General features: G+C 47.7%; 6 protein-coding genes and 1 long non-coding RNA gene across 24 annotated transcripts; 4 read left to right on the forward strand and 3 right to left on the reverse strand.

The window, feature by feature from the left end:
- Positions 1–3,567: 3,567 nt before the first annotated feature.
- On the reverse strand, positions 3,568–71,142 carry DEPDC5 (DEP domain containing 5, GATOR1 subcomplex subunit). Of its 7 annotated transcripts, XM_063315739.1 has the most exons (43): positions 71,078–71,142; positions 69,357–69,480; positions 68,670–68,757; positions 67,730–67,776; positions 66,129–66,214; positions 65,508–65,591; positions 64,707–64,756; positions 59,172–59,241; positions 56,931–57,009; positions 55,916–55,977; positions 55,146–55,215; positions 54,962–55,034; positions 51,150–51,253; positions 50,406–50,480; positions 49,659–49,793; positions 41,879–41,940; positions 40,983–41,056; positions 36,477–36,546; positions 35,912–35,948; positions 34,858–34,978; positions 33,879–34,105; positions 31,482–31,688; positions 29,741–29,876; positions 27,892–27,989; positions 27,488–27,547; positions 24,037–24,220; positions 22,295–22,452; positions 20,610–20,727; positions 19,940–20,107; positions 18,244–18,463; positions 17,538–17,674; positions 13,445–13,553; positions 12,203–12,265; positions 9,672–9,817; positions 9,385–9,462; positions 9,050–9,182; positions 8,499–8,607; positions 7,744–7,968; positions 6,142–6,311; positions 5,777–5,948; positions 5,188–5,248; positions 4,807–4,892; positions 3,568–4,139 (listed from the first exon to the last, which is right to left on the reverse strand). In XM_063315739.1, exons 2-43 carry the CDS (start codon positions 69,412–69,414, stop codon positions 3,847–3,849), a joined length of 4,803 nt encoding a protein of 1,600 aa, XP_063171809.1. In that variant the 5' UTR covers positions 69,415–69,480; positions 71,078–71,142; the 3' UTR covers positions 3,568–3,846. The 7 variants fall into 7 exon arrangements, with proteins under 7 accessions (XP_063171809.1, XP_063171812.1, XP_063171813.1 ...); XM_063315742.1 differs by lacking the exon at positions 71,078–71,142 and having other exon boundaries at positions 33,879–34,102; positions 69,357–69,538; XM_063315743.1 differs by lacking the exon at positions 71,078–71,142 and having other exon boundaries at positions 24,037–24,193; positions 69,357–69,538.
- Positions 71,143–71,448: 306 nt separating this feature from the next.
- PRR14L (proline rich 14 like) lies at positions 71,449–92,390 on the forward strand. Its single transcript, XM_063315737.1, has 8 exons — positions 71,449–71,889; positions 74,392–74,476; positions 76,869–82,188; positions 84,885–84,953; positions 85,550–85,700; positions 86,173–86,279; positions 89,188–89,259; positions 89,535–92,390. Exons 1-8 carry the CDS (start codon positions 71,539–71,541, stop codon positions 89,809–89,811), a joined length of 6,432 nt encoding a protein of 2,143 aa, XP_063171807.1. The 5' UTR covers positions 71,449–71,538; the 3' UTR covers positions 89,812–92,390.
- A 1,710-nt stretch (positions 92,391–94,100) lies between these two features.
- Positions 94,101–120,035, reverse strand: LOC134505830 (serotransferrin-like). Of its 4 annotated transcripts, none has more exons than XM_063315753.1 (17): positions 119,258–120,034; positions 118,414–118,577; positions 116,774–116,873; positions 114,352–114,528; positions 112,973–113,135; positions 112,816–112,880; positions 112,091–112,248; positions 110,378–110,564; positions 110,140–110,288; positions 108,740–108,830; positions 107,806–107,859; positions 106,031–106,213; positions 104,192–104,342; positions 101,937–102,019; positions 96,117–96,301; positions 95,095–95,272; positions 94,101–94,165 (listed from the first exon to the last, which is right to left on the reverse strand). In XM_063315753.1, the coding sequence occupies exons 1-17, from the start codon at positions 119,316–119,318 to the stop codon at positions 94,113–94,115; spliced, it is 2,202 nt and encodes a 733-aa protein (XP_063171823.1). In that variant the 5' UTR covers positions 119,319–120,034; the 3' UTR covers positions 94,101–94,112. The 4 variants fall into 4 exon arrangements, with proteins under 4 accessions (XP_063171823.1, XP_063171822.1, XP_063171824.1 ...); XM_063315752.1 differs by having other exon boundaries at positions 111,959–112,248; XM_063315754.1 differs by lacking the exons at positions 106,031–106,213; positions 107,806–107,859 and having other exon boundaries at positions 111,959–112,248.
- Positions 120,036–121,110: 1,075 nt separating this feature from the next.
- Positions 121,111–173,134, forward strand: PISD (phosphatidylserine decarboxylase). Of its 5 annotated transcripts, none has more exons than XM_063315757.1 (8): positions 121,111–121,277; positions 126,097–126,176; positions 132,261–132,436; positions 166,663–166,899; positions 167,172–167,310; positions 168,530–168,676; positions 169,785–169,945; positions 171,187–173,134. In XM_063315757.1, exons 1-8 carry the CDS (start codon positions 121,225–121,227, stop codon positions 171,409–171,411), a joined length of 1,218 nt encoding a protein of 405 aa, XP_063171827.1. In that variant the 5' UTR covers positions 121,111–121,224; the 3' UTR covers positions 171,412–173,134. The 5 variants fall into 5 exon arrangements, with proteins under 5 accessions (XP_063171827.1, XP_063171829.1, XP_063171828.1 ...); XM_063315759.1 differs by lacking the exons at positions 121,111–121,277; positions 126,097–126,176 and adding exons at positions 148,870–149,104; positions 151,536–151,701 and having other exon boundaries at positions 132,308–132,436; XM_063315758.1 differs by lacking the exons at positions 121,111–121,277; positions 126,097–126,176; positions 132,261–132,436 and adding exons at positions 141,417–141,648; positions 148,870–149,104; positions 151,536–151,701.
- Positions 173,122–220,958, reverse strand: SFI1 (SFI1 centrin binding protein). Of its 5 annotated transcripts, none has more exons than XM_063315749.1 (32): positions 220,630–220,958; positions 218,726–218,890; positions 217,000–217,071; positions 215,505–215,615; positions 211,863–211,957; positions 210,355–210,472; positions 209,341–209,443; positions 208,989–209,145; positions 208,324–208,473; positions 207,467–207,537; positions 206,976–207,068; positions 204,293–204,390; positions 203,482–203,548; positions 202,547–202,677; positions 202,164–202,245; positions 201,621–201,799; positions 200,613–200,688; positions 189,736–189,831; positions 188,748–188,824; positions 188,488–188,590; positions 188,145–188,241; positions 187,443–187,603; positions 187,160–187,234; positions 186,832–186,906; positions 184,733–184,909; positions 184,097–184,326; positions 182,475–182,567; positions 181,111–181,285; positions 180,715–180,883; positions 175,567–175,666; positions 174,687–174,786; positions 173,122–173,459 (listed from the first exon to the last, which is right to left on the reverse strand). In XM_063315749.1, exons 1-32 carry the CDS (start codon positions 220,650–220,652, stop codon positions 173,352–173,354), a joined length of 3,627 nt encoding a protein of 1,208 aa, XP_063171819.1. In that variant the 5' UTR covers positions 220,653–220,958; the 3' UTR covers positions 173,122–173,351. The 5 variants fall into 5 exon arrangements, with proteins under 5 accessions (XP_063171819.1, XP_063171817.1, XP_063171818.1 ...); XM_063315747.1 differs by having other exon boundaries at positions 180,715–180,880; positions 181,111–181,357; XM_063315748.1 differs by having other exon boundaries at positions 180,760–180,883; positions 181,111–181,357.
- Positions 220,959–223,665: 2,707 nt separating this feature from the next.
- EIF4ENIF1 (eukaryotic translation initiation factor 4E nuclear import factor 1) lies at positions 223,666–251,161 on the forward strand. The gene is made up of 18 exons (XM_063315786.1): positions 223,666–223,812; positions 226,164–226,237; positions 231,043–231,170; positions 231,502–231,791; positions 232,468–232,669; positions 233,573–233,748; positions 238,735–238,870; positions 239,100–239,279; positions 241,410–241,636; positions 244,557–244,628; positions 245,163–245,355; positions 245,969–246,051; positions 246,903–247,042; positions 247,248–247,335; positions 247,647–247,776; positions 248,465–248,803; positions 249,415–249,579; positions 249,710–251,161. Exons 1-18 carry the CDS (start codon positions 223,669–223,671, stop codon positions 249,934–249,936), a joined length of 2,994 nt encoding a protein of 997 aa, XP_063171856.1. The 5' UTR covers positions 223,666–223,668; the 3' UTR covers positions 249,937–251,161.
- On the forward strand, positions 241,797–244,520 carry LOC134505849 (uncharacterized). Its single transcript, XR_010068755.1, has 2 exons — positions 241,797–242,501; positions 242,568–244,520. It is a non-coding gene; the product is annotated as an uncharacterized LOC134505849 (long non-coding RNA).
- Positions 251,162–253,722: the final 2,561 nt, after the last annotated feature.

Here is a 253,722-nt window from a genome sequence, read left to right on the forward strand (position 1 = left end):
ATTTTTAATCATGTATTTGTGGAGACAGAATTTTACCAGCATCCTTCTTATAAGGAATGTACGCGTTCAGCTCACTGTGTAAGCTGTAAATATCAAGGAAGATAATGGCTTCCTTGCCTCAAGAGCTCCAAGGCCCTCCTGGGTGATATGGATGCCTAAGAATAAGTTGGAATGTGGGGGGCTGACAAGTACATGACAGGTGTAAGTTGGAAGATGGTACAAATGGAAGATAAGGGAAGGAAATACAAACCAGAACCAGCAGAAGCCAGTAGAAGGTAATACAAGAATGCAAGCATGCGCACAGGAGGGATATCTTGTCTGAAAGTAACCGGACAGGTAATTATAATGTTAAAATTCCCTCCCACTATGAGATAATTCCCCACCTAAAGGAGGGCCCAAGGTGGAATTTTACACCCAAAGGAGGGGAGGAATCCCTAAATGGTGATGGGTGTAGATGTAGTGTATAGTTAACATAGATAACACAAATGTATGCATGCCTATGTACCCTGTGACAGAAATTGCCCAATAATCATTTTATGCTTATAACTGTATCTTATAGATAATGGTATAAAAGATGCTGTCTGCTAACACAAAGGGCTCTCCTTTTCAGAGGACAGAGACCCCCTTGTTACTTGAGCACTCAAATAAAAGGGTTATCCTATTTCTCGCCTGGTGTGTTTCTTGGGACCCATACCAGGTTTAAGGGACTCCGGTCCTAAGCCATGATTGCAGCCCTTCATATTGATTATTCCTCAGCACATAGAAATAGCCATGATGTTTTGTACCTGTTGGAAGTGCCTTGATCAGGGGCTGACCTGTTTGTTAGGCAGAGATGACAGCAGTAGGTGAAAACCAGAGCACCTGCCTTTTCCTTAGGAATGCCTGCTCCTGGGGGGGGATAAGATCCTGGTACCAAGTTCCTCAGGAATGTGTAAGAATGTTATACCTTAGTATACCCTTGCGCCTCTGATTGAACTACGTTACCATGACTACTGAGAAGTATGTATGACATTGCTCTCCATGATTGGTTTGCAGTAATGGATGCTTTTGATTGGTGTATAGTTTTGTACGCTGTTTAAACTGGGGTCTCACTCCAAGCGGGGTGCGTGCCCACTTTGGAATTTACTCACGGGCAACCCTTTATTTGCAAATAAAAGTCTCAGTCGTTTCCACCATCTGATGTGTTTATTGGGCCCGCAGGCCAGGTAAAAGGACCTGAGCTTTCTGGAATAACAAGTGCTCAGAAAGGGAAGCAATTTATTGCAGTCTTCACCTCAGCCTTTTCTGCTTCCCTCAGCCTCACCCCAAGCACCCCCTTCCCGTCTTCCGACTCTGCAAGATTTCCTCTCATCCAGAGAGGGAACCGAGGGGAGCTTTCAGGATCTTTGCAATGCTTTTACACACTGTGCTTTCCAGCTTCCTGAGATTTGCTCTTTGCTTTACAAGCCTCATACTTCTCAAATCCAATTCTTTAGGTTTGCACCAGGATTTCACTGAGTGTCTTTACAGGTGCAGAGTTCAAACCATTTGAGACTGAGATTGATTCATCCTTGCATTTCTGAGACTGACAAATTGATTTCTGTTGAATTTCCATCATTTAGGAACCACAGCTGTTTCTAGTGGCTATAGTTCTTTTCAGGCCACATCTTTTTTTTTTTTTTTTTGAAAAACAAAAAAGACTACCAGAGCTGCTTGTTCTTTACTGGCTGTGCACCCAGCAGAAACTGATTTTAAATTACAAGGGTTAAAAAGGACTTGCTGTTAAAGAAATTTGTGCATTAACGATGATCAGTCCACTGTTTTTTGAAGCATGCCTTTCTTTTTCCCTTGACAACTGGGAGCCACAATTAAATGTAGTCCAGATGGGCTTATTTTCGATGTTCCATTTGATAATTACCACAAAACAGTTTTCTTTGCTATGACCAACAAGCTTTGCCCCCACCTGTTTGGGGCTGGGATTCCACCGAGGTGGGCTTTTTGATAATCTAGACCAGTGTTTCTCAACCTTGGCAACTTGAAGATGTGTGGACTTCAACTCCCAGAATTCCCCAGCCAGCAAGGGTTAGGATTAGGGCTACAGTTAAGGCTGGCTGGGGAATGCTGGGAGTTGAAGTCCACACATCTTCAAGTTGCCAAGGTTGAGAAACACTGGTCTATACGGAGTCAGGACTGCCTCCATGTTTAGCTCAGTGTGGTGTTCCACAAAAGGCTCTAGCCCCAACCCAAGACCTTGTCATTGTCTGTCTATAGGTTTGCTCAAGATTTAAGGGCCATTAATGACCCTGTGTCATGTTCATCGTTCCAATGTTCTGTATGCATCGTAACATTTCTCATGTCAATTTCCTGATCCGTGTCTCACAATTGCTGGGAGGAGATTTTCAGCCGTGCCAGGCTGTAATCTCTGTACTGTAACTGAGGAATGTCTGTTTGGGTTATTGCCTGTGTTCAAGGTTACTTTCTCAGGCCGATGTGTGACGGTTGCCAACACCTGGGAGGGGGCGGTTGCTAAGGGGGAGCTAGGGCGGGATCGAGTTTGAAGCGAGGGTTTTTAGTTTGTGTTTGGCACGCTTTTGTTCATTCTCAGCTTTCTTTGTATTTGCACACTATTCTTTCAATAAATCAGTTATCCTTAAGCACCTGCTTGTGAGACTGAGTCTGTTAGAATAGGCAACCCTTACACCCTGTGATTCCACGACATTCAGTAGTCCCATACCCATTATTTCCATCATCCGCCATGATGCTGTATGTGTTACAGAGATTGATTTCTGTGGCTTTTTCCCCCCTATTCCTGTTGCCCTGTCTCAGTATTTATCTTTTTGAGCTTCCCTAATTATGGGAAACCTTTTGCTCTCTACAGGTAGTCCTTGACTTATGATCACAAATGGGACCAGAATTTCCATTGCAAGCTGTTGCAGTTGTAAGTCGAGTTGAACCTGATTTTATGACCATTTTTACCGCGGTTGTTAAGGAATCTCGGGCCATTAAGTGAATAATTGCAGTCATTAAGTGAATCTAGCTTCCCCAATGGGCATTGTGAGCCAGTTGCCAAGTGTCCAAATGTGAGTCGGTTGCCAAGCACCCAAAATGCACTCATGTGACTGCAGGGTGGTGGTGCGATGCTCAGAAGTGCTTTACAGGCCATAAAGCACCCGTTCCGAGGCCATAGTTAAACAAATGGTCGTAAGTCAAGGACTACCTGTATGTCTATGAACAACAGGGAGTGGCTTCAGGTGTCCCTACCCAGCCCTTTGGGGGAAAAACAGCGGTCCGTAGCCCATGGTTCTGTACAGCTGGGCCCGGTCGCTCGTGGTGCAGTAGGACGCCCGAGAGCTTTGGCCGCTACTGCTCTTTTTGTCCCAATATCTAAAGACTTGGTTATGGGTTTCCCGTTGACGGTTTCCGTTTCTCGTGGCATTCCTCTCCTGGAATGTCTGCTCCTCTCTCTGGCTCCCCCTTTTGCCAGGTGGCCCCTTTCTTGTCCCTTGAAACTGTTGCCGTTTCCCAGTTAGCTGCCGTTTTAATATGCTGCAGGCTTATCAAAATACAAAGAACATAAGCGGAGGATGTTATTTCCTATTCCCTGTGTTTTAAATTCCATATTTACGTATATTTACATATTTATGTATATATAGTATCTTCCACACAGAAGCAGGCATAAGCCTTCCAGTACACCTAACAAACTTGTGTCCTTTATTTTTCGGATCCTCTGAATCGTCCTTCCTCTCGGCCAGATCCTTACAGGCCCCCTTTGCTCCACACAGGTGCCCAAGTCTGCCAAGATGCTTTGCCACAGCACCGCTGCTCCCGGTTGGGTTTGGCTTTGCCCCGGCCTGCGGAAGGTGGTCCTCAGGGCGCGCTGGCATGCATCCGCTCGAGGCAACCCATCCAGAAGGAGGCGAGCCGGCCGTCCCTGTTGCAGCAAAAGTCCGTGAAGTCTTTCAGCAGCCGATCAGCGAACTTCTCGTCGCCGGTGGCGCTGGATCGCCAGGTTTTGGTCAGCATGGTGTTGTAGGCCCAGTGGTAGCCAATGCGCTCCTCGCAGAAGACGTTTTGGTTGGCGGAGCTGGTGGAGTTGCGTCGTCGCCGTTGCTGCCCGGAGAACTTCCGCTTGGAGTATGGCAGCTGAAGGAACACCGTGCCTGAGTCGGGAGAGGAGGTTGTTCAGAGAAGACAACAGCTTTAGTGTGCGGGACGTGTCCCCCGGGGCCTGCTTACAACCAACAAGGAAGTTGGTCCTCTTCCAGGAGGCGGCTGGCTGCTGCAAAACCGAACTTTTGCTGCCAAGCTCTGCTTTGCCCATGAAGAGCTCTTGTGCCCAGCTTTCTGCGAAACTGGCCAGGGCAGGAAAGGAGCAGAGGCAGGGAGCATCTCAACAGGTTGCTGGGTTTCAGACTAGAAGTAGCCATCAGCCAGCCAGAGGCCCGGGTGGGACCGGCAGGACACGAGAGCAGGGCTAAGCAAGCTCTCTTTCTCCAGGTCCCGTCAGCAGCAACGCAGCCGAGCACCTGGGCCTGCGAGTCGTCACAGCCTCGGGGCAGGTCTCTCCCTTCCGCGCACCTTTGTGAGAAGCCGCTCGCTGGGGCGGGACAGGGCTACGCTGGGCGCACAGAGAGGGGAGCTCACAGGAGAGAGGCAGGAGGCTCCTCCTGGTGCCTTCACGCCTCGGAGTTCTGGAACGGCCAAAGACGGGGACTGCCCAACAGCCACCTGCACCCCACGCTCAGCCTCCCCTCCGGACGCACCTCCTGCCTGCTGGGAAGCAAGCGGATGCAGGGCCAGCCGCCCCCAGCAGGAAGCACGGCTCACCTGTAACGTGGATATATTGAGGCTTGTTATCTGAAGGAAAGTTGAAGGCAGAGGCAGAGTATTTGTCTTGCACAAATCCAAACCTGCTGGGAACAAAGCACAGCTCTTGCTGAGCGAGCGAGCGAGCAAGGGGAACACGTGTCTTGTGGGGCAGGTCCCTCAGAGCCCAGCCTGTCCATAAGCTTTGTGGCACCGCTAAAATGACCCCATCCAATTCTGTGCTGCTCCTTTGGATTAGGAGCAGAGGCATGCCCTGAAGGAAAAGTAAAATAAAAGCCAAGCCTTGCAGTGGAGGCATTTCTGACTTTCTAGCCTCCCTCCTAAGCTTCTGGTCCCCCACTCTACCCCACCTACTTGCCAGCAGCACCCTCCTCTGCTCACCTGTGCACAATGGCTTCCTGCAGAAGGTGCATCCGGTCCCAATAGGTTTCTGGCTCAAAGCCTATGAGAACCAAGAGGGAGGTTCTGGTTGCTGCACAGATCACAGGACGTTTTGTGCACATCCTGTGAAGCTTTCTGGAGAACTCAAAAGCTGGGAGATGCCTTTGTGTTACCTTGTTTGGTCCCAAGAAAGCCCTTATTTTGCCTCCCCAAAGCCCCAGGTGATTCAGCCTCTCCCAGCTAAGTGCAGCTCAGAGGGTCAAGCAGCCCTTAGTGGAAAAGGTCCTTTCTGCCCAGTCTCTGCAACCCCACGACTGGAATCACTCATCCTGGACTCGTGGACAAGTTATGGGTCTCACGGCTTTCTCCTCTTCTTTGGGCCCCCACTTTCCTGCGCCTCTTTGCCAAGTCCCCTCCTGCTAAGAGGACCGATCTAAGCCACCTCTAGGTTCAGGGAGACAAAGAGCCCACCCACCAACGATGAAGGCAGGAGCGGAGTTGCTCACCGAAGGCTCCTGGGACAGCAGGAGCTGCCCCTTCATGGTCTGCAAGCTAGCTAAAGGGAAGCAGGCCCCCCCTCCCTCCTCACCGTCAAAGAGGTGCTCGCTGCCCTCTTTCAGCAAGCAGCTGATGCTGAGGGGGATGAACAGCTGGGCACGAAGGGGGTCTCCATACAAGTAACTGGGCAGCGCAAACGGACCTTCCAGGACCGGGACCAGCAGGAAGCCGCAGGAAGTGGCTTTACGATGCCAGCCTTGGACCTGTAGAAGAGGGGAGGGAGTTGGGAGCCTTCGCCTTGTCGGCAGGCTGCCTTCAGGAGCACTGGATTCAAAGGATGCCCAGACGCCGACTGGACTCCTGTGCGGCCTGAAGACCGACACTGGCAGAGCCCGTCAGTCAGAGGCCTGATTTTCTGGAAGAGCCCAGCAAGAAACCCTCATGGCCAGAACTCACCATCTCAAAGAGAACAGCTGCCGTTGCCGCCATCCAGTGCAGCTTGATCTCAAAGGCAGCGCTGAGGGAGAAGTTCCCGTGGTAGTAACAGCTGCACCACTCCAGGCGGTCCGTGCGGTTGTTTATGTCCACATCCAGAGTCACCGTCCGCTGCTCTGGCACTGTGGCAGCTGCCCAAGAGAGGAGCCAAATAACAGAAGGGAAGGAAGGAGAGAGCAAAGAGGAGGTGTTAGCCATTTGGCAACTCGCTGGCCCACCTGGCCCAGATTTGGCCTCCTTGACCACTGCAAGCAGTTGAGCGCCTCCCTGTTAGAAAGCAGCTTCAGCCCTTATTCCAGTAATTTAAATTCCCAGGCATGCTGGCTGGGGAATTCTGGGAGCTGAAGTCCACACATCGCCAAGGTGCCAAGGTGGAGAAACCCTGTCCTAGAAACCGCCCAGTCCAGGTCTGTGTGTGCGCTGTCTTTCAGGCCCCACTGCGCCTCAAATGCTCTGACCCCGTGGAATCAGGAACGGCTCCTCTGGAGGAAAGAGCTGGCATCTGTCGCTTCTCTTGCTTCATCAGCCGTTCGCTGGCCTCTTTAGTTCCCTCTATCAACTCCCGTTCGTGATGGAAGACAAACATTTTGGCTTTCTGTTTCTGTGGTCTCCCCCTCCCCCCCCCCCCCGTTTCTCTTGTCTTTAAGTTTAGAGAAAGCCAGAGCAGAAGCCTGCCAGTGGGTTTATGGGACAGCCTGGCAGAGGGATCTGGAGGTTACTGGCGACTCTCCTGGGCAGGTCCTAGGACACAATCTGCTTGATCCTGCTACGTCTCCATTCCCTCTCCCCTCTGCTGCGCCCTGCAGAGCTTCCCCACCACGGTATTGGAGGACAGGGGCCAGAAAATCCCTTTGGTGGAGAGAGACAGTCCTTGGGATTGGAGGAAGCCTGAACCCCCCTCGCCCACCCTTTCCTGGTGTGTCTCTTCCGTGGTGCCAGGTGCTCTGCCCTTTTAGCACCCCTCATGAATGGAACTCGGTGCCACTCCGAGGCAGAAGCCAAGCGCCTCTTCCTGCAGGATCTCGACCCAATTGTCGTAAATAAAGAGGCTCCGTTCTTACCAACTGCTGTCTCAGTCTGAAGGAAAATACTAGTTTTGCCCTGAGCTGTTAATATTTACCAGTTTTCTGTTATCCTCTAGCTTTATCTTTTTTTAGACTTTCATTCACCTTTTATCTTTACTTCTATTATATTTTCATTGTTATTTTATTCTCTTTCAATTCTTTTGTTTACCTTCTGGCCACTGATCATATTTCCTATTAATAAATAAATATATAAGAACACAGCATAGAAGGATTTGGCATTGGTGAAGGACATTGGTATTTCTATATAACTGAGATTCCCCTCTCAGATGGTTTTGGAAAAACAATGCCATCTTGGCCTAAAGGGCCGAATATGGAAGTAAGGCAACATTTTTGTGTCATCATCAACAACTCCCTCCTCCTTTCTGTTGCAGAATTTCCTCCTCCACCTTCCTGGTCAGGTCCTACCAAACGTGGAGGAACAGACGTTCCACCTTTGGGATAATTCGGAGCCCCCGGCCACTGTCTCCACGTCAGTTACCCAGCAATGCGGCTGCCTGGCTCCGTCCTCCAAAACTGCGGCTGAAGGAGCTGTGCCTGCTGGCGTAGGATGCTGGGCGGCTGGGCAGCCAGGGCAGGAGGAATGCGGGGATGTCGGAATGGGGGAGCTCCTCGGCCACAAAAGCCACCTCAAACCACTTTCGCTGGAAGGCGGAGAAGTCGTCCTTCGCCGCCGTGTGCCACAGTGCAGGCTGCTGAATCCCCCCTGCGGAAGAGGGGAAGAGAAGCTCCGTGGGGATGGCTGACGCTGTCCAGGGCCCAGGGAAGGTCCCTGAGCCCAGCCCCCGGGAGACGGGGAGGATCCCCTTTCCGGGTCAGGAGTCAGGCTGGGCACAGCCTCTTGCCAAGGAGATCAGGGGAAGTAGTGTGGACGAGCCGCTCTGGCAGAGGAACGCCGGGGTGGGGGTGGGTTCGCTCCACAGGCCAGATCTGTCTGCCCTGCCCTCCCCAGCCAAAGAGATGGCGAACTTCGCCTCCTGGGACTGGTTTAAAGCAGGAGAGGGTGAGGACAGGCGGAGAGACCACGATCAACACCGCGTGTCGCTTTTCATTTCTGAAAACGTTCTTTTGTGGTTTGATACAGGAAAGTATTTTCATTCCTTTTCCAAGGGCCTGTTTTGGTGTTTTATGCTGGTCTGTTTTGCTCCCTGGAGTGCCAGTGAGCCAGCCAAGGGAGGGGCCTGAGCCAGGTGCTCCTGGGGGACACTGGTTGCCCCAGACTGCCCAGAGCCTGACCTCGCTCCTGCTCTTTGTCTTCCACGATCTTGTAGAAATAAAACCCATAAATAAAGGTGCGAAGCGCCTCTCCGGAAGCGTGAATTATCAGCTGCTCCTCCAGCATTTTCTAGAGCGTAAGAGGAAGAGAAGACAAAACGAAGAACGGCTTCAGCTTGAGGGACAGCCAGTGGCCCTGCAGGCAAACGGGAAGGGTGCCGCTCTCCAACCAGGGTTTCTGCTGCCTTCAGAAACTGCTCATCACCCCCTGACTTTGCAAAAGGCAATTCTTCATATTTCCCAGCACTGACTGGTAAAAAGGCAGGACTCTGCAGGAGAAGCAGGCTGGAATCTCCAAGGAAGGATATGGATCCTGTTCCGAGTCTAAGGAACAGGTTGAGATTTATCTAACAGCCCCCAAACCCCTGTGTCCCGCCAGAAAGACCTCCCTCCCCATTGACATGCAGCGACATCCAGCCTTTATTAAGGCAGAAGGGGGGATTTCTCAGGCAAATACGTCAATGCTGCAAATAGAGATAGCCAAGGGGCGGGAAAGTTCCAAACGTCATCACCTGCATAATGTCGATGGCCATGGCCTGGGTCTGCACCCCTTCTACCATGTTCACCAGCCAATGCACTACTTCGGCACTGATGAAGCAGGACGGGGAGAGGCCTTTCTGCTCGGAGAGCAGCTGGATCCCTGTGCTGAAAGCCAAGCAATGCACAGGTTAAGGAAGTCCAGGAGTCTTCTCCCCTCTCCCCAACCTCTGTCCCCCGCACGGCCCTGGGTTGCATGCCTTGAGATCCCCCTGGGAGCGGGATGACTGGGCTCCAGTGGAGGCCTTGGCATGTTCTCTTCCAGAAAGGGGCTGCCAGGAGGCAAGGGAGAGGGCTGAGGAAAACCTACGTGGGATGCTTCATAGCGTCGAGGATTTCTAGCAAGGTAGATGAGGAGGTCAGGGAGTTGGTGGAGAATGGCTGGGAGCTGCAGAATTTAAGCAAAACAAGCACAAAACAAGCTGGCAAACCGGTGCAGATCCGCCAAGAGGAAGTGAGCTGAAGAGAGGACGGTCACAAAGGCAGGACACATCTGCTTAAGGACACTCCCACTCCGGGAGGATTTCAAATGAATGTTCATCAATTAAGCTCTTACTGTACTTCAACGATGGCGGAACCCAGTCTGGTTCTTCTTACCTGTTTTCTGCAGGACCAGAGGGGGCGGCGGTCTGGTCTCCCCCGTGCAGGGAGCTGGCCTGGAAGCTGCTCCGGTCCACAGACTGACCCGCGTTGATCAAAGTGCTGCCTTCCGCAGCTGCTGGGACGGACTGGTCGACCGAGACCTTGAGGACAGGAGAAGAAAGCAGTGGCTACAACGCTGTCAGCCTGAAAGCACCTGATTAAGCCCGGCAGGTGCACGGGACAACTTTGGGCTGGCCGCAGTTATGAGCCTCGGGTGTTCCAGGCTAATACTCACAACCATCAAAAGGCTTTAATAATGAAAACTTCCACCAAGAGGCCTGACAATGAGAGGGGGGGGCGCACTCAGAACGGTTTAGACAGATCCGTAATCTGGGGGGCCCGGTCATTCCCTTGATTTCTTTGCAAAGAGAGTGAAATGAACAGGCCAGAGGTGTAGTCCAACGACACTCTCAGGCCCGGGCCGCAAAGAGCCAAGCCGTGCGTACAAGTTTCCGTCTCTCCCTGTGAAAACCCAACGTTTCCGCAGAGCCCCTTCCACCTCTGGAGCCGCAGGTGAGCTCTCCAGGGACCGGGGACTGAGACGACCAGAGGGAGGCTCCGTCCTGAAGGCCGTGGACTGCACAGGGGGCGGCGTAGACCAACCCTAACCCCCTCCAAGGACGCAGTCCCACCCAGAGGCAAGGGAGGGGCGACTTCTTCAAGCAGCAGGCTGAAAATGGCACCGACGCAGGGGATGGACAGAGCCGGCCCACGGAACAACTCAACGGAACGGAGCTCTTCTGATACGCAAAAGAGCGTGGTGGTTACTTGCCCGACAGGTTCCAGAGCATCTCCCTGCCCAGCTCTGTGACTTACCTCGGGGCAGGGCCTGGCAGCACGTTTGCTGCCTGTGCCGGCGAAGCCTGTGCCGGCGAACGTGCTCCCGGCTCGTTCCCCCAGTCAACGGACGGAGTGCGAGAGTGCGTGTGTGTGAGTGCACCTCGACGTGTTCTGAAAACGACCTCTTTGGATCAGGACGTTCTCAACTCTGTTTGGGTTTCCAGGAAGGCAGCCAAGGCCCCTGCTGGATTCCCCACTGAGCCACGAAATGCCTTCTGCCTCAGGAGCGGGTCACGGGAGTTCCAAGGCGGTCTTGGATCTCCACCCAAACGAACAAGCGTCTTCTAGGAAGACCAGGACCCAGGAAGACCAGCCTCCGTCGGCCGTAATGCAACCTCCAGAGGAGGAAGCAGGGAGGAAATGGGCCACCCACCAAGGGTGGAATCTCCAACTGCCAATTCTGCGCCAAGCAAAGGAAGACATCCCACATCTATGAATGAGTGCTGAGCAACCTTTACCTCTTTTTACTGGTAATGGTTAATTCCTCTGCCAGTTCCTCAATCCTCCACAAACCATTTACTTGTCCTTTTTTAGTTAGAAGCAATTCCAATTTATGCTAGGGTGAAATCACTCAAACTACATTTTACTTCCTTGCCCATAAAAATCCTTAGAAATCTCAGCAACACCCCAATTCCTGTTTTTGCCCTTCTGTCAAGTAACATCCAAATGGTTGAAAAGGGAGCTGGGGGAACATGTCTTCGATCCTCCCTGGTCCCAGGCCCCTTTCAGCTAAGCCTGCTGGCACATCTTCGCAGCCCACCCAAAGCAGAGGGTCAGCATGCTTCCTCTGCAGCCACGGTGGCTCTGTTCTGAATTCATCCCGACAGCCTCACTGTGGATCCCATCCAGTCCTCCTCCGCAGAGTAAGCAACAGCGCAACCGATCTGAACCGGCTCTGGAGGTTCCAGTGGCTTCCTTCCCCCCACCAGCACTCCAGCACCCCTCACCCTTAGGGAAGGGTCCAGCTCAGCCAGGGTCTGCCTGGCCAAACCTTGGCTGGCAGTGCAAACCGACCAGGACAGAAAGCCCACGAGGTCTGGCGCAGCGAGCATCAGCCATGGGCCAGGCTCTCCTCTTTACTTCACCATTCCCTGGCTCAGCAGTGATCTCAGCCCACTCTGTACCACAGCCACGCAGTCACTCTGGCCACACTCTAGCAGCATGGCCCCAGTTGTGGGGGTGGCGGCAAGAAGGTGGGTGGCCGTTACGCACAAACGCCTTTTGCCCTCCTGGGGAATTCAGGTCTTTCAAACATTTGGGCCTTCTTTTGGAAAACTCAAGCCCAGCGCATACCCAGTTGCCAAGATCTTGTAATTCATCCCCATATCATTGCGCTAACTGGGCAGAATGCTGAAGGCAGCAGGGGACCAGCTCACAGAGATTTTTCCCCTGTCTGCAGGAAAAAAGGCCAAGAGCTTTTGGCTTGCTTACTTTCTAAAAGAGAACTAACGGTCCCAGAACGGGAAGGGCAGATCTCCAAATAGGGCAAGCAAACGGCATTTTCCTCGCAAACCAGACCAGACCAAACCAAACCAAACCACATCCTTCTAAGTAACTCAGACTCAACCTTCCCTACGGAGGAGTCCAGACTCTGAATGCATTTTGTGGCATTGCCACAAGGAGCACATGACCTGTCAAAAACTGACCTGCGTGTGGAAGAGGGATGCCGTGCGAGGGCTCCGAACAAACTCCATAAAGAAGGTCCCATCCTGAAGAGCCAGGAAACGGCAGTGGCAGCAACAGAAACAAGAGGGGGAAAGACACCGTTGGGCAGTTCTGTCACTTCAAGTGGAAGCGAAACAGGCCACGAAAGCCGAAGCCGGCAGGAGGGCCCACGAGGTGGAGGAGGAAGCATGCAGAGCATGCAAAGAGGAGAGCTGAGATTTCTGCTCCGACCCAGGCTGCCTCAGGACCCTGAATCAGATGCCTCGTCCACATTTTGCATTCATTTTCTGCTTTCATAGCAAAGCAGATGCATCCCAAGACAACGATTTAGGGCTCTCAAGATCAGTGTGTTTGTTTTGCAAGAGCAATGGATGCTGCACAGGAATGGAAACTCCAAGCATTTCTCCATCTCCCAGCAAGTGGCGAGCCAGGCAGAGCACGGAGTGGAGTGGAGCGGAGTGACTGCTGCTCTGCGCTCCTATTGCCGAGATGCTGAAGTAAGCAGGCACAGAGAGAAAGGCAGGCAGGCAGGCCCACCCCTGTTCCATGTCTCTCTTTCACGCTACCCTTTCCCTTCCTGAGCTTTTCAGCTGCCCTGCAGGAGGCAGTCACTTTGCTGCCCATTTTACAGATGGGAATGACAAGCTGAGAGACAGGCCTGGGTCAAAACAGAAGCCCTGCAATGCCATTCAAAGTCTGATCTCTTGAAACGCCCACAGTTTGCGGCTTGCCAGCCATGGTGACTCTTGGCAGCACTGGGACTCAGCCTGTAGGTCGTGATGCCCCTGGCTCAACTATCAAGGACGCATTCGGAAAGGGCCAAAGGGCTGCATTTCTAGGACAACCATCTCATTATTGGTCCTGCGCACCCAGCTTTGATCCAAATGGTCGAAACAGGCCAGTAACACAAGAGCTGCCCTGTGGGTCAAGCTCTCTAACAAGCACAGCCCCCCCCCCCGCTTTCATCTTGGAAGAATGCAAGGGCTGCAGCCACGCACTGTCCCAGAAGAGCCCCCAAGGAGGAAGACGTGTTAACTGCGAAGATGGCTGAACACAGAGCATGACCTTTTTCACATATACCTTGTCCACCTGGTTCAGGTGGCAAGACTCTCCCCTTATCTCAGATTTGTGAGGCTGGCAGTGCTTAGGGGAGGGCCCATGCAAACCGTGTGCACGGAGCCACATGCAGAAGCGTGTCAGTGTGTTTAAGACTCCGCCCTCACCTTCCGTGGACTGTCCATGTAGGTGGGTGTCAGGGCGATGCTGCCACTCTCAGCTGGCTGGACAGAGCTCTTCCCAGTGAGCGCTGTGGCTTGTTGATCACCCAGGATCCTAGAAACAAGCAAGACAGATCCACAAAAAATCTCTCCACATTCAGATAGAAGAAAACTCCTGGTCTTCACACCAGAAAGGACGTGCCTGCTCCTATCGTGGGGTTTCATTCCAAGCAAGGAGCCTGCAGAGACACTGCAAACAGGGCTGCACAGAACATCCCCACCTGCGAGGAGCCTAAGCGCCCAAAGCAGAACCTCTGCAATTATTTCAAAGCTGAACGTGGGCCTTTTGAGGCACGCGACTGAGCTGCTTTCCACAAACGCCCGTCAACCTGCTCAGTCAGGCACAAAGGCCAGCTGTGTCCCTGCTGCTGGGCTTGGACAGGACGGGATCAGGTGAGGTGGGCAGCAGCAGCAGTCAAACAGCCGCGAGACGGAGGACGAATGCTCGTAACCAGCCTGCCGAGTTATTGTTCCTTTGAAAAAAGCATCTGATTTGCACACAAGCTCTGCCGGTGTTGCTGAGGTTGAGTAAACGCAAAGTCTGCTACTGAGATACACATGTGCTTTGGTTGGTCTGCTGAGCTGTAGTGAACGTGTGCATGTTGTCTAATTTTTTGCACCCTGTTGTATTGTGCCTAGAGGGCATTTTAAAATCCCAAAACAGGAGGCCATTTCTTTTGCCTCTTCACTGAGCAATGACCATGTCGTCTTTTGTTGCTGAGCTTCTACTGACATCAGCTGACTCAAACTGTACACAAGCTTGCACTTTTCCGAACTTTTATATGTGCTGGGCGTACGGAAGCTACAAGGCGCTGTAATGCAGAGCAATGAGGTTAACTTTTTTTTTCACAGTATAAACCCTTCCAAAATTTGTTCCAGATGGTCAGACCTTTTGTTCTTTCCTGGGAGTTTCTACTGTGGTTAAGTGGTAAGCGGTTACTAACAGATAAAGTAGATGCTAGCTGAAAAAAATGCAAATGGGTGTTTTTAGCACTCTTTATTTTATTTGCACGTTGGCTGAATGTCTCAGAGGATTTATTTAAATAGCTGAAAACTCACTCTTACTGAGAAGGAGAGCGGAAAGCATATTGATTCAATCTGCTTCAGTTTTATCCTGTTGATGATTATAATTTTGCAAAGAAGTTTTTAAAATAATCCCTTTGGCCATTTTTCTGCCAATGGGCTGGCTCACAGTTGTAAAACTGGATTGCTACCCCAACTAGTCTTGTGGTATTGTAGTGAAAAACAAAAGAGTAAGGGAGTTCATACTAAATTCCCACTGTTTCCTAAGGCTGGAAGATTCAAAACATTTTGAGTACATTCAGAAAGTTCTGAAGAAATGTTTTGAGTGGGACTATTTTATTCTGAGTCTGAAACAAAACATAGCCACCGTGAGTGAGTTGGGCGGCAATACTTATTTATTTATTTTTCATATTTCTTTCTAACCCTTACACCCCTCAGCAAAATGGTGTTGCTGAAAGGAAGGGCAGAACCTTGCAAAATGCGATGGAATGCATGCTTAAAGATTCACATTTATCTTTTAAGTATTGGGCAGAATCAGTATCTACTGCCTGTTATGTACAAAACAGATTGTATAACTCTGTGATTCAGGACACTCCATTGCATTTGTTTTATGGTGTGAAACCAAAGGTAAACCATCTTAGAGTGTTTGGTAGCACTGCATGGGTTCATATTCCAAAACAACAGAGAAGGAAAGGAGGCCCCACAACAAAGAAAGCCATCTTTGTTGGCTATGAACAAAGCCAAAGGAGCTACAGGTTCATAATGGGAGAGAAATTAATGATTAGCAAAAGCGCTTCTTTTGCTGAACAAAACTGGGGGAGATTAAATTCTAGCTCTCCAGTTGATCTGACCACCACAAGAAAACAGCAAGGACTTGCTGATGGTGATCTTTTGCCTGATGAGGACATTAAACCAGAAAAGCAAACTGAAGATCTGTCTGATGAGACAGATGCTTCTCAGGAAAGTGACAGGAGTCAAAATTTAAGCCCTGTATTACCTCACAGATCTCAGAGAAGTAATAAAGGCATTCCTCCATCACGTTTTCAGGCTGAAACAGTAAAGGCTTTTCACATATTCACAGAACCTGAGTCCTTAGAACAAGTGAATGCTTTACCACCTGAGATTGCACAAAATTGGCATTCTGCCATGCAACAGGAGTTAGCATGCTTGAAAGAAAATAAAACATGGAAACTGGTAAATCTACCTCCCAATGAACGCTGTCTAGGTTGTAGGTGGGTTTTCAAACTGAAAAGGGATGCTGATGGAAAAATCCAAAAATATAAAGCAAGGTTAGTTGCAAAAGGGTTCACTCAAAGGAAAGATTTAGACTTTGACAAGACTTTTGCACCAGTTACTAAAGGGGAATCAATGAGAATACTGTTAAAAATTGCTGCACTCAAAGGAATGTCAGTTCACCACTATGACATTCAAACTGCATTTCTCTATAGTGATTTAGACCACAGATTATACATGCAGCAACCCCCTGGCTATGAAAAAGGGGAGAATCTAGTCTGTGAACTGCAGAAGTCAATCTATGGGTTAAAACAAGCTGCTAGATCCTGGAACCAAAAAGTAGATGAAAAACTGCAGAATTTTGGTTTTGAAAAAGGAAAAGCAGATCCATGTGTATATGTGAAGAAAGACAAACAAGGCTGTATGTATCTGTGCATTTATGTTGATGATTTGCTGCTGTTCACATCAACAGAAAAACAAAGGCTTGATTTTGAAGGCTGCATGAAAAGCCATCTCACATTAAAAAGCCTTGGAACAGTAACAAATTACCTAGGCTTGGAAATACACAGGGAGAAGGATGGTAGTTTTCTGTTAAGCCAATGTAGTAAAATTCAAAAGCTCCTAGAAGATTTTAATATGCAAGACTGTAAACCAGTCTCTACTCCTATGATAACAGATTTTCAGAAAGATATAGGAGGAACTCAATTAACTGAGGCAGAGAAATATAGATCTGCAATTGGAAGTTTACTGTACATTGCAAATCACTCTCGCCCAGATATCTCAAATTCTGTGGCCATTTTAAGTAAGGTAGAGAAGCCTACATCTACTGGAAAAGCAGCATTGAAGAGGTTAATGAGGTATTTGCAAGGAACAAAGAATTATTGCCTGAAGCTAAATGCCTGTGGAACAGAGAAATTGCAGGCTTTTGCCGATTCTGACTGGGGAGCAGATGTCAGTGACAGGAAATCCACTTCTGGGATTTCAATTCAATTTGCTGGGTCAAGCTTAGGCTGGCATTCTAGAAAGCAAACACTTGTTGCTCTTTCCACTGCAGAAGCAGAGTTTTATTCTCTAACACAAACCTGTAATGAGGTTATATGGTTTAAACATTTGTTAAAAGACATAGGCATGGAAGCGAATCAGCCTATAACTGTTTATGAGGACAATCAAGCTTGCATTGCTATGGCAAAATCTGAAGCCTGCAAGAATAGGACAAAACATATCGATATTAGATATCAATATATCAAAGATATGATAGCCAAAGGAGAAATAATGTTGAAATATTGTGAATCGAAAGACATGATTGCTGATATTTTAACCAAACCTCTTGCTGTACCAAGACACAAAGAGTTAACAAAGCAAATTAGTCTGCATCTCATTCTGTAGCATAAAAAGGGGAGTATTGGTATATTGTTTTCTGCTACAGATTAAGGTTACTATGGTAACTAATCATTTTGGCCAGGTGAAGAGGTTGAATTTAATTGTCCTCTTTTTAGGTGTTAATAGTTGCATAGCCTGAAGCAAGGGCAGTTTGCTTGTTACTTAGTTCCTTCTCTTTGGGCTTGCAGAGAGTATGCAGCAGAGAGATCTCTCTCCTCTCTGAGAGCCTGTGAAAATGCAAAGCCTGTAAATATGTTTTTGTGCTTTCTGTAAATAAATTTATTTTTATAGAAATGCCTGGTGTGTGACTTTTCTGATCTCTCCTGGGCCAAATGCTTTCCAGCACTCCGCCAACAAAGAGAATGACACAACTACATCCAGATGTGCTTCTCCAGGAACTCACTTTTGGCTGGCCTCCATCTCTAGCAGAGCCGAGAGTGCTGAGGTCCCCTTCTTGGCCAGCGGAGGCGGCCCTGGAGGTTCCAGAGAGGGCGCAGGAAGGGGGCCTGTCATCTGCAGGCCTTTCATTGCAGGACCTTTCTGGACAGGAGGAGGACAGCAAAGAGTCAGTGAGGAGGAGAAGGAAAAGGAGAAGAGAAGGCTGGGGAGGGGGGAACCTTATGGTGGTCAGTTTTAGGAGAACCATGGTTTTGCCCAAAGGATTCTGGGAACTGTAGTCACAAGAGAGCGGTGAGAGCTTTCTTCCTTTCATCTATGAAGAACAACAGTCCTCAAAGGAATTTGTTCCATTGCTTTCTTGAAGGCGGAGAACTTGTATAGTCTTCCGATGCCTGTCATCTGAATTGCTCCTTATGGTGGTGGAGGTTTTTATTGTATTTTAGTAAGCTGCTGTGATGCTGGAAGATTCAGCAGCAAACAAATCTGACCGGTAAATAAAGTCTTAGTTTCTTCATGTGGGGATCTTAACTGCTGTCTTTTCACCCTTCTTTTTAAAAAAGCCTCCTTGGCCAACATTCACCAGGGGGCTGAGAAAGTCTCGTGTCACTTCTACAATGGGCGATGAGCCGAGTTCTCTTCTGCAACCAGGGTTGGGGGTGGGGGGGGACCACCAGCCCCTTGAAGTACCCTGACCGAGTGCCTTGACTTACCCGGATGATCCGGTCAGAACGGTGGCGCCTGCGGATGCGGTTCAGCCCTTCCACAAAGCGGGTGAAGCCGTCCAAAAGCTGCCACTCTTCTTCGTCGGAGCGAGCCTTGCCGCCATACACGTCGCAGTGGGCTTCGCCTTCCATAATGCGCTTCGTGGCGCTGATGCAGGCCGGCAGGAGCAGGAAACGCGTCCGCCAGAATTTTAGCGACTCGATGAGGCTGTGCAGAGAGAAAGCGGCAGCCGGGGAGGGGGAAGAAATCAAGCCCAGCGCTTCCCCCTGAGGTGCGGTCCCATGCCATTCATCCGGCACTCCCTTTTCCTGGTGAGCATTTCAACACCGTCTCTTCCCTCTCCTGCAAACACATCCCCACCACCTTCTGTTTCAACGCCTCCCCACTTCTGCATGGCTGCCATTGGGAGCCCGGAAGAAACGGAAGAATGGTCCCGAGCTGCCTGGCAGGACAAGAGAAAGGCACCCCAGAGTACAAAATGGGGTCTTCCTTCTGACCGGGCTAGACAGAGGTACAAGTGCTGAGTTGCCAGGAGGGTCACTCATTTTTTAAATCTATTCCACGTCTTGAAATATTAAGAGAAACAGATCAGGAAAGCCATATAAATATTAAAGCAATCGAAACAAAAAAAGAGATTTGCAGGTGGCAAGTCAAACGATCTGTGAAAGCAGCACGTTTATCACTGCAGGGGGAAACAAAGCAGCCCCCCAAGAGCCTCCCGCTTCCTCTCCAAAGGCTGTTAATCCAATTCCAGGGAGACGACGGGGATCTGGATTTCCAGCCTTTGGCTTCTCGCCCCTTTATTCTGGCCAGCAGTAAGCCAAAGAGAAGGTCCACAGGATGTAAGAAATGTACCCTGTTTATACAGAAATCACGTCCTGTTTTTTTCCCCAAAGGTATTCCCACAAGACTGGAATAAGTTCAAGCTGGAATGTTTTGGCTCATTCTGAAGAGCTAAATGGAAGCCTCTGTGAAACATCTCATAGATCCTGCATTTCATGCCCTTTTCTGCAGACTGATGTCCCCCCCCCATAATTCCCCAGGGCCTTTCATCGACCCCCTTTAACTCCCTTCCCCAAAATCTCCCTTAACCTTTAACATGTCTAGGAACAAAGGCAGCAGTGTCATTCCAGGTCAGATGATTTGCCCTCCTTGCCCAGCGCTGCTAACTGGGCACTCCCGGGGCACTTCCCTGGTTCGGAGGCAGCACTTCCTGCATGCTGGAAACCAGGTGGCCCACCGTTGGAACAGAGGCTTTTCCTCCCGCTGAGACCACGGGGCCCTTAGAATTTGGGTTAGTAGAGACTGCACATCGCTGATGCAACTGTGATTATTGATAGTTCCAAGTCCTCTGTGAAATGCCAGAAAGATGCACAAAAAGACCACTTGCCCGTAACATTCCCAAAGCTGCTCCCTGGCCGATGCCCTCTCCAGAGACTTCCCCATTGACTCAATAGCAAGCAGTGTTTCTCAGCCTTGGCAGCTTGAAAATGTGTGGACTTGCTGGCTGGGGAATTCTGGGAGTTGAAGTCCACACATCTTCAAGCTGCCAAGGCTGAGAAACACTGATTACAAGGCTGTTCTGCCTTTCTGGCTCCTGGCAAGGGCGCCCTTTCAAAGGACCAGGTGCTCACTGCGGGCTAGTGTGGGAAAGCTCCCCAGCGCACGAGGCCCTCGGCTTACCTGAAGTCTTCCGAACCAGCAGAGCAGATATACTGGTCCAGGTAATTCCACTTATATTCCTCTAGCCTCTCGTGGGAGAACTCCACCCAGCAAGAGACAAACTCTGAGTCTGAGTGGGAAGGACACAGACTGTAAGTATAATTGACCTGGGCAGACTCATACGGGTACCTAAAGAGAACAAAAATACCAAAGCAAGCCTTTTGAAGTCAGGTGCCAGGGTGGGCTTTCTTTTCTCGTAACGTAAGAGCGGCAGATGAACAGCTTTGGCCTCCCAGCTTCCCTACTCTAACACACAAGACAGGGAAACTTGCTTTATGACCCTTGCAAAAACGTAGGGCCTGCTGATCTCCTGGGGAATATAAAGCTGCCGGGTAGGGCTGCCGAGTGCCCAGACAGACAGCCATCTGCTCTGGGCCCGGAATTGTGTGGGAATGTCAGGGGAAGCCGGAGCCTTTTCTTATAGGCTCCCTCATCCTGGGAACATAGAAAGCGTGAAAAAGGAGCCGCCACAGCTCTGCCTTGATGGGGCTAGGGCCAGCTGAAGAGCGGGGAGGGGCTCGGCAGGCCTTTGGGATTCTTTTCCAGCCCCCTGGAGCACACCGCGAGGCTTCCGATGGCTCCCGGTTCCTGGCCTTCTCCACTCAAAGGGTTGACAGGAACAGATACTCACTTTGGCAGGTACCGAGTGACGGTAATGATTTTGTCCTTCAGGGTCACTTTGTGGAAGGTCCGGCCCATGCTCAGCCAGTACTGGTCATCCTCCTCAGGTCGATTTCGTGACACGAGGCCTAATTATAGAAAACACATCTATCTAGCTTTCCACCAAGCCTTCCCCAGCTGCGGGTGTTGGGACGGCAGCTCCCAGAATCCCCCTCCAGAACGGCTGCTGGCTGGGAATCCTGGGAACTGAAGTCCTAGTGCCTCTGACGGTTGCCAGGTTGCTCTCTTGCGTTTCAAACCACTGACATACTCAGAAAGGTTTGGACAAGGTACCCGACTGCCTTCCGAGCATTTTCTGTAAAGTTGCTGGAAAGATTTCATCTCACGCAGCCCCCTGCAGGAGGAGGCTGCAGCTGCCTCTAGTGGTCTGACCCACAGGGAAGAGGGGCAATCCACCAGGAAAGTCACCTGGATGAAGGAACAGGAACGTCCCCAGGGCAGGAAGGGGCACGGGCTCTCACCCAAAACCCGCACAGCGTAATGTCAAAGCAAGACCGGAGACAGGATTGAACATAAAAAGCAAGGGAGGCAGAAGCATACCACTTTGGAAATCCACCACACCGGCAAAATCTAGTTCAGATCCGTGACACTTTGGCATTCGTTCTCCCTCTTCTTCCACCACACTCATGCACACTTCTTAGGTAACCCATTCCCATGGCAATCAGCTTGTATTTCTCTTGACACACACACCCCTCCCTTCCATATAACCAAGGAGCCAGTCGGTCTAGTGGTGAAGGCACCTGGCTAGAAACCAGGGGACCGAGAGTTCTAGTCCCGCCTGAGGCACGAAAGCCAGCTGGGTGACCTTGGCCAGTCGCTCTCTCTCAGCCCAACCCACCTCACAGGGTTGGAGTTGTGGGGAAAACAGGAGGAGGGAGGAGCACTAGGTATCTTCGCTGCCTTGAGTTATTTATAAAAATAATAAAGACGGGGTAGAAAATAAAGAAAGCGTGTATGTAAAGGATGCTCTTACACATAGCCAATTTGTTTCCATTGACAAGCACTCCTTCCTTGCAAAAGACCATGTATCACCCCTCAGCTACCAGCACATCTTAAAATGCGTCCTCCATCTTTCAATGAATGGTAAGCTTTCTACCATGTTACACAAAAATTACCTACTTGTGTTTAACTTGCAACTATCATTCCATTTTCCTTACCAAATAGAGCTATTTGGGTTTTTAATTTTCAGATCCATACACCTTCTTTCAGCATACAGTCTATTTAAAATATCCTGCAAATCATCTGGATTTTCAGCCAACGTGGCATTGCCTCCATACCAAAGTATTGTACGTTCACTCCCCCATTAATATGCCTCTATCGTGGCGATAATTCTTTATACGTTTATCCGCAATACAGTCAAGAGGAGCTCACACATCCTTCTTAGCTCAGCGCTGAACCATCGCTAAATATTCCTTTTATTCTCATACACGCCTGACTTCAGTCCCGTACTGCTCGTATCACACCCAGCAGCCGACCCTCAACTTCACTGGACTGAGCACTCATTGTACAATTCATTACGCCCATTATCGGTCACGATCGCTAGGACAGGTCACTTGCTGGTGACGATCTGTCTCTCTCGGGCTCAGGCACCCGTGGCTGCCTGTGTCCAAAGCACCCGTCCAACATGGGACTCACCTCTACTGTACAGGGGGCTGCTGCTAAGTGGGGGCTGGACCGCTGCCGGCTTCTGGGGCTTACTCTGGACAATGAGTTGGTAGCCCTGCATGAGACGCTGGCAGATGAATTCCTCAAAGACCTGCTGGGCTGTCATCTGCAAGCCTTCCTCGTCCCTCCTGACAAAGGAACGGGGGGCGGGGGGGCATCATCACAGGCAGGCAGTGCAAAGCAGGAGACCCTCCCCGCCCATTAGTCCCTCTTCTCCAGCAAAGTCTGCGCCAGAGGAGCCCAGAGCCCCCAAGGAGGGCCAGTGCCCAAGGAACTGGCCCAAACTCCTGGCAGTTCCAGCCACAGGTCCCCGTGAGGCCAGGACACGCTTCCCTGCTCTGCTCCCACGAGGTCAGGGGAACGGAAAGTTGCCTCTGTGCCACAGCTATCTCCCATACTGATGGTGGTTTGGGTGATGCCCGGCTGCTGTGTGCCTTATTTTTTATGTTATCTATCTTATTGTAAGCTGCCTAGAGTCACAAATGCGATGGGCAGCTATATAAATCGAATGAATGAGTGCGTGAGTGAGTGAACAAATGCTCCAGCCGCAACCTCTATCGCTTCTTCTGCTCTACTCCCTTCAGGTGCCCTTGAAGACTGGCTGGTGCCACTCTCTGCAGTGCCCCTTGCTCTGGCACTGGGCCCGGAACCACTGGAGAGGGCTAACTCCATGCTTGCACTCAGCTCAAATGCCGCCCCCCAGCAGCTGAGCTATTGGACGCACCGGCAGATCAGCCGCCCCTACGGCTGCTCCCTGAAATATTTTTGGAGAGAAGGAGCCTCGGGGCTTCCTATCAAGAGGAAGTCACGTGGTACGTTAAGATTGTTTTATACAGTGTCACATGCAACAATGCCATTTTGGGTACTTTTCAAGAGGCACCCCAAGACATGGCAACCCACAAGCCCAGCCGAGGAGGAGGAGGAGGAGGGCGGCCCAGGACAATTCCATGCCGGAGAACTGCAGAGCTGCCATTGCTGGAACTGTTGTAAACTGTCCAGAGTCCCCCTTTGGGGGAGATGGGCGGTGACAGAACTTTGATCGATCTATCTATCTATCTATCTATCTATCTATCTATCTATCTATCTATCTATCTCTATCTATCTCTATCTATCTCTATCTATCTATCTATCTATCTATCTCTATCTATCTCTATCTATCTATCTATCTATCTATCTATCTATCTATCTATCTATCTCTATCTATCTCTATCTCTATCTATCTATCTATCTATCTATCTATCTATCTATCTATCTATCTATCTATCTATCTATCTATCTATCTAATCTCGACAGAAAAGCTAGCAGGAACGTCCCAGACAGGGTGCAAGGTAGGAATGGCTTAAGCACATAAAAGAGACTGGCCAAGGTTGGATCAAATTGGTACCCCTGGTTGAGTAAATCCTCTGGGGAGCCAAATCTGCAGCACGCAGCTTTTCCAAAGGGCTACTTCAAAACCAAGGCCGCCCTGGCTCCTCCCTGCAGCTGCTGCATCAGGGCCCGCAGTTCAGGGATGGGGCCAAGCGGTCCCACGCTGGGAAGGGAGCCATCTGCCTCTCTCCAAGGACAAGCCGAACACCAGCTCCCGGGGTCCGGCTGGAGCAGAGGGACAACGGTGGACACCTCTATCCCCAGCCAGGCCTCGCTGGAGCTTGGGCAACAGCCGGCGTCACGTGGCCCCCTGAGAGCCAGCGGATCCTCCAGCAGAGACGTACCTCTCCAGGTCTGCTTCAGGCAGGAGATCGTAGCAGCCCTCCATGTAGTCGTTCTGCAGGCTCTGGCGGTCCGGGAAGTAGTCCGTGGTGAGGGGAAGACAGGCTGGAGTGGTGAGAGACTTCCAATCCACCCCAACAGTACAACAGAAGCCTGGCACTATGGGGGGAGCAGACAGCGTCAGAACTGCCTCGTGTTGGGGTACAGATGGCAAGGAGGAGGAGGAGGAGGAGTCAGGAGCAAGGAAGTGGTGGGAGGAGGAAGGTGCCACGGAAGCAAATGGAAAGGAACGGATATACAAGGGTGACAGAAATGAAATCAGAAAGGGCGGGACAGTGGGGAGGAAGGGGGGAAAGAAAGACAGAGTTTGTTAAACAGTGCCGTGAGCCCATGCCAGCTCATTCCCATCATGCAACTGGGGCTTTAAAAGTTAATACGGTTCAATTGCCTGTTGATTTGGAATCCAAGCCAAACCAGCTGCCGCAGAATTAACGTCACTATCAAGCACAACGAGGCACGCAAAAACACAGCACAGCACCAGTATTGTAAGCCCAATCCAGCGAATCAAACCAGCTCCTCCTCTTGCGTCAGTGTGAGAGAAATTGCGGGGGGGGGGTGCAGCCTGTGTGTGCAGAACAGGCACATCAGTACCAGCAGCCACAGCAGGGAGAGACAAGAGGGGAGCATTCTCCGAGTTCTCAAAGAAACTGAAAACGGAAGGAAAACGAGTGCAGGCAAAGGCAGAAGCAGGAGAGGGAGAGAGAGGGGAAAGCGGTTTGGTCGGACTTTCTCCGAACACCAGAAGAGAGACGCTCCCGGGACCGGCCCTGCTTTCGCTCCCCTCTGAGGGGGGCCCAGCCCGCTCCCCCTCGCCTCTGCCCGGTAGCGCAGTGCAGATGGCGCCCTTTCCGAGCCCCTGGCCGGGACAGAAAGAAACCAGGTGGAAATCACGCTAGCGGGGCTCTGGCCGAGGGAGTCCGTCTTGTGGACCTTTGGGGACTCCTCGGAAGAATCCACGGGCAGCTGGGAGTAATCCGATCGGCACCAGACACTGAGGGCTTCATGCCTACAGGCAGTCCTCGCTTAAAAACCATTCGTTTAATGACGGTCCAAAAATTACGATAGCCTCGGGAAAAGCGCTTTACAACCTGTACTCACTCTTACGACTGTTGCAAAACGTCACACCACCCCTGCAGTCACGTGATTGCAATTCGGGCACTTGGCAGGCGGCTCGCATTTAGGTGGTCATTCCTGGGGATGGCTGGCACCTTAGAGTGCTCCCCTCATATTTACGATCTTTTGTAGCCATCTGGATTTTTATTTTCTATTTTTCTATTGTACTGTATTATATTTTATGCTTTATTTATGCTTACTGTTTTTAATGCTTAATTGATTAACTTATTGTAAACTGCTCAGAGTCCCTCTTTGGGGGATGGTCGCAAAAATTTGAGACATAAATAAGTAAACAAAGAAATAAATTTATGACTAGTTGCAGCATCCTGCAGTCACATGATCACTATTTGCGACCTTTTTTGCTGGTCGCAAATGTCCATTGGGGAAGCTGGATTTGCTTAACAACTGTGGTGATTCACTTAACGACCACTGTAAAAATGATCATAAAATAGGGTCCAGTCACGTGGTGACTCACTTAACGACCGCCACGCTTAACAACCAGTTAACTTTACTTTGAAATATCAATAAAGTTCTTTTTTTAAAAAAAAAGAGAAATGCTAGATGAGCAGGACAGGTCTTCAATGGAGAGCAGAGTAAATGACCAGTTCTATACTGAAGCAAGGGAGGACTGGGATTGGATTTTTAAGGTATGTATATGTTCTTGGGGGTAGCAGTAAGATGAACAAGAGGAGAGGGGTGGGGGGGAAGGAGGGAAGGGCAGCAGGTTTTCCAGAAGCCTCTGGCTCAGAAGCACTCCTTCTCAGCTTCAGGAAAGAGATATGGAAAGGGTACCATCAGTTATGTCCCAGTGCTGATCAACTAAGACTTTAAAATGTTTCTGCAAAACTCTGTAACTCAGCTCTAGAGCTTAATATTTCATTTCTAGCACTTCTCATTCATTTCCACCCAGAGCTGCTGGGAGTTGGGAGGCATATAAATTTAATACACACACACACATACACTATACGTACATACATTTCAACACCAATTTAAAGCATCTTCATTGGCCCTGAGAAGGACCCTGGCGGGAATATGCTTCCTAGAAGAGACCATTCCCTTCAGGCCCCAGCTCGCCACTCCTCTCCTTCCATCTGGTCATTCCTGGGATGCCACAGAGAGGGCCAGATGCCCGCGGGTGTGATCCTGCATGGCTTTGCTTAAGATCGGGCATTTCTCTCACCTTCCTCTGCGACAGGAAGGAAGCGCAAAGTCTGAACTCTAGTTTTGGCTAGGATTGGCTGGAAGTGTCACTCCAGCGTCATGGGACTGATGGCACAGGGAGGTGAAAGTGCATCCAGATTTATCCCTGCCCCAAGGCGGTGCTGCTGAGGAGTTCTTTTCTTTGGGCTTTCAACAGGCCACCAGCCTGAGTGTGCCCTTCCTTCTGAAAAGCTGACCCAGGCTGCCTCCTAGGGTGGTTTCCCCACGAAATACTCTTGAGGGAATCACTCAGTGAAGATACACCCACAACCCCATCACTGTAATTCAGCACAGCAGCAACCCACCCAGACTGCGAGGTCTGTCTTCACTGCTTGGAAGCGGTGCCTCAGAGTGACACCTGGGAAGAGGCTTTCCCTCTGGGGCACGAGGGAGAAGAGGGGAAGCCGTCTGAGCATGGGATTTTCCTTGGCACAGTTTCTTTAAAATAAGAACTTGCATTCTATTTTTTATTGCTGCCTAATTAATACACAGCTTCTTTGGAAGCTGAGAAAAAAGCTGTTACACTTTGGAAGGGGGAGGTCCAGCACCGATGGTGCCTTTTCTCTTGCCGCCTGCTGGACGTTCCTCGCTCAGTCCAGAAGGCTCAGTGGCTCCTCTCTCCATCCTGACCGGAGCAACGTTTACAAAAAACACAAGCTAAAGATCTGAAGAGTTCATACAACACATGCCTGCCTCTCCCTTTTGGCTTTTCTTTTATCCATTATTATCTTGGAAGAGAATGTTTTCAAGGATGGATCCCGGCTTTCGGGCAGCTGGGCGCATGGGGATGTTTCCAGCAGCAGCAGGAACAGACAGTTCGGTGGAGCTGTGACCACCAAGGCCAAAAGCCGCCCAGAGTGGGGGGAGACAGCGAGTCCGTCTTCCGTGGCGTTTGGGAAGGTGTTCCGTGTGAAAGAAACACAGAGCTCAAAGCTCATCACTTCAAGGAAGGGCGTCACGGAAGAGAAAGGGAGTGGGGCGAGCGCCTGGGCCCCGGCGCTGACCCTCAGACTCACACAGCTTCACGCAGAGCAGCCTTCTCCCCCAACCCCACCCCTGCCCCCACCCCACTGTGCTTACTTGGATCTGGTGAGCCTTCCAACAGCTCGTTTGGCGCGTGGACATTCATTCCTGCCTTCGCTGGAAGGGAAGGGATATGGAGGTTTCAGGAACTGCATCCGATTCCCAAGCATCATGCCCAAGTCAAACAAATACGATAGTTACCACTATCACCTACACACAGAGAATCAATCCCTGAACACATCATTTGCCTCAGTACTGACTTGATTTCAAAAGCTTTCTACTACAGCTCAGGTTTATTATGCTGTAAACACCTCTGAGGATTCCAATCAACAAGGGGGTTCGGCATTCCTTAGCAACCCACCCAAAGCAGTTGTCCCTTGGACTAGTCTCTTTGGAGGGAGGGAGCCCCAATCCTGGGAGCATCACCTCCCACACAAAGGCAATGCACAATGCTTGATTACCTGGACCTTGGCTACTCGTCAGCTGGTTTGGATAGTCTTTCATGTCTCTGAAGCTCAAGCAGGAGGTGCTGTCCTCTGGCTGCCGAGAAATGCCATGCCTCAAGAGAAGGAAAGAGGGATCCGCCTTAGATTAAGGCCGCTATGCTCTGGGTCGGACCCCCAACTCTGCCCCCTCCCCGAGGGACCTCAGGCAAAAGCTGTGAGCAGGAGCTCCCCGTGTCCTGAACAAGCATCTTGCAAGTCAACCAAAGGAGAGGAGGCAACGTCAGCCATGCCACATGCACCCTTCCATGGCTGCAGGTAAACATCCTTTCTGTCCAAACCCCATTCTGTTGTTACCATGAAGATTATTTTGAAAGTGTCCATGCACAGAAAAGAAGATCAAAATGCAATTTAAAAAAATACACACACATCACTGGGCAGGTGTAAAAAGAATGGGAAAGGGAAGTAGTAGGCTGAGGTGGAAATCAAACGACAGTAACAGATATTTTAAAAAATCAAACAAAAGAAGATAAATCCCCAGATGAATCTTCCAGGACAGTGTTTCTCAACCTTGGCAAGTTTAAGAAGAGTGGACTTCACTCCTAGAATTTCCCAGCCAGCCTAGAAGTCGTCTACTCTTAAAGTTGCCAAGGTTGACAAACATGGTTCTAGGAGAACCTAGAAGTACTTAGAAAAAGATGAAGCAAGCACTTATTCTATATAAAAACAGCAATTAAAAGCAACAAACAAATGTTGGCATCCCCATGAAGAATTCAAAGATCCAATATGAGCCATACGAATTTACTCAGATAGATAGAAGACTGTAAATAGGCTGCATCTTTTCCAGAAACAACAACAAGCAGATTCCTGGGAGGACTATTTAGATTCTACTGTATCATTTTAATACCCCTTCTTCAGGTGCAAAACTATTGCATCCCCTTTTCTTGTTTGAGAGCCAGAATAACGTACACGTACAAAACAGTTTGTGAGACAGCTGGCTAGACAAACACCAGCTCACAACATTTCTCTCCACCGAGGATCTAGTATAAACTTATTAGCACTTCTTGACCTTTAGCATTATATTAGGTTTTATAATACCAAATATTAACACTTTGTGACCCGTTTCAGAAGTGGCATCCCAAGGAGGTTATATAAACCACTTAGGTCCATCTAAGAAATGCATAAAGGTGTAAGTTCATATTTTTTGAAATGCTAAATTAGCTCTGGAGGAAAAGGTATTTCTAAGTCCTCTATTACTGGGAGACATCTGCATATCGGCTTTGCCGGTTACTCTTTCAAACCAATTGATCAGGGTTTATGAGTTTTAATCCCAAGCTTCAAGTTGTAATGGCCTGGCAGCTACAATCATTTATTGCTTCCTAATGGCCCTAATTTAAAATAAGTAATCTGTAAAAAGGATTTAGCCTTGCTGCTTAACAGATTAAAGGAACTGAGTATTCTTCACTAATTTAGGCAAAGTAGAATCAAAACAATCTTCCAAAATAGTTTGATCCCGGGTGCATCTGAAATTAATTCTTATGTCACCCTTAATTATGTATCAGAGTCTACTTCAACAGAGCATTCCACAAGCCAGGTGCCACCCTCAAAAGACCCCAGGCTCGACGGCTCTAGGCCTAACTTCATAAAACGGGATTAGAAATAGTGGCCCAGGTGACAAGCAAAGCACGTGAAGAGCTTTCCAGGAAAGACAGTGTCAAAGCAGTTCAGAATTTTAACACCAGCACCTCGGATTCAACCTGGAAACAAACCGGCAACCTGCACGTGCAGGTTGCTCCTCAGTGGGATGGTGGTCTTACTATGGCATGGCGCCCAGTGAATTCCATGTCCTCTCGCCAAACGCTGTTACCTGCCAGCCGCCTCGTGATACGCAAGTTCCAACAGCTCAGCCGAGGAGTGAGTCCAGTCCCTCTGCCCACTGCCCTGCATTTCTGCCATGTTCTGGCGGGTCTGGTGGTGGATCTGGATGGCCTCTCCAGAAGGACCTGTCCAATCACATAGGTCTACTTTGTTAGTCACCCTAATCAAAGCTGACTGTTTATGTCTGTATGGGTTTATCCTGTGTACAATCTCTCATGTATAAATCCCATTTCAAAAAGGGGGAAGAGAGGACTCCCGTAACTACAGATTGGTCGGCTGGTTGTTATGCCCAGCAAAACCTGGAGAGGTTGCTGAGCAGATATTACGGAACATGACTCTGAAGTGGGAGGTGATGTGGATTTCAGTAACGCTGTTGGTTCTCAGGAAGGAGGGAGCACATTCCAAGGAGGAGGGCAAGATGCAGCCCAGGAAGTGAACATGGGAAAACAAAGAGGTTCAGGTTAGCCCCGCCCTGGAGCCTTCCCAGGTTATTTCCCCTGAGGTTAGGTGGAGTTGCTTCAGTCCGGCAAGATTCTGTCTACACGGTGTGAGCGAATAAAGAACTGACGGTTGGCTGGACTGATTCTCTGAAGTTCTTGGGCTGGGCCTGACAGCAGTGGAGTGTAAATGTATGGATTGCTAGGCAGAAACCAACATGAGTTTATCAAGAATGCAAGTCATGACAGACTGACATGATCTTCTTTTTGATATAGTGACTAGTATATTGCCCACAGGAGCACTGTGGACATAATACACCTTGGCTTTGGCAAAGCATTTGACAAAGTTGCCCTATGGGATTCTAGTAGAAAAGACAGCAAAACATGGACTGGGCTGTGCTACCAATACTGATTCAGCAAGGGTATATCAAGGGCTCTGTGCAAGCTGGGAAGAAGTGTTGCACGATTCTGTTCTAGGCCCTGTGCTGTCCAACATCCATGATTTGGGTGAGGGGCTGGAAAATATTACTATAAAATTTGCAGATGATCTTCAGTTGAGTGGGAAAAATCAAAGGCATAGGACGTAGTTACAGAGAAGACCATACTAGGCAGCAGTACATGTGAAAACCATTCTGGCCCTCCTGGATCTCTCAGCAGCTTTCCATACCGTCAACCATGATATCCTTCTGAACGGGCCCCGGGGACTGGGAGGCACTGTTTTGCAGTGGTTCGCCTCCCTCCGCTCTCTAGTGTCCCAGGCAGAGCATTCATACGCACATTGACACCAACTTGCCCATCACAGGAAAGAAGTAAGAAACAGCATGCCAAAGAAATTAAAGGCATAAGATAAGAACATTTCTCTATCCACTCTATTCTCTCCATACTTCCTATCCTTCCTGCCCCCACCTCCAGACTGCTTTGTCATTCTTTTGTTCTTTAAACTTCTCACCTCTTTCCTCCTGAGGTTCTCAACTATGCCTTCTCAGTCTTCCCCTTCCACTAATATGCTGGTATATGATTCAATTTCTCTACATTCCAAAAACACACCCATGTCCTCTTTTCATACTGGTCCTCTCCCTTCAACCCTACCATTCATTCTTGACCCTATCTTCTTGTTTTATTACTTTATTCTATGACAAGAGAAGAAACTCTAACAACAGGACAAAAAGCAAACCAAGCAAAAATTTGTAACAAAACCTTTAAGGTCGGCAGAAGCACCAAAAAAGAAAGTTCCCTATTAGGCATCCATACACACCAAGGAAGTATAATGAAGGCCAAACAAGAATTCCTTACCCACAGGGAAGGTGTGCATCCAACGCCTCCGATTGGACGTGAGTTTCATGGGCATCCGGGAAGGGGCAAAGGGGTTGATCAGTGCCCGCTGCGGTGTGTATCCCCCAGCAGAACGGACGTGCAGCCTAGATTCAGCACTGCCAACATGGAACCTTCCAGGGGCGCTCGAGTCTCGCTGCTGAGACTCCAACATGTTCTCAAGGGGATCTGCGAGGGGAAAAAAGCTTATCTTCAGCAAGAAATTCCTGGCGCTCACAAAGATCTGGCCCTGCTCTGAAGCAAGGCAGGGAAGTCACTTCATGCAGCTCATCTGAGGCACCAGAATGGGACGTGTCAGGGCAGCCACGCTCTAAATAAAACACAGACTCACTTAGAGGGTCTAAGGATTTCTGTCTTTATTAGAATGCATGCAAAGAAAGACGGGAATCCTTATGGGTTGACCGGTTGCCCTGTTTATACTTTGCTGGCGGACGTTGTGCTTCTCCCCCCTCGAGCCAGGACCAGACGGGCGCTTGGGACTGCGGCGCGTCAGCTGATGGGTGATTTCGGCAATCTCTTTTGTCTCTCTGTCTTTATCCAGACCAGGTGCATCTCCTGGGAAGATGTTTTCGATGGGTGTTAAGTCCTGTCTGACGGGTGCTCCTATTATGTTGGAGATTCCTCTATGGATATGGGTGCCTGAGAGATGTGTGAAAGTATCCCCTGGGGAAATGGGGAGGCGTTCTCCTATCTTTTGATGATTGTCAGTCTGGTCTGAGGGGCTTATCCGTTGTGTTGTGGATTCCCTTCTGGATGTGGGTGCTTGGGGGATGTCTGGGTGATTAGGGGATTATGTTTCTCCTTTCCTCTTACCTGATGTGCATGTTCCCCGTTGTGATGCACGTATGCCTTGCAACGGGGAACATGACAGACGTTCCAGTTTGTCTGTGAGGGCTAAAGATAATGCTTCTTTGCAGCTCTTGGTTCCCCAAAGGCCTGCGCCCCATATTATTTGAAAACAGGCTGGGTGGGGCCGGGGGCTCCGGAGGGGGGGGAAAGTCCAGGAAGCCCCCCCCCCCCGGGACATCCCTTGGGGGCCAGTCAGGCAGCGGCTCAGAATGTCTCCACTCTAAGGCCCCCCCGCCTCCTTCCCAGTCACGTGACCCGGAGCAGAGCTCTTGTTCAGGGGCTGGAAAGACCTCCAGGAACCTGTCTCTGCAGACCCTTCCTACTTTTTGCTTGCAGACCTTTACTTAGTTTCTGCGCAGTTAATGCTACCAATGAAAAATGCTCCTGGAATCAGGGAGGCTGGAGCGCTCATTTGCATTTCAGATTCTGCACAGGGCAGGGAACTGCGCTAGGCCCATCCAGTGCAATGATTCTATGGTAAGTATGGATGTTTCTACGTAGCTAAAGTAGTCCATGATGCTTAGTGTTTAACCTTCAGACCCATTCCACGCGTCTACAGCAGAAATCACTTATTCAGGGATATGTGGCCCTGGTCAAACCAGAACCCCAATCTCCCCATGTCAAAGTCCCTCCTTAGTAGTGAAACTTCAGAGGAAGAACGTCAAACGCTACTGCAGAAGACAGTCTGCCCACGTATTTTCCCTGGCTGAGCAGGTGGAGGCAAAAGCTGAAGACACTGTGGAGACAGCACATAAGAACCCACAGAAGGCCCGGGCTGAGAGGCCGGGGGAAGGTCACAGCTTTCCAAGTTTCCAAGAGCAATCCAGAGGAAGAGGAGGCAGCAAAGGCCAGAGGGAGGAGGAGCACATGGACCAAGACAAGGCGAGGAAGGAGCTGCTTCCCAGAAGGAGGAGGTGGTCTCGCTGGTCGGGGTACACAACATGCTCAACCCTAACGCTGCCTTAACAGGGCACAGCTGCTCTCCTCACCGAAGGCGTTCTTCTCAGGGGGATCAACCATGGGATGGCATTACCTGTTGGATTGGCCTGCCCACCGTGTAAGACGAGGGCTGAGTTCCCACCACACCCTGACCCACGCACTGCCCAACCCCACTCACTCTAGTGCACTGGGTCAAACCAATCACTGGGTCTCAAACTGAGGAACATTTCTAGGATAGGGACGGCAACGCACAGAAGTTTTAAGACGGCTGGGATTCTATTTATTTCTGAATTCTGTGTTGGGGAAATGCAAACAGCACGAAGGGAAATGCAAGGGCAAGGTAAACCAGGGTCCGCTTGGAAGAAATCCATGGTTATCCCTGGGTGTTCTGCCTTGTTTCTGAGCGGGTTGTAATCTGCACTGTGGAAATGGGATGTGGAAGAGGCTGGGGGACTGGGGCACCCGGTGTGTTTTTTGAAAGTGAGCAACTATGAAAAGTTTACAAAGCAAATACAAAACAACAAATTCAAAGAAGCGAACGGCTCCGACTTTCCCGGGCCTCGGGCCAACCTCGGGTGCTGGTGTAGCCCAGAGAGCTGCTGACTTCATACTGCAGGTGCAGGTGGGGGCGGGGGATCAGGAGGAAGTCGGAGATCTTCCCCAGGGAGCTGTCATCAGAAGCCTGGCTCCGAACCTCTTCGGGGGGCAAGGGCCGACTCTGCAGGGAGGGGCTGGAGGAGACATCGTAGGAGCCGGAGGTCTTCCAGGGCCGGCTCTCTCTCTCCCGCACAGATCTGCTGTGAAACCCGTAAGGAAGAGTTCACTCAGGGTCAGGATGCCTGCGTGGTGGACGGCCTCCAGGGTTCTGGCGGCGTGCCATCTTACACCACAACATGGATTCGACCTCAGAGATCATCTACGGCTCCCTACCCAACGCAGGATGTTGTGGCTGAATTCCCCAGTTGGCAGCTGTCCACCCTCTGCTTAAATTATCTCCAGCGAAGGGCAGCCGACCAGCTCTCAAGGAAGTCCGTTCCAGAGCTGAACAACTGTTACTGTCAGGATGTTTCTCCTAAAATTTAGAAGAATTCTCTTTCTCCTTGCTCTTCTGCAGGACCACCCTTGCAGTATTTGAAGGCCACAATCTGTCTCCCTCAATCATTTCTAATCTAGACAAATATACCCCGCTGTTCTTCATATGAGTTGGCTTCCGGTCTCCTCATTCTAACCTGCCTCCCCAGACACATCCTGTTGATCGACGTCTGTCTTTATTTAGCATTCAAACCGGAGCCAGTACTCCAAATGGGGCCTGGAGGAGGGCTCAACCTGTGACTCAGACATGACACTTCTGTTGGGACAGTTTTTCAGCAGCAGGCTAGCACAGCAGGCTTCTGTTATCTACTAAGGCATCTCCCTCATTACTGCTCCCCCAATTTAGGACTCTCCTCTCTTACACTGCATCTTTACTTGCTTGTACCCAAATATAAAATTTGGTATTTATCTCTTTTCCCCACTGGAGTCAACTAGGCTTGGCAATAAACATGTTTACCTGAAGGTGGTGCAACGTGGGGCTCTGGAGGGGCCAGGCAGACGGAAAACCTGGGCATCGTATCCGTCATAGTCAACTTGAATGGGAAGAGCGTTCTCGGCCTCTTTAGGCGCTCCCAAAGCTGGAATACAAGCAGACCAAGGCTATGGGCAAACACACACTGAAGCCACTGTCAGCCTAAACATGGACCCCGTGTGGTCCAACCTGGTGGGGGTGGGGTAGATGGGCAGAGAGTCAGATTCCTCCACCTTCTCCAGCTATCCTCTGCCAGACTGGACTCCTTGCCTACCAAAGCCAGCAATGCAGAAACAAAACTCCTTGAGGGTATCCTGGATGGGGCAGAACTCTGTGGCAAAGCCTCAGCAGGACTGAAACTGCAGATGTGGTCTCTCTCTGAGGTCCTGGGAGGCAGTTAACCGGGTCTAGGAGGCTTTCTCACCCTGGGCCAGTGAGGCTGTGCTGGCACACTGGTCCCAATGGGCAGCAGCTCCAGGCTTAACATAGCTTGTATCTGTTATATGCCTTCATTTGCCTAAAATGTGCTGCTGAGTTTCGGTGGTGAGATGTTGGAACACTCCAAGGGGGGCTCAAGAACGGACAGAGGCCCAGCTTGCCCCCCTGCCCTAATCTTTGACATTTCTGTTTTCCTTCAGAACAGCTATTGTGCAAGGCACAGGGTGCCCAATTTTTCTGGGTCCATTTAGATTTTTTTTAAGGCCATAAATACAATCACAAAATGGCTAGTGTGGTAGCAGGGCTAGTCACAATGGAAATACCACCCTGTTTTCTCTTCCATATGGAGAAGACAGGCAGAGGGAAAACAGGAAAGAGGGAGAGACAAAGCGGGAGAGGGAGAAGGAAAGCAAAGTCAGGGAGAAAAGGGGGGGTGAGGAGGAAACAGAATGGGAGGGGGCTTCAGACAATAAAAGCGAGTGGAAAAAATCCCTCCAGTCTCAGCATGATCCTGTCAGCAGCACAATGGGGGCTCTGGACATACAACTGTCATTCTCATCTTTAAAAAAGAACAATACAATCATGTTGAAGAGTTACTCACAAGATTCCCTGCTACTTTTTGCTTTTTCATTCTGTGGCTGAAATTCAACATGCAAAAAACAAAAACTGGAATTAGTCTTAGCAACTCTACAGCAGGCCTGCACAACATGTGGCCTGCCAAGCAGCCACCGGCATTTTCTGAAATAACCAATCCATTGCTGCCAAAAGTCGCTGCTGCCAGGATGGATCCGCCACCCCCACCTAGGTTTTCGCAGCCACCCCTACCCCAAAAGACACGCTGCCAAGTGCCTCTAGCACCACCAGGCCTCGGGGGCACTGCCAGCCCCATAGCTGCTGCCAGGCCATTAGCTGCCCAACAGCTGATTGGCACACCCATTATTTGTGGCCCACAAATAGGTTTAAGGTATTAATCTGGCCCGTCCCCCTCTGCAAGTTGTGCAGGGCTGCTCTAGACAGAGAGAGCTTAAGCTTGTTTTTTTCCCCTTCAACCATTCTAAGGTCTGTGCTGAAAGTACCTAGAGGTGGTTATTCCTGTGGCTCCAAAACTGAGCTGGTGCAGCTCCACTGCTCGGGCTGCACCAAGACTTTTGGGCTAGTCCACTTACCTTCTGGGCTGCCAGCTTGATCCGTGGGGTGAAACTGTTACACCGAAGTTGGCTTTTGGAAGTATAGAAACTATACAGAGAGGGAAGCAGAAAGTGTTGAGGTTTTCCTACTAATAGATTAAGACTGCTATTGTAACAAATCATTTTGGCCAGGTGAAGGGGTTGTATTAGATTGTCTCCTCTCACGTGCTTCATGCAAATAGCCTGGGGGATGGGAGGACCTGCCCGGACTTGTTCTTCACTTCCTCTTTTTCTCTCTGCCGGCATGTAGCAAGCCAGGTAGCTCTCAATGAGAGCTAAGTCCTTTAAATGTTTTGCTTTTGTTTTTGCTTTCTGTAAATAAATTATTTTTTATAGAAATGCTTGGTGTGTGACTTTTGTTGACCTCTCCTGGGCTAAAGGCTTTCCCAGCATCTGCCAACAGGTTATGGGCCCAGTAAAACAGCCCAGTAAAACCCAGAGAGAAAAGAGAGGTCAGCTCCACACCTCGTGCACAATTTAAAGGCAGGTAGCAAAGACCTGTGAAGATTTTCTTTGGAGCCACCTGGAGATTTTCCAGCAATTGCCGGTCTGCAGGACAAAGAAGCTAGCTGAGGTGACTTGCAAAAGAAGGAAGAAGCCATGGCTACCTCCCAGCCCTCAGCGATGCCTCTGGAGCGCCTATCAGAGACCAACTATTTGAATTGGGCCCTGAAGATGGAAATGTATCTTCGCAGAGAGGATCTTTGGCTGCCAATTGGTGAGCAAACCCCCCAAAATCCCAATGCTGAAGGGCTGAGACAGGATGAGCGGGCTAGAGCCACCATTATCTTGGGAGTTGAGGACAATCAGCTAGTCCACGTGCGAGGCATGCAGTCTGCAAAGCAACTTTGGGACGCTTTGAGAGACTTATATGTAAAGGCAACAGCAGGGAGTAAAGTTACTCTGACGAAAAAGCTGTACAGAGCCTACCTTGCAGAAGGAGAAAGCCTTCCTGAGCACCTGCATTATATTCAGCAGCTGTTTGTTGAGTTGCAGGAGAGAGGAATGGAATTTACACCTCTCACAAAATCCTATATCCTCCTGTCCTCACTGAATGAAACGTGGGACACGCTGATTTGTACCCTGGAGGCTATGCCTGAAGCAGATCTCACCCCATCGTATGTTACACAGCGCTTACTCGCTGAATGGGAGAAGAGAGAGGAAAGATCCCCCCCCATCTCTTCTGGAAAGCTGCAAGACCAGAAAATGAGGGAAAAGAAGGGAAAGGAACCTGAGGCCACAGCACTAGCAAGCCAGCGATGCTTCACTTGTGGTTCAGCTGGACATTTGCAAAGAGACTGTGCCATGAGACCCAAGAGTAGAAAGACAGAGCAGAAGAACACAAGGGCAACACAGAAGAAGGCTCTTCAGACAACCCAAATTGCACAGGTTGCTGAGAAGGGTAATTCTGATGTATGGGTGTTAGATTCTGGGGCCAATTGTCATTTATGTAATTGTAAAAGCTCTTTTGTGTCACTGTCTAAAACTAAAAGACAAAGTGTATCTTTGGCTGATGGGTCTGTGACCAAAATTATGGGACAAGGTGACTTGTATTTATCCTGCTTAGGAGAAACTGTAAAAGGTGTGTTGTATGTGCCAAATTTACAATCAAACCTTTTATCTGTGGCACAATTGGCTGCAACAGGGTATATCATAACATTTAAGAAAAATGGTTGTGAGATACGTAAAAATGGGAAATTGTGTGCTACTGGTATGTTAAAAGACTCCTTGTACATTGTGCAAAATGCAAGGAAGCCAAGCTGCAAGGCTGCAGTTGGCAACACACCATATCATGACCAATGTGTACACCTGATGCACAGGAGATTTGGTCATGCTAATATCAAGTATATAGCACAAATGCCACAGCTGTGTGCTGACCTAAAGATAAAACCCTGTGATAAATACTTAGATTGTGTAGTTTGCAAAGAATGCAAAACACTAAAAGCTCCTGTGAGTAAGCACAGTGACAGAGTTACAACTAGACCTTTGGAAATTGTACACTCTGACATTATTGGTCCTTTTGCTCCAAGTCTTGGACAAGCAAGGTATGCAATGACCATCATTGATGATTTCTCAAGATACACATTTATCTACATCTTAAAACATAAAGATGAGGCATTTGAGAAATTTAAAAGTTTTGTGACATGGGCAAATGGAAAATTCCCTAGGCCTGTATCTGCACTCCAATGTGATAGAGGAGGAGAATACCTTTCTCACAAATTCAGAAGGTTCCTAGTGGAAAAAGGGATAGAACAAATTCTTTCTAACCCGTACACCCCTCAGCAAAATGGTGTTGCTGAAAGAAAGGGCAGAACCTTGCAAAATGCGATGGAATGCATGTTAAAAGATTCACGATTATGTTTTACGTTCTGGGGAGAAGCTTTATCGACTGCTTGTTATGTACAGAACAGGTTGTATAACTCTATGATTCAGGACACTCCATTCCATTTGTTTTATGGTGTGAAACCAAAGGTAAGCCATCTTAGAGTGTTTGGTAGCACTGCATGGGTTCACATTCCAAAACAGCAGAGAAGGAAAGGAGGCCCCACAACAAAGAAAGCCATCTTTGTTGGCTATGAACAAAGCCAGAGGAGCTACAGGTTCATAATGGGAGAGAAATTAATAATTAGCAAAAGCGCTTCTTTTGCTGAACAAAACTGGGGGAGATTAAATTCTAGCTCTCCAGTTGAACTGACCACCACAAGAGAACAGCAAGGACTTGCTGATGGTGATCTTTTGCCTGATGAGGACATTAAACCAGAAAAGCAAACTGAAGATCTGTCTGATGAGACAGATGCTTCTCAGGAAAGTGATAGGAGTCAAAATTTAAGCCCTGTATTACCTCGCAGATCTCAGAGGAGTAATAAAGGCGTTCCTCCATCACGTTTTCAGGCTGAAACAGTAAAGGCTTTTCACATATTCACAGAACCTGAGTCTTTAGAACAAGTGAATGCTTTACCACCTGAGATTGCACAAAATTGGCATTCTGCCATGCAACAGGAATTAGCATCCTTGAAAGAAAATAAAACATGGAAACTGGTAAATCTACCTCCCAATGAACGCTGTCTGGGTTGTAGGTGGGTTTTCAAACTGAAAAGGGATGCTGATGGCAAAATCCAAAAATATAAAGCAAGGTTGGTTGAAAAAGGGTTCACTCAAAGGAAAGATTTAGACTTTGACAAGACTTTTGCACCAGTTACTAAAGGTGAATCAATTAGATTACTGTTAAAAGTTGCTGCACTCAAGGGAATGTCAGTTAACCACTATGACATTCAAACTGCATTTCTCTATGGTGATTTAGACCACAGATTATACATGCAGCAACCCCCTGGCTATGAAAAAGGGGAGAATCTATTCTGACTGGGGAGCAGATGTCAGTGACAGAAAATCCACTTCTGGGATTTTAATTCAATTTGCTGGATCTAGCTTAGGCTGGCATTCTAGAAAACAAACACTTGTTGCTCTTTCCACTGCAGAAGCAGAGTTTTATTCTCTAACACAAACCTGTAATGAGGTTACATGGTTTAAACATTTGTTAAAAGACATAGGCATGGAAGTGAACCAGCCTATAACTGTTTATGAGGATAATCAAGCTTGCATTGCTATGGCAAAATCTGAAGCCTGCAGAAGTAGAACAAAACATATCGATATTAGATATCAATATATCAAAGATATGATAAGCAAAGGAGAAATAATGTTAAAATATTGTGAATCAAAAGACATGATTGCTGATATTTTAACCAAACCTCTTCCGGTACCAAGACACAAAGAGTTGTCAGAGAAGATTGGTTTGCAACTTAATCTATAGTGTAAAAAGGGGAGTGTTGAGGTTTTCCTACTAATAGATTAAGACTGCTATTGTAACAAATCATTTTGGCCAGGTGAAGGGGTTGTATTAGATTGTCTCCTCTCACGTGCTTCATGCAAATAGCCTGGGGGATGGGAGGACCTGCCCGGACTTGTTCTTCACTTCCTCTTTTTCTCTCTGCCGGCATGTAGCAAGCCAGGTAGCTCTCAATGAGAGCTAAGTCCTTTAAATGTTTTGCTTTTGTTTTTGCTTTCTGTAAATAAATTATTTTTTATAGAAATGCTTGGTGTGTGACTTTTGTTGACCTCTCCTGGGCTAAAGGCTTTCCCAGCATCTGCCAACAGAAAGATCAGGCAAAAGCACAAGAGGTTAAGGAAAATACCTGAAGAAGTATCTTTTCTGGAAGAAGAAAAAAAAGGTGACCAGAAAGTAAATGATCCAAAACAAAATATGTATTATCGGTTTCACCTCTCCCCCAAATCCACTTTCTGCATCCTAAGCAGAAAAGCGACGAGGCAAACCTCGGATCAGGAGATACTGGCGGGCCTTTAGAGAGCCAAGGGGACTCCCTTGGCCTGTCTTCCGGATCCGAAGCCACAAAGGGGAGACGGTCCCACATGGACACTGCCTGCTCCCCTCTGAGCCCAGCTGCAGTGGTTTGGATTTCAGAGGAGTACCTGTGGTTGATCCAGTGGGGTATATTGTAGTCGTCCCCTAAGCGAGAATCTCCAGAACTGCAGCGATTGTGTAGCTGAGAAGAGGTGAGAAGGGGAAACCAAGAATCACACAGCTGCGAGGGGTCTGGAGGACCAGAAGAGAGATGCTGCAGGCAAGGAATTAATCCAGAGATACTGACCCTCAGTAACCTGCAGCCCTTGGAATACTGAATATTGTTGGACCACAATAGTCCCAATCGCATTGGTGCCAGCCGAGACTGATAGGAGATGAACACAAATTCAGAAGGGCTCAAGGTGGCTTGCCCCAAGTTTGAAGGAACGCTGTTCCTCGCCCTCAATGCCACAGAAAGTGCTCAGAAGCAAACTGAAAACAAACAGGCCTCTGCCAGTGAGGAAGATGTATCTGCAAATGCTGAGGACCCAGGTCCTTCTCTCGGGCTCCTCTTTCCTGCCTCCGTGCCAGTCTTGTCCTCCTCCCTCTGATCCTGAGCCCTCACGCAGACACCACATGCCTTCAAGCAGAGGGGCAGGGGGTCCAACAAGGCCTTCAACCCAAAGGGCTGGCAAGTTCCATTTCCTTCCCCTCCTTAACCAATTTATTGAGGAGGAAGAAAACCCGCCATAGAAGCAGCAGCAGCAGCAACAGAAGAAAACCAAAGAAAGAAGGATTGAAGGTAGATGGGCAATATCTGCAGCCCCATCCTGCTTGCATGAATGTCAGGTATGGTAGAAGCACAACTGTACAGGCACATTTTAAAAATTTCATTCAGAAGCTTTATTCTGGCAGAGGAACTGGGTGGCCATGCTGGCGAGAGAGCCAGTATGCCACAGCCAACACTTGGCATTGGTGGGTGGGTGGAAGCTGAAGGAGATGGGCCAAGCCAAGAGGGCCTTACCTTAAAAAGGGGCACTGCGTGGAGGGGCTGCTCTCCCATGCACACCAAATCTACCCCAATCCCTGCAAAGAGAAGGGGGTAGGTGGGAAAAGGAGAGAAACTTTGTCAGCTAAATTACCGGCACTAAAGAACTGGATCAAAGTGGTTCAGCTTTAAAGTCTTTGAATCACATCAAAACCTCGTGACCCCTGAAAAAGCATCAGGCTTTGGGGCCAAGAGGAACCAGCGTTCCCACGAGGACCTCATGTGTGAAAACACTCTCTTGTTCTGCATGGAGGAAGCCACCTGGGCTGTCTTTCAAAGCATGCAGGGAAAATTCTCTGTTACAATTAGGAAGAGGGAAGGGAGTATCCAACTTCACAAGTCTCCACCCACAATGAAAAGCCTTCATTCTGCTGATAGTATACGATCCTCATGTCTTTGATAGATGTCTCATAAGCAAGCAAGCAAACAAACAAGGCATTTATTTCACTTTATGTTACTGATCATAAGACCTGACTTTCAAAGGACCAACTCTCAGCCCTTACTCACAGTGCAGATGGAAATAGGCTACCAATGACTACTCACAGTCAACAAGTCAATAATGACGTATTAAGGATGTGCAGATCTGAGGAAAGCTCTTCCGCCACCCTGTGCCTGCCAGCACCTTACAGGAGCAGAGCCTTTTCCTCGGACTGCAGAATAGCGATGTGGCCCAAGGAGCACCATTCACCTCTGAATTCTGGAGGCTCCGACAGCACGTCTGCCCCCAATCGGAAGCGCCTTGTCACGGCCCGTCACAACCTCTTCAAACAAGCACGTATTTTCCTGGGATCACACATCTAGCCTGCTGTAAAATTCTGACCCAGCTGACTCAATAAGGTTCTGACTCATGCCCCCAGACAAAATGCAATTTCAGATTTACTGATGATGTGTGCAGATTAAAGCAAAGAGCCATGGGTAAAAACCATTCCCACACAGGCTATCACAGACACGCCAGGACCCCCTTCGCAGTCCATCCCCCCTTCCCTCAACAGTTCAGCATTCCAGCTCGCTCATCTCCGCCTGGTATGACCTGGACCCCACCATTCGACAAAACGTATCTCTTCCTCACCCTCAGCATCTCTCCCCCTCTGTAATGATTGCCTATTCTAGAACACCATCAGACTCATGAGCAGGATCACAAAGATATCTGATTTATTAAAGAATAGTATGCAGGATCACAAAGAAAGCTGAGAATGAAAAAAGCGCGCCAAATGCAAACTAAAAACCCTCGGTACAAATGAGATCCCTCCCCCCATAGAATCTTCCCAGGCTCACAATCCCAGGTGCTCCTAACAGCTTCTGATGGTCTGCGGGAAAAGTCCTGGAGCAGAGCACATAACCCAAACACATTCCACTGAAATGAACACAGATACAGAGCTTGGCACAAGGTTTCACAGCAGTTCCCTCCCAAACAGGAACGTGCGTCAGCGCCATGGCATGTGAAACATTACGATGTACAGTGCAAATTGAAACAGTGAACATGACATACTGCCCCCCCAAAAGAAAGAAAACACTAAGCGGCAGGCTTCAAAGGGTAAGCCAAGTGGAAACGGTTAACTAAATCAGGAGCATTAACGTGGCGAGCAGGCACCCATTCAGGATGAGGAAAGTGTTTCCAGCAGATGAGGTACTGGAGGGTGCCTCGAAGCTTGCGAGAATCAACAACCTCCTTGACCTCAAAGTGCTGTTGGCCGTCAGTCATGATCGGAGCAGGAGGAGGAGGTTGGGGATGCCAGTGGGAAGAGTGGTGGACAGGCTTGAGCAGGCTGCAATGGAAAACAGGGTGCAAGCGTTTCAAATTGTGAGGCAGGTCCAATTTAACAGTAACTGGATTGATAAGACCAACAATAGGGAAAGGATCAATGAACTTGGGAGCAAGTTTTTTAGAGGGTTGTGGGGACTTGATGAATTTGGTAGATAGATATTTTGAAATTGTGTTGCAAAGAATGACGTTTATTGACTTGAAATCTGTAAGCAGCCTGGGCATCAGCCAAAGCCTGTTGAATCACCGGCCAGGAATCAGAAAGCTTAACAGCCCAGTCAGAGGCAGAACAGGATTGGGGAGGGGGTTGTGGCAGCTCAGGGATGGGAACAAAGTCATGACCAGAAACCACACGAAAAGGGGGTTGCCTGGTACTTTGATGGACAGCATTGTCGTAAGCCACTTCAGTAAAAGGCAGCAAGTCCATCCAATTGTCCTGATGGTAGTTAATGTATGCTCTAAGGAATTGTTCAAGGGCGTAGTTCAAAATCTCAGTAGATCCGTCAGTCTGAGGATGGGATGACGTGGACAGTGCCTGTTTGGTGCCAATCAATTTTAAAAATGATTTCCAAAACTGGGAAGTAAACTGTGTCCCGCGGTCGCTGACCAAACAGGAGGGGCTACCGTGGAGATGGTAGATGTGGATGAGAAATAGGCAGGCCAATTGCGGGGCCGACAGGATGGACACACATGGAATGAAATGGGCTTGTTTGTAGAAAAAATCTTTTACAACCCAGATGACAGTTTTCTTCTGACTGGGAGGTAGATCCAGAATAAAATCCATAGAAATCTCATCCCAGGGACGGGATGGGCTGGCCACTGGCTGTAGAAGCCCCTGTGGTTTCCCTCCTTTTTGCTTTGACATGGCACAAACAGGACAGGAAGCAACATAGTATTTTACATCCCGCCTTAAGGTTGGCCACCAAAATTGACGCCTAACCAAATGCAAGGTCTTGACAAAACCAGTGTCCAGCAAGTTTGTCATCATGGGAACGCAAAACATCAGCCCTTAAAGCTTCAGGAACATAAAGGCGGTGTTCCACTCACGCCAGACCATTTTCAAAAGAAACATTGTCTCTATTAGCTAGCAAGCATCAGATTTCAGTGCCTGGAGAAAGTCCTTCTGTAACTGACAAGGAACTTGCACTTTCTGCTTCCCACACTGGGCTGGGGGTGGGGATGCCTGTGCACGGGTCTGGCTCCGGGTGACAGCAACTAAGCCCAGTTGTGGTTCAGTGAGAACAGTCCCAACCACATCTGCTACTTGGTCAAGGTCCTGAGGTAAACGTGACAAAGCATCGGCCAGAAAGTTTTTCTTTCCTGGAATAAACTTTAATTGGAAGTTAAAGCAACTGAAAAATTGAGCCCAGTGAATTTGTTTAGGACTGAGACGCCGGGGGGTGCGCAGGGCTTCCAAATTCCTGTGATCGGTCCAAACCTCGAAAGGGCATTTAGCGCCTTCCAGGAGATGACGCCAGGCTTCCAAAGCGACTTTTACAGCAAAAGCCTCCTTTTCCCAAACATGCCACCGGCGTTCAGTTTCAGAAAATTTTCTGGACAAATAAGTGCAGGGTTTTAAGTGATTTTCAGAATCTCTGTGTAACAATATAGCCCCAACTGAGGAGTCAGAAGCATCAACTTGGACCACAAAGGGGCATTCAGGATCAGGGTGCTGTAGAATAGGCTCAGCAGTAAAGAGGGTTTTTTAACTTCTCAAATGCTGCCTGGCATTCAGGCGTCCAATTCAGCACTGCCCCAGGGTTTTTTACTTTGTGTGTCTCCCCCAAGCCCTTGGTACGGAGTAAATCAGTGAGGGGCAAAGCAATCTCAGCGGACCCCTGGATAAATTGGCAGTAGTAATTACTGAACCCAAGGAAATCTTGCAATTGCCTCCGGGTGCGGGGACGTTCCCAACTTAAAATCGCCTGAATTTTTGCAGGGTCCATTTCAATGCCCTTGTCAGACACCCTATAGCTCAGATAGTCAAGTTGAGTCTTGTGAAACTCACATTTGGAAAGCTTGGCATAAAGCTTGGCATCTCTAAGCTTGCTTCCCACCTGTTTGAGGAGGCGCTCATGTTCCTCCTCGGTTTCAGTGTAAATGAGAACATCGTCTAAATAAACTAGGACTCCTTTAAACAAATGATCATGTAATACTTCATTAATCAATTGCATGAAGACTCCGGGTGCCCCTGCCAACCCAAAAGGGAGGACTTTGTACTGAAATGAACCCAGTGGACAATTAAAAGCGGTTTTCCACTCATCTCCAGCTCGTATGTGGATGTGGAAATAGGCTTCACGAAGATTGAGCTTGGAGAAAATCTTGCCCTTAGACAAGTGAGCTAACATGTCCTTCATGAGCGGAAGAGGGTACTTGTTGAAAATTGAGATGGAATTTAACCCCCCATAGTCCGTACAGAGTCGAAGCATGCCATCTTTGTTTTCCCGGAATAGCACAGGGGCCCCAACTAGGGAATTTGCAGGTTCAATAAACCCCCTTGCCAGATCTTTGTCAATAAAGTCCCGTAATGCCTCAAGCTCCTTCTGAGTCATTGGATAAATTTTCGGCTTGGGCAATTGAGCGTTGGGAACTAACTCTATTGCACAGTCAATTTTCCGATGGGGGGGTAGCTGATCTGCTTCCATTTCCCCAAAGACATCTGCAAAGTCTTGGTATTGATCGGGCAAGCCTTCTAAACGTGCCAAACTAGGGCGCGGCGTGGCAATTGCAGCCCTTCCAACCCCCGCACTTGAAGCTCTCTCCGCAGTAGGGGCTTGGTAAAACCCATCCTTAAAAGTCAGAGTTCTGTGTTCCCAATTTATATGTGGGCTTCGATAGGTCAACCAGGGAATCCCCAGAATTGCCAAGGGGTTGCCAACAGGTGCCACTACAAATTTTAAAGTCTCACGGTGGCTGCCCATTTGCATTGCGACAGTTCCAGTGAAATGGGTTGCTGCCCCCCCCCCCACCGTTGAACCATCCAACTGTGTGAAGATCAAAGGCTGCTGGAGCAGGAAGCTAGGCAGGTCCAAAGCAGCAACCAGATCAGGGTGAATCAGACACCTGGAACACCCAGAGTCAACTAAAGCCCAGACCTCCGTAGTCTTTGTGCAGGAGCCCAATTTCACTTTTACTGCTAAAGTGGGACAGTCAGCACTCACCATAGCATCCTCGCGCCCATCCTCCCCCACCTGCCCGCAGGCGCTCTTCATGGCAGGTGGCTGGCATTTCCCGCCAGCTCCTTAGAGTCATCTTCAGCCTCTCCTGAGAAGTAGAATACTTCCTCAGCATCGGCTGCCCCCTTGGCTGCTGTCATCCACCGCGAGGGGGGGGCAATTTGGCCGGCAGCTTGCCCGCTCGATCTCCAGCCTTGGCTGCTGGGCAATCAGCTGCTCGATGCCCTTCCTTTCTGCATCGGAGACACTGACCCCTCGCATAGCGCCGAGCTCTCTCCTCTTCCTAGGCTCTATAGCCTGGCCGGGCAGCAGTTGCAGCACTTCGGGGTCTCCTCATGGTGGCTGGTGGTTTTTCAGGTCGTCTGGTTTGCATGAAGGTATGCTGGGCATGCTCAGCCTTGCCGGTCAGACAGATCCATTCGTACAATGACTCTGGGTTGTCTCTACACAATGCCCATCGTAGGACGTCCCGGTTGAGTCCCTCTTTAAACCATTCTATTAAGGTTGACTGAGACCAGTTGGGGATTTTCCCAGCTAAAGCCTTAAACTCCAGGGCGTAATCAGCTACAGACAGCTGGCCCTGGGTAAGATACTTCAGCACCTTCTTAGCTCTTGCCCTGGCCAGAGGATCCTCAAAATGCAGCTTTAACACCCCCATAAAGTCCTCGAAATACTCAAGTTCAGCGGAGTCAGCCTCACTCAATTGAACATACCAGTCAGCCGCTCGACCCTTCAACTTGGTGGCAATGGCAGTTATCTTAGCCTCTTCGGAAGGGAAGTATGCTCCAAACTGCCTCATGTAACTTTTGGCATTGGTTAGAAAGAAAGATAACTTGGTTGGATCCCCATCAAACTTAACAGAGAAGTCTTTCACCCCCACTCCTGTTGGAGCAGAACCGGCAGCTGCTTGAGTGGTAGTTGTTGCTCTGCGGGGTGGAGATTCATCCCGGAGCCGTCTCCGGCCCAGCTCCGCCGGTGGTCTGGGTGGGAGGATGGGGGATGGTTGCATGAGGCTGGGACCTCCGTCGTGCCTCCCCTGCCCCCGCAATGGTAGAGACAGGTTTCTTAACATTTACTCTATCGATTCTATTTTGGCCTCCACCGCTCTTAGCCTTTCAGGGGTTTGAGATTCCTCCCTCCCTCGCATGTTAGGCTGTCTCTCTGCTGACACCGTGGTAAATTCTACGTCTGGGGTCAGCGGGAACCGATGCAATTCTCCCATTGCATCCCAGATGATCAACTCTGCAGGTGATTCGCTGGGTGCCAGTTGCTCTGGTTCTCCCCCATCGTTAGGTTCCTCCACCTCAGGGCTAGAACTCAAATCTGAAGGTTCGGGGGAAAGACTCAGTTCTCCGCTCCTGACCGTCGACTTGAGCATCAAGCTAGCCGGCTCCTCAAGTCCCCCGGTCATGAGCTTGGACTCGGCCATCGTTAACTATTTTCCCTCACAAGAAACTAATCTTGGTAGGAGCTAATGGTACAACTTTGGTGATTCTCAGCTTTATGTAATGATTGCCTATTCTAGAACACCATCAGACTCATGAGCAGGATCACAAAGATATCTGATTTATTAAAGAATAGTATGCAGGATCACAAAGAAAGCTGAGAATGAAAAAAGCGCGCCAAATGTAAACTAAAAACCCTCAGTACAAATGCGATCCCTCCCCCTGTAGAATCTTCCCAAGCTCACAATCCCAGGTGCTCCTAATGGCTTCTGATGGTCCACGGGAAAAGTCCTTGAGCCGAGCACATCACCCAAACACATTCCGTTGAAATGAACACAGATACAGAGCTTGGCACAAGGTTTCACAGCAGCTCCCTCCCAAACAGAAACATGCGTCAGCACCATGGCATGTGAAACGTTACGATGTACAGTGCACATTGAAACAGTGAACATGACACCCTCCCGTCCGGAGCTTGACATGCGCTGCTTCGATGGGAGAGAACACAATCGAACGATTTAACTGTTCTTTGATTGTGGGTTCTGACACCTGCAGCTTCCTGAAGGAGGTGCCAACAGATGTGGCATGTGCCCCACACTTCCTCCAAAGAACGCTCTGGCTTCAGACTTGAAGCGTTGCACATCCCTACTATACAGTGTCCCGACACAGGAGGTGGCAGATTCAGCGTCTGAATGCCGTCTTGCCCTCAGATGCAGCCTGTGATCTTTCCCAAGCCATCTGGGTTTAGAGGGGCTTTGGTCTCATCCAGCTTCAGAGCTCTTGTTTATGTTTTTCCGTAGCGCCTCATTAAGAAAGGAGGCCTGTTGTGGGGAGCAGAGGAGCAGCTCCACAGTCCGGGTTGAGAGGCTGTCCCTCAGAATGAAGACAGATGTTCAGATAAGGCTCTTCTCATGCAAACTGGAAGACGACGAGGGCATTTGTGCACGGAGGCTGCCCCAAAGATTAAGGCAACTCTGCTTTCGTCAGTACAAGCCTGTCCTGAAGCTGATGATATTTGACAGACTAGAGCCCTTTAGGAGGAACCAAGATGAGCAGAAGATTCACTCATGTAATCTCTGTTCATCAGAGCTTTAGAAAAATCATCAAAATGAACCAGGCTCTTCTAAAGCCCTTCCATGATGGTGGTGGTCAGAAAAACCAAACAAAACAAAACCAAAGTCAACCACTCCTAAGGAAACACCTGCTGGCTCTCTCCACACCCAGAATTGCTTGCATGGAGAAAGGAACATGGGAAGAAGGGAAACTTCCCTCCTGGTTGGACTATAAATCCCCCAATCCCCAAAACTAAGGGGAAGACTATAACCAATTGTTTGTGTGTGTGTGTGTTTTACCAATTGTTAACAACATTATTTTACCATTATCTATCATCCGTTGCTTGGTCAAGATCATGAGCAGCCGGTCCACTTCAAAGACTCCCACCCCTGGCGTGATGACCACAGACATCTGCCCTGTCCGGTCGAAATTTCGATTGATGTAATGTTTGTCAAACACTAAACAGGTAAGAGCAAGAATTAAAAGGGCACCCAGTGCTTTATAAAGAACACCCCTTATGCACAACAAAGACAGTGATCTAGAATACCAATGCCTTCTCCAATCAGTCCTCCAGGGCCGAGCAAGAGAGGGAGCATGGTGTCCACCTCTGATGCAATTTAGAACTATAGGTTAGCAGTTAATTTGTTATAAAAGCTACTGGGAACTGGAGAGCCACTTTGCTCAATATCCCTTAAAAACAGAAGCAAATTTGCCCACACACCTTGGCCATCACTTTGTGATCTTTGCCTGCAAAGGGCTAATTCAGGAGGCCACATTCTGAGCTCAGGGAGGCAATAAGGCAAAATCACCGGCCTAGCCAGGCCCCATACTGGATGAGCATGTGCATCAGAAATATCCCCAGAATCCTTTACAGCAGATTGGGATTCACTTTGAAGAAAAATCAATATGGAGGCATTCAAAAATCAATATGGAGGTATTCCAAAGAGGAATACTGAATGCCACCGAGATATCTTGCACAAGCCAGCCTTATCTCTTCTGTAAGACAATGAGGTTATGGGGCCCTTCAAGAATATCCCATGGTGCTGCAGACAGGAATTTCCCAAACTCACCATTAAAGGAGAGGTTTATGGCCTCCAAATAATTTCCTTGAGCAGAGGTGGAATTGTATCCTGGTGGAAAATTCTCTAATTGTTCACCATCCAGAAGGGAAGGAGGAAGAAAAAAAAGAGTCTTCATATAGCTTTAAAAGATAAAACTGTATTATTTATTTGAAGATTTTTTTTATCCCACTGCACGACTTTAAATTTATTTATTTATTTATCATATTTTTATCACCACCCATCTCCCACATATGGGGGACTCTGGGCAGTTTCAACAATGATACATGTAAACAGTACAAGCATGAAAACGTGACTAGTCCCATCAAGTTTTAAGAAGTCTGGGGAAAACATTCTTTATGGACTTTGCACCAAGTTAGATCCTGGACAAGGCTTTTCTTGGGTAGCACCTCACAGGCCAGAAGACCCTCACAAGGCCAGGTCTCCAGCAAAGATGGACTTGACTAGGAAGGAGACAAAGGACTTCACACATGCCAAACACCTTCACCACAGGTCCTTCCTTCCTGGACTGCAAAGGACAAGCTGGCAGCTTCTTAGCCTGAGAAGCTCTGGACTGCTTTACTATTCCTGGTGCCCCCAGACTTAATTGCTGCACCACCCTTTGCATCTGAGGAGGCGCACCAACTTCCCAGCAGCAGCACAAGCTACAGAGTGGAACCAAAGCTGAGGACCACACAAACCAGAGGGACATCCTTGATGCAATGCTGGCAATAGCCATGACTACAAGCATCTCACCTGCCTTCTCTAAGCGCACCAGGACAGGATACTGGATGAAGAGCTTCTTAATGGTCACGAGCAGAGATGTCCATTCCTCTCGTCGTTCATTTTGAACCACAACCCTATAATGAACACTGTGAGTAAGTTACACAGAAAGAGAACAAAGACCTTTGCAAAGAACGTATAGGACAAAGACAGAGCAGGAACAGCACACAGCCCACAGCCCACAGCCGGCCGGGTGGAGGGGGAAAATTATAGGACGGGGATAGAAATCATTATTCACGGCTGCTTCACAGATAAAGACTCAAACCAGCTCTTAAACCTTTCCAAATTCAAAACTTGGGAAGAAACAAGAGGAAAATGGTCAACTTTTTCAGAATAGCAGCAAGTTTATAGCAGTCACCATTCTAAAATAAAAACAACAAAATGACAAAACAGTGCTGTATCTATGAAAATGTCAGATACTTAAAATTTAGATAAGTTTTCCAGTTATGGTGCTTTCACCCTTCTTCGTAAATGTCCTATTGCGGCAGCCAGGCTGGCAGGCTGGCATCCACCAACCCACTTGCATTATATTTTGCCCAGTTCCAAAGACTCCAAGCAGTTAAATAAAACTCACAAAATGACAATATCCTTATATATTTTATTTATCAAATTTTATCACCGCCCATCTCCCTCCCAAGGAGGGACTCTGGGCGGTTCACTATAAAATAGAATTAAAAACCAAAACAGTTATAAATGCAATAAAAATAAGAATGGAATGGAATCAAGACGGGCAAGAGTTCTTTATCAGACCGTGAGTAAAGTACCGTAGGTCCATCAGAAGTCACACTAGGGCGCTAGCCATCCCCAAGTACGGCTATTCCCCCTTCCAATCCAAGCCTGCTGGCCAAACCAGGTCTTTAATCTTTTTCAAAAGCCCAGGAGAGAGGTAATTTGTCTCACCTCTGGTAAATATACCAAAAGTAGTGTATAAGGCAGACATGATAAATATCCTAAGAGCATTAAAGCAACCTGTGCGACAGCTCTTAATCCCCAAATGCTCTCAAAGAGGTGGGACTTTTTTGCTTTGCCGTAATAGCGATATGGGTACAGATCTTGGAGGGTACAACATCCCACAGGGCAAAAGGCGTGTTTCTGGGTCCACCCCCATCCCGTTTCTTGGGGAGGAGGGCCCAGAGCATCCCTTAATGGTTGAACTGAACAGGACAGGTGGATTCCCTCTGGGGGAGACGGTCTTGTGAGCAGCCTGGTCCTATATCATGTATGGCTTCATAGGCAATGCAACCAGCACCTTGGACAGCCCCTGGAAATAAACCAGAAATCAGTCCAGGGCCAATCACACTGGTGTAGCTCTCCTGCAAGAGCTCCTGCCTGCCAATGAACAGGCTGCTGTATTTGCATTGGTCTGAAATTTCCCAGTATTTTTCTAGGGCATCTCCAAGTAAACTGCACTGTGGTCATCCAACTTCTAAGTAATGAAGCTGAGGAACTGCTTCTAAGGCTTCCTGCTCTAAGAATGGTTACAAGCAGCCCACTGGTTGATGCTGTTCCATACAGATGTTAAATTAATGGGTGAGAGTTCGGGAGCCCTGTGAGATCCCCCCATCTTGGGACTGCCAAAGGCTCAACACCCCTCCTCTACTAGGGCTGATTGAATCACCCACTTAGTAAGGAGCAGCACTGCTGGAAAACAGCTCCTCCAACGCCCAACCCTTGCAGGGGTCCAGAAGGATACCATGGTTGGTGGCATCAAACCCCACCATAATGGTACATTCAGAGCCTGGGAGGAGATTCCCATCCTGGCCACCTGGATACACTTCTCCAGTCAGTTAAGAAAGCAGCCTCCCCGCAGGTAACCCAGTTAATAAAGAGGGAAAAAATCTCTGCCTCATTCGGTGGAGAGACAAATTGGGTTGTTGAGATTTCTGTAACCTTATTCTATTTCTCCTAATAAATCTTGCTCAATCTCTGCGAATTTTGCTTTCTGTTGAAGTGGGCTGCCAAGAACTCGACAGCCACTTAAGATCTCAAAAGACTAGGAGAGCTGCATTCCCTCCCACGTAGAGATCACTCACAAAGTGACCAGTGGTGTTTCTCTTCCATATCTGGGCCTGAATCCTGACTGCAGAGGCTCCTGATAATCTGTTTCCTTTATGTTCCCCCACAGCTGCAGCCCAACCACCTTCTCCAAAATCCTCCCTAAAAAGAGAAGACTGAAGACCAGGCAGGAGGTGTCCCGCACATTTGGACTCAGAGGTGGCCTCTTCAAGTGGGCATGCACCAACCCCTTTCTTAAAGAGGCAGCAATAATCTTCCAAATCCTTCACCCTCACTGTAGCCACCTGAGGAGCCAGATGGGGCAAGGATCCATCCCACACGTGTCTGAGTTTATGCTACAGAGAACCTTGCCCACTTCTTTGAAGTCCACACCCTTCAAAGAATCCCAGATCATCTCGCAAGACGTTGCCCCATTACCTTTCATTCTGCCAAGGTTGATTCAAAATCTGAAAGAATACCCATTTTATCAGTGACGTGTTAGCCGACCAGTCATGCCATCCTGAAGGCAGACTTTCCAGACTGTCCTTCCCCAAGAGTATGGGACTCCTTAAGAGAGCTGCTGGGTGACATTCTACTGATGCTACAGCAGCAGAGGATGACTGATGCTCTGCCCCATTATAGCCACAGCGCAGATCCAAACATGGCTCACGCCTGAGTTTGGTCATGTGAATTATTTGTCTTTGTCCACCATGGCTCCAGGCATTGCTTCTGCTGCTAGGAGTTCCTTTGGATCTGCAAACAGGGAGAGGCCACTTAGGGGCAATCTCACTCAATGCCCTCAGCACATCCATATTCCAAAGATCCATGAGAACTGCATCAGTGGCCAGTAGGCTTCCAGGCATGATTCACAGTCCTGAGTGCAGCTGCAAAATATATCAGGCAACACCTTGCCAGAAGTGAACCCACCTGTTGGGTTCAGGCAAGGGAGGCCCTGTTGCAATTCCCCCCTTCTCACAAGGTACACGGCATGTGGACCAGGTCACAGGCCTTTCTGGTGGCAGCCTCCAGAAGCCTCTGGAGATACGGATGGACCTAACCCTGCTGGTGTTTTGTGCCCAAGCCAGAGCAGTTTTGTTCCAGTGTGAGTGTTCATCCTTTAGATTTGATTAGCTTAATTTTAAGGGTGTCTATGATGTTTATTAATGTCTTCAAATGATGCTATTTTAATTGTTGACTTTTGCTGCTGACTTTGATGTACCCCTCCCGGAGTCTGTTAGGATTGGGGCAAGTTATAAATATCGTAATGTAAATAAAGAATAACTCCGCATGCAGAATCTAGAGTTCTTAGCATCCTTGCAAAATATCCAGGACACCCTGGATGAACCAGAGCCCTTCTTTCCGTATGTCCGTAGACAAAGCTCCTTTACCAAAGAATGCAAATTGTCAGTTCCCCAGAGAAGTATAAGGCTCTCCACACAGATTTCTCACAGATCCTCGACGCACCCACATGCATGCTTAAGGGACGCTGCGCCATGAGTATGGAGGGTGAGCAGGAGGGGGCCCCTATCCAGGGGGGGAAACGCATGCGTAGTTTGGAGGCTTTGAGCTGTCCTTCAGAGAAACTCCGAGCAGACCTGCCTTGAGTTTGGGGGTTTATCTGTCTGGGTTTCCCACACTCCTTCAGTCTGGTAGGATTTTCTGTCTGCTAGAGCTCTAGAGACTAACTCCTTGTCTCGGCGTGGTTTTTTGCTTAAGTCAGGACACACTGCCCACTTTCCAGGCTGGGACAACTATTCCACAGAGGCGGCTCAGCCACGCGGCAAACCTACTTGTAAAAGTCTTCGTAGAATCGGCCTTCGTGGTCCTGCTGAACTGAGCAGCGCTGGGTCTCTGGAAATTCACCTGGAACAAACCAAGCCAGACCTGAGAGAACGCTGCTGTTTGCTCCTCCCAGGGGCAGAGGGAGAGGCGGGCACCTCTCAGGACCAGGGAGGCACGCGTGGGGCAACTCACTCAGTGACTTGGCATTGTAGAAGGTCCGAGAGAAGAGAATCACCGTTACTTCATGGCTGCAGTTTTTCTCCTGCCAGGACAAAAGCAAGCAGATTGAGGCCTTGTGGGTCCACCCCAAACCCGACCGGCACCACAGACCCCACCCGTGGAGGCTGCACCTGTGACATGCCTGGGCGCTTCTCGGCTCTCACCCTCGGTGGGAAGGCAAAAGGGGGGGCGAATCCCACATCCCGAAACGTGGCTGTGGAGGCCTCCTCCCAGGAGCGGCAGAGGCAGCCCCCCACAGACCCAAAGGGAGAACCAGCATGGGACCCGTCATTCTGACAACATCGGAAGGGCCCCGAGGGAGCATTTCCCTTGTTGGGGGAGTCGAGGGGCAGGGCACAGGCAACCTCGTTTCAGGCAGGAGCAGATCTCCCCTCCCCCCATTTTAGGTTCTCTGCTTCTCTGCCCTGGAAAAAGCGCCTCCGTCCCAGCCACAGCCACCCCTGGAGACTGTTTTAACCCCCCACTGAGACTCGGGAGACTCAGAAGCAAGCGGGCAGGGGCCTGAGAGGCGAGCAGAGCGTTGCCCAGGGCTTCACTGGACTCCAGCCCCCAGCCCCATGCTCCTCTCGGGATCCCTCGGCCCCTCCTGGCTTGGGCTTTTAAACTCAAGGGCTTGTTCTGGGGATGTGGGAAAGCTGACGTGAGAAAGGCCCACGGGCTCTGCCCAGCTGCAGGCCCCCGTGACGCCAATTGCAAGCACCCCTTTTGTCCCGCGGAGCTACCTTCCACTTGGTGAAAAGGTCAGCAAGGAAGCCATTCACAGCCTTCTCAAAGTAAAGGTCTCCTGCAAAGGAAAGAGGAGCCAAGCGTGAGAGAGGAAGCGATGCTGCCCCGGGCAGAGGCTGCCACCCCCTCCGTCTGAAAAGCTGCCAGGCTATTCCACCTGGCCAAATGCTGCCTGGGGCAGAGACGCCAGGGCAATGAGAGCAGTGTCAGCTTCCTATTTGCTCCTGGGCACAATTTCCTCTCAAGCCCTACCAGGGCCGTGGGCACACTGGTTGAAGGACAGCTTTCTTCCACGTGACTCCGTCCTTCCATCGTGCCCAGTCACCAAGTCTCACGTGGTGGCAGAGCCTGGCTGTAAACTAGCCTCTTCTGGGAGGCCCAGCTGGCTCCTCTCTTTGACCCTTCAGGCTCAGGGTTATTCTTCCTGGCTTTGGGGGCCTTCCAGCTTTGCCCCCTACTGCTGCCATCAACACCCGGCTCCCCGGGGCCTGCTGCATCTGTCCATCTATGCTGGGAGCTATTCAGGGCTCTTGCAGCTGAAGGACTGAGCCTAACCCAAGTTGGTCCACGGAGCTCAGTGGCAGAGGCCCTGCTGGTTTCGCAGAGGCACTCGGGGGGGTGGCATCTGTGGGCCAAACCGAGCTCACCATCTGCCTGAAATTCTGGAAGGGACTGAGACAACCCTCTGGCAGATAAAGCACCAAGAAAATAGCTTCCCACTTTTCTTCATGATTCCTTTACACACTTTTACTGCCTTATAATTTACATCGTCTTTTTTTTAAAAAAACAACAACCCTCTTCAGGTAGAAAAACTAAACTATGTCAACAGATGCTTCTACTTCCTCACAATTCTTGAAGTCTGCAAACAAGGGAACGTTCTTCTCTCCCTCTCTCCGTCTTCCATCAGATGGAGCAAAGAAGTTCTCAGCCAGGGCTCGATTAGCTGCCAGGCCACCCCAGGACTTGACAAAGGTTGGAGAGGAAGCTTGGGGAGGGCTCAGGGATCCTTACCATAGATGTCAAAATCCCACATTTCACAGCTCATCTGGATGAAGATGTAAACCATGGCAGAAGTTGAGCGGAACACCACCTGCAAGACATGCCAGGCATCAGCAGAAGGGAAGCAGCTGACCCTGGCCTCGAGGAACCCTCTGAATCGGCAAGACGAATCTGGCTTGTTCCTTGGGTCCCTGAGGCTCTGTCTCAAGCCCGCCTATCTTCGTATCTCAGAAGATGGACTGGCCAGGATGGATGGCCACCTCAGATCTTCAGGATCTGGAAGGGAATTCTGCATGGGAGTCTCTGCCCAGCCTCAGGAACTGCAGGGGGATTAAACCGTAGCCAAGGAGTTGCCTCCTGGCACTGAGAAACTTGAACGGGCTAGTAACCTGCTTGGACCCTGGCAGAAACTTTGGGATCTCCTGCTGAGGGCTGGGCTCAGCAACCTGGAAGCTGCAGGTGGGACTGCAGTGGCAGGTCTGGTACTAGAAAACTCACAGCTGGGAGAGAAAAATTCTCATTCTAAATTCCTCTCCTGCCTGGGATTTTCAGGAACAAAATGGGTGCCCTAATTCTCTCTGGGACTGCCAACCACACTGAGGAAAGGCCAGCAAGCCTCTTGCGCTGAGGAACCGGCTCTGTCGCTGGTCTCCAGCTGCCCTTGAGGCATTTCTAATTTCCCAGGTATTGGCAAAGGTGGAATCCTCCCTCTTGCAAGGCATCTGAGCTCCAGGGTGCATCACCCACCAGTCCTTGAGAGACCACCTGCAGGTGGCCACAGGATTGCTGCAGGCAACTGGCCACCTGGCGATCTCTGGAGTAAACCTCATGCTCCCTCCCGTCAGAGCCAGAGGCTTTTGCTTGGGCACCGCTGAAGTCACTGCCCCGCCCATCCTACTGACCCCATCGACTTCCTTGCTGCTTCTGAAATGAAAACAACGGGCAGACTAGACTGTGCTCTGGCTCAAAAAAAGGACCGTCTGGTTCCCCATGGAGGATTCTGGAGGATTCTCACTCGTTCCCTGAAGGCAGCAGGTACTTCTTCCTCTTCTTGCTCTCTGCCAACACTGGGTCCATAGGCTCAACCCCAAAGTGCTGCCTGTCCACGGGCTCAACCAAGGGCTCGGGTGCTGGGCCAGCCTGGGCCGCAGATCCACCCGCCAGAGCCCTCGCAAGCAGCCACCTGTGCTGCTGCCGAGCCAACAGCAGTGCTTGATGTTGGATCTCGCCCCTTAGAGCTCCAAAGGAGAAAAAGGCAAGCTCTATGGGCAGAAACAGTCATGCTTAGTATGCGTGCTCAAGTCTCCCCCTCTCTCTCTCTGAGGGGGAGATTAGAGACTGGCCGGCTGCTGCTGATCATCCCAAGCAAAGTGCCAAGGGAGTCTCCCAAACAGGCCACCACCATCACTGCTGCTCAGGCCCCGATGCCCCTGGCCTGCATCTGAGTGTCTAGCCACGTAAGACTCCTAGGGGAGGCTGGAGGGTGAATCCGTAGCACGCTGAACGGGCCCACCAACTGCACTACTACCGGAAAGGCCCCCCCTTGTGGTTTTTCTGCCACCTGGCAGACAACTTTGCCGTGTTGTGAAAGGTGGCTGGCAGGAAGTGGAGCCTGCCCAGAAAAGGGTGGGAAAATGGGGTCGGCCAGGCAGGTGGGGACAAAGGAGACATTCTGCCACCTCCTTGAGACCATTCTCTTGCTTGGCAAGATCACACTTCACTTCCCTGGCGTTGCTGCAGTTTCCTAATTCTCAGGTGTTCCTTCTTTGTCAAACGGACACAGGCAATTCCTCCCTCTTCGCAGAATGCAGGGCAAAGACTGTCCACAGGGGCCAGGGATCTCAGCCTGCCTTTGGATGGGAAGAGGGAATCACACCCTAACCGTTTCCCATCACCCCCTCTTTGATGACCCAGAGCAGAAGGAGCTTGATGCCAAGAACAAGGGTAGGAGCAGCAGGTTAGTTTGAGAGAGAAGAGAGCCAGCCAGCTGATTCCTCCATTACTAGCAGGAGAACACGGAAATGCAGCAACACTTGCCCGGCAAGGCTGAGCCACAGCCACACACCCCGTGAGCAGTCCACAGGAACCGAGAGGGCCCTTAGCACCCTCCCTGCTCCTAGGGCATCCTCCTCTGCAGCATGCAGGTAAGCAAGACAGAAAGCTGGGAAGCCGCTGCCCTGGCTGTTAGTTGCAGGAATTCTGAAGCTCAGTGTTTGAGAAGCAGAAAGGAAACGGTCCAAGTCAGAGTCCTACCCGAGTATCCTCGCTGATGTAGCCACAGGTGACTTTCTCACTTTTAACCCACAGCTCACCTGCCTGAGCCCTGAAAGCAAACCAAGAGAAAGGATCTGAAACACGGCAAGAATCTTGCTGGGAAAGCTGGATGTGAAAAATGGAGAACTAGTGGCCAGCAGGTAGATAACAAAAGCAGATCAAGAGGTGACGGTCAACATGGAGGTGTTGCAGTTCTCTCTCCCTCCAGGAACAGCTTTGCAGCACAGCCCCAAATCCAGGGCTTTCCACTGACTCCTGCTGCTTTTACCAAAAGGAGAAAAACGCCACCATCCTGCGAGCTCCACCCTTTTCAACTTGTGCAACATTGTGACATGTGCACAAAGGGGGCAGGGTTTGCACTGTGACAGAGTTGCTTTCATCAGCCCAACCCATTTGACACCACTGCAGAAGCCACTGTCCAAATTTATTTTCCTAAGACTGCCAATCAGTGTTTAAACTGATCAATCTGATTGTCATGTTCACTGTTTCAATGTGCACTGTACATCGTAACGTTTCACATGCCATGGCGCTGACATGCGTTGCTGTTGGGAGGGAGCTGCTGGGGGACCTTGTGCCGAGCTCTGTATCTGTGTTCGTTTCAATGGAATGTGTTTGGGTGATGTGCTCGGCTCAAGGACTTTTCCACTGCAGCATCAGAAGCCGTTGGGAGCACCTGGGATTGTGAGCCTGGGAAGATTCTACGGGGGGAGGGTTCTCGTTTGCACCGAGGGTTTTTAGTTTGCGTTTGGCGCGCTTTTCCCATTCTCAGTTTTCTTTGTACTTGCATACTATTCTTAAATAAACCAGATTTTATTAAAGCTCTTGCTTGTGAGTCTGAGAGTATTTTAGGATAGGCAACCATTACATAAAGCTGAGAATCTCCAAAGTACACCGCTAGCTCCTACCGGGAAACGCCAGCCACCTGCCCTGAAAAGCGCCTGCGGGCAGGTGGAGGATGGGCGCGAAGACGCTATGGTGAGTGCTGACTGCCCCACTCTAGCAGTGAAAGTGAAGTTGGGCTCCCGCACTAAGACTATGGAAGTCTGGGCTCTCGTTGACTCTGGGTGTTCAAGGTATCTCATCCACCCTGATCTGGTTTCTGCATTGGACTTGCCTAGCTTTCCTCTCCAGCAGCCTTTGATCTTCACCCAGCTAGATGGGTCAACGGCGGGTGGGGGTCCGGCAACTCATTTCACTGGAAATGTAGCGATGCAAATGGGCAGCCACAAGGAGGCTTTAAAATTTATCGTGGTGCCTGTTGGCAATCTCATGGTAATTCTGGGAATTCACTGGTTGACTTGGCGCAGCCCATATATAAATTAGGAGCACTGGACTGTTACTTTTAAGGATGGGTTTTACCAAGCTCCTACAGCAGAGAGAGCTTTACGTGTGGGGGTGGGAAGAGCTGCGATCGCCGCGCCGCGCCCCATCTTACCACACTTAGAAGGCTTGCCCGACCTATACTGAGACTTTGCAGACATCTTTGGGGAAGTGGAAGCGGACCAGCTGCCCCCCCATCGAAAGACTGACTGTGCAATAGAGTTGGTTCCCAACGCTCAATTGCCCAAGCGGAAAATCTATCCAATGACCCAGAAGGAGCTAGCAGCATTGCGGGACTTTATTGACAAAAATCTGTCAAGGGGGTTTATTGAACCTGCAAATTCTCCAGTTGGGGCCCCTGTCCTTTTCCGGGAAAAGAAGGATGGCACGCTTAGACTTTGTACGGACTATCGGGGGTTAAATTCTGTCTCAATCTGCAACAAATATCCCCTACCTCTAATGAAAGAAACGTTAGCCCATCTGTCAACTGGTAAAATTTTCTCCAAGCTCGACCTTCGCAAAGCTTGTTTTCGCATCCGCATACGAGCTGGGGATGAGTGGAAAACTGCTTTTAATTGCCCATTGGGGTCATTTCAGTACGAAGTCCTCCCTTTTGGGTTAGCCGGGGCACCAGGAGTCTTCATGCAATTAATGAAGTGTTACATGATCATTTGTTTAAAGGGGTCCTGGTTTACTTAGACGATGTTCTCATTTACACTGAAACTGAGGAGGAGCACGAACGCCTCCTCAAACAGGTGTTAAGCAAGCTTAGAGATGCTAAACTCTATGCAAAGCTTTCTAAATGTGAATTTCACAAAGCATGTCTTGACTATCTAGGCTACAGGGTATCTGACAAGGGCATTGAGATGGACCCTGAAAAAATTCAGGCAATTTTATATTGGGAACGCCCCCGCACCCGGCGGCAACTACAAAGTTTTCTGGGGTTCAGTAACTATTATCGCCACTTTATCCAGGGGTTTGCTGAGATTGCTCTACCACTCACTGACTTGCTACGCACCAAGGGTTTGGGAGAGACACGCAAGGTGAAAAATCCTGGGGCAGTGCTGAATTGGACACCTGAATGCCAGACAGCATTTGAGAGGTTAAAAACCCTCTTTACTGCTGAGCCTATTCTACAGCACCCTGATCCTGAACGCCCCTTTGTGGTCCAAGTTGATGCTTCTGAGGCTATATTATTACAAAGAGATTCCAACAATCACCTAAAACCCTGCGTGTATCTGTCCAGAAAATTTTCTGAAACTGAACGCCGGTGGCATGTTTGGGAAAAGGAGGCTTTTGCTGTAAAAGCCACTTTGGAAGCCTGGCGTCACCTCCTAGAAGGCGCTAAATGCCCTTTCGAAGTGTGGACAGATCACAGGAATTTGGAAGCCCTCCGCACCCCCCAGCGTCTCAGTCCTAAACAAATTCACTGGGCTCAATTTTTCAGTCGCTTTAACTTCCAATTAAAGTTTATTCCAGGAAAGAACAACTTTCTGGCCGATGCTTTGTCACGTCTGCCTCAGGACTCTGAACACGTGTCATATATAGTGGGGACTGTTCTCACTGAACCACAACTAGGCTTGGTTGCCGTCACCCGGAGCCAGACCCGCGCGCAGGCAACCCTGCCCCCAGCCCCGTCTGGGAAGCGGAAAATGCAAGTTCCTTGTCAGTTACAGAAGGACTTTCTCCAGGCACTGAAATCTGACACTTGCTTGCTAGCTAATAGAGACAATGTTTTTTTCGAAAATGGTCTGGCGTGGGTGGAACACCGCCTTTATGTGCCTGAAGCTTTGAGGGCTGATGTTTTGCAGCGTTCCCATGATGACAAACTTGCTGGACACTTTGGTTTTGTCAAGACCTTGCATTTGGTTAGGCGTCAATTTTGGTGGCCAACCTTAAGGCGGGATGTCAAGGACTATGTTGCCTCCTGTCCCATTTGTGCCATCTCAAAGCGAAAAGGGGTAAACCGCAGGGGCTTCTGCAGCCTGTAGCCAGCCCATCCCGCCCCTGGGAGGAAATTTCTATGGATTTTATCGTGGACCTACCACCCAGTCAGAAGAAAACTGTCATCTGGGTTGTAAAAGATTTTTTCTACAAACAAGCCCATTTCATTCCGTGTGCTTCCATTCCATCAGCCCCACAATTGGCCCGCCTGTTTCTCGTCCACATCTACCGTCTGCACGGTTGCCCCTTCCGTTTGGTGACCGACTGCAGGACACAGTTAACTTCCCAGTTCTGGAAGTCATTTTTAAAATTGATTGGCACCAAACAGGCGCTGTCCACATCGTCGCATCCCCAGACTGATGGATCTACAGAGGTTTTGAACTCTACACTTGAACAATTCCTTAGAGCATACATAAATTACCATCAGGACAATTGGGTTGATTTGTTGCCCTTCGCTGAGGTGGCTTACAACAATGCTGTCCATCAGAGCACTGGACAGACCCCTTTTCATGTGGATTCCAGGCACGACTTTGTTCCCATCCCTGAGCTATCACAAGCCCCTCCCCAGTCTTGTTCTGCCTCTGACTGGGCTGTTCAGCTGGCTGATTCCTGGCCGGTGATTAAGCAGGCTTTGGCTGATGCCCAGGCTGCTTACAAGTTCCAAGCCGATAAACACTGGTCTGTGCAGTACAATTTCAAAATTGGGGATCAGGTTTACCTTTCTACCAAATTCATAAAGTCCCCACAACCTTCCAAAAAACTTGCTCCCAAATTCATTGGCCCTTTCCCCATTGTTGGTCTTGTTAACCCAGTTACTGTTAAGTTGGACCTGCCTCACAATCTGAAACGCTTGCACCCTGTTTTTCATTGCAGCTTGCTCAGGCCTGTCCACCAATCTTCACACTGGCATCCCCAACCTCCTCCTCCTGCTCCTATCATGATTGACGGGCAACAACACTTTGAACTCAAGGAGGTTGTTGATTCTTGCAAGCTTCGAGGCACCCTCCACTATCTTATCCGCTGGAAACACTTTCCCCACCCTGAGTGGGTGCCTGCTCGCCACGTTAATGCTCCTGATTTAGTCAACTGTTTCCACTTAGCTTACCCTTTGAAGCCTTCTGCTTAGAATTTTGGGGGCGGGGGCGGTATGTCATGTTCACTGTTTCAATGTGCACTGTACATCGTAACGTTTCACATGCCATGGCGCTGACACGCGTTGCTGTTGGGAGGGAGCTGCTGGGGGACCTTGTGCCAAGCTCTGTATCTGTGTTCGTTTCAATGGAATGTGTTTGGGTGATGTGCTCGGCTCAAGGACTTTTCCACTGCAGCATCAGAAGCCGTTAGGAGCACCTGGAATTGTGAGCCTGGGAAGATTCTACGGGGGGAGGGATCTCGTTTGCACCGAGGGTTTTTAGTTTGCGTTTGGCGCGCTTTTCCCATTCTCAGCTTTCTTTGTACTTGCATACTATTCTTAAATAAATCAGATTTTATTAAAGCTCTTGCTTGTGAGTCTGAGAGTATTTTAGGATAGGCAACCATTACACTGATTTGCCTTATATGTGAGTTAACTCTGTACGTTATTTATCAAAACCTCAACATGGTGCCTTTTAGATCTACTTATTTAAACGGAAGATAAATTCAACAATTCAACAAAAGCTTCCATTCACAAGGACATCTTCAGCTGCCACTCCTCCTGGCCTGCTTACTCAGCAATTATGACGCCAAGATGCCAGGATGAGGGTGGGGTAAATGGGCTTCATCCGCTGGCTCAGTAGTCAAATGGAAGTCTGAAGTCCCCAGCCCGCCCCAGGCAGAACAAGCTCCAGGCTTTTCCACCTGAAGTCTAGGCCAAAGTGGGAGAACGGAGAACTTGCAGATGCCACCCGTCCCCCTCCCCTGGTAAGACTGGTCATGAGGGCTACTGTCTCATGCCCTGATTTGGGAGGAAGTTTCACTGAAATAAACGGGACTGATTTTGGAGTCTGAACTTGACTGAATGGACAAGGGCTGGGAACCACAAACAGTACCACAGTAATGGAAGCAGCCAAAATCTGTCCTCCAAGGCAAGACTTTATTTATATATTTATATTATATTATATTATATTATATTATATTATATTATATTATATTATGTTATATTTATGTATCTGAAGACAAGCATTAACTCCTGGTACAGCCCAACTTCCTTTCTAAGCACTGTGAAAGGGAGGTTTACCAAGGAGGGCGAGTGGAGTACAATGGCTTACTCACCGAATACCTGCGTATTCCACCTTCTGAGTGATGTACGCACAAGTGCCAACCTAAGTGACATTGAAAGACAAAAGAGAGAAATGGAACAATTTGCACACAAGAGAATTTGCATCTGCAGAAGATAAGCAACCATTCAGGAGGCAAGCAAATTTCTACTTGGCATGACGAAGTCTGAAAATACTCAGATCATTCTTGCTAAAGGCCAGAGGCCAGGGCTTCTAAGTGACAGGTGTTTCCACTGGAGCCTTGCGCTCCCTTGACTACACCCCCCCTTTGCCTTTGGTCTCCACCATCTCAGTTCTGTCTAGACTTCCTGCCAACATCTCAGTCCTTTACCAGAAATCCAAGTCCTGCAACATCCACCCACCTAACATTTCAATTTTGCAAGACCATACTGAAAGACAGGGAACTCAGTGCTGTTTCCAGAACAGAGCTGCAAGCTCAGATGCTGTCGGCCCTTCAAGGTAGGCCAAGTCAAGAAACAGACACCACAGGGATTCCAGGAATGCTACTTTATTGTTGTAGGGGATATTAATCGAATCCTGAAACCCCATCCAAAACCTTCACTGCCCCCTTTTTAAGGACAAGGTGGGGCTGTTCTCTTTCTCACTTTTTTTTTTAAACTTTCCCAGAACTAAGCAACTGTTCTTCCATTTCCTTCTCAAAGCCAGGGCTAAATTTCTCTACAGATGCTCAACTCCTCAACTGTGAGTTGGAGGGGGACTGTTAGATCATCCAGTCCTACCCTTACTCCATCCAGAAATCCACTTTAAAACATTCACAACAGATGGTTATCCTCACCAAGCTTTTCTTAAGCCGCCACATATCCCCGCGTCCGATGTACTGGTCCTTGAATGTCAGCTCCACTAAATCCAGAGTCACATCCTAAAAAGGAACGTGATGTGAATGTGGTGGTTTCTGCCTCCACCACTCTGTTTCTGCAGAGACCAGCAGCTGATACTTCTGGGTGCAGTTTTTCTAGCTCTCACCCACTGAAACTACCTGCATGTTACTTCCCTTTCGAAACCATTTCAGGACATAAATACTCGGAGTGCCCAATCATTTGTTAACAACAATTCCTTACCCATTACTGAGCACCACAGATTTTTGCCAATTTCAAAAATTTAGCCAAATTACCGTCTATGCAATCTCCAGAAGAAAAAGCAGAGGGCGGGGAGGTTGGCTGGGGGAAACATATTTGTCATATAGGACAAAATACCAAAACACACATCAGAATTGGGCAGGAGAGAAAGCATCAGCAGCTAGGCTGGGAACGGGCACTCGTGTTCATGGCCACTTGACCTATAGCAAAGGATCCGTCCGGCCCCTATTCCTAGAACTGCTGTGTTTGTCACAGGGTTCTGCCGGAAGACTATCCAAGTACATTTAGCAAAAGGTGAAAGGCGGTGAGGTCCCAAGTACCTTGGGGTCGACAACGTTCACGTGGACATCCTGGTAGGGCCTCAGTCGAAAGACCTGAGCAACAGTCTGATCAACACTGATGGTTTCTGTGCAAGGAAAAGAGACAAAGATGGGAGAATTGGGAGGAGGTTTTCAATGGAATCGCTCCAGCAGAAACATCAGAGGAAGATGGAACTGACCTGCCTCTGCTGGCCTGAAGAGCTGGTCCACCAACCAATATGACCGACAGCACTTGTGAATAAGCATCTAAAGCAACACTCAATGACAAAAACACTGACCTACTATATCTCTGGGGTCCACATCAAGGGATGATGCTGGGCCTACAGATACCTCCTTCGGAGCCTGCCTCATTCCCTGTCCACCTTTCTTCTCTTTTTTTGGCTTACTGCAGAGTAAAGCAACAGCCTCCAGCACACCCTGCTTCCATACAGTAATTCCAAGGGGCCCCATAAGCTTCCTTATAAATTAGAAATGACGACTGGTTCCAATCCAGAGCTGTGTTTTGGAAGTGCCCCTATATACCCTAGAAAAGGATAGCAAATGGCGAGGAGCCACCATACAGCAACCAATGAAACAATGTTTTTTGGCTGGTGGTGCTGGCAGCAAGCCAGACATGAAACCTCCCCAGCTGCCGTCTTGCGAGGGCATCCCAACAGGATCTTAACATTCCCAGTATGATCCCCAATCCAAAAAGGTAACTCTCAAGCAAATTATGAACAAACCCTGGCTTCCAATCTTGGCTTGAAAGGAGGATGACAAGCCAGGAATCCATCATCCCATGATGATGGCATGAAAGCCAACCCCAATGCATGATGAAAATGACATAAATTACAAGTGTTCCAGACTGCTCCAGAAATAACCGACTTTGCCTAATATTTGGAGTGAAGTCTGACATAAATATTGTCAGTCTGATCTAAACTCTGCAGAGATCAGAGATTCAAGATTCTTCCCAGAAGTGTGCAAAGTCCCATTTGACTGACCCCTAAGAGGCTTGAGTCACACGGCAGGCAGCTTGACCGGGGCGGAAAGACAGCCACTGGAGCTCAGAGCTGCCCTTGGCCCATTATGACACGTGCACAAGGAATGGAAAAAATACTCTGATTTCTTTCAGATAAGCCCAGCCCTCCCCAAACCAGATGTTAGCCAATATTATACTCTACACCCCCAGAACTTAATTATATCCTCAGTTGCCTCTGCTCTTTCCTGAGAAGAGATTTCTTTCAAGGGCTCTTAAGAGAACCTTTCCAGCAGCTCCCACTGGCTTACAAGCACGTGCAAACTGCCTAAGGACAAATCTCAGCTTTATGACACATACCAGCTCTTATATTTGTTTATGAACAATCTTCCACCCACAGCCTTGGAAGGTTGTAGGTGGGTCTGAGCTAGTCCCAGCTAACCTATGTCATAGGGAGGGTTATTACTGTGTGGAAAAACATGGAAGTCAGGCACATAGATTCTGATTTGAGCTTCTGCAGAAAAGGGGGGATATAAACCAAATAAATATATAATAAACAAGCCTCTCTCTCATCTACAGACCTATGCCAATGAGAACCCGCTGCTGCTAGAGCGTCACTAATAGTTTTCAAGAGAGAGAATCCCACCTTTCTGTAAGTCTTCCTTGAGTGACTTCACTTGCAGGAGCAGCGGACTGAAAAGCAAGAAGGACGATCAGTGACATCACCCAGACTTCTCCAACAGCTGAGAAGCATTTCAGCCAAGATGTTCCTCAAGAATTCTAAATTCTTCACACCTCTGGCAAAGCAAAACTGCCAAAGCAGTCCTAACGGTTACCATTTAGGAACATTTTGTTTCACTCAAGCTTTTTAGGGTTTTTCACTTATGTTCCTGGTTTCTACAAGTTCGTGTCAGGCCTCGCCCAAGAACGACATGGAATCACTCCAGCCACATTTCAGTTATTTGCCTATACCATGTTTGCTGCCTTGAGTTATTTATAAAAAATAATAAAGGCAGGATAAAAATAAATAAGTAATATATATATATATATAAACAGAATCTTGCCAGATAAAACCTGGGAGGCTCTAGAACGTGGTTATTCTGAATCTCTCTCTCTTCCCATGGCCCAACTCCAGGCTGTGCTGTCTTTTGTCTCACCCCACTCCTTGGAATGTGCTCCCTCCTTCCTGAGAACCAGCTGCATTACTGTAGTCCACCACATCACCTCCCCCTTCGTAGACACAATCCATCACAGTTCGTTAATGTGCAGATTATCGTACACTGATGTCTTGCATGCACCAAGAACCCCAAATGGGAGCAGGCAGCATACGACTTTTTGAAGCATGCCAACAATCACAAGGTGTTCTCCATCTGACTGGCTCCCCGATTTCCCAGCGGCTTCCACTCTCCTCTGGCTCAAAACGACCACACCGGTTCACCCTGTGATGCTGCAGCAGCCCCAATCTGTGGCAGCCCCCCTTCTCTCCCCCACTGGCAAAGCTCAGGGGCTGCCCCCCACCCTATCATGCACCATGTCCCAAAGCAGATCCATGCATAAGGGCTGGAGGGAAGCACAAGGAGAATCACCTGTATTCATCATTGGGGTGTGCTATTTCCACTATATCTCCCAACTTGATCTGAAGAAATACTTTTGGGTTCACCATAAGCTCATCATCTGAAAAGGAAACAGTCAGAAAAGAACCCTTGGAGAGGTTTGTAATTTAGCGCAGCTTTCATAGGATTTCCAAATTTATCCCTGGTGCCACTAAAGCTGAGATGCCGGAGGTGGGATGGGTGCCAGGGAGGAGGAAATACAGTGAAAACCCAGGGAGCTTTGAACTTGGGAAAGCACAGCAGCTGAAAGCAGAGGCTTTCAGCTAGAATCCAGACCTTGTTCTAACAACAAACTGAGCAGGCCTGCCTCAGCATGACTGCATACCCCGTAAGACATTATACTGCTGCCCAGCTATACATATGAATGGTTTTAACATCTTAGGCACCCTTATTGGGGACAATGTCCCATTGAACAGACTGCAGTTTCCTTCCAAATAAAAATGCATGACTTGCAGCACCTGCTTTACAAATGCGAAGTATTATCATTGTCATTAAGCAAGGAACTTCAAATTTGCCCCGACGGGCCTTGCTGCAGTTTGGATATTGCAGAGCCTGAAAGATGCTGCTCCCCAAAGGCAAAAAGCTTATTCTCATTCTCCTGCACCCTCAGGGCCTCCCAAGGCACCCCAAGGCACAGCCACCTTCAATGGGGCTACTAACCGCTGCTTCCAAAGCCTTTCTTATGTATGACAAGCTTGTAAACTTTGTTGGTTCTCATCTTGATTTCCAAATTCTTGTTCTTCTTGGTTATCAGAAATCAGGCATCAGACAACTTTCTACTTTTCTGCAGAACAAAAGCAAGTAATACATGGGAAGCCACTCATCTTGTATTGTTTGCTGTAAGGAAGCCAAAGCAAAACAAAACAAAATCACAGGTGCCAACAGCTTTATATATTGTTTATTTATATATGGTCACAGGCTAAAAAAAAACACAGTTAAAATACAAAGCATCCAACATCAAAGTCCTGTTCCTAACAAATAAGCCTAACTGGATTTTGTTCAGATCAAATGGCTTCTAACAGCAATTCCCATAAGCAGAAAATTTGATCACTTTTCTGGAAACTTTATAATACTGATGTTTTAGCTGTCTATTGGGACTAACTCAAGTGGTTATGGTTAGAGGAGAAATTAGTTCCAACCTCCAACAATTATATTCTGGGCAATTCAAGAGTACGTGTGCAACTGATTCGATCTCAGTATCGGAACACATCCCAAATAATCTTAGCAGGGATGTTACTGAATCTCAGGGCGGGGCATCTACATCTTCAGTGTAAGTAAGTGCCCTTCTCTGTGAGGGCACAAGAGAGTAGGAAAAGTATTTGGGAGAAGCAAGCCACAGACTTTTCACCGTTTACCTTCACAAGCAGCAGATGCCTCAACTCACCAAGGCAGAGGCGTGAGGCACCTTTTGCACATCAAAGTCTACGATCGTCTGCTTGACCTCAACCCAGACTTTTATAATGCTGTGTTCAGACAGCGCAGCCCACTTTGGAAATCCACATTTGTTGTCCTTTGGCCAGACGGCAAAGGGCATTATGCAATAAACAGCTTATTTTGAAGGAAAGAAAAGCTTCTTACAAGCCCCCAGGATTCCCCTTTGACCTTCAGGGAAGAGGCCCACGTAAATAACACCGGGCTCTAGAGTCACTCCGGACAATGCCGCACCTCCACGGCTTGGGGATGCTCCAGAAGGCAACGTTATCCAAGCCTTCGAGGGACTTTGCCTTTCTGCCCAGGTGGGGGCTGCGGCTGGCGCGCTAAACGCCCTCTCCCCGAGGGAAAGCCCATTGGCTGCCTGTGGCGCAAGACTTGGTCACATCTAAAGCACGAGAGGGCCCATGCTTTATCTTTCAGGGCCTGAAACCGAGCCCCCAGAGTGTCCCACAGAATGCAAAACACGCTCCCCGGAGCCGGGCTTGGAACCTGGGCCCCAGAGGGGCCACCTGCGCGGCTGGTTTCCAGGCACAATTCCCACCACCACCACGCGCTATCCTAAATCGCCGATAAAGCTACCGAAACGAGGGGCAGCCGTGGCTCCCCACTCTTCCACTGTGCGGAGCAGAGGGCGGGCTCCGGAACCGCCCAGGAACGCGCTCCTTTCTGCTCCCGGGTCTCCTTCCGGCTGCGGGCGAGGGGCAGGGAGCCTCGGGGCAGAGATCTCTCCGGAATAAGACCTCCCTGCAAGCAGAGAAGCCACAGCGCAAGGCGAGGCCTGGCGGAAGCGCCTCATCCCAGGCGCGCGAGCCTTCTCCTTGCAGGGCCGCCGATTCCCGCCTTCGAGACGGCGGGCCGCACAAGGGGGGCCGCTCCCGGCGGCCGCTGCCTCGGCCCCCGTGAGCGGTGCGGGACGGGACGGGCGACCCGTTTCCCCTGCAACTCACCCAGCGCGGCCATTCGGCTGGCCTCCTCCGGAAGTCCAGGCCCGGAAGCGCCTCTCCTTTCTCTATGGTCCGCGCAGTGCCCGGATGAGGAAGGACGCGACCATAGAGCAGCCGCCGCAGAGGAGCCGAGGGGAGAGCGAGAGCGGCGCGATGTCTGAGCCGGCGCAGTGGGCCGCGGCCTGCCGCCCGCCGAGGTACCAGCCGCGCCGCAGCCGGGCTCCTCGCGGGACGCCTGGCGGCCGGGGCTCTTCGTGGGGCGCAGGGCCGGGGTCGCCTCCGGGTGGCTCCGCGGCCCAGGAGGGATCCGGGGCTCTGGAGGCCTGGGGGTCCCGGGGGGGTCCGGAAAGAGGGAGGGGCGGCTCGGCCGGTCCCCCGCCTGACAGACGCCTCTTCCTTGCAGGAGCGGCGACGCCTCCCCCCGCCGGCGCGGCGCTGCCGGAGCGAGGGCGGACTGACGCCTCATGTCCGCCGCGGGGCAGGAGCTCCACGCCGCCGGCCTGCCGGGCGCCCTGCCCGCCGAGCGCCCCGCCCCGCCGGGGGCCGCGGGCGGGCGGGCGGCCCTGGGGCTGCCCCCCGAGCCCCGGAGAGCGCATGGCCGGGCCCTCCGTGCCCGGGAGGCGCCCCAGCGGCAGCCCCTGGAGGGCGAAGCGGCGCGCCCGGAGGAGGAGGAGGAGATGATGCGGGGCGGCGGCTTCGCGGGGCCCCGCTGGGGCGAGGGAGGCCCGAGGGAAGGCGCCGTCGCGGCGAAGGGCGGGCGGCTCGTTGCCCGGCCAGGGCTTGTAACCTGCGAAGAAAACAGGCGGTCAGAAGAGGTAAGAACCGGAGCGGCCTTCTGATCTCTCTCTCTCTCGCAGTGTTTTTCAACCTTGGCCACTTCAAGAGGGGTGGGCTTCGACTGCCAGAATCCCCCAGCCAGCTGTGCTGGGTGGGGGTTCTGGCAGTCGAAGCCCACTCCTCTTAGAGGCCACGAAAAACACTAATTTGGGGGAAACCCTTTTTACTTTCCCTGTAACTGACTCATCTAGCATTAAAGTAATTCTGATCTGATCCAGAGAAAACTGTCGGGTATCGGCATTATACAACTCCTTGGTAAGTGCTGAGGATTTATTAAGAGAATGCTTCGTCGAAATATTGCCATTACTGTTATGCCTATGGGCTGCTTTCGGTGCAATATCAGGACTTATGGATGAATACGATTAAATATATTAGGTCTCCACTTCGTTAGTTCTGGAAAGGAAGGTGCTGAAATCTAAAACGTGCAGTCACTGATGAAATCTATTTGGTTATTACAGGTAGTCCTCACTTAACAACCATTTGTTTAGTGGTGGTTTAGACTTACGACGGTGCTTAAAAGACCAACTTATAACCAGTTCTCACACTTAACTGTTGCAGCGTGTCCGTGGTCACATGATCACAATTTGGGCACTTGGCAACTGGCTCACATTTATGGCCATTGCAGTGTCCCGTGGTCACATAATCAACATTTTTGACCTTCCCAGCAAGCTTCTGGCAAGCACAGTCAGTGGGGAACTGCATAATTCACTTCACGACCATGTGGTTTGCTTAACAACTGCTGCAAAAAAGGTTATAAAAGCAGGTCAGATTTGCTTAATGACTGCTTAACTTAGCAACCAAAATTCCAGGCTCACTTGTAGTTAAGCAAGGACTGCCTGCATGATAGGGAGTCATGCTCTTTTTCTTTCTTTATTCCTGATGCTCTGTTTTGTGGTGACTTAGAATACGTAATCAGTTTTGACAGGAGTGAGCAGTAGCTTGCTGACTTGTCAATTGGTGTTCATGTTTTGCCTTGCAGCTTACAGCAAACTATTTTTTAAAGGTTATGGCTATTGAATTTCAAGTAAGGGCCAAACTATACATTATGTGAGTGATCACCTCTTTAAAAAAAATTAATAAAGATATAGTAACACAAAGAAAGGTTTGTAGGAGAAGAGGGCCATAATAAGAAAAATGCCTCTCCCCATCAACTTCTAGAGGAAGTAGCAGCTCCTATTTTGTCTACATCTTAGTTATTCAAGAAAATCTAACACATGGTTTGGTTGCAGTATTTCCTGGAAGGAAACAGGTGATTGATTGGGACTTCATGCATGCTGGAAATGCTCACTTAGCTCTGCACCATCATTAAAATCTCCCAGGGGGATTTTTTAGAAAATAAAATTCCTGTACCTTTATTGATACATTTATTTATAATACTTCTAGGCTGCTGCAGTCAAGTGACTTTCGGCGGCTTAACTTCTAGACGTAAAAGATAAAACATCCATGGTGGGATTAAAAGTAACAGTACAACCACTTAGACACCTAAGAGCACAAAAAGAAGAAAAATGAAGAAAAAACCAGAAACAAAAAAGGAAGATGGCACCAAGCGTAGATTCAGGAAAGGCCCTTCCAAAACAATTCCGTTTTTAAAAGTTCCCAGAACACTCACAAGGAAGCGGCCTGCCTGACCTCCGTCGGAAGACTGTTCCAAAGCCCTGGGGCCACCGCTGGAAAGCAGCACCGTCTACCCTCAGCCCCCCGAGACTTAGTGCAGAATTAGAAAGAGCTGTAACGGTCTCGGCCGAGGCGGGGTGGAGCACCCTGTCCTGGTGCTACGCGCCCGTTTGTAGTTGCCAGCCTGGCGTACAGAGAGGGCCTGGGTAAGATCAAGCGCTGAAGGGCAAACAGGGTCTCTCACAACATCAGGAATTTCGATACCACGCTTATTTTTCTGGGCACCCGAGAGGTATCGTTATGTGCCAGCCTTTCGTTTCTCTATTCTGCAGGACAGGCAGTATCTAATCCCATTTTTAATAATTTTTTGTTCTCTACACCCCTTTGTATATATTTGCCAATCAGGGACCACCTTGTGCATTTGATGGTTGAGTGGGCTCTCACCCAAAGAAGCTGCTATGCCATAGTAATACATCTTTATTCATTTAAGGAGCTACAAGACCCTTGCTCTTTGTTGCTGCAAAAAGGTAACATGAGCACCACTCCTTGAAACCAGCAAAAAATCGTTCTCTCAATATTATTAAAATAACAGCTCCTTGAGAGCTGTGTTTTTACACGAAAGCGGTGGCCCTCCAACAAATGTTGGATGGCGGCTCTCTCAACCCTTCACGTTGGCTCCAGAAGGTAGAAGCTGGAGGTCGGTCGCTCTTAGAAGGCAGTGTGAGTCTCTAGCAAACGTGCCTCCCAATACAGGTGGGCTGGGATGCAACTGCTCTGCCTGGAAAGGTGTTTAGGAAGTTCTGGTTTTCCTCACAGCTTTGGTCCTACTATTCCGTTGATGACATACATACGTGCTTCCCTTTCAGAAGGAGCTTCAGCTAATCCAGAAGGAGAGAGAATGTATTCCAAGTCCCTCACGTGTTGAAATAAAAGGCCTGCTGCAGAATCTAGGTACGTGAGGATGTATTTGATCATGCATTCTTTTCGGGGCTCTGCCGTGGGTTTATTTTGCAAACCCAAACGTTGCTGCTCTCCAGTAAAGCCTATTTGATCTGAGGAAAATCTGCTCCCCTGCTTTGCTGTGGCCGAGAGGCACCTCGTTAGGGTGTGAGGAAGGCGGCTGGTTGGAAACAAGCCTCCTCGGGAACAGCCCCTCCCTCTGGAATGGCTGGCCTGACAAGCTGAGTCTGGCCTCCCTGCCAGTGTTCTGGAAGGCAGCAAAGGCTGAGCTCCGTCTGAGTTGGAGGGGTGAGGATTAGCTGGGAACATAATGAGTGGTACACTTGGTATTTCAGTATGGTTCCCTTGTTTATTGTTTGGGGAACATAAGTGGTTTAGAAGCTACGGAGAACCAGCATACAAGAGCGCGCATATGTGTCTTCACTCTAGTGTTCTGAGGGATGATTTTGTGAGCCCTTTGCTTAGCGGGGGGCGCCTTTCCCTGCTTCGCATGTAAATGCAAAAGATTTATTGCCAGTGGGTTAAGCCCTTGGGCTACATCATTAGTGTACCTAAGTAGGGATAGTATGTTGGGCCAGTGAGAGAGTAGCATCACAGTGATCTAATGCAGTGTTTCTCAACGTCAGCAACTTTAAAATGTGTGGACTTCAACTCCCAGCATGATGGCTGGGGAATCCTGGGAGTTGAAGTCCGCATGCCTGAAAGTTGCTGAGGTTGAGAAACGCTGACCTAACGGATGGACTGTCAGGAGGCTTCGTCAGTTTGTTCTGTGAACTCTTGGTGGGTCTAGCAAGAAGTTACCCTGAGATCCTTGTCTAAAGATGGAGAGGCGGATGACCTTTTTATCGAACAGGAAGAGAATAGCCCAACGTAGATTGGGCCTGTCAGCTTGCTAGCGAACTTCTCCCCTCCTGATCTGGCCGTCTTTCCCCTTAGCCTAGCCTCGCCACTGCTCTCTGCTAAGGCTTCTGTTGCCGTCACGAGGGGAAAGGTGGTCGTGCCTGTTGCGAGTGAATTTCTCCTGTTCAGCGTAAGAGGCACAGTTCGGTTTCTGCTAGGATTTTTTTCTTTTCAAAATCAACTCTTAATGAAAAAGCAATAATAATAATAATTCATTAAACTTGTTCGCTGCCCAACTCTCAACTAGGCAGCTCGCAACAAACAAAGAAACTACAACAAGACATAAAAGGTAAAGTTAAAAGACAGCAAGCGCAGTGGAGGGAGGAGTCTCCCTCGCTGAAGGCCTTGATGAAGAGCTTGCTTTAAACGGCTGATTTATAGAAAAGCAGTGGCTGTGTCCCACTGGATTTGGCAGCAAAAAGGGATCAGACGAGGAGGAGGTTTCTGCAAAGGCAGGCAAGCCCAAAGACGCACAGTAGCCTTCCCACCACCACCACCACCACCACCCCGAGAAGAAATTGTGAGCATCCTGTCTTGAAATGGTCGGTGCCCCTCTGATAACAGAAATGGGGTGGCAAAAAGCTGAGCAGCCCTTGGGGCTCCGACAAGCAGATTGCTTTGGCATAGAAAAGGGCTAGCCCGAAAACACCCCAGCCGCCCTCTGGATCTGATGAAGGGAGTGCAGTTCACAAACACTTCTGCATTTTAATAAAACTGCTTGGTTGGAAAAGATGCTCCCAGACTCCTCTTCATTTTTGGCCAGAAAAGGTGTGAATTCTGCATTTTTGGGGGGAACCTCCTCCCCTGAACCAGTGATGTCTGAAGGGCTTTGTTTGGCTTTCCTCATAAACAGTAGTGCGTGTCAAATTCTAGAACCTTATCCAAGTTCTAGTGCAGGCACACAGCATGGTGATGCCCTGTTGGTCCCAGGTACTTGCGTGTGGGAACCTTGCTCTTCTGAACTCAGGTTGTCAAATTGAGACTTGGTTGTCATGAACTGGAGCCACCCTGCTGCTTTCCTCAGTAATCCTTTCTGCGGAAACCAGCCAGGTAGCAACAGAAAACTATAACTTCGTTTCTCTGGAGTATCGAGTGTGGCCTTTTTCAGGCTTTCGCCCTCAGGCCACCTGTTCAGTGGATGAGGACCCCAAGTCATTATATAGCATTTTGTTGACGTTCAGGAAGGATTTCCGAAGGGAGAAGTTTAGGGGATCTTTCTGACAAGCCTTTATGGGGAGGAGGGGTTTGAGCAGTTGTACAGTACACCCAGGGGGATTTGCCTCGTTTGGCCTGCCCCCTCCCGCAGGGGTGCGAGTGCAGGAATTGCAGAGAGACAGAGCGTTGGGCATCGGAATGTTTACTGCAACATGGGTAGGGGTGAGGACAGTTGGGGGAAAAGGCTATTTTAATGTGGTACGGAAAGGAGGGATGGCCCATATCTTAGTAACGTTTTTCTTTTCTTTTCTTTTTTCTTTCTGTGTAGAAGAAAACCCAGCAAAAGTGCAGGTAGCATCTGAAAAGCAATCAAGCCTCATGAGAGAAGCACCAGGTATGAAGGCTGATGGGACTAGGCTGTATGGTAAAACAGGAGAGCACAGTGCCCGAGGGAGGACAGGTATTGTGCCTGAGGCCAGTCAGTGCTCAGGTGGAGGCACAGTCATGGCCCGAGTTGCAGTTTCAGGAACTGACAGCTTAGTCTCTCAAGAGCCTCTGAGTCCTGCCTCCCCCGAAGAAGAGGAAGAGGAAGAAGAAGGTGGTGGTAAAGGACTCTCAGCCTGTGCCAGACAGACCGGGGAAGAGACATTTCAGAATCCAGGCCAAGAAATGAATGCCGTTTTTAGCAATCGTCCATCAGTTCGGCAGGATACATTCAGCATGCACAGTAATAGTGGCCTTGCCCTGGCTTTGGGTGCTTGCCTACCAGGCCTGAGTTCTGAAGCCACAGGTCATACTTTTCAAGGTAGCTCAACAATCAGAAATACACCCTGGGGTGACCACACAGATCTCTTTGAAGTTGCCTGTGAAGTGCAGGAGGAGAGCTTAAAGAGCAACCAAAACTGTGAAAAGGTTCTGGGAGAATGGGCCTCTGAACCGAATGTGGTTGGGGCTATGTGGCAGACTGGGAGCGCTGAAGGTGAGCTGTCTAACGAAGATGATCTAGAGCAGAAAGGGGATGATAGTACGGCTCCTCCTTGTAGCTGTGCACATGAAGGAGCAATTGAAATCCAGAAGGGATCTGCTGTGCACAACTGCTGGAAAGAAGAAGATGAACATTTTCATTCAGGGTGTGGCAGATTTCCCATTCCAGCTAAACAGCTAACAGTGTCAAAAGATGTGCATTCAGAAATGGGCATCTCCTCCCTTTGTGAGGTGGTCCAGGCATCATTTGAAGACCTAAAACTAGGCTCTTCGGAGGTTGGCGGTATCCAAGAGGATAAAGATTCTTTTCTCTCTCGTGAAAGATTGCTTGCTATTGCAAAAGAAAATCAGACTCTTTTGTTGAAAGGAAGTAACTTTGGCTGCTTTCAGAACAATGGCAGCAGAAGTATCCCTTCACTTCGCAGCTGTTTGGATTATCACCTTGACTTTGGGGGAAATGGTTCGCCACGAGTGGAACCTAAGGACAATCTAGGGACAGCCATCCTCATCTGTGAGTCAGCTCTGCCTCTGTGTGCTACCGGTTCTCCCAGTGGAATAGATGTCAATGTATTTGCTGATGGAAAAAGCCTTAACATCCCTCAACTCTGTGACAGGCTTCCATTTACCAAGAAAGCTAATACGAGTTTAGGTCACAGAGGGGCCTTGGACAGCCTGTCCCGAAAGGAAGTCATTGTGATGCAGAGCATTAGTCCCTTGCATTGTCACAAGAAAGCATTTGCTTCAAGTCAGAATAGTAGCAGATGTGCTGTAATGAATGAAGGGACCTGGGAAATGGCCAGATGCGTGCTGAGGGGGGCAGGAAAGGGGAGGCCTGGTATGGAAACCCTCTGGGGAGGAGCGTTCTGTTCTAGTGACCAGGGCACGAATGATTTTTGTTCTGCTACCAAGGAGTTCTATGCCCCGTCAAGAAATCTCTCCTTGGATTGTAACTATCCACAAAAAGGGCGAAGAGGGACAGCCACCAAAATATCGCATGGCTTGGGAATAAGCCCAGTCCCTTTTGTGTCCAGTGGGAAATTCACCTTTCTGCAGACATTTTACAATACAGCATGCAACTGCTGTCCCTACAGAAATAACTGCGTGGACCTGGACAGAGCAGGAAGCACCTTGGACTCAGTTTGCTCTCTGGACGCTCCCTGCTCTAGTCTGTTTAAGGCAGGAACTTCTGAGGCAGAAGCTGAAAACGGGAGGGTTGACGGCGATGATGCTTTTGTCAATTCAGAAGGTATTCTGGATGGTAACAGTAATATTTTTCCTCCCTATGAAAGAGTAGAAGTCAACAAAGCTTCATTTGGAGCTGATGCTGGTGGAATGAAAACAATGAAGAATGTAATAGTGTGTAACTATACTTTGACACCCAGCCCATCTCTCCAGCTAGCACTTGGTGGAGACCTGAGCAAAATTCTCCACCTTTGTGAAGCCAGAGTTAGAAAAGCTCAAAGCCTAGAAGAACAGGAAAAATACCAGATTCATCCCTCTTTCTTAGCACTTAATCTCTCTGATTTAAAGCTGAAGGACTCTTCTGTATGTACTACAGTTTCCGCTCAGCAAAGGGAATCCATTTATTGGATGAAAATACTTCTTTATCCACGTTATTTTCTTGATAGTTGTTCCTTGTTTAAACAGAAAAATGATTCACCAGAGAGAGAGTTTCTAGGATGCTGGCAGTCTTCCTTAATTTTCTATAAGAAAGTAGATTATCATGATTTGCAAACTCTGATCAGTTCAGCTATAAAATATATCAGGTGTAATGAAAATGAATCATTGCATTCAAAGATTGGCCACAACCTATCCCCACCAGTTACTGCATCTTTAACAGAATATTATCACAATACATTTCAGCAAAATACACTTGGTGAAGAGTCATCCAATAACCTGGGATCAGAATTAACTGGCAATCTATTGAAAGAAGACTCTGTAGAATCACAAAGTACCAGGATACTATTAGGATACTTAGAATGTACTTCAGAATTACTGAACTGGAATGATTTTGTTAAAAATCAGGCTCCTCAGTCAAAAGCTGATGAACTCAATTCTGCCTCTGAATCAGCCAACAAAAGTCCTTCGGAGAAGTTAAACTTTAAAAATGGATCATTATCTGACAGTAAATTGGCTTCATCTCCTAATCAGACATCTTTTCAAACAGACCCTACAATTCCTGCCAAGGTTAAAGGTCAGAAAAGAATGAAAGGACTACATTTAAAGTCATATGGAAAAAGAGAAATATCTAGTTTGATGTGTACAGGCTTAGGCTTGCAGGCTCCTCAGAATAAAAAAATGTGCTTATCTCAAAAAGAGGAAGCGCTAACTTCCCCTTCTTTGAAAGCTCATGACTCTCCCCTTGCCAGAGAGTGTATTCTAGCAACTGTGGGGCTTGAAAGAGAAGCTGATTGCCGTGTCAGCCCATCAGGTTTGGAAACTGAATGGGCAAGCAGCTCCGTCAGACAAGATACCCTTGTAGATTGCCCTCTGGGTAGCAGGGAAATATCCCAGCACCTAGAAGGTGCCAAACAAGGGTCAGGAGGAGTAGAAGAGATTGTAGCCCTGTCATCCAAGACTTCAGAACAGTCCTTGGAGGCGAAACAGAATTTGGAAGCCGACCAGAGAGAGGGTTGCCAAACAGCTGGGATGACAGAATTACCGATTCCTATTCTTTCTGACACTGACGAGTCTTCAGAAGCCCTCTTAGAAAATTTAATGTTTCCTGTCAGGGATGGAAAGGTCATGTTTTCATTCAAAGGTGCAGTCCACACAAGACTTCCTGTCTGCTTGCCTGAAGATATTTCAGAATTTGATTCCAGAAAAGCCAAAGATTCCTCAGAACCAACAGTTACTCCACGGCATGCAGCGAACCTGAGTTACGCACTGCAAACTAACCCTTTATTCTCCTCAAGAAAACCAGCAGAACACCTTGGCAGCTCAATGTTGTCCTCCTCCCAAGAGGATGGGATATTAGAAAGTTCCTCCAGGTGGTTCAATAGTAAAGAAGGACATTTGCTGAGGGTAGAGAGCAGCCAGGAGCTGGCAGGAGGCCCAGAGAAAGTATTGGAAGGTCACCTGGTTGACAAGAGTATCCGGAGGAGAGATTCTGAAGCAGGGGCTCGGCCGCTTCGGCAGAAAGAGAAGCCCAAGGTGAAAAGAAAGCTTGCTGTCGGACAGCCTTTAGGCAGCTTTTGCGATGAGGATGCTGGGAGCCCGGAAGGTCCTGGACAACGGACCTTTTCTTCCGTAGGAGGCGTTGTGCAGAAGAGGGAGTGGGAATCCCCTTTCCAGGCTGTAAGCAAATCAAAAAGGCAAAAGAGAGGCCAGGGGTGTAAGGAGACCACAAGCCTGAATCTTTGCTTCAGGAGTCGTAGCCAGCAGGCAAACAGCTGGCCCAGCTCCGTTCCAGCTTTCGGCACGTTGCATCAAGCTGTTGGCTGTCACCAGAGCAGCAGCACTGGTGCCTTTGGGTGTTCATGCCCAGTAAGATCTTTTCCACCGTTCCGGAAACCGTCAGGAGCAGCCAGTGTAAAACTTGGTGTACCAAGCTGGCTCAGGGCACCGAGAAGCTGTCCTCTGACCTCAGGATCTTCTTTCCCAAAGGCTCCCCCTGAGACTGTCCCCAAGGAGAACGGCGAACTCGCTTGTGCTGCACCATTAGCCACAAGGCCAGCAGCCCCCCACGCCCCAAAGGCTGTCCTCTGGGACCAACCAGCAAAGCAGCAAGGCAGCCGGAGCAGCCTGCCGGCCTCCTTCTGGCTCGGCGGACACACCAAAGACGCCGCCTTGCTGCTGAGGCTCTCCACGTTAGCTGAGGAACTGCTGGCCCCCAAAGGCAAGCCGCTCCTGCACTGTGGTGCACTGCTTCCTTCAGCTGAAAAGCGGAGCCAGCTTAGGAGGAGGAAGCTGCTGGACATCTTTTCCTTTGCCAGCTTAAAGTTAGACTCTCATCAGTGGCCCAACAGCAGCAGTTGCTGCTTCAAGATGGTGGGCTCCCAGGCTCTGCCAGTGTATTCCATCGAATCGACAGTCCTGTGCTTCTTTGAGCTGAGGAGCAAAAGCCCCTGCGTGTGCAGCCCTCCAGCTTTCCCTGTGTCTTTCCACAATCAAATGGATGCTGGCCCAACCGGGAAGCTCCCCAAGACTGGGCCCCCGGGCCCCGCCTCCAGATTAGCTTTGGGAGGTCCACAGCCTCAGTGGCCCCCAGGACACAGCCTCACTTGCCCTCTGCCTCAGAGCTGCCCGGGTTTCACGCCAATCCAGAAAGACGCCGAGCCAAGCTCCACGCCAGCCCCCCGGGGGGGAGGGGCAGCCACTCGGAGAACAGGCTCCCTCGCCCGTGGCCTCCCTACAGCCTTAGCCTTGTTTTCCCCCGGCTGCCATCGCGTTTGGACAAGGAAAAGGCGTCTCGGGAGTCGGATCCCGGCCATCCAGAGGCTGGCCCTGCTGCAGTTTGCCCAGGGCTTGAAGGGGCTCAGGCATTGCACTTCTGTGTCGACCGACCTCTTCTCTTCCTCGCCCTATTTGCTGGGCAGGGTTCTGTCCATATGGAGCCAGCACAGTCCTTCCACCCTCCTCTCCAAATTTACTCCTCTCCATTCCGGTCCCTGCAAGGGACAGCCAGACGGTCCTGCAACTGCAGGCCTGGGCCGCAGGAACAGGTAAAGCCCTCTCTTCCTTCTGGGAATCAGCCTGTGCAGCTGTATGTATCTGGCTCTCTTTCTGTCTTGCGGGGCCGGGGGGGGTATCCCAACTCCTTTCTTGCGTGTGTTGTGTAAATTTGCTCAATCGGGTGGCCCTCCCGCAGGACCCATTGCTGCGTTGTACTCTCAGAGGCCGCTAACGCTGCTGCTCTCCCTCCCAGCCACTGAGAGGGTTCTTTGTTTTCCAAGGACCAGACACACCACAACGTAGAAGGTAATTGTACACGATGCTTTATTGTTGCGCACAACTTCCCCAACAATAAGTTGTTGCTCTGCGTTAACCCCACCCTCCTAGGCTTTACAAGTTGACGTAGCCACGTAAATAAGTCTTTGATGCTCAGTCCTTAACAACTGGTAAAAGTCTTGAAGTTGGTAAAGTGGCACACAATCTTTGCCTCCCTCTAGACATTCCTACCCTTGTTGGGGTGAACTGCTGCCCCAGTGCGGTCGCTCCACCCCTGGTTTCTGCCGCGCTCCGGCCAGGCTCTGAGCTCCACTCTTAAGCGTGTTGCTCTTGAGTGCTGCAGCTGAGCCCTCCACCACGGCCAGGCAGGAATCATACCGGAATGGGCTGCTTGCTGCAGCTCATGCTCCTGGCAGTTGATTGACAGCCCTCTTGCTTGCCTGCCTGTAATGGTGGTAACTGCCCAGACGTCGCCTCCTGCTTCCTTGTCTGCTTGCCGACTTCTCCTTGTCTCCTACATGCCCGTGTGCGCTCTGTGCCAGCTTTCCCTTCTGTAGGCTAAGGGCCTGGATGGGGTGAGGCTGCCGATGGATGTGGGCACATTCCTGAAAATGCCAGGGTGTGGCTCAGCCAGCCAAACAGCTGGGCTGCCTGTGAGCCTGCCCTTTCAGCAATTGGGGGAGGGAATGAGCCCATCTAATCTCAGAATTCAGAGAGTGCAGACCTTTGTGGCCCCCTGCGGAAGAGGGGTGAGCTGCACCTAGCCCCGGGGAGGGGGGGAAGCATTTCTGCCTGGCTGCAGCTGCTTGTCCCAAGTGCGAACAGCAACCCCAGCTTCACTCCCTCACAGCCACACGCAGCACACCCGGGCCGGAACGTGGGCTGTGGAAAGGTGAGCCGTCCCACTCCTCCTGTTGGGAAGCTGGTCGCAGCCTCCCTGGCGGGAGAGGCTTGGTGACCTGAGCCTGACTGGGTTCAGAGCCAAGGGGCATGGTGCAGGTGGTGGAGTGGAAGCAGAGAGGAGACTGGCTGCTGGAAGACAGGCAAAGTGGCCCGGCACCTGCTCTTCCTCAGGCTCGGTTTGGCAGGATGGGGAGAGTGATTTGCCTAAGACTGCTGAGGGGCTTAATTTATGGGGTGGACTCACGTTCTGTAAAAATTCAGTTTCTTTTCCCCCTTTGTGAGTCTTTGTTTATTGACTTTTATTTATTCCTCACATTTCTTCACTGCCCATCTCACCAGTCTTTATTTTGACAGAGTTAACTAGTTAACAAAACATATGCTGTTTATGCTGGGTTGGTGGTACAGAAAAAAACCTCCCAGGGTCACTGGGTGTGGGACATATAAATTTAATAAATAAATAAAATAAAACTGGATCAAGTGTCATAAAGCCCGTTTGGGGAAATTATTGACACATCACCCGATTCCAGCTTCCCCCACGTAAAATTATTGTTTTGCTTCCATGTGTGTGTAAACGCATTTAGCTGGAGATCTGGAGCTGCATTTTTCCCCAGCGGACTGTTGGGTGCAGGGGCTGCCTAAGAACCCCGTCTCCGCTGGGGCTAAAACGGCGCAAGGGCCAGTTTGGCCGGGACCGCCGAGCTGTGAGTCTCCTCACAAGGTCTGGGCAGCCTTTTGACGTGAAAAAGGACTTAGGGGAGAGGCAGGTGCAAGCAGGCACATAAACTCCAGGCCTCTTCCAGTGGATTCCCTGCAATGCTGCGGCCTCTGTTTGTTTCTGGGCTAGCGCAAGGTGCTGTGTGGGGCTTCGATCTCAGGTCAAGAGATCATTCTTTGATTCTCTCTCGCTTGGCTGGTTCTAACGTTCTGCTTTTCCAAAAGCACTTCCAGGGCGGATGGGCGGCTGGTGAGTGGCTTCTCCACAGAGACCAGTCTTGACTCCAGCACGAGTTTCGATGAAAGGCCGCCCAAGGAGCAGTCCTTGGCCCCGGGGCTCAGCGCTGGCAGGAGGAGGCGTGGCCCTCTCGTTTCTTGCCAGGCCCCGGGTCCAAACCTTCCCTGCTTGTGGCCTTCCAGTGGACCCGACCTTTGAAGAGACCTGTGGGAGTGGGGACCTTGGAGCTCTGCCAGGCTCTCCAGTGTGTCCGGGAAGGATTCCTTGCCCTCCTTCGTGCCCCGCCAAATGAAGGGTTGTGGGAGCAGGCTTCCTTCCTTCCCTCCTGTCCTGATCTTGCTAGGGATGTGCTTCTCGAGTGCAGGCCTTTCCTGCCCATTTCAGAGCGGGAAGGAGGATGTCACCCCAACGGCTAAAAGTTGCCCTTGTATAGGAAGCCCTTTTGAGACGAGCAGCTGCCTCTCATGCTGCAGGGAGCATCATCCCATCCTGGTTTGTTTTTGCCTCCAGCGTGACGTTTAATCTTGGAATGTAGATTAAATGAAGGCAGTCTCATTTTATGTAATGTTCTAATTTTCTGTTTGTTTCCTGTGGTTTTCCCCCCCTTTGAACCAGCTTCAGCCTGCCGCCCCTGGTGCCCGGCCCACTGAGCGACACTTGCAGGGCTGGAAATAATGGCGTGAGGTCAGTGTGCCCCCCCTCTGCCCCCAACCCCTGCCTATGGGAAAGACATTCCGTTCTGGAAGTTTGCCTTGAGCTCTCCGCTTTCACCTGTGTTTTTCCTCCCGGCTGGCAGTCCCCGTGGAAGTGCGCTTAGCATGCACCCGCGTGTGCACAGACAGCAGGGGAGCCTTAGAGGCAACTGTGCTGAGCCTTCGGGAGGACGCGGATCCCTGAGTGCTTGGGGGGGCGCTTTGCTCGGAGGGGCTCTGCAAGGCATCCTGTCCAAATGCGAGATGCTGATTTGCGAACTCCTCCTGCTTTGAACGTTCTGTTGAAAGGCTGCTTTCAAGCTCTCGTAAAGGTTCTCTTCTGGTTAATGGAGTGAGCCTACGCATGTTCCCACACTAGCTGCCTCTGCTCAGGTCAGCTGGGGCAAGCGAGGCCTGTTTTCCAACCTGCCTTTCCTTCAAGTTGGTCAAGGCCCCACCAGCCCCCCCCTTTTTTTTTGGCGATCTTCCTTCCCCACCATAACTAACTTTACTGTCACTTTGTCACCACTCCAAAGTTCCTTGGCCTCACCCATCTTTTTTTTCTCTGCCCCTTTGCCACCGTCCTAGGTTGGAACCATTCTTGTCTGTGCTGTTGCCAGCACCTTGCTCAGCTTCGGAACCAGCTCACTCTCCTCTGGGATTTCCAGCTCTTGGATCTGGAGATAAACGTGATGCTTGTGTCCCAGCGTTGCCTGAGGCTGGAACTCGGCTTGAAAAAGTAAGCAGTGGAGTGGGAATGGACACCTAATATGAACTCAAGCTGGCTATGGGATGCTGCTTGTTGCTGCATGGGGAATGTACTTTTGTTGCTGGAGCATGTTACTGAGGGTGGAGGTAGAGTAAACTAATGATAAGAAAAGCCACACCTTGCCTGCTGGAGCTGCAGGTAATGAAGATGGCAGTTGCTCTTGGTGAACATCAGCTTCAGGACCTCCTCACCCCATGGAGAGCTGCATCTAAGAACCACTGGGAAAGCAGGTGTGTGGTTCAGTGCAAGTGCTGGGAAAACCACTGTGAAGGGAACTGTCCTGTTAACATCTAGCTCTGGCATTCTGTCAGCTCAGTCGTTTGAGGACTTGAGTGAAGAGATGAGATCGTCCAATTGCACATGGACCAGAGGGACAAATGGGGGGATGCTGATGTAACATCTTGACTAATGCTGAAAATGTATCTCCCTCTTTTTTCTCAAGGACAAGTCAGAGAACAGGCCAAAGAAAGTGTCTCAGATCCGGATTCGGAAGGCAGTTCCTAAGCCAGATCCCAACCTCACCCCCATGGGGCTTCCCAGGCCAAAGAGGTAGAGCCACTGCCTTAATTTGCTGCTACAACAGCCAGCTTGCTTGGTACCTATGAAGTCCTGGGTGCTGCTTGGAATTGAGAAGGATTGGCCTATCTAATTGGAGAGTCTTGCAGGGATCGGAAGGTGTTAGCAAAGACATTTTGCAGAACAGCTGGTCAAGAGTCATTAATCCAAGAGATCCCCCAGATTGCATGCCAGTATCTTCAGCAGGATCATCCATGGGATCATCAGGAGCAATAGGTGGAACAGCCATAGTATCAGAAGGTTTCTGTACCGGCAGGAATTCCATACTGTTGTGATTCAGCCACAATCTGTTTTACTTCACAAGCTCCAGGCACTGGGCCAAGATTTCCACTGCATTTTTCAGCCTGGGGTAGGAATGTGAAGCTGGGTATCTTCAGCATATTGATGATGCCTGTCAGCTTTGCGAGGTAGTCCAGACAAGAAGCACACTGAGGAGTACTAGCTGTATCCTTATTGTAAGGTTGCATTAACAGACCCTTGCAAGTCTGAAAGTACACCTCTCCTCCCTCGCCCTGACAGTCCAAGAAACTAGGGAGGGTCCCTTCTTTTTTATTTTTTTATTTTTTATAGTAAATTTTATTAAGTATCAAGAGAAGAATAAAAACTACAGAAAAACAAAAAACTACAAAGAAAAATTAAACTAAAAAAGTGCAGAAACAAAAGAGAAAAAAATTTCAGATTTACAAAAAGATGTGGCTTCTGACTTTTAACAGCAAGGATATTCAATAATCAGTCTCTTACTCTATATTAAACCAAAACACATTTCTATAAATAATTCCACTTTAACATGTAATAAAACTAAGTATGTTTACTCCCTCTTATATTAAAATAAAAAAAGTTCATATAAACCTCCTAAACATCTTTCTCCCCTCCAAAATATTTTGTTGTTTAAAGATAACGCCTATTTAATTATTCCCTTCCTACCACTATTCTATACATTTCTGTCATCTATAGTAAGAATCGAATCAAAAAGCACATAAATTGTCTGCTATTATAGTTAATAATACAACAATTTTAATAATCCCAATCTTAATAAACCCAAAACAACAAAGACAATTCAAAACAGTGAATCCATACCTTTAAAAGTGAATAACATCAATCAAATCCTTAAAGCAAACCAGATAAATATTATTTAACCCTGATACAACAGTTTTAATCATTTTAATCTTAATAAACCCAAAAAACAAAGCCAATTCAAAACAGCGAATCCAAATCTTTAAGGGCAAATAGCATCAATCAAGTCCTTAAAGCAAACCAGATGAACGTTCTTCAACTCTTGTCCCACTTCAAAATAAACCAGAGCACTTACATATCCCCGCACCGTGCACAGAGCTTTTCTCCTGGAAGAATCAGGCAGCCCAACTGCCCCCCTCAAAGGTTCCAGGTTCCTTTCGTGGCATTCCACCAGGAGATTGATTTCACTGATGGCTTGCAGGTCACTCTCTCCCTCAGATTTCTCCAACTCCACTATCCAGTCCTCATCCAACATCTCGATAAAAATCCCAATCTCAGTCTAAAAAATAAAAACTTTCTATCGCTCTTAAATTCCTCAATTTCATCCACCACATCCCCAACCTGATGGCACATTTTAGATCTCATATTTCCCACCATGTCCTGGATATCTTAGATAAAAGCTTGATAGAAGTCAGAAGAAATCTGTTTAAAATCCTGGTGAAAGTCAGAAAGAATCTGCTTGAGATCCTCCATGTCTCACGCAGGAGATCATGGCACGCCCCACGAGCTTAACCAGCAAGAGTCGAAGATGCGGAATGGTTCCAGAGTGTGTTTCCATAAGTGAGGGTGAGATAGCAGCCAGTTCTCGAGGAAAAGTGAAAATAGAAAGCTGAAGATTCAAATCAGCCGATTCAATGTGTATGAAAATGCCAATATCTTCAAATTTAGTACAAAAGTAGTAACAGGAAGACAATTGTTTACTCCCAATCCTCCTTTATATTTGGAAGGAAAATGAAATCCAAAACTTTAAAAAAAATTAAAAAGTAATCCCAAACATAACGTTAAGCACCAAGAGAACCAGCTTCTCGCTGTAGAAAGCCTCTCTCGGGGTACATATACTTTAAAAAACGTGATGATGTCCTCGCTTTAAAAAAAGTGATGACGTCCTCTCCTCCCAGCTGGCTCTTACCAGTCTAAAGCAAAATGCTGTTTGCGATCTTCTGGCTGCAAGCAGCCGTCCAGAGGACAGATGGGAGGGTTCCAGGTGTTCTCCTTGATCCAGAGAATGTTTCTGGGCTTCAGGAAAACCTGCCTGAGCCCAAAAAAAGTTACCGTGTTGTCAGTTCCGCCCACTGAACCAGCAGGCACGGCTGTTCAGTCTGCCATTCCCACCAGAAGCCTCGGGAGGGTCCCTTCTGAGACGTTTGCCCCGCCCCCATTCCTGCTGTGGGCTCAGCTGCCCCTTGTCTGTTGTCTAGTCTGTGGCTCTTCCCCGTCTCTCAAGGTCATTCCCACAGACCTGCCCCCAGCCTGACGATTGCCTCTCCCAGCCTTTTTAAGTAGATTCTGAACACAGTGGGGGGAAGGGTAGAACCCTGGGGCACCTTTCTTTCTTTCTGCCTTTCTTTTTAAAAAAGTGCTTTTTATGTCTATTTGCTTATTTAAATATTTTAAAAAATCACTCTGGGCAAGGTAACGGGCTATAAAAAGCTCTGCAGCTGAGATGGTGACCCTGCTAACATCTCCTGCAGCAGTTGGGAGTCTTCACTGGTGGGATGAGAGGGTCACCTGCCTGGGGCGTCTCGCTCCACCCAAACATGATAAAGCAGCTTTGGTGCGTGGCTAAAAGTTGTCTTTTCCCTGACCAAAGACCTGTAACTTAAGAAGTTTTGCTGGTAGTGAGTTGCCACCTCCTTTTTTCTTCTAGGTTAAAGAAAACTGAATTCAGCTTGGAGGAAATATATACCAATAAGAATTACAAATCTCCCCCTACAACCAGGTTGGTTACATTTACCAATAGGCTGTAGACGGTACAGCAGTGGGATGGAGAATCTTGTGGTTTAAAGTTACTGTTCAAAGAACAGTTGTAGGAAAACACCTAAGTTGGATATCTCTGCTGCACGTGCTATATGGTTGCAAATGGTTATGCATGTTTGTGGCTCGAAAAAACACACCTGGCCTTGAGTCTGCTTGCTAATTGTGTGAAAGGGCTTTGGGTCCATGCCCACATCACAGCAATGCTGCCCTGAGTTCACTCCTTTCTGGTTTTCTCAGGTGTCTGGAAACCATTTTTGAAGAGCCAAAAGAGAAAAATGGGTCTTTAATCTCAATCAGCCAGCAGAAAAGGAAACGGATTTTGGAGTTCCAGGACTTCACCCTTCCCCGGAAGAGGAGGGCTCGCAGCAGAGGCAGAGCGGTGGGTGGCTACACTCGGGCCCAGAAGGCAGCCATAGAAGGAAGAGAACTTGACGTCCTCCTGATTCAGAAACTGACAGACCTTGAAACGTTCTTCGCCAAGGAGGAGAGGCAGGAGCCGGTGTCGGGCAGTTGAGTTTGGGTCAATTGGCTGGAAGAGGCTGAGCTCTTTCAGTGGCCTGGTGTGCCTGGAAAGGGAGCTTCGTTTTCCCAAACCAGCCACTCCGCTTGGGCCAACCTATCTGACTGAGTCATAGAAATATTTTCCTATATGTTGGAGGAGAATAATTAATTTCTGTTAACATTATCAAACAGCCCTGTCTTTAGCCTCCGTTATCCCTGGGAATTGACATCTGCTGGGTTTTTCAAAATCCGGGTAAAAGCATAGGGCAGAACAAAGGCTAAAGCACCTTCAAAGACATTAGGATTGTAAGGACTTCCCAAAGCTAGCCATGTGTTTGCCTCTGCTGCTGCTCTTGTTCTGGAACCCTGGTAACGTTGCAGCCAGGGTGAGGGGTTTTTTAAAAGTTTTTTTTTAGCAGATCTGTTTGCATTGTCAGGCAGCAGGACCCCTTGTGCCCATCAGCAAGCACGTCTTGCTCAAAGAAGAGAAAACTCTGCATGGCATTTCCATCCTTTGTTACCTGCAAGAGTTTTCTGTAGTCCTCTTGTCCCAAATTGTGTTTGGTGGCAGAAGACCCAGAGAGAGCTACTTGTTGCACTTTGCTTTGCTGTGTGAGGACCCAGTTCAGAGGTTCACCTCACAGTTCCTGCATTAGGAGATGCAGGACCACTAGGGAGAGATTTTACTCTCTGTTCCGCCTTCATCATACTCTGTTCTGCAGGCTTCCTCTCTTGTTGATTTCAGTCTTGGAATTGGGGCCAGTGAATTTGGTGTAGATTTTAATTGTGGCGTTATACCAGAATGCCAATGAGACCTCAACAATCCCTCATTTTTGTGTGTGTTTCTCCCACCACCTCAACTATCACTCAGCACCTGTTGTTACTTCCTGTTGTCCTGATTCTGCCTTGTTTGGGGCCCACGTACAGCGAATTGTACAAATGCAGCATCAGGAGCTGGTTGGTAGCATGAGCAGCTGAGCATTCCTGGATCCTGGTGGAAGCTGGTGGAAGTAGCTGTACAAAGCCACACAGAGGAAATTTTAGACTTGTGCTTTTCCTTATGGGGATGTTTCTGTGCTTGGGAGACTGTTAAATATTTATCTTAACTGAAAATTTTACATGATGATCAACAGCTGTTAGCTGTCTCTAGTGCCTGCAGTTTGGGCCAGGTTTAATGGCTGAATCACTCAAAGGGTTTGCCTTCTGCTTCCTCTCATCTAAAATTTGCACTTTTGGTACCTTCAGGCCCATGTGGATACTTCATCTTACCTCTAGAATGAACCCTAGGGGCAAATGATGGTATGCCTGCCAGGGATGGAAATTGTGGCCTGTTCCTTGACTTTCCCATTCCATTCCCGAACAGGCAAGATGTGGAAATGGGCCTTGTAGATTATGGAGGGCCTTAAAACTGGAGAAGTAGAGGGGCAATGCCACCCATGTGCCTGGAAGTAGAAATTAATTTCTGCTCCGCATTGTTTTTCCATTGTGAAAAAAAGAGTGGGAATAATTTTTAATAGTTGAGATGTCAGAGCTGGTTTCCTATGTGACTGTGTGACATTTCGTGTTTACTGCTGCATGTAAATCAGTGACAGCGGAGATTCTCCCTTCATACTTCTGATCATTGTAGAAGATCCTTTATTATCTCTAACCTCCACATTTTGGGTGGGCGAAGTTGAATCATTATTAGAAGTACGGGGTTCTTGTGTCCTTTTGTCCCATAGTGGGATTTTATGACGTCACACGCCAGTACAGATGCCAGTGTGGAAATTCTGGTTCTGTTGTTGAGCTGCCACTCTGACTCTCCAGGTGGGCGATCACTTGGCAGGGCTCTTCTGTGAACCTCAAAATGTCAGTTGGTGTGCTTCCTCTGCGCTTTGTTTTTGAAATTACATGTACGTGGACGGGAACGCAAGGATCCTCAGCTTGGTTTTGCTGCAGCCGTCCAGAAGGAAACGTGGCCACTGCAGCGACCAGAGGACGGGTCTGTAGTTCACCAGGGCTGCCTCAAAAGAACCTCCTCCATCTGCGAGGGTGGCAGCAGGGCTGCTGCTGAGAGCACCCTCAGGCCGTGCCCCCAGGAGATCTGGGCCAAGGGCGGCCGCCCCAAGCAGCATTCTTCCAAGGCAGGGGCCGGATTGCTTGCTTGGTTTTCAGTACAATCATGAAGAAGATTCTACTAAGAGCCCTTGAAAGAAATCTCTTCTCAGGAAAGAGCGGAGGCGACCGAGGACATAATTCAGTTCTGGGGGCGTAGAGTGTAATATTGGCTAAAATCAGAGTTTTTTCCCATCCTCGCGCAGGTGTCATAATGGGCCACGGGCAGCTCTGAGCCCTAGCGGCTGGTCCTGGCGCCCCGGTCAAGCTGCCTGCCGTGCCACTCGAGCCTCTCGGGGGCCAGTCGGGGACAGCTTGAGAGGGTTGCCACTTGGCGGCCTCCTCGGAGTCCAGACCAAATGGGAATTTGCACGCTTCCGTACTGGTGGCTGTTCTCGTGCCATTATCCCATGGTTTTTGTTTATTCCTGTAATCTTTGAGTTTCAAATTTCTCTTTTTCTAGTGTTTAAATTATGGAAATAAAAAATTAAAATAAAAGCATGCTTGGGGGGGATTTTTTTACTGTTACCTTTATTAAACATTTCAAAAACATACAAGACGACTAAGAACAAATGCGACTTGTGGAAGAAATACATCTGTGTTCCAATTGTTAAGTACACCAAGCTAGTAGTGCGACCCTGTGCCAAGTGACTTCCAGTTGACATGCAAAAGGTGTTTCTGTTAATGCTGCACCAGCTCCGCTTTACCACGGATAGAAGCGTCCCTCTGTGGGTGATCTTCATGGCTCTGCCGCTGAGGCTCTTCTCCCTCCGGGAACAGATGCTGCTGGCTCACGCCCTTCCTGAGCAAAGAGTTAGTGAGCTGATACGTGCCTCGTTCCTGTGTGTTCAGCAGTTGCAGGTTCTGTCCCCCTCTCCTTTCCCGTTCATTTAGAAAGACGTGCCAGTTTGGGGATTTGTGGCTCGTACCCTTAATTCCACCTCTGGATGTTGCAGGAATAATCGTGGCCGTGGTCACCTGGCACTTTCACAGGTGCTGCTGACACCTTGCCAGTTCTCTCTCCTTGCTGCAGAGCACAAGCCCTGTTTCTGCAACTGTCTGCATCAGGGAGCTTCCCAGCTACAGTCAATCACCGCAGAATTGGTCAGGGAGCTCTCGGGAGGCCTTGGCTGTGCGGTGACTTCTGGGCACCGGCTGGAGGTAACTTCGGTTACTTGGATGAACTATTAACCAAGTCCAGAAGCTGGAAAGGGCTGGGGGCAGGTCTGGATTTCTGTAGAGTTCTTCAGAAATGTTTGTGGGGGGGGGGGGCGGCATCCCCTACAATTACTATCCCGTGAAGTTGCTGGCAACTCTAGGACCGTGGCTGATCCCAGAAAACTAGTCAGAGTCGTGCCCACTTATTATGTAGGTAGGGAATCGCCAGGAAATCCCATGGCCGTAGACCGGCCTGGGAAAAAAGCGAAGGCTGCCCATGCCCATGTGGTTGCCGAGCAAATGGCCAGCCGTAAAGCTGCTGGCAGCCTGGCTCGGTCTGGGGGGGCATCGCTGATGCAGGCGCCTGGTGCTTATTGAGCTGGGGGGACGCAACTGTGGGATGTAACAGGAGAGGGTCGCGGCCTCTTGCATCTTGCATCTTGCTACAGCCACGGAAATGGAGCTCCTCCCGGGGCTCTGAGACAGCTGCTCGTGGCCAGGGACTGGGAAAAGGGGAGCCCGCTGTGGGACGGTCTTAGCAGAACCCGGGCGCAGGTGGGCACCAGTCCAGGCAGAGCTTTGATCTGGTGTTGGGCGGGGTGTCTAAACTGGAGTGAAGATGGACTGATCAATTCTGAATGCAGAAGTGGGAGAAAGCAGGCAGAGGGAAATGCAGCAAGAAGAGTAAGAGTTCCCAGACCAGCCTCTGCTCCGTCCTGCATGAAGGCGGAGGACAGACGGGTTGGATCCAGCAAGGCGGCAGGTGCAGCCCCGGCCTGGCTGGGAATCCCCTGGGCATCCTGGAGACGGGTGGAGGGTAGGGAGCGGAGGGGCTGTGAGAGTTAATCCAGTGTGTGGATGCCTTCAGTGGACTAACAGGCCAGTAAGCCACATTCAAAAACAAGAGTTCCCAGTAGGTGCCGAGGGACCCTTGATGTTGGATGAGAAAATGGCCAGTTGTCCAGACCAGAATCCTCGTGCTGGGGAATCTTGGTGACGATAAAAGCCTTGTATATCCGTCTCCCTTTAGCTGGTGGAGTTGAAGGGCTTCTCTGAATAACCTCAGGGCTGTGTGGAAGAGGTACAAGTATCCTGGTTGCAGAAGTCCAGGATAGCTGAAAACCAAGAATGGCAGCATTAAGCGTGCATCCTCCACGTTCCTCCCACTTCCCTCCGTGGGGGGTGCCCCCAAACTTACACAAGGACAGAATTCAGGTCCCCCACCATGATGATTAAGCACAAAATAGATTAAGCAGAGAGGTACATTGGTATCATTTACGTTTATATCAAAATCTCAGCCACTTGGAAAAAGCATTTTGTTAGAGTGCAGAGTTCTAACCACCTCTTTCTGCATTTCGACTTGCATCTAATTTCAACACTTTGATACGGTATTTTAATTCAGGACCTCATATACCTTGGAAGACGAGCCACACCGTCTCCAGCATGGAGTGGAAGACGGCACGCGTCTTCTTTCCGGCTGAGGGAGCCTCGGGCTCTTGCCTAGTTGTGCGTGGAGGGGCAAGGCAGGGGCTCCAGCCTCAAAAAGCAGGTCAGGAGGAGGGTTTCTTTTCCTTTTCCTGTTGCCTCCCATAATAGTGTTCTTTTAAAAAAAACAAAAAAACCTGGAACCTTGCCAGGTAATTAACTGAGCTGTGAGGGACAGAGCAGGTCAGCTCCCAATTTTTCTTCTTCCTGTCCTCGAAGGTTCCACCTTCTCTACCCACTTGGCCCCGATTCCATTTATCCTAGGTACTCAAAGATCCTGTCAGGCTGTTTTAAAAAAATGCCACTTTAGGGATTAAAGTATAGAGTTAGGGTTTTGTTTTTTTTAATTTCTGTACTTACATAGCATCCTTAAATACCTTATCAACATTAGAATCTTGTTTTGGGGTGAATAACTTTCATCTTTGGATGGAGTGGGTGAATGAGTTGATTTCAATTTGGCATTTCTCCCAGTCTTGAGTACTATTCAGTGCACCAACAACATTCAAAAAGCGAGTCTGCAGCGTAAGGCCCAGCGCCTCCTTCACAAGGACCAGCTTACCTGCAGGGGTGCAGCTAAAGACGGATTGTGCAAGCTGAAAGAAAGGCTGCCCGAGCATCAACTTGAAATCCAACTGGCCTGTGAAAACAAGCCGTCGAGTAGCATCTTTAAAGAGCAGATCGCTTTCTCCATATTTTAGTGACTGAAAGAGCTGAAAACGGCTGTTCTTGCTGGATTCCTGAAAAAGGCCAAAGTAGGCAGCGCTGACTAAGCAAAGCCACCACTGGGGGTGGGGGGAGGCGAGGAGGCAAAAAGATGGGACTGTACATGGTGACCTCATCACACTCATATTGCGACTTGTGTGCTCAAGTCAGGATGCAAGTGTGTAGTCGCAACATTTATGTGATGACATCACTGTGTGTGTGGTCATTTTGGCATCGCTGGATTACTGTGGACACTGCAAGCACTACACCCAACACTTTTCCTTCTTTCTTTGCAGTTGAGGTGCCCAATTAGAGTCCTTCAAAATGTTTATTAAAACATAACATCAATAACACCAAGCCCTTGCTGTGGTTGGAAGTAAATCTGGGAAGAATGAAAAAGAGGCTCTGGCTAACTCTGGGGAGCCCTTTCCATAATTGGAATGCCAGGCAGTCCTAACTCCTGACTCCTCCTAGATGCTGTCCCTGGAAAAGAGCCTCTGAAGAGGAGGAGGACCAAGGCGAACCTGGCCTGGCACCAGGTTGGGAGAGAAGGGCTAAGGCTGGAGAAAGCTTGGAAATGGGCAAGGGACCAGTGCAGCAAGTGAACCCGGCAGGCACCGGCTCAGTCCCGCCTCAAAGCCTTGTTCTGGACTTTCTGGCTCTCCCGCAGTCCATCACTGCACCCAGTAACTGACTCCAAACACCAGCTGCTTCTCCCAGGTGTGATGAAAGAGAACTCTGCCCCCTTCAGATGATGCAACTGATGGAAATAAAAGTGCAAGAAGATAAACAGACCTTCATCCAGCCATTGTCCCTCATTCCTAGCTTCCTGTTCTGACAAATAATCCTGATTTGCCTTCAGCCAGCTGTCAAGCTCACCTGGGACTTTGCCAGAAAATCAGAGACTTTGGTGACGGTCACTGGCCGTGTCACCACAACGCTGGGCGGAACATGGCCCAGGTTACAGGCCCTCCAAGCTGCTATGGCTGCACGGCTCCCGTCCGGGCACACAAGCTCAAAATCCCCTGGAGTGTAGCCAGCGGCCCATCCTGAGCTATTCAGGTCTGCAAAGGACAAAGTAATTGACTTGAACGATTTAGGATCAGAACATTTTCCGTAAATCTTATCAAATAACAATACAACCATTGCTGTTGTCTGAGCGCCGAACATGAAGTGCCAGGGACAGAAGAGGGCTCTGGGCGGTCTCCCAAAGGGGAGGCTCTGCCACTCCATGCACAGAGGGAGGAAACAATGGGAACACTTTGAATTGCACCTGGAAACAAACTGGCAGCTAGGCCACTGCATGTTGCATCAGCTAAAGCCTCTGGATGGTCAGCACGGGCCGTCCCATGTAGGGTACATTGCAAAAATCCAGCCACGTGATGACAAGGGCATCAGTGGCTGTGAGTAAAGTCTTCTAATCCAAGAAAGCCTGCAGCCGTCACACAAGATTGAATCGTGCAGCCTTCCTCGTGGTCATGGTTTCCACTTGCTGTTCACGCAGAAGCCATGGTCCAGGAGGACCCCCAAATTGCAGACCAGCTCCATCTGGGAAATGCTACTCCATCCGGAGTTAAAGACAGATGCTCTCTGGATTCAGATTCTGAATCCACAGCCACTCTTGGCAGGATTCATTCTAAGCCCTCTTCTCCCCATCCAGACATTAACCGCCTCCAGGCCCTGCATCACTTGCTCAGCCCAGGACAGAGTTGTACAACTGGTATCACCAGCATACTGATAATATCTAGCTTGTTGGCTACTGATCTCTCCCAGTGACTTCATATGGATGTAAATAGTGGGGGCAGAGGCCCAGGTTCTGCGGCTCACCATAACTGGACGGCTGAGGGCTTGATCCACCATCACCAACTTCAGCTGGTCACTCAGAAAGGAGGAGAACCATTGAAGAACAATGCTGCCCATTCCCAACTCTCAGTCAGTCTAGGAGGATACCATGATAAATGGTATCAAAGGCTGCTGAGGGGTTCAGTAGAACCAGATAATTGCAGTCCCTCCGTCCCAGTCCTGCCAAAGGTTATCAACAAGAGTGACCGATGCAGCTTTGTTCCCATATCGAGGTCTGAATCAAAACTGAAAAGGATCCAGATAATCCACTGGGCTTTCGGTAACTATCGTCCAGCTGCCTTCTTAACAACCTTCCCTAAAAAGAGCAGACTGGACACTGCCTAACATTTCTGGGTTATGGTTTCTGACCCACCGCCACCTCTTTCAGTGTAGGAGCCAACACCTCTTCCCTCTCAAGGACACACTTACTGCTGCCCACTCCCACCTTCCCATCACCTCCGTGGATGATTTCATTAGCAAGGTCTAAACATTTTATTTTTTATAATGATTGTTCTTACGTATTCATTGTTTTTATCTCATCGTTGTATGCCGCCCAGAGCTGCCTTGTGTGAGATGGACAGCCATATAAATGTGAATAAAATAAAATAAATAAATAAACCCACAGTTAGCCAAGCTAACAGTCTTGTCTACTTCCTCAGGATCTCCAAGTTCAAATCAGTTCCAGATAACTCTACAAGATGAAGTCTGTCATCTCAATTTGCCCAACTGGCACACAACTCCAAACAAATGGGAGTGATTTTATCCTTTAGATACTTAGCAGATTCACTGCAACAGCCAGTAGACCTAATAGAAACCAGGTCACTTTAAACAATGCTACTGGGCAGCTATCCAGGGATTGCTATTGATTTCCCACATATGCTGGCTATATTGCTTGGTGAAAAGCAGCATCTTCATTTTTGAATAATTTAGTTCCAATAGTTTGGCGACATTCAGCCAAAGCCCGAGGGCTGCAGTGCAGTCCAGCTTGGACAAGGTGATCAGCACAGAGGACTGTGGAAATCCATTTCTCCTTTGGTGTGCATGTGTGAACAATTCCATTAATATAAAAGTTTTATTTATTATTCTAATTTATATAGCTGCCCATCAAATATGTACTGCTTACAAACAGTTAAACAATGTAAAAACAACCAAACAATACTTAAAACAATAGAAGAGCATATACAAATCACCCTAAAAATTCATAAAATCCACAGCCAAGGTAATTACATCTACCAATATCAAAAGCTGAATAAAAGCAGGAGGAGCAGAACGCACCCTTGTCTGACACCTTTTTGTGGGGGCATTGGGGCTGTTATAGTGCCACTGGCATCATATTTAATGTCACACAGAAGTGTCCTCATGTCACACAATCAGCTTCTGTGGCAGTGAGTTTTTGCCATAGCTGCTCCCCAGGGGACTGAATCAAAAGCTGCCTTCAGGTCAATGCAGGAGCTATGAAGGGTCCCTTGGTGGGGGCTAGAGTATTTTAGCTAAAATTGCAGGATGCTGCCTTGATGAAAGAGTGAGAAACCTGGCCTAAAGCTGGCTTGTTCTACAGCTAAAATATTTCATTGAATTAGCCAATCCATTGGTTTTACATATAGATGCCTAGCATATATTTTATTTATTTTGCTAAGCCAGCCAGTCCAGAAGCTTCCAATAAACATGTGTGGCACAGATCTTACTAATTATAGTAAGAAGGCTCACTGGGTGGTAATTGGCTGGGTCATCTTTCTTTTCTTTCCTAAATAAATAATTGTGGTCAAGCCCCAGACATTAGGAATGCAGGCTGGTTTATTGACGTAGGCAAAAAAGAGATGCCAGCACAGGAACTACCATTCAGCATCCTTCCACAGCAGTTCGGGCACAATCAAATCCACACCGGGAGCTTTTCCTCATTTTAATTGCCTAATTTGTGGATGGACCTCCGAGATAGTAACTGGGGGCCACTCAAGCAAAGGTTTCTCCCTAGTTCCAGCTCAAAGATTTATGAACTTGTTGCTCCTCCATCTAGGCTTTGACAGTGGGATTCCGCAACAGCTGCTGGAACATGACACTCCGCTCAGTCACATTAACTAGCCCCCAGCATCTGGCGGGGTTTCATCCACATGCTGCCACTATCAGTTGGGCCCAAGATGCATGAACAGCTTCTCCCTTCTGGGTGGCAATCAGGGATGTGTAGTGCTGCTTCTGAAGTGTGTGAAAGGTGAAGGGCCCCTGTGCCAGCACCGAGTCACGTCTGACCCACTGGGGGACGCCGCTTTCACGATGTTTTCTTGGCAGACTGTAGAGCGGGGTGGTTTGCCGTCCCCTTCCCCAGCAAGCCGGGTGCTCCTTTTACCAACCTCGGAAGGAGGGAAGGCTGAGTCGACCTGAGCCGGCTCCCCGAGAGAGAATGCGGCTTCCGCTGGGATCGAACCCGGGTCGTGGGGGAAGTTTCGGCTGCAATGCTGCCGCCTACTGCTCTGCACCACACGAGGCTTCTGAAGTAAAACGTTTAGATATTGGATATGTAGATAATTCTGTAATATAGGCCCTGAACATAACGGCTGCTGCTGCTGCTGCTTCCTCCTCCTGCTCCGTAGTTATCGTGCCACTGCTTTGATCTAAAGGTAGACCTCGCTTGCCAAGTGCCTCGTGCAGTGACCATTCAAAGTTAAGGCAGTGCTGAAAAAATAACTTTGCAACCAAGGCGCACATTTACGACCTTTATTTCTTATTTATTTATTTATTTTCTATCCCGCCTTTATTATTTTTATAAATACCTCAAGGCAGCAAATATGCCTAATACTCCTTCCTCCTCCTGTTTTCCCCACAACTCCAACCCTGTGAGGTGGGTTGGGCTGAGAGAGAGCGACTGGCCCAGGGTCACCCAGCCGGCTTTTGTGCCTCAGGCGGGACCAGAACTCACAGCCTCCTGGTTTCTAGCCGGTTGCCTGAACCACTAGACTTAACCACTAGCGTCATTCTTGCTCTCAGTCAGTCAGTCACGTGTTGTCCTGACTAAGCAAGAACCACGCCGAGACGAGGAACGGGTCTCTAGGGCTTTATTACTGCTACAGTAGACAGGAAATCCTACCCAACTGAGGAAGCGTGGGAAAACCCAGACAGATAAACCCCCAAAAGTCAAGGCGGGTCTGCTCTGTGTCTCTCTGAATGACAGCTCAAAGTCTCTAAACTACGCATGCGCTTTCCCCCCTGGACAGGGGCCCCCTCCTGCTCACCATCCGTACGCATGACAATTGCAGTCCGTACACGTTGTCCTGTGCTTGGCCCATTTTCTTTCTTTCCCACCCCCTCACAGAGCAGGGACTGGTTATTGTAAACCGCCCAGAGTCCCTCATTGGGGGAGAGGGGCGGTAATATAAATCAAATAATTAAATTAAATTAAATTAAATTAAATTAAATTAAATTAAATTAAATTAAATTAAATTAAATTAAATTAAATTAAATTAAATTAAATTAAAATTAAATAAACAAGTGATCTCTTTTGGCAACCTCTCCTGTGCCTAACCTTTTTTTTCTTTTCTGCCCCCTCACAGAGCAGAGAGACTGGAGAGGAAGGGATTACAAGAGTGTAAACAGGTGCAGCATGGGGGATGCACATTGAAAGGAATGTGCTAGAACTGGCTGTTTGCCTAGCTAGACAAACAGCCAGAATTCTGTTTGATGTGTATTCCCCATGGTGGGCCTGCTTACTCTCTTGTGATCCCTTCCTCTCCAATGAATGTAAATACAAACATTAATTCCCTTCTTGCTAATTATCCCAGTCCCGGGATGAGCATTCCAAAGGGTGAGGAGTGGGGAAAAGGGAAACCTGAAGTAAAACAGTTGTGGTCACGTGATTTTCTACTTAGTGACTATGTCACTTAGCGACTGAGTTGCCAGTCCCAATTGTGGCTGCTAAATGAGGACTACATGTATATTGATTGATCTGGGAAAGAGCACTGTCTGTTTGCAAGAATGGCTCATATTTTCATGAACTCTGAGTGTATGTTTCAGCAAGGGATTTAAGATAGTCTCCATGTGGATCTATCTTGGATGAGTGGAATACAGCCCTTCCAGAAGCATGCTCAGTTTTGTTGACCAATCTATGCAGCCAAAGCAAGGGTTCATTTCTACGGTTGTTAAACAAGGCATTTCGGTCAGCTTAGCTTTTTCACCTAAGAGTCAAAAGCAGATGGTCTCCAGATTGGCAACAAAATGGCCAAAATTCAGTGATGTCTTATTATTTATTCATAATTTAAATTTCTAAGACCACATGACTCTGGGTGGATTAAAAAACAATCAATACTTTAAAATTCATAATAAAAAATTGGTCATCTTAGCCCATTTTGAGGAGTTGGAATGAGTTTCAGGGTGGAAATGGGAGCAGTTTCCATTCTGGGCCCTCTTTAGCCTTAATGCCCCCCAATGGGCATATTTTTAAAGTGCGTCCACACATAGATCATCTCTTCCAAAATGTCCATTCATTCATATAGGATGGCCCTGTAAGGCCCTTCAAGGGATGACGACGCTTTATTAAACTGGTATGCCACCGATTCCCAATGACTCTGGGCAGCTCGTAACAATCAAAGAAATGACAATAAAAGCATACAATAAAACAATAAATAAATAAAATAAATAATACAATAGGAGGCTATGCTGCAGCTTCCAACCCTAAGACACCGCAGACCCTGCTATAACTGTAGCAAAGCAACTGGGTCCCATCAGGGTGCTGCCCCATAACGGAGAGCTTGCAGCAAGGAGAGGTTAAGCAAGCGGTTTGAGTGGTTTTAATATCTGGAGGAAATTTAATCTGAAAAGTAACATTTGGCAATTTACAAGAATCTGAAAAGATAGTTCAAAATATCCTACATTCAATGTTCTGAAGTAGGTTATGATGTTCCAAGAAAGCCACGTCACCAAAGCTTCTTCCAGTGGGGTCACCCAAGAGGCATCTGGAGGATGAAAGAAGAGAGAACCAGTCTAGCAAAAAAGACCTGAATGAAGGAAGGAATGGATTTTATTATAGCTGTTAGCCAATTAAAAAGTGGGCCAGTCGCGCGCTCTCAGCCCAGCTCACCTCACAGGGTTGTTGCTGTTGTGGGGAAAACAGGAGGAGGGAGTGTTAAGTATGTTCGCCGCCTTGAGTTATTTATAATCATAATAAGGTGAGATCAAAATTAAGTAAGTAAATAAATAAAATTAAGCCTGAAACCCCTGACTTCCAGCCCAGCCTTATATTGACATCCTTGTAAGCTTGATCTGACTTAAGTCCTTTGCAGCCACTCAGGCAACATTATCAAGCAAGGACTATAACTCAGTGACCATGTTTGATGCTGTGTTTCACAAGGACCCCCATCCCGTGCATTTCACCAGCTGAGGTTCAGACCAATGCATCCACACTGGGCACCACCTGGGAACCCTAGAACCTGGACATTGTAGCTTAGGCTTTTCAAAGATTAAAAAGAGGGTTTAACAGAATGAAAAAGACAAGGGCTGGGTGTGCGATAGAGTTAAGAGGAGGGTAGAAACCGAATAAAAAAACAGCAAGCAAAAGAAACTAAAGGCCTGAGATAAGGAACGAACAAGAAATATAACTGAAACTAGTTCATGCCATCACCACTCCCTGTACCTCTCAACGCCTTTTCACCACATTTATAAGCTACTTTTGCCCTTGAAACTTCTCACCTCCCCCTTCTGGAGGATCTCATCAACTCCATCCGACCACAGCTTTTTCAGCCTTCCCTTCCTCTCAACCCTTAATGATGGTAATATTATGGCAAACCCTTAATAAGGTCATCGTTTTGTTTTTCAGGCCTCATTCATTCTCTCTATATGACCAAACCATCTCAACATACTTCTTTCCTACTAGTCTCACATCTGTATTCAGTCCACTTTCATTTATGACCCTATTTTACCCCAAATACTCCTTAGATATCCCATTTCACCTTCTTCCATTGCTGCTTCTTCACCCAACTCCCATTTCCACATTAACAGAATGAGCAGAAGCATGCGCGCACACACACACACACACACTTATTTTGACATTCATTCCTTGCATTTGCATTATTTAAAATTAGTAGCATTTGCACAATTTGAAATCACTCCATCCATTTCCCCTTCTTTAATAAACATCCTAACAAGATCCCTAACTTCATCGACTTGCTCTGCTTTTTCACCATTAACGTATGATTGGCCATTTTGCATTCTACTTTCTCTGTCATACAGAACTACCTTGGTCTTTGGTTTATGCGTTTTCAGATCCATACCCTTCACAGCACCATGGAATGTAACATTCGCTGCAGATAATTTGGGTTCTCAGCCAAAAAGGCAGCATTATCTGAACAGAAGAGTATTGACATCCCCAGTCAGCCCAGTTCTAGTATCGCTGCAGGTAATCCCCACGCGTTTCCCCACAAATACACGAAATAGCCATGGAGACATCGCACACCCTTCTTGCTTTTGCTCCCTAAGGATTCCATTTGTTCACATACATTCTTTATTTCTATCATATACTCCATATGTTGCATCCAGCCACCAACTTCAACTCTACACATTTTGATCAGCATCAGAACTTCCAAAAATGAGTTAAAATTCGCTGTGTGTATTGGTCACGTGATTTTAACCCAAGACCTTATTTAAAGGGGGCAGGAGCATGATCAGCTTTCTCTGTCTGCCCCCTTCCCTCTTTCGTGTGCCTGCACGTGTGAGGAAGACACAGCAGCCAGCTTGTGCCTAGGTATGCCCCTTAAGGCATTTTTGTGGCTCTGTGTGCGTGCACCTTTGAGTCAGTGATTGCCTGGATTAGTCCCTGCAAATTTTGGAAGGGGTTTGCCCTTGCCTTCTTCTTCCCAGGGCTGAGAGAGAGGGACTGGCTCATGGTCACCCAGCTGGCTTTGGGCCTAAGGCAGGACTAGAATTCACGGCCTCCTGGTTTCTAGCCCGGTGCTTCAAACCACTATGCCAAACTGGCCCTCTTCGTGGCTGTACCCAGAGGAGTTTTAAAAATGCCAGGCACACTCGCAAGCCCCGAAGGCAGGAAGCTCCTGGCTGCTCAGGCGTGGTCCCATAATGATATTTTACTAAGAAGTGAACCATTCCTTTCCTTTTCCTCCAGGGTGACTCACCTGAGGGCCCCTAGATTGCCATAGTACCGTTCATGATGATTAGCTGCACACCTGGACGACCCCTTGCCTCCCTCCTCTTGCCCGATGCACACTTTGCACAGATCTCCACCAGCTCCTGGCATGCAGCCCTTCCAGAAGAAATACTGGTATGCTTCGAGAAGGAAAAAGGAGAGTTGTTACTCCACAGAATTACGCTACACTGATTTTTCTTTTACTGCACAGTGCGCACAGACCAACTGGCTAGCCAATGTGGGTAGCACTGCAAAATAAAGAAGTAATCTTAGTTTCTTAGAATATTAGCAGATGGGGCTTTCCGGTGTTATGTTACGTTACGTTACGTTATATTGTATTATAACCACTTAGACATCCCCAGTGTTCTGGTTTACAATGCAAAGTTGGGGAGGGTGAGAGGCCAGGTACAGAGAAGCACCAGCGCTACAGGTTTGGGTAGCCGTTCAGTGCCTCTGGATCTGGGGGGAGCGTAACTTCTGAAGAGCAGCAGCTGGGGGCAAGTGTGGAGGAGGAGGAAGATCCCCCGTCTGTGCTCATGAGCTTTCCAGATGCCCCTGCTCTGCCACTGGCTGGGAGGCACAAAATGGTCGACTACAGGGACCAGTGGCTTGCAATCGTCACTGTGCAGGTAGTCCTTGCTTAGTGACCACAACTGGGACAGGCAACTCAGTCACTAAGCTCCATGGTTGCTAAATGGAAAATCACGTGACCATGATGGGCTTACAACCTTACTTCCCCTTCGGTCATTAAGCAAAGCCCTGCGGTTGCTAAGTGAAAAATCACATGACCGCAACTTACGATTTTACTTTCACCTTCTCTATTAACTCTGCTTGTCACAAGCCAGTTGCAAAGCACCCAAAAGGCGATCACATGACTGCAGGATGCTGCAACAGTTGTAAATGTGAGCATTGGTCGCAAAGCTAATTTTTTTTAGACCATCGCAACTTCAAATGGTCGCTAAACGAGGCAGTCGGTAAGTGAGGACTACCTGTAACGCTCTCTGCCTTCCATGTAAACCAGACCTGATAACACTTTGCCCCTTGACCGTTCATGAGGAACAAGGGAAAGGTCTTCAACCTGCTGGATTTTATTCCTCCCCCAATTCCGCAACAGGTGTAATAACAGGTACCATTCAGCTCTTGGGGATGTTACGGGCTTGACGTGTTGAAAAATTTTAGCTGACTGCTCAGTTTCAGCCTTAAGAACCAGAGTTACTCTGTAAAGTTGTTCCCTCACTAAAAAAAATGTCCAGTCAGCTTCACAAATCTGTAACCAGAAACACAGCTAGTTCTTACTGAAGCGCCCAGTATGTCAAAAACGGAGTACAACATGAGCAAGGCGGGCATACAGGCTTGGAATATCCTTAACGTATAATTTATAAATAGAAGATTACTTTAAAAAGAGATTGGATGAATTCATGGAGGGCAGGTCCACCCAGAGCTGTTAGTCCTGAAGACTCAGTGGGCCAGGGAGCAGGCACATCCCGCTACCAGCTGCAGGGGAACAACAGTGAGAGAGGCATGTCCCAGTCTCCTGCTTACGTCCACCCCGGAGGCACCTGACTGGCCACTGGGAGAAACAGAATGGTAGACTAAGACGGCTTTGCTGAAATCAAGCAGAGCTGTCCTTAGGAAGCTCATCTCAAAATCTGTCCTGTATCGCAAGTCCAATAGATGCCGCCTCCTTAAGTCCCCATGTCTATTGGGGGCCATGAATCCTTCTGTCCCAATCCTCAAACTTTCAAAATACCTTATTCCAACCCAGAACGAAGATCAGCCCGCCCCTCGTCTTGGACCAGCCATTTGCTAGGCAGTGTGGAGCGCTTACCGGAGGTGAGGTTGCATAAGCTGCCGCCCTCCTCCAGAGACCCCACGGTGTGCTGTGAAAGCAGCAGCCACCCCCCTGGGCTGTACACGTGGCTGTGGCAGGAGCGCTTTCCCCTCAGGCTGTATCTGTTTACATGCTGGCCTGTCTTTCTTACCAGGGCCACGACGTAGAGCGGAGGGAGCCCTGGGTTACAAGAACACACCATTACCACGAGGCAGCGGGAGACACTGGAGAACAGAGACTTCGCCACGGCAAAAGGGAGCCTTCTTCGACTTCCAACATGCCAGGCTTCAACTCCCAGAATTCCCAGCCAAAATGTTATTTGCTGAAGTCCCACGTATCTGGAGGAAGCTGGATTGGCTTAAGGAAACAGCCCATTTCTGGAGAGGGTAAGGAAGGCGACCTTGACAGAGATATGCAAAATCCGTTACCAATGCAATGAGGGGTAAAACATATCTTAAGTCCCTTGTATTTGGAAGAGGGTCAGACAGATCCCTGCCTAATTTACCAGAGTATAAGGAGGAGGAGGAGGTATAGGTCGTCCTTGACTTATGACCATTCATTTAGTGACCATTCAAAGTTATAAGGATACTGGAAAAAATGACTTGTGACTGGTCCTTATGACTGTCACAGTCCCCCTGCGGTCATATGATCGAAATCAATGCACTTTGCAGCGGGCATGTATTTACAACAGTTGCAGTGCTCTGGGGTCACGTGATCGCCATTTGCAACCTTCCCAGCTGGCTTCTGACAAGCAAAGTCAATGGGGGAATTCAGATTCACTTAACAATCACACGATTCACTTAATAACCACAGTGATTTGCTTAATGACCACAGTGAAAAAGTCTGTAAAATCAGGCATGACTCACTTAATGACCACCTCACTTTGCAACAGGAATTCTAGTCCCTGTTGTGGTCATAAGTCAAGGACTACCTGTACAGTACAATCAGACTTGCAAGATTCTCTTTGTTAGAGCCACTTTCAATAAAAGTAGCCTTAGTCTTCTTGTGGAGATTTCCTGGTTGGGTCTACCTGGTAGGGCTGACAATTTCCCACACTGAACATCTTCCCAGCACTTCCAGCTATTACTGAAGCAACAGCGAGCCCGTCCACAGCAGCGGTGGGGTAAAATCAACGCTGTCAGTTGCCAAGACTACCGATTCTGCACATGGCAGCTTTGGCGCCACTAGCAGCAGAAGGGGACAGGGACATTTTTCTGTGTGGCCTGCCCTCCCCTCCTTGGAAAAAACTGCACTACTTTTCCACATATCATGTTTATTGCTGTATTTTATTTTGTTCAAGAAACATTAATTTTCAGTGCAGCGGGCAAATGAAAATGGCATAAAGCAAACACACCTTTGAAATCAAGCAGTCAAAAGCAATACTTTAAAAAAACCTCAACTAAGAAGTCTGTGAAAAATCTACAAGGAGCAAATGGCCCTTGGTGCCAAGAAGCAAACAGGGTGGATCTCGGGCTGAAGGGCCTTCTTGGGAACAGAATTCCAGAGACTGGACATCACATGTGAATCTGCCCTCCCCTTCAAGGTGGCATCACAAGAGGCCTTCCCGGTGGCTCGAATAACATCGCTATTTAGCAGCGGGGAGACTTTCTGCTGCTGGCCATCAAGTGTTATTTTACTTATTTCTAAAATGTGTTAATCAGCCTATCGCAAAAGCCCTCCATTAGAGCAGTACACACCACGTGCCAAAAATAATGCTTGAGGAACACTACAGCACCCACAGCACTTCCTCTGTTTACGGGCACTCCACTTACCCCCAGCGTGGGTTGACCTTTCGGGTTCCTCTCTTCTCAGGGCACATTCTTCTCCTGTGCAGAAAAGACAGAGGGCTGAAGAGCCACTTGTCAGGGCTCACTGGACAAGAACACTGGGTTAAAAAACTGGTAACATCACAAATTTGCTGTCAGCAGGAGAAGGACTTCTCCATCACACTCAAGAGCCACACAGTAACTGGACTGAGATCCCCTTGGCCAGGATTTGGGCCATCTTGCCTTACGGGAGAGATTTCTGGCCCTCTCTCTCTCAGCTAGAAGCACAAAGTGACTAAGGGAGCCTTTGACAGGATGGTGCTCCATAGTTACTTTGTATTACAACTCCCATCATCCCCAGGCAGCTTGCATGCCTTGTCTTTTTAATTTGTAAATATAATGGCAATCCCCACACACACTTTCAATTGACATTGTCTTTCTGATAGTTTGAAAGACAAAACTACTATCATGTGTATATGACCAAACATTTTGTATGTCATCCAGAGACCGTTGCTCCCCAAAGCCATTCTGGTCAGAAAATCAGGTATCTCCCCAGATGCTCCAATACAGATAGTCCTTGCTTAATGACCATTCATTTAGCAACAGTTCGGATTTATGGCCAATCCTCGCATTTATGACTGTCGCAGCGTCCCACAGTCATGTGATCACCATTTTCAACCTTCCCAGCTGGCTTCCGGCAAGCAAAATCAATGGGGAACCACATGATTCACTAAATGACCCCTGCAAAAATGGTCGTAAAATGGAGCTGGATTCGCTTAACGGCCGCATTGCTTAGCAACCGCAATTTCGGTCCCAATTGTAGTCATTAAGCAAGGACTACCTGTAGTCTTTTTTCCATCTCCTGGACCATACCACTCCTATGGGCATCACTGGGCCTTCATCTTTTTATTTACTATTTTTGCTGAAAATCAAAACTTACCATAACACTCTGCCGCAACAGGAGCAAGCGCACAGGTCTCAGCAAAGTAGACATGCGTGGCATCCAGCGTAACAGCATCTGCCTCATTTTTCTGTCATATGAAGAACCACTCCGTTAGCAGTGTGCTGCCTGCTCGTTTCAGAGGAAAAAAATGCCCTTGCAAGCTGCAATGATCTGGCTGGGACCAGAGTCTTCTTCAGCCATTATTTGACTGAACTAGGAAAGGAATAAGGCTCGGAAGGTGAAACGGGAACCCAAAGGTGCATGCAGAATCTTAGAAAATTTCTCCATGTCACTTCTTGGGCAGGATTTGTACATTATTTTAAGTAACGGTTTAAGTATTTAAATAAACCACAATTGGCTGGGTTCATAAAACATGCAGAACCATAAATCACTGTTCACAAGCCATAATTGTGGACTAATATTACACTATGCTTCAAACAAATCACCCAACAGTTTAGGGCAGAGGGCTGTATTCCCCAAAGACCCCTCTTTGTGGCTCACAGAGCCCCCAGGCAATGATTATTGAATAAACAAGCTGTTTTCTGCCATTTTGAGGTGGGAGTTACAAGTAAATTATTGCATGAGCCATAAAACAAGCGTATCCAGCGAAAAACAAAGAGGACCCCCAACCTCACCCTTCCCAGACCAGCTCTGCTCATATGTCTGATGTAGTTCCACCCAAGTAAGTTGGCTCCCTGCTGACTTAGTGCCACGCATGAATCAAATCTTAGTTTCAGCGTCTTCCTGCTCCTTTGAAGTCTCTGCCTGCCTTTGGACAAGGGGCTGCTGGGCTGCTGAGACCAGCTCTGTGCTTGCAAAATGCCCACCACTCAAAGCAGGAGTGAGTACAGTGAGCACGTGTTCCTCTTTCCTCCCATCACCCCAAAAACTCAATGAATTGTGCTCCTGGATCAGCTAATCGTAGCAGGGCCCCCTGAGCCAACCCCTCCGCCTCAGAGATGGAGGTCTCAGTTCCAATCCTATGAATATGCCTCTAGACCAGCACTTATCAAACTTGGCAACTTTAAGATATGTGGACTTCAACCCCCAGAATTCCCCAGCCAGCATATCTTAAAGTTTCCAAGGTTAAGAAACACGGCTCTAGGCTGAGTGCAGAGGTATTCATAGAGTCACAGAGCTGGAATGGACCTTGGAGGTTCTAGTCCAACCTCCTGCCCAAGTCCAAATCCTCAGACCATCTTGGACAAATGGTTATCCAACCTTTTCTTGAAATAATTCCTCATTCCCCTCCTCCATGCTTTGATAATTGGGAAAAAACCCAGTGATTTCTTAGGGCATGTTAGGCAATCATTCCTTTGAGGAAAGGCCTGGATCTCTCCCTCCAGCTTCCATTCTAACCCATTTTTCTACTATTCTTTCTTGAAAAAACCACTCACCTTGATGAGCTCAATGCAGTTGATCATGGAGTCTGCTTGGACACAGACCAGCGGGTCAGACCTGACACTCAGAGCCCACTCCTCACATTTATGGAGCTCCATGTCACTGATACAGCACCAGCGCACCACGCTGCTGGACAGGGAGCGCCCTGGGGCAGCAGGAAAACGACAATCAGAGGAGAGTGTTCAAGCTGCCTTGCCAATTACTGAGCAGGTTTGCGAATGAGCCTCCTCTTACCTTCGTGTCCCAGACCCTGCAGGAGAGCGACGTAATCCAGGCCAAGAACTTGGCTGATCTCAGTCTCTTCTCCAAGCAACTGCAGGTGCTGAGCAGCATCGTGGAACAGCAGATCCTTCCCACTGAACGATGCAGACGCGAAGAGCTCGAATCTGGCCTTCTCTTTCCCGCTGTTTCCAAACAGGCGCTAAGAATCAACGCTGGTTGTCACAAGGACTTGCACTCAGGCAGTAGGCAGGCCCTCGCCCGGGTAGGGGACGGGGACGCCCCCACTGCGGAGAGCCATACCACCTGCAAGCTTCCAGAACCTCCGTGCAAAGCAGATGGAGTTGCTCACCTGATTGCCAGAATCAGCAGCAGGCAGGCAAAAAGGGGATTTTATTTACTTGGAACAGGTTTCTGGGGCAGAATCTTCCTCAAATGTGACGATACTCAACCACCCTCCTGATGCTATTTGCCCTCAAAACTGTGTTTTTTCCTGACTACACTGCCATCTGTCTTTGGGGCAATTGTGGCTTCTGTGTGCTACTCAGTACAAGGTATTTCAAGAATCTGCTACTCAGCTGGGATGCTGCTGGAAGAAGCAGGAAGCACAGGAATGATGGAATGATGATTCATATATTTGCATGTGGGGAGGCAGGGAAGTAGACTTTAAAAAACAAAGCAAAAGCCACAGCAGCAACTGGAGCCTGCTACTGCAGTGCCACTGATCACCAGCATTTACACCTTCTACTTTTCCTGTCACAGGAGGGTGCGCAGCAGATTGTGTGTGTCATTCTTTGGGAGCTGCCTCCAGAGCACCAGCTGCATCTGGGGAAACTACCACCCTCACTGTGCCTCACATGCACAAGAAGCATAGATCTTATCCTGGTCTCCAGTTATAACAACAGGCTAGGTCAGGGCTAACAAGTTTCTGCATCTCTGTTCTATCTGAACAAATTTGAACACTGGGAGGGTACATGCCTTGTTTAGATTAATTTATTTTAAGCCAGAATTTCTGGCTAAGAATCTTCTAATATGAAACGAGGTTGTTGTCTTCTTCTGCCCAGTTAAGAGGGGGCGAGGAGGAAGAACCTTGAGCCCTGATGCTCTGCGCAGGCCCCTTTCTCCTCACGTACCCCGCTCTGAATCATGGTTTAATATTTCATATGAATCACAGCACGTTTTGCCTCACCCAGAGCCTTCCTCCTCCCTCCTTAACACTCATACCCTTCCAAATGCCTTTTAGCTGATCGACGCCTCCTGAAGGAAGTGGCCTTTCCCCAGGGGACAACGAGGCTGCTGGGATGTATCTGAGACTGTGAGAGGAGAAGCATCCTATGCAGCTTGCTAAGAACATGACCCACCCAGGAGGGGTGATCAGGGAAAAAGAACCCACCCAAACCTAAGATCTCACGGCTGGGAAAACACCTGCTTCTTTGGGGAGCAAGGGCCACAGGTGTCTAAGCCTCTCTTCCATCGGCTAAGCAACAGGGGATAAAAAGGGCATCAAATGCTTTTCTCTTGTGTTGGTATACAGACGTGTCGCTTACACAAATCGAGGGGTGGGGAGGGGGGAATGATGTAAACCGGTTTCTCAACCTCAGCAACTTGAAGATGTGTGGACTTCAACTCCCAGAATTCCCAGCTGGCATGTGAGTGAACCTCAGGCACCAGCCCCATGTTCGGTCCCTCCTTGAGAATCAGAATCTGCACATGCTGGCCAAGAAATACCTGAATGATCATGAGAAATTTCTTAGTTATCTTCTGAAAGTTGCGGCGTGTGACAACAGCACGACCTGGTCCGTGGCCCAGGTGGCAAGCGGAGTAGGCCGCCAAGGGAGCAGTAGATCCATCGGGGCACAGCAGCTCGTGCTCTTCCCGTTCCAACTCTTACCAAGAGAAAAAAGGGGGCCGGTGTTCATGGAGGCCCACAGAGCAGGAGGGATGGATCACTTCCCGCTCAACCGCTAGGAGGAGGGAGCAACGGCCCAGTCTCAGAAGACGCAGGGAGAGAAAGCGTCTTGCCTCCTCTCGCTTGTCAGACAGTGACTTCTGGGGTTCTTTGCGCTGGCTTCCTGCCCAGTCTTCTTATCAAGAGTTGTAAGAGGAGAGGATTAGATTGAAGGTAAAAGGCAAGAAAGATCAGCTTCCTTATTACCATGAGGAAGACACCTGGCACAACTCTTGGCAGGAGGGATTGGCAAATGACTCACCAGGAGTAGAAATATTCAGAAGCACCTCTTGCAGGCAGTTGATAAAGGGGTATCTTTCTTTTTTCTCTATGAATTATGCTCAGACTATACATAAACAAAAGTATTATAAAATGCACCAGATCTTGTCAAGAAAACCAAACCCAGGTAGGTGCTATGCTGCCAGAGTGAAGTTAGAACTCTACAGTGGATGGTCCCTTTTAATCAACTGCGAAAGTCAGACACCCTCCTGGGCCAGAGGTTTACCTGTAGCATTCATGACGGCCAGGTGATCCAGGAAGGCAACGTCTGCCAGCCCCAGCCTCAGGCATCTGCACAGATTACAGCGATATGAGCATGACTGGCTGCCCTGCATTCCTCCCAGTTCCGCTAAGGTGAAGTGCCAGAAGGAACACAAGAGCACCTGAAGGCTCCCTCTGAGCCAAAGAAGGGTTCGCTGTTGCTGCTCTCGCAGAAATGGTCCTTCTCCCGGATGTACGACTTCTGCCCTTGGCAGAGAGCACAAAGCTTGGGATAGGAAACTCCGATGCCAGGGATGCAGCTGGCATTGAAGTAACCACTGATTGCTGACAAAAGAAGAAGAGTTGAATGAAGAAGCAGGTGGGCATTAAGGGCAATGCTAGTACAATCAGCGCATGTTTCCTCGGAGCGCAGTCCCAGCGACTGGGATTTGTGACCTTATTTCAACCAAGTGTTCCCACCGTTGCATCTTTAGGACCAGCCTACACAAACCATGTATCTGGAGTCTTCTGACTTCCCCATGAGGCACACAGCACACTGTGCTGCAGTCCATCCTCCTAATGCTAGGTTCTCTAAGTAGCCCATCTTCTTCATACTTCACCCTTACAACTCCTTAGCACTTCCTGCTTCTCCTACACCTAAATTTACTTACTTACTTACTTATTTATTTAGTCCTCACATTTCTTTACTGCCCATCTCGCCAAAGCGACTCTGGGCGGTTTACAATCAATTAAAATAATAAAAGATTAAAATACCATAAAACAGATTCATTATAAAAATATAAAATATAAAATATATAAAATATAAAACCCAAGATGGAGAAACAACAGTCTCAATAAAATTCCTCAGGGCCTCATCAAGGCACCAACCACCCCCATGATTGACTATATTGACTATATATTTATTTATGTGCTAACAATGATATCCTGTCCAAATAAAATATTTTATTTTATTTGTAAAATAGTAACATATATATCATAATAATATAAAGAGAAAAACACATCTGACATTTAGAGACAATCCAAGGTAGATCTTGTTTTACAATATATTCCTATAATTTCTGAATTCTGTGGCATCTACTAGTAAATTGTATTCCCATATCATATTAAGCCATGGTTTGTTTAAACATGGTTTACTGAATGAAATACCATCAGTGGGATTCACACTTCATACTAAGCAAAAATGGCTCTTTACAAACCAGTGTGTAAATTCGCAAAACATACTATTAAACCAAAATATTTGTTTATTTAAAAATTCTTATATGTCCACTTTAGGGACTCTAGGTACTTCAGGTAATCAGAAAAAAAGAAGCTGGGAGGCCTTCTAATGGCATTATGGAATGACCCAATATGTTCAGGCAATGGTCACTCATGTCTATGAAATGCACACGATTCAGCCAAATGACAGGAGTCCAATGGGGTGTCAAGTCCAAAGATACATGCTTCCATCTCACAGCTCACTATCTGTCTGGATCTATTAGGATAAGTACCTATGGAGATGTTATCCCAGATTCAGATAACGAGGCAACCCTCATCCACTCACCATGGCCGAGGGGCTGGCCTGAGTCCCACACCAGATCTTTCCTAGCCAAGAGGAATCCCATGGGAATGTTCCAGCCCGAGGTCCACCAAGCTCCATTATGGCAACTTCGGGCTCCTTTGAGCCTTTGGAGATCCAGCGTTCCACGTTTGGCCACAGCCACTGCAAATACACAGCTACCTAAGGGAGAGAAAGTTAGAGGAGGAACAACATTCCCTTGTAAAGAAGGAAAGGCATAGGACTGCCTGTGATGAGCAGTTTTTTGCATCAAATATAGTATTCCTGACTGATAAGAAACCTAATCCAAAAGCATTTTGAAACATTCTGTTCTGCAGTATTTTATTTTCTTAAGTTTAAATTCAGTCTGAAAGAAGTTATTTCAAGCCATGTCGCACCTGGGGTGCATCTCCAGCGGTATGATCAATGCCATGATTTTTGTCCAAAGAATCTTGTGAATAATAATTTGGTGAAGGCATAGGTAAAATAATAAATCTTGGCCTTACTGCAATGGTTCCTTATCTACAATGGACGGAGGGATCTCAGTACACTCCTCCTCCTGTTAACTCCAGAAGGCCAAATGCTTTTAACGCTCTTAAGAGTCTCCCTTCCCCAGTTCTTGAAAGCAAAGCACTGGTGCAGCTCTGATCAATTACCTCCTTAGCTTTCTTTGCATCTACAGTTAGAGACCCACAGTTTCCACATTTCCTGTGACAAGAGGAAAAGCTCTGTATGGACTTCCAGTGCAGCCGAGACCAAAAGACCATTGACAAGTCCGGTCCAACGGAACCTCTCTGGATAAGGAGAGGACGAGAGATCACCCACTTATGCTCCAGATGGCTGCTCCTTGTGAGGAGGCTGCACAACAGCAGTCAACTCATGCGTTTGAGCGGCAGGAGACAAAGGAAGCCATCGAGCTCTCAGCCACAGCACAGCCTAAGTTCGTCAAGCCTCACTTTTTAAACATTTTTGGAATATAACTACTTTAAAGTTAAAAGAGGTCTTCCAAGCAACATCTGAAAAACTACCTGGCGAACGATCCTTCAGAAAGTGGGGAAAAATTAATTAACAATTAATTAACAATTTAAAGATTTAAAGATACAAAGTAAACAGCAAAAATAACTAAAAACAAAACAGTATCCTCGTGAGAACAGAAATTGTTTAGTCTTTCAAGAAAGAGGTGATAGGTTGAAGCAAAAGAAATTTGAGACAGACTATGTGATACAGAAATGAGACACTAGAAGGATCTAAAGACTCCAGGCAGAGGAAAAAAAGAAAGAAAACCCTGCTTTTTACTTCTGAATTTGATGATTAGCAATGACACTTGTAAAAATGGAGATACTGGAGACATTTCAAAGGATTTTTAAAGAAATGGGAAAGAAGCTCCCAGCTACAATGACAGCAACAATATCTGCATATGCAAATGCATTATTCAAAAAAGATTTTAAAGAAGAAATTAAAGATGTGAAGGAGAAGAATTTACAGACAGGATGAAAAGGTAAAACAAATTCTAACCTACGCAGAAATACCAGAAAATAAAATAGAAGGCGTGGACTATAAGACAAAGATGAAAACTAAAGTGGAAATACACATGATAAGCCGAGAGATAATGACTTATTATTGGATTTACAAAAGCGGGTTGTTAAAGCGGTGAAGAAATTCCCAAATTAGGAGAAAGAAAATTTGGATGGAGATCAAATCCCATGACAGCTTCTTAATGAAGATTAAGATTGTTAGGAGCAAAAGAAAGGAACATAAAGTTAACCTGTTTCATCAATGTTAAAATAAGAAATACTTTTATATAATGTTCTGGGTACCCTTTATGGACTCTTTGCTGATCCTGGACAGAAATGTTTAATGATTTTTGGGTTTGTGGATGGATAAGGGTTCGAATATGGGAAGAAGTGATTTATGTAATGTAATATCAAAAGTGGTAGTAAAATACTACGTTTGCTTATACTTGTGAAGAAAATTGGAAGTCACTTCTTTAAATATTATTTTTTTGCTTTTTCTCTTTCTTTTCTTTTTCTTTCTGCACCTTTCATTTTTCTTTTCTCTATTACGTTCTTTTTTAAATTTCAGTTTGTATTATCTTTTCCTATTGTTAAAATTTCTAAAACAAGGGGGTTTTTTTTTAAAAAAAAGGAAAAGCCCAGGTCTAAATCTCACTGAAATCAGTGACATTTACTTGTATGGAGACATGCCACGGTGAGCCACTCTGGGGCAGACAGCCCAAGGCAACTGTCCTACATGAGAACAAACAGGGCTACTTTTGCAAAGAAAGCCTCAGACTTCAGAACACCCAACTCACAATAGCCTTTTGTCCTAGAAATCCCCCATCTCTCAACAGCAGAGACTGCCTTGGATTGGTAGACTCCTTGACTTTCTCTGGGCCCTGATTGTTGGCTCTGGGAAGAACGTAACTGACCTTCCAAATAGATCTCCTTTGCCACCACAGTTAAACCATAAAGCTTTATGGCAGAATATACATCTCCAGCATCCAAGGAAACCGCATCGGCTTTATTCTCCTGGAAGAGATTTGAAACAACATTCTTTACAAGTTCTTCTGGTCCATCTGGCATCTTGCTTCTAATTACAGAAGAATGTCATATGGATGATGCAATAGGACTAACTAAATTAGTACCCAACAAGATATGAATAGTAAACTTTTACGAATGAACCATGAACACTGATAATTAACATGCTTTCCTAGAGATCATGCCATGTCCAACCTCATGGAATGCGGAGTTCGTTCAGCTGCTCAGAGAAGGGCTTTTCATTCCACTTCTGACAGCCATGAGTGCCTAGGCTGGATAGCTGAGGTTCTTGGGCGATGTTACGCCCTGATAACAAAAATGAGCATTGAGCACCTTAAAAAAATGATGTGCTTGTGCCACTTTTCTAGATTCCTGACTTCAGCAGCCCTTAGAAGAGACAGCCATCATTTGCTGTACTACTGGTCACGACACAAAGCAGCCACCCTGTCATCCCAGTATAATGAGAGACACTGAGTCACTTGGTTATTAAATACCAAGTTCAAAAAGGTGGGATCCACAACTCACATGAGGTATGCCTCAGAATATCTGTGTCATCTGCTCAGCAATTCAGAAATGGTCTGATAAACACAGTTGTTTGTTATGCCAAAGCAGCAGACAGTAATTTGTGCTATTTATTTATTTACAAAGGCACAGACTCCTCCTTGCTCCTTGGGAGCAACTTTTCAAGAGTTTCATTTTGAAATTATTCTAGAAGCAACCATTTGGCCTTGACCCTCCCTACCCCAAAGCCAATGGAAAGAGCATTTCTTTTTTTCTCACTGATCAGTATCTACACAAAGCTGATCAAGGAGTTCATTCAGAGATTTGGAGTCCAGCACCTCTTGTTCCTTTCCATTTGAATCAAGGGAGGCCTATCAAGATCATTCTGTCATTTTCGTCTTCTAGGGAGTCAGCTATCCCACCCCGATTTGTATAATCACCACAAAGCACTCCCTCCTTCATCCAAGTGTTCAATGAAAATTGTGAAGAGTGGAAGACCAGGGTCTCATCCTTGTAGAAATAGTCTTTCTAATTTGATGAGAAACTGTCCTAGTGTGGTTTTTACACCAGCTTTGTATCCCCTTAATTGTTCTCCTATCCAGCTGAGGCTTAACTAGCTCGCTATTTTAAACCATCTTGAGCGCTTATACCAGTGTTTCTCAACCTCAGAAACTTTAAGATGTGTGGACTTCAACCCCCAGAATTCTGGGAGTTGAAGTCCACACATCTTAAAGTTGCTGAGGTTGAGAAACACTGGCTTATACAAACAGGAAGGTGGGGTATGAACGTAATATAAATTTCAGAACTAAAAACTAATCAGAATTTCCGGAAATGCAGAGATAGCCCCAGCTACTACTCTTCCTGGACTGGGTCAGCCCAGCCTCACAATGCTGGATTCCCCCGGGAAGTGTGGCTCAGGAATTTGGCCTTCTCAGTGAGAAGGCCCCAATTATGGGGCTCTGCCCCATCCACTAGGCACCAAATGCTGAACTGGTGACTTGGGTGACTCCTGGAATTTTGAGGGACTCACTCGAATCTTATTGATACATTCGTAAGTGTTGTGAGCTCGGATGCAAGAAACCCTCGTAAAAGCACCGCTGGAGCCGGGTGGCGAAACAGACAGAAGAGCTTTGGAGAGCTCAGAGCATTTCTTCTGCTCCAGATGGGAAAGCGTGCACCATCGGAACTTCTTTCCTGCAAGCACACAGGAGATTAAACAGCATACAGCCCTTTCAAGCTAAATAGCTTATAGCGATAGGATATACCCAGGTCACCCTGAACTGACCACAAAATGAAAGTCACAGGGTCATTATCCACTTAGTGGTCTGCACCCTCTCAGCACTGGCCACTTTGAGGTAGGGAACCTACAACTGCTGTTATCCCTGTTTGGAAGTCATGGAACCTTTCTATTCAAAGTGTATTTGTGAAATGACATGTTCTTTGTACCATTGCCCAACTGTACACAGCCTAAATCATCTACTCAAGAGTAAGCCCAGCTATAGGGCTTATGTTCTGGGTTAGGCAATGCCATTTGAGTTCACGCTTCTTCCATGCCCATTCCTCCACTCTCACTGTTACCTCATTCCTGGCTTAAGCCTTCACAATTCAGAAACAGAGATACTGACAGGTTTTGTACGTCAGAGCAAACTGGGGTGCCCAACATGCAAGCTGAGAGACAAATAACCAGATGGGCAAGCGCCAACTCTAAGCCCCTGGCAAGGGCTGGATTTTGCCTGAGAGCCACTCGACACCAAACCAACCAGAGGTCCTGTGTTGGAGACGGGCCTAATGTTCAAAAATTAGATGGCGCAATAAGGGAGAGCAGAAGCAAAACAGATGTTTGAACTGGATAGCCCCCTTTTTGTCACCCTTACCTGAGGCCAGATGAGCAACCACAGGCAAGACAAGGAGAGCAGCCACGGGAACCAACTTCATGACTGCAGAGGCACAAGGAGGCACAAACTATGTTGTCTTCCCCTTCCCTCATACCAAGGATTCCAGAGCAGTGACAGAACATTGGAAGGGAGGGGGGAGACTGAAAATGTGTGGTGCAGAAGCAGTGTCTGCCGGAAGTGAAAGGGATGGGCGGGAAACGAGGCCCATCCTTGAGTGCCAATGGGAAACCTTACAATGCAAAGCCTCAGCCAGGCAAAATAAAGGATTGCAGACCCTCTGCTCTTCTCTTTCAATGCTAGGCAGAAGTCTGTGGAACTTCAAAAGCATGTGCTGCATTCAAAAGAAAACACTGGCCAGTGTTAGATTTAGACTAGCATTGTGAGGCGTTCCATGCATCAGCAAGAGATTTTGAAAAATGAAGACGCTGTAGGAGGAGAGCCATGTTCATCTACGGTGATAAGAAATCAGGAGGAGTCTGGTAACACCTTTTCCAACCAACACATTTTATTGAAAGACATAAGGTCACTCTGATTTTTTGAAAAATATAGATGAAATTAACTTGCACCTTCTCCATCTTTGTTCTCCACTGGCTGTTCACATTTTACATTTAACCATAACAAGGCTGGCTTAGTGTGATGTGTGAATCTTATGTGCCATCAAGTCAATGTCAACTTTTAGTGACCACATAGACTTTCACCAGGAGGACCTGTCCCCAACCTAGTGCTTTGGGTCTCCCAAGGTGCACCCATCACCAGTGTAACTGAGCCCATCCCCCTTGCTGCTGGTCATCCTCTTCTTCCCTTTCCTTCTACTTTTCCCAGCATCAGGGCCTTTTCCAGAGAGCTGGGTCTTGGCATAACGTGTCCAAAGTAGGATAATTTGGGCCTGCTCATTTGTGTCTCCCATGAGAACTCTGGGTTGATTTCTTTGACGATCCATTGCTTTGCTTTCTTGGCCAACCACGATATTCTCAGGAGTCTTCTCCATCACCAAAGTTCAGAGGCGTCAAAAGTTCCTATCCTGCTTCTTCAAGTCCAACTTTCGCTTCCATCGAGCATCACAGGGAATACCATGGCTTGTCTGTTTCTGATCTTTGTAGGAACAGACACATCCCGGCATCTGAATATCTTTTCCTAGGCCTGCATGGCTGCTCTACCGAGTGCTAGTCTGTGGTGTATTTCTTGACTGCTGGTCCCTTTACTGCTGAGGGTTGGCCCTAAAAGGCCGAAGCTCTCCACCACTTCAATATCTCCCTGGACAGCTCCAAGTGCTACCCTGGAGTTACTTCCTCAACTCGGGACCACCACTAGACCACCACAGCTTTCTGCCTCTCTTGGCTGCCGCCCAGATTGTGGCCGCCCAGATACGGCAGGAGCGGCAGAGGTCACTCCATCAGGGGCTTCTGCTCCAGCGGCAGCGCCTTCTCCGGCCAGCAGGGAGCCCTTCTCCTTCCCCTTCCCCAACCCCACCAGAGTCCCATTTGCAGGCAGATCTCTCACAATGTGAAAAAGCACTAAAAACATGCCTTTAAAAAAATGGGAAAAAATTATGACATGGTTATCTATCAGGGGTTATTTAGCACAGAAGTGTATCATAAAAAATAAAATAAAATAAAATAAAATAATAAAATTCTCTGTTTATAGCGGCGGGCAGGACGGGGGCATTTCCCCACCGCGGCCCCCTCAGGGGGACGGGGTCACTTGCCGGGCCGCCCAGGCCTCCGGCCGAGGAAGATGGGCGTTGTGGTCCGGCGGAGGCCGAGCGAGGGGGCGGGGCCAGGCGCGGCGGCCGCTCTTCGGCGCGGCCTACCTCACGGGGAAGGCGTGAGAGGAGGAGGAGGAGGAAGCGCGGCCGCCCTCAGGCCCGCACTCTCTTTGGCGGCGGCGGCGGCGGCGGCGGCGGCGGCGGCGGCGCGGGCAGACGCGGTCTCCTCAGCGGCGGCAAGATGGCGGCGGCCCGGGCTGCGGCCAGGGTGGCCCGGCGGGTGGGCGGCAGCAGGTACCAGGCGGGCAGCGGAGGCGGCGCAGGGCGGAGGGCTCCGGCCCGCCGCGGCGTTCCTGGGCGCCGGTCGTGCGAACCCGGCCTTGGGGCGGGGGGAAGAACCGCGACTCGGGCTCCGTTCCCGGCGGGGGCGCCGGGGGCAAGAGGAGGCCCGTCAGGCCGGGCTGCCCTCGCCGGCCTGGGCCCCGGGAAGACCCGGGTTGGGCCCTCGGCAGTGCCAGCGCGGCGTTGGACCGCGGGGCCCTGCTCGTTGCGGGGCCGGCGGGTTCTCGTCCCGGGGCCCTGCCTCCCGAGCTCCCCGTAAGAACCGGCAGGCCCGTGACCCGCTTCGTTCACGGGACGGAGGACGGGCGCGGGGTACTTGGAAGCCGCGTTTTTCCACCTTGGCCACTTTCAGGTGGGCGGACTTCAACTCCCAGAATTCCCCAGCCAGCATAGCCCGCACACCCATCTGAAAGCGCCCAAGGTGGAAAAACACGGCTTTAAATAAATCAGCCCCGTTGCCCCAGGCCTTCGAAGGATGAGGATTGAACACAGCTCAGTTATTCTCTGCAGCGGGTAGCAGGGATGTAAAAAGGGGCAGGGGGTCGACGGCGTGGGGGTTTGGCAGTTGACCCCCTGACCTATTTGTTCCTTTATCTTAGAACCCCCTTTTAAATAAATGTCTGGCTACTTGACCCTGTTCTACATACAGGCACTGTTAGTTGGCCAGTGTGACTCAGTTTCTCTGAATGAGGCCAAATTCTGTTTCGCTGGTTGTTGTTGTTGTTGTTTTTTGTGCCTTCTAGTCAGTGTTGACTCCTGGCAACTGCCTGGACTAGTCCCTGCAGTTTTCTTGGCAATGTTTTCAGAAGTGGTTCACCATTTTTTTCTTCTTCCTATAGAGAGAGAGAGAGTGGCTGGCCCAAGGTCACCCCGCTGGCTTCATGTATTCCAGCGTTCCGGTTTTCAGACTGGTCACTTAACCACTACACCAAACTGGCTCTTATACCAATTTCTGGTTTATTTTTTTATTTTACTCTGTATGTTTTAAATTCTTATTTTACCTTTGGTGGAACTCTGGTCAATTATCACAATAAAGTCTATTCTGTTCTATTTTGCCTTTCTACTCAAGGCTGCTGATAGTAAAAAAAAGGGGGGGGGGAAAGAACCTTTAAAATTAATACTAAAATCAAAAGTCCTTGAAAGAGGTGAGTTTTTGTAAATGTTTTAAATTCCAGGCAGGGGGTGCACATGGGACTCTCAAGAGAGCAATGCAGCAGAAGGTTCCCTGCATGAGAAAGATGTGCTGCTGGGAGAGTGGGATCTTCAGAACAGCATCTCCTGCAGGCCTTCCTAGCTGGACAGATGCATAGCAGGAGAGGTGGCCCCTCAGATAATCAGGCTGTTCATCAGTGAGGGCTTTAAAAATCAACGGTCAGCACCTTAAGCCGTGCCTGGAAAGTAGTTGGCATATGGGGCAGATCTTTCTGCATGGGTATCATACCAGCCCTATATCTTGTATGGATTAGTAACCTAGCTGCTTTGGTGGCATCAACCACAGTTTCTGGACTCTTTTTTCAAGATAGTTCCATACAGAGTGCACTGCATTGGGAATAACTGTTGCCAAATCCAAGTAGTTCAGCCATGGCCACAGTTGACATGGGAAATGTAATTGTGCAAAAATACTCGTAGCTGCAACCAAATCCAGTGAAAGCTGAAAGTCAAGGAGTATGCCTAGGAAACACTGTTAGTTGGGTAGAATGCAGTCTCATCCTAAATAGAGTTAACGAGCTTCCCCCTCTGAGTCCAGTTTTCTCCTGATCAGCAACACCTCCATCATGTGGCTAAATGTAATTAAATGCAGTTGCAGTTTGTTGTCTTTTATCCACCCATTTCCAAACTTAGGCAACTTCAAGGATACTGATTACTTCCTTGGCATCAGATTGCAAGGAGTAGCAGAGTTGGTGTCATTTGCATACTGTTGGAATTCCATGCCAGAGCTTCACATTACTTCCCCCACTAGTTTCGTGATTGTTAAATAGCATGGAGGAGAGGTGGAACCTGCCAGAGGGATATGAAAGTCACCAAGAGGTCCAGGAGAACTAATAGAGTTGGACTTTCCATCCCTGATCCAGAATCTGATGTAGGCCAGACTTAAAGATGTTACTATCGTTTCCCAGGCTAGATCCAGTGCCACGATAGAAGTTCTGAAGAGATTTTTGAGAGCAACTTGAATTAGGGGAGCTGGTGCGTGATCAGGTTTGATCCGCAATGCCCTGATTGGTGTAGGATGACTGTACTGTTGGAACAGTCTCTTGTACAGAGCTACCTGGGAACTTTGTGCCTCTTTAAAGGCCTTCCTTTTGACTGCATTCATATGGCTAAGTCAAAATATCTGCCACTAATGAGCAAATGCAGGCTGATCCAGCCCGTTTCAGTCATTCGTATCTCTTCAGCCAAAATCTTAGGCTTCCTGTGCAGAAACTAGAATATGAACCAGATTTATAGGCTTCTTGTAGGCTGTAGGCTGTAAGTGACCCCCACCCCCAGGTTTGTAAAACATGGAAAGCCTAAGACTTTGGTTAAAGGGGCACATGTGTGGCACATGAGGAAGAGGGTATTCATTAACCTGGCTTTGTTGCCTGAGTATGAGAGAGGGCTGAAGCATCTCTTTGGCCTAACCACCTTTGTGCCTCACCATCTGGACTGCTAAGGCCATCAAAGGCTATTTTATTGCAGCATATTATACTTAAATGTTGGTCTGTGGTTCTATATTAATATTACCTGGTTTGTTCTTTGGGGGGGAGGTAATGTTCAGTTTAATATGTAGTAAGCTGCTTAGAGTGTCTTTTCTGTAGGAAGATGGATATAATAAGTTATAATGAAGTGTGTTGATCTTTAACTATCACGTTCAATTTGGCACTTCAGAGTGTAAGATGAGCTTCCTGGCTGGGGAAGGAACCTGCTATTGCTGACCAGAACATTCTGATCCTCCTCTTTTACAGTGTTAAATATAGGCTCAACAAGTTATTTTTTTGGAAAAGAATCTTCATTATAGGGTAGGCTTTCTCAACTTTTTGACCCTGGAGGACCCCTTGAAATAGTTTTCAGGCCTCGGGGAACCCCTGCACATTCAGGCTCAAATATAGCCAGAAGTTACAAAATTACTATATTTGTTTCATGGGTAGGCCTGTATGTATGCATTAACAGTCTTCTTAAACTAAAAATAAAGAATGAAACTTACCTCTTTAATGTGAAGTTGCCTGAATTTGAAATAATTTTTTAAATCATGATCTCCCAGGGAACCCCTGGTGACCTCTCACGGAACCCTGGTTGAGAAACCCTGCTCTACAGTATATGCATTAGGGTTAGAATCAGCTCTTTAACTGTTGCCTGCCCTTCATGTAGTCCTTGGTTCGATAGGTTGGACCTGCTTCATGAGAAATACTTTAATCTGATAAAATTTGGATTCCCAGGTTTGTTTGGTGACTACATATACCATACCCAGCAGCCCTAGGCTGTTGAGGTATGTGATTGGATGGAGAAAAGATATGGCAACTACATGATTATATAGGCCAGTGACAGGTGGGCTGATGTTTTTGGATATAAAACAATACTCTCTTGTGTTTGGATTACAGAGAAGGAGGTATGCTGTTTGAAAAAGATACTGCAACTTTCTTGAGAGCTAGCATGGTGTAGTGGCTAAGTAATTAGGTTAGGAACGGAGAGATCTCTGTTGTGGTGGCGGTGGTTGTTTTTATCCATTCAATTGCGTCCAATTCTTGGAGACTGCCTGGATCGGTCCTTGCAGTTTTCCTGGCAAGGTTTTTCAGAAGTGGTTTGCCATTGCCTCCTTCCTGGGGCAGGGAGAGAGGGGCTGGTCCAAGGTCCTCCAGCGGGCTTTCATCCCTAAGGCGGTCTCCCAGTTTCTAGCCTGACGCCTTCACCACTACAGTGTATATGCTGCCTGGCTCCCAGCAACTCTGGGGGATTTACAAAGTTCAAGTCCCCCCTCAGCCACAGAAGTTCCTTGCGTAACTTTGGGCCAGCCATACTGTCTCAAGCCGACCCACCTCACAGGGTGGTTGTAATAAGAACATAGGCAGAGGGAATGCTGTCTTTGCTGCCTTGAGCTCCTGAATGAAAAGTGTGATATAATTCTAATAAATGGGTACATGTGAAAAGGTGAAAGGCCCCCTGTGCAAGCACCGAATCATGTCTGACCCTTTGGAGGGACGCTGCTTTTGGGACGCCGTTTTCTTGGCAAACTATAGTGGGGTGGTTTGCCGTTGCCTTCCCCAGTTGTCACCTTCCCCAGCAAGCCGGGCCCTCATTTTACCGACCTCGGAAGGAGGGAAGGCTGAGTCAACCTGAGCCAGCTACCCGAGAATCCAGCTTCCACTGGGATCGAACTCGGGTCGCGGGGAGAGTTTCAGCTGCAATACTGCTGCCAACCACTCTGCGCCGCAATGGATGCATATGATTCCAATATTCAATACCTTTAAAAACTTGAATCTAATCCAAGTATGCAAGTGTAGTTCCATTTAATATAATATACATTTAAAAATATTGCTATGTCTGAGTCTGTCACCTCTAAAATAGTCTGTAATTTCAGAAACTATTTGGGCTTCTCATTCAAATTGAACAATTTTCCTAATATGATGAAATAGGATTACATTGAAGGGGGGAATTTAAGAGATGTGAATGATGATAACTTTAGATGACCTAAACTTCAACCTTTGGATTGAGTTTATACTGTATAACTAGTTGATCTAGAGAGCATAGGTACAATCAGTATTACATCAATATCACATCTGCGTTTTCTATTCAACAGAATTGTCTGGTGGCATGAGAACCTACCCATGAAGAAAAGATTATTTTGGAAGCAGCCAGTTTCCCCATTCTTCTTTGCTGGTAAGAATCCTTACAGCTTTTGTTTTAATCTGTATTTGGAACACATGGAGGATTCAGAGATCATAGCAAACTCAGGCTGAAAAAGAAAACTGTGAAGTGAAAAAGGAGCTGACAGCCAAACCTCACACTGTGGAATCCGTGGTAGGACTTTTGAAGATAACATATGGGTGGTTGAAAGAGCATCCCGACCCCAAAGTTCAGCCCTTTTCCCCATATAGTGACTGAGTTCTCCCATCATGCTAAACCATAGTTTGTTTATCCACGAATAAACCACAATAACTGGATTCACCCAACACAGTAAACAAAACCAGACAGTTCACATTATGACTTAACTCATGTACTTCCTTATTTATAAATGCACACACGCAAAGTATGTGATGCATACAGCAGTGAGACACGTTTAAGAAAAACAGGAACAAGAAAAACATTTTCCTTAACTTGAAATTCTTATTCATTTATATGTGTAAACTGCCAATTTGTCTAAAAGTACATATTTAAATTACTGCTTTTCTAGACTCCTTGTCTTTGATTATTATTATTCCTATCAGACTTCTTCTGTATCATAGACATTTAAATGATGTCTAAGATATGATTAAAATCTAGTTAAACCTTTCTCCAGTATGTCTGAGAACAAAGAGTTCCTTCTTTCATATACTTAATTTGAATTTCCACAATTTAGAGCAGTTATGGAATGGAATGCTTTAAAAACCACTACCTGTCAGCCTTGTACAATTAGAAATGAGGAAACTTGAATATGATGGCTTCAGTGACAGTGTTTTTAACATTGGAAAGCTCTGATATGGTAGGCTTTAAAACAACAGCTGGATTCGTATTGTGCAAAGCCATGCTTTGTTTAATTGTGATTTGTTGAATAAAGAACAATAAGTCACTTTCAAGCCCCAGTGGTTAGGTTCATCCAACAGGCTAAGCTAAAATCAAATAAACCACCTGATGATATGTCAACTAGTATCACATTGGAGAAGAAAAAGCTGTAGATCTACTTCTTGGGCCCCTATTTTTGGGGGAAGGGAGGATTCTAAAGTGAGGCAGTTGTGGCTACTCAAGCTGGGTCTGAAGAGGAGAAGCCACAGACCATGTAGGAATGGGCCATGGCCAGACTTAGTTCATGAGTCAGTAATTCCCCACCCTTGCTTAAAATGTCAGGTTTGCACTGTTTGATCTTGGCCCAGCAAGCAGGTTCCTGTTTTGATTTTCAGCAGAAATACAGGACCTGTTTCCCAAGCCTGAGCACTCTGGAAAGAAGACTGACGTTTGTAACTGTAGGTGGAGAGCCAGTGCCCTGGGACTGGGAGCCAGAAGTGAAGAAAACAGGTGTCCTGCTGGCTCCCCGGTTCAGTGACGATAGATTGTGCACCCAGAAACCCACAGCAACCAGTGCAGCCGCTGAAGCAGAGGTGTTATATGGCAGTAACAAGACTGCCCAGGAACTATACAGGCTGATACATTTTGCCCCAGCTAAAGTTTCCCCATAGTATCTAAGGGCAGCTGCATGTAAGTGAATTACAGTAATCCAAATGAGGGATGACAAGGGTGGAATCACTGCCGAACAGTGCCTCTGACTTCCAACCCTCCCATCTGGTCCAGCAGGATACACAGTCAACCACGAGATTGACTATTGAAAGTAATTGGGAGGACCAGCAGGACAAGTCAACCACGAGATTGACCAGTCTAGTTTTCACTCCACACCCAAAACTCCTTCCCAGCTGCCATAGGCCAGACAATCCATAACCTCCAGTTGCCATCCCACCATCTAGCTGGTTCACTCATGAAAAGGCAGATGAGCTGAGAGAATGCCTAGTTCTCCTATTCAGATTATCTTGACATCATAAACAAACTGATAAAGAGGGGCAGTTGTCATCTTGAAAAAGGTGGATTATGTCAGGAAAGCCAAGAAGCAACTCATCAACACTATATTCTACCAATTTATCTCTCACAACAACATATCAGAGAGAACTACACAATGTGACAAAAGAATTTCCTGAAAACATACAGGTAGACCTTACTGACTGACTGCCTTATGTAGCAACTGTTCAAAATTATGACGGTGCTGAAAAAATAATAACCAAGGCGCACACTTACGACCTTCACAGTGCCCCTCAGTCACGTGATTGCCATTCTAGTCAGTACACATTGTCCTGTGCCTTTTTTCCCCCACTCACAGAGTGGAGAGATTGCTTAAACAGGAGATCTCTTTGGGCAGTCTCTCCTGTGCTGACCCATTTTTTTTCTTTCTTCCCTCCTCACAGAGTGGAGAGATTGGAGAGGAAGGGATTACAAGAGAGTAAGCAGGCACAGCAGCCTTCTTACTCTCTTGTAATCCCTTCCTCTCCATTGAATGTAAATACAAACATTAATTCCCTTCTTGATAATTATCCCACCACCAGAGTGAATATTCCAAAAGGCAGGGGAGTGGGGAAAAAGGAAAGCACAGTCGCTGTCAAGTGATTTCCCACTTAGTGACTGTGTCACTTAGCAACCAAGTTGCCAGTCACAATTGTGGTCACTAAACTAGGACTACTTGTATAGGACCTATCTACATGGAAACACTCCAGGAGCTTCAACCAGGCATCTGCCTACTTTCCAAAATACAGAACCTGGGCTGTTCCATTGTCTCAAGCATTAGAACTATCACAACTGGAATATCAGGTTTCATGGACTTCTCAGACCTTATGCCAGGAACATTCCCAACTACAGAAGACATCTTAAGAATTGTCTCCATGGGCAATCTTCCTAACTCCATGGGCAATCTTCCTAACTTTTAGGCACCATGGATTTTGAGGCAATATATACAAACATTCCCCACAAACATGGACTTCAAAGCATCATCCACTGAAGTTGGGTGGCCAATAAATTTCAAGAAGGGAGGGAGGAAAAGAAAGAACATAATCTCAGCACGTCTTGCCACCAGACTCTGTCATTGTGTACTCACCCATAACTACTTCACCTTTGGCAATTACATGCACCTGCAAATATGTGGCACAGCCATGGGCAAATGCATGGCTCCTCAGTATGCCAACATTTTCATGGCTTAGAACAATGCTTTCTTAATTCTTACTTCCTGAAGCTCCTTCTTTACTTGAGATTCATTGATGACATTTTCACCAACTGTACTCATGGAAATGAATAGTAAAATTCAACTCCCAGAATTCAACTTCAACTCCCAGAATTCCCCAGCCAGCATGGCTGGCTAGGGATTCTGGGAGTTGAAGTCCACATGTCTTCAAGCTGCCAAGGTTGAGAAACTCTGCTGTAGACGAACATGGAGCCCAGTCAATTCCCAGGGAGGACCTATTAAAAACAGATCAAAAGGTTTCAGACAATCTTAGAGGCCTCAACAAACACAATGAGTGTTTAACACATTACAATTTTTAATTGATCAGTTACTTGTAATCAGTCTCACATGTAACCTGCTTCTGCATAACCAACCAATCTTCCCTGTCCTTCCCCCAATTTAAATCCTACACCAGTCTAGTCGTTCCACGCATCTGATAAAGTAAGCTGCAACTCCAGAAAACTGATGCCTTTTTAATAAAAATTGTTACTCAGAAAAGGGGCTACCAGCCTCCTGCTTTTTTGCCACCATAGACTAACATGGCTCTCCTATACTATCTCAGTGACAAGGCGATGGGATACTTCTGTCTGTCTATCAAATTTTGCCACCGCCCATCTCCCCCAAAGGAGGGACTCTGGGCAGTTTACAATACTTGTTAAATTTGCATCTCAACTTCTCTCCATATATAAGGCAGCTTACTGGGAATCTGCCTCCCTGTGAGGGAGCTGGACTGAGAGACAGTGACTGGCTCAAAATCACCTGGACCATAAGGAAGGCTGAGAGAAGGAAGATAGATGCTTTTGAACTGTGGTGTTGGGGGAAGATTCTGAGAGTGCCTTGGACTGCAAGAAGATCAAACTGGTCCATCCTCCAGGAAATAAAGCCAGACTGCTCACTTGAGGGAATGATATTAAAAGCAAAACTGAAATACTTTGGCCACCTAATGAGAAGACAGGACACCCTGGAGAAGATGCTGATGCTAGGGAGAGTGGAGGGCAAAAGGAAGAGGGGCCGACCAAGGGCAAGGTGGATGGGTGACATTCTAGAGGTGATGGATTCGTCCCTGGGGGAGCTGGGGGTGTTGACGACCGACAGGACGCTCTGGCGTGGGCTGGTCCATGAAGTCACGAAGAGTCGGAAGCGACTGAACGAAAAAACAAAAAAAGCCTCAGTGACCCAGGTCCAACATCTTAACCACTACGTTGTGCTTTGTTATCAGTACAGAGCTTGGTCAATCAGTCAGACTGAGTTTCTCTTCAGCTCAGTCAGTGCACCTCTTCTGTGATCTGTACCGCCAAAGCAAATCCACATTCAACTGTATGTCCATCTTCAAATTTTGAGATGCTGTCAGAGAGCAGTTCCAGAAAAGGGACTCCATATCAGGCATATCCTCCTGTCCAGCAGGAGGCAGCAGACCATAGAAGATTATTCTGAAACCTTAATGAGAGATATGTCATAGCAATGTCTCCCCTTTGCAAAGAGCAGAAGGTAGATTGAGCTTTTTTGCTAGCTGTTTGGACAGTTTGCAGTGAATTGGCAAGGATTGGCAATTCCCATGGTAGCCAAATTACACAAAAATGTATTAAGGTGCCAAGGTCCTCTGACATCTTAAAGACTAACACATTTATTAGAGAACAATCCTAGTCTTGACGAGGATTGGGGAGGATCGGATTTGGTTCAGTTCTACCTTCACATATGACGGTGGGCCTCTCATTAGCTGTCAGCCCCCCTTGCTTCACAGGGTTGTTATTGCTGGGAAAAAGTGACCCCCCAGCAATTAGCAGAACATTCATGCATAGGCGCACAGCCACTCCACCGTTCCCTCTTGGGGTAATCATAACCTGTCTCATCAGCTCCATCCAGCCACGACTTTCTTGGCCTCCCCCTTCACCTTGACACTCTCACTTGTATATTTATATGGGGATTCTGTCTTCATTCTCTCTGAAGGACTAAACCGCTTGCGTGTACCTCTGTCATCCTGGTCACTTGCTTTTGTACTCAGTCCACATTCATTCATTTGCCATTCATTAATTTTAAATAAAAATCGAAGTAACCAAATTTCATGAGATTTTGGTGTTCCCACCTTAAATCTTGCTAGATCTGGCAACCTCCTGAGATTTAAAAAAAATATTTTGATGCCCCATACCAGGGACCATGTTCAGTAGTTTTGAACCATGTTCTGTAGACTGCCATGGTTCTCACATGAAAAAGGGTGTACAGTACTATTAAATCTAATCTCAACTGAAGGATGCAAAATAGATGCCTGATTTACTGTTAAAAGTTTTCATCTCCTTGATTCCTGGAGGCAATCTTGGCAAAAAGCCTGCCCCCAGCATTGTCAAAGCCTACCCTATATTACAACGAAGCCTCCTGCTTTTGATCAGCCATGCAGAATGTGGTCAGCTATCAACAGAGGGCGCACTGATCATGGCAGGTGTGCAGATTCCCTGTATAAATGGGGTAAGATACCATCTCCAAGGTGTGACTGTGGGGCTGACAGGCAAAGTGTTAAACACACAATACAAGAATGTAAGACCAGAGCCTACGACGGGAACGTTGCTGGTTTCCTGATGGCAACTGATGCTGCAAAAGACTATATTTGTAATCTTGATGTTTGTTTTTAGTTCTAATTGCCCTATGACCAATGTATGTTTTCTATATACCTTTTTATATTCCAATTCTTAAAAATATAATATATTTGTAATATGTATGATGTGCTGCCAACAATAAATAAATAACGCTCGCTGAGTGCTCTGGTTTGTCAATAGTTTATATATGAGGTTTTTCTGAAGTGCCTTATGTCTGACAAATTTTGAGTTGCAAGCCAATTTATCTAGCTAGCAAGCCACAAGCCTGTATAGTGGCAAGACAGTCTTTTTATCCCTTTGGATACAAATTTTGCCTTTGTCTGTGCAGCCCTATCATCTCAGGTTATTTTGGCCTGAACCACTAGCTGGGCTCCAACGTCTTGCTTGCTTTGATTTCTAAAGAGCGGATCTCTTTTGTTCCAGGGCAGCGACCCCTGCACACCAGACCTCTGAATATCGTGCAGCGCATCCGTCCGCTGTATCTTTTGGTGGCTACAGGCTCAGGATATGTGGGATACAAGCAATATGAGAAGCACAAGGAGAAGAATCTTGAAAAGTTGGGTGTGGAAGGGTGCCCCAGAATTGCAAGCAATTGGGAAGTAAGTTGTTAAGCATTCTGTAACTTGCTCTTAAATGCCACATTTGAAAAAAAAAAAACTTCCAGAGAAATATAAGAAGAAGCAAGTATTGTGATGCGTCAGCTAAAATGCTGAATTTGCGAAGTGAGAATCTATCTCAAAATATCTGCTTATCTTCCAGTATGTCTTCTGCTCAGCTGGCTAGAGCCATGCTTCCGCTGCCAATCAGGATCAAAACTGCTCTGGGCACCCCTGCGCTTTAAATTATATTTATAGGACACTATTTAAGATTCCCAGATGTCAGCATCTTGCTGGTGTTAGCAGCGGTGAGGAGAGGCTACGTAATCTTACAAGTGTCTTTTAGTTATACAAACACTAAAAAAACACTTTCAGTGAAAAAAAACAGAAACATCAGTGTTGCATCTGTGTGATTTAGCCCTTATAGTGGGGAAAATTCCTTGGCTTTTTTTCTGATTTTCTGGTAGTGCCAGGTGGATGGATTTGTCTATTCCTGATCTGTATCAGTTTTCTTAAATAATTTATCCCATTCCTGCATTAATCAATAAGGTGTTTTTTTTTTTTTTTAAATCATGAACCATGTATGTTACTTTAAAACAATTTTCATAAAAATATTCACTTTATACTTTTTAACCTAAAATATGCAGTGCGTACATTTTAACATCAAATTTGATTTTAATATTTTCGGAGAAATGTGAAATCTAGAGAATAATTGCATTTTGATTCACATGTTAGGATGGAAATTGTGAACGTTTGTTAAAAATTCAGATGGAACAAAATTCTTGAGCATTGCTAAATATAAGTGAGAGCTAAGGAGTGTAATCTGAACAAAGTAGTAGATGGTTTTTATTTTTTGTTTTAAATCACTGTTCCATTAAGAGCATTTCTGGTAAGCCTTGTAGTGGGGGAAGTTCCTAAAGGATTCTAAAAGGTCCTATCCTGTTGGCAAACAGTTCCAGTGCGAGATCGGCGTTAATTCATTTTTGAGACGGAAACAGTTTGTTTTGACTGCCTTACATGGTGTGCTATTTCTGTGTTTTCTGGTGAGGGTGAGTTGCCAGTAACTGGATCTCTCTGTGTTCTGTGGGGAAAGGGATTACTGTTCCCATAACACGCTGGAGGCGAGCAAGTGGCTCGGATTGCCATGTTGACCCTTTGGGCACGATCCAAGGCATTCGGAGCACTTCTGCCTCACCAGCCAAGTCAAGGGTGTGAGAGTGAGAGAGAGACGCAGACTTTCTCCCGGAGAAGCCTGTCCTTGCCGCATAGATTTACACACGGAAGACTTGAGCAAAGAATGGGCTTGTGGTATATAAAGTTGAGTCTGGAGAGGCTTTTTGGCCGTTGGTCCAAGTTTTGGGGGAGCTGCTACATTTTTTAACTCTCCCCTGCCCTTTGTGTGTTTTTTTTTCTCTTTGATGGATAAAATCACTCCCCTTCTTTTGAGGAACAGTAAACAACTGAGTGTCTGTGAAACATGGATGTGGGTTTTTTATATACACTGTATATATTTTATTGTGGTTAGATGTGTTTCGTTCTGTCCTGTGCAAAGGCAGGATGCAACTATACTCCTTAATTAAGAGGTTTTATATCCATTAGTTCACTGCCTGTTGTGATAAAGAACTTTAAAAGCAATAAAAATCAAGATAAAAAGACAGTACATCGGGGGCATAATTTATTTCCCCAAAGCAGTGCATCTGATCAGAATAAGCAGGTATGTGAGTTGACTGCCTTTGGACCTGTGGTGGATAGTCCTGGTCTAATGGCCAGCTTGGTTCAGGCCCTTTTTCTAGCTTTGTCTGGTTTGCCAAAGGTCTGAAGAGGGGCCACTGGAATGCATGCTTTGCCCCCCCCCCCCTTGGGTTATCCAATGTATTATTTGCAAGACTGCCTTGAAGAAAAGTAGAAACTCAGTCTGAGCATTTTGCTTGATTTGTCTGGGTTGGGTGGCTGCAGTTGGGGTGGTAGCGATACCACGAGAAGGCTGGGGCCAAGATTTTACTCTTATTTCTGCCTTTTTGGGGGTGGTACCAATCACCTTTTCCATGTGTCTCGGAATGGCATGGCCTGTCTGAGGTTCCACTTTCAGTTTTCCCTTGCAGTTTGGGGGGCTTTGTCTGTTGGGGTAACACATTTTGGGAGGGATTCAAGAAAATGAGTTTATAGGCCCTCTGTAGCCCTGGGGTTACTCACCACTGAACTGGGTGGAGCCCCAGAACATCAGCTGTGCAAGTAGCTGCTCTTTGTTTCGAGGTGGTGGTACTTCCTTCAGAGGTCTCATTGGCCTGCCCTCATCTGTCCCTAAATTTCTGAAGGAGCTTCTTTTCCCCGTGCCCGAGTGCCCGTGTGTGCAGTTAATTTCCCTTTTTCTTTTGAAAGACAGCTTGTTTGTTGCCTATGAAGAAGAGGACCGCTCTGGTGGGGCCTTAATTTTGGAATGCCCCCTGCATTTTATTATTTTTGGTATCAGGCTGAAGCCTTACTTGCACAGGTGTTTTTATACAAATGATACCATTTCAGTTTTGCATTTAAATATGCATTTTTAATCCTGGTTGATTTAGGTTTAGCAGTCTCCCCATTTGGTTTATATGGTGGCTTGCATCCTGTACTGAACATCTGCTGTTGTCTGAGTCCACCCTGTGGCCTGAGGCTGATGGCACCTTGTCTTTGTGTTCTCCCGGGGCTTGCGACCACAGAGCTGCTGATGTGGTGACATCTGTGGGGCGGAAGGGGGGGCTGTACTTCCAGCCTAGTGTTTCGCATTTGGAGGGCTGGTTAAGCAGCAAGTTGGATGCCTCAAACTTTAAACCCTGTTAAAGTAGGAAAAAATACTTAGCTTGTCAAGAGGGGCTCCGCAACGTATAAAGCACCCATTTATGTCCTGAACTACACTGAAAAAGCATCCAGCATTTTCACCCCTGCCCATTCCAGGGGGCATGTTGGAGCAACCAGTGCAGGACTGAGCATTCCCCCGCCCCCCCATTCATGCCTTCCCCAAATCTCGTGAAGTGGGTAGCACTGAAAAGCCATCACAACTGTTGCCAGATGAGTTTCCTTGGAGTGGCTGCCTTGAATGCACACACAATGATTTTTTCCCATGTGCAGGGTAATTCGCTCTTGCTTTTTCCGTCTTGTGCTTCCCTCTCTGTTGTTTTATTTGCCTTTAAATATAGACAGCAGATTACGTTGTATAAAGATACCGAGTAGCTGGTAGGAATACAGTCTAAAGTCTGGCAGAGAAACAGCACACGTCCCCCAGAACCCAGTGAACTTTGGCTCCGGTTCCTGGTGACATCTTACCCCATGGAGGCTGGGTACAGCATGGCACTCCAACTGAGCTTAGTCGTCCCAGTCTCGAGACACCTGACCCAGTCAGGAGAAACCCAAAGTCCCCCCAGCCTTCCCTTCGGCGCCTGTATTGGCTGCTGACCCTCGGCAGAGGGGTGGGGCCAGTGTTGACAAGCAGTCCCTCTGGCAACACGGCCAAGGGGCCACCAGGTTTACTAGAGAGTGCAAGAGCCCCCCCCCCCCGGAGATCCTGGCTCAGAAAAAAGATCAATGGAAAAGGCCACAGCGTGAACCTGGAGCTGAGGATATTCCTGTGCAGAGGGAAACCTTCCTCTGGGCCAGCTGTCCAGGAAGGAGAGGTTTTTAGGGAGGGATGTGTAACCCCCGCTCTTCTGTCCTCAGCACAGGCAATATATTGGCATGACATGAAGGGTTGCTACAAAGACTGCGGGGACATATGAGCCCTTGGGAACATTGGAATGTTCAATACTATTATTAAATAGGGAAATGCATTTTAATCCGAAGGCCTCCCATAAATCCACATTTCTGTGGGAATGATAGGCTTTTTGTATATACTATAACTTGGACTAAATCTGACCTGAAGGCTGTTAGGGGGTACCATTCTGCTCAAATCAGCTTTTTCTGGACAGTTGTGTCCAGAGGCAAAAGCTTATGGTAAAGATCTCAGATGGTTAAACAGAGCTGAATATTGTGTATCATGGTAAATCAGTACTTTAAAGAATGAGAGCGTGGGTATGACCTATATAGTCCACCATATGCATTGGTTTATATCTCCCTAAAATATACATCAGCGTTTCTCAAGCTTGGCGGCTTGACGATCGATGGACTTCAACTCCCAGAATTCCCCAGCCAGCATGCTGGCTGGGGAATTCTGGGAGTTGAAGTCCACACATCGTCAAGCTGCCAAGGTTGAAAAATGCTGATGTATATTCAAAAGCCAGTTTGGCACCAGGCTAGAAGCTGGGAGATGGTGAGTTCTAGTGTTGCCTTAGGCTCAAAGCCAGCCGGGAGACTTTGGGCCCATCATGCCTGTTAGCCTTAGGAAGAAGAAATGGCAAACCACTTCCAAAAATCTCACCAAGAAAACTGTATGGACTGTCCAGGCAGTTGCCAGGAGTCAATAATGTCTCAAAGGGACCAAACCAAACCAAAATGCATTCAGAAGTTATGGAAATTCTTTCCTTTTTTTTTTAACTCAGGAAGTTAGAGAAGGTGGCTTTAATGTTTCAATTTACATTAATTCCATAAGATGTATGTATTTCTTGGATTAATGAATACTGTGGATGTTTTGCTTACTACTCCCTTGCCATGATGGCCATCTTAGTATCAGCATAGTTGGCACCCCTTACTCACTGGAGGGTACGGGGTCCAACTACTTGGGGAAGTATGAAATTCCTCCCCTTATAGCCTTTGGTTGAAGACCCTGGGTGGAATGAATACTGCACATCAGTTAACAGGATATCTTGAAGAATTTTTGTAATTTGAAGAGAAGCAATATGAGAACCCTTTGCTACGAAGTACAGAAGAGCATTAAAATGCTTTTTCCCATCCAGGTACAAACCTGTAGCCTTGACTGCTTCAGAATCCCTTCTGCCATGATGACAATAATTCTATAATAGCTATTATAAATTGTTGTTAAATGACAGTAAATTACATATGCAAAAATACAGGGAGGCCTGGAAGAAGGGGTTGGAGTGCCCAGTCTGTGAATATCAGCAGAAGACCATTTGGGCAGCAATAGGTCACTTTTCTTTGGATTAAAAACTACAGAATGCACGAGAAATTATTATTTTGTATATTATTGGACAACTCTAGGTCTTTTGGGAATAAAATAGGTGAGTTCAGTTAATTGGAACATGGTGCTCAGTAACATGATAGGATATGATCATGTGCCATACTTCTGGAAGTTATTTCACACAATTCTGGAAGAGTTTTTGTTTTTTAGGGGAAATGCTGAAATTCTTTTGAGTAGGTTGATTTGGAAACTAATGGGGAGACTTTGGTAATAGCTGTTGTTTGCTTTTATGAGAGTAAACACATGGATACACTGTACCACGTATGAGACTGGAAGGACGCTTTTCTCCTTCAGTTATATCGTGGTCTTCAGATGAAAACTCACTTTATTTTCACAAGGATGTCATGACCAGAAGTCCCATTTGGAGCACTGTGTAACACTGTAGACTGCATGTTCAGATATTTCATTTCCCACATTTTTCTCACTGTTAATTAAATGTTACATTGCATAATCTTACATGATTATATGTGTAAGACTAGATTTGTGTAGTTCATAAGAGGTGCGTGCTTTTGTTGTCTTTATTTCTTTTCACTTTTACGGGCAATATATTTTGTAATTCAGCTATTATAGTTTATGATAGTTTTCATGAACGAATATGAATCATGTTGGGCCTCTTTAACCACTAGTTTAAAGAGTTGTTTGTTATTTGCTCTGTTTATTATTAATCGGTATGTATCTTTGTTATCACTGTTTTTGTTATTTTTTAGATGCCTGGGAGGCAGGCAAAAAGGTTCTAAATGTGTAAACAAGGGAATTACAATTTGAGGAGCCAAAAATGGCTTCATGAGTCTTACGGTGTTGAGTTTGTATTTTAGCAGTCTGTTGGTGAGCAAAGAGGGTTTTTTTTTTATTTTGGTAGATTGCACGTGAGGAAAGGGTCAACTTCTCAGCAACTTGGAAACCAATGGTTGTTTGTTGCGGGAATTGGAGGCATGAGTGCGGTGTACACTGTGGAGCTTCTGGGAGAGATGGGATATCAATTTAATACATAAATAGAAACTTCAAAGTGTTGCCAAAATAAATTGCGTTTACATGCTGTTGGGAAATTAGGAGTGCACATTCCTTGCTCTTTAAGATAGTTGTGATGAAGAGTTTTGGAACCAGATTCAGGAATGCAGATGTGGAAGGTGGTTGCTGAAGGAAACTGGGTATTGACAGAGGCACATTCCCACACATTTGTGAGATGATGGAGAGCAGGGGACACATATAAGGGAAAATCAGTGGATCAGTGTAAGGCTCCCAAGGGAAAAACCTCACCTGGATGACATAAAATGTATTTACCTCTCACCAATCCTAATCTCCTCCCCTTTCTTTAATATTCATTGTGCAAAGGGGAATGTGTAGTTTTGCAAGCTCCAGGTCTGGTTTCATACCTCAAGCACCTGAGCTCTAATCTATGAAAGGGCTAGTTTAAAAGCTAATCAATGGCTGAAACTTAGGCTGTGCAATTGTCAGGAAGCGAAGCTGACATTCTTCACCAGTTTTACTTCTAATTCTAGCCAAGTCTGAACATGCTATGGCTTATGGCTTGCGAGTGGCGCTTGGGCACAGTATTGAAGCAGATGTTCCCCATGGCGGCACCTGTCTTGTGGAACGATTTGCCTAAGGCAAGTAAGCTTTCAATGACTGCATCCCTGACAGATGGCATCCAGCCTTTGTTTAAACACCTCCATCCAAGTCATTTATAAATACATTGAACAGCACAGGGCCTAGAACAGTGATCTGCGGTATCAACCCCATCTTCTAACTTGATATGCTCACTGGCTACAACTGTTCAGCCAACTCTGTAAGCCTTTAATGGTAGCATCATCCAGCCCACATGTTGCTGTCTTCTATACTTGGATCTAATGGGTGATTTTGTTGAATGCTTTACTGAAAACAAGATACAGTACACTATGTCCATCATGTCCCCATAGTAAAGGTAAAGGTTTCCCTTGACGTAAAGTCCAGTCGTGTCCGACTCTAGGGGGCGGTGCTCATCTCCGTTTCTAAGCCTTAGAGCCGGCGTTGTCCCTAGGGACACTTCCGGGTCATGTGGCCAGCATGACTCACGGAACGCCGTTACCTTCCCGCTGAAGCGGTACCAATTAATCTACTCACATTTGCATGTTTTCGAACTGCTTGGTGTGCAGGAGCTGGGACTAGCAACGGGAGCTCACCCCGCCGTGCGGTTTCGAACCGCCGACCTTCCGATCGGCAGCTCAGCGGTTTAACCCGCAGCGCCACCGCGTCCCTTATGTCCATCATGTTCCCATGGCCGACTGCATTTCATCCACTGTTTTCATGTTACTGTTGTAAACTGCTTCATAGTTCCCATAGATGTCTAGTAGTCTGTAATTTAAGTGTGTGTGTGTGGTAAGTCCAGTTAAAGGTAAATGGATTTTCTCTAAGCAAGCAGATGTAGAACTGTGATCTTAGCCCTAGAGACTAAAAAGTGGAATGTGTGAAACAGTGGGGTAGATTATTCTGCAAATTTAAATTGGGGATATGAAACATTCATACTTTAGCCATGAGTTTAAACATTTGGCTTATTTTACACTTTTAGTCACAAAGCAGCAGGTGCAAGATAGCTTACAACAAAACAAAACATTATTACTGTGGAATAAGTTGAAATGCAATCAATGCTTACAGAACAGACAAAGCAATACCAAATTTCTGCCCGGTATAGCTCATGCATCTTTAGACACCCTTCCCAAACTGCCCTTCTGCCATAGGGGTTCTTCTGCCAGGGTCAAGGCTTTGGAGGACTTTCTCTGTTTGTCAGGGCAAAAGTTCGTATTTGGTGCCTGGCAGCAATGGCTCCCAAATGCAAGTTCGCGGTAACTGTCAGCAGATGCTCCTCTGGCTTAAATTTGCATGCTGAGGAGAAGATGTGGATGGGAGATCTGGAAGTCCTGTTCCTGTCACTGATGCTTGTCACAAAGGTCACAGGAGAATTCCCTGGACAGGAGGAGGAGGAGGAGGAGGAGGAGGAGGAGGGTCCCTCCCCTCCCCTCCCCTCCCCTCCCCTCCCCACAGTGACTTATAAAATAGTCTGGAAGGAAATGCTGAGAAAACGGCACGCTTGGGCACAGGCAAAGTCACAGGGGATCAGACCGGATGGAGGGAACCCTCGCCCCAGCCTTCGGCGTCCGTCCTCTCTGCTTGTGAAGGCGCTTGGCTTCTCTCGAGATCGGGTACCTGAATGTGTTAGAAAGTAGGCCAGTTTCATTCCTGCCGTCTCTCAGCAGGCAATGAATTCCAAGGCTAGCTTGAACCTGCCTGTCTTTGTGAATAAAGTGGTGCTTAGGTGCCTTGGATTTCATCTATTTCCTAGCCATCTTTTAGCTCAGAGACTTTCCAAAATGGCTTACAGCATTAAAAAAGAGTTGATGCAGTTTGACAGTTTCTGTTCCAAGTGGGGTTTTGGTGCCACGGAAGACGTTTTCTAATGCTATTTTCCAACCTCCATTAATATTTCTCTTTGTTCAGAGTAAGCACTGTTCCGAAAGATGATCCGGAGTGGGCTGCTGTTTCAACCCTTGTGCGAGTTAATCGGTTTATAAATCAGCCCCATGCTTTTGTCTGCTTGGCTGCTGCCCTGCCTGAAGCATCTTGCTAGGACGGCTCCTGCCTCAGCTAGTTGCAGAGCGAGGGTTCTCCCGCTGGCCACTCCACTGGCTGGTGACTCATCGGCTGCTGCCCAGCCCAGCCCCCTCTTCAGGCGCTGCTGTCGGCACATGCTGCCGGCGGGTGGGCGGGCGGCAGAGCTGGCCGGAAGCCTGAGGGAAGTGAGCAAGCCTTGTCATGAGGTTGGTGGCTCCTCCTGTTTTATTGCCCTGCTGTGCCTCTCTTAAAGAAGCCCGTCCCCTGTCCTCGTATTTGCCGAAAAGCCACCTCTCCATCTCTGATGGTGGGGCGTCCTTAAGAGGGAACCGCTGAAACGTGAGCTGTCTTCTTTACTCCCCTGAGCTGCTTTTTTAAAGAAAAAGGGTGCTGATGGTGTGCTGAGGCTGCACTCCGTAAGAACCAGGGGATCTCAGAAGGGACCTTTATTTTGCAGCCCATTTTGGTCTCCAGCAGCCCTTTTCTTCTTCGTCGTCCTCCTCACTGTCATCACGATGAGTCAAGGGTATGGTTCTCCTTCTGACTTGCTCTTAATTTTTCGGTCAATTGTAAATGTGAGTTTTACCTTGGAAGGTTTTGAATAGGGAAGCATGTGAGTCTAGGCATATTAGTCAATGATACGGTCTCCAGTTATATGATGATCAGAGTTTGTATCTGCCTTGGAAAGTATATGATGAAACATGGTTCTTTTAGCTTTGATCCGGTATGTCTCCTCAACATGTACCAACCCTCCCTGTCTGGCTTTGATAAAAGTATTGTTGAGGAGAGGTTGATCCCAGACCAAAATATCCTGGTGGAATGCCTGTACAGGCTGGGATTGGCAAAGATCTCTCTTTCCATTGGAAAATGAATTTACATTCTTGTTGAGAACTGTTTAGTAGGCATCATGTCAAGTGCTTTCTACACTGGGACACAGGGAGCTGTGTCCTTGGAAGGAGGCATATACATTCTGGCTTTGAAATATTTATTTATTTTATTTTATTTTAATTTTATTTTATTTCTTGCCTTTATTATTTTTATAAATAACTCAAGGTGGGTTTTTTTTGAGTTATAAATAACTCAAATACTCCTTCCTCTTCCTATTTTCCCCACAACAACAACCCTGTGAGGTGGGTCGAAAAGCCTTTCCCATCCCTTGCTCTCTGGTCAGGACTGGGGCTGGGAGTTTCTGCCTACAAAGCAGCTTTCTGGATGTAGAATAATAGTCTTCATTTCATTTCATTTCATTTCATATTTCACTTCACTTCACGCTTATGAGCTCTTGCAAAATACTAGAGAGAGATAGTTGAAAAATGTCTGCCTTCATTGATTCTATCAATGCATGAAATATGTCATCCCTTCTTGAAAGTGGCGTGAGCTCCCAAGCAGCCAGTCAGGGCCTTGCTTTCAGTCTCTATTGTTAGGCGAGGTTTAGAGTGTAAAAGTTTTTGAAAAAAAAGAGCGGTCCCAGGAGGTGGCCAGGAGGATTTAAAGAGAAGTAACTTGTTGTGAAAGAAAGTGGTAAAGATTTAGGAATATTTTTCACAAATAGCAAGGGATGGCCTCACATGATAGACTGTGCTTTTATACTAAGAAATTCCCTGCCTGTAAAAAAGCAACACAGGAGGAGTTTTGGCCTAGACATCTTCCTGACATGCCAGGTTTCTCTGCAGATAGTTTGCTCATTCCTTTGTTTCAGTATGAAGGGAAGTTTTTAATTCTGAAGACTTCCATCCACAGCCTGAAGCAGTCTGGACCTGAATGACATAATATGGTCCATAGGGTAGCTGGCATGTCTCAGGGCTGAACAGCCTCAGGTTGCTGGTGCAGTTTTGCATGACTTGGGATTGACTTAGCCAACCATGAATCTGCAAACTGAATACAAAAGGACCTCATAATTCTCCAGGGGGATGAAATGGTAATCTGCCCATGAGAACTCTTTGGCCTTTCTCCTCATTTGCAGAATCTGTTTTTTGGACAATTAAAATCTGTTTAGCTGGTTAATTATCCTGATTATCAACATTGTAATCAAATGTTAATGGTCAGAAAGGTTGGAAGATCCTCTTGTGTGCCTAAAGTAAAATGTGGTCAGTTTATTTTAGAGGTACAGAAGTAGGTGTCACGGAATCAGAGTCTTGACTTAGTCAAGCCAGTGGGATTCTTGCACATAAAAAAATGTGGACTTTGCATTAACTGTAGAGAACAACAGCAACAATTAAAATGAAGCGTGTTAGATTAGGATACAGCCGCTTGTCACAGAATCATAAAGTTGAAAGGGATAGAGGTCATTACTCCAACTCCATCCTCAGTGCAGAAACCGCTAAAGAACTTCAGGCAGATGGTTATCCAGCTTTATTTATTTGACCAATTTAGAGGCTGATTATCTTCTGCTTTGATTTAGATCCTAGGCAATCCTAAGTAAAAGCAGCTGCCTCAAGTGAAGAATTTGGGTATCATTCAAGCTGGGAGTGGAATGGAACAAACTAATCTCATCATGGGATGCTGTTTGTAGGAGCCAATAGAGAAAAGCAGAACCTGTGCACTTCAATTGCCACACTGAACCATAAGCTAGCCACCCATATTTTAGACTAATATGTTGTGCAAACTCTGTGCTTAATTTTGGGTTGAGTCTGTTCTACAAACTCAAAAATAGAGTTAATTGAATAAACTATATTTAATTAACCACAAGTAAGCATATCATGCAACCACAACCAAGGAAACATCTGTAGGATAAAATGGAAATTATCTCTTTCCTGTTCTGGAAGAAAGGCAAGAGGATCAGTCACTCTTTCTCAGCCCAACTTGCCTCACAGGGTTGTTGTTGTGGGGAAAAGAGGATGAGGAAGGAGTATTAGGTATGTTTGCCGCCTTGAGTTATTTATAAAAATAATAAAGGCGGGATAGGGAAAATAAATAAATAAATAAATAAATTTGCCCCATCCAGAGGCAGTTCTCACATGGTTACAATGTGGGCCAGGGGATGAAGGGACCTCAGTGTATGTAGACTTATCCAGACCCCAGTTGAATGCCTTCTTTCTTGTCCTGGGGGGAAAAAAATCAAATCCCCACTGCTAACAGGACCCCAGATTTTCCCCTTGTCAGCTCTGAGTAGTGAGTTCATAGATGTAGGACAAAAGAAAGCATAATCAAGAACCATATTTTTAATAACAAAATGCATACATAAATAAAACTGCATGATTGTATATGTTCCCCTTTCTAAAATTTTCTTTTCTTTTCTAAAATTATATGTGAGGTTGAGAAAGAGAGGGGTTGTCCATCTATATCAATTCCTGCCTCCTGAGTTCTCTATGGGTGGAAGCAATGGGTGGAAGCTCCTCAGCGGGAGATCCAACCTGGACACAAGGAGGAATTTCCCAACAGTGAGAACTCTTAAGCAGCAGAACAGCTGGGCTCCCGGAGTGGTGGGTGCTCCATTGCTGGAGGTTTTCAGGAAAAGATTGGACAACCATCTGTCTGAGATGGTATGAGGACTCCTGCCTTGGGCAGGGGGTTAGACCAGAAGACCTCCAAGGTCCCTTCCAACCCTATGGTTCTATGAGTCTATGAATCTTCTTCCTACCTCAGTCTTACGGGGTTTTTTTTCCTTATTAATCCCTACATCCTATTTTTCTTCCTGGTTATAAACCAAGCGAAGATAATGTTGGCTTCAGAGGAGTGGGTTGGGATCTCCCACTTCCCACCAAGCAGCACCATCATGCTGCTTCCCACTGGGCTCCCCGTTCCAGATGGGCCTTGCGCTTTTTCTTCCTTCCTTTTCTGGGCTTCTGTCTCTCCTCAACTGCTGCTGCTGCCTTTTTTCCTTTTTCCTTCCAAGCCAGCTTTCAACTGATGGATGGCAGAAATTTAAATTTTTTGGCCCATAAATCTTTATTTTCTGGCGGATAATCTCATTGGATGAAACGTTTTCAGGACCTAATCTATTTACAGTACAACAGATTTAAGAACAGTCCCGGTTTATGGGACAATTCCTAGTTAAGAACAGACTGCCATAAAATCTATTAGATTAAAATTCGAGCTGAGTACAATGTTTTGGGTTAAATACACAATACTACTTTGTGTATTATTATGTTTAAGATGTTTTGGTGTATCTGGAAGTGTTTCTTAAGTGTTTCATATGCACAGAAAGGTAAAATATATACTATATACTAAGATAAACATTTGACTTACTGGTGCTAAATAACTGTTCCAACTTACATACAAATTCAACTTAAGGACAGGAATGGAACTGGTTCTTAAACCAAGCACCTGCTGTTCTAGGCATTTAGGATAATATGGGAAGGGAAGGGGTATTTTCTGCCCTCAGTATAATCTCTCAAATGACGGGTCATTGATTGAAAGTTTGTATCATTACCAGATAAAGTCATGTCTGAAACAGAATTTTCTGATAGAAGTCTAGATTAACACCTTCATGTGGAAGATGGGTAGCATAACAATTAAGAGGATATAATTAAGTGATCAAATTGGAAAGAGGTACTGAATGGGGTGCCACAAGGATTAGTCCCGGCTCCTCCCTTCTTCAGCATTTGTATTAATGACTTGGAGTAAGAGGAGGAACAACTGCTGATCAGACTTGCAGATGCCACAGAATTGGGGGTGAGGTAATCTAATATCCTAGAAGACAAAATTCAAAACTATCTTGATCCATTAGAGAAATGCATTGAGAATGTCAAAATGATTCAAATAGGAAGCAGAAATCAAATGCATAGATAAAGAATAAGGGATACCTAGCTTGACAACACCATTTGCAAATAGATCTTGAAATAATAATTGATTCCAAATGCAGTCTGAGTCAGCAGTGCAGTTTGACTGCAGAACAGCCAAATGTAACCCTGGGCTACTTCAGTCACATTGTTGCTTCCAAATCGTGGGGAGCAGTCCTTCCATTTTATTTTGTGTTCGTCAGCTCCACCTTGGGTATTGTGTCCGGTTCTGAGCATCAGACTCAAGAAGCGTTCAGATGAAACTGGGACAAGTTCAGGGAAGGGCAGTTTGGAGATTAGGGGACGAGAAACTGGCCTATGAAGAGAGATTGAAGGAACTGGGGATGTTTAACCGAGAAGAGAAGACGGGGTGGGAATGACAGCACTCTTCAGAAACTTGAAGGGGTATCATGCAGAAGAAACGGAGGACATGGAATAAAGGATGAAAGCAGAAAGATCGATTCCAGTTAAATGTAAGGAGAAACTTCCTAACAGAGAGAGCAGTGGGCTCAGAAACAAATAGCTGAAGGTCACAAGTTCCCCTTCACTGGGTGTGTTCAAGCAGGAGCTAGGCAGTCTGTCTGGGATGCTTCACTATAATTTGGATTCCTGCCCTGATCAGTAATAAACAATTATTCCTGAAACCAGTCACAGGGGGCTGGACTTGATGGCCTTAATGGACCGTTTTCATAAAATACAACTATCTTCCTGTAAATTCTAACCTGAAGTGTCAGCTGCAGTCATGTATCAGTTTCCTCCCTCATAAGAAAAAAAATCAGTTTACTTCTGTATCCCACTATTGCTTTATATCTCAGGGCAGTTGGTCCAATGAGAGAATTTCTCTAGATGGTCTCTTCTATGATCATACTGTAAACAGAGTTTGGGAAAGTATAAAAAGAAAATTGCAAAGATAACCTAAAACTAAAGTATCAGATGGAAGCCAAAATCATACTTAAAAACATTGATAGATTTATATTCCACATCTGGAATGTTTTAATTGTAACAGGTGTATACTGGAAGTGGAGAAGGGGGATTTTTGCTCATACATGGTGGAAAATCTAAATGACACTATTTATTTATCTTATTTTTATTTATTATTTAAATTTATATCACCGCCCATCTCCCCCAACGGGGGACTTTACAATAAGAGTAATAATAAAAACACGCAAACCTTAGTTACAATCTAAAAACACATATATAATTATACATATATAATTATACCTGGCATCAAAGAAATTTTACACTTTGAGACCAAACAGCAGTCGTGAAAATGAGCAAGTTAACCTCCATGTCAGCATTTTTGAGTCCCCACAGCATGCTCATGAGACTCCCAGTGTGGCTGCCATTTCAACAAGATTAACCTAGATGCTGCCTCATGGAAGGAGAAAACATGTTGAAATGAGTTTTTGATTCTCCAAAATAAAATATCCCAGGTGTGTGTGTGTGTTTTGCAATGGCTTTGCTTGTGAAGCAGATATGGAGATCTGCTTCAGAGAGAGAGTGAGTTAGAAGAAGACTAGACAACCTGTGGTCCATTGGGCATCGTTTCAGAGATATTTCCTTACCAGATTCCTCAATGCCCTCAACAATGGCAGAGCTTCTAATGTACTGGAAAAGTTCTTAAAAATCCAGGGAGACATTCAGAGATGTATCTGCCTTGAAAGTAGTCAATGTTGAACTCTATAGCTCAGTCAAACATCAGGAGTTGACCACAGGAAATGTTTTGTGTCACTTTGTATTATGTCATAAAATGTTTTATGATAATTTTTATGTCATAAAATGTTTTATAAAATTTGCCAAATTTCTATTCCACAGGAACCTTGGGTCCTGAATTTTGGGTTCATTCTGTAAGTTAGCCCATTTGGGGTACCTTGGTTCAAAAATTGTTGCTCTACAATGCATTGTTTTGCCCAGTTAAAGGTTACAAAGTATCAAACAGACAGCAGAGTTTTAGTAGTTTATAGATGGCTGAAGCAGGTCCCACAGTATAGGAGCTCCAGGATGTCTGGAATGCAAGAGGAAGAAAGACTTCCAGATATGCTCTTCTTACCCACCCATTTCCTGCCTGGGACTCAATAGAACTTCCTTCCACTTTACAGATACTAATGGATTTGCTGAAAGTTGTATTTGGATTTTGAAGGAATATTTTGGAATAGATATATGCTCAGCTGACTGTTAAAGTAGGAAGGGTTTGTTCTCTGCCCTGCTTATCCTCTCCTAGCTTCCCTTCTGAAATATACATGCCCTTGAGTGCTACTAACAGTATTGGGCGACCAGAAACAAACTCAACAGTTTCATCCCCAAAACTCAGCCTTGGCTTTCTGTTCTTTGGAGAGAGAAGTCCTTTATAATCAGGCTTCTGGTTTTGGCATCTGGTCCCCTGTTCTGTACCAGCTCAGCCATCAGGAGGCTCTGACATGACTTAGGCAGTCCTTGGGAGATGATGGCCCTAACTACGTAATCCTTGGATACGTTAACTCTTTTGAGCTACTGCCTGCACTGCTTGGTTCTCAGTGTGCTGCTCATTCTCATTCCGTGCGGGAGACTGTTTGCAGGCAGGATGATTCCCTCTGCCTCGGCCGGGTGGGCTTCACAGGGCCATTCCTGCTGCCTGGAATGAGAAATTGCCCTCTCCCTTCCTGGCATCGAGCTTGCCTTGGCTGGACAAGGAGGGTTTGTCTGGCCCTGCGAATACTGCATGCGTTGCCTGGTCTTGCACGCCTGCCCAGAACCGACAAGGCTGTTGCTGCTGCAGTGCAGGGTTGACACTGAGAACGGCCTCCCCCGCCCCCTCCCTGGCCTCACTCGCATCCAGCCTGGCTTTGGGGAGAGATGCGTGCGGCTGCCTGGCAGCATTCCTGACCATCGTGATTCAGTCTCCCACCACCACCCCGGACTCTTCAGAGAAGCAGCCGGGCTCCGATGGCAGCCCCCGGCTGAGGCAGGGCTTCTGCATGCGTGTTGGGGAGAGCGCTTGCTTTGTCCCTACAGAAGGACGTGATATGGTGCCTGTTTGTTTGCAATAGCTGAGACCCTCCTAAGAGAGCCAGACGCAGGGCGAGCCGGAGGAAATACCTGCAGGAGAACTTGGGAGCCGTGACTGTGCCTCCTCCTTTCCTCCTCCCGCTGCCGGCGGGGCGAGTGAGCGAGCGAGCGAGGGAAAGAAGCAAGAGAGGGAGAGAGAGGTTGATTCTGAGCCTGACAGCCGAGGATGTGTCAGTCAAGCACCCTGCGGGGACCAGAGCTGCACTCGGGGAAATGGTGAGATGCTGCAAAGCTTTACCTAACCCTCCTCCCTCTTGCTGCAACCTCCACAAAGTTAAAATTCATGTCCGGAGGCTGCGTTCAGAAAACAGTGGCGGCAGCAGCAGCTGTGCCGGGGAGCAGCACCCGCAGCTGGAAAGTGCGGTCCCAGCTGGGAGCACCCCAAATAGGAAAGTCCGTTTCAGGTACCGTCTGGTGTATCTTTTGCTTTGCGAGGAGGAGGGAAAGAGGGAGGGGAGACTGGCAGGTGTCCACAAAGCCTTTGTTTGGCCTAATTACTATGATAAGCTCTTGATTCCCTTGATTGGCACAGGCGGGAGGGGCATCGCCAGTCTGTCAAGGCCTCTGAGGAGCGGAACAAGCGGGGCTTGTTCTCACCTGGGGATTAAGGTGGGATCTTTTGGAAACAAGGCCCGGCAGTGCGAGCATGGCTCCTTTCTCAGACAGCTATCAAGCCGCCACTCTGCAGGGATTGGCTGTGATTGTCTGCAGTGAAAGGGGGAAAGATGGAGCCCCAAGCAAGCGAGATGCCCTGCCTCTCCGCGCTTGCCATTGTCTTCCGCGTGGCTGGCTTTGTTGGGGCCTGAAAGGGCCGGAGGGGGAGCAGCACACAGGAGGTCCCTTTTAGCCTCCTGTCGCTTAAGAGCCTTGCCCCCCTGAAACACGGCTGCCCCTTCTGGGGCTGGGGGCTGTGAGTGGGGCTACTGCTTGAGTCCCTGGGGACCCAAAGTAATTGGATCTGCTCCAGGTTTTATTCTTGGGACAGATCCATGCTGTATGAAGAACTTTCTCCCAGAGTTATTTTCTTCTGGATGTGGGTGCTCTTCGCACACTTGCTCTGTGTAGGCAACGAGCCAGCCGCTGAGGCTTGATATCCGAGCCCGCAGCCAGTTCTGCTTCTAATACGGTAGCTAACATGTGCTAGGAGAAGAGCAGACGCTGTCTTCCCAGATAAGATAAAAATGAATGACTGGGTGGGTTCTTTTGCTAGTGGTGTACTTTATTTTGACCAATGTAAGGTTGATTCAGCCTTCGTCCTTTTTTGTTATGAAGGCTCTGATCCGGACAGGTCAGCAGGTCAGCTTTAGGAGAGACTAGACAACCCTGCAACCTGTTGGGTCATCTGTTGAGAGGAAGGTAGTGCATTCTGATGTGACCAGAATGAACATTACCTTTGAGGCTGACCATATTTTTTTACCCCAATGCTGTACGGTCCCATGATCATCTAAGAAGAGTATATATCATAAATAGAAAAATAATTGTAGTGGCAAACAAACTTCAGTAATAAGTCAATATTTACTTACCTAAACAGGTCAACAGAATGGCCACAAGCGGACAAAAAAGCAGGGGGAGCAGGAGTGACTTCCGACTTCCTGCCGGCTTCCCCATTGACTTTGCTTGTGGGAAGCTGGCAGGGAGTGTCGGAAATCACGATCACATGACCTCAGGGACAACTGTGCAAACAAAACTGGTCTGAACATTGTGGAAATCTCAATTCCACAGGAGTAACGGGCCCCGGATTTTTTGCACATTCTTTAAGTTAGCCGATTTTAGGTACCTTGATTCAAAAATTGTTGCACAGGTATAATGCACTGTTTGAGCTAACTTGAGGGGACAAACAGACAAACAGACACAATTAGAGTTTTAGTCGTATATAGATATTTCAGGAGCTGTGCATGAGTCAGGATACAACACTTTCCTGGTTTAAAGCAGCGCTGTTAGTAGTCCCTACAGGTTGACTTAATACCTCAGTTCCTTTTCTCTGTTGGAACCTGTTGCCTGCTGAGAGCACGTGGATGCCGGAATCTGGCTGGTTTCCTTGTGGGTTTTATGGAACCCCCCTGGTCCTGTGCAGGTCTTGCTGCAACATGGCTCTTTACAGTGCTAGCAACTCGCAGGATATCCCCGGTGAGGTTTTCAGCTCTTAAGGTGAAACGAGACAACCTCTCACTCCATGCTCTTGTTCCACATGCCAGCAACTGCAGAACGTTCCACCATTTTTTCCCACAAAGGCCAACAGGAATATGAGTCCCTGAAGGACAACAGGGAAAGAGGCTTTGATTTCAACCTGCAGAAGAGTAGGTGGAATTCTCCAGGAAGCAGGACTTGGCATTTCCTGTACCGCACAGTCCTGCAGCTCTTTTTTTACTGCAGACAGAAGTCAAGCTGTCCTTGCGGGATGTATTTGGAGGGGTTTCTGTTGTCTTTCCCACTGAGTACCGTTTCCTGCTTCTGGACTGTATGAGGCTCCCTTGAGGGCAAGACCATCTGAACCCTCCCGAACCATCTGTGATGGAGCTTTGCTGGGGGTAGGCCAAATTCGCTTCTGATGGGAGCTGCCCCGTTTTTGTGGGAAAGCCTCAGGAGGCAGAAGAGAGCCCCTTGACACCAGGTTGGCTGACCATCTTGTGTGTCTGTAATCCTACAGGTTGCAATTTCCCCAGCTGGCCCTGAGGCGGAGGTTGGGCCAGCTGAGCTGTATGTCTAAGCCTGCTCTGAAACTCCGTTCTTGGCCTCTGACTATTCTCTATTATCTCCTGCCTTTCGGTGCTCTTAAACCCTTGACCAGAGTGAGATGGAGGCCTGTGAGCAGGGTAAGTGCTTGTGGTTTTGTCTTGTGCTTGTGGTGCCCCATTGTTGTGGGGGAGCGGGTAGCTCTGGGTAGGCAACAGAAGCTGAGACAAGGATGGCAGGCGAAGGGTGAGGATGCCAGAGGGAGCCGTCTCTCCCTTTTCCCTGGCACCTTATCCCGGTCCTGCCTCTGTTGTGTCTTTGCAGAAGGGACTGCACGCCTAACCCCCCAGTGAATGCTTCTGCCTGGCAATGGTGGGACAGCATGAGAAGGAGTAATGCCAGCCTCTGCTCCTTGCCATGGGAAGCTAGAGAAGGCTGGCCGCATGTCTTTAGGCCGCTTAGAATTGTACCGCGGAGAAGTGAAGTGCCGCGGCTTGGGGAGCTGCAGAACGTGTCTGTCACGGGGATCCAGAGGACACCACACCGTTCTCAGCACTCTGGGGCTTTCTCCGTGGGGTCTGAGACATAGGGGTGTTACTTGAGAGGACGCAGATCTGCATCCTTGTGGAGTACCATCGTTCTAAAGGCATTTCTGTAGGGTCAGGAGGTTTTCCTGCAGGAGGTTATGCCACAGCCATTCAGTTTGTTGCATTTAATTATGTATAATACTGGTGTTAAGTAAACGAAAGGCAAATGGCCCTTGTTGCAGCTGACTGCCTAAAGCTGCTGCTCTTTCCTTTTCAATTTTCCATCCAGCTTAGGATGCTGCCATTCCAACTCTGAAATGGAAATTAGGACAAAAGCTTAACAAAAAGAATCCTAAGTACCCCAAGAAAGTAAAATGAAGAAACAATGCACAATAGAACAGTCAGCAAACACCAGCACCACACACCAACTTATGCGTTCTAAGCTTTAAGTTTCATATAACCTCACACCAAAATATGCGTAGTCTTACCCACTTTAGAGTGCAGTGGGCAGGGGGGAGGAGGTTGGGGAAGATATCTCTGTGTTTGCCTCTTATTGTTTTGGGGTTGCTGTCATTCATGCGTGAACTCAAGGCGTCCATGCGCTTAGCGGTCTATTACAAGGGTGCTCCCTGCTACGTCTGCATGCGGAGATCTGTGCAAAATATTTTCCGCCGCTTGAACTCTTGGCTTGAGCAAGGTAGATGCCTCCAGGGCCTCTGTGAGTTTGCTGTCTCTGTTTCTGCCTAAGTTAGGGCTTTGCCCATTAACAGCTTGTTAACAACCTGCAGAGGAGTTGTGAGCGATTAGTGAAGACAGCCTTCCCTCCCCTGGAAAGCTCGGGCTGGCTAATGCAGCGCCAAAATGGCCGGTGAGCGCTCTTTGGGGATAGGACAGACTGATCGGCTGAGAGACTCTCCTCTTCTCCTGCGCTTGCTGCACAGTTTAGAGCTCTGAGTGAGGCTTGGCCCCTGTTATCTGAGGGCACCTCTTACGGTGCTCGCAGCGCTCGGTTGCCTTCCCATAAAAGCCATCCCTGAGGGGCAGTTGGATTGATGCTGAGTGGAGGAAGATGGTACGTTGTAAGATTTCCTTGAGGCGCCTGTTCATTTGGCATATTTAAATTTAAGGACCTTTAAAGCAGACTCCTGAATCCACAGAGACTTCAGAGAAGCTGTTTGCATATAGCCATTGAATGGGTGCTGGTTTTGTCAAATGGGAGAGTAGCTGTTGTTTCCATCCAACTCACTAGGAACTTAGCCGAGAAAAAGGGCATTTAGAGAACCGCTTAAAATTAGCTGGCATCACCCAGTAGACTGAGCCTGATAAATAACAGAGGTTGGTGTGCCTTTAAAGTTCTTGCTACATTTTTTTTTCCTCAGCATTTTCTTATGAGTGATTTTAAGAAAGCATCTTCTTTTCAAAGACAAGAAAAATATTTTCTGTGGTGTGTTAGGCACCTCATAACTAGAGGCACTGGAAATCCCTAAAATCAGGAGGCTCAGTAGGAAATAATAGAAGCTGACTGGCTGTATTGTTCTCAGGGCACCCGTTGTGATGGCAATAGACTGGAATTTCTGATCATGTGGCAATTCCTGGCACCTCCCTTGGGCAAATAAAACTGGGCATCTCCCCCACAAGGCACAGAGGCATTGCTGTAAACCTGACATTGCTGCACCAACAACCAATTCCTTAAAGAACTGAACAAGCAGGAATGCTGTTGGGTGCAATTAATAGCAAACAACTAACCATGTTAGCTTCTTATTAGAAAAGCCTTATTCCCAGGAAAACTGGTGCTTAGAAAACAAGCCAAGTTTTACCTCCTTGTTGTTTATTCGTTTAGTCGCTTCCGACTCTTTGTGACTTCATGGACCAGCCCACGCCAGAGCTTCCTGTCGGTCATCAACACCCCCAGCTCCCCCAGGGACAAGTCCGTCACCTCTAGAATATCATCCATCCACCTTGCCCTTGGTTGGCCCCTCTTCCTTTTGCCCTCCACTCTCCCTAGCCTCAGCATCTTCTCCAGGGTGTCCTGTTTTCTCATTATGTGGCCAAAGTATTTCAGTTTTGCCTTGAATATCATTCCCTCAAGCGAGCAGTCTGGCTTTATTTCCTGGAGGATGGACTGGTTTGAACTTCTTGCAGTCCAAGGCACTCTCAGAATTTTCCTCCAACACCACAGTTCAAAAGCATCGATTTTCCTTCTCTCGGCCTTCCTTATGGTCCAGCTCTCGCAGCCATATGTTACTACGGGGAACACCATTGCTTTAACAATGCGGACCTTTGTTGTCAGTGTGATGTCTCTGCTCTTAACTATTTTATCGAGATTTGTCATTGCTCTTCTCCCAGGGATTAAGCGTCTTCTGATTTCCTGACTGCCGTCAGCATCTGCAGTAATCTTTGCACCTAGAAATACAAAGTCTTTCACTGCTTCTACATTTTCTCCCTCTATTTGCCAGTTATCAATCAAGCTGGTTGCCATAATCTTGGTTTTTTTGAGGTTTAGCTGCAAGCCAGCTTTTTCACTTTCTTCTTTCACCTTCATCATAAGGCTCCTCGGTTTCTCTTCGCTTTCAGCCATCAAAGTAGTATCATCTGCATATCTGAGATCATTAATGTTTCTTCCAGCGATTTTAACTCCAGCCTTGGATTCCTCAAGCCCAGCACATCGCATGATGTGTTCTGCGTACAAGTTGAATAGGTAGGGTGAGAGTATACAGCCCTGCCGTACTCCTTTCCCAACCGTAAACCAGTCCGTTGTTCCATGGTCTGTTCTTACTGTTGCTACTTGGTCGTTATACAGATTCTTCAGGAGGCAGACAAGATGACTTGGTATCCCCATACCACTAAGAACTTGCCACAATTTGTTATGGTCCACACAGTCAAAGGCTTTAGAATAGTCAATAAAACAGAAATAGATGTTTTTCTGAAACTCCCTGGCTTTTTCCATTATCCAGCGGATATTGACAATTTGGTCCCTAGTTCCTCTGCCTTTTCTAAACCCAGCTTGTACATCTGGCAATTCTCGCTCCATGAATTGCTGAAGTCTACCTTGCAGGATCTTGAGCATTACCTTACTGGCATGTGAAATGAGTGCCACTGTTCGATAGTTTGAACATTCTTTAGTGTTCCCCTTTTTTGGTATGGGGATATAAGTTGATTTTTTCCAGTCTGATGGCCATTCTTGTGTTTTCCAAATTTGCTGGCATATAGCATGCATTACCTTGACAGCATCATCTCGCAAGATTTTGAACAGTTCAGCTGGGATGCCGTCGTCTCCTGCTGCCTTGTTATTAGCAATGCTTCCTAAGGCCCATTCAACCTCACTCTTCAGGATGTCTGGCTCTAGCTCACTGACCACACCATCAAAGCTATCTCCGATACTGTTATCCTTCCTATACAGGTCTTCTGTATATTCTTGCCACCTTTTCTTGATCTCTTCTTCTTCTGTTAGGTCCTTGCCATCTTTGTTTTTGATCGTACCCATTTTTGCCTGGAATTTACCTCCGATGGTTCTAATTTTCTGGAAGAGGTCTCTTGTCCTTCCTATTCTATTGTCTTCTTCCACTTCCACGCATTGCTTGTTTAAAAATAATTCCTTATCTCTTCTGGCTAACCTCTGGAATTTTGCATTTAATTGGGCATATCTCCCCCTATCACTGTTGCCTTTTGCTTTCCTTCTTTCTTGGGCTACTTCTAGTGTCTCAGCAGACCGCCATTTTGCCTTCTTGGTTTTCTCTTTCTTTGGGATGTATTTTGTTGCCGCCTCCTGAACAATGTTGCGAACTTCTGTCCATAGTTCTTCTGGGACCCTATCTACTAAGTCCAGTCCCTTAAATCTATTCTTCACCTCCACTGCATATTCCTTAGGAATATTAGTGAGCTCATATCTAGCTGATCTGTGGGTCTTCCCTAATCTCTTTAGTCTGATCCTAAATTGTGCAAGAAGAAGTTCGTGATCTGAAGTACAGTCAGCTCCAGGTCTTGTTTTTACCGACTGTATAGATGTCCACCACGTTTGGCTGCAAAGGATGTAGTCAATCTGATTTCGGTGTTGTCCATCTGGGGAAGTCCATGTATAAAGCCGTCTCTTAGGTTGTTGGAAGAGAGTGTTTGTTATGCACATTGAGTTGTCTTGGCAAAATTCTATCAGCCTATGTCCTGCTTCATTTTGTTCTCCCAGGCCATGCTTACCTGTAGTTCCAAGTATCATTTGACTGCCCACCTTAGCATTCCAGTCTCCCGTGATGAAAATAACATCTCTTTTAGGCATGTTGTCCAGTAGGTGTTGCAGATCCTCATAGAACTGCTCTACTTCAGCTTCTTCAGCATCTGTGGTTGGGGCGTATATTTGGATCACTGTGATGCTAGATGGCTTGCCCTGAATTCGAATTGAGATCATTCTGTCGTTTTTTGGGTTGTATCCAAGCACTGCTTTAGCCACTTTACTATTAATTTTGAAGGCTACTCCATTTCCTCTGTGGTCCTCTTGTCCACAGTAGTAGATCTGGTGGTCATTTGATGTGAAGTGGCCCATTCCAGTCCATTTCAGTTCACTGACGCCCAAAATGTCTACCTTTAATCTGGACATCTCACCAGTAATCACATCCAATTTGCCCTGGCTCATAGATCTTACATTCCAGGTTCCAATGGTGTGTTGATCCTTAGAACATCGGATTCGCCGTTCACCACCAGCACCGTCGGCCGCTAACCGTCCTTTCGGCTTTGAGCTAGCTGCGTCATCACGTCTGGGGCTAGTTGAACTCATCCTCTGTACCTCCCCAGTAGCATTTTGACCATCTTCCGACCTGGGGGTCTCATCTTCCAATGGTATACCGACATATCTCTGGTTGTACTGATCCATTTAGTTTTCACGGAAGAATACTGGGGTGGGTTGCCATTACCTTCCCCAGGGATCACATTTAGTCTGACCTCTCTGTCATGACCTTCCCGTCTTGGGTGGCCCTTCACGGTTTAGCTCATGGCATCATTGAGGTGCTCAAGCTCTAGCACCATGACAAGGTAACGATCCTTTGCTGAAATTTACCTCCTTGGGTCGCTGGAAAAGTCCCTCAGCAATTCTAGCTTGTGTGGTGAGTCTCTGGAAGAACATTGGTCACCCACCCCCATGCACAGCATGCCTAGCTGCATGGAGGAATAGCAAGAGCTTCCTCTTGAACCCAGAGTTGGGGCTACCAGAAACATTAGGTTCCCTCAGCTTCTGCCAGTTCTCACCAGGCCTAAGGAGTATCATCTTGATCTCTTCCAGCAGTTCCAATCTTGATGTCCAAGCTAAACTATTGATCTGGCCCTGCATATACCTGTACGGAAGTACCTCCGAACCTCTGCTAGATGGGCCAGAGCAGAGACAGCTGGACCTCCATTTCTGTTTCTTTAAAATCCTGGGGTGGCAGAAAGCCAGAGGTAGAAGATGATTCAACAAGCGGTCCAGGGGCATTTGGGCCACATTTTTCCTTTCTTTCAATTCTGAATTTTGGTTTTGTTTACAGCTTTTAGAGGTACGGATGCTACCTTTTAAAGGCCGAACACACTTTTATTTGAGGTGGAAAATACTATTTCTTTGGCCATTCTGCAGATGCATTGTTGGATGAATGTCTTTGTCAGGCACATGGCTGGCCCCAAAGGAAGAGAGACTAGAGCCAGAGAATTGGGTCTCCTCCTCCCATGGAGCATTTACAAGTACTTGCCAGTATGGAAATTACCTGGTAGAGCTGAACTATCTTGGCTGCCTTCTCCTTAGTCACCCCTTATGACTGGTGGCAGCTGCTCTTCTGCGTATCTCCCAGGTGAGGTGGAGTCAGTGTCTGCGATTTCAGAGATGGCCAGATCGTTATTATCCAGGCGCTCCAAGGTCTCTTTATGAAACTTAAGCAAAGCTACCTACAGTATTCATCTCTTGTGGTACAGACCATCACGGTTCCTCCTGATGAGTCCATTCTGACTTACTTGCTAATATACAGCCCTCAACCTCTGGCATTCTCATGGCTGCAATTTGGCTGTGGAGAGAGATTTTGAAATTGTCACTCTGCAGTCTCCAGTAGGGTTCCAGAATTAGTGCCTAGTAAGAGATCCAGCTCATCTGTCATAGACTGAGGATCTCTGTCCCTGAAACAGAAAGAAACTATGGTTATCTAGAACTGATGCATAGGACCCCGTCCCTCAGGAATATGAACCATTCAGACTTCAGGAATCAGATGCTATCATCTCCTGCTAAGTAAGCCAGCTATGCAATAAATCCTCCTTAGGGTGCCTGGGGAACAGTGGAATAGACAGTTATGATAATCCTTGTGATTAATAAACTGACTTGGCAGTTGGCTGTGCTGCGGAGTTGTTTCCTCTGATTGGTTCGCTGTGGTTTGGCCTGTTGTTGTTAAGGACTTTAAGGACCTATCTCCAAGACATCAGGAGTTTAAACACCTGCTCACTGTCCAGTACAGTATTGACTATCAGCTTGCAGCACCCCTGGCAGCCAGTTCCTATCAAAGGAACAATGGGTACAAATCTGATAGTAGAAATACTGTAGAGTTATCTAAAAGGAGTGGCGAATATGTCTACTTCTAGGACTAGAGCGATGGAATGGCAAAGGCTGAATTCATCTCAAAACAGCTGAGCTAGAATTTAATAGGAGGCCTTATTCACCACAGGGATTGAACAGAGGCCAAAGATTCTTACTATATAATGTGTGTTAACCTTCCGTTGGTGCAAAACCATTTGTGTAACACCCAAACAACTGTTATCTGTAGATTATGTATCTGCCTCCACCTCCTACAGCATAACCCTAACCTTTACAACCTAAAAGGTTCGTGTAGGAGCATCGACAGCCACTGACCTTCAGGGACTTGCTTTCCTGAGGAGTCCTCTGGATACAGCAGCTCCCAGTTACCAGTACACTGTGCGGAAAGCAGATGGCTCCTGGCCTGTCAGCACAGCAACAGAAAGCCAAAATGCTCGCAGGCCAGAAAGAAGGGCACTCCACTCAGCTGCAAGGAGAGTATTCCACAGCTGAAGAAGCCTGGTCTGGTGGTCCCACTGTTTGTGTGCAGGCAGCCTTATATGGAAGGAGGCCAGAGCCACATCTTTGAGGGTGCAAAAGTTGGGATTATGCTCTGTGTAAATTCAGAAGGGTTCCAATGCACATAAGATCCTTATCAGAGTGGTAAAATCATCATCATCATCATCATCTTCATTCTAGTGTTTTCCTGCAGGTGCAGGGTCCGCTTTTTGGATCAACAAACACTATTTGATGATGATGATGATGATAATAATAATAATAATAATAATAATAATAATTCAGTTGCAAAAGGCAGCTTTACTTGGAACAGCTTACATCCCCCAACCATACCTTTAATATTATTAAACAACAGCATCTTCCTATCCCAGGTCCTTGGGAAGGACTTGATAGGTGGACAAAACTGCCAAATCCAGTCTAAACATCTGGCTGACTGTGTGACATCATCATCATCATCATCATAAAAAATTAAACTTGCATGCCACCCAACTCTCAGTGATTACATTGTTAAGAATGGTCTTCTTCTGGTGAATTCCAACAGGCAAAAAAGTTGAAGAGAGCAGAAGAAGCCAGTGTGATTGCATAAAAGGGTTAGTGAAAATCTGAGTTTTGAAAAGAATCAGTACAGAAGGGGAAAAATGAAACAGGGCACCAAGAAAGAGCAAGAAAGAAAGATGCTTCAGGATTGTAAGGATGATGCCATTAATGTTTGGAATGACTGAAATTAGCAAAGGATGCTAAAACCAACAACAAAAGGCTTTCCAAAAGCACTTAAAATAAAAAGAAGGGAAAAGAAACAGTATACAGTACCAGTTCCTTTCTGATAATGACAAAAAGGCTAACAGATAACAAAAGAAAAGGAGGGCCGGGGAGGGGCAACTGTCTGATTCCTATTTTGGCTCTTTCTTCTCCAGCAAAAGGGGACGTGTTCCACTAGGTAATAATGAACAGCAGGATGAAAGGGCAGGACTGAAGCTTGAGATATATAGAATTATAGAGTCGTAGAGCTGCATAGAAATCCATTGACTCAGAATGAGTTTAAATTTCCAAGGCGGTGAGATGACATGCATCCTAGGCTACAGAGGGAGGCTCTGTATGTTACCTTGGAGAAACCCTGGACTCTGGGCTGATCAAATGCCTCTATTGTTTTAAACAAGGCAAAAGGAGGATGCAGGAATTACAGACTAGCCAGTCTCATAGCCATCTCCGGGAAGATGCAAGAGCGGATCGTAGAGAGGCTGAGAAACCTCAAAAATAATGCAGGAATCACAGAAAGTCAGCACGGATTTGTCAAAAACAAGTTGTGCTAGGCTGACTTGGGCCCTGGCGCTTTCCAGCGGGTTGGCCTCTGCCACTAGTGCTGCCGTTGGCGCTGCAACCAACAGTTTCCTGCAGCCCTTGTGTTCGCTGGCACTCGGGCAGAAAAGGTCTGTCCTGCTGCAACCCGCCTTGAGTGCGGGCATGAGGACTGGACGGCGAGGAGTTGTGGGCGCAGCATGATAAGTTGAAGACCTCCCCAGCTAAGCCACGCGGAACAGGCCAGCTGGGGGGCCTTTCCAGTTTGGGGAGGGCAGTTGCTGATAAGCCCCGTGGCTGGTGCCAGTTACCTGGAGAAAGGGCAGGGAAGGAATCTGCTGGAGGAGCAGCTTGGCTTTCTTCTGAAAGGCAGGGGGCCAGGCTGCTGCTCAGCAAAGAGGCAGGTGGAGAGCGGGCCAGCAGTTCTGATGAGGCCTGATTCCTTTGCCCAGGCTTGCCTGCTGGAGTGGGTCACCTTGCAGCCCCGCCTCTTCTCTCCCACCTACAGTGGCTGGCCAAGGAAGCTCTTGAGCCGCCCCTCCCAGGGTACAAAAAGCCCGTGAGGGTCGTTGGCAGTCTCAGTTCTACAATGCACATAATCGGGAGCACAATGAATGGGGAGAGAACGGAGAACACCGTTCTTAGATTGAGAATTGGATTTGAACTGAGCTCGGCAATCTTTAAGGGAGCTTAAAAGCGAGGGAAAGATGGAAAAACCCCATCGCAAGAGCCACGATAGCTGCAGGATGGATCTTAGCAGCCCTTCTAGTGATTTCTGCAGATGTATCACCCAGAAAGAGGAGAGTGTCCTTATTCGGCCTATCAAGGCAATTGGATAAAGGGGCATTATTGAATCTGTGTGCCAGGCTGTATGAAATGGGCAAGGCTGTGGTAAATGCATAATTGGCTGTTTGTCTGCTGGGCAAAGACATAACACTCTCGCACTGAGATGTTGGTATATCTCCCTTCTGTAAACATAGATAGCAGAGCATTAAATATGGCCAAAGAAAAGGCTCTCCAATGAAACAAATGAGGTATTACCTAGATAATTGGCTGCAGCAAGGGGTCTTCCATGCAGCCCACTGCCCTGTTACATATTCTCCCCATGTGTAGTATGATGGTAACCAGTCCACTGCACAGTTTAAATCCTAACTCTGGTGATTAGCTAAACCTTGGAGCAACCTGATCTTGGGAGATCTCAGAGTGCTCTGCTGGGGATCCTCCATTAGCGAGTTTTAGCTGAAATTTTAAATGATGGAGCCTCATGCTAGCCTCTGGAGAAGTCAATCCAGGTTAGGGTTAGGGTTCCATGTGCAACACAGGCAGTCCTCGCTTAACAACCATTCATTTAGCGATGGTTTGAACTTACAATGGTGCTGAAAAAACTGACTGGTCCTCACACTTACAACCATCACAGCATTCCTGTGGTCACATGATCATGATTTGGGTGCTTGGCAACCGGTTCCCATTTATGACTGTCGCAGCATCCTGTGGTTAGGGTTAGGGAACCCCTCCCAGCCTGCTTCTGGCAAGCAAAATCAATGAGAACCATGTGATTCACATAACTTGATTCAATTAATGCCCATGGTGATTCGCTTAATGACTGCCGCAAAAAAGGTTGTAAAATTGGGTCGGATTTTCTTAATGACTGCTTTGCTTAGCAACCGAAATTCTGGTCCCAATTGTGGTTGTTAAGTGAGGACTACCTGTAATGAATTAAAATACTGAGGAACCTGAAGCATCTCTTAGAGATCACTTCTAGACATTTGGAGTCCTTATATTTACCAATCTGTGAATCATGATGGTGGCTGATGACCTTATCTTTAAAAAGATGTAGAGTCTGAACATAGTTATCATCTGTGTGCTAGGGAAATGCAAGATAGCATTAGCAGTCTTAGGGGCCCAGGCAGTAACAGCTGTTACTTGTTCTCTTCAACAGCAGAAGACTGAAAAATAGCAACCAAATGTTTAAATGCCTTAATTTGCTGTTTGTAGATGCCATTGATCTTCCAGCAAAGTCTATGACTTGCAGCCTTTTTAATGGCTACCAACTAAGGAAAGACTTGTCATCAATTACCAAAAACAAAGGTACTGTTTTTGGTAATTGATGACAAGTCTTCCCCTAGTGCAGAAGGAGGGCTTGGAGGCTCTGCTTTAGACTGCTTTGCACAGTAGATGGGCTGGGTGCTGTGCATCAGCCTAGAGGACTGGCTGAAGCTCTGCTTTTGTCAAGAACAGACTTGGTGGTGAAAGGCATCCTACAGGTACAACAGTAACCTGCATTGAGGTATTTTCAGGGAACCTCGTAATTAGAAGCAGGGCTCCATGATCAGTAGAGAAGGTTGCCAGTGGCATCCAGAGTCTTCCTCCTCGGATCGAGTCAAATGCCACCTCTCAATCAATAAAAACAGCATAAAACAGCACACCATGGGGCAGTTAAAAGACTTTTCACTCTGGTGATACAAATTAATTTACTGGTCAACTTAATGTTCACCATCCTGACCTAAACCTTGTTTGTTTGTCAGCTAGTTCGTTGTCCTTGCTCAGTCAGTCAATTTCTTTGAGTGCTTAGTTTCCACCAAGCTACCAGCTTGTTCCTCATAAAGTTTCCTACAAGGAGTAGCAGTTAGCATATCTGTAAGCCCTGTATATTTTGGCTGCTTTAATCTTGGCATCAGCACATCCTTGATCAAACCAAGCTTAGATTTAAACTTAGTTCTAGAATTCTTAATTGGAGTTTAGCTCACCCGTATCTCCCAGAGATTATTACCTGTTTGTTGGAAAGCAAGCAGTGTCTCTCTCTCTAGCATCCTACCCAACAAGAATTGACTTCCATAGTTGAGAAGCTGTAGCGAACTGATAAATGACAACTTCAGTTTATTTATGGCCAAAGAACAAAAGAATCCAGGTACAGTTTGTTTGATTCCAGAGTAAAAGAAAAGAACCGAACTATAATTAGAAATTAAAATCAGAGTTTGTGTGAGTTACCCTGTGAGAGAGCTAGCTTCTAGATTAGCAAAGGAAAGCTAAACCACCTCCCCTTTCAGCAATAGCAATTGAGCAGAACTTGACAACCTTTCCAGAAATTTCAGTTGACAAATTGGGTAGTAGAAAGGTTACCTTATTTTCATCAAACTTACAAGGGAAATTATTAAAACGAGACAGTAAGCTTGAGAGAAAGGACACTCCAGTAGAACATGAGAAGTTGACTCAGTCACCGTCTCCAGACAGGGACAAAGATGAATGTGAAAGAATGTTGTATCTCCCTTCAGAAACCATGTAGGGTGAAGCATTGAGCCTTACCAGGGGTGGGTGGGAGGGAGGGTCTTCTAAGGAAAACAAATAGGATATTTATGAGATAATTGGCAAGAGTGAAGGGACTTCTAAATAAACAATCTTTGTAGTATTAGGGGAAAATTCTCCAACCTTTCTGGAAGTAACAATCAAGTATGTGTTGTTTCAGCTCCACATTGGCTCTCTCAAAACCCAATGAATCTAAATACTGGGCCAAGAAGCCACAATTTCTAGTATCTTCAAGTACTCCAATCTTCCATAACGACACAAAGTTATCCCAAGGATAAGGAATGCCAAAGATCGCTGCATAAAGGCCAGTTTTAACTAGAACCTAAGATGGCACAGTCTCAGATAGGTCTCGTCAGATACTTGGCTCAATTCAAGTGCAGAGCAGTTGGTGACACACTGCAGAATCTTATGGGTGAGCTTGAAAATAGTGAAGTTGCCCCCTTCTATCTAGATCAGCTAACGGGACAGAACCTTTCCATGGGAGTCTTGGCCAGAAAGGTTTGCTCTGGACAACATAGTAAAGGTAAAGGTTTCCCTCGACGTAAAGTCCAGTCGAATCCGACTCTAGGGGGCGGTGCTCATCTCCGTTTCAAAGCCTTGGAGCCGGCGTTGTCCATAGGACACTTCCGGGTCATGTGGCCAGCATGACTCACGGAACGCCGTTACCTTCCCGCCGAAGCGGTACCAATTAATCTACTCACATTTGCATGTTTTCGAACTGCTTGGTGTGCAGAAGCTGGGACGAGCAACGGGAGCTCACCCCGCCGCGCGGTTTCGAACCGCCGACCTTCCGATCGACAGCTCAGCGGTTTAACCCGCAGCGCCACCGCGTCCCTCTGGACAACATACTGCATACTAATTTCACAGCGAGAGAGAGGTGATCACTACTCGTTTGGGTATCAGTTTTAAAGAAATTTTATTAATTTTGGAGACACAATGAGCCATCAGAATGCTGGCACCACAGCTGCCCCAGCGTATATATTCCCCTTTTGTGATCCCTTTCTACAGACCCAAGATGGTTGACTCAAAGTTAATGATCATTTGGGCCAGCTGCCGCTCCCCATGATCCTTTATACTTGGACTGACAAAACTGAAGATGGATTAAGCCGTTAGGTGAAGGGGAGAATCGGCACTTGAGGCAAGTATAAAGAGTGGCATCATTGGGCCGAGTCTTGCAATAAAGTCACTAGCAAGGACTACAACAGAACCATGACACATTAAGATATAATTTCCAAGCTTATCCTTGTCCTTAGTTCATCTCCGTAACTGCTGAGGAAGGTGGGAGACATCAAATAACAGAAAGCTGCTCACCTGCTTTCCAATTCATGACCAAAGTCAACGGACAGTGCAAGACGTTTGGACAGGTTCCTTGCAGATGGAGCGTCTGCCTTCATGCGCCTGGCCTTCCTTTTGGCTGACTTGTTTTCAGTCATGGTCCGTCAGGTGGACTTGAAGTAGGCCAGGGTTATACCTTGGGTACACCTCTTCTGAGGAGAACGCGCACTTTCAGATGCTTCCCCCCCTCTCCCCTTTCTAAAGTTTAGTTACTTTGTACTATGGCTGATACACCTTTTCCATTTTCCACCAAAAGCCAACCAGAAGTTGTGGAGCATTTGCAGCATAAGTTCAGAGGGTTCTGTGGGCTGCAAATCTGGTTCAGGGCCAGGGTCATTGCATTTTACTCTGGGACTGGGATGTCCAGGTGTTTCTGCCTTGCCAGAGATGCAAGGACCTTCGTGGAGGAGGAAGCTCTACCTTGCAGTGCTCTGAAAACTTACCAGCGGTTTCTGAAAGCTGCCTCTCCTCTCCCACTGTCACCAGCTATTCTGGGACCAGCAGAGGAAACTCTGTCTAGAGGACCAGGCTTCAGTTGGCCTGCGACAAAACAGGCTGAACTGGATTGGGCCTCTTTTTGACCCAGGAGCTAGGCAGGCCAGCTTGTTGGGGGAAGGTGGGGGGGAATTGTATTGGCCAAGAAAGAGGGGCCGACCTCTTACTCCTAGTAATTGGTCAGCTTCTGCACACTGAGGTCCCTGGTTCTGAACTAAAGGGCGGGAATGTAAGTAATAGCCATATTTTGCATATTCAGCATTACAAAAAGCGATCACTTGGACCAGAACTGCCACAACATGCTGTAATTTTTACCCATCTGTGGGAAAGTGCTTCCACTGCTTAGTGCAGGTGGAAAAGTGCTTATTCCAACTCCTGCTTCTTCGCCATATAGCGATAAATAAATATGTGAAGGCGGAGGAGAGGAGGTGCTTTTGGATGGGCAGTGAAAAAGAGTGCAGAGCAGTTCTGTGTTTCCGTCTGAAATGGATTTTGTGGGAGGAGGGATGGGAAGGGTAGCTGATGAAAGGCGGCTTCTGCAGTCAAAATCAATTAACGGGCCAATTAACCCTGACCTGGAAATCTCTCACTCCGCTCTGAGATGCAGATGGCTCCCTTCTTCTGAATCTCTCAAGGAAACCCCGGAAGGATTTCTTTGCAGTATCCTAACCCAGAGAAGGAATGCTGCCAAAGGGATCTTGGCCTCGCTGGGGAAAACGAGTCTTTGTGAAGGGAAAGGAGAGGTCCCTGTGGGTGGAAGTGGATTCCCACAGGATCACTGCTCAGAGCTCAGTGTGGAAGTGTTTTAATAGCGGTTTCCCTGCCCTGAATAGTTCCACGTTCTCGGTGTTAAATCAAAAGGGAGGCTGTGTTAATGCAACAGGCCCGTGTCAATGAGCTGTGCATATGCTTATGTCCAGCCTTGCTGGTTCCAGGTTCCCAAGGAGGGAGGCAGATTCTTGCTCTGCCCAGCCAGCCCCTTGCTGCTGATCTGAGACTTTGCCAGGGGTTTGGGCCAGGAGGGTTTTTCTCTTTCTTCCCTCAGGCGGCAGCGTCTGTTCAGAGGCGACTCTTGTGGCCGCCCCATCTCCCACCTTAATCCCTCCCTGTGTCTCCAGGTTTCTTTGTACAAGTCCGTGCCAACGCGCCTGCTCTCCCGTGCGTGGGGCCGCCTGAACAACGTGGAGCTCCCCACCTGGTTGCGAAAGCCCGTCCTCAGCCTCTATATCTGGACCTTCGGGGTGAACATGAAGGAGGCGGCTGTGGAAGACCTCCATCACTACAGGAACCTGAGCGAATTTTTCCGACGGAAGCTGAAACCCCAGGCCCGGCCTGTCTGCGACCGGCACAGCGTGGTCAGTTTCCGAGACAAAGGGCGGTGCGCTGCCTCCTCCTTTCCCGCCTTTGGATGGGAGGTTTTGGAAAACCCTTTTTTCATATGGAAAAGCATTTGATATCAAGTTGTTTTAATGCTGCTTGTTTGGGTAGATTAATTACATCCACACTATTTTTATAGCATTTAATGGAAGTAGAACAAGATGCTGTGAATTTGAATAACTTGATATTGTTTAATAGAGGAGGGAGAGAAGACAGCATCCACATTCTTTTTGCTCTTTCTCCTCTACAGATCAGTCCTTCAGACGGAAAGATCCTCAGTTTTGGACAAGTGAAGAACTGTGAAGTGGAACAAGTAAAAGGCATCACTTACTCTCTTGAGTCCTTCCTGGGTCCACATGCCAATCATGAAAACTGCCAGAAAAATCCAAGTAAGTCTTCCCTTTTGGCTCCAGGATCCTTCTTCCATTCAGCTAGCTCTGCTGTCCAGAGCAGTCCTCCCCTTTCTGGCCAGCCTGTTCCTTGGAAGCATCTTTAGAAGAAGGGGACTCGCACCAAGGTGAGGTAGCCAGCCTCCCCTTGCTCCCTAGAAACATCAGGAGAAATTGCGGCCCTGCCAGTGGAGCGAAGGAGACGCTTGTGCTTCACAGCTGGTGCACCCTCCAGCCTCCCAGCCCAGTGCTGGGATCGAGGGACAGACGCCGGCCAGTGACAAAGGCGGCCGTCTCTGGGCGGTGGGAGGAGGCCTTCCGACGAGGAGGCTGTGCAACTCAGGACTGCAACACACCCACAGAAACTGAGACAACCCTGTCCGTGAGGAGCGGTGCTTTTATTTAGCTTCTCTTGTTGCACGTATATCCTGCCTGTCCTCCAAGGGGGCAGACTCCTTCCAACTCTTTCCCACAACGAGCCTGCGAGGTAGGTTGGGCTGAGAGAAGGGAAGCTGTGAGATGTCTCAGGCAGGCATTCAAATCGTTGCGCTGGCCCCGTGGTCTGCTTTGGGGCCTAGATGACCAGGTCTCCAGAAACCTCCTTTCATAAAGTGTAATGATTTCCACGGGAGCTTTTTCAGAAGCCAAGTTTGCAGGGCTTGGGGCCTCAGTGGCTGTTTAGCTCCTAACTGTCACATGGAAGGAATAAATGGTATTCTGTAACTCACAGTCTGGTGGCTGTATATTCAGTATAAATACATGCAGTGAAATTTGCACGGGGAAGGTGCCTCCACTGCTCTTCTTGTGTTCGCTTCTTGATTTTCATCAGTAATTAATATGGTACGGGAGCTCAAGATCAGGGTTCCAGCTTTGCTTCTCAGTTGCTCCATTTCCCAAGTAAGACCACGCTCACCGGTAGACAGTTTGTGGAACCAAGTTGTTGCCCAGAAAACTCCACGTTCATGTCTCCCAGTCCCAGGGGAGACTGACCTGCCTGGTTTTAGGCCGTTGGCTGTTTTAGGTGCGCTTCTCAATCCGGTGGCGTCTTGGTCTTACTGCTCAGGGATGGAGCCTCCTTTACACACAGGGGATGCCAGGACCAGCCTTTAGCTTTGTCTGGAGTGAGGGAGGGAGTGAACTACTTGAGTCACTGAATCAATGATATGGCAGCTTTCCAAGTTCTTCCTCAGAAAACCTGTCCTCTGCTGGTCTCTTCCAGCTTCCTGCTGCGACTCCTTCCAAAAGCAGCTGGTCACAAAAGACACCAACGAGCTCTTTCACTGTGTGATCTACCTGGCCCCTGGAGACTACCACTGCTTCCACTCCCCCACAGACTGGAAGGTCTCCCGCCGGCGTCACTTCCCAGGTAGGCCTGCCTTCCACGGGTGGGAGACAGGGAGGCAGCTCTTCCCAGGCCTAACATTTGCCAACAGAACAACTGAGACATGAGTCCCAGGAGCAGGAAGGCTGCCTCACACTTTAATCACAGTGGCGTGCAAACCTCTTCCATGTTGCGCAGTCTACAGTGCTCTACAACAAGTCTTGGAAGGAACCGTGGGGGGGATGGGGGAGTTTAGCTTGCTAAGCTTATGCTGCAATCAGGGATGTGTCAGCAAAAGGGTCTTCTTCGCATTGAAGGGAAATCTGCTCTCCTCACAGTCCTCTGCAGGTAGACAAGAAGACCTGACGAACAGGAAGCCATGAATTAGAAATAAATTTTAGATAAAAAGTCTTTCTCCAGGGGATCTATCAAAGCAAGCTGTTCCCAACCAGATTGCCCCTGGCCCCAAGGCGTTAACCTTCTTTGCTTAGCAAAGGCTGGTGCCTTGCTTCCCCAAAATGCCTCCTTGGACAACCGGGGGGTGCAGGAGAGCATCCTGGCAAGAAAGGGGGCCGGATGGCATCTTGTGAAGCCCCGCCCCTTGCCGCAGATGGATGGGATCAGGAAACAAAAAGGGACGGGAGGACCTGAAGCACTTTCCCATCACCTCAGGCCCCTGCAGAGGTCCAGAACAGCACCTGCCTGGACACTTGGACCATTTGGGAGGAGGACTTTCTTGCCCCCGCAGCCAGCTCAGAAAGAGCAGCAGTCCAGAGCCATGTCTGTGGAGTCCTTGGTGCTCGCTGAGCGATGTCTCGTGTGACCTCTCCTTGTGGTGGCTAGCTTCCTGGGGGAAGAGATCAAGCTCTGCCCCCCCACGGCAGTGGTTTTTCTCCCTCAGCCTGCCCTGGCAAGCCCCCCCGCCCCACTAGGTTTGATCTTCTCAGAAGTCAGTGGAGGTTAGGGATAACCCTCCTCTGGCAGACGTTGTCTTCAGACTTCTGCTGAGCTACTTTCCAGAGTTAGAGGCAGACGGCACCGAAGGGGGCCTGAGGCCATCTTCTGGTGCCTCCCCTGCTGCCACTTTGGTTCTGTCTCCAGCTTCTGGAAGCAGGATGAGCCAAGACAAAGCACAGACCTGCTCTCCCTCCAGGTGCCCTGATGTCCGTGAACCCCGGCGTGGCTCGTTGGATCAAAGAACTCTTCTGCCATAATGAACGGGTTGTCCTGTCAGGCTACTGGAAACACGGCTTCTTTTCCTTGACGGCAGTGGGAGCTCAGAACGTGGGATCCATCCGCATTTACTTTGATCAGGTGAGCAACCTTTCGAGGGAGGCGTTTGGGGTGGGGAATGTACTCACTGAAGGGGAGAAAGACACTGCAGCCATCAGGGAAACCTGTATCGTCTTCTCACTAACAAGACCGTTCCTGCGCCCAAAACTCTTGGTCTTGTGGTTCCATTTCTGGCCAAGCGCCCCAATTATGCGTTGCGCAGAGAGGGGACAGAGCACTTGCCTTGGATGGAGGATCCTTCCCGTCTGACCGTTGATAGCCTGCACAAAATGGCTGCCACAAAACCAAGGTTATTTGCAAGGAGGCAAACTGGTGAGTTGCTCTCCTCCACCCACACCCCGCCCCATGTCAGAGGCAGGGGGGCCTCGCTGTGACTTCCAGGAATGCCCCAGAGACCTATTCTGTGGGCAGCGGGGTTTTTTCCTAAGGCAAGGGGTGCTTCTGCAGCATGCCCGACCAGGCAGAGCAGGAAGCTGGGGGGGGGGGGGCAGGGAGAAGCCCACCAGCACCCCATTACTGTTCCTGCTCCCTGAGTGGGGTGGAGGTGGTGCAATGGTATGTCAGCATGGCCTGAGGGGGGGAGGTGCTGCCTAGGGAACAGTCAGATAAGAGGGGTGTTGCCCGCAGCTACAAACGGGAAGAGAAAGAAACTCAGAAACGTCCCTAACTTATCAGGCTGTAAAGAGAGACGTTGGGACATTTGTACTTTCAGACGTGCAGTTGTAGCCTTACAATAAAACAGACTTAGCTCATCTAGTCGTGTTTCCTGTCTGGTCTACCTGGGAAGGCCGACGGGGGGATCTTTGGCCTCTCCAGCTGAGGAAAGAAAGGCCGTTTTTGTGCTGGTGGGATCAGTGCCCCGCAACAGGTGGATGAGGCCCGGCATCCCTGACTGCTGGCGAATGAGCTACCCAGAGGTACAGGGAGACCTGGTTCTGGAATACCTGGAGGGCCACCAGGCGATCGAGTTGGAGGGGGCAGGTTAGACTGCCCGCTAACCCTGGAAAGCTGCATGTGCCACTGAATCCTCGTGGGTCGGGCCAAAGGCGAGCAGCACTTGTACCAGGAGAAGAGCCCCTTCTGAGGACCAGGCAGAGCCACCGCGGTCTGGTCCCTCTGTCAGCCTTGCCTGTCTTTAACACACAAAAAGCTAATCCAAGCAATTGGCTAACAATCGAGGCGGCAGGCTGGCCTGAGCACGGGCAACGTGTCTTCCCTGCCTGCGGAGTAACAGCCTTTTTCTCGCTCCTCCCTCTCCACAGAAGCTGCAGACCAACAACCCTCGGTACAGCAAAGGGTCATTCAACGATTTCAGCTTTGTGACCAGCAAGGACCACGAAGGCATCCCTATGAGGAAAGGAGAACATTTAGGAGAGTTTAATTTAGGTTCAACAATTGTTCTGATCTTCGAGGCACCCAAAGACTTTAATTTTTACTTGAAGCCTGGCCAGAAAATACGCTTTGGGGAGGCTTTAGGCTCCATTTAAGGTCTTCGTGGTCGGATGGGGAGGGGCTTTTCTGTGGACAGGGACTCGGTTCATACAAGGAAGCCTTTCTCTGTGGCGGAGTATTGCTCAGCAGGACCTGAGTGGAGAACCGAGTCCTTGGTCTTAACATGGAGTGGGGGGATGCCTGGGTATCCCCATCATGAGAGTTGCAGATTTATCAGGGATCATGGCCTTTAAGAACATGGACCGGGTGGCTTTTCTTCCCTCTGGGGCCTGGAATGATGGCAGTTTCTTCCTCTTGCTCAGCAGGCAGCCTGCCTTTGTGCAGCTCCTCAAAATCTGCATGGAGATGCTGCAAGGTGTGCGGTCAAGAGGAGGAAGAAAAGCAGAAGAAAGCTCTCTTCTTTAAAGAGATAGGATCTGATTTATAGAAGCCTCACTAACCCTCAAATTCAAGTTAGCTGTTTTACACCAATTTTGCAGTCCAATCCTAGAAAAGGTGGGGGTAAGCAGAAAAAATGCACATACTTGCAGCTTGAAATCTGATTAAAACCTGCTAAAAATTTAGTTATCTCCCTTTAAAGCAGAAGTCTGCACTGTATGTGAGCCTCAAACACTGTCTGCATTCAGCATTTGACTTGATCTTGCCTTTGATTGGAGGAGCCCAGTTGACCTGTCGCTCTAGTGTACTCCAACTTCAAAAACTGTCTTGCTCTGCTGGGCCTTAACTTTTTCTCTGTTGCGTGGGGGATACCAGATCTCCTTTGTTCAGCCTGGCTTGTGAAAATACACACTAGTCCCACTACAAGGGAGTAGAGTTTGCTCCTCTTCCCTGCGTGCAGCTACTATGGTCATCATGCCCTGGGAAGGTGGACTCTGCCCAGGACTACTTAAAAACACCATTAGGAACTTTATAATTCTCATTTCTTCTCCTGTGTGTTAACTTTTTAATTCTCTGCTGGAGCTATTCAGGGACGAGGCTGAAGAGGAATCTGAATTAACCACAATAAATTCTCCACGTTACCCTAAAATATCATTTTATATGCTTCAGGCTTTGGGTTATGCCACACCCCCAAAAGCTGTCCTTTGTTTGCAGCCAGCAGTGTTAGGAGACAGCTATGCTGTGGCTGAGCGAAGAGCAAGACTTGGTCAGATGTATGCACTGTCTGAGGCTGCATGCCTAGGACAGGGGCCTTCTTTTGAGGCTGTGGGGGGTGAAGAGAATTGTCCTTTGTGATGGCCGTTCGCCTTCCCTCCCTCCCCACAAGAGAGGAGTGAATTCCTTAGGCAAACAGCTCTTTAATCCTGCAACAACATCATGCAGTCTGCTGCCAAGGGGCCCACGGGAGACATCATGAAATGTACGGCTGACAGCCAGCCATGCCTTGCTCCATCAGTACAGAGGAATTCCTTGCCTCCTCTTGGCTTGCATTGCAGTACAACTCTGAGCCTTTGGTTTTCTTGTTACTCCAACTGTCCTGCTGTACAGGAGCCCCTAGCAGTTGGTCTCTGCAAGGAGGTTGTTCTGGGCCAGGTCCTGGGAAGCTTCCTGTGGGCTCCAGGGGTCACACGAACCCTAAACAAATGGGAGTGGGTTTCTTGGTGACGCTGTGAATTTCTCCAACATGGAGAATCCTTTTATTTTTCAACTGTATCAGTAGCACAGTATTTTTGTATGTCAAAATGTACAACTTAAGACATTAACTCATTAATGGCAAATGTTTTAAAATAAAAATAAGAACTGACTGCTTTGACTTTTAAAGCCTTTATGTAAACAAATGCATTTGTCTTGCAGTCCAGTGCCCTAGATGTGTTCTAAAAAGCAAGTCCCCTCTTTCCTGGGGTGGTTCAGTTTGATGGTCCCCAAGGGGTGTGCACGGCTGGTTTAAGCCCTGGTGTGGCTTCTCTGGCCGTGCAGGAGCCAGGGACAGAAAGAATGTCCTCTACTGCGTGATCACGCAAGTAGGAGGTGGAGGTCCTTAACTCTTCAGAGCAGCTTGGATATCCTGGACACGGTTCACGTACTTCTGCATCAGCTGCCTCTCTCCTACCAGTGTGCTTGCAAGTGTGACCATCTGCATCTTCAGCTGCAAAAAAACAGGAATATAAAAAATTAGGTGGTTGAGCCCGATTCAGCTACAGAAAGATGGCACACTGTACCTTTCTGAAACTATTGCTAGCTTTCTTAATCCTAAAATTTTTTCCATGAGCAACAATGAACTCACGCACATCTGCCTTTGGCTTACTACCAGTCCTCAATCACTATGAGCTGCCAGATCAATTCTAAGTATTATTTCTCAAAGGGATTTAAAGCAGGAGCAGCTTCATTCACCCCAAGCTTATTTTCAAGCAAAAGATGGGTCAGCAGTGTAATGCCTCTGCTAAAAAAAGGCAAATGTTATTTTGGAATGCATTAAGAAGAGCATGGAGCACAGAAGTTAGGGGAAGTCACTTCCTCTCTCCTCTGCCTTAGTCAAGACCTGCTTGGAATATTGGTTCCAGTTCTGGGCACCACCGTTCAAACAGGACGGGGGCAAATTGGAGTGAGTTCAGAAAGCTACCAAGATGGTGAAGGGTCTGCAACCCAAGCCCTGCACAGAAAAGTTAAAGAACGTGGGTGTGTTTAATCTATAGAAGAGACCATGACAGTCTTTAAATATCTGAAGATGGCACACAGAGGCAGCAGCCGGCTTATTCTCTATTGCCCCAAAGGGCAGGACCAGAATCAAGGGGTTAAAGCTACAAGTAAGGCGGTTCAGGCGGAACCTGAAGCTACAAGTAAGGCGGTTCAGGTTCAGGAGGAACCTCCTGATTGTATGAGCTGCCAGCCTGTGGTACAAGGTGGCACACGAAGGAAGTATGAGTTCCCTTTTGCCAGAGGGCTTGAAACAGAGGCTGGATGGTCTTCTCTCAGATGTTCCAGTGAATCCTGGACAAGAGCAGCGTGGTTGGGCTAGATGACCGGTTAGGGTCCTTCCAGTTCTGAGTCTAAACCTTAAGCAACTTTGTCTACTAACAGCTCCTCCAGTTTCTGTAATGTTCCAGTTTTCAACTTTGTTATTTTTGGTGAGAGACTCATCTTTAAAGCGCTATGAAGGTAAAGGTAGGATTCTGTGTTCAGTGCTACAACTCCAGAACAAGGAAGAAACTAAGATCCTGTCAAAGCCAGGGAGCATATTTTTTGGCGGGGTGGGGGAAGGATTGTAAGGCTGGTTTCTGTTCATCTTGAAAAAGCTGACGCGTTGCAGCAGTTTGCTCTGGCCTGTCTGATGGCCCCCATTCTCACAGCGACTCCAGGGGCCTCAGGTTGATACCTGGCTCAGCTTCTCGCGGATTTCTTGCGCATCTGTAGGTTCCTCGACTCCTCTTAATTCCAGCCACTTGCACAGGAGGCGTTCTTGCCGCTGGCATGACCTGAAAGACAAGCCGAAGCTGTTTCCTGTTCTTGCAGAGAAGCAACAGGAGCAACCTGCAAAGGATCCTCCCCTCAAAGGCCACTTCAGCTGTTTCTGCTTTTACAGATGATGTGATCGTTTCAGTTTTTAAATGAAAGTGAAAACAGAAATCAAACCATTAATTAGAAACAGTAATAGAAACATAAAAAAGAAATATGAAAAAGGAAGAGGCAAAACCTCTTCCAAAACAAACACTGGCTATTGAGAGGGCTCCTGGGGCACCACAAGCAGAAGGACAGGCCACCCTTTGAACGGGTCTTGCTTTCCGACCTGCTCTGACCTCTACGCAGCCGTTTGCCCTTCCGGCCAGCCAATGCAGCAGCTGTTTTCCGCATCCATCTAGAGAACGACTTCCATCCACCACCAACTCGGCATTGCAAGGGAATTGGGCTGGCCCCTTTTATTTACGCAAGCAAATTGGGCTGAGCTTGGGCCCTTGCTCTGGTGAGACGGCGAGGCCCGGAGAGCCATAACTCCCTGGGGACCCCCTCCCCCCCCCAGTTGAAGGCAGCCCCGGCTTCCCCCGCCCACGTCCTTCATTCTCTGCAGCAGCACTGCTTTCCAGCGGACATGCTCAGCATCTCCGGACGAGCGAGGAGGGAGCAGTGGGTGGCCCCAGGCTGGGCAACCCATCGGATGAGCGCTGCAGCATCCGGTTCCGACTCTCCTGCTCTGCTACAGGCTGCAGTACCGAAACCGACCCCTGAATCATAACCGGAAAGGCGTTTTTGGTACACACTTCAGTTCCTGCTGCCGGTTGTAGTAATGCTGCATTTTTTGCCCAATAAGTTGGAGCTCATCCTCCAGTTGTTGAATTTCAGTCTCCCTTTGTTTGGTTCCTAAAACAAAAAGGAGGAAAGTTGCTAAGCCTTTGGAACATTCTTCCCATCCCGCTTTCCTTCCAGGAATTACCTATAAAACTTGCCCAAATTTATACAGACCGATCCCTTTCCCAGCCCCAGTTCAGAAGGTTTGAGCAGGAATCACCGGGGGAAACCCAGTCAGATCGTTCCACACATCCAGATCTTTGGTTGAAAAGCTAAGCAACTGCCAGCCAAGTAGACAGATTTTTACGGCAAAGTCAAGCTCTTGCCATGCTAAAGAAATGCCAAGGGCCCACTTTAAAAACATCTCAGAATTTCTCCCCGCTGCTTTCTTTCTCAAGTACATTGGATTGGGTTGAGTTTTGTTATTTTCCCTAATATTTTAGGTTTTTCTAAAAGGGAATGAAAAAGCAGCTTTGGGAAATATAGAACATTTTGGAAGGGAAATATAGGAAAACCTTGTATGAAACCTGATATTGCCCTGTGACATGGGTGCCATAGACACCACCACCTGTGTTCTTCTGTAGCATCAGTTCCACAGGGATGTTTGCCACCAGTTGATCACCCCACTTTCATTTAAATTTCTGGGGCACTCTGATAATTTTTATTTGCATCATCTGTTAAACAACCAAGATAAAATTATTTCTCTAAAAGTAGCAAAATGCCCTTGTTATCTCCCATATAGAGTATCGCAATGCACTCTACATGGGGCTACCCTTGAAGAGTATCCGGAAGCTACAGCTGGTCCAGAATGCAGCCGCGCGGGCTACCTTTGGTGCCCCTAGATAGGCACATACAACACCCTTACTGCACAAGCTGCACTGGGTCCCAGTCTGCTTCCAGGCCCAATTCAAGGTGTTGGTCATCACTTTTATCACCTTTAAAGCCCTACGTGGCATGGGGCCAGGCTACCTGAGGGACCGCCTCTTCCCCACTACATCAGCTTGTCCCACCTGATCATGCAGAGAGGGCATGCTGCAGGCCCTGTCAGCAAGAGAATTCCACCTGGCGGGGCCCAGGAGGCGGGCCTTCTCTGCAGCAGCTCCCGCCCTCTGGAACATGCTGCCCCCAGAGGTGAGGTCGGCCCCTTAACTCCCGGCCTTCCAGAGAACTCTGAAGACCTGGCTCTGCTGCCTGGCCTGGGGCAGGGAGGGGAATGGTCAGGCCTGGGGATGGCTAGTGCCCTAAAGTGCTCATCCCACGCAAGGACTGAATTAGATCATTGCCACCTGGACTTCATTTTTATTGATAATTGTTACTTATAATTGTATTTTTAAATATCGTATTTTTATATATTAATTATATTGTATATTTATTGTTTTAAACTGCCCAGAGTCCCTCTGGTGGGAGGAGATGGGCAGTGACAAATTTGATAAACAAATAAATAAAATTTCTGCTGTGTTATGTGTAAGCTTCGCCCACAAATGGTTGCCGACAAACAAACAAATCTTTATTACGGTCAAAGACCAGCATAAGGAGGGTAGAGTACAATCAGTTAAGAGCACAGAAAATACATTAAAATCTAATATTTTACATACACGCACAGACAAGTCTAAAAGGAAAAAAAAGAATCTAAAAGGAGGGGGGTGGGAGCATGAGGCTGGTGCAGGAAGCGTGAGGATTAGCCTATCTGTCAGTACAGTGCTCTGTGTGATGAATTAGACGCTCATTAAATTTGGTTTATGGTACCAGTCGTCATCTGGCAAGTTTTAAGCACTGCTGCGCAGACCCAGGCAACCCTGTTTGTAGCAGGGTTGGCATCTGACGGCAGCAGGGAGGTGTACAATCGTGCCGAGTGCCCTGGGTGTTTAGGCAGTAAAGGCAAGAGGAGGCTGGTGTGAATATGGTTGCCAAGAATTATTGATGAAAAAGTTGCTTTGTTTGTTTCACAGAATGTATTTTTATTGGTTGACGACCAAAATAAGGTTTCTGTCTGTCTGGGAAAAGAGCTAATTGTAACATTTGCATCCTGCTGATTCCACATGGACTCGCACCAAATGCTCTCCAGAACAATCTGGTCTTGACCACCTATCTCAAAACCACCAATGAGGGCACCGTTTTGGCCAAAGGACAGAGCATTTACAGAAGAACATCATTTCCTTGCTGCTCCTCACGGAGTCTCACGTGGTCTCAACCTCCCTAAGTGGGAAGTGCACAATGGTACCCAGAGGTGCCCAAATGCCAAGCCACCTATGGCTTTATAGGCAACGAACCATGTTTCAAATGGATCCTGGAAGCTTACTAGCAACTAATGCAGCTCCGATCTGGCACACCCATTATTTGGCCAAGTACCTCCTACAAAAAGATTGAAGTCATGAAGGAGCTTCTTAGCCTGTGCTGAGGAGATTGCTACTACACCTCAAACAGAATGATTAAAAAGATGGAAAACTCAAGTAAAGTGCCTTCATAATTGAATAGAACTACTCGAGTTGCCTGGAGGTTTGGAGAAGGAGTGGTTTGGAGATGTTTAAGCAGACTGCGCACTGGTTAGGGTTAGCATTTGGCCAGAACTAAAGATCATATGGAAAAATGGGTGTCTCTCCCTGAGGGCAAGGATATTTGCTGCGAATGCGGCAATATTCAAACAACTGCCCACCTTTTACAGTGCCCTTTGGGACCGACATGTACACAGAGTGACGTACACCTCTGCCATCAACGTGGCCCGGCACTGGGCTAGAGCTATATAAATTTTATATTTTTATTAAAAGTTTTTAACTTTTTAAATTTCAATTAATACTTTCCCCCCTTCTATTTCCTGCATTTCTGACACGAAACGAGACAAACGCAGCAGCTCCTGCATACTGGTGCCACACTCAACGGTTCTCCTTCATGAGGTGGGCCCATTCTGTACTGATCGCAGCTTCCAAATGGCCTCCAAGGATATCCCCACATGCAGCACACTGCAGGAGTCCATCCTAGAGGTGATGAGGCCATGGGTAACTGCTGCCAGAGCATCCTGCTTCAGGTGGAGTGCAGCTAATGCTCCCTGTAGCCATGGCTTACCCTCAGATAGGATACTCTCCAAGTAATAGACCCACTTTCTCTTAAGGAATGTTTCAACCCTCTTTGATTCTGTAAAGATTCTTGCATATTTCTGTCCAGGTCCTCTCCCTTATTCTCCACATACAGTTGCAATCAAAATTATTCAACCCCCATTGCAAATCAGGTTGATTGTCAAAATGTACAGACTTTCAGCTGTTTGCAATTTTTTTTTAAATTCGTATGGCATAGCAGTTCAGTGTTCATGCTGCTTTTTCTTGCTGGGAAATCCTTGTGAGGTCCAGCAGCCAGATGTCTAGACTATTTAGCCGTGACAAGTCACGTTGCCCAGGGTGCACCACGAGGCTAGTCTACATTGCACCGAGTTGGGCTGAGAGAGCGGGACTGGCCAAAGTCTCCCAGCTGGCTTTCATGCCTAAGGCGGGACTAGAACTCACAGACTCCTGGTCTCTAGTCCAGAACCTTTACCACTAGGCCAAACTGGCTCTCAGCTGTTTGTAATGAACAAATCAAACAAAAGCAATTGAAATAGCTCAACACAACGAATGCTTCAAATGGTGTCCCGAAATTCAACTGAAAATGCAACTTATAATGACTTCTCCAGTCTCCAAATTATTCAACCCCTTCACGGCAAGCATCTTCAGTACTTAGTAGAGCACCCTTTTGCTGTTATGACCTGCTGCAAACGAGGTGCATAGCCCGACACCAGCTTCTGGCAGCGTTCCTGAGGAATCTTAGCCCATTCCTCATGAGCAATGGCCTGTTCAGTAATATTCTTGGGTTTGCGTGCTGCAACCGCCTTCTTCAAATCCCACTAGAGATTTTCTATGGGGTTCAAGTCAGGTGACTGTGATGGCTACTGTAGAATCCAACTTCTTCTGTATCCAAGCCTTAGTGGAATATGAGGTATGCTCGGGATCATTGTCCTGTTGGAAGGTCCAGTGATGCCCAAGCTTCAGCTTCCTTACAGACGGCATGACGTTTTCTCCTAGGATTTCCTGGAACTTCAATGAATCCATCTTGCCATCCACATGCTGCAGGTCTCCAGTGCCAGAGGATGCAAAGCAGCCCCAGAGCATCACCATGCTTAACTGTAGGCAGAGTGTTCTTTTCAGCGTATGCTTCGTTCTTCTTCCTCCAGACATACCGCTGATCCATCGGGCCGAAAAGGTCCAGTTTTGTTTCATAGCTCCACAGAACAGAATCCCAAAACTTCTGTGGTTTATTTATATGATTTTGAGCATACAGCATTGGAGCAGACTTTTCTTGTGCTTTTGGGTCAGCAGTGGTGCATATCTTGGAGTTCTGGCCTGGAAACCTTCTGTGTTTAGTACACGCCTTACTGTGTTCACTGAAACCTCAGTGCCTGGTGCCACCAAGTCTTGCTGCAGGTCTTCTGCAGTAACTTGAGGGTTTCTCTCCACCTGCCTCCTCAGAAATCTGGTTGCAGCCACTGATAGCTTCCTTTTTCTGCCACGTCCAGGTAGTGTAACCACTGTTCCTTTAACTGTGAACTTGCGAACTATGCTTCCAACGGCATCTCTAGGAACATTCAGTGCCTTCGCTATCTTTTTGTATCCTGTTCCTTGTTTGTGAGGGGCAACGATCTCTTCTCTTACCTTTTTGGACCATTCTTTTGACTTAACCATACTGTATGCAGTCAAACCTGACGCTCAACAAACCCCTAGCCAGTTAAGGTATTTCACGTGTTCCAGCTCAAGCACACCTGGTGCAACTAACGAAGCCCTTGATTAGTTGCATGAGGGGTGCTTGAGACAACACCTGTTTTGCATACTGTATGTGTGCTGTTGTGACGGATTCTATTCAGGGGGTTGACTAATTTTGAGACTGGAGAAATCATTATAAGTTGCATTTTCAGTTGAATTTGGGGACACCACTTGAAGCATTCGTTGTGTTGAGCTATTTCAATTGCTTTTGTTTGATTTGTTCACTGCAAACAGCTGAAAGTCTGTACATTTTGACCATCAACCTGATTTGCAATGGAGGTTGAATACTTCCGATTGCAACTGTATCCCTTCTATGAAGCAGGCAACTCTCTTCACCTGAAAGTGTCTCAGATTGAGAAAGGCATGGAATTTCAGCATTACCTGCTTTTCCACAAACAGGACTCCTCCTTTTAGTAAAATCTTCGGGTATAAGCAAAGGTCCCCTTGAGACGGTGGCTGTCCTCTCCTTGCCAGGAGTTGCAGCAGGAGGGCTGGGGGAATGCTGCTGAAAGGCAGAAAGACCATCATGCCCATGGCTCTTAGCCAGGCTCGCTGGTCTGGCTCGAAGCCCACAGCAGGGCACTCCATGCCCCTGGGCCGAACGCCTTGACCATGAGCCTTTGGAATCAGGACCCTCGACGTGGAACGCCACCAAGCCAGACCCAGCACCTGTCCCAAGCAAGGAGGCCGGAGGGAACACAGGGCAGGAGGTGCGGCCTCCCGGACACTCACCGTCTTGACAAGGCTCGCCCTCTTCGTCCCCAGCGTGAAGGAGGAGGGGGGCTGCAGCTCTGGGAAAGCACCGCTGGGCTCATGCAGCCAAGGACTCCCACGGGGCAGTGGCCCAAATTTGGGAAAGGAACATGATGAATAACTGCAGCCACTGAAAACAGATGGCGAGGGGCTGCTGCTGCTGGGGGGGGCAGACAAGAGGGGGCCTGCTGTCATTGGCTGCGAAGAAACAGCTGAGCTTCCCAGGCTAGGGGGAAAAAAAGGAACATTTGCTAGGCTTTGTATGAAGGCTCAGGGCTTTTCCTAAAGTCTTTTACCTTTCCTAGAGCGCCATGCAGCTGGAAGCAAAGCAGTCCCACCCAAAAGCGCATCTTTGGGCATAGAGCTGAACACAGCTGCCCCCCTTTCCGCACACCCAGGTCTGCCCCAAGAGCCGTAAACTTCCCTCGGTGTAGCCTGGAGCTGGCAGGAGGCTCTGCTGTCCAGTGACTCTCTCTCCCTGGAAACCGGCCAGGGACGTGCGGTCCCTGGAAGCGGAGATGCAGCAAAGCCTCGTCGTTATCTGCTTGCGGGTTATTATTTAACAGGCTCTCGTTTAACAATCACAAGCCGGCTTATCTAGAAGAGCTGGAATTCTACAGCCGGAGATCGGAACAAACATACTGCATTTGCGTGGCTGAATTTGGCTACGGCGCTGCTCACGACTGGCAGCAATCCAGGAGCCAGCAAAGCTCCATCTGAGGGGCTGACCTTGGAAGGGCCAGAGAGTCAGAGGTGGGACGGGCCACTCTGGCCACTGTTCAGTCCGACCGCAAGTCAAGAGGAAGCGCGTGCTCACATTCGCAACAGGGTGCCTGTTTAACGCCGTACCACACAGAGCAGCGTTTCTCAACCTGAGCAGCTTTAAGCTGGGTGGACTTCGACTAGCTGGCTGGGGAATTCTGGGAGCCAAAGTCCACCCAGCTTAAAGCTGCTCAGGTTGAGAAACGCTGCTCTGTGTGGTACGGCGTTAAACAGGCACCCTGTTGCGAATGTGAGCACGCGCTTCCTCTTGACTTGCGGTCGGACTGAACAGTGGCCAGAGTGGCCCGTCCCACCTCTGACTCTCTCCGGCCCTTCCAAGGTCAGCCCCTCAGACGGAGCTTTGCTGGCTCCTGGATTGCTGCCAGTCGTGAAACGCTGATGTAGAGGATGTCTCGGCTTCTGCTCACTTTGGGGTTCGCTAAAACCTGTATTTTGACTGGGATGCCTGACTGTTTGCCTGCAGCTGAACTGTGGACCCAGATCAACTGGTGGGTTGGCCCAGCAACAAGGATTACAGAACCTGGACCTGTCTCTTCCTGCCATTCGTGCTGTCTACTCACCGCGTCTCTGTCTGAGGCAGCCCCCTTTTCTCAGGAAACGGTGGTGGAAAATCAGGTCTACGAGGCTGCAGCCTCACCTGGCGAGCCACGTGCCTGTGGGAAGAAGCGAAGTATTGTTTGCTTGGCACCCCCGGGGTAGCTGCAGAATTCGGCCCTACGCCCCCCAGCGGGACACACGCAAAGCAGCTTTGTGCGAACTGATGGGCTGGCCAAACTCTCCTCCTCTGCCCCCCAGCCCCTTCACCTAGGACTGCGGGTGGCAAAGAGGCCATCAAGCAGCTAGGATGAAAGGCAACGCCCGGCCTGGGTTAGTGCAGGCCGAGGAGGAAACCAACTACCACGGCCCACCCCCATTGCTGAACCGCCCTTGTGCTTCCTTTGATCCAAAGCTACACAGTCCTCAACTTACGACCGTTTGTTTAACTATGTGCCAAAGTTACGCCAGACTCAGAATGGGTGCTTTACGACTTGTAAAGCACTTCCGAGCATTGCAAAATGTTGCATGCACCTCCCTCTGTGGCCACATGATCGCATTATGGGCTCTTGGCAACTGGCTTGCATTTATGACCAGTTGCAGTGTCCCGCGGTCACATGATTACATTTTGTGATGTTTTTTGCCTTTTTCTGGCAAAAAAAAGTCCATTGGGGAGGCTGGATTTGCTTAACAACCACAGTGGTTGGCTTAATGACCACCATAAAAAAGGGTCCTGTCACATGGTGATTCGACTTACAACCACAACAACCTACAGTGGAAATTCCAGTCCCCCTTGTGGTCTTAAGTCAAGGGCTACTTGTACTTTAAAGAGGCTTCTTGGGGCAAACGTGGTTGCTCCCACGGCCAGCCCAATGACTCAGGTCAGCGTCTCTCAAGCAGGGCACCCAGGAGGCCTCAGGTTGGGACATCACTCCCCTCTCCGATAGGGAGAGCGAGCAAGCGCAGGAGGAAGGGGCTCTGGCAGCCTGGGCAGGGGTGCTATTCTCTTGCACGCATTAGCTCTTCTCTCGTTCGTCCTTTGCAAGGGAAACTGCACTGGGCGCGGTAGATCGCAAGCCAAGCAGGAGCAGAGCATGACGCAGCTGCAAAAAAGCACACCCAGTCCCAGGCTGCATCAGCCCAAGTAGAGGGTCCAGCCCAAGAGAAGGCACTCTTCCTCCCACATCTGCATCAGCCACACTGCTGCACTTAGTATCCCAGGTCCAGTTCTGGGCATTGCAATTTAGGAAGGAGCTGCCAAACTGGAGCATGCCTAGAGATGAGCAACCAAGATGAGAGGGGCCAGAAGGAAAAAGTGAGGAGGAGCAGCTGGAGGCCCCGGGAGTATTTAGTCTGGAGGAAAAGAGACTGCGGGAAGATGGGTGAGCATCTTTAAGCATCTGTTGCGTCAAAGACGGGACAGTATCATTCCGGGCTGTTCCGGGTAAGGTAAGATAGGACGATGGGTCTAAATCACAAGGAGGCAATTTCCACCAGAATTTAATTTCCTAACTGCAAGAGCTGCTTGTTAATGGAACAGAGGCGGTGGACTCTCCTTTGCGTGGATGCTGTTAATAGCGGAAGTGTGCACTGGGCAGGGGGCTGGACTAGATGATCTCTGATTCTCCGAACTGAGGTTCTGACTCACAGGTCTGTCAGGACGGAGTCTCCAGCAGCCTGGCAGTTGCTTGGCACACCGGAAAGGCTGACCTTCCCTCTGGGAACTTCAGGAGAGATGAGGCCTGGCCTGGGCACCTCAAAAGTCACATGCTTCTTGCCAGGAGCGCCCGAAAGCGCAGGGCCGGACTTTCGGCAAAGAGCCTTCTGCTTCCACATCATAGCACAACGGTAGACCAGGTGATGACACCGACAGGCAGCCTGCAAGCACAGAGCAGGAGTGGTGAATCTCCCAGGCACTGCGGCCCCAGACAGACCCGAATCCCACCCCTGAATGAACAGCTTGCCCAAGCAGCACCCCCAGTCATACAGCACAATCAGAATGGGCAGGCTCTCACACACAAATCAACGCGTTTGGAAAGGCAAAGGCCCAGGAGTCGAGTCTCTGGCCACCCCACAGCCTCGAGGATTGCCAGGGGGGCTGCTTCTGCCTCTTGCATCCTCCACCGGGTCCACCCTCTCCTTGCGCCTCTCAGGGGAACAGGACTCCACTGGGCATTGAAGGACCCGGCACGTAAACCGAAGGGGAAACAGCCCAAACATGGGGCGAGAGGCGGAGTCTGCTGGATGCAGCAAGGCCAAAGCCTCAGCGGGGCTTGTGCTTCACCTTCAGCTGATGCTGGGCATGTAGCTGCGCTCGGTGCTGCTTCATGGCGGCCACATATCTCAGGATGCGGCTGACCCCCTCCTGCAGCAGCTCTGCCCAGTAGCTCTCAGCTGCTCGTGTGATTCGGCTCTTCTTCCGCAGCCGCTCTTGTGTGAAGCCTCCCCAGGCGCTCAGCACCTGCAGCCGAGACACAGCGGGGCAGCCTGGAGAGCAGGGTCCACTTGCCGGCTTTCTGGCACTCCGAAGTGGGGCGGAGCGGAAGACCCTTGCCAGCTGCAGCGCTCGGGGGAAAACCACCGCCCGGCCAGCCTGTGCGACGAAGGTCTCCCGGCGGGGTGGGGTGGCCACCCGTTTGCAACGGAGGGAACTCTTACCTTTGCTGTGAGGGTCGTTAGGAACAAATTGCAGTAATTACAATGGAACACCTCTTCCATTCTTTGAATTTCATCATAAAAATGCATATTCTACCGATGTAGATGCAGCGAGTGAGCAGAGAGACATTTTTATAAACCTCTGAGAAGCACCAGCTGCGCAGTCAGGCAGCTTGACTGCGCCCTGATAGTTAGCGGAAACTGATGGCCCGATGGCTATGAGGGAGCCAGATGGAGCCGCTCTCGAAATGGCGGACCAACTCGTTCCCGTACTTGGGAATCCAGAGCTCAAGGACAGCAAAGCCCTACCCACTAGCTTCACATCCCTGATATCCTGAAGACTCCGCTGGGCAAACGCCCCTGATTTCTGGGCAGAGAGGTCACGTACGAGGAAACCCAGGTCAGCATATTTGAGGATGGAGAAGTGACCGGTCCAGTTTTAAAAGACACTGTAGGGAATGAAGTCCCTTTGTGCGTGCAAGAAGCACATGAGCAAAAGCGCAGGCTAAACCCACGAGAAGCAGACGCTGTGTCCTGGGCTGGTGTGAAGGCCCCACAGCCATCCCGGCGCTCCTGCGGGGCAGAGCCAACCATCATCGCTGGTAAACTCTCCTCCTCCTCCTCCTCCTCACCTTTGGCCTCCTCTGCCCATTGGCTGCGGAACTGCTGCTCTGCAACACTGGGCGGGATTTGACCCTTGTCCGCGTTACCGTCACTGGTGTCTCTGTTAAGCACTGATGCTCGGGTTTGAAAAGGTGCACGGGTGAGAAGATTACAGAAGCCATTTCCCGTGGAGCCGGGTTTCAGAAAACGTGCCAGGCTTTAGACAATCTAAGAGTCCGGGTGGGGCCAACAGCCTTGCGTGCTGATAAATATGAGTCCGCGATGCTAATGTTGCTGGATGTAGAAAAAGCTCTTGATGAAGAATATGCTGCATTAAACGTTTAAGACCCCAACAGTACAAAGAACAAACCTGAAAGAAAAATTTCAGCCCTCACAGCTGATGGTAATCAACCAGATGGAGGACACACAAGGCGATTTAAAAACAGATTATGAAAATTGCAAAGGGCGCTCAAGCTGACGTGCATCAAACCTCAGAGTCAAAAGAAAAACAAGAAACCGACCAAAGAGTTAGTCCATTTCAATAGCCTGCTTTTTTTCTTCAGATGTTTTTCCCTTTTACGTTTAGAACAGGATAGAATGTAGACATTTTAAGTTTTGTTTAGCTGCTTTGTTTTCTTTTTAAAAGTTGGTCTTCTGTTTCCTTTTCCATTTTTTGTCTTTTTTTCCTTAATAACTAGGTTTCTTCTTTAAAGTAGATAGCATATTGTAGTTATACAGCTATGTAACCATCCAGTTTATATGTAAGATTATAAACCGATGCCCAATGTTTTTAAGAAACGTCAACAGTGACTTTAAAGCTCCATAAAACGAAAAAGGAACTCTGTAGCTCTCCGGATGAGGCTGGGGGTGCTGATGCCGCATCTCTCCCCTCCAAGGGCGAAACAGGCTCAAGTCTCCCTGCACTGCGAAATGCAGCATTTGACAAAACCAAGACCCCCAACACAGCACCCCCCTCCTTCCACAGCCTCTCAGGGCCCCCAAAGGAGCTGGGAGGAAAGGAGGGAAGAGCCCCAGTGGGCCAGGCAGCCAGGTCGCGCCCACAGCCCCCCAGCAGTCCCGAGCGGAGCAGAGCTGGGGATGGACCCGCACGGGGCCAAGACTGACCTTCCGCTGGAGCGCCCGGGACCAGTGCCACAGGGCCCGCACAGTCTGTCGCCGCTCCTGCTGCCTGTTCGCCAGCTGCAAGTGCAGGAGGAGGGTTGGACTGAGTGGCCGCATCGACGGCCAGCATCCCAGAGGAAGCCCTGAGGTTTGCTGCGAGACCAGAAGATGCGGCTCTTCCTCCTCAAAAAAGCAAGAGGGTGAAGGTGCCCCCCCCTCCGTCCAGGGAGCCCCCGGCCTGGCCAGCCCCAGCACCTTCCTGCCTGGCTTGGCTTGGCGGGTGTGCGAAGGGCCAGGTGTCAAGAGAGGGTGGCCACATGCCCGGCCTTACCTGCACCTTCCAGGAGGAAAAGGCGGAGGAAGAGAGTCTCCGAGCCAGCAGCTGCGCCCCTTGCCTCTGCAGGAGCTGTGGGGGAAAGTGAGACCTGAGGCCCCTCCCGCAGAGAGCCAGGAGCGATTCTGCCTCATTCCCTCGCAGCCGCCCCCCCGGCACCACTGCTTCGGGGAGGTTCCAACCAATGGAAACACAACCCTTGCCCAGAGAGGGCCTCTCAACCAAGCCCCGCCCCCAAGGGGGGGACCTCTTCCTGGGGGGGAACGGCAGGCGTGCTCACCAGGACCCGGACGGAGCAGCGATGAAACCGCTTCCACCTCTCCAGGCATCTGCCGAGCAGCTGCCTCGTGTGGTGCTGGTCTGCCACGACTAGCCGCCCCGTCAGCTGGGAAGAGCTGGCAGCGGCCTCCTTCCAGTGAAGAAACAGCCCCCGCAGCCTCGCTGCCCGGAAGGAGGGGCGACTCAGCCGCTGCCGCCTCAGTCCCCCGGCCCCTCATCAACCCCCAGCTGTGAAGACCCTCCAGACACAGAGGGGCTACCCCGCCATGGGCACTTCCAGGACCCTGCACTGTGCCCAACTGGTGGCACCCCACAGCTCCCTGCCAGCTCAGACTCAGGGAAAAGGAAAAGCACGTGTGGCTGGCGGGCTGGTCCTCCACCCATGTGCTTTGGCGACACAGAAGCCAGGCCGTCTTCTCCACAGAGTGGCCAAACTAGCTGTGGGGGATGCTTGTGGAAGGTACAATTTCTTCGGCCTGAGAATCCAGCTGCTGTTTTAGAAAAAGGCTAGAGCAGCTTGGCCCTCGGCCACATCTGCCCCCCCGAAACAGGGAAAAGTCTGGGCCTGTTTTTGTGCCCATCACTGGGTGGGAAGAGCCAGTCAGTGGCGTCCCTCTACCCCTTGCAGGGCCACCAAGAAGGCTCCAAGGGCGAAACGCTGTGCCAAGCCCTCTGAAGGCCCCTGGGAGGACCCTCCTCTCACCTGACTGCAAGTGCCTCCTAGCATCCTCCACGGCCACTGCCGTCCGTTCTCGGGTATCAGCACGCACCGCAGCCGCCTCCCTCCACTGGAGCAGCACCTGTTCCAAGAAAACGGGGCCTTGTACCCTTCCAGGGCCACTGCTTATCTGGTGGGAAGGAAGCATCAAGAGACCCCCGCAACCACTGCTCACTCAGTCTACCCTGTTCCGGACTTCACCAAGTCCAGCTTGCACGCAGGCGGGCTAATGCCCAGAGATTCGAGGGCTCCTTGGCCTCATTCCGCTGTTTAACGCTCGGTCTCCAGTGGGGTCTTTGCAACCAGCCTCTCCCCTGCTGGAAGTTACCTTGGCGAGCACGACTCTTCTGTAATGATGCCCACCCAGAGCAGCGCCCTCTGCCTCCCGCCTGAGACCAGCAGCGTTTTCCTTCCAGGAACGCAGCGCCTGCCTGAAAACGGAGAGGGACAGAGGCCTAAGGGCGCTGGAGAGCCTCCCGGTGGCTTGGCCTGTTCTTTAGGGAGGCTGGCCTGAGGGTCAGTGGCCGGCAGGGGAAGGGGGACCCCCGGCCCAGTGAGAGCGGAAGCAGGGCAGGTCTGAGGGATTACCGCAGCAACTCCCGGCTGTGGCCTCTCTCCTTCTTAGCCACCTGGCGAAGGATGTGCCGAACGTTATTCTGATATGCCTGGAAAGAGAGGAGGACTGATGTTCTCACCACGCAAACTTACCCTGAGAAGCATCTTCTCTGCACTGAAGTGGGCTTGCATGTGCACACCAGACTTGTACATGCTTTTCTGGGTGGCAGAGAACCCCCTTCCTGCGTAGAGACATAACTGAGCACAAAAACAGGCCAAACTTCACTTTTGTTGGTCAAAGTAAAATGGCACAAGACGGTACAAGCTTTCAGGTTCTCCAGAACTGTTCATCAAAACAGTACACTGGTTGTCAGATGAAAAATCACGTGGCCGTGTTGCTTAACGATGACAGTCCTGCTGCTGACATCAAGTCAGGACCTCATGTGATCATGACTTCCGACTTCCTGCCGGCTTCCCCATTGAGTTTGCTCTGTGGGAAGCCAGCGGGGAGCGTTGCAAATGGTGATCATGTGACCGTGGGGGTGCGGCAACAGCCGTAAGTATGAGGCCTCATCATACCTAACACTTGTTCAGTGCCATCGTAAGCTTTAGCGGTCACTGAACAAGTGGTTGTTAAATAAGGACCACCTGTAAACCCACTCCATTGTTTGATTAAAAGTTTAACCCACTTTCCTTTTTCTGTTTTAACTAATTGCATCAATGATCCTTTTTATTCTGCCATTTCTCTTGCTGCCTTACACCTCTTTTCACTTTGCCTCAACTTCCTAAGCTTCCTTTGGCTGAAGGATTTTCAACCACCTTAACGGCTTCTCAACCACCCTGGGGTGTCTGGACAGCCTTCCCAGCCTCCAAAGCAGGGCTTACAGAGACAGGAACATGCCCGCATTCTCTTCACACAACTGGCACAAAGAAAAAAAAAGAAAGAAAAGGAATTATTGGTGAGAAAGCAGATGCTCTGGGACTGCCCAAACTGCTGCCAGTCAGAGCCTGGCATCCCTACCTTCCAAGCTGCCATGACCCTGCCCAGCAAGGCCTGCTGGTAGTGCCCCTCAGCTCTCGCCACCTTCTTCCACTTCTCAGACTTCTGCATCAGGTACTGGAAGGAAAAAGGACTGTGAAGCAGGACTCATGGGGACCTGTGCTTCTGCAAAGTAGCTATTGGGAGACTGAAAACTGAGTTAGACTTTTTCCAATGAGGTGCACAAAGACAAGTCTCTGGCTGTCAGAGATTTGGCCCCAGAAGTCATAAAACCCCCTTCTGGGCCTTTTCCTCTGTCATGGGTTGTAAAGGAGGGCATGCCTCTACCCTCAGCCTCCCAGCCCACACAGACACATTTCATTGCATGCCTCTACCCTCAGCCCCCAGCCCCCCGACTACCCTCAGCCAAACTCTTCGTCCAACATGTGTATCGTTTGCATGGATGTCCCAAATGTGTGATCTCCGATTGAGGCAAACAATTCACTTCCAAATTCTGGCGCATCTTTCTAAAGTTGATTGGGGCTCCTCCCACCATCCTCAGACAGATGAGGCAATGAACGACAGAACCAGATACCGGAACAATACCTAAGATGCTATGTAAATTACCAACAAGATAATTGGGTCGACTTGCTACCATTTGCGGAAGTGGCATACAACAACATAGTGAGTCAGAGTACCAGATTTACCCCTTTCCAAGTTGCCACAGGCCAAGAGTTCGTAGCCATACCAGAACTTCTGTCAGAACACCTCCTCGCCAGTAATCAACACCCAGATATGCAAAGACTAACACTAGGATTAACACCAGATGAACAATCAAACAGCACAATACGCCTTAATCAAGGAACTATTAACTTAGTCAATCAACCAAGCAGCAAACAACAGCCCAATCAAGGAACTCTCAAGGAAAGAACACTACCCCCACCAACACAAGCAGGGCAAGCCACTGTATATAAACTGAGAACAAGGCCCTCTCCCTGTTCGCACCGAAGATGTTGCCTAGTCTGGCAAACGTCTGCAAAAAAACAAGGCTCAGAGAGCACCAAGACTCCATACTTTACTGAGACCTAACTGGTTCCAGAGAAATTTCTTAATATTGGGATAGTTGAACCCAAGTTCCTCACACTGGGACTGAAAGCTTCTGCCTCGATCTGTAACTCTCCTGGGGCTCATCTTTTGAATGGGGGGGGAAGAGTTTGAACTAGGAGCTCCTCCCCCCCAAAACACATCTCTTGCCAGACTCAAATGCTTCAGGTGCTCAGTGACTGGCCCAAAGAGAAGCAATGACAGATGGGTGGCACAGGAACAGAACCCCTTCAAGATAAATAGCCCAGAGTTTCCCGGGAATTAACTGGCAGATTTTACCAACCACTGTTATAAGCCATGGCAGCGTCTTAGAGTGCAACACCAGTCAGAAAGAAATGTAAAATGCCCCTGACCTGCCAGAGACTTGGAATAGGAGCACTAAAAAAAGGAAGGGCCATTGGACCAACATTTCCATTTGGTGGGTGCGGGTGCCTGGTGCAGCTTCCTCTTGAGCATCTTCCCCCGTTACAGGTAGCAGAAGGAAAGCATTCAAGTAAAGGAGTCTCCCGGGGGTGTCCACAGAGTGTGGTCAAAAAAGTCAAGATGGCAGTCGCAATAGTGTGATCAAAGCTCCACCTGTTCTCGTACCATTAAAAAACTGCACTGTTGTGGCTGCCATCTTGACTTTTTTGACCATATCCTGCAGACCCAAGAGTCTCTCTGGCACTTGAAATCAGAATGCTGTAGAGAGATTCTGCCAGAGAGACATTTTTCTTACAACCCCCAGCCTTATAGAATTTGTATGCACATGACCTCAGCCAAATGTGGATTTCCTCAAGGATTTACAGAGTTGGCTCAGATTCTCTGAGGTCCCAAAATCCAAAGGGATGGTGAATGTGTCTTCCCCCTTATAAAGGTCCTAGACAAAGATGTCCACTTTCCCCTGTGACCTCTGTCCAGAGCCCTTAGTTTATTCTAATAGACAAGATTATAATATCCACGGACCTTTGCATAATTGGTACTGCATCTGATATTTCATTTATCTCTGAACCTCAGGTTTTGATTCTGGCTACGATACATCTCATTAACACCTCAAGCCAAATTGCAGGATCTTAGTTAGAAGTGATGCTTATAGATAAAATGTGTTTATTCATATGTTAAGTAATTTTCGTTTTTGTATATGTACTGAATTTATCAATTATTTACTTTTTAAAAAAAAAATTGAAGTGATTTTTCTCAAATAATGAGATAAAGTGATTTTTCTCAAATAAAATACATAAAGAGTTTCCTCCAGACAATAATAGGTGGGGATTTAGACTCCGGGATGGGATAAACACTCATATTTTCAAAAGCCAAATACACTTTTTAAATTTCTATGGGGTTCTTCAATTCCAAAAATATATTTCAAAAAGATGCAATTGTCAATTAAAGATGGGGGTTTTGGTTTGCCAGAGATCTTGAATTATGCTGTCATACCATTACGCGTACCTTTTTGACTAGCACTGTATTTTCATTTAGCCTAAATTCTCCTCCTCTAAACCCTATGAAGGGTTCAAAATATAATAGATTTGCTGTATCTTCTCTTACTATTTTGAAAACTTACTAGTTTGAAAACTGTGGTGTATGATTTATGGGAAAATGTATTTGATCCTTTTTTTATACTGTACTAAATGGACACTATGGGTAATCCACATCGCAAAATTGATAAAGAACAGTTTTATGGAAGGTCTGGATGGATGGTGAGTTTTTATCATTTTCTGTGTTAAAAGATAAATACCATGTCAGTTGCCGCCCAGTGGCAGTAATTCACAACTACAACATTTAGTGATACCTTGATTTGGACCAGCAGCATTTTGAACCTCAGAGACAACTCTATTACTAGAATGGATCATTAAACTCTATTGAGACCAAAAAGCCCAAATTAGTCTCTGTAAAACCTGTTATCAATAAATCAGTTTGATATGCAAGTTTTAAAGACTGAATGGATGCCTAAACAAAAGGAAAATGCTTATAACCATAATATCAAAAATCTCATTAGATTTTAGATTAGGGCTTAATACAACAAAAATAGCATTTCAGACTTATTGGACCCTATTATGTTTATACAGGAAAGAAAGTAAATCTTTGTGTTGTTGGGGATGCAACCAGAATTAACACTTCATTAAAACACTTTTTCTTTGCAATGTCATGAAGATACTATGTTCTCCGAAGAAATAATTATTTATGTTAATTTGCTTTTGAGACAAAATTTTATATTTTTGGACAGGCATAGTCTTTTGAGTTACTTAGTATATGAAAACTGGTAGTTGGACAATGGAAAACAGATTATCCATCCCCTTATTATGGTTTTCTTTTACTGGCACCGTTACACAGGCAGTCCTCGTTCTCAAATTCTGTTCTAGCACTGTGTCCTCCCTGGAGCAAAAACTGCCAACCAACGTCCAGGAACAGACCCTCAGGGCCAAACCCAAGTGGAGCCAGAGACTGGATGTGTGAAACCAGGTTCAAGCCTCTCACTGAGACTAGTCCTGATTCTACCCAGAATGCAGCATGAGGAATGCACCATGTTACTCTGGCCCTGGGAATTTGGATCGCATTGCCTCTACATGTCCAAAACCCCCCCCCCAAACCCTCATACACATACACAACTGTGATCTATCACATTTAGGGTGAGCTTTCCTTCTGCCTGGAAGAGAAGGCCTACAGATTTTCCTCCACCCAGTTGCTACAAAGGATAGAGTTACTGTGCTGTCTGCATCCAATAATACAGGGATAGGACAATTAACCAAGCCTGGAGGGTGAACTTATACATTTATAAATAAGGAAAAAAAGACTTATGATTAAATGGTAGATGCTTTCAATTTCTCCCACAATCTATCTCTGGGTATAGAATGAAACACCCACCTCAAATCAAGATAGACAACAAAAGCACCTCTTCAGTTCTAACAATATATTTTTCAGGCCAATGTTGGAGGATTAGGCACTGACCTACAATGGGGGAATGTATTCATTTCTTATCCTCACAATCTATGTGTTCCATAACTTCCAGCACACGTGCGTTAATGTTTACTGATGCTTAGAGAGTATGTGTGGAACAAGAGGAAAGTCAAGGAAATGGTAAGTCTAGTGCTTGGAGAAGATGGGGAGATGGTGGCAGGTGACAAGGAGAAGGATGAACTGCTTAAGTCCTATTCTGCATCTGCCTTTTTTTGCAAAAGGAACAAGTGCTCCTATCTGTCAGAAACTGCACCATGGGGGTGCTGGGTGGGAGAGAAATGCAGAAATGCAAAATAGGCAAGGAACCACTGACATAATCTTGGAGAACTCCTGGACTACAGGGAAATGGCAGAGGATTGGAAAAGAGCTAATGTTTCCATATTCGAATAAGGCAAAACAATGAACCCAGGAAACTAGAGACATCGGTACCTAGGAAAATCCTAGAAAAGATAATCAAGTAGTGGGTTTGCGAGCACCTATACATGAGCAAGGGATTTCTAGAAGCTAGCATAGGTTTATTAAAAATAGATCATTCCAAACTTATCTTACTGGTTTTTTTGACATAGCGACTAGATTAACAGACCAAAGAAATGGTGTGGGTGTGATGTACTTAGACTTCAGTAAGGCCCTGATAAAGTTGACCATGGCCTCTCTTTGATTAAATGGAGCAATGTAGGATAGATGGTCCTACTACCAGATGGATTCCTAGTTGAACAATCATACTCAACACATGGTCCTTAATAGATCTTTGTCTACACAGGGCCGGGGGTGGGGGAGCACATAGTATCTCTGTTCTGGGCCCAATGATATCCAGCATTTTCATGAATGACTCAAACAAGGAGGGATGCCCACCAAATTTCAGATGACAAAAAGCTGGAGGGGACTGCCAACACCTTAGAAGATAGGCTGAAGGTTCAGAAGGATCTTGATAAGTCTATCAAAACTCTTCCAGTGGGGGACATGGTGGACTGAACAGCTGTGTCCACGGGCTCCACGAACAGAACTGACAACACGGCAGTTTTCCCCGGCTCAGGCAGGCTTTCCCTGAAGACCAGGAGCACTTTCATAGACTAGAAAACATTCAGAATCACCCTATTTGCTCTCCAGAACGGCGACTTGCAGCCTGAGGATCGTAAACAGCGTTCTCGCTAGGGCGAGGATTTCTATGACCTAAAAATGTTAGAAATATTCAAGCATTTATGACCTTAAAACCGTTTAAATATGACCAATTAAACCAAAAATATGACTTTTAAAGCAAAAATATGATTTTACAATTGTTCTGAAATTAGCACCCAATTTTTTAAAATCTGTGCTTACACACACACACAAATTAAAAGGTTTATTCTTCTTCACTTCCAGTGCAGAAGTGCTAGTATTGAAGGAATCAAATGAAAATTTTAAGAGTAAAATGGTCATCCCTGGATTAGTTTTCATTAACAGCAGAATTGCGTTGGATGACCATGTGCATCTTGAGGTTATCAAACTCAAAACTCCTTCTCTTGTCCTCCAGGATGTTCTTGTATCTGAAGAAACTCCATTTGACATCACAAGATGTTATAGGAACAAATTTGAAAAAAGCAAACTCATCTGGAGAAAATTCTGACTCAAAGTCTTCAAATTTTGCTTCGAGTCCATTTAGAATGTTACTTATTTTGCAAAGTGTTGATTAGATTAGCACTCTTTGCACTTTATCGCTACTTTTTTCAGCCACTTTCCCCTTTGCTTGCTTTAAATCACTCTCAGTTTGTTTTATAATGTTCAGTGCATCACTAAGTTCCATTCCTCCAGTTTCAAGGTAGGTGATTGCTCTTGATAATCCACTGAAGTTAGATCCTATATATGCGAAGTTTCCAGGCAAGGTTTCAGAAAAGGAATCTTGCACAATCTTCATGAAGATTCACAACAGTCAAATTCTTTAACTATCCGCTGCAAGGAAGCATAATTTGTGAAATAATACATAGCTGCATCCAGTCAAGTCCTCCAGTGTGTCACGACAGGTTGGGGAGGGAGAGCCAAAGTAGGAGCAATTTCTTTGAACTTTTGTACTCGAAGTGGAGCTTTAATGAACATTTTTTTCCCATTCAAAATTATCTACATCAGGATAGTTGCTTCAAATCTCTTCAGCCACTCTGTGTAAACCATGTGCAAGGCATGTGATAGGGATCATTTTTTGATAAAGAAGTTTAAGCCCCTTGGCTGCTTTAGTCATGTATGGAGCAGCATCTGTTGCAAAGAGAAGGTTATTTCCCCTTTCTACGCCATCCGGCCAGAGTAGTTTGATGATTCATATGCTCTGTGAATTGTCAAAGAGCATAGCAATAGTGGAATTATTTTTTGTAGCATTTCACATGTTAGAAGAAATATTTCACCAGGCTTGTCACATTTCAGAGTGCCAATAATAACATTGGCTACATATCTTCCATTTACGTCACTTGTTTCATCTATTGAAACCCATTATCTTGTTGTTGTCAACAGCAGATCTTATCTTTCCTAACACATCCTCATAGCAGGCAGAGATGTAATTTTTCCTTACAGTTGATTCATTTGGAATCCGGTGACTGGTGTACTTCTTCAAAAAATGCCTGAGGCTACCACCACCTAATTTCCTTAAGGGAATATTTGAAGTAACCATCACTGTACAGAGATCCTTACAAAATTCTGACTGGGTATTTGATGAACTGGCAGTTGAAGAAGCAGCTCTCTCAAGAAGGAGATGTTGCCTGTTCTCAGTGAAGGTAAATCTTGCTAAACAACTCTTGTGTTTCACGATGTCACAATGTTGTTGAATATTAAAACGCTTTTGGGCCGATACCTTAATTTCACACAATTTACAAAATATCACCATCGCTACTGAAAATCTGCTCCCCAAATTCTTGAACAAGACGCCATAATTTCACACTCACTGACCATCTACTTTTAGGCATGTTGAAATCAGACTGCAGCTCTCACGTGATTCTACCACCTCAAACACACACACATCTGAGCTGGGGAGCAAATGAGAAAAAGGGGGGGGGGGAAGGCAAATTCTCACTTTTCTTCAAGCCTGGTCAGGGGAGAAGCCTCTGCCTGCTGAAGTCATTTTAAAAACAGTTGTTCTCCCTCTCTTACATACACACACACAGCCCTGAGTTGGGGAGCTAATAAGAAAAAGGAAAAAAGCAAATTCTCACCCTTTTTTCAGGCCTGGTCAGGGGAGAAGCCTTTTCCCTTTCCTTCCCTCCCTCACACACACTTCTGAGTTGGGGAGCAAATAAGAAAAAGAAAACAAAACAGGCAATTCTCACCTTTTTTTTCAGGCCTGGTCAGGGGAGAAGCCTTTGTTCCCACCTCTCTCTCTCTCACTCATACACACACACACCCCTCCCTGAGTTGGGGAGTGAATAAGAAAAAGAGAAAAAAAAACCAGGCAAATTCTCACTTTCTTTCCTGGCTTGAACTTGCTGGCTTATCAGGAGGGTTGCCAGTGACCAAAATATGACCAAAATATGACGTTTGTTATAAAATTAAGCAGAAATATGACAAAACACCTTTAAAAAGTCAAAATACTACTTCTCAGGTAAAATAAAAAGCATCTAATTCTCACCAGATTACTCTAAAACATGTTTTAACTTACTTATAAATTCAAATAAAGGTTCCAGAAAAAATATGACATGTTATAGAAACCCTCACCCTAGTTAGCACTAATCGGGTAAGAGCTGCCGGAGATGGGGGCACCATCACTTCCAAGCCACGCTGTAGCCTTAAAGGGACACTAAGACTGGCCACCCCATTTCTAAATCACCCAATTTTTATCTTTTTACGTTTATGTACCCTAAGAGAGGCTTTTTACGGTAAGGAGAAGCGAGCTCCCTTGGTGCTTATCATTATTTCTGGGATATCTTTAAGATTTGGCTTGTTTCCATCCAAACACTGAGGAGGATTGAAAGTAAACGTATGTCTCCCTGTTACTATTTCTGTATTGAATTTGAAGATTTTAGTATTTTCCTACACGCTGAATTAGCTGTTTTGAATCTTCAGTTTTCTGCTGCTATTACTCCCTGGGGAACTGTGTGTTATCAGCCTTTTACTTATGTAAACAGTTTTGGAAACTTTCCATTACATTCTACTTTTGCTGGTTAAGTACTTAAGGGGCGCCATTTACTGCATGAGACATGGAAGATTTCAAGCAGGCTTTCTGAGAGTTCCATCAAGACCTCAAACAGATTTTTTCTGACTCTTGTCAAGTTATTATGCAAGATATTTGGGACTTTGCTGAAAAATATCAGCTTTGAAATCCGGCATCTGGCTGGGGATGTCGTGGAAGGAATTGAAGACTTAACAATTATACAAATATTTCTACTAACAGCAAGATTGAGCCTTCTGTTGAAATGCCAGAAGACAATTGGATGGTTGACTGGAAGAAATTAAAGGGACAGACCAAACTGCAAACTGTAAGTGTTGCTGTTCTGAAGGAATGTTCTGGGAAGGAAAGGGTTGTTATCTATGGGAGGTTGGAGTATTTAAAGGGGGTTGTTTGCTCTTTCTGTGAAAAATGCCATGTGTATTTTGGAAATATGTGAATGCTTTGGTTTATTTCAAAGTGGGGTAAGGGTTTGAGACTGTTTGGATTGCTTTTAAGGCTTGTTTGATGTTATTTTTCTTTAATGATTTGGATTAAGACTAAGAAAGTAAAAAATAAATGTTTGGTTCTAGGTTTAATATAATTAAGATTTTAATAACTATAGTATTATTAATTATAAGAGCAGAAAATTTATATGCTTTTTTAGTTTGATCTTTATTATAGTAGACAAAAACGTATAGAATAGTGGTAGGAAGGAAGGAATTAAATAAGTGTTATTTTGTGGGGGGAGGTTGTTTAGGTGATTCATATATTTTTTTTTCTTTTAATATAAAGGGAGGGAGCAATGGCGTTTAGTAATCTTTATAATATGCTAATGAAAAGACTAATAGAAATAATGTGATTTTGGTTTATTATAGAGTAAGGGATTATGGGAAATTGTTGTATATTCTTGCTGTTAAAAGTCAGAAGTCACCTCTTTATATAATCTTTAAAAAACCTATTTTCATTCTGTGTTTTCTCACTTTTTTTTCTTTTCCTTTTTTGTAGTTTTTATCTTTGTTCTAAATTAAATTCTTACCAAAAAACGGTAAGTCTATGAAAATTGGGCTCTATCCAAGAAAACACAGTGCAACTGTGAAAAATACAAGGTTCATCACTTAGGCAGGGGAAAAAACAGATGCACGGGCACAAGATGGGTGGTATGTGTCCCAGCAGCAGTCCTCAGGAGCAGGATGCGAAGACCACAGATTAAGCATGAACTGAGAGTGTGCTGCAGCTGCCAGGAGCCACTGAGTCGTGGGCTGTGTTAAAGAGGTATGAAGTCAAGGTCATGAGAAACGATAGTGCTGCTCTACGCTGCACTGGTCCGACTGTACCTGGAATACCGCGTCACCTTTAGTCGTAGCACGAGGAGGATGCTGAGGAAAGAAAAGAGTGCAGAGGCAGCGATGGTGAGGGGCTTGGAGGATAAATCCCATAAAGAATAGTTAAAGGAGCTGGGCACGCTTAGCCTAAGGAAGAGTGACACGGTAGCAGTCTCAATCTCAAACCTGAAGGGCTGTTACAGGGAAGAGGATGTGGATTTGTTCTTCACAGCTCGTGAGGGTAGGAGAAGAACCAGTGGGTAGAAGCTTTACAGAGGGAGATCCAAATTCAAAATGAGGAGGAATTTCCTGATGTGAGAGCAATGAAGCAGTGAAACAACCTGTCCCCTGGAGTTATGGGGGCTCCATCACTGGAGGTCTTCAAGCAAAGGTTGGACAGCCATTTGTCTGAGAGGATATGAGAGAATTCCTGCCCTGGGCAGCGGTGGGACTATAAAATCTCCATGGTCCTTTCCTACCCTTGGATTTTATATGAGGTTGAGCTTTTTTTGCTTGACCCCCATAATCTTAGGGAATCTGAGCAAAGTAATCATGTAAAAAGAGCAGCTAGCATTGAGCCCCTCCTTAAACAATGCTCTGGATAGTCACAGAAATCCCCAAACTGGGTTCGGGATTCCTTCAGTTTCACCAGCCAAACAAGCTGCAGGCCATGAAGGACATCAGCAGATTTTGCCCTTGAAGCAGTTAAGAAAATATCCATCCCTAAGATGATTTTTGGATGGTAGTTTACAAAGAATTGACTTTTCAGTCAAATACCACTGAGGGCCCCATCACCTCTCCCTTCACATGTCACTGTGACAGGAACTTCAGCCAAGACCAAAAAGAGATGCTCAACCAGCAGTAAGGCCTTCTTGAACAATCTCCTTCATATTTCACATGCCACTATGTGCAAGCTCATGCATCTCATTAAATTTATGACCAATGGACTAAATATATAGGCAAGAAAGAGAATGATTAAAACACGCATTGTTTCAACATTCCTTTTATCTTATCTCCTTTTAAAAAAGAAACAGGCAATAAACATTCCTCATAAAAGAATCTGGCGCTCCCCAGTCATGAAAAAGAATGACAGTGTTCTCCCGCAATTTCCTTCTCCTTCGGACAACTCTGGCAAACCTCCCTGCGTCTACCAAATGCCTTCTGTGAAGTCCTCAGGCATTTCACATGCACATTGTAAGAGTCGCAGCTTTCAGCTTAAAAAAACAAACAAAGATAGAGGAAGCCAGCATGCAGCCTTTGTGGCTGGAATGAAGCACCTTAAGAAATTTCAGCAATGTTGGTAGAATATTTAACACCAGGGAGAAGTTCCTGATTTCAGCGCTCAGCTACTTTTTGCTTCATTTTGCCAACCAGACCTCTCCCTTGGTGCCTCTGATGAATGCTGGTTTCCATGGGAGAGGATCAATGGGATCTGCATCGACAGCTTCTCTCACCTGTCGCCATCTCTGCCACGAACGCTGCAGGAGCTTCCCAAAATGGAACTGCAATGCTTCTGCCTCCTTCACCCGCCTGAAAGAAGCACAGGGGCACCTGAGCCTCGGTGCCAGAGTCACAGGCACATCGTGAGGGAAGGAAGGAACCCAGATTTCAGCCTGGGGACGGGGCTACTTAAGCCCAGCAAAAGCTGACCTCCACTCAGTGGATGATTCACCCAAGGAAATTCAGCCCTTTTCTCCCAGTCTTCCAGGATGCCCTGCTGCAAGCCGTGGGAACATAAAGATGGGACAGGACCTCCCACAGGCTGCTCATCCCCGTCTCAGAGGGCACAGCAAAGTGGAGCGTGTGGTGTGAACCTCACCGAGACCAGCAGCAGTGTTGCCACCACCCCTGTTCTTGGCCTACTCTCATTACGCTACCAATAGAGAGCACCACCACCCCATTCAAGCAGGGACCACATCAGGCCTGTCCTGTTTGGCTGCAATGATGCAGGCCGCAGGGAGCTCCAGGATGCACCGGCCTGAGGGACACGGGCTGAGAGCTCCCTTACACCACCTCTGGAGCAACAAGAAGCTCGAGGCAGGAGGGTCTGCCATCCCGGCTCCTTTGCACCCAGAGCTTCCTCGCTTTCAAAGCCAAGTCCTTTTCCCAAGAAGTCTTGGGGCTCCAAAGGGGCCCCGCAAACTTTCTCAGCAACTAAAAGTGAAGTGCCCCCTAAGCAGGGCCCATGGGAGGTATCTGGGAGAAAGGAAGCAGGAGAAGGGGAAGCTGCTTTCTCCTAAATCATTGCTCCCCATGGCGGCCATGGGGGAAAGGGTAAGTGCCCACCCAGCAGCCATTTTGTGAGAGTGCCCACAACCCTGCCCTCCAGCCAAAGAGAAGCCAGGGACCCCCAGAAAGGCCATCTCAGGGCTCAGTTTTCAGATCAGGGCCACCAAGGGACAAAGAAGGTCAGCATCAACGAAACCGGCCCGTCGCCGGGACTCTCCTGTTGGTGTTCTTACCCTCTCTTAATCTCCCAGACGTTCTCCCTCCAGAGGTGGAAAGCAGCCTGCAGGACCCAATGCCTGTGATGCGCCTTGGCCAGGGAGACACACTCTTGCTCTTCCAGGCAGGCCAGGGTTGCCCTGCGCCACCAGCCCCAGGACCGAGACAAAAGCCGCCATTCCGCATGCAACGTGGCCTGCAAAGAGAGGGGCTGCTGGTTGATGCCTGTGGCCAGGCTGCCCAGAGGTGGTTTCCTTGGCAGCCTCTTGGCCCCAGATGGCCAAAAGCTAGAAGCTGGCGGGGGGGGGGGGTAGATGAGAAAGAAGCAGCAGCCTCTGGTTCAGGACCATGGAGCAGAATTGAGATGAAGCTTAGGACCATGCGGGATGGAGTTTCTCCGCCCACCCAGACTAAGCCTCCCTTTGAGACCCGGGCCCTGCTGTCAATTCCCAGAAAACACCGACTAAGCCACTAACGTGGGTGCAGAGAGGGCAGGCCTGGCTGAATTCCACAGGAGAGCTGTGCAGAGGTCACCAGCCCCAGCAGAAGGCCACATTTACCGTCTCCTCGGCTGCCCGTCCCTCGTGCTGCTCGCGCTGTCTCAAAAGCCACCTCTCAAAGAATCGCCTGGTCCACATCTCCCTGCGAAAGAGCACAGTGTGAGCAACCCCAGAGAGCATCCTGGCCTCTGTGGGTTTTCACATCCCACACTCTGCAAAGCTTGCAGCACTGCAGGGCTGACCACACAAAAGGCAAAGCAGCAGGATGAGGGAATCCAGAGCAGGACTGGACATTCACGACTACACTACAAATCTTTCCTTACTTTGCTCCTGGAACCTCTCAAGAGAAGATGACACCAAGATCCCCTCCAGGCGCTTCCTCCCAAGAAAGCATGCCTTTTCCCCTTCACTCATAACGGAATGGCTGCAACCAGCCAGCCCACCTGTGATAGCCTGCGGCCACCCCCTTCATCCCGCTCCACCAGCGCTGATGATCTCCAAACAGCTTCCAGGCCTGAAAGGTGGCAGACAAGACCATGGTCTCGTGATGCTGGTTGGCTTTGGCATACTGGAACTGAAGAAAAAAGGGGACTCTGAACAGGAGTTTTTGAGCATCCACCACAGTCTCCTGCCAGGAATCATCAGCTCCTAAAAACAGGTGTCTGCCCCTGTAATTCAAGTGGGAGACACCCACCCAGAACATTTCAGTGCTTAACCTTTGCCCCATTTAAGGCTCTTTGCCGTTCCTCGCTCTGAAACGGCTGCCTTAGGAGCCCACAATCTATTGCTTAGCACCCTCTCAATCAAAGTTGTGGGGCTGGATTGTCCCTCCATATCCTCCATGGACTCAATGAGGCCAGCTCATGGCACTTGGAAGGGCAGGGACTCCCTTTCTGAAGCCCCACTCCCCCAAACATAGAGGACACAGGACCCGCTCCTGATGGATCTCCCGGCCAGTTGCCCGGGAAGCAGCTTCGGCTTCCCCACGCTTTGCTGGAGGCAGAGCAGGGACTGAAGCAGAGGACCCCGGCCCCGCACAGACACCCAAGGCCATCGTGGCAGGTCCTTGGGGTGACCAGAAAACATGAACTGGGGCCAGGCAGCCTTGCTTCCAGCCCCCGCCCCTGCGGGGCAGCTTTTGGTCTGGTGAGTCTGAGGACAGGGACCATCCAGCTTTTCGTACTCTATAGACCCTCTCCTGTTAGCTTTGGGAGCGAAGGGTGGGGCTAAAACACTCAGGACAAAATACAGGCACGACTCTCAGGGAAGCAGCCAGACTTGGACTGTCTGTCCCTGATGTGAAGTTAGTAAATCACAGGGGTCACTTTGGCTCCCTGGGGAGGCTGGTGCTCAGGGGCTTCTGCTTCTGCTGGCTCACCTTCCGGTGTCTTTCCCCGCAGGCTCGCTGTCTCCAGGTCCACAGACACTTCCGCAGCATCCCCTGGCTGAAACGCAAAGCAGGCACTTCAGCCAGGCTAGCTGGCACTCAGCAGCCAGTTTGGATGCTCAGGGCCAGGGACGGCTCTCCCCCAGGCCAAAATAAACGGCACAGGAAAGAGGCGGCAGCGGCAGCGGCGCTGGGGCTGCCGGATCAAGGCTACAACTTGCAAGGATGGCGCTGCACCTGCGTGACTCCCTTGGGGTTACACGGGCAACTCTGTTCTTGCTGGCCCGAGTTCCACCAGTTGGAGCTGAGGACAAAAAGGAGTGCCTGCAAGCACAGGTTCAGTCTGGGGTTGGCTGGAGCTTGCACCCAAATCTTTCCACACACGTACTATTTTCAACAGGAAGAAGTAGTAACTACTCTAGCCAATTTACTACAGATGCCCTGCTGCTTACTCTACCGCCCTGTTGCACGAGTATGAAAGAATGTAGATGACATCACTGCGGAGAAAAGATAGGCACAGGTCAGCGCCATCCAGGGTGGACCTCCCCGCCGGGAGCGAATCTCTCCAGCCCTGCCCGCCCATCCCTTGGCCCAGGAGGAGCTCAAAGGCACCTGCCGCCCTCCCATCTCTGACGCTGGGCAGGATTTCCACAAGGAAGTCAGCACCTCTCGCGATGAGCTGCCAGGTGCAACGTCAGCGTGTGACTAAGCGAGGGGAGAAAAGGCCCAGCCCCTCACCCCCCCACTTCCGCAGGGGAGCCTCGCCGACACGGGAGAAAGCCGCCGGCCACTCCGCCAGCACCTGTGGTGAGAAGCCGCTGCCAGGGCCAGGGAGCGGTGCTGCTCTTCCTCCTTCTGCTCCAGGCGAGACGTCCAGCAAGCCCAGAACCTGCACAGGAGCTGCAGCAGAAACAGAAGTGGCGGGGAATAAGCTGTAGCTCGGGAGATCCCACAGCAGGAACCAAGAGAGTTCTTTCCCCACCACCAAATGACAGAAGCTGCCGCTTGCGACAGAAATTGGGTCCAACGGAAGAGCAGGCGGCATTTCTGTCGCCCAGATCTACCTTCCGTGTGACAAACTTTCTTCTTCCTCGTCTCCTCCTGGGCCCCTTCCAATCAGAGTCAGGTACCCCAACTCTTGGAAAAGTCCATTAGTTAGGCGCTAACAAGTTGGGCTCAACCGTCTTGACCTTCTCTAGCAATTAACTGTAGCTCTTCTAAGGCCTCTCTGATCCCGGCTGCCCACCCGCCTTGTCTCCTCCCTTCCCCTTTTCTGGCTTCCCTCCATGGTGGCAAGGGCAATCGTTTCCTAGACCATTATCTGCTCAGGTCATGTGCCCAAGATGCGTGTGTCTGAGCCTGCCGATCCGTACTTTCAAGGGAGCAGTCCTTCTGTTTGGTCCGGGACTGTTAACTCCTTCTTCTGGCAGTCCATGGTGCTCTGAATAACTATACCCAAGTGTATAATTCAAGCATGTCTTATCTTCTTTCTCTCTGTCCAGTTTTCACAGCCTTGTTGTTGTTTATTCGTTTAGTCGCTTCCGACTCTTCGTGACTTCATGGACCAGCCCACGCCAGAGCTTCCTGTCGGTCGTCAACACCCCCAGCTCCCCCAGGGACGAGTCCGTCACCTCTAGAATATCATCCATCCACCTTGCCCTTGGTCGGCCCCTCTTCCTTTTGCCCTCCACTCTCCCCAGCATCAGCATCTTCTCCAGGGTGTCCTGTCTTCTCATGATGTGGCCAAAGTATTTCAGTTTTGCCTTGAATATCATTCCCTCAAGTGAGCAGTCTGGCTTTATTTCCTGGAGGATGGACTGGTTGGATCTTCTTGCAGTCCAAGGCACTCTCAGAATTTTCCTCCAACACCACAGTTCAAAAGCATCGATCTTCCTTCGCTCAGCCTTCCTTATGGTCCAGCTCTCGCAGCCATATCTTACTATGGGGAACACCATTGCTTTAACTATGCGGGCCTTTGTTGTCAGTGTGATGTCTCTGCTCTTGACTATTTTATTGAGATTTGTCATTGCATTTCTCCCAAGGATTAAACGTCTTCTGATTTCCTGACTGCAGTCAGCATCTGCAGTAATCTTTGCACCTAGGAATACAAAGTCTTTCACTGCTTCTACATTTTCTCCCTCTATTTGCCAGTTATCAATCAAGCTGGTTGCCATAATCTTGGTTTTTTTGAGGTTTAGCTGCAAACCAGCTTTTGCACTTTCTTCTTTCACCTTCATCATAAGGCTCCTCGGTTTCTCTTCGCTTTCAGCCATCAAAGTAGTATCATCTGCATATCTGAGATCATTAATGTTTCTTCCAGCGATTTTAACTCCAGCCTTGGATTCCTCAAGCCCAGCACATCGCATGATGTGTTCTGCGTACAAGTTGAATAGATAGGGTGAGAGTATACAGCCCTGCCGTACTCCTTTCCCAACCGTAAACCAGTCCGTTGTTCCATGGTCTGTTCTTACTGTTGCTACTTGGTCGTTATACAGATTCTTCAGGAGGCAGACAAGATGACTTGGTATCCCCATACCACTAAGAACTTGCCACAATTTGTTATGGTCCACACAGTCAAAGGCTTTAGAATAGTCAATAAAACAGAAATAGATGTTTTTCTGAAACTCCCTGGCTTTTTCCATTATCCAGCGGATATTGGCAATTTTGTCGCTAGTTCCTCTGCCTTTTCTAAACCCAGCTTGTACATCTGGCAATTCTCGCTCCATGAATTGCTGAAGTCTACCTTGTAGGATCTTGAGCATTACCTTACTGGCATGTGAAATGAGTGCCACTGTTCGATAGTTTGAACATTCTTTAGTGTTCCCCTTTTTTGGTATGGGGATGTAAGTTGATTTTTTCCAATCTGATGGCCATTCTTGTGTTTTCCAAATTTGCTGGCATATAGCATGCATTACCTTGACAGCATCATCTTGCAAGATTTTGAACAGTTCAGCTGGGATGCCGTCGTCTCCTGTTGCCTTGTTATTAGCAATGCTTCTTAAGGCCCACTCAACCTCACTCTTCAGGATGTCTGGCTCTAGCTCACCGACCACACTGTCAAAGCTATCCCCGATATTGTTATCCTTCCTATACAGGTTTTCTGTATATTCTTGCCACCTTTTCTTGATCTCTTCTTCTTCTGTTAGGTCCTTGCCATCTTTGTTTTTGATCATACCCATTTTTTTTTTTTTCACAGCCTTACATGTTCTCATAAAAAACACTCTAATCCTTCCTGATGTCCTTTTTACTTTTCCTGCACACTCTCTCTCTTCAGCTACCCTTGAGCCCACAAAGACAAAACAATCTGCCATTTTCATTCCTTTGTCACCACCTAACAGCTAGGTTGCAGTCTGCAATTTGCTCCCCCCACTCACACACACCATGTTTCCTGCATCACAGAAACAATTCAACAACACAAAACCACACTTTTCAGGTTGATGGCTCAGGTGAGCACAGATGCAGCAGTGGAACAAGGGCGGGCTCACCGTGACTCGGCGCTGCTGACCAGCCAAATTCCTTCTCACTTGCTTGAGGGAAGCTTCCCTGACGTTCCTCTGCAAGGCACGAAATCCACAGCTCTGTGAAAAGCAAAAGAACAGCCAGCCTCAGTCCCAGGCGCAGGGAAGTACACCTGCTGGGAGCCTCTGGAAGAGCCCAACCTTTTCACCATCTGGGAGAACCACCATTGGAGAGGCAAAAAGACGCAGGCACGTCATTGCAATGGGGGGGGTGTGCGTTTGTGGGTGTGTCCTGAGCACAGGGCCCTGGGAAATCCTCCCTGTTCACTTGCGCTGGAGGCGCCCAAGGCCACTAGCAGTGTAAGAACAGCATGCAGAGTAGAACACACGCTCTTCCAGCCCTGGCCATCTGCTGCTTGCGCAGGTGCGAGGGCGGAGCACAAGCAGCAGCTCTCCCTGCTCAGAAGCCACCCAGAAGCATCCAGGCCTTTTCCACGGAGGAGCCACAAAACTCTTACCAGCAGGCGGCGGTTATCGTGGCTCTCGGCCAGCCCGTAATGCTCTGCTGCTTCTGCACACAATGCCACATCTAACGATCTGGGTTAAGAAGCACAACGGTCCTCGCCTAGACTGGACTAACCTGCAGTTATTTATCGCCCAGAGAGAGGAATCCGAAGCTGCACGAGACCGATCTGCATGGCTGACACACCGTTTGTCTTGATACCGCCCCCACAGGACGCAAGCCTCAGTCAGTTTTGCTGCTTAGGCTAGCGGACGGTGGCCCCGTCTCTCCCCTCTATTTAGCTCTGTAACTGCTAGCCTATTTATTTATTATGGTGGGACTCCAGCCAGCATATAAAAGCAAAATCCGTTAAGAGCACGCAATTTATCTTGGAGGGCCATCCGCTCCATCACACCAACACACCCAGTGCCCTCTCAACCACCCTGGAAAGGCGAACAGGGAAGGTGCCAGAAGTACCGTGGCAAAAGGGGTTCCAAAGAGAGGCAGGGCCCTCCACATGCCCTCCCTGCACATGTGCACCAGCCAGGCAGATTCCACGAAGGCTCCCTGGAGTCAAGCCACATGGGCTCCATGTTTGTCTTTGCATACACCTTTCCTTCATGTTCCTTCCTACTTAGCATAAGTTCCCCATTTTTCTAAATAACACAGATGATTCTTTTTTGTATGCACTCAAGGATTATTTTTAATAACAAAAAACTGGTGTAGAACTTCTGTAAACAAGTAATAAAGAGAACTCTCTTCAAAACTGAGCTCACAAATGGGGGGCTTTGTGGAGACTTCTGACCAGAAAGGGGTGGTCCCTGTTCCCGCCCATGGCAGCCCCCAGCAACAGGACAGCCCAAGAGCGGATACAGAGCTTCCAGCGGGCAAAAGCCCTTCGCAAAGCTATGCCAGCTGTGAGCTGGGCAAGGTGCTCCAACTGCTTCTTGTGTTTCCATGCCAGCCGCCAGGCTGAGAAGTGCCCCAGGAGCAGCCGGGCATGGTGGTGCTGCAAAGCCAGCCCTGGGAAAAGAGAAAGACGGGATTTCGGCCAGCTGCTCAGATCCGGGTCTCGGAGGAAAGGCAAGTGCTGCGTACTCAGAGTGGCAGATGCTCTGGTGTTAATCAGGACAGAGATGTGAACATGACTTCCAGCAGTTCATCTACGAATCCTGGAGTGAAAAGCGGCATGTATACCGTGCCAACTGTTCAAAAGGATCACCTGCCCTGGAACAGCTGTTTAACCGTAATAAGCTCAAGAAACCATCCACCCTGCCCTTGAGTTGGTGTGTGGAAACAAGAATCTTCTTCTATCCCATTTGTGGCCCTGACACCTCAATCTCAATCCCGTCACATTTCGACATCTGCAAACGGGCTCATCCTGGAGAACCCCCCCGCTGGGCTCCCGCGCCCCCAGCTTCACAGCCCTTCTGCCTCGGACCCTCCTGCGCTCACTGCCCAGAGAAAGCGCCTCCTTTGCCTCTGGGGGGCAGGGGGGCCCTCCTTTGGCTGCCCCCCCATCAAGAGGCGGCACTCACTGCTGTTGCGGTTCTTCTCTCTCCGCCGGTTCACGTAACGGAGCCAGGACTCCAGGCCTTGCCGCATCTTCCAGTGCTGCAGGCACCTCGCTGCCCAGCTGGCCGCCGCCTTCTCCTGCTGGAGCTGGGCATAGCGCGCCTTCCACGGCAGCCAGACCTGATGACAAGGGTGACCAGACAGGCTAAGAGCCAGGAGCAGGCAGGGAAGGTAAGACTAAGGCTGAGCATCGCCTGGGAACCAGGCCACCACACTCACTCCACAAACCCTGGTTAAAACAAGCCATGGGTTAATAGGAGGTGGGAGCTCAGCCTTTCCTTGTGGGCCTGAAGTAGACGAAGGTTCTGGACTCACCCGAAGTTGCACGCTGAGTGCCCACTGCCGGAGGGCCTGGCTATCCATCCCACGGTAAACCTGACTCTGGCACCATCGTTCCCGCCATAACCTCCACGAGAGCCTGTTTGAAACACAAGAGCAAAGACCTGCTTCAGGACGTGGCTGTCATCCCGGAGGAGAGCCTTAGGACTGTCAAGGGTGCGGGAGAGTCAGGAGCTGTGTCTTTTCAAGAGCTCAGAGAGCTGGAGGGGGCCATTTAGCCCATGAAGCCCCTCTCCCCCGCCTCACCTTGAGCCTTTCTCCCTGAGCAGGTTTGCTCTTCTGCAGCTGGAATTTGCTTTGAGGGGGGAATCCTAGAACCTCCCCTGACCAGCAAAGGAATTCACATTAAAGCTGCCAAAAAGAAGTCTATCTGGGCTCCACTTGAAGACATCCAGGGAAAGGAAGCCCACCCCCTTCCTCTGACCCAGCCGGCCTTCTCCCTGTAGCTTAACCCCATTAATCTGCTTCCCATACCCCCAAATGGGAGAGGCCAGATCTTGACCTTCTTCTGTGGCTCTCTGCAAACGTTTCAAAGGGCTACCACATCACCCTCCATCTTCTCAAGGCTAAACATTCACAATTTCTTCAAACTCCCCCATGATCTCCCACTTCATCCACTGGCCAGACTTAAACTATTAATTGTATCCATTAACGTGGTTTTTCACCAGTATCATGGGCAATATTGGGGCTCCTGGGCAGCCTTCCCCTTCAAAAGTGCCCCTGCAGAGGGCCTGCAGCCTGGTCCCAGAAGATCTGCTGCCCCGTCCTAAGCCACCACTGGTAGGGCCATGTTTTAGGCAACACCACAGTAAAAACACGGCAACATCGCCGACCCACCATGACCTCACACTGCACAGTAGGAGAGGGAGCGAGGCTTTGCACCTCAGGCTGAAGAGACAACGGGAGGCTGTTTCCCCGAAGCGTATTCAGGCCTGGGATACTCTGGAGGGGACTGCACCCCAGCCCGCCAGGCCTCCCGTGGGCTCTCACCGCAGGGCGCTCTGCTGCCGGAACTGCAGCGCCTCCCGGTGCATCTGGTGCTTCACCCTGCGTAGCTCGACGTAGCTCAGCCAACACCGCCAAGTCCCAAGGATTTGCCGCTTAGTTGCTGCAGGAGCCGGTTGACGAGGCCGTTTGAACAAAAAACACGACGGGGTTCACACATCACGCTCAGCTATGGTTTCACCAGAGTTTGCTAATCAAGCACAACAGCTAGGCTCACCTAACACACAAACCAAGACCAAACAAGCTACATCATAGTTCAGTAAGTCAAGCCTAATTTAAAAAAAAAAAGTTGTCCTTATTCTGACAAAAATACAATTTCCTTTGGAAGCATGTCCTGGGAGGAGTAAAAACCCAGATGGTGAATTGACGATGCGGAAGAGGGCAGAATTTCCTCCAGCATCCCAAGAGGAAAACCGTCCAGGGTGGCCAGTGATAAGCAGGAAAGGAAGCCGACTGGACTAGCTGCTGCAGATGGAGGACAGAAGCAGCAGGGAAGAACGAGCGTCAAACCCAGCCCTTCTGAAGCAACAGCAGCACGTGGCGTTGGGTGAAGAGAATCTCAGCCTTGCAGAAGGGGGGGAAGCAGTCGGGCAGGTGGCGGGAAAGGAGGCAGAGAAGCCGGAGGGGATACACAGGCCCTGGGACTCCTGCTCTGGCTGCAAAGAGGAGGGTCTGTCTGCTGGAGGAAGAGACAGGCCCTGACGTCCTTCTTAGTGCAACATGCTAATGAGGCAAACCTCCTTATTAACCTTTCCTATTTTCACTGTCCTCTGCATCAACTGTTTCCGCAACAGCATGTTAGCAGCAGAAATACTTGAACTGTGGACCTGGAGGGGCAGAAGGAGCTCGTTGAACTTTGGGGGTCACTTAGCCAGGGCGGAAGATACAGAGTGGAAGCTGGATCCCAGCCTTGCACTTGCGCACAGCACAGAACCACGAGCAGCAGTGGGGAATGCACAGCCGCCCGGGCCTTTCCCTGGAGCAGAAGAGATGCTCGCAGGGAAGGGGAGAGTGCCCAGCGGTCCGGGGGGAAGGCCCTGCGTCTTCCCTGCCATCTGCCCCATCCCCGGCAGAGGAGTCAGGAGGAGAAAACTCTTCTGCCCAGAAGCACTTCCAGAATTTGGGGAAGGTACAGTGGGCACAGCCCCAGAGGGTGCCTGCTGCGGGTGGGCAGCCCATCAGGAAAGATCTGTTCACCAGATGGCAAACTGCCTGAAGGATGCTGTCTTAGCCTCTCGGGGGGCCCTCTGAGACCCAAAAGCCTTTCCGCAGATATAGTGCCAGGTCTGCGCTTGGCTTTGCAACATGCTAGCTTCCCCTTTTTATGTTTAAAAAGTAGTCCAGCAAGAGAAGGAACTGGGCGGGCACCAGCATGCCGGGCACAAGAGATGGAAAGGGCCTGGCCTTGAGCTCGTCTCCCCAAAAGGCTCCTTCCAAGAGACGGGCCCTGACCCTCACGTCCCTTGCCCAGCCCGGCCCTCCCACCTTCTCACCGTGGGCCACTGCAATACGGTAGGCAATCTCCTTCACTCGTTGCTGGAGCAGGTAGGACCTCCAAGCCTGAAACGCCTTGTTGTAGAGAGAATACCTGGCCAATTGGGAACATAACACTTGGTCACCAGCCAGGATCAGCTTGAGCCGTATCCCATCGAGAGGACACAATACATTCCAAAGGGACTTGTGGAAATGCTTTCATATCATACGCTTCTTGTCTATAACTACTATTTTATATAACTTTTTTTTGGTGTGTCTGTGTGTGTTAAGAGTCAGTACTGGGGGGGACGTTTCTCTGCAGCCTCAACAAGATCCAGCAGCAGGCTGGTGCACAGGAAACTGCCTGGATATCTCAGATGTTCCATAAAAATGCTCAGTGTGTTTCTTTTCCTTTCTCTTCTTTTTGAAAGAAACTTCATGGGCAACCTCTTGGAAGTTGAGGGCCACCAAAATTAGCCGTCGGAAGTGGGCACAACAGGATGACAATGCCAAGCAGGAGGAAGGTTTCATGGAAGGGACTGAATTTCCATTTCTCCAGGTGGGGGCGAGAACAGTGATTTTCTTTTTTAATGAATTTGGTCTATGTTAGGGTTTACCCAACAGGTTTTGTACATTTCCTCTCTCCAAAGAGCAGGAAACTGGGACTTCTGGCAAACTGAAGACAGCTCAAGTAAAAGTGGAGCCAACGACCATGGCGAATGAAGAGCCAGCAAGTAGACCGGCTGTTTGTAATTCCTCTCAGGACAAGGAGAATTCAGTCTAATCCAGACCAAGGAGAGGACCTGAGATTGCCCACAAGTGCTCCAGACAGCTGCTCCTCACAAGGAGACCACAAGACAGCGGCCTCTGGCGGGTTTAGGGCTTAGATGAGGGAATAGCCAACCTGCTCAAACCACGGTCGGCGCCTTTAGGCACACTGGGTTCACATACTTCCCTTTCTAATCACTTTCGGCAATGGCTTGTTAACTGCATTTTCAGCTATTAGGAACCTTTGGATCAACACGTTTTACAGCACTGGGTGAGTTCCCTTCAATCCATAGCAAAATAAGTTTTAATTACAAGTTTAAGGACTTAAAAAAATATTTTGGATGATTAGAACTTTGATTTTGGAAAATCACAAATGGACTAAGGGTCCAGATAGATTTGAAATAAAACTTTGGAATTAATTATAAGAATGCTTCTTGTGGGAAAATGCTTTTGTTTTTAATTCTCTTAAAAAAACATGATAGGATGAGACTTTGATGGTTGGACACTAGAGGGAACCAGAAGGAATTAAAGATTACAATTAAAGGAGAAGAATACTTAAATTTATTTATGTATTTATTTTATATCCCGCCTTTATTATTATTTTTTTATAAATAACTCAAGGCCGCAAACATACCAAATACTCCTTCCTCCTCCTCTTTTCCCCACAACACCAACCCTGTGAGGTGAGTTGGGCTGAGAGAAAGCGACTGGCCCAGGGTCACCCAGCCGGCTTTCATGCCTAAGGCAGGACTAGAACTCACAGTCTCCTGGTTTCTAGCCCAGCACCTTAACCACTGGACCAAACTGGCTCTCTAATTTGACTTACTAATTCAATTAATGACTTACTAATTTGACTTACTTACTCTCTAATGTGACTTACCAATACAGAATGGAGCAAAATACCTTAACATTGGACGTATTGAAGGATATTTTTGAACAATGGACCCAGAAGTTAATTTTAAGAGTGTCTGCCTCTATAGATAGACTGTGTTTAAAATACGTTACAGAAGGGGAACAAGTTTTGCCTGACAAAATGGAGACTGAAAGTGGTTTTAAAAATGACAGGCTACAAGAATGACATGGAAAAAGATGTTACACTGGACAAACAAAAGAAACTGGCTGATGTCTTAATAATTAAAAGGGATATACAAATAACAAACCAAGGGAGTGACCTGGATAATTTTCCTATATTGGATTTATAAAAGAGGCTTGTTAAAGCTTTGAAGAATTTTGTGAGAAGGGACAAATAAAAAATAAAAGGAAATCAAGATCTAGGACATTATTTGAATGGATTAAAGATCAAGATTGTTAAAAACAAAAGGAAAAAATATAAAGTTGGTCTATTTGATCAAGGTTAAAATAGATATGATGTTATCTCTGGTAATTCTTTATGGACTTGCTGATGAGAGCTGAAACAACGAGGCTTTAGGGATTTGTTTATAGGTAAGAGATGGGATATGGGAAGAAGAGATCATTTGTTGTATTTTAAGAGGAGGTGGTAAGTTACCAAACTTGTTTATACTTGTGATGAAGGGGGAAGTCATTTCTTTATATATTTCTTTTCTTTTTCTTTACTACATTCTTATTTTTTCTTTCTTTTCTATTTCTTTTCTATTTTTTCTTTTCTGCACTTTCTATTTTTTCTTTTTATTCTTTTATTTTTTCAGTTTGCATTATTTTTTAACTTTTTAATTGTAACTTATAATAAAATTATTGTAAAAAAAACAAAGAGCAGGAAACCACTTCACCCACTCTGGAAAACCAGACCACTGAAATTCAGCAAAACAGTCAGTAGAAGTTCCATCAGATGAGATTGAGGGAGGGCTGCAGGTATCCACCCCTCTTTCTGGGCTCCTAACTTACAATGGGAAATCCTATTTAACCTTTAGATGAATCCCTAATTAGGGGAATTAGGGAGTCCTCAAATGAATCTGCAATTTAGGGGTGAGAAACTTGGTATAAACAGTTTTCTTCTCTACTGTTTTTATTAAAAAACAAAAATCGGACACACAAACCACTGTCCAGGTTCACACATCATACTATGCCGCAAAGTGATTTGCTCATATGAAACATCTTGCACAAACTATTAAACAAATCATCGCTCGGTACATTTTGTGCAAACTGTCCAAGTTCAGACTTCCAAACCAGTTTTAATTAAGGAAATTCACAACCCATGGGCAACTCACAAACAAAAATCAGTAACTATAATTTCAAATGGTTTTGCAAACTACAGGATTGGATCCAAACAAAGCCACATCATGATTTATTTGATTTTGGCTTGGCACTCTGTGTAATTAACTCACTGCATTTTGAAAACCATAATTTACTTAGTGTGTTGTCCCAACTGAGTCAATTGTGATTTACCAATAAGCCGTGACTTGGTGCAACACCTGAACCTCCCCTGCAGCTATATTGAGGGAGGCAAACTGGTGCTGATCAGAGAGCCTACACATCAACCCGCACAATCTCAGGGTAAATGATTTGGGGAACTGCATCCCAAAACTTCTATAGAACCAGGCATGCCTAGCTACATCCACTCCTGTGATCTGGACCCACCAACTAGGGTTTAGTTTAATATTTCAAAATATTATTTCATATTTTGCTTCACATCCAGAGACCCAGAAGAGGAACGCTGAACAGATGGAAGATAAACGCAAATAAGCAGCTCTAAGCTGGCTTTTCTGTCTCAAGTCAGTTTAGGAGCTAAACTATAGTTAGCATTTATCATGGCTTAGTACAATGTCTGACCAGAACCATTTCTTTTTTAGTTAGGATGCAGGAAGGAAAACATAAGCTTGGGAAATGAAGGCAATTTTCTAACAGGCTCAAATGGACTCTTGGCCCAGTGAACAGAGTGTGTCCTGCTGTGGCATCAAAATGCCTCTTGCACAGACCTGTGGTGGCAGTCGGCTCTGACGATAAGCTTCCATTCTCTGCAAAGAACCCACCATTCCTCCTTCCACTCTCCGAAGGTTTTCTGCAGTGTCTTCCGAACAAAATAGGCCCTACACAAGGGAGACAACAAAAAACACACTGAAGAGCAATATAAATAGAGTGTGCACCGGGGCAACTGTATGAAGGACACAGGGAGCTGGCCGGGCATTCCAGGCAACTGCCCACCAGGTTGCTGGGATGGAGCTCCTCCCTTCCTGGGAGTCATCCGGGCCTGTGAGACGCCAGGGCGGGCCCTCCAATCCGCCCACTCACCCCACGGAAGCCCTGGGTGGCAGCCAAGCTCAGCCAGCCCAGGAAGCCACCTGGTTGGGGTGAAGAGCCGGTGAAAATGCTCTCCATATCCAGACCCTCAACCCTGTGCTCCAAGGCAAACACAACATCTAACACGTGTCGACCAACAGGGGCAGAAGTGGTAGAAATGGAAAAATCGTTTTAGGGAAGCATGGCCCCGAGGGCCGGCTCACTGCTGGAGGGAGGGAGCAGAGAAGCAGGGTTCTTTCTCTGCCTTTCCCAGCACCAGAGTGGGGATCAAGGGTTGGAACGCCCTTCCACAGCCCAGCCTGGATCTCCCTTTCCGGAGAGGGAAAGGGCACCCTCCCCGGCTGCACAGAGCAGCCAACGTTTAAAAAGAAAGCAGGCACCTGCCCCTCTGCCATTCTGGGGGCCCTAAAGAGAAGCATCCTGAGTATGGAAAGGGATGAAGTTCTTTCCTTTCATTCTCCGCCACTCAAAGTAATGTTGGAAAGACAGATACGCAAAAGGACTCAGGACTCCGCCTGTCTCTCCTTCAGCAGAAAAGCTCTCCAAAAACTGGACCCAATTTGATGCTGGGGGAGAATTCGGCAAAGGAAAGACCAAGTTCAAAAACAAGCTGGGTGGGGCCGGGGGCTCCGGAGGGGGGGGAAAGTCCAGGAAGCCCCCCCCCCGGGACATCCCTTGGGGGCCAGTCAGGCAGCGGCTCGGAATGTCTCCACTCTAAGGCCCCCCCGCCTCCTTCCCAGTCACGTGACCCGGAGCAGAGCTCTTGTTCAGGGGCTGGGAAGACCTCCAGGAACCTGTCTCTGCAGACCCTTCCTACTTTTTGCTTGCAGACCTTTACTTAGTTTCTGCGCAGTTAATGCTACCAATGAAAAATGCTCCTGGAATCAGGGAGGCTGGAGCGCTCATTTGCATTTCAGATTCTGCACAGGGCAGGGAACTGCGCTAGGCCCATCCAGAGGGACCAGGCTTTCATTACAGTTACGTTGTGCAGAGGGTAAACACACAACAGCAAACATCACATTCCCATCAGAAGAAAAAGAAACCTCAGCCAAGGCCTTTAGGGTCAGATAAACCACTCCTACTGGGCTGGTTCTGGTGGTAGCGTTTTTTTTTTTCTTTTTTTGTATCTCCAAGCAGAAATGCAAACTTCTTTGAGCCAAAAGCCTTCTCTACCTGGCCTTGGATGGCAGAACTCTTCCAAATGTCTTCTCCTTCCACAGATTAAGAAATTTCCTTGCCAGGTGTCTAGGAAATAAACGAAGAATAGCAATGCTTCTCAGCAGGCCTTTCTGCTCTACGAACGTTCACCCCCGTCTTCCCTAAAGAAACTGGGACCGCCAGCTCTCCTCACCCCGCCTGTTAAGCTACTCCATTTTCTCTAATGGAGAAATGGGAGCCGCAGCTGGGGGTGGGAGGTGGGGTTTCCCATGAAACATGGCGGCGATACAACTCATTCTTCATCTGTTAAAAACATCCAGAATCTGGCATTCCCAACACAGATGCCAAAGGATGGTAAACAAGTTGGTAAAACCACAGAAGCCAACTGCCATCTTAAAACAAGGGCTGGTTCTAGGAACAGACCGAATGTCATGACCTCGTTGCAAGGCACAAAGAGCCTCACAACGTGGATCATGATCATTAAGGAAAAGGGGAAGAAGATAATCAAACCAGGGATTAACACAAGCACCCAAAGGCACCCACACCCATGGACCCATAAACAACTGAAAGGAGAGACGTCAGAGGAGTGAAGATAAGAAGCACATGGTGCCCCGGAGGACACAACCGTCGCAGGGAGACAAAGAGGACACCGGGGAAAACGCCCAAGCAGCCATCAAGGGTCCCATCAAGAGGGATTGGGGCATTGAGGGGTGGGGAAGCCCGGGGCAATACAGGAGGGTATAAAAGGGGCACCCCCACACTACCTACCCCGTTCCCGTTTTTCGTTCTGTCAGCTATCATTCCAATAAACCAGAAATCCTTAATACCCATTAAGTGAGTCTGTGTCTTATTGCGAAGCGAGGCTGGCCCTGACACCGAACTGAACAAGACCCCTCCAGGAATCACTGGCCCTTCGACACCAACCCCCTCCCACAGAGACCCTCCTCTGCAGAGGCTTTAAACATCTTTTTGATATGAACAGCAAAATGTTACTAACTGTAGCCCAAATGGAGCAAATTCTTACTTTGCTGTAAATCTCTTCTTCCTTCCCGAGGTGCACGGCAATATAACTGAGGCAGTGACCTGGTTCACACGTCGCACTAACTGATTTGCTTAGCACATTATGTGAAGCCACTCACTGTGATTTGTAACCCTGTTTTATGGCTGAAAAGGATTAATTTTAACTGTACCTGATTACACAGGTACACAAAACATGGTTAAACCTATGCTGGTCTTCAACTGTAACATATAAAACTAACTATGGTTAAACCACTTTCAGCTGAATGCAGTAGGTGATCCCAGCCAGAGTGTATTAAATCAGCTCTTGATATAACCACAATCTGGCTCAGCAGCAGCTTGTACTAAAAGGGTGATACGGTTTATAAAAACACCGTTTTCTTTTTCTGAAACTCTCAAAACACAAAAAAAGGATTCAAGTCTGCTAAACCCTTTGTGACCCCTGCTGGAGGAAGCTTTCACGAGCAGGAGGTTGGATTCGATACTCAAAAGTCCCTTCCAAGTCATACTTTCTCTGATCCTATGTTACTGAGGTGCAATTTTTTATATCACAGATTTATGCTTGAAACATAAATCATTTAAAGATGCTAACTAGGTGGATAAAGCAGGAGACACATTTTAAAAGAAGTCACATTTCAAGATCTAATTCCTGGACACACATGCCATTTCTAATAGATCATTCAGCCTGAGAATATACTGTACATAACACAAATTTAATTCTTACCTTATACGAAGTTCTTTCAACCTCCCACCTCGGTTCCAGGTGTAAGTCACACGATATAATATCCCACAACTCCCTTTCTGCCCTGAATTTCCATTATGGTGAGAAGGTATCAACTGTCTGCCCACACATTCTTTAGGCAATTTCTGTGTCTTTTGAAACTTCGAACTTTAAAATAAAAAGCACAATTTTTACCATTAGATTCCTGCTCAAATAGATATAGTTTAAATATAGAAACACCATCATGTCAGAAATGATCTACATCATCAGAGACAGAACTGATCCCACATGCATTTCTTGGCAGCATTTGATTGCTCAATCAATTTTTCTGTTTCTGCAGCCGGGTGGATTTACAGAAGAATCTGGCTTCCTTGAACCAACCTGTCTGAAATTCAGGCTCCACAAAATATAATTTAATGCAACAGAGAATTTGCTAAAATAGATACTATTGTAAAAGTAATGGATGTATATGTCTTGATATTAAAAAGCATACTTGTTCTCCAATGCAAATGGGAAGCAATGGGTAGGTTTCCTGAACAAGTTAAACCAAAACCAAACAAACCACATTATAGCTTAGTAAAATATGTAAATTTAGATAATATTTCTAGGTTTCTAAGCCTACAGATCAATTAGACATTTTTTTTCAACTGGTTAATGACCAGTAATCATAGGACTGCCTCTTAACTAGCTCTTGGTGCATATGGCTTCTGCCAGGCCCATCTTGCACTCCACATTCCAAATCTCCTGAACTGTGAGAGAGATTCTGAGGGAGGCACAAAGGGCTGCAAAGATAAAGGGGAAGTGGGGAACTCATGCTGTACACACAATGATCAGACTGATGGATAGGGAGTTCATATTCAAGCCAGGATTATTAACTTTTAAAATAGCGCACAGAACATTGCAATATGGAACACACTCCCGTGCCTTCAGCCAACATCCTTTTCCAAACACATCTATGCCATACTCTCTCCCAATGCAGCTTACCAACGGTCAGTCATGCTCAGTTTGCACTGTTTTTAGAGGGAGGTTTTTGGTAGCTGTAAATATTTTGGTAGTTCTCTCTATGGACGCTGCCTCTCACAAATGGCTGGTTTTTTACTCTCAACATGGAAACGCTACCTCGGTGAGCTAAAAGCAGAAGAAAGTGGGCCCTTTACCCCAGTGCTCTTGTTGCAAAGTCACAGGGCCCTCTACTCAGGATAGTGCTAGCAGCATGCGCATCTCTTCTTTGCAACCTAGAACCCTCCAGATGTAAAGTCTATTGAAGCTCAAGATTTCCTTTTAATAAAATCACTACAGGTAATCCTTGCTTATCAATCACAATTAGGACTGGCAACTTGGTTGCTAAGTGACATGGTCGTAAAGTGAAACATTATGTGACCGTGACCGACTCCGGTCGTTCAGCATAACATCACGTGACTGGGACTTGCGACTTCCCGCTGGCTTCTCCATTGACTGCTTGTTGGAAGCCAGCTGTGAAGGTCACAAGCTGCGATCAGGAGACCACGGGGACGCTGCAACAGCAGCACGTGTGAGGACCAGTTGTGAGTCTCCTTCAGTGCCGTCGTAACTTTGAATGGCCACTGAATGAGCAGTTGGTAAGTGAGGGCTAACTGTATGGCTCAATCTTAATGCAATATGTGAACAGAACCCACTTGTTGTCTATTCCAGTGTTTCCATCCTCAGCAACTTCAAGATGGGCAAGCTTCAGCTTCTACAATTCCCCAGCCAGCCATGCCGATCTATGCTATAAACTCAGGCATTTTTTTATTTGCAACTCAGCCACTCACAGAGTCCTTAAATCAATAGCTACCCGCGGGTTTACCCCCACATCCCCCGCCCCAAAGCCATTTCTCTCAACGAAAAACCCGTCCCCGCAGCTGGGAGAGCAGCTTGGCACTTCTCACCTGCCCCGGGCCCTTCGCTCCATCGGGCGGCCAGGCCCGTGCCCTTCCCGGTCCCGGGACAGCCCCCGTTTTCTGGCGGGTCGCAGGGAGGAAGAGGAGAGCCGGTTGGTCTCGAGTTCGCGCCTTCGGCCGGCCGTTCCTGGGCCGCCCAATTCCGACCCGCCCTCCGTGGCAAGCGGCTCGGAGCGCGGGGTGGGCGAGGGGCTTCGGGGGCGGCCCGGGGCCCCCGCGGGGCTGCAGCGAGAGGCGGCCCGGCCCTTCCCCGCCTGCAGCAGCAGCAGCAGCAGCAGCAGCAGCAGGGAGAGGCGGCTCCCTTCGGCCCGGGGCCAGCAAACGCGGCTGAGCCGAGCCCCCCCGATGAGGCGAGCCCGGGTCGTCCGCGAGCGGCTGCAGCCGTCGCCACGGAGACGGGGGCGAGGCGCGGCGAGGGCTCCCTGGGCGTACGCAGAGTGGCGCTGGGGGAGTCGCCCGCTCGCCCCTCCCCTGCAGGGCGCCCGACGGGGGCCACGCGCGCAGGTCCCTCACGGAGGGGCGCGCGCCCCCTCAGCCCGAAGAAGCCGAGCGGCGCCGAGCGTCCCCCGCCGAGGCGCCGCTCCGGGTCCTACCCGCTTCGGCCGAGCGGCTGCAACCGGCCCGGGCCTCCCCGGCCGCCAGCCTCCCCTGCGGCCCGAGAAGCGGCGACTCCGCGGCGTTCCGCCGGGCTTTTCCGCGGGCTGCGGGGAGGAAGGCTGCTCGGACCGGCTGGGGCCTTCGCGGACGGGTTAGGGAGCCCCGTCTCTGCCGGGACCCGCGGCGTCTTCGCGCCGGCTGAGCGCGGTCCCCACCCAGCCGCCGTCCCGCCCGCCCGCGGCCCCGCCCCGCCCCTCGGGAGCAACGCCGCCAGCAGGAGGCAGGTTGCCCTCAGCAGGCTGCCCTCCAGGTCGCCCGAAGGACCCCTCCCGCGCCGCCTCGCCACGGCACCCAGCCGCCGCCCGCCACGTACGCACCAAAGCCGACGCAGCTGCCAAAGAGTTTCCCGGGGCGGTGTTCCGCGTTCTACGCCGACAGCCGCGGGATCGGGACGCTTTTCCCTCAGGCACGCGCGGGGCCACCTCTTACGCGGGGCCGTCGGAAGAAGGGCGCCGCGCGAGCGCGCGCGGCGGGAGGCGGAGGGGAAAGGTAGGGGCGCGTGCCTGGCGCATGCGCCGTGGCTATTAAAGGGGGAGGGGTGGGTAACGGAGGCCCCGGTTACGGCGGCTGAGGAGACGCGGAGCGGGACCCGTGGACGGACGGACGGACGGGAGGGTCGAGCCGAGCACGGGCCGGCAGGGGTGGACGACAGCTGGCGGGGCGAGCGCGGCGGCGGCAGAAGGAGCAGCGACGGCGGCCGCTGCCGCGGTCCCTGGGCCTGAGGGGCGGGAAGGCCGGCGAGCCGGGCGGGCCTCCGCGGAGCGCGTGAAGCGAGCCCGGCGGCAGCGGCAGGCAGTCCCTAGCCGGGCCTAGGTGAGGGATCCGCTGAGTCAGCTGTCGGTGCGCACTCCGTCTTCCGGGGGCGGCCTAGGCCTCGCCGCCCTCACTCGCCCCTCTCGCCCGCGCCGGAAATCTCCTGCTGTCGGGCGGGCCGCGCCGCCTCGCTTCGCCTCCCCCGCGCGGTTCTCCAGCGCGCGGTGCCAACTTCACAACGCCCCTGCCAGGTAGGCCGGCCCGCCACCGCGAGTCGGGCATTGCCAAGGCGGCTTTCCGCCCTTGGAGAAGCGATCCCTTCGCGGGAGGAGGACGGCTCTCCTCCGCGCCGCGCCTGTCGGGCCGCGCGCCTCCGACGGGGCTGCCTGCTTGCCGGCGCTGCTGCTCCCGCAAGGGCTCCCCCCTGCTGCGCGGCCCCCTGTGAGGGGCGGCTTCATTCGGGCCCCCCCGGGCCGGTCGGTGTCGAGGGGCCGCCGCCGCCGCCCGCAGGAGTGCCGCGCCTTCCGCGGTGCCTCCGTGCTGGCCGGGGCTCCCCTTGAAGTTCCGTGCGCCCTTCGGCGCTCCTGCGGCCGCCCCGGTGCCGTGCCCGCTCAAAATGGCTGCTGGGTGGCAGGGCTTATCCCGGGCCGAGAGCCCGAGGCGGGCGGGTCAGCCCTCTGGAAGCCCCCTGTGGGATGTTGGGCCCTGCATGGGCGCCGCTCTGCTCTCCTTTCGCCCGCCGGGTCCCCGTAATAAGCAGCCAAGTATCTAAGGGTGCTGAGAGGTCTGGACAGGCAGAAAGCTACTTGCCCCGTGCGATTAGCCAGTGCAAGCCGTTTGAGAGTTTAAGGCTCCCTTTGCCACCTGATGCCCACCCCGGGAGTCAGTTTGCAGATGACTCTAAGCTTACACCTTCCAGGCAGAGTCACAGATCGAAGTGAGAACAGGCCATTGGGCCACATCCAGCAGGGTGGTGTTCAATTTAAGGTCCAGCATCTGGGCACAAAAAACCCTAATGTGTAGATATAAGTCTGGAGCTTTGCAACGGGATGTGGGAGTATTAGCGGACCGCCTTATGCCACAGCCAAAGGGGCCAAAGCCATTTGGGCGGCCTGAGCGGGTCCCAGGAGGCCATCACGCCACTGTGTTGGTTTGACGTGGAGCACGGTGTCCAGTGTGAAGCAGCGCACCGTGAGAGGGATTTGGAGAAGCTGGCCCAGGTCTCATTCTGGTTGCTCTCCTCTGAACCAAGCGAAGCAGCGGAAGGGGCCGGGCGTCTTGAGATTGCAGAAGAAGAGAGCGATGGAAGGCTCACAAACGCTGAAAGGCTCGTGTGCGAGGGGGTGGCTTCTTTTCTGTGGAGTCAGAGCAGGACAAAGATCAGTGGGCTGAAATTAAGGGAGGTCCAGGTTTGGCTACTAGGAGGAATTTTCTGACACTACTGTAAGAGCTGTTAAGTGGTGGAACAATCTGTAGGCGCTCTTGCTGGAAATCCAGTGGCCAGCTGTGGGGGATTCCCGCCCTGCACAGTGGACCAAACAGCCTTTCAACTTACCCAGTCTGTGATACTTGAAGTGAAACTTTGTTGCAGTTTTTTCAGACAAGCTGCAAGATGGGATGTCAGATTTTGTTTCTGTTCTTTATTCCCCACGTAGTTCAGCTATGGATAAACGAGGTGTACTGGCAGAAGCTGTGAATGGAGATGCTTTGCCTAACATGAACGTAATCAGTACCATGAAGTTCCCTCATCGATACACGAAAGTAAGCAGCCGGGCTTCTTGTTCAAATACTGAGTTTAAAATGTTGGCATCAGAGTCTCTCCCCCCATAGTTAGAACAGGACCCTCTTTCTGCAAGTATGGAATTAAATCTGGTAGCTACTTATTGTTACACTTTTCTGGTTTTGGACATGATTTTCAAATCCTTTTCCTATAATAAGGCATTAGTGAGATGCCCATTTAAAGAGATGCCCCTAATGAGCAACAAGCATCTCAGGCCTTATAAATTTCAGTCGGTCATCACAGTAATGTATGAAGTAAACTTGAGTATTTATTTATCTTCTATGCCTCCTTTATTATTTTTATACCTCAAGGCAGCGAACATGCCTAATACTCCTTCCTCCTCCTGTTTTCCCCACAACAACCACCCCGTGAGGTGGGTTGGGCTGAGAGAGAGCGTGACTGGCCAAGGTCACCCAGCCTGCTTTTGTTCCTCAGGCGGGACTGGAACTCACGGCCTCCTGGTTTCTAGCTCATTGCCTGAACCCCTAGACCAAACTGGCTCACAGTTGCAAAACCCTCTTGTAATTGTTACTGCTGTGGGTTCATTTTACTAAATGATCGGAACAATGAACAAAACCAACTTTTTTGCAACAACGATTATCAATTTAAATTATATTACTTTTATTCTCATCTCTAAGTGTTATTTTTAGAGTAAACGTATAATTGTTCAGATTGAAATACATAGACATCAAGTGTTATGCTGTACAGCAACACAAGATTATGAGACACTGTGACGTAAAACTTTGTGCAATGCTGGCTAATCTCTGGAAGTGGGATTTACACTAAAGACAAATAGGCGTCCCTGGCCTGGACACCTGTTGCTCTCTGAGAGCTGTGCAAAGTTAGGCTTTTAGACCAGTGCTTCCCAATCTCTGCAACTTTAGGGTGTACGAACTTATGGGAACTGAAGTCTACGTATCTTGAAGTTGCCGAGGTTAGGAGACCTAATGCTTTGCACTATCGATGATCCATGAAATCATCTGTGAATGTCAAGAGTTGATGGCTCTGAATACATGCTGCGAATATAACTGTTGTGTTCCTGAGAATTCATTCATTCATCCATCCATCCAACCAATTTGTCCCCACCCATCTCCTCCCTTCGGGGGACTCTGGACGGTTTACAATAATCAATTAAAACAACAATCATAAAATCCACAATATAAAATTACAATAATAAATAATATAAATAAGAGTAAAAAATAAAGTCCAAGTGGCACAAGAATCTAAAGCAGTCCAAGTGTGGGAGGAGTGATCTATAGCAGCCATCCTATCCCCCTCTCCGCCCCAAGCGAGGCGGCAGAACCAGGTCTTCAGACTCCATTGAAAGGCCAGGAGCGATGGGGCCAATCTCACCTCCGGGGGCAAATGTCATGAGTACTGATGGTGAGCAGGAGGGGGCCTCTATCCAGGGGGGAAAACGCATGTGTAGTACTGAGGAGTTAAGCAGCCATTCAGAGAGACACAGGTCAGGCCCGCCTTAGCTTTTGGAGTTTATCTGTCTGGGTTTTTCCCACGCTTCTTCAGTTTGTTAGGATTTTCTGTCTTATGTAGCAGTAATAAACACTAGAGACCTATTCCTCGTCTCAGCGTGGTTCCTGACTGTTGGGACATCAGCATGTTCCACAGGGTGGGAGCTACTGCGGAGAAGGCCCGCTTCCTGGACCCCGCCAGATGAAATTCTCTTACAGACGGGGTCCGCAGCATGCCCTCTCTGAACGATTGGGTGGGATGGGCTGATGTAATGGGGAAGAGGCGGTCCCTCAGGTAACCTGGCCCCATGCCAGGTTATTTATGTTACCCCAGTCATAAATCCAAGGGATGTAGTCCCATTGATGTCAGTAGTATCTGTATGATGTTCAGTATATTAAAGTGGAAATGTGTTTAAAAAATGAAAATGGTTCTCAGTCCTTGTTCCAGCTGCGTAAGATCATGACATTTGGCTTGTTAAGTAAGGCAATAGGAAATAATATAGAAGCATTTAAATAAAAGTACATTTTATAATCCTATAGTTGCCCACTAACCACTGTAGCTTTTTTCTCCATATCCTAAGATATGGAGAAAAAAAAATATCCTAAGATATGGAGAAAGCACACAAAACTCTTTCTTGTAGAGTACTGTACAAGACTTGGCCAGTGAGCAAGATATTTTTGTCATGGTTCTAAATCCTTTAGTTTCCAACCGAATAGCTCAATGAACATCTACTTTATTTATTTATTCAATTTATACTTCTGAAATAGTCTAACTTTAACAACATTCTTTTATTGCACTTTTATGCAATAGTATATTTATATTGAATATCATAATATAGTGAATTGGATTTTTTTTTTTTCAGGAAGAACTCCTGGACATTAAAGAACATCCTCAGTCTAAACAAAGGCCATCATGTCTCTCTGAAAAATATGACAGGTACTTCTGTTAAGCCAACAGTATGGGCCAGTTTGGATGTTGATATGCCACTTCACTAAGTAGGAGTTAATCATGTGCATTGCATACTACACTTTGTATCACTGTTTATTAAATTTTTATGCCTCCCAACATCCAGAACAGGAAACTCCAACTGGCTGTCAAGTAATTGACTATGATTGATCCTAGTTAATGACCTAAAATAGTTCTTAGTTGCCCAACTTAAACATACGGATTGAAGTGCCAAAATGCAGCACATGAACAAATGGGGCAAGGAAGGATAGCATGTGGCTTAAACTCCAAACCTCATTCTGGCTTCACCTTTTATATGTTAGCAAAGTGTGGCTTAGGTGCAGCTGCCTGGAGTTCTGTGTTTCTCATTCAGGAATTACAGTGAATGCAGCTTGTTAACTTTTTCTGTTGCGTTTGGTTGAAAAGATACCAGTGAAAGATGAAGAAACCTCAGCATAAACTTAACAGCTCACTAATGCATAATCTAAATGTGTGATGCAAAATATGTGTGGAGACCATTAAACTGATAAGTATAATTGGCAGGAAACATTTTTCTTTTTTGCTCTAGGGATCTCCAACTGGGTTGGCACTGTTTGCCTAATACACTGCAAATTATAAACTAGAATCAGGGTAGCGACATAGTTCAAAGCCAGCATTTTATCCTCAGGTTGCAGTAGGGAGAGGTACCAGCATCTGCGGCCAGTTTACATGTTTGTCACTGGAGAGCACATAGCGGGTGCTGTGGTTGCCGAGGGGGTCTGCACGAGACACGGCTGCTGTGGCAGCGTGGTTGCTCACAAGAGAAACGCTGGCAGGAGGCTTGGGCGTGCCGGAGGAGGGGGATGTAGGTCCTCCCGGCCTCAGCAGGGGAAACGGCTTCTCATGCATCGTGACCATAGCAGCTGCGGCATAATGAAGCAGATAATGCACAGAGTCATGCGTGTCTTGCTTGCACTATATATACCGCAGACGTTCTGAGGGAAATAGCTGAACTCCAAATAAAGCTTTCCTGAGTGTTGCCTAGACTTCTCTACAGGCAGATTGTGAATCTTAAAACACTGCTTGCATGTTAGTGCTCCAAAATGCTTTCGTGGAGCAAGGTTATAATGAGTGTTAAACTAAGCTTTGCATTGGTGTGGACTATATCAACGTTGCTTTGTGTGTCGGGCTTAGCACACAAGCAGAGATGCCCGACAAAATGCATGGAAGGCGTTGGCGGCTGGCAAACCTGGAAGTTATTCTTTAGCAGATCACAACATCCAGGGACATTTATCGACTCCAAAGGGAACATGCGGAGGCTTCAAACGTTCATAAGAGGAGAAGGTTTAAATATTGTTTGGAAGAGTTTTTAACAAGTCTCACAGGTGTGGGCTAAGCATGAATGACAGCTTTTAGCAAGGAGCCTTCCTGCCTAACCGGCTGCACGAGCAAGTTACTCAAGGCAGAACTCCCACGTGCTCCGCCTCCCCATTAGCAGCCTGCAAAACTGATGAGACCTTACGGTTGCCTTGTTTTTGCGTGCGTGGGACCAATCAGCATTGTCACCTTGCAACTGCTGCCTGGACCTGCAGTGACTGCACTTGTCTTAGCCATTTTCACGACACGGGCTGTCTCTCGGTACACTTCCTGTCTGAAGTCATAGTTGACTTCTTCAGTGATCCATCTCAGCCTAACTGCGCAAGAAGGTGGTGATACTGGTGGTTCCATGCTTTTTCAGAGCGCGCTTCAACAGAGGGGGGCCTTCCTGGTTCTGTGGGAGTGTGTGAGCTTGGTGCAGAGTTGCTGAGATATGCCTAACTCACAGGGAGCTTCTTGGTGCTGAAAGTTAGCCAACACCCTCTGGCTTTGCATCACATTTTAGCCCATGTGATCGGTGGGGCAGAGAGCGTTCTTGCCCAATTAATGGAGAAGCATGTCCTGTTCTCCGGTTAAATTTCCTTGCAGCCAAGCGCCACTATTCTTCCCTTCGTTTCAGCCATGCATTTTCAGAACCTGTGTATTGATTAACTCTGGCTTTGACAGGTGTATTACAGGGGCACCGCAGTCTTCCTCTGAGCTTCTTTGTACCATAAACAACAAACGTGGGCAGGGTATCCTTAGCCCACCTTCAAGAAAATGAGGTTTTGGTAGAGAGTCGTGCCTGCTGTAGCGGAGGAGACCAGGGCTCCTTCTAGCATTAGCAGCCTGGTCACTCTCTTCCTTTTACCCACTTTTTCTATAAGAACAGTGTCACTAAAAGCAAACACAGATGTGTCATTTTTTCTGCCCAATTCTGACTCTCCGTACTGTCAAGGGAAAGCTGCACCTTTCTTGCCATACGGTACTTTAACATCAGGAGCATTCCTTTCAGTCTGGGGGGGACCACCTAGCATTCTTACGTGAAGCGGTTCCTCCCATAATAACAGGGAATAGTCCATTGCCATGGATTATTGCAATGCACTCCACGCAGTGCTGCCCTTAATGACTACTCAGAAGCTGCAGGTGGTCCAGAGTGCAGTGGTATGGGCAGGAAAGGGAATTGCCACGATAGGTCCATGTAACACCCTTGCTTCATGAGCTGCACCAGTTGCCAGTTAGTTTCCAGGTGCAATTCAAGGTGCTGGTTACCACTCATAGAGCTCTTCGTAGCATAGCTGTCTGAGTGACTGTTTCTGGTAGTTCCTACTTGTCCTGTACAATTGGGCAGAGCTGGCATGCTCCAGGTTCCATTGAGTAAACAGTGGTGGCACCCAGGAAGTGGGTCTTTTCTGTCACAGCGCTTCCCCTTGGAACAGCATCCTCCCAGAAATCCAGATAGCCCCTAACTTGGCCTTGTTTAAACAGTCTTTAAAAACTGGCTTTTCCCCCAGGCCATAGGCTAAGTCAGAGTTTGTACAGAAGATCCAGTCAAATAATATACTAATTTTAGAAAACTATCTTAATCAACAAGTTTCATGTTCTGTTATCAAGCCCAACTAAGAATGGCTTTGGTAGTCATCCAAAATCTTGAATGCTGGACTTCAAGCACCAAAACCTTCTTCCTGGTCTTTTGTTACTAATTAAACTTGGGACATGAGGTTGCAACCCCAAACTTCAGTTCCTAGAAATGAGCAGGGTGCCAAGGCTTCTATGAAATGCTGTATAGAAAATGAATTCTCATTAATGCCAAGCTTCTGAGGAGGGCCGGGGTTTGCGTTTCTCCTTTGGTGTTTCCAAAGTGTTTGGAGCGCCTCAGAGGTGTAGCAAAACTTAGAGATGAGATGCTACTCTCTCTCCACCTCCAAGGCTAGGACTTAATCAAGGAAGGTGGAGTATTTGCTTTGGTCAACAGCACTGAGCATCTTAGATGTTATGAAACGCTGGCCTAGTTACCGTAAGAGATCCGATCTATTGTTTGTGAGTCTTGTACTCTTCCCACTGGTGGCAGCCAGAGCTGTTCTTCAGCAAAAGTTCGGTAAGGGCAACCAGCTGTAACTATTTTTCTCCTTTAGTTCTGATCAAATAAGCCAACCTTGTATTCCTTCCCTGAGTTTTTAAAAATATCTTTTAACCCCTTCAAAAAGAGTCCCAGAGCTAGGCTTCTGTTCATCTGTGTTTCAAGCCAAAAATCTTTCAGGATTTTAGCAAATTTCTTTTGTATATCCAATAAGTAAAGTTTGTCCTCTTGTTTGTCACTTCAAATAAAATCCTTGAAAACCTTAACAGAGTTCTTTTGTATATCCAGTAAAAAAAATTATCCAAGTGAGTTTCTTATATTCAATAGTTGTACATCTCATTTGGGAATAGGTCATCCATCAGTTCTATTTGTATGCCCATGTCTTTCTCATTACTTGTTATGTTTGAGTCCCCCTTCAAAGTAATTTCAAAATAATCCATTGCAACTTACTCTTGTTCTATAATTTTATTACAACCAGCTCTATCAATCTTGTCAAGCAATTCATCAAATTTGTCAAAAAGCTTGGCCAACAAATATTCCCAAATTTGTATTATAGATTTCTGCTCCATTTTCTTTATTCTCTAGCTCCCTCTAGTGTCCAACCTTCAGGGTCCCCTTATCATGAAAAAACTCAAAACAATCACTGTTTTTCCCATGAGAAAATTCCTTCTAATTAATTCAGAACTGTTTGTGGGCATTTAAAATTATAATTCCAAGTCCATCTGGGCCCTTAATCTGTTGTTCAACTTTCTAAAGACCATATGCTAAGCACCCTTTTGCTATTTAATCCAAAAAGTAATATTTTCACAAGCTTTAAAAATTATATTTAAAAGTTCTTTCTCTAAGGAGAAGGTGACTCACCTAGCGAATACAGTATAATTTGCCATTCCAAAGGGTCTTAATCCTTTTAAGGCAGCAGGAAAAAAAAAACAAATCCAAGGGAGGCTCGGTCGAGCTTGTTGTCCTTTAAAAGGCTGCATAAACGATTGTGGGCAAAGATGGTTCCTCCCTCGACTCCCAGACGCTTGACCTATAGGCAAACGGCACAACAGCTCCTGCAGTTTACTCACGAGGAGTGGCTGTGCAGAGTCATGTGGGCTATTTCAACAATCTCTCCTTAATCTGGAGAGAATATAGGCAACCGGGATCCTGCATCCTGCGCCAATCTCCATCGTAATGCTGTCCTGCTACAAAAAGGGACAATTCGCTTGCCATGGGTTTTGGTTGGAAAGAGTAGCTTCTTTAACATTGAACGATACTGATTATACAGCTTTGACGAAGAGACTTCAGCAACATGTCACTGCTTAACTTCTGCCTATTATTGATTACCAAATACAAGGTAGTGGCAATGTAGTGTGATTTTGGTTTTGCGATATTGCAGTGATGGGGTATGGGACCCTGAAAAATGGCATGCGTCGCTGTACCCAAATTCTGGAAGGACTTCACCGGTGGAAGGTCTAAGAAAGGAATTAGACTTAGATCGTCCTTCCCTCATTCGGAGAATAGTGGGTAAGTATCATGCTCGCTACAAATTACAAATTGAATTACAAATCTAAAATATAACCATGTTAATGTCATAAGGTGCTAATTTAGGGAGTTTGGATCCTGTGATTTCTTAATAGAATGGATTAACATTAAACCAGTGCAGATCTTATTTTGGACATTGTAGGTGGTGCTCGTTTGGGATATTTAAAATGGAGATCTCCTGTTTTACAAATAGAAATGCTGAATTGTTATTTGCATGGAAATGAATTGCTTAACAAATAGGAACTATTCCTGTTTTTCCTTGAATTTGTTAACTCCATCTCAGCATGTGGCTAAAACCTCTTCAAACATACAGATCCCAGGGAACGGGTGAAAGAAGATGAGCTGGACATAGTGCTGAGTCCCCAGAGGCGAAGTTTTGGAGGGGGCTGCCATGTCCCTGCAGCAGCTGCTGCTGCACGTCGAGCCGGGAGTCCCCTGGAGAAAGAAAACGACGGTGTCCGCGTCATTGGTGGACGCAGAATTGGTAGTGGGAGAATAATTTCTGCAAGAAGCTTTGATAAAGACCACCGAAGCGGTGAAAAGGACCCAAGAGATCTGAGAGAGAGAGACCGTGACAGGGAATGCAAAGACAAGCGTTTCAGGGTGAGGGCAGAGGCGGGTGAAGCAGGAACGTGGTTTGGGCTTGGGTGCTTGCTTTCTGGGTTAGATTTTTTGGATGGTGGGATTGCAGACTTGTGTGTCTTCTAATGCTGGAAATACTTGCAGCCTGGACTTCTGGCAAGATAATGCTAGAGAGCTTTTTCAGGAATAAGCTTTGGGGTACATCAAATTGCTGAACCTGGCAGTATGCTACAAGTTCTGATTTCCAGTTGGAGTCAGATGATATTGACCCAAACTGGCTTGAGAATTGGTGAGCTTGGCTCGCAACATAGGAATAGTTTGCTTTTTCCTTAAAAGACCTCTGAGTGGGGGGTTTCTGTCCTTGTGGGCATCCCAGGGGCAACGGGTGGGAGCTTTGAGAGCAGAGACCAGGACGAGACGTACCATTGCCAAGATTCAGCACAGCAGTCATCGGGGCTCAGCTTTATCACCTCGGTTGTTAGATCGGGTCTGTTGGTTATTAAAGATTCAGAATCTCAGAAAGGAATATGATTTAGTTGCAGTCTTTCCTCTTCAGGGATGCATTCCCACCTCCCAAATTTTTCTGTTAATTTCTTCCTTGCTTAGTACCGGGCCAAAGATTGGATAAGAATGTAGTAATGGTGAAAACCTGGTATTTCTTGTGACTTGGTTTCCTTTCTGTGCCCTCAAACGTCAGAGGGAATATGGGGACAGCAAGCGTGTCTTTGGGGAGCGTCGAAGGAATGACTCCTACACAGAGGAGGAGCCAGAGTGGTTCTCTGCTGGTCCCACCAGTCAGTCAGAAACCATTGAACTTACGGGATTTGATGATAAAATCCTAGAAGAGGAACACAAAGGACGAAAACGAACAAGGCGCCGCACCGCCTCTTTAAAAGAAGGTACTTGATGCTGAAAGCCACAGTCTTGATTAGGTGGAGAAAAGCTCCGTGTATGTTGAAACAAGCCATCGTTTTTGTTTGTTCATCCTCCATAATTTTATTTCCAAAATGTTATTTTGTAAGGTCACAAAAAGTAAGATTGGACTGAAATGCTTCTGCTCTAAAATCATCTTCCTACTTCTACCTATCATGTGTATCTTCTTTGTACTCCAGAATGAGGTCTAGGATAAAGAAGATTTAGTGCAAAGGGCAGACAGAAAGGTTGGCCAAGCGGTGTAATGAGTAGGTTTCCTTGGGTACTTTCTGTCACCAGTGTGGTAGCAAGACAGTCAGCCAAATAATAAGCACAATCCATTCTGATAAATTCATGACTGATAGTAGCTATTTTAATCTTCATCAGAAACTAAATTAAGAGGAAAGATCCATTTGCCTGCTTCCAGAAGGAAAATATCACAAGTTCTGAATTTGATACTGGGGAAAAAATAGCCATATGTGAAGTTTCCCAAACAAGGTCTTTGGTTACTTAGTATTTTTCACATGTTGAACTACATTCTCCATAGCTGGCTCTTTCTAGAGACTGTGTGCTTATGAACCAGTGGCTGAATGTGCTAGTCTTGAGACTTCCTACAAAACAGGTTTTGAAGTACTGAGTCAAAAATATTGGAGACAAAAAAAATTAGGATAGTGCCTTTAACTGGTACCTTTCTGCTATCGGTCCTGAATGTTCATTGGAGGGGCTCTGAGATTCACCTTGAAACAATTATATGTAATTGGGAGGTGCTTTTTATGAGCTGAACTTCGGCTCTCAGAAAAGGCAACTGAGCAATGTAGTATCAAATATTTGGTTTGAGATGGCCCTGAAGATCATTATGGCTGGACTGATTTTGGATTTGCGCTTCCAAGGAATAGAATGCAATGGTGGAGTAACTGAGGAGGAAGACCTGCAGACAGCTCTTGGCCAGGAGACAGCAGCGGACCAGGAAGTCCCGAGGGAAATGGCGTTGCCAGAGCCGGCACCGGGGGAGTTTGACTTCAATGAGTTCTTCAACCTGGATAAGAGCGTTCCAGGTTTGGCTTCAGTGAGTACTAAAACAGCATCTACTTCAGTATGGAACATCTTAAAGCAAGATTTTCTGATAAATGAAACTAACTTAGCTTGTTCCTACTGCTGCTCCGAAAATTTGGGTAAGATCGGGAAATGGGATTGAGAATTCAAAAGCTCCAGAACACCCTGTTTGGGCTTCATGTGGATCGCGTGCATGTCCTCTCTGGATATTTGGGCAGTTCACTCCATTTCTTGGCCTCCTTGTTTTGGTGACGGTTGCACAGACACTCTGCAAGGGGATAAACACTACAGATCCTACTTAAAGAAAGGTGGATGTGAAATCTTTTCAATTACATGTTCCCAGTCCATTGCTCTGACTGATATTTCAATAAACATCTAATCTAGTTCTAGGGAAGTGCAGTTTTAAACTGCACTTCTGTTCTTAGCTGTTGAAATCCCACAAACTGTTGTGAACACAACCTTGTTCCTTTGGGAAGCTATCTAAGGAAGTGACTCCACTGACTAGCAGATATAACCAAATATATTGGTTACATAATTATAACCAAAATAGGGTCTCCTCGAAACAAGAGGGAACGTGCATGCTGAGGTTAGCAGGAGAAGAGTCTTCAGGAGGGGCCAACCTGAAATCAGCCTGAGGCCTTGGCCTGCTCAGTCATCCCAGGGCAGGTTGATAAATGGGAAGCAAAACAGAAGGTGGGAGGGAGGAGTGGAACGAGAGGCCCTGCTTGGAAGCATTGCCTGGCCGAGACCCCGAACAAATACACCTTCAACACTATTGCAGACCCCACTTGGTAAAACTCACAGGAAACTTCCATGGTCTCAGGTGGAGAAATCTCATTTGTACTGAGTGTGCAGGATGTTTTTAACCAACACATCCTAGACATTTGACTACCGTTGCCTGCTTGCAATTGGGGAGACATGGAAGTGAAGCTTGCCTAATAGAAGATGGAAACCGCTGTGAGATACTGTACCTGTAGGCACTTTTTCTCACTAGTGCTGAACTTAATGCAAATCTCAGCTTTTACCCAGAAAGTGCAAGCGTGAAAAGTGTTATTAAAGCTATAGGATGAAATATCATTAGCTCTTTCAGAGCCAAAATTATACCTCAGATAACAAATTCCTTTGTGGTAGATTGTTTTCATTCCCTCCAAAATGATGATCTGGCTTCTCCCATCAGGATAGCAGTCCCCTTTTTGGACTGGTTTTTGGGGAGGGTGGATTAGGAATGTTGAGACAAAGACTTCCCCAAATATTGGCACGGTGGGTATGACTGTTTACAAAAAGCCAATTATCAGAAGGCACAATGGTGAGGTTCCTTCCTGCCCCCAGAGGCTACTTCTCTTTCTGTTTTCAAGCCGAGTGTGGGGCTCTGGCCACCAATGTACTTAAGAAACATTTGTTCTACAGCCACTCCTCATTTAGTGGCTACCTTGTTTAGCAACTGTTCACAAAAACAATGGTAGCAATAAGAAATTGATTTTCCGGCCAATGCACACATTACCTAATTTTGTGTGCCTGACAATAAAAGCCTTCAGTGTGAAGCTGATTAAGGTCTGGTCAGTTTCAGGCAGCAGTGGGGAAGATTCTAATCAACTAATTAAGGTAGCCTTTCTCAACCTTTTGACCCTCCTCCAAGGAACCCTTGAAATATTTGTCAGGCCTCAGGGAACCCCTGCACATTCAGGCTCAAATATAGGCCAGAAGTTACAAAATGATTCTATTTGTTTCACGTGTAGGCCTGTAGAGATGCATTCACAGTGTTCTTAAACTAAAAACAGAATGAAATTTACCTCTTTCATGTGAAGTTGCCCGAATTTGAAATAATTTTTAAATAAATCGTGATCTCCCAGGGAACCCCTAGACACCTCTCGCGGAACCCTAGGGTGCCACAGAGCCCTGGTCAAGGAACCCTGAATTAAGGTCACATAGCTGATCTTGTTAACTTGTGATCTGCCCTTTTTAGGGAAGCACAGTTAGCTCAGGAAGAGATAGCTTGTTTAAGCAAACTCTCCCCCCTCCAAGGGGGAAAAAGGAGTCAGGCACAGGACACTGCAAGAGAGAACTTTATCTGACAGAGATGGCAGCAGCCAGTGATCTTCACAGTGTATCTTTCTCTGTCACGTGTTTGCTTAGCAACCATTTCGCTCCTGATTTAAGGAATGGATTATGGTTGCTAAACAAGGAGAGGGTTGACCCTACTAGCCTCAATTAAATCCTGGATGAAATCAAAAGTATGTTCAACGCAGCAACTGTGAGGTCAGTTGCATTTCCTTAGTTGCAAATCTGTATGGAGCTGACATGTGATAAGGCGTTGTGGGAACTGAGCTGACAGCCAGCTGCCTAAGACCTGGAATGTGAATCTGGATTCAAAATTGGTGTGGCTGAAATAAAAAAGAAACTTCTTAGGTTATTTCTTGGTGAAAGAGATTCAGATCCTTTCACGTGCTGCGTTCATGTGTTGCACTAAACTATAACGTGATTTTTCTTTTTGTGTGAACTCAGCCATTGCAGTTTATGAACTATGGTTTGGTGTGATCCTGTTTAGTGAACTGTGATTAAGACCATGACTTAATACATCACCTCAATCTGATATATGATTCAGACTGTTAACTTGATGTGACCTAAATGTCAATTAATCAGTGCAGTTTGGTTTAAAAGGGGGGGGGGAATATGGTTTAATTAGTTTCCAGGAAATTACCATAAGGGGTTTCTGCTTTTAGACAGAATGGGTTCTACTTAACAGGAAACGATTGACCGTCAATGTCCATTTTAAACAACATTCCTGTCTGGACTACTTTGTCTCAGCCCCATTGTCTTTAAATAGTTAACATTTAACGAACTATCACGAAAAGCTGGCTTCAGACTAATCTTCTCTGTTGACTGGTCCAGGTCTGTCAGGAGCAGTAGATCCTTCCTCCTAGCTCAGACTGAGAAATCCATTTCCCAGTTGGCCCTGAACAGACCCGTCGCTGGTTTCGTTTTGCAGAATTTCAAGTCAGAAGCTTTCAGATACCTTGGCTGGTGCCAAGTAAGGGATCAGAATAATACAGTTAAAACTCTGTTCCTTAAAAAAAAAATCCTGTATCTGCACTGATCAATACAATCCTGGCCTAAATGCACAGTAGTGCTTTGAGTTCTGCATCTCATTAATTCTTCAATGATACTCCTCTTCTTGCATGTTAGGGTAACACTTTTGACTTTATGCCTATTTGTAGAAGGTTGGAAAGGTCCCAGTTTTAAAACAGCCAAAGTAGGTGCTGATGATAGATTTGGAATGCTATTGATCTGTGGCCACGTTTGAGAGAGGCATGAGTGCTCTTCAGAGAGCTGCCGTGGACGCATGCTTATTCACGAAGTGGCTGCCAAGGTGGGCATGGCCAGTCATACAACCCCATTCCTTCCAAAAAGCAACCTGATCAAAACGAGAGAGAAATTTGCCCAAGAATTAAGCTCAAAGTAGAGGGGAGGGATTGAATTCCAAAACATGAAACCGTTCTTTTCGACCCCCGTTTTCTCCTCCAATGCTTACTTAATGAAAGACCAACACTTGAGCACAGAGGAGAAGTAACTTGGCCAAGGACCTCAATGCAAGGCAGAAACGGAGTCTGAGCTCCAAATGCCAAATCATGCATTTACCCTCCGGGAGGACGGCAAAATACGTTTCTCAGTAACACAAATAGGAATGGCGGCCTTCCAACCCCTTCACCCGCAACCAAGTCTAGCTCTCTGAGATACTCCCTGTCGTTGCCTTATCTGCTTCATTTTTTTCTGGGTTGGTATCTAAAAAGCAGCCACCCACATTTTTATTTTCTGAGAACATCTTGCGGATCCTTGTGGAGCCAGAGGCCTTCTTTGAAAGTGAGATAGCACTAGAAACTAGAACTGCCCTTGTCTGTGGGTTGAGTCATGGCAGCTGGACTTCCTTCTTTTTGGCTGAAACGTTCGAGCAGCTTCTTCAGACTGACGGGCAGTGGAACGTTTCAACCAAAAAGAAAGAAGTCTGGCTGCCGTGACTCAACCCACAGACAATTCCGCCTGGATGACTGAGAATCTTCGTCGACACAGAACTGCCCTTGGCAGCAGCATGGCAGCCTCCCCAGTTAATTCTGTTATCCCTCTCCCTTAATTAAACAACTTGGCTTAAAAGAAAATAGGAAGTTAAAACAGTGTAAGCCCTGAGTTAAGATAATAATGCTTAAGTTTACACATTACCTTAAAAGCTGCTTGTCTGTGTAGAAAAACAAGGTAGTTAAAGAGGTAAGGATCATGTCTTCGCGGTGCAAGCTTCTCTTTATAAGTGGTTGGCAGGGTAAGCAGACCAGTGATTCTGTGTTCCTGTTAAAAGAAAATGGCTTTAGAAGAAAGTGCTCGAAACCTTGGTTAGAGGTACGATGTGGACTTAGTAACGTCTGTTGGTTGTACTGTATTTAGCAGGTCATTTTGGATAGTTGAAGCATCCAGAAATGGTATAGAGAACAGTTAACCATATTTTAACCATTTGTCCCAACTATATTCTCTTGAGCTCTTCAATGAGATATTATGGGAAGCATAGCGAATCCCATTTCTTTCCTCAATAAATGTAGCCTTGGTGCGTAGTAGGCTTGATCTGGTGATAAAACATGGGACTGAAAACCCTGTCTTCTAAACCTTCATGGACTTCTAAAAAATGGCCTGTTTCTGCAACTGGAACACACGATGCAAGCTGCTGAGCCAAGTGCCCTTGGGTCAGACTTCAGGGCAAAGCACAGACACAAGTGGGCGTAAATGAGAAGGGAGACGTGACGGGTATCCATCCTGTATGGATGCTCAGACGTAGCTTTTGGAAGGAAGAGAGACGGTTGCCTGTGACATTCCAGATTCAGAAATGCAGGGAGGAGCCATCCGCTACGGCGGAGGGTTTTTTTGCAGGGCTTGCAGTAAGTGCTGCCTCTTACACACAATTCTCAGACTTTTGTTCTGTCACTGTCTGAAATACTATTCCTTTCCCCTCATGCTATAGATGATAGAAGATGTGCTGGGGGAAGGCTCTGTGTCTGCCAGCAGGTTCAGCCGCTGGTTTTCTAATCCTAGTCGATCTGGAAGCCGCTCAAGTAGTCTTAGATCTACGCCCCACGAAGAGTTGGAGAGATTGGCAGGTAACTGTGTCTTGTCCTTTCAGCCGCCATTCCACGCCTTCTAGAGAGCTGTAGGATTGTGAGCTTCTCCGTGTTGGTGGCTGCTGCTTCATTCTAAAGCGGTCATGTCTAGCCCTTGGAAGGGAGTGTGTAGAAAATTGCAGTTGCAGCCTGTGAACGTCTTGCTGGGTTCCCGTTGTGTTACTTAGCCGCAAAACTTACAAGGCAGTCCTGGTTTTTACTGTTTCAGGTCTAGAGCAAGGCATTCTGTCCCCTGGCCAGAACTCTGGAAACTACTTTGCTCCTATTCCTTTGGAAGATCATTCGGAAAACAAAGTGGACATCTTAGAGATGCTACAGAAAGCTAAAGTGGACTTAAAGCCTCTCCTCTCAAGTCTCTCAGCCAACAAGGAGAAGCTTAGAGAGAGCAGTAAGTCTTCCGTTCTGCTGTTGTACCTCTGCCTTCGGGTGCCTCTGGCAAAAACACGTTTAAGGGCCAAGTTTTCCTTTCTGTGCAGGAAGTGCTAAGGACCCCTTCAGGAATCCCCATGGGTCTCTGTTGATTTGGGATTGCCTGGCCCGTGCCTGTTGGCGTGGGTGAAGTTGGTGCCCCTCTGGTCCTGAGTGGCATCTGAAGTGACAGTGAAACCACTAAGCACTCTGACGCTTGCCCCTTGAGCCGCTCTTGCCAGGCTGGCTTCCAGCATCCGTTGCCTCAGTGATTTCAGTAAAGGTTCAGCAGCTACCTGAGGCTTTTCTGGATCTGCTATAAAACAGGAAAATCCAGAAAAGGGGAAAACAGGCTAGTGCATGAAATGGCAAGCCATGCTTACAAGAATTGCACAAGGGGGCGATTTAGCTCTTAGTCTTCCTGCTGTTGTCCCATCATGCTGTTCCTGCTGATTATTGAGCAACTGTGAGCAACTGGCTTGGAAGTCCTGCATGTGGCGTATGCATCCAAGCAGCCCTGCTGGGTTTCAGGACAAAGTCTTTTAGCCACTTGAAACAGATACAGGCATGTGCCCAGTGCGGAATACCTTAAAATGTTTGCGTCTTTTGCTTTGTGCATCCAAATTACCTGGAGAGCCGAAATTATATTTTTTTTCACAGCTTGGCTAACGTGGATGCTGGAAAACTGAGGGCGTGGTCCTGCAACAAGGGCATCTTCCCACATAAACCCCCAGCCTTTTTTGCTGGCTTCAGCCTTCCTGCTGAATGTGTTTGAAAGACGGGTTGGAGTGGATTGGGACTAGGTCTCTACCTCCACGGGTGCCGGTGCATCTCAGTTGCAGCCCTAGCCGCCAGGCTCGTCCATCGCAGGGGTTCTTTAGATTGCTGTGAGGAAGCCCAGCCCAAGGGAGCCTTCAGCTTCAGGGTTCCATCATCTCCTCCTGCCTGGAAGTGTCTTGCCAAGACAAGCTGCTCCTAATGCAAGAGTATTTTCTTAGGGATTCTCTGGCTGGGATTTGCCAGCCATTTCCGTGCCACCAAAGAGCTGCTATTTCTTTGCAGCTCTCCCTAGCAAACATGACCAGCTCTGTCCTGTAAGCCTTCTGACAAGCAAAACCCCGGAATGGTTAGCTTGTACAGCTGCTCTGACTCTGCCTGTTCTCCATTGTTAAACAGAGGATAACTCAAGTGCTGCTTCTGCAAGAGAGGAAATGGCTATTCCTCAAATCTGAGATTGTACTTCTTACCAAAGTGAAATAATGAAAGAATAGAAAAGCCTTGTGGATGGAAGACCTGTCTTTCAAAGCCAGAATGGGAAGTCCTAGCCCAGTTCAGCTGCACCCTAGTTAGCATTTTTGAGACAGGTGGCCAAAGGATGGCAAGCTGCACGACAGACTGTTTGCGTTCTAGCGTGAGCTTCTGCTGGGAGGTGGAGGTGAGAGAAGTGGTGTAGGCTTCATCGGTTACCTGGTGTGAGTGAGAGTTTGGTTTTCGCTTTACTCCCTCCCAGTGAATCATCAGTTAGAAGTCCCAATGATCTCTCTCTCTACTTCAGATACACCATCATTGAATTCCCATTCAAAAGTTCTTGGAAGAAGTTATTGTTTAAAAAGTGTTCCACTGGCAGATTTCACAATGTCTCTTACTGCTTTGGGTGCAATACACTTGAGAAGTGCTGTCGTACTGCTTGTGTCAGTGAGGCTTGCATACGATGGGTCTGTATAGCTGGTTGTTTTTTGTTCCCCATTAAAATTCTGCAAACCTGTTTGCTGCCTTGTTATTTTCACTTAAGCTTCAGATTTGTTGGCATCCCGATTGAAAATCCATTAATTTCCTCCATCTGCACGATCCCATCCCTTGTTTGATTACTTTGCTATTGAGTTGGCCTAAAAGCTTTATATCTGGTTCTGCCGCAGCTTGAATGTTAGTTTCTAGCGTGGTGTTGGAATTCCTGCTATTTTAAGTCCTCCTGAATAAAGGTGGAACCAGCTTGAAATGCTCTGTTGGCCCTGATTTCTAACAGTTTCTGCAGTCCCTAAATCTACGCTGTAAACTAAGCATCTAGTTCTTCCTTATCCATCCTCCTCCCCCTTCCCCACATTTTTTTCAGCACATTCAGGGGTTGTACTTTCAGTCGAGGAAGTAGAAGCTGGGCTGAAAGGCCTGAAAATGGATCAGGAGGGGAAAACTGCAGCCCCTTTAATGGCAGAGCGGATGGAGGAGTCACTAAACAAGGCTGATTCTCGGCGCTTTAAAGACGGTGATATGTCTGCCTTCAACAAATTAGTCAGTACTATGAAGGCAAGTGGGACTCTACCTTCACAGCCCAAAGTCAATGTAAGTAGCAATACTGGGGTTATAAACTCAGCCACACCTGACCTTGGGGTATACCAAACTACCTGTGCATAATGTCTGTGTAACATGCATAATTTATGTAATAAATACTCAGTTTCCCTATAGATAACCTTTTTTCCCTAGCAGAGTCAGCTTACAAAAGTAGCCTAGGCATTAAAGCACCCATTTCGGCAATGGATAAAATACTCTGGAAATCTAATTGCTTGGGCCCAAAAGTATCTGTATTGAGCATTCCAAACTAAAGCTCTTGGAAAGGGGTTAGATAAATGGCGTTTCCACCAGAAATGCTGGCTCTCAGCCTCAGTCTGTCGCAATGCTGGAGCGTTTGAGTAGACTCAGTGACTGAAGATACTTCTTCAAAAAAAACCTCAGTGGTTCCATTTGGATGGAAACAGATCCCTTCCCCCGCAAATCCTATTCCCAGGATACAAGATCAAGTTTCTGATGCACCTTGAGGAGGCCCAAGGGTGAGAGGAACCATTTGTAGAAACCTGCGTGAGTGACCTGCTCCTGAATTAGGTGTTCGTTCTGGGGAAAATTTGTCCTGCAAGTGTCACTTAGGATGTGGCCCAAAATGTATCCCTAACTTTCCTTGATCTAATCTAGAGCACTATACTTCTGACTGTTTTGGGTGAGGGGAAAAATCAGCATTGCATTTTTGCTGTTAACGTTTGAACGGGTCATTGTTGCCGATACCTTGATCAATGCAGTAGTGGAACGAGGTCCTGACTGAGGACCTTGCTCCACTGGCGCATCTCACAAAGCTAGCTCTGGTCTTGTTTTGGGGGGCTTTGCATGATGGATGAATCTAGCCATTGCGATTTCTAAACCACGGGTTATGGTTTACGTATGGGGGAGATGTGCGGTGATAAAACTATGATAAATGAAGTAAATAAAAAATAAAATGGTTTAGTACTGATGCTACGAATCAGGCAACTGTGTCTTTCTCAACAAACCATGTTTAAAAAATAGCTCAACGTAATGCGTGAACTGAACAAAACTCTCTAGTATCTTTCACGATGCTCTTTGTATGAGCGCTGAGGTGTACAAAACTGTGTTGATAAGAGCAGGTCACGTTCCATGGTATAATCTGTAAAGAAATGTCCTCAGTTGTTGCTCCTGCTGGGTTCTCCTGTGGAAGCAGTTTTCTCGCTGCTTGCTCTCTGGCTGGTATGACTTCAAGAGGAGAAAACACTACCCTTTGAAACTAATGAATAGTCCAAGAGCATAAATATTCTCTGGACTCAGTATGACTTTCATGGTGAGTTGGTTGAGCAGAAATTAGAGAGAATTTCAGGCTGGAGCTGGTGAAAAAAATTGTGCTCATAGCTATGGTGGCTACTCCCTTTCTTAGTAGTATGGTCTGCTGTGACTATTCAGACATGCCAACTAGCACCTTGAATCATCAAGAAAAGCAAACCTTGCCTTCTGGTAGAGTTGTGGTATATTCCTGCAGACTTCTTAGATACAAAGAAGTTGGTGGCCTTTAAAGTCATAATCCATCAGGACATGTAACCTTAAAATCATACAAACATTGAATTCGAAGGGGTCACTGAGGCCATCAAGTCCAACCTCCTACTTGGTGCAGGAATCCTAGTAAAAACATCCCACTGGCTGCTCTGCTTTGGAACGCACCCAGTGAAAGAATATCACACACACACCCCACAACTGCACGTGTGGAATCTGCGTGAGCTTGTTGGAGAACGAGGAGAGGGGGTGATCGTAATAAAAAGTGAAGTAACTTGGGTGAGTGGATTGTGTATGTTGGGAGTGGTGAAAAGTGTAGTAAATACAAATGAATAGCGATCCAAGCTCATATTTTGCCTTTGCCTTTCATTGAGGTTTTTGGGCAAATTGTTTTTATTCCCACTCATTGGCTTTTCTGAGAAATTGGTGCCTGTGTCCTACTATACCCACCACAGAGAACATTTTACAATTGAAAATGTATTCTGGTACTTCAAAATCCCAAATGTGCCATAAGCTAAAAAGGTTGGTAACTCCCTGTTCGTTTGTTTGTTTGTTTGTTTTTCTATCCCGCCTTTATTATTTTCATAAATAACTCAAGGTGGTGAACATACCTAATACTCCTTCCTCCTCCTATTTCTTTACTAAAGCTAGAGAAAAGAGGTGGATTGAAATTATTTGTTAGTATGACATAAATTTGTCATCTTGCACTATCTGAAAAGAGCTTTCTTGCCACCTTGCTAAGGAATGAGGGCTACCTGATTTTGAAGGCTGTTGAAACCTAGACTTAAGAGCCTGACTATAAAATGTGATGTGCAATAAAACTGCTTTTGAACTTGCAGTTGTCTTTATTTTAAGTCTGCGTCTTGACATAAATGAACAATCTATATTACAGAATAAAAGAATGACATAATTTGTTGCTACGTAGTCAAAATCCTTGGAAGAAGAAGAATGTTTCCTTTAAAAAAGTAATTGTAAATTCAGGAGGGAGGGTTCCTTTAATATTTAATCTAGACTCTTGTGGCAGGCAAATTCAGCTGCAGACTATGCAAAACTATTTCCTTTGTGGTTTGTAATCAATAGAATTTATTAAATGTTATGCAAAGACCAAATTAGTAGTTTTATATATGCAAGCAAAGTATTAAGATCCAAATCAGGCATGCCAGGAACTATTAAATGTTGTCCAAACACTTTCAGGATGCCAGTGCTGGTTTGTTAGTTTGGATTAAGGTCAGCCAAAAATGTGTTTGGATTGTTAGGGAGGAATATGAGGAAGCTGACTGTGGCCTTTAGACATTTGGTGGCAAAATAGACAATTTAGCACCCCAACGGTTTAATGGTGCTCACCTTTGCATGTGGTGGTGGACTCTGGTTGAGTTTGGGCCAGACGCTGAACATTGGCGCGAGAGAGAGAGCTGGCATGTTCTTTTCCTTCCAGCAAACTCCTGAAAATCAACTGATGCCACCTTCCGAGATGTCAGGCCAGTCGGCTACAAAGAATATCCTGCAGGTACTTTAACATTCTCTTCTTTGGTTGAGACCTCTGTTGGGGCCTGTCTTCAAGCCAAAAGCATTTCTGACTATAATGTTAGAGCATCAGTGGAGCATTTTACTTATTCTAAAATCCTTTCTATGTGGTGCACAAGATGTGTAATTAGCAGTTAACGTCTGTAAATCAAGAATGCAGCAGCTGAAGACTGATTTAATTACTCTGGCTGCATATGAGTGAGTTGTGTTAAAACCGCTTTTTCCCCACACCCACTGCTTTCTGCTTTTGCAGACCTTATGATAAATATGTTATGCCCCACTAACACACCTCTTGGAAGAAGACAATTAGCAAACTTCCATTCTTTGGAGTTGAAACGTCTGCATCAGACTCCACACCTCAACTTCTTGATCTCTTTGTTTTGTTGTATTTTTATTAATAGAGATATAAAATGCACTAAACATAGAGCTACGGTGTTTGTAAGCATTATAGCATCATCAGAAAAATGCAGAATACATAACTGCGTGGGGGATTTAAAAGAGCTGCATCCTTCCCCAGGAGATCCTTGGGCCTCCCCCTTGCAGACAGACATCATCCAGTGTCCTCAGCACCTTGATGGGTGGCTTGGAGCCTGTTCCCTCTCTCCTCGGCCAGAGAGCCCCCTCTCCGCCGCAGCCGCCCATCTCGCAGATGTTTCCCACGCGGGCTGCTTCAGCTGACTACTTGAGGCATCGTGTTCCATCTCCAGTTGGTGAGAAACGTTCCCGCTCAGGGAGTTTCCGCAGCTTCAGATGTTAGCCAGTTCATACCTGAAGCGTGCTTTCTTCCGTGAGACAAAGTCATGGAACGGAAGGGACCTTGGTGTTCGTCTGGACCAGTCCCTTGCAGGAACTGCTGCTGTAGCACCTAGCAGAACTGCAGGTCTAGGATAGCTGGAAGTGATCAGAATAAGCCAAATCCAAGCAGTTCCACATAACACTTGGATCAAAATTAACACAACAGCAGAAGTAACCTCTTGGCTGGTTTCACTATGTGCTGCTTTCAGGGGATTGGCATGACAGGCTGCTGGCCCTTCTCCTTGCTGGTGCACTTTTTACCATTTTAAAACATGGTAAAAGGGTTTGAAAAGGGTTCCCTTGAGCAAGTTGGCAGTCCTTTCCAGAAGTAATTGCTGAAATGCCCTGGGTTTTTCTCTCTCATTTCCTGCAATCAGTAGCTCTCATTCTTACCTTCTAAAGAGACTGGCATTCTGACCTACTGTAGTGAAAGATGCTTGTTCTAGAACAAAATAATGCAAAAACTGCAGTTTCCACAAAATAAATGGGCTACTGTCTTAATGGTGAAATTGCTCGTTATCTTTATAGGCTTTGGAGCAGGGTCCCAGCAGCTGTTGGCTGATCCATTCCAGGGGATACGAAAATCGGTGAGCCCAGCTGCTGCTGCTCAGGTGAGAGAAGGAACCGGCTCCTCTGCCACCTCCTGGCCCTACGCTTGGAAGCAGGGTGCCGGAACGAATGCCGAACAAAGCCGGTTTGGCTTGCTTCCAGGTGGAACAGTTCCGAGCAAAATGTTGTACTTTCAGAGCGAAGATGCCACAGCTGAAATGTTCCTCCTGAATTATATACAGAATAATTTGCCATGCAAGGAAAGTGTGGCAAATGGTCCCTTTCCCACTTCTGGAGGTCAGAGCATTTTGCTCTGGGAGGCAAACATTTTGGGAAATGCTGGGATACGTGGAATGGCAAAAAGAACACACCAATAATTCAACCATTTTTCTAATTATTTAAGATAATGGGGAAAACCTCACTTAATGGAATCCAAGGAACTGGAATGAATGTGAAATAATAGGGAACAGATGACACGTTTTTAGACTAGGGTAACATGTAAGCACATGTGGCATAGCAATGAACTTTACTCAGTCTGTTTTGATACTGTACACAGTGCTACAGCTCTGAGAAATGGCATTGGCCTAGTTTAACCAGCATACATATGCTCTTGAATGGAGGTAAACCCTACAATGCACAAGACAGAGTTAATATAGGAGAAGAACAGTGTAGTGTAGCATGACACACTCCAGAGAGCTGCAGTGACTGGTGCACCTACTTTGTAATAGAATACTGTTAAAGTGGCAGAAATTTGAAGGCAGTAGGAAGCTCTGGCGTGGGCTGGTCCATGAAGTCACGAAGAGTTGGAAGCGACTGAACGAATAAACAACAACAAAGACTAGTGTCCACAGCCTTAGTAGTAATAAAATACCATCTTTAGACTCTTGGCTGATTGAGGCCTTCTTGGTTTCAGATGAATCCTCTTGAGTTACAACAAGCTGCGTTAGAAGGTCTCTCTCTTCCACATGACTTAACTATGCAAGTGCCAAATTTCTACCAACCAGGTTTTGGCAAACTACAGATGGATAAAAACAGAGATGGCTTCAGGAACCGGTGAGCTTAAAATTCAGGCTGGAAGTTGGAAATGCCAAACAAATGTCAAACTGCCTGCCCATCTACCTCAGTTTCTCCATCTTACAAAGTAAGATGAAACAAGAGGAGACACCAGCCGTTCCTTGCTGGAAAATCTTCAGGCAGGACTTTCCTTATTTCCTTGCAGGCAGAGCAAGACGTTCTAACGTGAATTTCTGTTTGATAGGCAGCCGCGCGTGACTCAGTCTCCGGCCTCTTTGGGGCTCAGAGGAAACGCCTCTTCTCCGACCACAGCTGCCTCCATCACTAGCATGGTCAGTGTTACCCCAAGCCATTGCAAGAACATGGGAACTTTTCGCTTTACGTTCTGTGTGACAAATACAAGATGAAAGGAAGGGTTGTCACAACAAAAGTTTAAACAAATGGAAATACGGAGGAGACAGATTTACCTTAGCATGATTTTTGGGGGCTGGCAGCATTCTTCATTCTAATCGACCCTGATTATTTGTGTTTTCTTTTTGTCTTAGATATTTTTTTGTATAAGTGGGGCCCATAAACATAACCAAAACTGGTCATCTGGGGGGCAGATACAATGAATATTAATTGTTGGTTTGTGATTTTGCAGCTGTCTCCTTCCTTTACTCCTACCTCAGTAATACGCAAGATGTATGAAAGCAAAGACAAAAGCAAAGATGAGCCCCACGCAGCAAAGTTGAAATCAAGCGAGCGAGAAGAAGGTCCAAGGACAATTGAAGGTATGTTGGTTCACATCTGTGTACGGAGAGACAGTTCCTAAAAGGCACTGGAAAGGAAAAAGTCCCCATCTGTGCCAGAGCACCTACAAAACTCTTGACTGTAGGTCTTCCTAAAGTTAGGAAGTTTCTGACGAGGACTTTGATCTAAGAGGAGAGCTCCTGGTAGACTTGGCAGTTCTGTCCAGATCCAGAGGGATCATGGAGATTTAACAAATTACCACACGGATTCTTGCAGTCCATCACCAGACTTCCAGGGATGCTTAGATATATTAGTAAATATAAATTATTCCTGGACTAGGAGCAAGGCTATCCCTCCACCTGCTGTCTTCTCCTCAAACCAGACAAGGGTCCGTAGAACAGACCTTGCAGCCGTAGGACAGAAGAGTAATGTAAGGGGAAAGCATAGCTGTTTTTCTGTCCTGCTCTGTCATGTCAGAAGTGCCGTCCAAGGAACTAAGTGCTCCTTCAGCTATGCAGTGTGGACAATGCAAAGCACACAGTTCAGGCAAGGAGGGGCCACAAACCATTCCTGGAGCCATGAAGCTCCTTATGCTCTTGAGCTAGCCTCCATCCTCCATGTTTACCCTCAAGGAGTTAAGTTGGCTGAGAAGACTTCCTCCCACTGAGAAAAGGATAGATCATGCCATTACATGTGGTTGAGTTTGGCTTCTTTTGTGTTCCTCTGCAGTGAGCCTTTTGCCATCCAGGTCCACAGATCATGTTGACCAAGAGAACTCGCCCTCTGTAGCCACCAAACTGGCATCACTGCAGCGTACTGCATGTACAACCCCACTTTCTCAAGCGAACCGCCCCACCAAAGAGCAGGACCACAGGCCAAAGTCTGCTGGGAGAAAAACCCCTACGATGGCTTCTCCAGTGCCAGGGAATGCTTTTCTCCGTCCAGTCCACCAAGTTCCCCTGGTTCCTCAAATGGTACGACCTGCTCATCAGCTGCCCCCCGGATTGGTCCAAAGGATGCTGGCACAAGGCCTTCATCCACAGCATCTTCCTCCTCTCCTGCAAGCAGGTAAGCTGTAGTGTCACTCCTAGTTGAAGGGGCCTTGTTGACCATCTAGTTCAATCCTTTGTTTGCGCAAAGTTTCTATGTGTGGCTGGTCAGACGCTGCTGAAAGACTCTGAAGATCAGCTCCCCCCCCCCCCCGTCCTTTGATCTAACTACAAGCTGGGAGTTCGCTTTCACACAAGGGCAGCTCTTGCATTTCACCTTATGGAATCTGTCACATCTGGAAATTCTGGGAGTTGTAACTCTAAATGCTTAGCTGCATCTGATGAGAAGCCCAATGTTTTCTGTTGTTATATACTAGAGTGGCATGGTTTCTGATAGGAAGGGGATAAAGCAAGCATGTTGTGCTGATTTTCATAATCATCAGGAACAGTTAAGGGCCCTGAGTTTGCCTTATGAGGCAACAATTGCCGATTATTTCAAGTTTGACTATTTCTGAAATGGCCTGGATGGCAAGGGCAAGCCAGCAGTTTGCCATTCTCAACTCACAAGCAGATGCTTTGAAGCGCTGTTTCCTGTCAACCTTGAATTGTGGGGAGAGAGGCCCCTAGAAGTACACATTGGGAAGTGCTACGTGTGTGGACTCCTTGCTTAATAACGGTATTGGTCAACAGGTATGATTCCTCCTGGGGTTGACCTGGCTCACTTACAGGGAGTATCTGCTCCCCTGCTTGGTCAACCATGCTACCCTCTAACAACAGCTGGCCATCCTCTCTTGAACCCTTGCTCAGCGACACCTTTGCAGCTGGCAATGATGCAGCAGCAGCTACAGCGATCAGGTAATGCATCTCCCTTCGTCATGCCACCCATTTGAGGGGTCCTAAATGTTCTTTTTGCAACAGGCCAGTCACGCACCACCTTCATCCCAGATCTGTAATGTAAGGCTGTCTCCGTCTCTCTCATTTCCAGGCTCTGGCACGCAAGGATCTGCTGTTGGTGTGCAAACAACCCCTCCCCCTGCGTCCTCTCGGACTGGACTGCCTCACATGCACTCGCAGCTTGACCATCGTGCTACCCAGCGGAGTAGCTCTCCTGTCGGTCTCGCAAAGTGGTTTGGTTCTGATGTCTTACAGCAGCCGCTCCCTTCCATGCCATCCAAAGTGATCAGCGTGGACGAACTGGAATACCGGCAGTGAAGAGCCTTGTGGGAGAGCAGGAATCTGCGCTGCATCTGACTAGACACGGATCTCCTTGGGCAGCTGGCCTCTTGTGTGCTTCACTGCTATTTCTTTTGGGGTGCTTTGGTTTTAGCACTTTGCGCAGAGTTCTTTTGGAGTGACTAAAAGCACATGGCGCCTGTCCTAGCTTCCATGTCTACACCAAGATTAAAAGAATTCATTATAGATTGAATAGCGAACCCTGGAAAAACTTGGATGCGAGACAGTACCAGTTGAATTCTGGAAGCATCTACCTTTTTTGTTTGGCTTTTTTGTAAAAATGTGGGAATGAAGTGCTGGTGACCTCCTGGGACAGAGGTAGCAGCCTAAGGGTTCATCACTGGAAATTCTATGTACAGACCAATGTGTGAACATCTTTTTTTGTATATATCCATGGGAGAGCTTTTTTGAACTTATACAGCTGTACATAAGAGTAGCTAGTAAAAAGTTAAGCTTTAGTTTGTGTGCCTCTGGTTTGGATCTATTCACTGTACATGTGGGACTTGTATTAAAGGTGCCGCACAAGTCAATGTGAGTGAACCAGGTGACGTTGCTTTGCCTCTTGTGTACTCCAGTCTTATTCCACCACATTGTTTTCTAGGCAGCAGTGACAAAAGTGCGAAAAGGCCACTATATACTCTCCATTTTTGCAGTCAAGAGGAAAAGGAGCTACTAGGCTGGGTTCTTAAGCACCTGGAAAGTGGGCTGCAAGATGCTGATCTTCATAACGGTACACAGCTTTAGGTACAATAGACCTTGCACCTGACTGTCAACTCTGCTGCAGTATGGTGTATCTTCAGTGTTGCTGTCCACTAAACAAGTCAAACATAGCTGCTCTCCAGAGTCTACTACTGCTAGCAGTTGTAGCAACTTGTTCTCCCCTGCTGTGAAATAACAGCCTTAAATCACACACAAATGTGATGTCTTCAGTCCAAAAATAAACCAAATCCTGAACTGTTCCAGTTGGTGGCATGCTGTGTTAATGTCGATGACCCAGAACAGTTTGGAGAAATGACCTGTCAGTTGTACCATGAAATCTATGTGGGCCATCAATGACTAAACACTTGAAGACTTTGTAACATGAACTCATTGAGTACAAGTGGTCATGGTCTTGTCCCTGTAAGATTGCTTCATAACTTTTTTTTAAATGACAGTTTCCCCAGAACTCATTCTGTAAATAAAGTCAATTCTATGAGCTTTCTGACTCACTGTGTAAAGGGATACTTTTTGCAGCTGCATATTTACTAAATTTGATTTCAGCCAAAACAAAAACAAAAAACAGTAAACAGTTTCCCATGAGAAATTCTAAGATCCATTGTGAAACATCCATCTTTTATCAGGAAAACTCAAAGCTCAGAAATATTTAAGCTCTTTAGGTCTTTAGAACTCTGTATTGGGCAAACATTTAGAAAAAATAAGTTTGGGGAAATGGGGAATTAGACTTCGTTTGATGTTGAAATCTTAGAGGCTGCTTAGCCAGGTCTGCCAGAAGAGAGATGCAGATATTCAAATCAGGCTGCTCCTCATCCAGGATTACTGGAATGAAGCAATTTTTGTTCCCCATTTTTAAAAGTATGCGATGAGATACAGTGACACACACTTCATTAACAGGTAGATAGAAGCATCTTCAAGTCAGTCAATTAGGATGAGAATACAAAGTTGGGGATAATTTCGTTTGTATTTCTCCGGCTAGTCTCGAGCTTTCTAGCAGCCACGCTTTTAGGGGTAATCTTGCATCAATTCTTCTTCTGTCTTCAGGCCTATTTCTCAGGGAGGCAGTGACCTTCACACTGCACTTGGAGTATTACAATTCCTTTGTGTGACATAACAAATCATTGGTGTGTAAGAAGACAAATACCTTGTTTCTCTGAAATGTTTTTCAAAAGCTAGCTAGCTCAAATTGGTATCTTAGTTGTCATCACAACCATGAAAGTATCTTTTCCTCGACTGACAGTTTTCCAATGTGAATTTTGGTTCTAGAACTGCAGGCCAAGCAGTATTTGGGAAGGAGAAACTCGATCCCTTCCTGAACCCCCTGCCCTATTTATTATATAGCTCCTGTTCGTTTGGATGTTCAAAAGATTGTGGGAAAGGGTCAGATACTTGGGTGCAAATTAAGATCCAAGGATGGATTAGCTGTTGAGTCACAATTCTGCTGCAATATTTCTCCAGGCAGACTTGAACTTTAGCAACAGTAATTAGCATGCATGAAAGAGAGACTGTTTTGTTTTGAACTTGGAACAAAACTTGGAACAGCATTAAAAAAAACCAGGAACTTTGAATGAGCCCTCTGCTCTCTTGTTTTTCTCTTTTTCTCAGGGCTACAAGGTTCTGGGGAAATGGTCCATGCTGATTGCTACCTGCCACTCAGCCTACAGAAGAAATCATCAAGGGTTTTTTAAGTTGCTTCCTAGGGAGGCTCTAAATGTCTTCTAAAATTACTGTTGTCCCAGGTTCTGAAGCACAAGAGCATACACAGAGTGCATACCTACCCACACTCAACAAACGTGTGGAACTTTTGTTCTGAGTGTCACATATTAGTAATTGTGGTTCAGAAGAAATGCATTGGTAGCTTTACTGTCCTTGGCTGGCTGCAAAGAAGACTGAAGTCATGAGAAAGTTAATTAACCCTTTCAAGCGATCTCTAATCCTACAGTACAGTGAACTACAGTGTGATCTGAGCTTCCCTGAAGCCCCGTCAAAAGATAGATTCTGGTTAAAACGAGGAATTCTGTAGCGTCATGGCTTTGCTGAAGTCACTCAGCCAACATTCACTGTCCCTGCTGGAAGAAAAGGTGCCTCTCGGCAGCAGTGACCGCAGCCAAACATTCCCTGTACCTGTCCATCAATCCCACAGACTGGTTTGGAAGTACTTTGGCCCGATGCTCTTTAAAATCGCTCCAGTTCGTCGGTATTTTGAGGTGGTCTTGCATGAATGTTTCAGGTCATGTCACATTTAAGTTGGGTTAAAATCAGGCTTTGATTTTGTTATTCTAGGATGCAAAATTCCCTTGCTTATTTAGTTGTAAGTTTAGGACTGTTATGTGGTGTTACCCTCATTTGTTTAACTTTCTGCTTGCATTTGGCTCCCTGACGTGCAATTTGCTGGTACTGTGCAGACCCTACTGTTCCATCAATGATTGGCAGCTGTCCAGATGTTTCCCCCACGCTTCACTGTTGGAATGAGGATTTTATTGGGATGCAGTGTTTTGTTTTCTTCCAACATAGTATTTCTCATTAATATAAAAAAGTATTATGTTCATCTCGTGTCCACAGAACATTGTCCCAACAGCCTGCTGAAACTCTGGCAAGTCTGTTTGTCCAGATTGTTTTCAAACTAGCTTTCCTCTCATGCTCCATGACTCAGCTGTGGACAGGGAAAGATGCTTGACTTTCACTGTGCCTATAGGGATAGCAAGGCAGCTTTGGAACTCCGCTTCTCACACGCTTGGCAGAAATATGAAGATGATTAACATCTGTCAACTGGACTATTAACTGTCCCAAGAACTCAAAAAGCTAAGCTGATTCTTTTCCAGCAAGATTTGCCTTTCAATATGCTGGCTTGACAGTTTTCTCTCTAGAACATTGTAATGAAGGAAAACACCCCAAGAGCTTCAGAGATCGGAATAAATAAAAACGAAGCCTGCCAAACTAGTGGGCAGAGACCAGCAAAGCCCAGGAAACAAATTCTGAGCAGCATCAGCCAGAAGGAGGGTTTCCTTGAGCTTTGAAGTTGGTGCTGTACTAGGCCTTGGTTCTTTTGCC

Source organism: Candoia aspera, chromosome 15, assembly GCF_035149785.1.
Source record: "Candoia aspera isolate rCanAsp1 chromosome 15, rCanAsp1.hap2, whole genome shotgun sequence".
Taxonomy (NCBI): domain Eukaryota; kingdom Metazoa; phylum Chordata; class Lepidosauria; order Squamata; family Boidae; genus Candoia; species Candoia aspera.

Coding starts and splice junctions, on each gene's coding strand:
- DEPDC5 (XM_063315739.1), bottom strand. CDS start 69,414: ATGAGAACCAACAAAGTTTACAAGCTTGTCATACATAAGAAAGGCTTT. Junction 41,941..49,658: donor GCAACGGATGATAGATAATG/GTAAAATAATGT, acceptor TTCTCTTTGCAG/GGATTGGGGTAGATTTGGTG. Junction 9,183..9,384: donor GACGCTATGAAGCATCCCAC/GTAGGTTTTCCT, acceptor CTTGGCTTTCAG/CACAGGGATCCAGCTGCTCT.
- PRR14L (XM_063315737.1), top strand. CDS start 71,539: ATGTCCGCCGCGGGGCAGGAGCTCCACGCCGCCGGCCTGCCGGGCGCC. Junction 71,890..74,391: donor AAAACAGGCGGTCAGAAGAG/GTAAGAACCGGA, acceptor CTTCCCTTTCAG/AAGGAGCTTCAGCTAATCCA. Junction 84,954..85,549: donor GCTGGAAATAATGGCGTGAG/GTCAGTGTGCCC, acceptor CCACCGTCCTAG/GTTGGAACCATTCTTGTCTG.
- LOC134505830 (XM_063315752.1), bottom strand. CDS start 119,318: ATGAAGTTGGTTCCCGTGGCTGCTCTCCTTGTCTTGCCTGTGGTTGCT. Junction 112,249..112,815: donor GGCCGTCATGAATGCTACAG/GTAAACCTCTGG, acceptor TCTCTTGGTAAG/AGTTGGAACGGGAAGAGCAC. Junction 104,343..106,030: donor CTTATGCAACCTCACCTCCG/GTAAGCGCTCCA, acceptor TCCTTCTCGAAG/CATACCAGTATTTCTTCTGG.
- PISD (XM_063315756.1), top strand. CDS start 149,102: ATGGTGAGATGCTGCAAAGCTTTACCTAACCCTCCTCCCTCTTGCTGC. Junction 151,702..166,662: donor GATGGAGGCCTGTGAGCAGG/GTAAGTGCTTGT, acceptor CTGTGTCTCCAG/GTTTCTTTGTACAAGTCCGT. Junction 166,900..167,171: donor TCTGCGACCGGCACAGCGTG/GTCAGTTTCCGA, acceptor TCTCCTCTACAG/ATCAGTCCTTCAGACGGAAA.
- SFI1 (XM_063315746.1), bottom strand. CDS start 220,652: ATGGAGCGAAGGGCCCGGGGCAG. Junction 188,242..188,487: donor GAAGAGTCGTGCTCGCCAAG/GTAACTTCCAGC, acceptor TTCTTGGAACAG/GTGCTGCTCCAGTGGAGGGA. Junction 180,884..181,110: donor GGGCGAGCCTTGTCAAGACG/GTGAGTGTCCGG, acceptor TCTGCCTTTCAG/CAGCATTCCCCCAGCCCTCC.
- EIF4ENIF1 (XM_063315786.1), top strand. CDS start 223,669: ATGTCAGATTTTGTTTCTGTTCTTTATTCCCCACGTAGTTCAGCTATG. Junction 226,238..231,042: donor CTCTCTGAAAAATATGACAG/GTACTTCTGTTA, acceptor GCGATATTGCAG/TGATGGGGTATGGGACCCTG. Junction 245,356..245,968: donor TCGTGTTCCATCTCCAGTTG/GTGAGAAACGTT, acceptor TTATCTTTATAG/GCTTTGGAGCAGGGTCCCAG.